The sequence below is a fragment of the Aedes albopictus genome, chromosome 2, assembly GCF_035046485.1.
Source record: "Aedes albopictus strain Foshan chromosome 2, AalbF5, whole genome shotgun sequence".
NCBI classification, from domain to species: domain Eukaryota; kingdom Metazoa; phylum Arthropoda; class Insecta; order Diptera; family Culicidae; genus Aedes; species Aedes albopictus.
Window position 1 is genome coordinate 148071637 of NC_085137.1, and position 267994 is coordinate 148339630.

Here is a 267994-nt window from a genome sequence, read left to right on the forward strand (position 1 = left end):
TTGAATAATGAAAAATAGTTGAATAATGTTCATAATGCAACTCATTTGGGTTGCACTATGAACATTATGCAACTCAAATGAGTTCTATAATAAAAAAAATCATTGCATAAAATTTTGTATGCAACTCGTTGCAAAACTCGATTTTTTCAGCACTCTTCGTATTTATCCAACTCGGCAAGCCTCGTTGGATAAATGTACGACTCGTGCTGAAAAAATCATCTTTTTGCAACTCGTTACATAAATAACTATATCGTGGGGATATTTAACTAATGACCGAATCAGGGACAGTGATGTATAACACTGTTTTGATCTATCTTTAACAATTTTGTTGTCACAGACAAACAAACGTAATACTTTGAACATTTTTAGATTCATATCATAGTCCCGGAAACATGCTAAAAGGATAGTTAACCAACTATCAAATTATTGAATACCTAGACCGTTTAATCGGTGCACGATGGGAATGTCAGAGTGTTGTGTTACGTACAAAAACATCATCATCATCATCAATTTCCTCTAAGAGTTACGTCTCTTTGTCTGTGGTTTAACGCAAGGGCAAAAGCAGCGGAAGTAAAAGAAAAAATATCGCTAATTCGATTTTGAACTGGAAACATAATAACAACCCTAATATAAAAATATGATACAACGTGCTAACCAAACCCTTTCGGGCTATCGTCTTGTTGATACAGGGAATACTACAATCATTTTTCGTGGATAGAATGACGCAGTTCAATTGATAAAATGTCAGTTCGACCCGAACAAAAAAAAAATCCTCATACCGTCTACCCCCGTTGTTTTGAACGACACCTCATGCAACTGTGGGCATTGAAAAACACACTGATGGTCACCCTTTTTGCTGTTTTGTTTTGATACCGCGTTCCGTTTCACTCAGTTCCATGAGCGGAATGACGTTTGAACCATTTTTAGTTCGAACAATGTGCAGATAAGCGGGGGTCAAATTAACAAGTGTTCAAATTAGGGGGTAAACGGTACAAACTTTAAATGCATTTTAAAAATAATTCCCGGATTCCAAAAATTATGAAATTTTGAATTTCGACTAATTTTCGGGCGGAAAATCCGAATCTGAAATAATCCGGATAACCCTAAAGAACCCAAGAGCAAAGAATATTTACTCAGCTTTATTCATATGGCCTACTAACTTCTTTTTACCGAACTCAGTATTAGTATCAGCGCATTTGCCCAGAAGCTCGCCCAAAAGAACACGCGGCAAATCCCTGAGGAACAGAACAGCCGCGATTTTGCTCCCCTCTCCATTCTTTGGGAGATATTGTGCCTGCAGAAAAAAAAGGAAGCGACGTGTCGCTAGACCTCACGCATGTCTCCAGCGACGATCCTGATTCTGGAGCAACTTTTGAAAAGGGCATACAAGCATTGGTAAATAATGACTCCACACGTCGCTCCTGAGCCCCCATCAGCTTATTCACACAAACTAAGACCGTTATTAGATAGAGCAAACATCGATCTTTCGGATAACGGTGTTCATTTGCGTGGGCGGGCTGCTGTTAGGCCCTACAGAGCGTTTTCGAAAAAAGACACAAGACCTGAAAAAAGTCGAAAAAACCCGGTAAAACCCGCAGAACTTTTGCAGGTTTTAGCGACTTTTTTGGGCTTTTTTCAGCTTTTTTGGCTTGGCAAAACTACATTGAAAGACGGCTTGCGGTTATGACAAGCACAAAAATGTTTTCAAATCTATATATATAAAAATGTAGTGGCATACGTGGGACCGCGCATAACTTGCGAACAGGTGGTCCGATTTGGGTCGTCTAAGTTTTGTTCTGTTAGTTTTCACCCAAGGAAGGTTTATGAGGCCTAAAACATGCGAAAATTGAGAGTTTTTGAAAATCGGGTTTACATACATTTTGAACGGGGACTTGGGCACCTGGCTAGGGACTTGAAACGTCAAAAAACGTAGTAGGCAAGACAAAGTTTGCCGGGTACAGCTAGTTTACTATAGATAAACTTAATCATCAACCCATAAACGCTTCTTGTGCGCATTCTGTTTACTCTCGTATCAATCGGTTCGATAGCCGAGTGGTAGCGTGCGAGCCTGGTGATCTCAATATTCTTGGTTCGAATCCGGTTGCCAACAGAAACTTTTTTTAATTGTAAATCGGGTCCATGATAAAATTGAAAACCTCGTTGAAAACATTAGTCTGTTGAATTGAAACGAAACTCAGTCTGCCCAAAAATAAAGTGGCGGTGTGCATTTATGTTGACCCTCAGGATAGTAATTTCAACCGCAAGCCGTCTTTCAGTGTAGTGTCGCTCCCCCTGATTTCTGCAGATCTTTATGCAATTCCCCAGAACTTCTACCAGATATTCTCAATGAGAATTCTCGCGGAGATCATTACGAAGTCCTTCAAGAAGATTTTTTGGATTTCATACGAAATTACCCAAGATAAGATCCATATGAAATTCTTCCATGAGTTCCCTTTGAAATTTCTACAGGAGTTATTCCAAAAGACCCTTTCGAGTTTCATCCAATAATTCTTTCAGGGATAACATTTACCTTGTGGGAATCCCTGAAAAAAAAACTGCCGAAGATATTCCAAAATGAACTGGAAGAATCTCAGAAAATACGCCAATAGAAATCCTTGTAGTAACTTAGATTAATCTCAGAAGGAACTCCAGGAGGAATCTCAGAACGAATTCCTGGAGAAATATCGGAAAGAATAAATAGATTAATTCTGGTAGGAATCCCGCGAGGTGTTGCTGGAGAAATCCCGGAGAGTACTAGCGAAAGAATGCCAAATGGAACTTCTTTAAGCATCTCTAAAATAAAAACTCCTGGAAGGATCTCAAAGAAACCTCTGATGGAATTCTGAATAAACTCGTGGAAGAATCTCCCTGAGGAATCCCAGAAGGAATTCCCATAGGAATCCTGGAATACATTGTTGGAGAAGCAAGGAGTTCCTGGGGTAATCTCAGGGTAATTTCAAATGAAATTCCTAGAGGAATCTTGGAAGGAACTGGGAAGGAAGTTTCTCGAGAACTTCTGGCAAGAACTCCAGGAGAAATCATATAGCTTATTCACACAAACTAAGACCGTTATCAGATTTAGCAAACATCAATCTTCCAGATAACGGTGTTCATTTTTGCATAGGCGAGCTGCTGTTCCCTGATAAAAAATATCATAAAAATACGATAAATTTTATTGTTACAACACCATTTTTTCGAAAAATATTCACCATTAAACGTATTGTAATTTACACGGCACACTCACCATCGTCCCTATTGTTCTATACCATTCGGCGAATGGTAAATGGCACTTTTACAATAAAAAAAATGGTGGTCGTTATGTATCTTAACCATAAAATTTTGAGAAAATTTTCATACACTTTTTCGCGAAAAACAATAGAATGTATTGTGTTTTTATGAGACACTAGCTGTCCCGGCTGTAGGATTTCTCCGCGTCGAATAAATTAACACTATTTTTTTTTTCAATTTCAAAATAATATTTTATTCACGACCGACTCACTTAGACCCGACCGTTCTCAACAACATCTATCTCATAACTGCCCTTTTCATTCAACCACACCGTGAAACAAATCTATCATCTCTCTTTTTCTTCCTTTTTTTCATCACCCGTCGATCATGTATCTTTCTTCCTCATCACCAGCGCACGCTCAGACTCAGAGCAGGATTTCGGATGCTTGCTTTCTGTGAATCGCCTGCGTTGGAATAGGATTTCCGTGTGCATGCATTTGTTTTGTGAATAGATACACTGAGAGAAACTATTTTTCTTCTTCCAAACTAAGCTTATTTTAATTTTTGATTTTATACGCTCTATCTCTACATCCTTCTTCTCCCCTACTCTCTATTCATGTGGCTTTTAAATATATTTTTATTATTTATGCTTTAAATTAAAACCAATTGTAATTTATGCTTTAAATTAAACTAATTGTCTTATTTTATATTCGAATGCATGAATTCATAGTTGTGATGCGATAAGCCTGAAAAGAATAAAACAATATTATTTCAAATAAATGAATACATACTTACCAACTAATCGAACGTTGAAAATTGATTGTACTAAGCTGAAAATTGAAATTTGATTAATTCTACCCCGCAATCGGTTATAAAACTCCTGAAAATAATGTTCACCAGAAAATACTTCCTAATTCAGTGCCCAGCTTAGACACACTGATCAACCGCCAAACAAACGTGAACTAGAAGGGTTTGTATTGTAACCTCCTCTTAATTCGACCTGATTTACACCAAATAAACGAAAACAAACTCGTCAATTTCATGTCTAAAGTTGTGTTTCTCAACAAACAGGTCACAGTGTGTTACATGTAAAAAAAAACTTAAAAACATCGATCTAGTAATAGCTTTAACACTTCATATTTTAAATATTTTTCCAACAATCGTGGCCAATTTTGCAACTTAATCATATTTATATCATTCATAATAAGATACCTTTCTTGAAGAAAATAATTTTGCAATCCATCAGATCCAACCGGATCCAATCAATCATCAAGTTAAAGTAAAGTATCAAAACGATTCCTTTAACATCTTTTTCATCAAGTTCAAATCTATCCAGATCAAATGCCTCCTCAGAGACACAACCACTCGCTCGAGGGTATGGATTTCTTTCATTAGATCCAACCGGATCAAACGCCTCTTCAGAGACGCACCAACCCGCTCGAGGGTATGGATTTCTATCATTAGATCCAACCGGATCAAACGTCTCTTCAGAGACGCACCAACCCCCTCGAGGGTATGGATTTCTTTCATTAGATCCAACCGGATCAAACGCCTCTTCAGAGACGCACCAACCCGCTCGAGGGTATGGATTTCTATCATTAGATCCAACCGGATCAAACGCCTCTTCAGAGACGCACCAACCCGCTCGAGGGTATGGATTTCTTTCATTAGATCCAACCGGATCAAACGCCTCTTCAGAGACGCACCAACTCGCTCGAGGGTATGGATTTCTTTCATTAGATCCAACCGGATCAAACGCCTCTTCAGAGACGCACCAACCCGCTCGAGGGTATGGATTTCTATCATTAGATCCAACCGGATCAAACGTCTCTTCAGAGACGCACCAACCCCCTCGAGGGTATGGATTTCTTTCATTAGATCCAACCGGATCAAACGTCTCTTCAGAGACGCACCAACCCGCTCGAGGGTATGGATTTCTTTCATTAGATCCAACCGGATCAAACGCCTCTTCAGAGACGCACCAACCCGCTCGAGGGTATGGATTTCTTTCATTAGATCCAACCGGATCAAACGCCTCTTCAGAGACGCACCAACCCGCTCGAGGGTATGGATTTCTTTCATTAGATCCAACCGGATCAAACGCCTCTTCAGAGACGCACCAACCCGCTCGAGGGTATGGATTTCTTTCATTAGATCCAACCGGATCAAACGCCTCTTCAGAGACGCACCAACCCGCTCGAGGGTATGGATTTCTATCATTAGATCCAACCGGATCAAACGTCTCTTCAGAGACGCACCAACCCCCTCGAGGGTATGGATTTCTTTCATTAGATCCAACCGGATCAAACGTCTCTTCAGAGACGCACCAACCCGCTCGAGGGTATGGATTTCTTTCATTAGATCCAACCGGATCAAACGCCTCTTCAGAGACGCACCAACCCGCTCGAGGGTATGGATTTCTTTCATTAGATCCAACCGGATCAAACGCCTCTTCAGAGACGCACCAACCCGCTCGAGGGTATGGATTTCTTTCATTAGATCCAACCGGATCAAACGCCTCTTCAGAGACGCACCAACCCGCTCGAGGGTATGGATTTCTTTCATTAGATCCAACCGGATCAAACGCCTCTTCAGAGACGCACCAACCCGCTCGAGGGTATGGATTTCTTTCATTAGATCCAACCGGATCAAACGTCTCTTCAGAGACGCACCAACCCGCTCGAGGGTATGGATTTCTTTCATTAGATCCAACCGGATCAAATGCCTCTTCAGAGACGCACCAACCCGCTCGAGGGTATGGATTTCTTTCATTAGATCCAACCGGATCAAACGCCTCTTCAGAGACGCACCAACCCGCTCGAGGGTATGGATTTCTATCATTAGATCCAACCGGATCAAACGTCTCTTCAGAGACGCACCAACCCCCTCGAGGGTATGGATTTCTTTCATTAGATCCAACCGGATCAAACGTCTCTTCAGAGACGCACCAACCCGCTCGAGGGTATGGATTTCTTTCATTAGATCCAACCGGATCAAACGCCTCTTCAGAGACGCACCAACCCGCTCGAGGGTATGGATTTCTTTCATTAGATCCAACCGGATCAAACGCCTCTTCAGAGACGCACCAACCCGCTCGAGGGTATGGATTTCTTTCATTAGATCCAACCGGATCAAACGCCTCTTCAGAGACGCACCAACCCGCTCGAGGGTATGGATTTCTTTCATTAGATCCAACCGGATCAAACGCCTCTTCAGAGACGCACCAACCCGCTCGAGGGTATGGATTTCTTTCATTAGATCCAACCGGATCAAACGCCTCTTCAGAGACGCACCAACCCGCTCGAGGGTATGGATTTCTTTCATTAGATCCAACCGGATCAAACGTCTCTTCAGAGACGCACCAACCCGCTCGAGGGTATGGATTTCTTTCATTAGATCCAACCGGATCAAATGCCTCTTCAGAGACGCACCAACCCGCTCGAGGGTATGGATTTCTTTCATTAGATCCAACCGGATCAAACGCCTCTTCAGAGACGCACCAACCCGCTCGAGGGTATGGATTTCTATCATTAGATCCAACCGGATCAAACGTCTCTTCAGAGACGCACCAACCCACTCGAGGGTATGGATTTCTTTCATTAGATCCAACCGGATCAAACGTCTCTTCAGAGACGCACCAACCCCCTCGAGGGTATGGATTTCTTTCATTAGATTCAACCAGATCAAACGTCTCTTCAGAGACGCACCAACCCGCTCGAGGGTATGGATTTCTTTCATTAGATCCAACCGGATCAAACGCCTCTTCAGAGACGCACCAACCCGCTCGAGGGTATGGATTTCTTTCATTAGATCCAACCGGATCAAACGCCTCTTCAGAGACGCACCAACCCGCTCGAGGGTATGGATTTCTTTCATTAGATCCAACCGGATCAAACGCCTCTTCAGAGACGCACCAACCCGCTCGAGGGTATGGATTTCTATCATTAGATCCAACCGGATCAAACGTCTCTTCAGAGACGCACCAACCCACTCGAGGGTATGGATTTCTTTCATTAGATCCAACCGGATCAAACGCCTCTTCAGAGACGCACCAAAATCAGAAACTTCCAATCGTTCTACTATACAGATCTCCCTTCAAAGTATTCTATCTTTCATTCAATACAACTACCGATTTTGACCTTGCTTTCTTGGGTGAAGCTTACCAGGCTCCAGAAGTATCCATCGAGCACAAAATCAGAAATTTCCAATCGTTTTTCTGCAAAGATCTCCCTACAGAATATTCTACGTTTCATTCAATACAACTGCTGATTTTGACTTTGCTCTCTTGGGTGGAGCTTACCAGGCTTCACAAGTAACCATCGAGCACAAAATCAGAAATTTCCAATCCAAATATTCTACCTTTCATTCTATACAACTGCTGATTTTGACCTTGCTCTGTTGGGTGGAGCTTACCATGCTCCAGAAGTATCCATCGAGCACAAAATCAGAAATTTCCAATCGTTCTACTATACAGATCTATCTATGAAATATTCTACCTCTCATTCAACAAAACTGCTGATTTTGACTTTGCTGTCTTGGGTGAAGCTTACCAGGCTCCAGAAGTATCCATCCAGCACAAAATCAGAAATTTCCTATTGTTTTACTACACAGATCTCCCTAGGAAATGTTCTACCTTTCATTCAATACAACTGCTGATTTTGACCTTGCTTTCTTGGGTGGAGCTTACCAGGCTCCAGAAGTATCCATCGAGCACAAAATCAGAAATTTCCAATTGTTCTACTACAAAGATCTCTCTACAAAGTATTCTATCTTTCATTCAATACAACTGCTGATTTTGACCTTGCTCTCTTGGGTGGAGCTTACCAGGCTCCAGAAGTATCCATCGAGCACAAAATCAGAAATTTCCAATCGTTCTACTACAAAGATCTCTCTACAAAATATTCTACCTTTCATTCAATACAACTACTGATTTTGACCTTGCTCTCTTGGGTGGAGCTTACCAGGCTCCAGAAGTATCCATCGAGCACAAAATCAGAAATTTCCAATCGTTCTACTACAAAGATTTCCCTACAAAATATTCTACCTTTCATTCAATACAACTACTGATTTTGACCTTGCTTTCTTGGGTGGAGCTTACCAGGCTCCAGAAGTATCGAGCACAAATCGGAAATTTTGTATTGTTTTACTACACAAATCTCCCTAGGAAATATTCTACCTTTCATTCAATACAACTGCTGATTTTGACCTTGCTCTCTTGGGTGGAGCTTACCAGGCTCCAGAAGTATCCATCGAGCACAAAATCAGAAATTTCCAATCGTTTTTCTACAAAGATCTCCCTACAGAATATTCTACGTTTCATTCAATACAACTGCTGATTTTGACTTTGCTCTCTTGGGTGGAGCTTACCAGGCTCCAGAAGTAACCATCGAGCACAAAATCAGAAATTTCCAATCGTTCTACTATACAGATCTATCTATGAAATATTCTACCTCTCATTCAACAAAACTGCTGATTTTGACTTTGCCCTCTTGGGTGAAGCTTACCAGGCTCCAGAAGTATCCATCCAGCACAAAATCATAAATTTCCTATTGTTTTAGTACACAGATCTCCCTAGGAAATGTTCTACCTTTCATTCAATACAACTGCTGATTTTGACCTTGCTTTCTTGGGTGGAGCTTACCAGGCTCCAGAAGTATCCATCGAGCACAAAATCAGAAATTTCCAATTGTTCTTCTACAAAGATCTCTCTACAAAGTATTCTACCTTTCATTCAATACAACTGCTGATTTTGACCTTGCTCTCTTGGGTGGAGCTTACCAGGCTCCAGAAGTATCCATCGAGCACAAAATCAGAAATTTCCAATTGTTCTACTACAAAGATCTCTCTACAAAGTATTCTACCTTTCATTCAATACAACTGCTGATTTTGACCTTGCTCTCTTGGGTGGAGCTACCAGGCTCCAGAAGTATTCATCGAGCACAAAATTAGAAATTTCCTATTGTTTTACTACACAGATCTCCCTAGGAAATATTCTACCTTTCATTCAGTACAACTGCTGATTTTGACCTTGCTTTCTTGGGTGGAGCTTACCAGGCTCCAGAAGTATCCATCGAGCACAAAATCAGAAATTTCCAATCGTTCTACTACAAAGATCTCTCTACAAAGTATTCTACCTTTCATTCAATACAACTACTGATTTTGACCTTGCTCTCTTGGGTTGGCTTACCAGGCTCCAGAAGTATCCATCGAGCACAAAATCAGAAATTTCCAATCGTTCTACTACAAACATTTCCCTACAAAATATTCTACCTTTCATTCAATACAACTACTGATTTTGACCTTGCTTTCTTGGGTGGAGCTTACCAGGCTCCAGAAGCATCCATCGATCACAAAATCAGAAATTTCCTATTGTTTTACTACACAGATCTCCCTAGGAAATATTCTACCTTTCATTCAATACAACTGCTGATTTTGACCTTGCTTTCTTGGGTGGAGCTTACCAGGCTCCAGAAGTATCCATCGAGCACAAAATCAGAAATTTCCAATCGTTCTTCTACAAAGGTCTCCCTACAAAATATTCTAACTTTCATTCAATACAACTACTGATTTTGACCTTGCTCTCTTGGGTGGAGCTTACCAGGCTCCAGAAGTATCCATCGAGCACAAAATCAGAAATTTCCAATTGTTCTACTACAAAGATCTCTCTACAAAGTATTCTACCTTTCATTCAATACAACTGCTGATTTTGACCTTGCTCTCTTGGGTGGAGCTACCAGGCTCCAGAAGTATTCATCGAGCACAAAATCAGAAATTTCCTATTGTTTTACTACACAGATCTCCCTAGGAAATATTCTACCTTTCATTCAGTACAACTGCTGATTTTGACCTTGCTTTCTTGGGTGGAGCTTACCAGGCTCCAGAAGTATCCATCGAGCACAAAATCAGAAATTTCCAATCGTTCTACTACAAAGATCTCTCTACAAAATATTCTACCTTTCATTCAATACAACTACTGATTTTGACCTTGCTCTCTTGGGTGGAGCTTACCAGGCTCCAGAAGTATCCATCGAGCACAAAATCAGAAATTTCCAATTGTTCTACTACAAAGATCTCTCTACAAAGTATTCTACCTTTCATTCAATACAACTGCTGATATTGACCTTGCTCTCTTGGGTGGAGCTTACCAGGCTCCAGAAGTATCCATCGAGCACAAAATCAGAAATTTCCAATCGTTCTACTACAAAGATCTCTCTACAAAATATTCTACCTTTCATTCAATACAACTACTGATTTTGACCTTGCTCTCTTGGGTTGGCTTACCAGGCTCCAGAAGTATCCATCGAGCACAAAATCAGAAATTTCCAATTGTTCTACTACAAAGATTTCCCTACAAAATATTCTACCTTTCATTCAATACAACTACTGATTTTGACCTTGCTTTCTTGGGTGGAGCTTACCAGGCTCCAGAAGCATCCATCGATCACAAAATCAGAAATTTCCTATTGTTTTACTATACAGATCTCCCTAGGAAATATTCTACCTTTCATTCAATACAACTGCTGATTTTGACCTTGCTTTCTTGGGTGGAGCTTACCAGGCTCCAGAAGTATCCATCGAGCACAAAATCAGAAATTTCCAATCGTTCTTCTACAAAGGTCTCCCTACAAAATATTCTAACTTTCATTCAATACAACTACTGATTTTGACCTTGCTCTCTTGGGTGGAGCTTACCAGGCTCCAGGAGTATCCATCGAGCACAAAATCAGAAATTTCCAATTGTTCTACTACAAAGAACTCCCTACAAAATATTCTACCTTTCATTCAATACAACTGCTGATTTTGACCTTGCTCTCTTGGGTGGAGCTTACCAGGCTCCAGAAGTATTCATCGAGCACAAAATCAGAAATTTCCAATCGTTCTACTACAAAGATCTCTCTACAAAATATTCTACCTTTCATTCAATACAACTACTGATTTTGACCTTGCTCTCTTGGGTGGAGCTTACCAGGCTCCAGAAGTATCCATCGAGCACAAAATCAGAAATTTCCAATCGTTCTACTACAAAGATTTCCCTACAAAATATTCTACCTTTCATTCAATACAACTGCTGATTTTGACCTTGCTTTCTTGGGTGGAGCTTACCAGGCTCCAGAAGTATCCATCGAGCACAAAATCAGAAATTTCCAATCGTTCTTCTACAAAGGTCTCCCTACAAAATATTCTAACTTTCATTCAATACAACTACTGATTTTGACCTTGCTCTCTTGGGTGGAGCTTACCATGCTCCAGAAGTATCCATCGAGCACAAAATCAGAAATTTCCAATCGTTCTACTATACAGATCTATCTATGAAATATTCTACCTCTCATTCAACAAAACTGCTAATTTTGACTTTGCTCTCTTGGGTGAAGCTTACCAGGCTCCAGAAGTATCCATCCAGCACAAAATCAGAAATTTGCTATTGTTTTACTACACAGATCTCCCTAGGAAATATTCTACCTTTCATTCAGTACAACTGCTGATTTTGACCTTGCTCTCTTGGGTGGAGCTTACCAGGCTCCAGAAGTATCCATCGAGCACAAAATCAGAAATTTCCAATCGTTCTACTACAAAGGACTCCCTACAAAATATTCTACCTTTCATTCAATACAACTACTGATTTTGACCTTGCTTTCTTGGGTGGAGCTTACCAGGCTCCAGAAGTATCCATCGAGAACAAAATCAGAAATTTCCAATCGTTCTACTATACAGATCTCCCTACAAAATATTCTACCTTTCATTCAATACAACTACTGATTTTGACCTTGCTCTCTTGGGTGGAGCTTACCAGGCTCCAGAAGTATCCATCGAGCACAAAATCTGAAATTTCCAATCGTTCTACTACAAAGAACTCCCTACAAAATATTCTACCTTTCATTCAATACAACTGCTGATTTTGACTTTGCTCTCTTGGATGGAGCTTACCAGGCTCCAGAAGTAACCATCGCGCACAAAATCAGAAATTTCCAATCGTTCTACTACAAAGATTTCCCTACAGAATATTCTACGTTTCATTCAATACAACTGCTGATTTTGACCTTGCTTTCTTGGGTGGAGCTTACCAGGCTCCAGCAGAGATGGCATTTCACCGTAGCGATTCACTGCGGCGTCAGTTTATCGACCACACTGGGGATAGGAACATTTTTCACCACACCAAGAAGCCAGTTTCTCTTGTTTTGGGTGGTAGGTAGACCAAGCGCTAGTGCGTGCTCTTGCTCGTCCGCCTTGGATCGAGTGTGACTCACTCTTTCGCGCGCATCGCTCTCCGGCGCTCTCCCGTGTTTTCACCCAGCAGTCACCGAATTATCACCATGGTGTCGCCGGGGCGAGAACTCTCCGGTGTTTCACCGCAGCGCGCACTCTGGCGCAAAAACCTCACTGGAGCGCGCACCCGGGTGATTTTTTAAACTTTCACCGAAGAGAATTTTAAATCGCTCTCGCCGCACTGTTGTGTGGCCTAGTGCTCAGGGAGCTAAGAGATTTATTTCTACCCACCAAGCTTGCGCGCATCCGAATCGCAGTGGTGGATCCACATATAAGAGAAGGGCTCCTGTTCAGATGCACAGCGTGAGTGGTGTATTTTCTATTTCTCTTTCCCACACTGAGGATATGGACATCTCTGGGCTCCAGAAGTATCCATCGAGCACAAAATCAGAAATTTCCAATCGTTCTTCTACAAAGGTCTCCCTACAAAATATTCTAACTTTCATTCAATACAACTACTGATTTTGACCTTGCTCTCTTGGGTGGAGCTTACCATGCTCCAGAAGTATCCATCGAGCACAAAATCAGAAATTTCCAATCGTTCTACTAAACAGATCTATCTATGAAATATTCTACCTCTCATTCAACAAAACTGCTAATTTTGACTTTGCTCTCTTGGGTGAAGCTTACCAGGCTCCAGAAGTATCCATCCAGCACAAAATCAGAAATTTCCTATTGTTTTACTACACAGATCTCCCTAGGAAATATTCTACCTTTCATTCAGTACAACTGCTGATTTTGACCTTGCTCTCTTGGGTGGAGCTTACCAGGCTCCAGAAGTATCCATCGAGCACAAAATCAGAAATTTCCAATTGTTCTACTACAAAGATCTCTCTACAAAGTATTCTACCTTTCATTCAATACAACTACTGATTTTGACCTTGCTTTCTTGGGTGGAGCTTACCAGGCTCCAGAAGTATCCATCGAGCACAAAATCAGAAATTTCCAATCGTTCTTCTACAAAGATCTCCCTACAAAATATTCTAACTTTCATTCAATACAACTACTGATTTTGACCTTGCTCTCTTGGGTGGAGCTTACCAGGCTCCAGAAGTATCCATCGAGCACAAAATCAGAAATTTCCAATTGTTCTACTACAAAGATCTCTCTACAAAGTATTCTACCTTTCATTCAATACAACTACTGATTTTGACCTTGCTTTCTTGGGTGGAGCTTACCAGGCTCCAGAAGTATCCATCGAGCACAAAATCAGAAATTTCCAATTGTTCTACTACAAAGATCTCTCTACAAAGTATTCTACCTTTCATTCAATACAACTGCTGATTTTGACCTTGCTCTCTTGGGTGGAGCTTACCAGGCTCCAGAAGTATCCATCGAGCACAAAATCAGAAATTTCCAATCGTTCTTCTACAAAGATCTCCCTACAAAATATTCTAACTTTCATTCAATACAACTACTGATTTTGACCTTGCTCTCTTGGGTGGAGCTTACCAGGCTCCAGAAGTATCCATCGAGCACAAAATCAGAAATTTCCAATCGTTCTTCTACAAAGATCTCCCTACAAAATATTCTAACTTTCATTCAATACAACTACTGATTTTGACCTTGCTCTCTTGGGTGGAGCTTACCAGGCTCCAGAAGTATCCATCGAGCACAAAATCAGAAATTTCCAATTGTTCTACTACAAAGATCTCTCTACAAAGTATTCTACCTTTCATTCAATACAACTACTGATTTTGACCTTGCTTTCTTGGGTGGAGCTTACCAGGCTCCAGAAGTATCCATCGAGCACAAAATCAGAAATTTCCAATCGTTCTTCTACAAAGATCTCCCTACAAAATATTCTAACTTTCATTCAATACAACTACTGATTTTGACCTTGCTCTCTTGGGTGGAGCTTACCAGGCTCCAGAAGTATCCATCGAGCACAAAATCAGAAATTTTCAATTGTTCTACTACAAAGATCTCTCTACAAAGTATTCTACCTTTCATTCAATACAACTACTGATTTTGACCTTGCTTTCTTGGGTGGAGCTTACCAGGCTCCAGAAGTATCCATCGAGCACAAAATCAGAAATTTCCAATCGTTCTTCTACAAAGATCTCCCTACAAAATATTCTAACTTTCATTCAATACAACTACTGATTTTGACCTTGCTCTCTTGGGTGGAGCTTACCAGGCTCCAGAAGTATCCATCGAGCACAAAATCAGAAATTTCCAATCGTTCTACTATACAGATCTATCTATGAAATATTCTACCTCTCATTCAACAAAACTGCTGATTTTGACTTTGCTCTCTTGGGTGAAGCTTACCAGGCTCCAGAAGTATCCATCCAGCACAAAATCAGAAATTTCCTATTGTTTTACTACACAGATCTCCCTAGGAAATATTCTACCTTTCATTCAGTACAACTGCTGATTTTGACCTTGCTCTCTTGGGTGGAGCTTACCAGGCTCCAGAAGTATCCATCGAGCACAAAATCAGAAATTTCCAATTGTTCTACTACAAAGATCTCTCTACAAAGTATTCTACCTTTCATTCAATACAACTGCTGATTTTGACCTTGCTCTCTTGGGTGGAGCTTACCAGGCTCCAGAAGTATTCATCGAGCACAAAATCAGAAATTTCCTATTGTTTTACTACACAGATCTCCCTAGGAAATATTCTACCTTTCATTCAGTACAACTGCTGATTTTGACCTTGCTCTCTTGGGTGGAGCTTACCAGGCTCCAGAAGTATCCATCGAGCACAAAATCAGAAATTTTCAATCGTTCTACTACAAAGGACTCCCTACAAAATATTCTACCTTTCATTCAATACAACTACTGATTTTGACCTTGCTTTCTTGGGTGGAGCTTACCAGGCTCCAGAAGTATCCATCGAGAACAAAATCAGAAATTTCCAATCGTTCTACTATACAGATCTCCCTACAAAATATTCTACCTTTCATTCAATACAACTACTGATTTTGACCTTGCTCTCTTGGGTGGAGCTTACCAGGCTCCAGAAGTATCCATCGAGCACAAAATCAGAAATTTCCAATCGTTCTACTACAAAGATTTCCCTACAGAATATTCTACGTTTCATTCAATACAACTGCTGATTTTGACCTTGCTTTCTTGGGTGGAGCTTACCAGGCTCCAGAAGTATCCATCGAGCACAAAATCAGAAATTTCCAATCGTTCTACTACAAAGATCTCCCTACAAAATATTCTACCTTTCATTCAATACAACTACTGATTTTGACCTTGCTTTCTTAGGTGGAGCCTGGTACCAGAAGCATCCATCGAACACAAAATCAGAAATTTCCTATTGTTTTACTACACAGCTCTCTCTAGGAAATATTCTACCTTTCATTCAGTACAACTGCTGATTTTGACCTTGCTCTCTTGGGTGGAGCTTACCAGGCTCCAGAAGTGTCCATCGAGCACAAAATCAGAAATTTCCAATCGTTCTACTACAAAGATTTCCCTACAAAATATTCTACCTTTCATTCAATACAACTACTGATTTTGACCTTGCTCTCATGAGAATCAAGCAAAAAAGAGCAAAGAAAAAAAAATCCGTGGAGCGCCCTTGCCAAACCAACAGATCGCGTGAACCCCTGTGAACAATTCAATAACAAAATCAAATACTTTCCCTCCTTCAGCCGATGAACACGATAACGCAACGCTACCACACCTCAACCGCACCGCACCCTGTGCAGCACGCAATAACAACGCATACCCGACAGGGATGCTCGATGCAGCGTGAATAAACGCTCGTATGCATTTGGTTCCAACTAGAAATGAACGCTACCAATTCCGTACCTGGCGAAAATCAGACATGTACTGTTACAAAGTCACATCATTACACCGTCTCGTCTGCCGATAACCATATGTACAAAATAACTCACCTCTTGTGGACTTCTCTGAACACATTTTCGAGCATCCCCATTTTCCACTTCCCCTTTATTTTCCAACCGGTTCAGCAATGCGCTCACTGAAAACTTTCCTCTTTTCGACTGTTTCACTACCGTTGTAATCGCAGCCGTCACCATCTTCAAACAGTGCATTACTCACTCTGCCCAATTCTAATCACATCACAATTTTACAAATCATTCAAATCAATGGTACAGCTACTTTATTGCAATCACAACCTACCGCCATGCGCCATTGTAGGATTTCTCCGCGTCGAATAAATTAACACTATTTTTTTTTTCAATTTCAAAATAATATTTTATTCACGACCGACTCACTTAGACCCGACCGTTCTCAACAACATCTATCTCATAACTGCCCTTTTCATTCAACCACACCGTGAAACAAATCTATCATCTCTCTTTTTCTTCCTTTTTTTCATCACCCGTCGATCATGTATCTTTCTTCCTCATCACCAGCGCACGCTCAGACTCAGAGCAGGATTTCGGATGCTTGCTTTCTGTGAATCGCCTGCGTTGGAATAGGATTTCCGTGTGCATGCATTTGTTTTGTGAATAGATACACTGAGAGAAACTATTTTTCTTCTTCCAAACTAAGCTTATTTTAATTTTTGATTTTATACGCTCTATCTCTACACCGGCAAACGTCGTTCTGCCTGCCTACTGTGTTTTTTGACATGCAGCTCCATAGGGACGTCCCCGGTGAAGTCATCTGTATGGGAGCCCCCCGTTCCAGAGACCGGAGAGGTCCCGCACCAAGCTAAGAACCTTCCCCGGCCCCAAAAATACCCACATACAAAATTTCACACCGATCGGTCCAGTAGTTTTCGAATCCATAGCGGTCAGACAGACAGACAGACAGACAGACAGACAGACAGACAGACAGACAGACAGACAGACAGAAATTCATTTTTATATATATAGATTTTTAGGGCAATTTTCAAAAGAAAACAATATATCTCAATGTTTTTTCATTGTTCTTACAACACAAACACAATTAATTGAATGGCGTCAAATGAATCGTTGTTATAATAAAAATACAATAATATTTGTTGTTATTTGTAAGCAGTTTTCGCTTTTGAAAATCCATAGAATTTATATTTTCCGCTAACATTTATATCCAGCATTTACGAGCACTAACGGCCGCCAGAATGATATGCACATTTTATGATAAGAATCAAACACTCTGATGTCTGTCTGGTATGTATTGCTTGGCAGCTGTTGATAAGATCTATCTTCAATCTTTTCAAATAACTGCCAAATATCACAAGTCAGACCTCAAGTCGTATGATCCATACCATAAATCATTCACAATTAATGTGGCCATTAGTATCTGTAAATGCTGGAGAAAAATGTTACCGAGAAATATGAATTCTTTGGTTTTTCAAAGGCGAAATCTGTTTGCATAACAACAAATATTATTGCATGTTTATTTTAACATCGGTTCAATTGACCCCATTAAACTAATTGTATTTGTATTGTTATCAATGGTAGTTTACTACACTCAGGAAAATTGCCTCATACTTAATGGCAAATATCCATGTGCCAAACCACATCCAAAGTATATGCAACCCATACCCGATTACGCAGGCAAATTAGTACATGAATAGTATGTGCTCTAAATTGTATGAGTCGCTGCTGTATGGTGCCTCATCAAAAGTATGAGTCGCACTAATGGAAAACATTTGTTTACCCCCATTGCAAAAATCCATGTCCAGGACACATAGAAGGAATGAAGATTTTTTTCCCAGTGTATTTACTAGATTCCTTTAACCCTTATGTGGCCGACAGGGTACCCGGGTACCTAGCACCCATTTAAAATACACGGTGTAGAAAAAAGCAAAAAGTTTGCCGGCCACATAACGGTTAATTTATTGGAAAACATTAGAAAAATCATACCGTCTACCCCCGTTGGTTTGAACGACACCTCATGCAAACCAACGGGGTTCATTTTTAGTTTGAACTTCTAGCAACCCTGTGGACGACGAAAAACCCCACTGCTGGCAGCCTCATTTTATGTTTTGTTTTGATTCTACGTTCCGTTTCACCCCGTTCCATTAGCAGAATGAAGTTTGAGCCATTTTTAATTTGAACGATGTGCACATTAGAGGGGGTCAAATTAAAAAGTGTTCAGATTAGATGCGGTCAAACGAACGGGGGTAGACGGTAGTTCATCTTTTTCTTGTCGTAACATCCTCACTTGGCTAAACCTGCTTTTCAGCTAGTTTTCTATAAGTTATTCATTGAGAGCTTCTTCTGCCAACACGGCTTGACGTCTGTCAGTCGTTGAAGTTTTAGCGACTAACATTCGATAACCGAAACATCTATGACCGAGACTTGTGATTCGGATAAACGGTAAAAAATAGAAACGCGCGTCCGTTCGGGTGTGCAGTCAGTAAGTAAACGAAAACTATAAAAAATATGTCAAGTGATTTTGTATTTGATTATACAAACATGATCCAAGCAACAATAATATTTATTGTTATTTATTTGTTACGAATTGTTTTTAAGTATAATTGAGAAATAAACTCTTTTTTAATAAAAAGTCCATGAGAACTTTGCAGGCAATTTTGCAACTATTAAGAAACAACTTAAATTATTTTTTACTGATAGTAACTTTAAATTATTATAGAACTATTGAAAAACAATCAAATGAATTGGGTTGTTTAATGCATAAAATATTGCTATTTTCTATAGCCTAAGCGAAAGAGCTCATTTTTCTGAGTATTACGTCAATTTATTGGATTCCAATACCTTTGTTTTGAAGGTCAAATTAACAAAACAGTTTTAACTTTCGTGGATAGAATGACAGTTGAATCGCTAAAATGACAGTTCGATCCGAACAAAAAAATTTCCCCATACAAACTTTAAATGCATTTTAAAAATAGTTCCTGGACTCCAAAATTTATGAAATTTTGGATTTAGACTAATTTTGGGGCGGAAAATCCGATTATGAAATAATCCGGGTACCCCTAAAGAACCCAATTAGTCACTAATAAAGCTGTTCACTTCCCGGATAAAAACGAACAATTAAGGCTATGGGAGAAACAATTGAAAAACAACAGATTCTTATGTTAACATTGCTTTCTATTGTGAATGTATTATACAGTATTTTTTAAATTTAATTCTTTATAGTGATTACAATAGGTTTACATTAGATTCCAGGGTTACATAGCCAAATAATAGATTAACATTTGAATTCATTGTTATTTTTGGATTCACTGTTCAAACCATTAGTTTACAATAGAATGTATCAGTAACATTGAAATGTACCGTATTTCAATGGTCTGGACGTCTGAAAAAAAAAACAGCTTTTGAGTAATTCCGAAACAGTGTGTATCGATGACAGCCAAGTTTCGTTGAAATCAGCTCAGTCGTCGGCGGTAAAAAATTCGAAGAGCAGTTTCGTGTGCGGAAAAATGTGGAAAATTCACGCTCAACTGCGTAAATTTTCCGCACGGTAGTAAATATAGTGTGTGGTGCAGTGCTAAATCCTTGGTTACATCATTCAACAGTAGCGGCATTTCAACAGGTTTGTATGTGTTTTGTTTGCACTTTTGCGGAAAGTTGAGTTGGCAGGGCAGGGTTGGTAGCGAATCACACTTTCACAGACAAATTCACAGGGTTGGTTCGACCTTTTTTATTATATAATAAAATCATCTAAACTAGTAGTTTTTTACCTATTTTTAAGATTTTTTAACAATTTTCTAAACTAACATTTGAAAAGGGCTTATTTTATTGTATCAATATTTTAAAAAATATTAAAAGAAAATATTGAAAAAAAATGGAGAAAAAGTAGCAAGCTTTTGCTTATGGATGCTACGAATGGTTTGCTTATTTAAAGACCTCCCCAGAAAGTATGAACGCAAAGAGAAAATACTGGCATTCAAAAATTATTTATTGATTATTGACTTTACATACTTGCACAAACGTTCTGTATACAGGACCTGCGATGCGACAGCGCCTTCAATTTTGACATCGACAGTACTTTTTAGTTGGGTTTAGCCCCAACCAGGAAACATCTAACCATCCAGGCAGCCCATCTCATGAGCCCCCAACGAACGCCGACTGTACATAAAATTCTAAGGTATATTTGAACCCACGTATCGTTATTAATCACCCCTTCTCATTCCTTAACAGTCACAAGGACGTCAAGCCGGTGCATAAGCAATCAACCCAGAGCTTGTTCCGATGAATGCGCACGATCTGGATTGGTTCCTGCGGAGAGAAGAGGGCGCGGGCAAGGTGCACAGCGAAGAGTACGGCCGGATGCTGAATGCCGATCTAAGCAAGATCTGCATGAGGGACAAATAGTATAATGGACTTATTGTAAAAATTCTGATTTTTTCCATTCCTTTAATTTGACTGCAATAGTTTTATCATCAAACTCTTTTGGTGAAATCAAATGTGAAACTGAGTAGAACCGTAGAGCCATCTTTTGCATTTGGTAGCTTTGTAAGCCCGAATAAAATGGTATCATACACCAATTCAACAGTGTATCATTTTCCGATCATACGTGTTATCGTAAACTGGATGATACATAGATGATGTGACTTATCTTATTTATGATAGCAGTTATCATTTTCGGTGTTTCGATGATAGACCGAATGGGTTGTTAAGTATCGTTACCATTCAAAAATGCCATTTTTCTCGAACAAAAATTTTGTGGCATCATACATGTTATGATCGCTTTATCATCAACATTATGATACAGCGAATAATAAAAACAAAACGGAAATATTTCACCACATCTGTTTTACCGACTTAGAAAAAAAGCACACCCCTGCGGGCATTTGTTGGGCACTGTCAAATTTGTCTACGATTACGTGAATCATTATTTACTTTTGCGGTTTTTTGTGTTTATTTTCTTGAATTGGGAATCGAACTGTGTGATTTCCGAGGTTGTTTCTACTGCTTCTCGCGCGGTGTTTACTTACTACTCTAAATCGGATCAGTGCTCGCGGGTGGCTCAAATGCGTGAAAGTTCTTCACCTGGAGAAGTGGGTAGGTGAGATTAAAATAACAGAAGCTGCGGTAGGATAACTCCTAAGAGTAATAAGAAACCATCCACTATCAACGACCAATCTTCTTTTGGTACCCTCGCATGCTGTGGCAGCCAATGAAGGTGAGCTTTTATGATAATTTGCGAATGTACATGTAATTAGTCAACGGCTGGTGCACGACGGTCGCTAAAAGTAGCTTTTTCTTACTAGTGATCGAAAAGATAGAACTCAAAAGTGCTGATTTCCGACGATTATTATAATAATTATAATAATTATAATAATATATAATATTATAATTATTATTTATATAATATTTATAATATATATATAATAACGACACAGAAACACAAATAGACCATTTTACCCATTTTGAAAGTGTGGCAGTGATTAAATGTTGAAAAAAAAACTCGTTAAAACATTGTTATTTGCCGAGCGTACAAAAACCATATTATTAAAAATTATTAATATACCATTGGATGAATCATCATGAAAAGTGGTATGATACTTGAAACATACTGAATAATGCCAAATTTTCAACTTCAATCATCCAATCATTAAACTATTATAACTTTTGTTGTAATCGTTCCACGAACAAATATTTTATAATATGAACGATAGCATTGATCGTATTTTTCTATGCGGGAGGTCTTTTAATATAGGTTCGCTCTTTAAACCTGGAATACATGCATGCGTTTGAATCAAATTCTATATTGTATGTTGTATTCCACAAGCTGTAGTTCATCAAATGTCTTTAAGTGTTGCAATAATGGTTAAACACGCTGTAATGTTACATTTGTACCTCATCACCCACTAAATGCAGCTACATTAGTGGACTAATAACAGTTAGCGCGCTTCGGCACGGTTCCATCATGCCGCTTATAGTGTTGCCACATATAATGCTTAGTCTGCTAAACCCAGTTATCTGGCTGGTGGGGCATGGGAGCCTAAGTTTCGACCATCAATGCAATCAGACGTTATTTAAACTACAAAATGAGCGATATTTGTATTTGAAGAACTATTAAAACTATATAGAAGTTTATGTATAGTCAACATTTAACGAACCTAATCTATGCAATATTTTGCATTTTAACACTTCGAATGATCTTCAAGTATAGGTTCAAGTTGTAGTATATCGAGTATTTTTAAGTGCTACAATGAAGGTTAAGCACGCTGTAATGTTACTTTTGTACCTCATCACCCACTAAATGCAACTACATTAGTGGTCTAATAACACTTAGCGCGCTTCGGCACGGTTCCATCTTGCCGCTTATAGTGTTGCCACATATAATGCTTAGTTTGCTAAACCCAGTTATCTGGCTGTGGGGCATGGGAGCCAACGCTTCAACCATCAATGCAATTGAACATTACTCGATTTACTACATGAGTGATCCAAATATTTGATAGTTGTTCGATCTGTTTTTGAAATGTAGCTTAAAATATACAAGCTTCTAGTCCAAATGCATAATAATAGTTCAATTTCGCTTCATTCAGGATTTGCTCAAGCGGTTTATATTTTTTGTTAAGTTAAATTTAGAGGCTTGCTTAAAAAAAAATCGAAGTAGGCCTCGCTGCGATCGGACGTGTTTTTGTTTTGCCTGTCACGGTTTTTTTCGCTCTCCCGTTTTGTGCGGTTTTTGTGATAATTTGGCTAGAGCTACGCCTTCCGGAAGTTTTGAGCATATGATTTGCGGAATCCGTTCGGCACAATGGTTGTGTTGCAGTTTTGAAGCTCTTATCTTCAAATTGAAGATTTTCGTGTTGTGATTGTGGCCGGAAGAACTTGATATCGTTATTCCGCTAGTGACTGATTTGGTTATACGTCGCGAACAAGCGGACACCCACTTTTCATGCCGCATCATGTACTTTTGCCAATGCTGTTAAGCTTTATATTCTTGGTGTGAAAATTTCAAATCAGAACAGTGTGTTAGTATAATGACTTGTAGTCTTGTGTTATCCATAAAACATTGTGAACATTCGTACAACAACTATGTCGCGGGTGTTGATAGTTTTTGTGGCGTGACATTTCTCAAGCAGTTATTAGCAGCATCCCACATCAAGAGGAACCTGGTTCAGAACAGACGATCATCAAATGGATATAAAACGACAAACTTGGTGAGGACGTTTCATGCTTCCTATTTATCTATTGTATATTGTATATATTGAACCATATAATAGCAAATATCTCGGAGCGTTTGGTACGGTATGTCCACGCATCCTTCCTCCCCTGTAGATTCGAGAAGTGATTCGATGTTAAACGAAAGTTTATTATAGTCGAAGAATTTCAAAGAATCATCTCTGCGGTAAACGCTACGCAGTAGGCCTGGCCGCTTTGGCGCTTGTGTCATATCTTTGATATGCTGCAAGCATCAATATTGACAAGAAAAATATTTGGGTGTAATCTAACCCGATTATTTTCCAGGATGCTTTCTTGTACTGGCTGCGTATGCGTTAGATTAGATTAGATTAGATTAGAAGTTAAATTTAGAGGCTTGCTTAGAGGTTGAAGTTAGAATTTTCTGTTTCACAATAGAAAACAATTGCCTTGACAATTTCCAAACCATTTGATTTAATGTAAAATAGTGCAAAACAGTATGTTCTGCATCACAATAGACAACAATTCTAAAACAATTGAATCTAACGTGGAGCCAGTAATAAAGTCACTGCTCAAAGCAACACGTTTACCGTACATTTCACTGTTTAGAACAATTTAAAAACATAAGAATCTTCTGTATTACGAAAACAATTCCCACACCATTGAATCAATTGTGGAACCAGTAGTGAAATCACTACTCAGAACAATACGTTTACCGTTCGGTTCACTGTTTGAAACAATTCGAAAACATAAGAATCTTCTGTATCATAATAGAAAACAATACCCAAACAATTGAATTCAATGTAAAAACAGTACAAACAGTATGTTCTGCTTCACAATAGAAAACAATTTGAATACAATTAAATCAAATGTGGAACCAGAAATAAAATTACTACCCAAAACAATACGTTTACTGAGCATTTCACTGTTTGAAACAATTCGAAAACATAAGAATCTTCTGTATCACATTCGAGATCACATTAGAAAACCATGCCCAAACCATTGAATCTAATGTAAAATCAAAGTTTAAAACAGTATGTTTTCGGCTTATTTAACTGTTCAAAACAATACAAATACATAAAAATCATCTGTATATTTGATACCACGTATCGGTATTACCAACATTTCATTTACATTAGAATCTTATGTTTTGCGAAAAAATATGTGTGGAAAAAAGTCCTTTTTTGTATTGTTACGATACCGTCTACCCCCGTTGGTTTGACCTCATCTAATCTGAACACTTTTTAATTTGACCCCCTCTAATCTGCACATCGTTCAAACTAAAAATAGTTCAAGCGTCATTCTGCTCATGGAACGGAGTGAAACGGAACGCAGAATCAAAACAAAACAGCAAAAAGGGTTGCCATCAGTGGTTTTTCAATGCGCACAGGGTTACTAGAAGTTCAAATTAAAAAATGAACCCCGTTGGTTTGCATGAGGTGTCGTTCAAACCAACGGGGGTAGACGGTACTTAACAACCTATACAATTCAATGTGAAATCCTCATTCACATTTGATTCTATTGTTAGAAACATTTGATTCTATTGTTTTTCTATTGTTATTTTAACATTGAATTCTATTGTGAGAGCATGGTTTTCAATGGTACTGTCACATTAGAATCCTATGTTTTTCTATTGTATTTTTTATCCGGGTTATTGTACGAACTATATGGGCTTGATTTCTATTGTAAAAAGTAACAATATATCTACTATGTGTTTTATTGTGAACAATAAAACCAGAATAATATTTACCATGTAATGAATGGTAATTTTTTATCCGGGTTAGGCCCTATACGGAGCGTTTTCGAAAAAAGGCACAAGACCTCAAAATGTTACCCCACAAATGCAGACGTGCATGTCTGAGTAGATTGGAACGAGCGTGCTGGTCTTTCGCCCACCCCTGATGCAGAAGTTATCGTTTTGCAAAATGCGCAAAAAGCAAACTGCAAGTGCATCGCAAAAGCCGAAGCGGAGAAAAAGAAAACAAAGGTGATTCACAAGAAATGTCAAATGAAGAAAATTTTGCGGCGACGTCGTCGTAAGTGAAGAAAAGTGGCAAAATTTTGCGAAAATTTTCGCCGAAACATTGCACAATTGCATCGGAAAACCCGTCCGGACCCACAACGCATCGACCGTGGAAATCGCTGCAGGGTTTAGCCCGCGCCCGGAAAAACCCCAAGATGACGGAGTTTTGCGACGATGTGATCAAGCTGTTCCCGCTGCGAACCATTCCGGATGTTTTGCGGCTGTTCCGGCAGCAGCTGACGAACCGGGTTGAGGAGCCGGATTTGACGCTGCTTTCGATCGTGACCGGGTTGATTGAGCACTCGCTGACTACGAAGGTGTTGGAATCGTCCGGGACGGGACCGGGTCAGGTGACCGGAGGGAACCAGCATCAGCAGCAACCGCACATTGAAGTGATCAGCAACTTTCCGGTGATCCGGTATGACGTGGTGGAGGGATTGTACAAGAAATTCAAGAATGTGCTGGCTCCGATCGAGAAGCTGCTGGTGAAAAATACGATGGATTCGAAGTTTGCCAGCCGGGAGATTATCAAGAAAGTGTCGGACATTATCTGGAACTCGCTACTGAGGAGTTCGTACAAGGACCGGGCCCATCTGCAGAGCTTGTACAGTTATCTGTGCGGCAGCAAGCTGGACTGTTTTGGAGTGGCGTTTGCCGTGGTGGCTGGATGCCAGATGCTGGGTTACCGGGATGTCCATTTGGCCATTTCGGAGGACCACGTCTGGGTGGTGTTTGGGAAGACCGGAGAGGAGACCATTGAGGTGACCTGGCATGGAAAAGGAGCGGAGGACAAACGGGGACAGTCGGTGGCAGCCGGAGTGGAATCGCAGACGTGGTTATACGTGGCCGGGAATCCGGTGGTCTGCTCTCGGTACATGGAGGTCGCGGCCATCGTTTCGGCAATTAATCCGTCGCTTACAGCGACCAGCGCCTGTTTGGAAGTGGCCGAAATGCAACAGCAACTGCTCTGGCAGCTGTACGAGATGGGGCACCTGAAGCGGTATCCGATGGCTTTGGGGTGCCTGGGGGAGCTGGAGGAAGTGTCGCCAACGCCCGGCCGGAAGAGCTGCGAGGAGCTGTACAACGAGTCGGTCCGGTCGGCACAGGTTTACTACAAGAACCATCACGTCTATCCGTACACGTACCAGGGCGGGTTCTACTACCGGAGGAACAAGTACCGGGAGGCTTTTGCGTCGTGGGCCGATAGCAGTGATGTCATCAGATTGTGAGTATTTGTACTTACATATTACCACTTAAGTTTAATTCAAAGATATTCTGAAATCATCTCAGGTCGTTGTCTTGATCCAAAATATTACAAGTCGTTGATAGCGAACAGGTCCCTACTATAATTAAAATAACATTTTCTTCTGGAAAATCATTATTTAAATTTTTTTGCATAGTTATTTTTGAACCAATGACAAAGACTGCTTCAAAATGCTCATTTCTTTCAATAATAGTGAAATTTTATTGCTATCATTATTCCTTTACATATTAAATATTTTACAAGTGTCGAATCGCTTTACGGTTTTCGATAAACATAAAGTCCTTCAGCAGGTTATTCTTTATCACATCACCGATACATCGGTTACCTACAGGGTACCTTACGTGAACCGATATAGACCAAGAAAATACTTGCGATCTGCGTACTACCCAATAATAAAATTGGAAAATCCATCAAATAAGCTGGTGTTGTCAACAGTATGCAAAACGGCATTATCCCAAACTTACCCCAGTCATCCAACATCTCAGCATGTCGTTCACGTACTTCGGTTGGCTAATCGCCAACCACCCTTTTCGAAGTTTCGCAAACGGATGTCGCTACTGTATACGCGCAGAATTTCAAAGCAGGGTTGTCGGACGATGGGTGTGCTTAATGTGACCCCGCTGGAGGACTGCTGGAGTACAGTGAAAGCAGCCTCCAAGAGATCCACAAATAATTACTCCAGAAGTTATACAAAGCATTCCTGTAGAAGCTTCACCAGAAATATCTCCAAAATTTTTACCGGGAATTTCTGTTGGTGTCAAACCGGGAATCCCTCCTAGAGAGATTCACCAAAAACCATCTAAAATTTCCCCGGAGATTTCCTCTAAGAGTTTTCCGGAGAAACTATTGAAGAAATTACAGGTCGATCTCTTTCTGAACTGTTGGAAAATTAGTGGAAAAAATTCCGGAGGAATTCTTGAAGGAATTTCCGGACGATCACTTGTAGAAATTTCCTGAGGAACTACTGAACGATCTACTGAAGAAATTTCTGCTGGAGAGATATGTACCTGGTAAAACCCCTAGAAAAATTAGCGGTGGAACTCCTTGGATGATTCCTGTGGAAATGTTCGAGGAATTCCCGGTGGAACTGTGAAAAAAATGCGGTATAACCAATTTCCAGAATTCTTAGAGCAGTTACAGGTGTATCGATTGATGAAACTTCTACAGGATTTCCCGGTGAAACTTTTCGAAAATTTTCTGTTGGGAATCTTAGAGGGTTTCCCGATGAAAATCCTCTTAAAAATTTTGGTAAAAGCCCTAGAAGAATTTCATTTGGAGCATCCATAGAAACTCGCTTTGGAACTTCTGGTAGATTTTCTAGTGGAACTCCTAGTGGATTTCCCGATGAAACTCCTTTTCCGTTGGAACTCTCTGCAAAAATTCTCAGTGGAAGCTTATAAGTGAATTCCTGGAAGAATTCATGAAGCATCTGTGTTGCCGAGCTTCTACAGGTATTCACAGTGAAACTCGTAGAAGACTTGTGTGGAGCTCTCAGAAGAATTTCCGGTTCAACTTCTGAACAAATTAGAGTGGAACTCCTAGAATAATTTCCAGTTGTGCTCCTGAAGAAATTCCCGGTGGAACTCATGGAGGAAGTCCCATTGGAACTCCCGGGAAGAGCAATATTCTGCGAAATTTTTAGAGTAACACCTAGTGAAAATTTCAGATAGATAGATCTCCTAGAGTAATTCCAGATACTTCTGCGGGAATTTGCGGAGGAACTTAAAAAACAGTTATGGGTGGAGTTTCTAAAGATATTGTAGAAAAATTTCCGGATGAACTGCTAGGGTAATCTCCGGTGGAACTCTTAGAGGAATTCTAGGTAGAACTTCTAGAAGAATTCTCATTGAAACTTCAACAGGAAATCCCACTGGAACTCATACACAAATTCATTGTGGTTCTGCGAGAATTCCCGATCAGATTTGTAGGACGCCATCCACAATTTACGTAACGCTCTAGGGTGAGGGGGAGTACAGGCGAGCGTTACGATCCATAAAAACATATTAGGATTTTCATACAAAAAAAAATGTACAAGTACGGAGGGGGTCAGAAAAAAGATTCATGTTTAAGTATCACGTAATAATAGTATGATGCCTAGAGATATTCCGGATGAAACTTCTAGAAGACTTTCCGCTGAGTAACCTGCGGAAATTTTAGAGCAGTAATTGCTGAAACTTATAGAAAAATTCCCGATGGAACTCCTGCGGGAGTTTCCCTGGGCTTGGATTATATCTTCCAGGAGCTTTGATTTCAGGCATGTGGTCGATGGCCTTTGCAGTAATGATTGGAATTGCTGAATGTATAATCAATGGCAAACAATTCTGTAAGAATCAGATCTTCAAGTCATCTGATATAGTTATACTGATCATGACGCTGCATAGTATATCGAACATTTGTCGAAGTCATTTATGTGCCGGGAAAATATAATTCCAAGTTGGTGAGAATATTACAAATTGAGGGAGGGTAATAGGCCCAGTCAGACCCCTGAATGTGCAATGTGGGTTAGTTTATGGGAATGCCATTGAAGGTTTGTAATATTCTCCGAGGCTTTCGAAATCCAACAGGGCGCGTCCCCGGGTTGCGGATAGGGGGAAAAGGGAGATTTTTCACATTTGTACTGTAATCAGCCAATGTGGTATTATCTCCTATGGCAGTGGTGCTCATCCTGCGGCCCGCGGGCCGCATGCGGCCCTCCAAGCCATAAGATGCGGCCCGCGGAGTACTTTAAGACGAATCGAAATTTTGAACGATTATTTGAAACAACTCGTTAAATTTATTAAGAAATCAAACCAAAAAAATGCTGATCTATTTTCACAGTGTTGAACACAAATTAAATGATAAATAAACAAAAAGAACAATCCGTTCTGGTAAGATTCGAAGTCGCAACTTCGAAATATTTCGGCATTTCAGCTAAGTCACGAAGCCAGCTTATAGTTATTTATAAGTGGTACGCCCAGCTCCCTGGGTTAGTGGGTTGGTGTCAGGCCCTGCGAGCCAGCCGTAAAAAAGACTAGCACCGGAAAATCAACAAGAGAAGAATGCGAACCGATACCAATGGCGACGAAAAGGGACTTGCGATTGGAAGCTCGGTACGTGGAACTGCAGATCTCTCAACTTCATCGGGAGCACCCGCATACTCGCCGATATACTGAAGGACCGCGGGTTCGGAATCGTAGCGCTGCAGGAGGTGTGTTGGACAGGATCTATGGTGCGAACGTTTAGAGGTAATCATACCATCTACCAGAGTTGCGGCAACACACGTGAGCTGGGAACAGCTTTTATAGTGATGGGCGACATGCAGAGGCGCGTGATCGGTTGGTGGCCGATCGACGAAAGAATGTGCAGGTTGAGGATCAAGGGCCGATTCTTCAACTTCAGCATAATAAACGTGCACAGCCCACACTCCGGAAGTACTGATGATGACAAAGACGCATTTTACGCGCAGCTCGAACGCGAGTACGACCGCTGCCCAAACCACGACGTCAAGATCATCATAGGGGATCTAAACGCTCAGGTAGGCCAGGAGGAGGAATTCAGACCGACGATTGGAAAGTTCAGCGCCCACCAGCTGACGAACGAAAATGGCCTACGCCTCATCGATTTCGCCGCCTCCAAGAACATGGCCATTCGTAGCACCTTCTTCCAGCACAGCCTCCCGTATCGTTACACCTGGAGATCACCACAACAAACGGAATCGCAAATCGACCACGTTCTGATTGATGGACGGCACTTCTCCGACATTATCGACGTCAGGACCTATCGTGGCGCTAATATCGACTCCGATCACTACCTGGTGATGGTTAAACTGCGCCCAAAACTGTCCGTTATAAACAACGTACATTACCGGCGGCCGCCCCGGTACGATCTAGAGCGACTGAAGCAACCGGATGTCGCCACAGCATACGCGCAGAATCTCGAGGCAGCGTTTCCGGACGAGGGTGTGCTCGATGTGGCCCCTCTAGAGGACTGCTGGAGTACAGTGAAAGCAGCCATCAACAACGCAGCCGAGAGCACTATCGGGTACGTAGAACGGAGTCGACGAAACGATTGGTTTGACGAGGAGTGCAGAGCGGTTCTGGAGGAGAAGGATGCAGCGCGGGCGGTAATGCTGCAGCATGGAACCCGACAGAATGTGGAGCGATACAGACAGAAGCGGAAGCAGCAGACCCGTCTCTTCCGGGAGAAAAAGCGCCGCCTGGAAGAAGCGGAGTGCGAGGAAATGGAACTGCTGTGCCGTTCACAGGAAACACGCAAGTTCTACCAGAAGCTCAACGCATCCCGCAAAGGCTACGTGCCGCAAGCCGAAATATGCAGGGATAAGGAAGGGAGCCTCCTGACGGACAAACGTGAGGTAATCGAAAGGTGGAAGCAGCACTTCGACGAGCACCTGAATGGCGAAGAGAATGTAGGCACGGAGGACCAAGGCAGCGGAGGAAATGACTATGTTGGTGCAGCAGAGGACGGGGATGAACCAACTCCCACGCTGAGGGAAGTTAAGGATGCCATCCACCAGCTCAAAAACAACAAAGCGGCTGGTAAGGACGGTATCGCAGCAGAACTCATCAAGATGGGCCCGGAAAAGTTGGCCACCTGTCTGCACCAGTTAGTAGTCAAGATCTGGGAAACCGAACAGCTACCGGAGGAGTGGAAGGAAGGGATAATCTGTCCCATCCACAAGAAAGGCGACAAGTTAATGTGTGAGAACTTTCGAGCGATCACCGTTTTGAATGTCGCCTACAAAGTGCTATCCCAGATCATCTTCCGTCGTCTTTCACCTAAAGTAAATGAGTTCGTGGGAAGTTACCAAGCCGGTTTCATCGACGGCCGGTCGACAACGGACCAGATCTTCACCGTACGGCAAATCCTCCAGAAATGCCGTGAATACCAGGTCCCAACGCATCACCTGTTCATCGACTTCAAAGCGGCATACGACAGTATGGACCGCACAGAGCTATGGAAAATTATGGACGAGAACAGCTTTCCCGGGAAGCTGACTAGACTGATAAGAGCAACGATGGACGGTGTGCAGAACAGCGTAAGGATTTCGGGTGAGCTATCCAGTTCATTTGAATCTCGACGGGGACTACGACAAGGTGATGGACTTTCCTGCCTACTATTCAACATCGCCCTGGAAGGTGTTATGCGACGAGCCGGGCTCAACAGCCGAGGTACGATCTTCACGAAATCCAGCCAATTTGTCTGTTTTGCGGATGACATGGATATTATAGCCAGAACATTTGGAACGGTGGCAGAACAGTACACCCGCCTGAAACGTGAAGCAGCAAAGGTCGGACTGGTGGTGAATGCGGCTAAGACAAAGTACATGCTGGTAGGTGGGACTGAGCGAGGCAGGACAAGCCTTGGCAGCAATGTTACGATAGACGGGGATACTTTCGAGGTGGTAGAAGAATTCGTCTACCTCGGTTCCTTGCTAACGGCTGACAATAACGTGAGCCGTGAAATACGAAGGCGCATCATCAGTGGAAGTCGTGCCTACTATGGGCTCCAGAAGAAACTGCGGTCAAAAAAGATTCACCCCCACACCAAATGTACCATGTACAAGACGTTAATAAGACCGGTGGTTCTCTACGGACACGAGACATGGACGATACTCGAGGAGGACCTTCAAGCACTCGGAGTTTTCGAGCGACGGGTGCTAAGAACGATCTTCGGCGGTGTGCAGGAGAACGGTGTGTGGCGGAGAAGGATGAACCACGAGCTCGCTGCACTTTACGGCGAACACAGTATCCAGAAAGTGGCCAAAGCTGGAAGGATACGGTGGGCAGGGCATGTTGCAAGAATGCCGGACAACAACCCTGCAAAGTTGGTGTTTGCTAACCATCCGGTTGGTACAAGAAGGCGTGGAGCGCAGAGAGCACGATGGGCGGACCAGGTGGAGCGTGATCTGGCGAGTGTTGGGCGTGACCGAGGATGGAGAGCTGCAGCTGCAAATCGAGTATTATGGCGGCAAATTGTTGATTCAGTATTATCATGAATTTGATGTGAACTAAATAAATGAAAAGTGGTACGAATCAAATGAAAGTTTGTTAAAAATGTAATCTTGAATCATTTAAAAATTAGTTGCAGTTTTTAAGCGCAGTCAATGCAACGCTGAGCAAATATTTCCCATTTCGCCTTTCTGAAGCACATAAAAACACAAAGCACGAAGTTTTTGACAAAATTCTCAACAAATCTCAACTTGGTTGCCAATATTGTTTAATTTTCACTTTTAGTTTAAATTTCTATTATAAGACTCACACATTTTTCGAAACAAAACTTACGAATCCAATTTGAATTGTCCAAGCGAAACTCTTGAACGAACTTAAAGGAAAAAATCTCAGGCGAGATTCATAAAGCGGCACAGGAGACCTTTTGGAGAAACTCCAGGAAACATTATTGGAGAAAAATTTTAAGCAACTCTAATTGCAATATATGGAGAAACTCAAATCATCCTGAAGAAAATAAACCTGAAGAAACTCAATGAGAAAGTTGTGGTAGAAAAAATGTTGTGGTGCCACTCTGACAGAAATTCCTTAAACAACTTTAGAATAAATTCCTTGAGCAACAAAAACAGAATTTCCAGGTGTATTTACAAACAAGATTCCAGGACCAACTACATCAAGACACAAAAGATGCCTAGAACACCTGAGGGAAATTTGAACAATATGCTAATACAGCAACTTTAAAAGATAATGTTAAAGAAACTTCAGGCAACAATTGTTAAAAATCTATTTTTTGACGAAATTTAATGATGAAGTATATCATCAACTTTAGAAGAGACTCATGGTAAGAATTTACTGAAAAGTTCAAGAAACTCCTGGAAAATTTTCGGAAAAATCCGGAATAATTAATGAGGAATACCTGAAGTAACTTCAGGGCAGTTCCAAAGGCAAATCTAAGAGGAGTTCTTGGAGGTGTTCCAAGAGAATTCTAGAAAAACTAAAAGAAACTTCAAGAAATTTTTCGAAAACCTTCTGGAGCAACTCCACAAGAAATTTCAGGAGAAAATCCAGCAAACCTTTTTGGAGCGATTCAAAATAAATTCTTGTAAAAGCTGCTTGACAAGTTCTTGAAGTGGCTTCAAGGCCATTCTAGGGGCAACTTCTAAAATTGTTTGTTTGAATTTCAATGTTCAATGTTTTTCTCGACTAAACTTATTAATCTAAATTGAACTCCACGAAGGGCAATAGATTATAAAGTTTGACCCTTACACAAGTTCTGAACAGTTCAAATTTTTAATAAATATGCTTTAAAATTATTCTTTTTGTTGTTTTTGTGCATCGATGGTTTGTGTGGCACGCAGGTCGATCCCGAATTGCAAATTTGGCCCGCGGTATCCTCCAACCTGAGCACCACTGTCCTATGGTGTTGTAGTGCGAATGGATGATCTCATTCTATGGGAATTCGAACCTTGTAATGTATTGTTTATCAACTTTAATTTTCTAAGCTTGATAAGGTTTTGAAGACAAACATCAGATGAGAGAATTGCCTAATGGGAAAGTCGCATCAGCAAAGCTTTTACATACAGGGGATAGACAAAATGATCGGGACAGGCCAAATTTTCAATTTTCAAAAAATGTTCAACTAACTGTTACTTTTTGTGAAGTGCATGAAATATTCTCAAATTTTTACTGTAAGTTCATCAACTAGTCGTGTATCAGTGGTCCAAATTTGGGAAAGATCGGGCCATTTTCCACGAAGTTATAAAGATTCTTGAAAAAGGTAAAATTATCCGATAGTCAACTTTGAGCTATTATATCTCCGGATTTAATAAACCGATTGCAATGAAATTTTGACCATACATGACTTATATAATGAGCTCTAGAAAACTTGTGACTAAACTGGAAATTTTCAACAAGAAAAAAAATTATAGCGATTTATTTTTTTTTTCAGATTTTTTAGCAAATTGGTCTATTTTTAATAATTATTCCAATACTTTTTCAAATTATTGGCGGCTATGTTGTTACTTTCCTTCAAAACACGTTTATATATAAGTCAATTAGAGGGAAATTAAATGAACTATAATTTGCATCTTGAATTTTGAAACGATGTTGAAGTTTTTGATAATTTGGTGTTTTATTAGAAAAATAATCAAATCGTTATAATTTTAAGTTAAGTCAACGGTTTTTCATAGCTCATTATATAAGTCATGTATGGTCAAAATTTCATTGCATTTGGTTCTTTGAATCCGGAGATATAACAGCTGAAATTTGGCTATCGGATAATTTCACCTTTTCCAAAAATTGTTATAACTTCGTGGAGAATGGCCCGATCTTTCCCAGATTTTGACCACTGATACACAACAAGTAATGAACTTACAGCAGTGTTTCTCAAACTATGGGTCGCGACCCACTGGTGGGTCGCGGGCTAATTTTTGGTGGGTCGCGCAGTCTTTATAAATTATAATAACTCATGTCGAATGTTATTGCTTGCCATTTTCTAATTTCAAAATACTTCCTTGGAGAATCCATTTCTAGAAGAGTTATTTCTAGAATTTCGTATTGTCCTTAATTTCATTCAAAATTATGTATTATAGGTCTTCTCTGGAGTATATTGAATAATGGGACTACTGTCTGCGTTATGAAATCGATTCTTAAACGATGAATTTTTAATTGAAAGTTTTACGATAAAGGTAAAATTTTAGATTTTACTTGTGTTCTGAAAAAAAAAAAGTTCAAGTTGCTGTTTGCTGTTAGACTTACACGCCAGTTACAGCAATTAAAATATCAAAAACAATACAAATTCCAAAAATCAGCAAAAAAAATACCAAATTTTGACAAGATACCTTGCCTTTACCGAAATTCAGTAAAATTCAGTAATAATCAAGATGACTCATCTGACCATCCGGCAGTACTAAATTTCTAAAAACTACTTGATGTTCACCCACTCGTTGTGAATAAATATATATAACATTTTCAACCGATATTTAATTTAAAAGTAGATCTTGAAGTTCTGCAGGAACATAGAGCCAGACTGGTTAAATATTTTAGAAACTTGGAATCTTATCTCACAATTTTTAGACTAAGAGTTAATTGATGCTGCAAACTTGAGCACCTTAGCCTTTCTTAGACTTTTCCAAAAAAACAAAAAAACACTATAAATTAAAGAAAAAATCTATTTTTAGCCCTCAAACGTATCGTAAGTTCATTTTCAAAAAGAAATTACTTATTTTATAAATTTCCGTGCTGGTGGGTCGCCAAATTCTGTGAAAATCAAAAGTGGGTCGCAAGCTGAAAAAGTTTGAGAACCCCTGACTTACAGTAAAAATTTGAGAATATTTCATGCACTTTACGAAAAGTTACAGTTAGTTAGTTACATTTTTTGAAAAGTGAAAATTTTGCCTGTTCCGATCATTTTGTCTATCCCCTGTATGCAAATGCTATCCATGGGGTCATGTCTAGCATTTAATATGTATGGCAATGACTGATTCTTACCTAGCAGGGGTACTACAAGACCACGCGGACAATTCGATTAAAGGCCTAAGGTGAATATATGACGAAGCCACACTTCAAATTTTCAAGAGCACAAATCTGAAGAACCAAAAGACGAATTGCACAGAAAAGTTGATCGATTGGTCACCACCAGCGGCCGACCAATCGATCAACTTTTCAGCGCTTTGCGACATTTCGTTTTTCAGATTTGTGCTCTTGAAAATTTGAGGTGTGGCTTCTTTCTATAATCACCTTAATTGGGGATAATATATTTTCCAGAACTGAAGCGACATTTTTTCCGGGGTGACTGGCGAGTCGGAGAGGGTAGAAGTTTCCGTTTGTTATAATTGACAAAATAAACAATCGGGCGCTTTTTCTTTCTATAGCTTGCTTGGTATTTTGTGGATTATTGTTTTTTTTGGTTTTAGAAGGTATGCGATTCACTATTGAGCCTTACAATTATTTTGCATCTGAATAGCATTGATATTGTCAAGTCTGTACCAATCCCACACCAAAATACCCTTTTCCTATCCCATGGCGTTTATGTGGTCAGCAAAGACTATTCAGCCATTACCCCTCCTTATCATCGGCTTTGGACTGACTTGCGCTCTCATTGCCCCACCAAATGCTGCAAAATGAAATGAAAATGAAAATGATGGAACTCCTGCGGGAGTTTACGGTGGAACTCCTAAAGTAATTACTGATGAAACTACTGAAAAAATCTCTGCTATTCATATAACATTTTCTGGTCGAATAATTCGTGGAAATGTTATAAAAAATCTATTTGGAACTCGTAAAGGAATTCCTGGTGGAATTGCTAAAGGATTTTCCGGTAGATAACTCCTTGAAGATTTTCCGATGGTACTTTGAAAAGAATTTCCAGCGAAATTCCCACAAGTGTTTTCGGCGGTACACCTGTTCCAGTGGATCTCTTACATGATTAGGGTAGTGGACGTATTTTGGCCCGGGGCAGGTATTTTGGCCCACCTTGGGAATTTTATTACTTTTATCATATAATGTTTTCAATATCTTGGTAAATTTTTATTAGAATTTCCAATAATCCTTTGCCAAGATGTTGATAAATGTTATTAAATTCCCAAGTTGGGCCAAAATACCTGCCCTGGTCCAAAATACGTCCACTACTCTATACGTTAGATCTTCGAGAAGAATTTCAAGTGAATTCAAAGTACCATTTTGATGACCATTTAGTGTCATAGAGGTTTTGAGAATCGTTATCGAACCTTATACCTTTTAATTTGATTCTATTATGGTTCTAAAACCTCATATAGTCTGTTCGACTAAAAATATGACTACACTTCCAAAGGAATTCCTGCCGGAACTTCTCTAGGGATCCAAAGTGTATCGCTAGAGTAAATTTGCGGTGGAAGTAATTTTAGGAATTCTTGGGGAAATTCTCTTTGGAACTCTTTGAGGAATTCCTGAAGAAATATTTGAGAAGAATTCCCAGTGGAATTCCTACAAGAATCTCCGGTAACACTCTTGTTGGACTTCCTGGTGGAACTTCGAGAAATAATCGGAGCAACTTTTAGAGAGATTCTTTTTGGAACTCCGAGACGAATCCCTAGTGGAAATCCTAGAGAGATTCTTGCTGTAACTCCTAGGGTAATTTCTGGTGGAACTCCCTACAGGAATTCTCGGTTCTTCAGGTCTTCAGGAGTTCCTAGCGGGTCTACTGGACGATGTCACGGTGGATCAACTATTACAACTTCTGGATATTAGCGGATGAGGTCCTACAACAAGTATTCACAGAGGAACTGCGAGTGGATTTTCCGGAGTAACTGGAAGAAAAAATTTTGAGCAGAATTCCCAGTGGAACTATGACATGAAATCCCGAAGAAACTCTTAGAGGCATTGCCAGTGGATCTCCTGGAAAACTAATTTGTGGAACTTAAAAAAAATAGTGGAACTCCTAGAAAAAGTTCTCTCTGAAATTGCTAGAGGATGGGATTCCTGCGAGAATGCAGGAATTTGAAGTGGAATGCCTATTTGTATTTCTGTTGTTAATCCTACTGGAGTTTCGATCAGGGTTCCTGGAATTACTGGAGAATTTCTTGTTGAATTTTCTAGTGGAATTCCTGGTGGGACTACTGAACAATTCCTTCTGGAACTCCTTGAGTGGTTCTTACCCAACTAACATTTTCAGCGCTATAAGCTTCAGTCATTTGCTTTCTGTTGTGTAACCATCGAGTAAAAGCAGTCAACGCTGAATAAAAGGAAAGCTAGTCAAATATAAATCATAAGCTAATACACGACTGCAAAACAAGCACCATACAGCTACCAAACTCGGTTTTCAGAAATCCATTGCTTGTCACTGGGGCTGCCTTTACTCCACTCTACTCCAACTCCGGGAGATTTCCCGGAAGATGTGAAAACTTGAACACATCGAATAGGAGTCCCCACTAACAAAACAGCTGCTACTAAACAGTACAATTCGTTATACTGACAAATCCCCAAACCAGCAGCGCTTTAAAGGCCGTTATGCGATTTCATTACGGCTAGAAGCTGTAATAAAGAAACTGTTGGTTTACCAACACGGCTTGTCGGATATAAACATTATTGTCAAAACAAACTTAAGCGGGATATATAGCTACTACACAAATTCTTTACAGTTATCCATGTCTGTGCTGTGAAATTATTTGGGTTGCTTTTATTGCACTTTAATTCAATGCCGGAAGATGTGCAAATCGAGTAAGAGTCCCAGCCACTACAACAGCTGCTTTTATACAATACGTTTTGTAATGTTGCCAAAACACAAAACAGCAGCGCTTCGTAGCCGTTTAAAGAACACTCTTTCAGCTAGAAGCTGTGAAGAAGAATCTGTTGGCGCAACCACACAGCTTGTTCAATGTAAACATTATTGCGTTTGACGTTTCACAAGCTTTTGCAGCAAGATGAAGTTGGGTAAGGTTTCTTGTGGCACAATTATGAAGCCTTGTCTGGAGTAAAACAAAGCAACATCATCGGGACCAGTGGATACGGAGATCGGGAGTTCGATTCCAAGTAGCGCCAAGTACTATAATTATTCAATTTAAAAGCGATAGTTCCAGTTCCATATGTATTGCGTCACGGTTTACATAAGCTAATTATATCTAATCGCTTAATTTGGGGATGCCGTATAACTATTATTTAACAGCTGTGAAAAGGTTGAAGAAGCGCCTTCTCAAGATGTTATTCAGTTAGTGGTTACATAGAAGCCGAGAAAAGAGCTATGACTAGGTGGCATAGAAGCTCCTCGCACAGCATGTGGATTAAGTTCGCCAGATTCATTGGTATAGGGCTTGCATAGAAGCTTCCGTCCATATGTACAACACAGTAACTCAACATCAAGCCGTATCGTAGACGCTTTGTTGACGTTTACATTCACAATAAATGTTAGTTGGGATGGGAGCGATTTGTCGAATCGCCCATCGTCCCAATTTGTACTGGGCGTCAAACCCTGTTTTCTAGGAATACTTTAAGAGTCTTCTCTTGGATTTTTTCCAGGAATTTCTTTTGAAGTTCCTTGAGGGATTTCTCTTGAAATTCCCGGAATGATTTCTCCCAGAATTCCTTCCGAGATTCCCCCAGACACACCTTCTGGGATTCCTCCAGGAATTGCTTCTAGGTTTTCTCTTTGATTTATTTTTTCTGGCAGTTCTTGACAAATGGCTCCAGGAACTTCATCAGGGATTCCTTCAGACACTCATTTGTGGGATTTTCCTGTGATTTCATCAGCGATTCTTCGACAACTTCTCCAAAAATTGCTTCAGGGATCATCCTGGAACTCTTGGAGGAAATTATTTTGGAATTGCTAGAGTTTTCTCTTCTCAAAGAATTTATTTACAAATTCAGGTATTTTTCAGACACTCCTCCAGGGATTTTGTGAAGAATTAGCATTAGTTAAAATTCACGAATAAAAAGAATTTAACAAAAAAAATCCTGTAGGAATTTTCCCTAAAATTCGGTGTGCGATTTTCCTGTAATTCCTTGAGGTTCTTCAGGGAAACTTCTTCAGAGATTCCTTCAGGAACTCCTTATCCTGATTTCTTTAATGATTATTCGGGAATTTGTGTTCTTGAATTTCTCCAGAAATTTTCCAGAAATCTTTGAAGAATTTCTCCTGAATTGCTTAAGATCTCCAGGAACTCTATCAAGCATTCCTTGTAACGTCTGTGCCTGTATAGTCGCATTGGTTTGAGGTCCCCGTTTTCGAACGTCCAGTAGTGCATATATGACCGCCTAAAATACCGGATAATCTAACGTGTTTGAGCATAAGCGCCGGAAAATTTAACTGAAGTGCAAATTCAGACAGACAGACAGACAGTTTGCGAAGGTAAATGTGCCAAAACGTTTCATGCCGCCTGTGTTGGTGTCACCGAAACCGACTTGTGCGCCTTGTCGTGTAACATCATCTGGATCTGCGATGCCTGCATGAATCTGTTCTATAAGATGCGAGATAGAATGTATGCCGATGCAACAACGAACACGACTATCGCACAACCATCCCGATCAGTTGACGACCAAATCAACGAACTCAAATGTGCTGTGACCGAAATCGCCAACACTCTCGCACACGTGATCCAAAAGCAAGATGTAGCTGCTCCGTTCCTACACTCTACCCCCGTATCATCGCATGTGTTGCTAGATGGAACTCATGTGGATGAGATGAATGAAGACCTATCCAGCGGAGCAACAGAGAAACAATCGTCGTCGCTTCTCCAACCGGCTGAATATTTCTCGTTGTACCTAACAAACATTGATAAATGCGCCACCGAAAGTGATATTAGTATGATGGTATCACGTTCTTTGAATGTCCCATTAGCGTGCTGTACTAAAATAGTGAAGCTTGTTCCAAAAACCAAAAATACTAGCCTGTTAGATTTTGTGTCATTTAAAGTTTTATTGAATACGAATTTGAAACCACTAGCGATGTGCCCATCAACATGGCCCAAGGGAATAAGATATAGAGAGTTTCTGAATCGAGTGAATGAAACATGGAAGCCTCTGATACATACGTAACTCCTGAAATAATGCTTGTTCAAACTATGTCATAAATAGTTTTCATATTATGATTGTGAATTGGAAAATGCTTCTGGGTGTAGTGTGCTTGTTATTATGTTAATTTTTTGTAAACTGCTGTTGAAATGACATTTGTGTGAGTTTTTGTATTCATATGGTTAAGAAATTTGTTGTTAAACATATACTAGTCTTAAGATATTCAATAAGACCCATAAGGGTCAGTTGGATTAAATCAAATAAATAAATAAATAAAATCAATGAACTTCTTCATTTATTTTTGCTCAAATTACTCCAAATTCAGGATATCTCCTGAAACTCCTACAGGGAATTCTCCTGGAATTCCTTTATTTATTTATTTTTTTTATCTGTATTAACGAGATTTTCAGCCCTAGGCTAGTTCATCTCGGGACCCACGCTTTACTTCCCTTCCGAAGGAAGAACTCACATTTGGCGAGTTTGTCGGGAGTGGGATTCGATCCCAGATCCTCGGCGTGATAGTCAAGTGTTCTAACCATCACACCAGGTTCGCTCCACTAATTCCTTTATTTTCCTTTATGTATTTCTCCAAAAACTCGTCCAGGAATTCGTTAAGAATTTTTTCTAAGAATTCCTCGAGGGATTTCTTCAGGTATTCCTTCAGAAATTGAGAGATTTCTCCTGGAATAGCTGGAGATTTTTTCAGGAGCTTCTTCAAGAAAACTTTCAAGAGCTCCTACAGTAACTCTTTCAGAGATTGCTCCAGAAACGCCTTCCAATAGAAACTCTTTCAGGGATTCGTCCAGAAATTTCTTCATGAAATTCAGTTTCCTCAGGAGTTCAATCAGGAGTGCCTTCAGGGATTTTCTTAGTAAATCCGTCAAAATTTTCTCCTTTAGTTTATTCAAGGATTCTTTTAGATGTTTCTTCAGGAGAAATGTTTCTGTAAGAATATATTTCTCTTGAAGTTGACAGAGTGGACAGAAATTTCTCTTGTAGATTCTCTTCCTAGATTTTTCCAGAACTCCTTCGAAGATTCCTCCGGAAACTTTTTCACAGATTCCTCAAGGCACTCAATCCAGGAACTTCTTCAGGATTTTTTCCAGGAGTTCCTTCAGCGATTTCCCATATTTTTTCTGTGAATTGTGAACTTTTGTAATGTAACTTTGGCAGTACGGTTGGGGTCAAAAATGACCCTGATGCACTAGGAGGGTTAAAAAAGGAGTTTTATAACATTACCGTGTATGCACCAAACTTTGCGCAGTTAAGAAAAATCAAATTTCTAGTCGTTATAAAAAATACAAACAAACAAAATATATCATGAACAACATGCTCATACGATAGACTAACGATCCTTCTTAGAGTCTGCAATATAAAAAAATCATAATATTAACCAAAAAAAAATACTTAAAATAGAAAAACTATTTCATTGCCTTGTTCCTAACTTTGCGCACAAAATCTTCGATTGTTCCTAACTTTGCGCATAGTGTGCCTAACTTTGCGCATGCTATGAATTGCTCAAAAAAGTAATCAAAAATGCTATTATTTAATGTTTGCCCATTAAACTAAAGTTATTCAGATCAGGTAGTGTGCCCTTGATTGATCTTTGTTGAAATATTTTGTCCTACGAGGGAGGGAGAACGGAGGCCTCCGGAGTTCTTGATTTCGTCTGCGGTTCGTACTAGGCACCTACCGTGTGAACAATCCAAACTTCATGAGGGGTTGTTTCCTGTGGCTAAAGATCAAAGGTAAAAGCTTCCTGATAAATGAAGTGACCGTTACGGATAGGTACAATAAGGGGTCATTTAAATATGACGTCCTTCTTTGGGGGGGGGAGTGTGGGGTTTGTCTGAGAAAGTGTGATGTGCCATGTATTAGGTATACATACTATGAAGCGTGACGGGATGGCCCAGGGGAAGAGGGGGTTCTAAAAGTCTTAAAAATGGTGGACGTCATATTCGAATCGTCCCTAACATTGACCGCCGGAAAATCCAAATGAAGGACTGTTCACAAATCACGTCTTATTGTGGACAGACGAAGAGTGCCTGCCATAGTGCTACGGTTCATACAATTTTCTACTAATTTCTATACAAAATTTGCGACATGGCGGAGAGGCAGGCCTGAAATTATCAGTACTGGTGTTACATAATATTTAAATGGTTCATAAGTCATGTATTCACGTTCAACAAGCATTTACTGAAAGTGCGCAAAAATTAGGAACACAGTGCAAATAATGGTTCCAAACATTGCGCACCACTATTTACTAATTAAATTGAAAAATTTCTTACGAACTGTGATTGATATTACTAGAATATCACCTTTTTTGTCAATTAACTGCAAAATTAATCATCGTTGCACAGTTTTAACGAGGAAAATGTTGATTTTTAGTAGAGTTACTTCTTGGCAACCGTGTTAAGGCGAGGCAAATTTTGACATTTTTGTGTATTTTTTGTTTATTATTCAACATAAACAAAGATTTTATGGACATTAAATATTTGTCAAATAATGTTTATGTTTACACAATGCTAGTGCAATGATTAAACTGGTGAATATGTTGACATTTAGTTATTTGTTTCGTTATTTTACAAGAATGCGCAAAGTTTGGACCTGCGCAAAGTTAGGTGCGCACACGGTATCAGAATTTATAATATTTTTTCAGTTTTTAAATAAATCTGGTTTTCTTCCAATCTAACGTTATTTTTAATCAAGAACACAAATGTTACCGTAACTGATCTTCCAATTTTCTTCCACATTTCAGGTACAACTACTCCCGCGATGACGAAGAGATCTACAAGGAGTTCCTCGATATCGCCAACGAGCTGATTCCGCAGGTGATGAAGCTGGAAAGTTCGGGCCACTCGGCGCGGAGCATCCTGCGCGACTCGCACTGTTTCGCCAACCTGCTCCGTTTCTACGACGGCATCTGTATGTGGGAGGAAGGCAGTCTGACGCCGATCCTGCACATCGGTTGGGCCAAACCGCTGGTGGCCACGATTGCCAAGTTCGATCACGACATCCGCTCGCAGGTGATCATCCAGTGTAGCGACGAGTCCCCTCGGGATTTCCACGTCAATGGCAACGAGGCGGAAAAGGTGCCGGAACGGAAGAACGGGGGTCGCCAGGTGGTCAATAACAATAATAATGTTATCAATCTGGAGAATGGCAAGCCGGACGAGAAAGCCAGTTTGCCCAAATCGTTGGAGGCTTTGGTGGGTAAGTGTGGCGAGAAGCTGTTGAACCCGGACTTTTTGCTCCAGGGAGGTGGACAGCCGTTCACTTCGGAGGATAGTGAGTTGGGCTCGGCTGGGGGTCAAAACAACGGCTCGGTGGTCAAGAATGGCAAGAAGGAGAAATCCAGCGACAAGAAAGAGGCTACCATCAAGAAGAATGAGATAAAGGTGGAACCGAAACGCGAATCGCTCCAACTGGTGGATTCCGAGGACGGAGGTCCCAAGAGACCGCTGATCACACTGTACAGCCAGAAGATGAAGGGCCTGAAGGATCTGCTACTGGCGGAGAAGCTCAACACCAACGCCATCTCGTTGCAGATTACGGCCCAGAGCCAGGTGCAGGTAGGTGGTAAAAAGTCCCGCTCGCACCAAGCCGGAACGCAATCCGGTGGGGCGCATCAGGAGAACGAGCCGCAAACCCGTTCCTCCAAGCGGGTCCGAAGGGAGTAGGTTGACCATGATGGGGAGTAGAGCAACCACGTGGTTGCTAAGGGTTGCGTTCGAAAGGCCGAAACTGTTAGGGAAGTTTTTCCGCCTGAAAGTGGTTTGTTTTTCTGCTAAAAGCAGCTCACGGTCTCTTGGCAAAACTCTCAAAAGCAGTAACCTATTCTGAAAACTGCGAGAAAGTTTCTGATGATCATTCATTCTGTTTTTCACCTAATCTTGGATGATGCATTTAAAAATTGCTGATAAAATAGCAAACTCAAGGTTTAAATTACAGAAAGCTGAATCTCGAAAGTGATTCGACAAGTTTTCAAACGAGGTTAATCAAAACGCAGATGTGGTTAACAATACCAACTTCTTCTTCAAAATACTTATTTCAAAACTTCTGCTTTGAGAGTTTCTGCCTTTCGAAATTCTATCAATTATTCTGTCATTCATTTTCGGCCTTTCAACGTAAAATCCATTCGCTAAACATTCCCGGATGTCCTTATTTTGAGCTTGATCTATATTTTGTGATTAATTTATTTTATCGCTTAGTCTTTAGTGGTATCTACCTGTCTATGGTATTCTTCTATTTTTTACACGAACCAAGTCTTTTTTAGAAAGTGTCGCTTTCAAAGTGACGCCCACTTTAAAACCACGTAATTCCATATTAAGGTTGAGATTTGTCACGTGCTTTCTCCTTCGTTATCAAGGATATACACTGGAGCAAGCATTGTGATGCCATTTTGTTTTAGAAAAGCAAACCTATTTATATTTTTTAAATTGTTAATTTATTCTGTTTTACGTTTTTTTTCTCTATCGTGTAACTGAATCCTATTAGTTGCTATTTATGATCGTGATCCGTGGAATTACGCGGACTTCCAAACGCTTCATTGTTGAGAGCGGGCGTGGGTTCCTTCTGAAGGAATAGCCCCCTGTTGTCGCTCTTCGTAACTATTATTATTATAATTATTGTATTGAGCTATGTCAAATCCTCATTTCGTTTTCTCATAAAAAAAAAACTGTGAAGACTGACTGATCGCGGATCTAATCTAGTCTTGGTTGAGGTCAGTCTTTTCTAATAAAATTGATTTAATTTTCGTATTTTTTAGAACTATACTCTTGTACGGCTCTATCCTGTTCGGTATGAACTCGTTTGGAATAATTTTTGACTGTTCATCGTGTTAGGCCAAATGGTATTATGTTAAAAAAAACTCTTAAGCCGAACGGGATATAGTCCGCTATAAAAAACTATACATATAATTGACTCGATGACAACAAATCGGAAGTTACTTTGAATATTAGAGACACTAACTTCCTGATATGTTGTCTTCGAGTCTCAAGAAAATCAAACTAGTTGTAAACATGGAATGAAAGCGAGCGAGAACTCTTTTCCATCCCAATCTAAATGTGAATAATGAAAATACCGTAAAGAATGAGAACTGCTGAAAATATGTGAAACAAAAGCGCAAATCGCACCCAAATCTAGACAAAGTAAGATCATACAAAAATGACAACCTCAATCATGGAACACAATCGGAAATTGAAAGTACAAAACAAAACAAAAACAAAAAACTCGAAATTGCTAAATTATTCTCTCAACACAAATTGACACAGACAATTGTCCCTATACAGTTAGTCGGGATGGTTTCTCCCTTCTCGCAAAAGGGACAAAACGAACTTAACACAAAATTAACCGTTTTCTAAATTAAATGATAGGAAAAGAAATATTGGATTTTCAATGTCCATTCTAGAAAAAAAAGTAGAAACGAACAAACATGCCGTCTCATCACAGTTGATTTGAGTTTTGGATTGGAAAGTGAAAACAGATTGGAAACGGATTGGTAATATCGGGAAGGACATGTGAAATGATTGAGGACAAAGGAAGACCATCCAGGGGATCAAATAGACCATTCTCATCACACTTAGTTACTCTTCCTTCACAACCCTTCTTATGAAGACGGTTTCGTACTGATTATAATGTCACTGGAAAGCTCTCTTTCAACTTGTTTCGAATTTTTCGGAGCTGATAGTCCCTGGGCTGCCTCGATTCGCACAACAGTCCCATGTGAATAGGAAACCCAGCAAACATGGGACTGTTATGCGAATAGGGGCAGTGGGGGCTGTCCATAAACCACGTGGTCATATTTTGGGAGATTCCGAACAATTGAATTGAAACAATTTTTTTCGGCATTCTTCTTTGAGAGTTCTTAAATTTCGACAGGATTCTTAAATTTCGACAAATTTCTTCTGGAGTTTCTCATAGAGATCTTTCTGAAGTGGAGCGGACCTGGTGGGATGGTTAGAACACTTGACTATCACGCCGAGGACCTGGGATCGAATCCCACTCCCGACAAACTCGCGAAATGTGAGTTCTTCCTTCGGAAGCGAAGTAAAGCGTGGGTCTCGAGATGAACTAGCCTAGGGCTAAAAATCTCGTTAATACAGATAAAAAAAAAAACCTTTCTGAAGTCGTTCCCAACAATTCTTCTTCGCAGAGTCCTTTGCGGATTTTTTTCCTGAGCTACTCTTGTGTGTTATCCAAAGAAATTTTCGTGGGATTTATCCCAGAATTTATCTCGAGATGTCACACAGGAGTTTCTCTCAGGATATTTTACAGATGTTGTCGCGGAACTTAATGTTTCTCTCGAGATTCCTGTTCAATGATTTTCCGCGATCCTGCCCAATGTACTTTTTGAGTTTTCCCCAGGAGGTTCATTTATTTAGTTAACATCAAATTCATGATAATACTGAATCAACAATTTGCCGCCATAATACTCGATTTGTAGCTGCAGCTCTCCAACGTCGGTCACGCCCAACACTCGCCAGATCACGCTCCACCTGGTCCGCCCATTTCCCCAGGAGGTCTTCCCGGAATTTCTCCCACAGTTTCTACGGAAATTATTCCTGGAATTTCCACTAGAGCTTCTCCAAGGATTACTTCATAAGTTATTCGAGAATTTTGTGCAGGAGTTCCTCCCGGAGTTTCTTCCGAACTTTTTCCTGTAGTTTGATGAAGAAATTTTGGTGAGCTTTTCTGTAGATTTTCTTTCGGGAAATCTATTGACGGCTCTCGTGGGGTTTCCCTTGAATTTCCGCCTGATGTTTCTCTCAGAGTTTGTTCTGGGACTTATACTAATATAACTTCCAGTTTTGTTTCTAAGATGTCTCCAAATGTTTTCTGTATTTATCAAGGGCCTTCTCCAAGCTTTTTTTTTTTTGAATTTATTTTGGAGTTCCTTTTGGGGTTTCTGCAGCAGCTATTGCTAATATTTCTTGTCGAGCTTTTCCCGTGATTCTATGTTCCTCGTAGTATTTTCTACAGGATTTTTTGTAATGATTCTTGTGTGATTAGTTTTTGGAGATTTTCCCAGGGTTACTCCCAGAGATCTTCCCGGAATCTCTATCGGCAATTATCCCGACCAAGATCCCGATGTTCCGACATTCTGAGTGTTCTTTTTGGGATTTCTTTAATTTTCCTAATCCATCACATTGGTAGCATAGCAGCTCGCTGAGGTACTGTACGGTTTGGGCCAAAAATGACCCTAATGCACAAGGAGGGTAAATAGTTGCTCTTGGAGTTCTTTCAGGGATTGTTTCCGGAGTTTCCATTTAAGGCGAAACTGGAAGCATTTTCTCATTTTTTTGGTTTTTGATTTTTTATTAAATAACGAAGCAATATTTTCAAAATCGGTTTTCGTGCACATGTAGAGTATGGATCAGGGTATCTTCTGATTTTTTTTACGCGGTAGAAATTGTTTTTCGTTTTTGCAGAAACCATTTTTTAGTGAAATTTTGTTCAAAAATGGTTTCTGCAAAAACGAAAAACATTTTATACCGCGTAAAATTTTCAGAAGATACCCTGATCCATACTCTACATGTGCACGAAAACCGATTTTGAAAATATTGCTTCGTTATTTAATAAAAAATCAAAAACCAAAATATGAGGAAATGCTTCCAGTTTCGCCTTAACAGAACTAGCTGAACAACAACTTCTTAAGCTAAAGTTTGCTTAAGAGTAGTTTGTTCCACTCTTGTGTAGCAAAAATGTTTGTTGGGTTTCTCTTCCGGTATTCCTTGTAGGAATTTTCCTGAGAAATTCCGGAAGAAATTTTTGCGAATTCTTACGAGAAACATCACAAAGGCAAATAAAAAAAAAATCTCGACAGGAACGTAGGAAAACATCGTAAGATACTGGAGTTATTCCGAGAGAAAACATTAGAGAAATTTAAGGAGGAACTTTGAAAATCTCTAAAAGAAATCACAGAGGGAACTACGAGTGAAATATCATAAGGAAATTCAAGGGAAATCTCGGAACACTTTCTGAAAGAAATCCTTGAAAGAACTTCTGCACACAAAAAAGTCCCGGAACAAAACTTTTGGAAAATCACTAAGATGAATTCCTTAAGCAACTTTGGGTAAATATTGAAAGATTTTAGAAATCAATCCAGTGCGAGACTCGAGAAAATTGAAATCGGGAAAACCCTAGGATGAAATCCCAGAGAATAGTTTTCGGGGTAGACCTCGTGAAAAACTCCTGAAGCGATCCAAGTAAGAATCCCGGAAAGAATTCATACTTGGGAGAATTTTTGGTAGAAAAAAATTCTCAAAGGAATTTTTGAATAAATTCTGGATAGATTTCCAAGCAAATTTCTTTTGAAAATCTGTAGAAATTCCGACTTTTTGTTCAGACTGCTCGGTCACTCCTGATAGCTCCTGGTGTACATAGTAGGTATTCATCGCCAGAACATTTCTTAAGTCGTTACCGATACGACCGTCTATTTGACTTTTGTCGTTGACAAAGCCACTGTGTACTATCGTCGACAACTTCATGAAATGTGTCTCAATATCGATGCCCCGATGTCAGCATCACTGAATCTAACGAAATGTTTTTTGTTTTTCTTGCTGTAGACGAGCTTAAGGTACCGTAGAATATGCTTTGCAGGCTATCCAATGTGCTATTCTCGGATCGCTACAAAACTGGCTAACTTGATTACGTAACGCCAAAATCGGCATTTCAGACCCCCCCTCCCCTCCCCCCTCCGTAACGCTTTTTTGTATGAAGCCCCGAAAATTTTTATAAGGACCGTAACGCTCGGCCATACTCCCCCCCCCCTCTCCCTAGAGCGTTACGTAATTTGTGGACGGCGCCTTATGACAAAAAAATGTCCGGACCTACCCATATGCTTTGCACCAGGAACTGTAGATGACCTCCTATCAACTCACGGAACGGTACGTTCTGCAGTTGAATTCGTTCTTACGCGCTGCTAGGGTGCTAGGGCTCATCTTCTTCTTCAGCATTCACTTGGAGTTTGTCGGGGTTACTGCCGGAACACAGTCTTCCATGCCAAAAAGTTCTAGCAGTTGCTGAACATAGTGATACTGGTGATTGAATTCCAAGGGATTCAATCAGAGGTACTTATCATAAACTTTACTGCCGATTGCGTCTTCAATTCGCTGATCAATGACTATTTGAGATACGAGATTATCATTGATATTATTTATCAGAAGGTCATCGACATACTCGGCCAAAATCAAGATCGCTCCATTATCAATACGGTAGTAGACAAACATGTAAAACTTCGATCGTGCCAGTCCAAACCGCTTCAGCACTTCGTTCTGATTTATTGTTCCAGATCCTGCTGGCTTGTTTCAGATCGGAAACGTTTTCTTCCATTTACAGACCTTTCTCGGATATCTAGGGTCGACGAAACCTTTCTGTCTGCTGCATGTAGATAGCTGCTTCGTCCAGTTCACCATACACCTGGTGAATCTTCAGATATGGACTTACGCGTAACGACATCAGATAGTGGTTGGTAGCATACCGGACCACAGGCGGTAGGCTCTTCTTCATGGTTGACGTCCTTGACTTGAGAATAGTCTTTGATCACGAGACCGCTCTTGTAACTCTCGGTTCGTCTTCCACATGCTGCGGGGTGCTTTCCTTCCTTGTAATAGACCGGCGAGCTCCCAGGTTTGGTTCTTTACTAACGCTCCGTATTCCTCCACCTTATTGCAGCTTTCCAACGATCGCTGTCCTCGCATGTAATCCCTTTCCTGGAAGCAGTGGATTACCACTTGTATCGCATAACTGTGGACGTTGGGAAGTACTATGAGGTAGAACCCAAGGTAGAACCGTGAAGCCCATAAGAAAATCTCGATACTTGCGCGCTTCCGCACTCTGCGCCGTGCTAGATCTCAGGCAACAAACATGTCATATAAGAGAGCCGGTACCACAAATTTTGGTTGTATAGAAGTTAATTTGACGTAATTCTAGCATTAAGTAAGAATTACGTCAAATTAACTTCTATACAACCAAAACGCTGCGTAACTCTCATATTATAACATGTGTGTTGCTTAGGATGATATGGATGTCTGATTGTGAAGGTAGTGCAGCAGGTTATCAGCCATGCATCCCTGAATTCTGGCTCACTGAGTTCATCTTGTGTCGGCCGATCGTCCTCTACGCCGTCTACGAACCCCTTCTCTGCAACCTCGTTATTCACAAGCATTACGATTGATACTTCTTCCGACACAGGGCCTGTTTTGTTTCTATCAACTCGTTCTTCATCCAGAAATATCACGTCACGGCTGATTGCTACGTCACTCTGTATGCCTTCGAATTCTCGCTGTAGTCCATGCTGCTGTAAGTCCCCTGTTGGGGCCCGGAGCCCTGCACCCAAACCCCCCCCCCCCCCCCCCCCACCCCCTTAGATCCGGCTCTGCGTATGATACTTAATGAGACATTTATGACTGAGGAATTCCAATGGATTTATGAGGCGTTTGGTGGAAGTGATGCGGAGGTGTATTTCAGTCGTTGATAAACAACGAATTCGCCTGCTGAAGAGTGGCATTCCGTAGGCCATTTTACTAGGATTTTTTCTGGCATTCCTCGAAGAGTTTCTTCCAGGAATTCCTTAATATTTTTTTGTGGTTTACCTACAGAACTTTCTTCTGGATTTTCTCTCAGAATTCTTTCTGAGGTTGGTTCAGGAGCTCTATTCGAGATTCTTCGAAGAGTTCCTTCTGAGATGGATGCAGGATTCATTTCTAGGAATGTGGTTCAAATACGCATTTTCGGTTAAATCTGGAGACATAGTGGAATACATAGAAAAAGATAATGCATTGGCGATAGTCCAACAATTGTGTTTTACAGAGACAATTGAATCAAAATATGGACCTTAAGGTTTGATGAGAATGGTCTATGCTGGGAAACCGACGATTCAAGTAATATACATACATACAAGGACAACGGAAATGATCGGAATAAGAAATACAGGCAAGTGCGCTACGAACAGAACTAACCAATTTGTGTGAATAATAATCAAAATAAATGTTTTGTTTTCGATGTTCGTTGAATCAGAAAAAAATGGAAGAGGAATGTTAAATAATTACTTACAATCGGTTCTGAATGGAAGATTTGGCGCTGAAATGATAAGGATTTTGCATTTTTTGGGTAGTGCTATATGGAAACTAACCACAGGGCCAGAATACATAGTTTGTTAAACGTTAAAATAGTTTTATTGTTTAATGGGGTTGCGTAGAATTGCTTTGCGATACGTTGATTGCGCTATTATGGAGGTGGTCTATAATTTTGTTGAAAATTTAAAGAAAAAAAATCGTAATTTCAAAAATTATAGCTCGAAAAAGTATATGATTTGTCAGAACAGGTTACGTATTATGTTAAAATAAACTATAAATAGATCTACGAAATCCTACCACAATCTTCACAGAACTGGTGAACATTTCGCGCTGCCACTATTAAGGTCAAAGTACCGATTTGCGGCCATTTTGATTTGCAAAGCTGAACTTGCACAAACCAACGTATCGCAGAGGCAAATGATTCTTCATCAAAATAGCGCTTACATAGTTCTTCCCTTCTACTTTACTTAACTTTATTCTTTCTCAAATCTTCCTATTTTTATCTGTCGGTGCTGTTAACTTATTTACCGTTTTACTATGCAATTATGATGCTATATTTATACGAGTCTATTTACACCTAAATTGTTACAACTTTTCGTTATTTCCGCTTGAGAAAATCGCTTTTGAAACTACTTATCTCTTCGAAAAAGTAAACTTTTTTGAACCCGTACTTCTAATCCTACTGAACATGAACATGAATGAACAAATGAAGCATACACTGGTGGAAATCTACCGAATGGAATGATAAGAATGTTCATCTACTTTACATTCACCCATCACATTATTATATATAGAGTTACATAATAGTTTCAACAGTGGTCTAAATATTAAGGCATCCGCGTTAGAACGCTTAGAATAGCTGTTTACAGTTTTAATTGTTTTAGTGCACAAAATCACAACAACACACCTTGGCAGGTGTGTAGTATTCAATAATCAAAACTACTAGCAATAGTTGTGTTGTAAGTTGTAATTATGTACTAGTTTTATAGTCATCACAAACACCGAACTGATTTTAGTTATCATCACACACATCTGCATTCAGAGAAATAGCTTTACGGATTTTATTCCCCAAGAGATTTTTCGTTGTTGTATCGAGACACAGCGCATTACAAAACAATAGTACAAGAGGATGATATGATTATCCCCCAGTTTATTTTAAAATCCCATTTTATTACAGTTTTTAACAAGCCATCAAAATATTTCTCTCTCTTATCAGAGGCTATCTATCTAGTATTTTGTAGCTTCCAGCTTTGGATATTCCTTCGATGTGTAAGATCTATTGTTTAAAACGGTATTGGCTCGAAGTGAAGGTTTGTTCTTTTATGAAAAGAAACTGACCGTACACTCAAATACGCTTCAATGTTCTTGGATAAGAAAGAAGATAAGCTGTTACGTTTGTGGCTGGTTAGAGGTGCCTTGTGGCACAATAAATGGAGGCACATCCATAAGTACTATTCTATTTATCGAAGTTTAAGTTTTAATTTTGATATTTTTGTCACATTTTGAGCTGAACAGTACAGAATCAAAACATACACTCATACAAATAGACGCAGTAAATCAGTAGATTTGTAGAAATAATATCATAGAGTTTATGCATCTTTCTGCTGGTCTCGATTTCCACTAAGTTATTGGTAATTTACTATACCTACCTATTATATATCTTCTTATAGTTAACTGTGATCAGTATATAAAAATGTATCTGAAAAATTAAAAATAGTAAAAAAAATACAATAAAGGAAAAAAATGAAGAACATTACAAAATAGAACCCTAGGCTTAAGGACAAATTTTCCGAAGAATAGCACACACACAGTGAATAAAAAAGTAAAAAATCTTAACAAGATGCATGCAAAAATTCAACACACTCACGTAACACACTCTAGTGAGCTCTGTAATTATAATCACATTTGACAACACACACATACACAAACAAACACTTGGGGGAAATTTGTAAGCATACACAATATGAAATTCTATATATTTTTGAGATACTATTCATATATTTATATATATAGAGAGAGAGAAAAATGAGAACGCGTGTAGTGTGTGGTACGGGAAACTGATGAAAACGATCTTTCCGAGGAAGTTTGTTAAAATAGCGAGTGGTTTTTTTTCCTGAGTGTGCAAGACTGTTACTCATGGAAAATAACTGTCTTGATCACATGAGAAACAGTCGCCATTTTGGATGCCACTCTCACACAATGTAAAAGGTATCAGAAAACAATAAAAACAAACATGTATTAGACGTATTGCAAATCTGTTTCAGTATGCAATCGATGAGTTCCCAGAAGCTGAGTTACAACACATTGATTGAACAGTAAGTAGTAGACGAAAACAATATCTCTATAGTTGAAAATTGATGTTGACATAATATGTTGTGCCGCATTAGAGGCGATGTGCAAAGAAAGAGAGCGAGAGCTGAACGAATCTTTGTTTCAAGGTACAAATCTAAAAAAACATTACACAAACCGATTAATTGTTGATTATAATAACTGCAATACATCTTTGAAACAACAAAAAATAAATGTTGAATTGTTTGGTTATGTTAGGGGTCGGTAGGCAACCCGGCAATATTCATCTGAATAAATGAAAAATGATGAAATGAAACAAACATAACCTATAATAGCTGAACGCAATCATTTTATTCCACTCATTGTATCTAAATATAGAAAAAAAAAACAAACAAACAACAAACTCACAACTACATTGCATTACAAGAAACTAAAAACGAACATTAGCAAACATAAATAGTGAGACACCATACACAGCAACAAAATTGAAAAAAATATTGTATTGAAGCAAAACAAAAAAAAAACAAACTCCATCACAATAGATGAAAGGGTAATAGAACAAAAACAGTGAGTACAGATAAGAAAAGAATAACAAGAAAACAAACACTGTGCTAAAATGATAGCGTGCCCAGGATGAACAATAAAGCCGACACTGGCAAGAGCATGATCAAAAGCGAGAAAGGAACATCTATGACTGTGGTAGCCGTTATTTTTGTCCGAAATGTCCTTGCAGGAACGGGACTTTTGGGTATGTTGAACCCAAACGTTTGTAGCCTTCATTTTCCGTAGGACAGTTTGTCATATTGTCGCGAGATTAGAATTAAGTGGATGGTTCACCCGGATCTCTTATGGAGCTTTGTACACCGTCCATCGTTGCTTCGATCCAGTGTGGTCAGCTTCCCAGCGAATCCGTTCTCGTGTATGATGTTTCCTAGCTCTGAGCGGTCGATACTGTCGAATGCCGCCTTGAAGTCGATGAACAGATGATGTGTTGAGGGCCTGGTATACATGGGATTTCACGAGGATTTTCAGTAAGGCGCACATTGTCGGCCAGCCGTCGACAAAGTTGGCTTGATAACTTTTCGTGAACTCGTTCGCCACAGGTGACCGATGATGGATGATTAACTAGGATATCACTTTATAGGTGGCATTCTTAATGGTGATTGTTCGGAAGTTCCAAATAATCGCCTTTCTGGATTGTTATCTCTGCCTTCCACTCTTCCAATAGCTGTTCAGTTTCCCAGATCCTTGCTAACCTGTGCAGACAGGTGGCCAATCTTTTCTGAACTCATCTTGATCTGCTTTGTCGTATTCAAGCTGGTGGATGGCGTCTTTAATATCCCTCAGTGTGGTAGTTAGCTCACTTGCGTCCCCTACTACGCTGACGTTGTCGTTTCCTCCGTTGCCTTGGTCTTCCATACCCACGTTCTCCGCCTCGTTTAGGTGTTCATCGAAGTATTGCTTCGACCCTTCAATCACCTCACGTCCTGTCCTAATCACTGCTGACTTTGCACACAGTCGTTACGGGATGCGTTGAACTCCTGGTTCCGTGTTTCTGGAGAACGGCACAGCCGGCACAGCAGTTTCCGCACACTTCGCTTCTTTCAGGCGGCTATTTTTGCTCCTTGAAGTAGTAGGACTACTGCTTTCGCTTTCACTTGTAACGTTCTGCTGGATTCCATGCCTGTGCTACCCTGGGCTGCGTTCTTCTCCTCCATCACAGCTGCAGGCGTCGCAGCATCCAACAATCAACCCATCAACCAATGGCCGGCGTCTGCTCCTGAGTTCCGGAAACATCAAGATCTGAACTACGGAAGGCAGCTATGGACGATGAGATGAAGCCCTTGCGTGAGAATGATACGTGACATTTGGTGGATATAGATTCAGATCGGAAAGCGATTGGCTGCAAGTTGATCTTTGTGTGCGAAAATTGGAAGAAGAGAGCAACGTATCAATGTATAAAACCCGTCTTGTCGAAGAAGTTTTTGCACCAGTGGTCCGTCAAGTAACGTTTCGAGTGCTGCCAACAGTTGCCAAGGAGGGGACCTTCATGCGCCAAAACCCTGGATATGAAAATGGTGATCGGAACGCCGTATGCTCATTACGTAAGTTGTTGTAGGTACGGACTGAAACAAGCTGGATATGTCTGGAATAAGAACTCGATCAAGTCCCGAAGAAAAAGATGTTCAAACAATCGAAGAATGACCCGTGTGTAGTATTATAGAGTGATCGTACGCTCCACAACCTAGTAACCTTTTGGAAAAACCCACAAAGGACTTTGTTACAAAAATAAAAGAAAATCAATTATTATAAAGAATCATCACATCACGATACACACAGAACCTTACAGATGCACAAACAAGAGACAATACAAATTAGAGACAGGGCAACACAAAACATAAATGTGCCCTGTTATCTAGATAGATAACAACTTCCGATCACAGGATAACGAGGTTTCATTTATTGGTTTGGGTCCATCAGTCATCCTAGAATTGTATTTTAGTTGGCAGTTTGCCTTTTAGTTCACAGCATTTGTTGCTGTGTTCATAGCTTGGTTTTGTATAGGTAAACTAATCCTAATCGAGCATCCCGTCTCGGGTTCTATTACTAGAGCTCTATAACTTGAAGTCCGTGTCAACGAAAGGTTTGTATCTCTAGTATTTATCCGCTGAACGCAATGGGCTGATAGTTGCCAATCAAAGTAGGATTGAACTTCATGGGCCACTATTCTGCCAGAACCCTATAAATGTACATTAAAATTAGGCGAATATTTACAAATTGAAACATATAACACAAATAACTCACGAGTGTTACATTTGGAACACACTAAACTATCATTCTGTCTTATTAATGTAACAAATATTTATACCTGTAACAACGTGCTGAAAATATCTTCAGAGTAATTCTTGAAAAATCCCTAAATGAAACCTCGGTCGGATTTCTAAAAAAGTGCCTGAATGAAAAAGAGTCGGAAGAGTTTCAGAAGTTTATTGCACGATTTTTTGAGGAATCGCTATAGAAATCATCCGAAGAATTTCCAGATAAATTCTTGAAGACGGAATTGTATGAATCCTTTGGTAAAATTTTCTGGTTGAATTCGTTAACGGCTTCTGGAACAATCCTGAGAAACATTCTTGTAGAAATGATTGGAGAAATTCTCGAAATTATTTCTAGCAGAGTAATCGGAGAAATTTCAGATTAAATCCTTGGGAGCACCCCTGGAAACAATTTCTGATGAAATCTTTGGTAGAACTTCTGGAGATTCCTCTAAGGATTTTATGAAGCGTTCCTTGTGAGAATTGTCAGAATCATCTTGTAAACATCTGAAGAGTGTCCAAAGGAACCCTTGCAAGAATTTTCTGAAAAGTTTATGGAGAAAGAAACGGAAGCATTTCTGAAGAAATTCTTGGAATTCTTCGGAATGAAAAGCTCACTGGAAGCATCCGTGCCTATGTCTTTCAAAAGAAGTACTTAGAGGGACATTTGAAAAAAAAAAATCCTTCAAATAATTCATGCAGATATTGTTGAAATTGAAGGAATTTCAGAAGGGATCCGTAGAACAATCTTTGGGGGTAATTCCTGGAGGAGTCTTTGAAGACTCTTCGCAGGATTTTTTAGATGAATTCCCGGAGGAATATCTGGGGGAATCCTCAGATAAACTTCTGAAAGAGACATTTGTAGAGGAATCCTAAAGGACCAATTTCTCGGTAGAAATTTTGGAAGATTCTTCGCAATTAGTTATAGAGCAATGTCTTGGAAGAAATTCTATAGGATTTTTCGAAGGTATTTTTGGAGGAATACTCGGAAAAAAAAATCTCGTTTAAGGAAACCTTGAATAAATATTCAGGATTATTTGAAAGGGGTTTCGGAGGGTTTTCTAGAGAAATCTTTAAAGATTCCTTGGAAGCTATTTTGCTCTTTCTGAATTTTTTTTTTTTTTTGCATAAATAATTGATAACTTCATGAGAGCATCCTGAACATTTTAGAAATTCATGGGAAAACCTCGTACGAATTCCAAGAGCAATCTTTTTCGTTTTGGGCAAAACATCGGACGAATCTACGAAAAATTCTAGGAGAAACTCCTGAAATAATTATAAGAAATTCTGAAGAAGTCATGGTAGGGAAGAGTTTCTGTTAGAACCTTAGTTAGCATTGAAACAAAATCTAAGGATGGCATGGTGAAGAGTTTAGAAAACTTACGAATAGATACTTTATTTGTTTTGAAAGTTCTTTAAGCAAATTAATGTAAGGTTTTGGGTTAATTTCCGAATGTTTTTTAACATCTGACGATGAAAGTGAAATAATTGAAAACTCTACCTAATTGTAGAATTTTAGTTACGATATGAATTGAACGGCCAGCAGAATAGTTTCAAAATGCGTATGGTAATTTTATAAATTATGTTATTATGTTCCTAATGAAATCAAAACTACAGCATATTTTTACTAGAAACCTTATAAAAAGCTCACTGAAATTCTCACTTGAATCACGTCATATTTGTATATGAAAATGAATTTCTAATTGTCTAATTATGAAAATAATAAAATTTTTAAGAGCTGGAAAGAACTTATGAAATTATGAAGGGATTTCGGAGATATTCTGCATCTGAATTGCAGATACAAAACACAAGTGAATGTTGGAGGTAATCTCGAAGAAACTCTGACGGCAATCCGACAAATTCTGGTGAACATTCCGTATCGAACCTGATTAGCGTTCCTGAGAATTCTGTTTTGTGTGGGAGTCTTCCAGCAGCACCTTCTGGAATTTCTCAGTTTGTTTCTTTCATACATGAGTCCTTCCAGAAATGGTTTCTGGGATTTCTCCAGGAGCTACATCAGGGTTTCCTTCTGGAGTTCTCCTAGAATTCCTTCTAGAATACATCTGAGAGTTGATTCTAAGATTTTCTTCAACAGCTCTCCAAGAATTCGCAAAAGATCCCCGGGAATACTTTTAAAGTTACTCTATAAGAATTTCTCCAGAATTTTCACAGAAATTCCTCCAGGAGGTTTCCGGGAATTTTCGCAGTTTCACCGGTAAGTCCTTCTAGAATAAGCTTAGAAGCTCTTCAGGTGTTTCTCTAGGAGCTCCCTGGGAATTGCTTCAGAAGTTTGCGGGCAATTCCTTCCAAAACCCCCGAGAATTCCCGCGGAATTTCTCCAGTATTTCCCCGGGAATTGATCTAGGAGTTCCACGGAGTCATCTCCAGCAGGCCCCGAGCATTCTTTCAGAAATGGCTCCCTGAATACCACGGGAATTTCTTCAGAAGCTCCCTAAGAATTTCTGCAGCATTTGTGGTAGAATCCCTTCAGAGTTTTCCTGGAAATTTCTCCATGATTACATAAATGATGCGACAATTCCTCCAGGATTCTCACGAAATTATCTGCAGGAGTTCACCAAGAAGTCCTCCAGCAAAAATGCATGATTTTCTCCAAAATTCACCTGAGATTTTTCCAGTCCGAAGTCCCTCAGTAATTCTTGCCCAGAAATTTGCCGAGAATTCCTCCAGGTGTTCATCAAAAATTCCTAGAGAAGTTCCTCTGGAATTCCTCTAGGAGTTTGTCAAGAACTCTTACAGGTGTTCCTTGAGAATTCCTCCAGAAACTCCTCGGAAACTGTTTCAGCAATTCCTTGAGAATTCCTCCAGAAGATCATCGGAAATTCTTCCAGGAATTCCTCGGGAATACCTCCAAAAGTTTCCCATAAGTACTGAAAAGTTTCTGGTGCCTCCATATTCCACTAGGAGTTCTTCAGAAATTCATCCGGATGGTTCTTATGTGTGGTAGTAACTCGTTCTTAACTCTTTTTTTTATCAGCGAAGAGTGCATTAAGGCGAAACTGGATCCATTTCCTCACTTTTTGGTTTTTGATTTTTTATTAAATAACGAAGCGATATTTTCAAAATCGGTTTTCGTGCACATGTAGAGTATGGATCAGGGTATCTTCTGATTTTTTTACGCGAGAGAAAATGTTTTTCGTTTTTGCAGAAACCATTTTTGAACAAAATTTCACTAAAAAATGGTTTCTGCAAAAACGAAAAACATTTTCTACAACGTAAAAAAATCCGAAGATACCCTGATCCATACTCTACATGTGCACGAAAACCGATTTTGAAAATATCCCTTCGTTATTTAATAAAAAATCAAAAACCAAAAAAATGAGAAAATGCTTCCAGTTTCGCCTTAATACAAATCGACAAGACTTGTTAGATAGGGTGACAATGGGTATTATCGGCAGGTTTGTTCTCTTCGTCACGGGGGGGTTTTTCTCAGCCAAATTGCCTGAAACTTGGCCATATGATTCAGCTTAGTTGGGAAGGATACGAGGTTTCGAAAAATCCCCAAAGATCTTATAAGAGAACAACTTATGCTGAAACATCATCTTTTCATATTGAGGGGGTTAGAAGCAAAAAGGTGTAAGTGACAAAAACCCACTTTCGAGTAAAGAGTAAATGAGGTTTAAAGTTTTTGACCAGTTTTTCTCCCCATACAAAATGTATGGAGTTTCAAAATCAACCCAATTTTCTTTGATTTATTGTAATTTTTCCAATCATTGTAGAAACAATCTTAAAAAAGTTCCTGAAAGCTTGGAATCTGTAGAATTTTATGATATGCTCTGCTCAAAATCGACAAAATGGTCACTTACACTCCTTTGATTCTGGGCCCCTCATATTATTATATTATTCATATCATTTATATTATATTATTAATTTTGGCAACTTATTTAATAACTATTGGGTTTTTAAATTAAGAAAAATATATTGATTTTTTTGATTTTATACGAAAGAGCACCTTTTTCGGAAACACTATGATTTTTTTCAAATTTTAGGTACATTATTTTGGTACCTAAAATCAATTTCGAAGAGATTTTTCGAAATTTCCTTTTGACAGCTGGGCAACTGCTTGACAGCTCCGCCCAGTACAAAATGCGACGAGGGGTGATTCGACAAATCGTTTCCATACAAACTTCAAACTGATTTTTAAATAGGTTTCCTAACACCAAAATTCATGAAAATTTGGATTTCGGCTCAGTTTTGCATGCAGATTCAGAATATGAAATTGGGTTTTTAAATTCAATAAAATGTATTGATTTTTTGATTTTATATGAAAGAGCACCTTTTTCTAAGCCACTATGATTTTTTTTTCAGATTTTTAGAACTTTATTTTGGTACCTAAAAACAAATTTGAAGAGATTTTTTGAAATGACCTTTTGACAGCTGGGCAACTGTTTGACAGCTCCGTTCAAGGGGTGATTCGAGAAATCGCTGCAATACAAACTTCAAATTAGTCCTGTTCAACGACGTAGGTTGAACTTGCTCGAAGTTGTTGTATCCTACTCTCATCCGTTTGTTGACTAATGGGTAAGAGCAAGATGCAGCAACTTCGAGCAAGTTCAACCTGCGTCGTTGAACAGGACTATTGATTTTTGAATAGGTTCCCGGGCTCCAAAATTCATGAAAATTTGGATTTCGACTCAGTTTCGCATGCAGATTCAGAATATGGAATTATCTCACACTCAGCGAAAAAAACTAGCGAAATTCATCGAAATACCTTATGAAAATTTGCTATAACTAATTCTTATGGATGGCATAAGAATACCTTATGAAAATTGATCGTGCGTGCTATGACCAATTTCATAAGATAGACTTATGAAAAGAACAAAAAAATCTTAAAATGAAGCAGACTGGATTCGATCTATGAACGTCGAGATCACCGAGCCCGTGTTTTATCCACACGGCTACCGACGCTTGAGAATTCTATGTTGCTAAACATGAATAAAAGCTAAGCTGTGGGACGATTTTACGTCATAGAATGACCTTATGAAATTCATCCGAATCATTATATAGTTATTTATGCAACGAGTTGCAAAATGTGGATTTTTACAGCACGAGTCGTACATTTATCCAACGAGGCTTGCCGAGTTGGATAACTATGACGAGTGCTGTAAAAATCGAGTTTTGCAACGAATTGCATACAACATTTTTTGCAATAACAAAAATTATTCATTGGAATATGACGATTACCATTAGTATCATCGTACTTCCCGGTGACTCAAAGGGAATACCCACGTGTTTCATCATGCTAGACATGAAATTTAAATCAAGCAAGCCGTGCTATAACCGTCACAGTTTTCCAAGCTCTTTCCGCGGAGACCGTGGTTGTCAATCAAACAAATGCATTATGGTTCATAATGCAACCCAAATGAGTTGCATTATGAACCATAATGCAATTGTTTGATTCAGTAACGAAAAGTAGGCCGTAGTGATACTGAAACGGCAAGTGATAAACAAATTTTATAGTGCAGAATTGCAAAAAATTATTTAAAGGCCGTTTCATAAGTTGAGCCTTATGGAAATCTTAAGGTTATTTGGCTGAGTGCACCAACGCTAAAGAAGCCAATAAGCCATTTTACGAGACGTTTCAGAACAGCTGATCGCAGCAGCGGCGTCAACTGACAGAATTCCACGCACGTTTGTTTTGCTGGAATATCGCGTAATTTTTGAAAAGGTACTTGTTCAACAAATTGGAGATATGAGAAATTTGAGCCAAAATAGGTTCAAAAGCTGTCGTAGAAGCAATATAAATCTCAATAATTAATCAGGTATTTTTTTCGTCACGATTCACTCGTTAACTAGCGAAAAAAAATTAAATAAAAATATCTTATTATGGTTTTAGCCAGTTTCAAAAACTACGCTTGACTTGCGCGCAGTCATTAACCATCATCAACCAGACGATGATTGAAAACGTAAACATCAGAGCGCGGAGTTCTGTCGTTTGACTAGCCTCATAAAATAGACTATACACGCTCGCGTCAGAATACCCATTTTTTCATTGCTATCTCTGTCGCTCTTCAAGAGGCCGCATTTAAAAATACCCATTTTCAAGTTGGGCGGCCCAACTTGAAAATGGGTATTTTTAAATGGGGCCTCTTGAAGAGCGACAGAGATAGCAATGAAAAAATGGGTATTCTGACGCGAGCGTGTAGTCTATTTTACCAAACGACAACAGTGTTGATATTGATATTAACACTCACGGGCTTGGGCGCAACCTTCTGTCAAATTTTCATTCATGAAATGAGCGATCAGCTGATCCGAAACGGGCTTGTTCACAAATGTCATAACGCTGGAGGGGGTGGGTGGGTGTCCTTCATGGTGTTACAGCCCGAACAAATAATTTTTTTCCCCATATAAATAATGTTACGAAAGGGTGGGTGGGTGTCAGGAAAGGCCAATTTTGGCGTTATGAAATTTGTGAATGAACCCAACGTCTCGTAAAATGGCTCATTGGGTTCTTTAGGGGTATCCAGATTATTCCATAATCGTAATCTCCGTCCAAAAATTAGTCGGAATCTAAAATTTCATCATTTTTGGTGCCCGGGAACTATTTTTAAAATGCTTTTACAGTTTGTATGGGAAACTTTTTTTGTTCGGGATGAACTGTCATTTTATCGCTTGAACTGTCATTCTATCCACAAAAATGAAAACTGTTTTGTTTATTTAACCATCGAAACAAAGGTATTGGAACACAATAAAATCACATTATACTCAGAAAAATGAGCTCTTTCTATTAGGATATAGAAAATAGCAATATTTTGTTCATTGACCAACCCAATTGCCAACTTTTTCTTGTCAGGTGACCCACTATGCGTCGCGAAAGATGCTGATTCTCATCATCAATCATCATCATCAGCAACAGAAGCAGCCATCAACACACAGAGAGACGAGCAAGAGATTCCAGTTTTCCTCGCGAGTCGCAAGCAACAGCACACCACGGTTTGGCAAACATCTCTTCTAGGCCAACTTTGTTCGCGGCGGTGCCTTTTTAGATTTGGAGTTTTTCGTAAATTTTCGAAATATTTTCGTAATTTTGAATTCAGTTGTTGAATTTTCCCGCGTGGAAACTGAAGATTACCGAAAACAAAGCAAAATTTTGCCGTTTTACAAGTTGATGCTCTCTAAAATAAAAACGCTCATTTTTGAGTAGCGCCCATGCCGCACAGGGACTGTGTTGGAAACACACATTTTTTTAAATTACTCGTACGCTCACATTTTTGCAAAATATCAATATTTTTCGGTATTTGAAGGTGGTTTATAAACCCAGTGAGCTGCCATGTCGAAATTATTGCAAAATACATGCTCATGTGAGCGTACGAGCAATTTTAAAAAAAATGTGTGTTTCCAACACAGTCATGTGCGGCATGGATGTTTACTAAAAATGTGCAGATCAAACACATTTTTGAGCGTAGCCGTTTTTGCGTGTGGTGGTCAGTGAGAAGACGAAAAAGAAAATAAAAAGATCCTAGTCCGAGCCCGAGCGAGTGTTGTTCGTTTCGGACCAGTGGTTTTGGTGTGTTTGTTTCTGCGGGGCAATGAAGGTGGCGAAGAAGAACCATCAAACGAAAGATTGAGGAAAATTTCGTGCCTTACCTCTCTAGTAGGCACTGCTGTTGTGCTCAAGGAAAATAGTGTTCCAAAAGTGCGTTGAATTCGATTTTACCGGATAGATTGAATCTAGTGTTCGAAGCGCAGAAAAAATCGCGAAATTTTTATCCTATTTTGGTTTACATTCCTCCGACAACAAAGTCGAGGTTCGCTGCCTGTGCCGTATGAGAATCACCCGAATTTGATGCTACGAAGGTGAAGTGAATCAAAGCAAGCGCTCAATAATTAAAAAAGGTAATTGACCGGAGGTTGATTTGCGAATTTCTCGGTCAAGCCGCACCGAAGTAGGCACTGGCAAAGTTTAATTTGATTTGCCTAGGAAGTGGAACGGTGATTTTTGTGGATTATTTTGAACACCGCTACCTTTTAGGGTAAAGATACCCTCAGGCCTTCCATATTCGTCAAGGTAAGTTAGAATTATTTTAGTTGTATTAAAATTGTTTGTTATCTGAATTAAGCTTCGTAATGTTAGGTTTCATTTAGTCTCAAAGTAAATGAAAGTCCTGAACTGTCATTGCTCAGTTTCAGTACACGGAGAAACGAAAGTACCCAAAAGTGAGTTCAATCCACCCAACTTCGAGGTTGCGTGCGGGAAGCCAATTTTGAGTTGATGAAGTCGATGTTGAGGTAGGTAGTTTGCATTTAGGCGTATTCGGTCAAAGTACCTAAAGTCAAAGTTCTTTTTACTCAACCATCAGTTAAAATCACTCAACTTTTGGTTCTATGTCACTTACTCAATTTTGGCTTCCCGCATCGAACTCTCAAAGTTGGGTTGTTTTGCTATTCACTCTTTGACAACATCAAAGAGAGCGAATGAAATGGGATGCAAAAAAGAACTCAAAAGTGAGTTTAAAAATACTCAAATTTGAGTTTTCTTGTTTTTCAGTGTATGCATGGAAAGTACAGTCCAATCGTTATAAATCGACTATTTGACGGCATTGTATTGTGCTATACGATGATAGTGTAGTAGTAGGCTTTGCTTGCATTGCATTATGTTTACATGCGGACATGATGCGAAACACGCAACCGTGGGAACGGCAACAAACCCAACAAACGGAACGGGTTGCTTCGGTCGGTTGTTTGCTGGTGTTTGTGCGATTCCGCGGTTTGTTTTTGTTCTTTTACTACATGTTGATCCCCCGCTGATGATGACCGATGATGGTAGTGATGACGGGTACAGTGGCGTAGTAGTGATGTGGATTTCAGTGGTGGTCCCCAAATTGTGACTACAGATGCACTTTCATTTTTATGGGAACATCCATAAATTATGTCACGCAAAAATTGTCCATTTTGAATCCCCCCTCCCCCCTATGTCACATTTTTTGTATGAGACCTCTGAAATTTTTGTATGGGTCGTCACACTTTGATGAACCCCCCCCCCTCCCCCCCCCCAAAAGAGTGACGTAATTTATGGACGTTCCCTTATAAAGAACAAATTACTATTGCCTATTTCATACTATTTTCTTAGGGAAGAATCATTGATTACGTCCATCATTTTTTAAAGATTTCTCTACCCCTGTGTAACACTATTTCCCTATACCTATTACATGTATTATTACCCTTTTATATGAACCCCTCAAGAAAACTATGGAGAAATCCCTGAAGAAATTTCTGGGGGACAAGCAGATTGTCTTCTGGAGAAACTCGTGGAAGAATCCCTGGTATGACTCCTGAAAGAATGCCTGGATAAATTTCAAAAGGAACCCCTGTAACTCCTGAAGAATGTTCTTGAGCAATACATTGAGAAATCTCTGAAGGAATTCTTGGTGAAATTGCTAAAGGAATTACAGACGACATCCCATAAGCGAGAAATCACTGAAGCAACTCCTACATTAATTTCAAAGTAAACTCCAGGGGGGTCTCTAAGCGGAGCATGTAAATGAATCTGTGAAGTAACTTCTGTAAAGATTCCTGAAAAAACTCCAGAATGAATTATTGGAGGAAGTTCCGGAGGAATCTCTGAATACATTTCTTCAAGAACTGCTGAATAAATTCTTGGAGAAATTTCTGAAAGAACCCCCAAAATGAACTCCAGACGGAACCTTTATAGGAATCTCTCAAAAAATCCCCGAAGGAATTCCTGGAGCACTGGCATATTGCCTTTTGGAAACATTCGTGGAAGAATCCCCGATAAGACTTCTGAAAGAACCCTCAGATAAATTTCAGGAAGAATCCTAAAAATGATTTCTGAAGAAATTTCTTAGGCAACTTTTTGGGAAATCTTTGAAGGAATTTTTGGACGAAGCGCTGAAGTAGTTCCAGACGACATCCCTGAAGGAAGTCCTAGAGGAATCCCAAAATGAACCTCAGGAGGTATCCATGACGAAATTACCGAAGGAATCTGTGAAGAAACTTCTGTAGGAATCCCTGCAGAATCTTCTGAAAGAATGTTTTAGGAAATCTCCGGAGGAAGCTCTGAAAAAAAAATTCTTCATGAGCCTTTGAATAAATTCCTAGAAGAATCCCTGAATGAACTCTTGGAGTCACCTCTGACGGAACTTCTGGAGATATTCGTCTAGACATCCCTGAAGGAATTTCTTTAATACTAGCAGATTGTCTTCTACAGAAACTCGTGGAATAATCCCCGACAAGATTTCAAATGAAATCTCTGAATAAATTTCGGGAGGAACCCCTGAACAACTCTTGAAGAATGTTCTCGTGAGTACCTTGAGCAATCTCTGAAGGATTTTTTGGAGGAATCGCTGAAGGAACTTCAGGTGACATTCCTGAAGGAATTGCTGGAGGAATCACTGCAAGAACTACAAGAGGAATTCCAAAATAAACATCTTAAGGAAACTATGAAGAAACTTTTGTTGGAATCCCTGAAAGAACTCCATTGAAAAAATATCCGGAGAAATCTTGGAAGAAATTCCTTCTCAAGTCTCTGAATAATTTACTAGAACGATCTCTGAGAGAACCCCTGAATGAACTCCAGGAGGAACCCCTGACGGAACTGTCTCTAACTGAACATCTGGATGAGTCGCTCTAGGAATTTCTGAAGGAATTCCTGGAGGACTGGCATATTATCTTCTGGAGTCAATTCCCGATAAGACTTCTGAAGAAATCCTCAAATAAATTTCAGCAGAAGCTCCTAAAGTAACTCTAAATTTCTTGAGAAATACCTTGAGAAATCTCTGAAGGAACTCTTGGAGGAAGCGCTGAAGCAATTCCAGATGACATCCCTGAAGGAATTGCTGGAGGAATCATTGAAGGAACTCCTAGAGGAATCCCAAAATGAACTCCAGAAGGAATCCTTGATGAAAAAAAAATCATCGACGAAATTGATGGAGAAAGCTCTGAACAAATTTTTTCATGAGCCTTTGAATAAATTCAGATTATCATCGTGTAAAAATCCCCGATATGACTCCTGAAGGAATCATTGAATAAATTTCAAGAGGAACCTCTGAACTAACTCCTGAAGAAATTTCATGAGGAATGCCTTGAGAAATCTCTGAAGGATTTTTTGGAGGAATCGCTGAAAGTACTCCTACAGGAATTCCAAAATAAACTTAAGGAGGATCCTCTGACGAACCTCCAAATGGAATCTATGAAGAAACGTATGTAGGAATCCCTGAAAGAACTTCTGAGCGTATCGCTGAAAAAATTGTTTAGAAGGCCCTGAATAAATTCCTGGATGAATTCCTAATGAAACTGCTAGAAGAATTTCTGAAACAACTCCAGGAGAATTCCCTGAAAGAACTTCTGGAGGAATTACTGGTGATACTCCTGAAGAAATTTTTGAAGGAACTTCTGGTCAAATCCTAGAAGGAATTCGTTGATGAATCCCTGATAGTCCTGGAGGACCTCTGCAGTAACTCTATGAGAAATCTCCAAAGAAACATCTGGTAGAATCCCTGAAGATGTTTACGAGGAAGGGCAAGGTATTTGGAGTACATAACTAAAATTTTCTACAGCACCGTTTTAAAGAACCGTTATACGTATTTGGCTGAAAATGCACCCCGATGCTGACAATGACTGAACAACCATCATGATATATTTTCAGGCAAATTCGTTTAACGACTCTTTAAAACGGTACAGTAAAACATTTGAACTATGTACTACAAATAAACGAAATTCTTAATTTCGTCTAGTTTTTGTTTTAGTATCCAGATACACAACAAAAATGGTATAGCAACAGTTGGGTTAGGTTTCCAAATAACTGAATTCACTGTTCAACGGAAACGTATGTTGTCATTTCCAAACCGATTTGGCAACAGTTTGAATTGTATACGTTAGGATTCATATAGGGTCTGAGCACAGAGAACAGACGTTTAAGCTCGAACAAAAATACGCCGAAATCGTGTGTAAAGGATTTAAGTGTACCGCAACGCCACCAACGGAGACTGCCCCACATATAAAGTCGATTTGACCCCACGATGGCAGTGTTCATCTTTAAAATACACTAGCCCACAAAGCGACACGAGCGCCAAACAGCCAAAAACGGCGAGCACTGGAAACAAATATGACAACACAACAATGCAAGCGATGGGACGCTAGCGCCGCGCAACGGGAGCATAACCACATACTTTGAAATGACCGTTACAAAGTTTTACACAAGCCAGAAAGTGAAGATAGACGTCTGTTCTCTGTGGTCTGAGTGCCATAAGTAGTCTCACGCTCCTAAATTCATCTTAATCGAAAACAAGTGAATTTTAACTTAGGCTAATTCTTCACACAATAAGATTTTTGGAAGGAACTAATCAATACATTGAAAACAAATTTTTGCTCAAAATGACGATCCACGTCGGGCTTCGTACTCCCTACATCGGGTTTGATATAGGTAAAATATTTTTTTCAAAAATAGTGCGCTAAAAACGATCAAAACTTGGTGAAAAACTAAAAATTTGCAGAATACAATACGGTTAAGCGGACGATGACGGCATTAGGGCATCTACCGTATGCGTGATAATGTTTGCACCATCGTTAAATAAAATTCCAGTTTTACTTGTGAAGACAATGTATTGGTTTTATTTGCAGGCATTTAAGCTATAACTCATATCATAGTAGGCTGTGAATAAAAAGTGTTGATTTTCTTAGTTTAACACTTGCATAATGACTAAGTGGCAACCTAGCTCGTGATTTGTCCACGCGCAAATGTCGAAAAGTATCCGTGGTAGTGTCAAAGTCAAGATTAACAATTTTTGAATTTATTTTTTTATTTTGACATTGCCAAATAGTGTAGACATTGACACACAAACAAAAGTTAAAATAACTATTGATTCTGGAATTTGGTACTGGAAATCGAAAAAAACGGAGGTTGCGTTCGGTCAAATTCAAGACTTTCTTATATGGCGCTACTCGTAGCTCCTGGATGCCATTGGTAATAATGTAAGTTTTTTTTCTATGGTCGAAGGATCATAAAGGCCACCGTAATTTTCCTTTTCGATATGCCATGCTGTTAAGTCGCTGATTTCGCGTTTCTTTGCCATTTTTCTCATTGAGCGCATATAATTTACCCAAATCTTATTTTTGGTGGCAGCGATAGCTTTCTTAATCCATGTTAACCTTGGACGACCAGTGGACACCTTCGGGAATAGTTGCTCTTGCTTTTTTTCGGTCTAAGACTGTTTTACGGTTCTCCTGAACACTCCTGAAATGTATTTTTTAACATTTGCGCGTGGACAAGTCCCGACTACCGCTGCTACCCCTTCATGGTGCAAATTTTAAACTTAAGAAATCGGATTTTTTTTACCCGCAACCTACTGTGATATGAGTTAGAGCTTACGTGCATGCAATAAAAACCAAGACATTGTGTGTACAGGTGATATGGGTACTTTATTTGTACGATGGTGCAAACATTATCACGCATACGGTAACTGTATCGTCGCACCCCTTTGATCCATCCCGATAAAAAAGTTAACTTGTCGACACACAATATCGTTTACTCCTTATATTCATTGACGGGCGGTCGGAGCATATGTCCCAACCTGGGACGGGACGTGACAGCTCATTGGTACAAGCCCTCTTATTCTTTTTGCTACTGTTCATACGGGGGTTGCTCTAGTGTTGCCAACACTTTTCATATGCAAATCATCAAAACTTGTTGACTAGTTTTATTTAGCATTCTACTTCAAAGAATGAGTTTGAAAACATTCTGATCTTCCTCGTTTGGATCTCATACACAGACTTCCATCCCTTGCCGGCAAACCTTCGGATTCTTCGAAAATTAGTAAAAATGAAGCCCAGAATGATACACATCACTACGCCCATAATGTATCGTTTTGCACTTCATTTCACCATGTACAGTTTCGGATAAAAACAGCACAGAAAGTGAGAAAAACGATTAATGTTGTTAGTTATTAATTATCAATCATACGAGGTTTAAAAAACCCGTGACTACTAGCAACACGGCTAACTCAACAACAGAGTGCCCTCTTGTAAACGAACGTAACGCGGCGCAACGCTGCTTTTGTCAAATCAACCAATCAGAAGTGGTCTTTTTTGACAGGCAAATGGTTTCGTATTTGCACTAGCACCTGACGGGTCCCGTCCCAGGTCCCAACCTACTATACAGCCGCTTCCAGCTTACTTATCTTTGCCAATTGAATTTGATTGGTTTGAATTGATGGCGGGTGTCTGTCTGTGTTGAATTCTTATTTGCGGCACTATGATGCGTGAAACTGGGAACTTCGGCTCTCTGGATTTTATGGTTTGAAGATATTGTTTGATTTCATTTGTTCATTTGTTTCATTTGTAAAGAAGTATGAAAGAGGGAAATAATTTGTTATGTCACATTTACATCACATGAGTTACTGTCTGAACCACACTGTACCACTGATACAAATTACTAATATAACACTAGTTTACAGCATTTTTGAACTCGGTAAGCTGATGATCATTTTTGGTGTAGAACCATGCCCTGAGTGAAATTTTTACTGTAATTCGCCTACATATGATATGTCAAATAAACGTCGAGAAAGAATTTTACGTTGTTTTTTTCTTATTGAAAAAAATACATTTCTTCAAAAATATTTGGGAATTTTGCTAAAATTTAAGATGATTGTCCCTAAAACTCGCCAATTTCTTGAATTTCATCAATCTGACGCAAAACCTGTATTCAGATGATCGAATGGTATTGTATTCAGCTTTTTATTTATGGAAAAAAGATTTAAAATTGGTTGAACAAAACATAATATATTTGAATTTTAGTAAATTACATATTTTGAAAAGCTGCAAAACTCGATATTGAGCTAAACCTCTAAAACTTTTCTACTTTAAATTTTTTGAAGGTCGGTTTCGAAATCAGCACTAAATTGTACTTCAAAAATTTTGGTCGTTGACAGAAGTTCACGACTTTCGTTTTATTTTGTAAACTTGTGCAAAGCGGAGCGGACCTGGTGTGATGGTTAGAACACTTGACTATCACGCTGAGGACCTGGGATCGAATCCCACTCCCGACAAACTCGCAAAATGTGAGTTCTTCCTTCGGAAGGGAAGTAAAGCGTGGGTCCCGAAATGAACTAGCCAAGGGCTAAAAATCTCGTTAATACAGATAATAATAAAAAAAAAGAAACCGTTTATAAGTGCTTCATTCCGGAGAAGAAATCTGGAGCACCAATTTTGTTGAACTTTGACTTTTCATGTCGCTACTATAACTGGCATAACATAAACTGTTAGCCAGATTTGTTTTCAATTCCAATCATGCAGGCAGGAATGTTTAAAAGGTTTTCTAGCAGATTTCAGTGGAATTCCAGGGGCATTCGAGGTGAAGCCAACGGGGCTTTTGGGTGTTTCATGGGTGTTCATGCAATTTCTGGGGGGTGGGGGTTTTAAGAAAGTAATGCGATTTCAGGGGCGTTCCAGGCATTTCAGAGAGTGTCAGGATCGTTCCTGGAATCTTCAAGGGGTTTCAGAGACGTTCCAGGGAATCGCAGGGGTGTTCTTGGGAAATATTGAGGATTTCATGGGTGTTTCAGGGCGTCTCGAGTACAGTTAATATTTTACAGTCTGGCGAATAGAAAATCACAAAAACGGGCAACTGGCAACCAAAATACAAGCGAAACTAGAAAAAGTTCAAGCTTTCGACAGCTTTCATATCTTCAGAACATAATCAAGGTTATAATATCCCCTTCATATTCAAGCTCTTTCGAACTGTCAAGTTCAATTGGCTCCGATAGTTCTATTCACCAGACTGTAAATATAGTAGCCCAAGGGGCCTTAAGTGCGTTCTAGAAGTGTTGGTTTTAGAGGCACCCAATGAATGGGGTTTCGTGGGCGTTTAATGAGGTTTCACAAGGACTCAGAGGCGTTCCAGAGGTGAACCATGGGGCTTTAGGGTGTTTTCAGGGACGTTCCAGAGTGTTCCAGAGAGTTTCAGTGGTATTGCAGGGAGTTGTAGGAACGTTTCAGGGGGTTTCAAAGGGTGTCAAAGGCACTCAAGGAAATTTCAGGGGTGTGCCATGGAGTTTCAGGTGGTGTCAGAGGCGATCCATGGGATTGATTTCAAAGACGTTTCAAAATGTTCCAGTGGGTTTTGAGGGAATTTCAGCAGCGTCCTATAAAATATCAAGGGGTTTCAGGTCCCCAACGGATTGGGGGGGGGGGGGGGGGGGGCAGGCAGAGGTGTTTCAGATGCATTCCGTAAGATTTCAAAGACATTTTAAGATGTATCAGCGGGTTTCAGGAGCGCTCTAAGGGTTTTCAAAGGGTTTTGGAGACGTTCCAGGCTGTTCAGGGGTGTTCCAGGCAGTTTAAGGGGGGTTCCAGGTGCGTTCCGAAAGTGTTCTTTGGTTTGTCTAGGACGTTTAAGAGTATTTCAGTGGATTGGCGTGCCTCGTTTATTTATCTTATTCACTCTCCTAAACAAACACGAGAAATGGAAGGTGGAAGAGGGGGCACTGACCCCTTCTTTATCCCGCTCATTCTCGTATACTTGAGAAATTTGATAAATTTGTAACATATAATTTAAAATTTCGACTACCGGAATAACTGTTCAATAATGAACGAAAATCTGAAGCACCATCGATTTTCGACGAACTTGGGACAAACGGAATCAGATGAATATGATGCAATAATATTTAGAATATGGTTCCTGATAAGGATAAGCCAACTACTAATAACTTATTTCAATAGTGGAACTATTGGTAAATAAGCGAATTCCTATTGATTTACAACAAAAAAACATTGATTTGCAATAAGTTTTGTTCAGGTTTTTTTTGTATTCTTGGGATACGCTTTATTTTTTAAATGCCAGTAAAATGGGCAATATGTGTCATTTTACCCTTGCTTGCGTCACATGGCGCAGTTAGTCGTCTGAGCGTCCGACCGTGCCGAGCTTTGGACGCATACTAATAGGCTAGGGGAACTGGATGAATGTGGATGAATTGACCGCAAGAGAAAAACTAGATCTTCATATAAAAAAATGCTAAATTTGACAGATGCTTCATCCTCATTCACGCTAGGTGAACCCAGTGTTGGTAAACTCACACTCAAAGCGCACTCATGAGCCGCTCCTGCGTGAGCAAACTCGCGCGCGATTCTGAATCATTTTCTCACACGCGAGATTTTCATTGTAAAACGAATCAAAATTAATTTAAACGGCTATCAATGTTGTTGTATGCTAGATTTGCTTTTGTTCTATCATACAATCCTAAAAACTTCGGTGTAAACAATAAGAACACCAAGAAATAAAGCAATGAGTAAAATCACGAGTCAACTCATGCATGATTTTTTCGGCGGTGAGTTTGGCGAGTCAAGAATCGCGCGAGAAACAACTCAATCATGAGATTTGAGAATTTGAGTTTTTACCAACACTGGGTGAACCAGTTCCTCTAGCCTATTAGACTCCAGCAAAACAACCTGCCTGGTGGCTAGGTATGCGGAGTGCGAGAGTAAGTCTCGGTTTCATAAAAATAATTCGCTCTCACTTGTAGTTAGTGGGCACAAACGCGAGTGTGTTGTGGATTGGCATCTAAGCCGAAAGAGAGATGAGTTCGTGACTTAGGAGTGTTCACGGTGTGGTTTCGGAGTCAGTTTGACTTTTTGTTCCGCATAATCATTACCTGTTCTGTGGTTTAGTTGGTTAAAGCGCCGGTCTAGCGAATACGGAGTCGTGGGTTCGAATCCCACCAGAACGCGATTTTTTTTTCACAAATTTCATCTCACAATTTGACATTTGTGCCTTCTAATTACAAGTTTTTCCAGTATGTTTCAGGCATACCAGTAAATCTGGTAAAATGCCAGTAAAATGGGTAATATGTGTCATTGTAGGTTGAGGATTAGGATAGAGGCTGAGATGGATGATTAAAATAGACGGTAGAATAGGGAATAACGGTAGAGGCTGGTTAGATGGTAGGGTAGAAGGTTAGGGTAGACGGTAGGATGGAGGATAGTGTAGGTATATAGGGTAGGAAAGGCGGTAAGGTAGAGAGTAGAGGATTAGGATAGAAAGTAGGGTGAAAAAATGAGATAAGATTAGATGAAATGAGATTTTATTGAGGTACCTTCAGAATTTTTTTCCCGATTTTTGCCTGGTATTCCCAAGGACATTCCTCTCGAGTATCTCCCAAGGATTTCTTCAAATGTTTCTTCCGGAATTCCTGTAGGGATGGCGGCTAAGATCTCTTCAAGGATTTTTGCAGAAATTGTTTTAGTAAATCCTAAAAGGATTGTTTTAGCGCAGACAGACGTTCAAGTTTGACTCAGCAGCTTGTGTAAAAAACATGGCCGGCACAAATTGCCAAGTGGCAATCAGCGTTAGCGAAGTTCATATTCAATCGCTGCCTCACATGTGCGTTGCGACCAACAACTGTCACCACGGTCGTCTTCCAGCCGGATGGCGGGAAAAGACCGCACGTGTTGCACGCTAATAATGTTTCCACATAATTTGTGCAGAGTAAATGACTTTTATTTAATGTCTAAAATCTTTTGCACAAATTAGCGCAGGACTCTTGTAAAATATTTTACACATTATTACTTTTATTTTACATAGATTTGCTTGAATAAAACTGCATTTGGATGAACTTCACTCGCATTGGGAAATCTTTGTGAATGTGACGCAAATGTAGGAATGATTTTGACAGTGTTTGTTTTGATTTTATTTTTCGGTGGGTGGTGAATTGGGTGGTAAGTAAGTGGCTGGAAGCACGTGGTTTCTCAAACTGTCAACTGCACGCGACTTTACTGTGGCAATCGGTTGCCTAGGTTACGCTAGTGAAAATTTACATAGAAAATTTGAATAAATTTGTTCGAGCTAGAACGTCTGTCTGCGGTTTTAGGTATTCTATTCGGTATTTCTGCTCCGATTTCTTAAAGGATTCCCCCCGAAAAGAAATATGAAAGAATATAAGTTTCTGCCGAGCATTCTTCAGGTCATCCTGGATATTTTAGGTATATCCGTTATATATTAGGAATAACGGGATAGGACCAACTGTGATTCTAATTTGGGGAATATTTCTTGGCTTTCAGTCTTATATCCTGTCTTGTTCTTGATATAAGATTGAAAACAAATATTCCCTAAATTCCCCTGTCCAAGAGTGATGGGTTTGACGATGGCTTATCAAGCGTCGTCATATAGTGAAAATGTGTTTAAATAATTTCAATTTTAGTCTTTTATAATTATAGATTAGCTAAATTAAATATAGTAACGAAAATTAGTGAAATAGTAAATGGAATAGTATTTGAAAGTAACTAGGTTTTGAATTAAAGCATTTCTTTACTAAATTAAACTAAAATAGAATCTGAATAATCATACCATTGCTTTATTGACTTTAATTTAAACGCTTGATTTGTCATGCCTCCAGCATACGCTTAATCGCTGTCGCATGATCTAACAACAGTTGATTACGCGCAGTGCTGGGGGGACCGACAGGGCTTATTACCAGTCTATACTAACCATCTAACTACTAACAAGACTGGGAAGCCAACGATCACTCATTGCACTTTTGATAGTAGTATTAGTAGTAGTAGTTAGTAGTAGTAGTAGGAGTAGTAGTAATAGTAATAGTAGCAGCATTTTATTAACAAGTAGATTCGTACTATTCTTTTTCACTTCTTCGAAATTATTTTTATAGCAACTATAAACTCAGGAGTGGATAGCATAACGACATTGATTGCAGCAGGGTCCAACCTTATTATGTAATGCAAGAGTGCATGTGGGATGTCTCTGCATTACTTATATCTTCTAGTTAAGACAGGGCAGGGTGATAAGAAAATCGCATTAGTGAATGAACAATTTAGAATCTAAATTTTGGATGTTGAAACTGTTCACTCAAGAAGTTCGCTGGTGCAGGTAGAAAAAAAAACTTTTGAATCTCTCTATTTCTTAGCATAGTAACAAGAAACTATATTTAAAACTGAATATAAATTATGCTCTCTATGATGCTCAACAATGCTATAAACAGAATACTAAAATTTCCGGGCCGCCATTTTGTGGAGTTTGGCGGCCCACTGTCTTTTTGTCATTTCAGATTCATTTTGTACAACGCGTGGCTTCATAGAGTGAACAATACCATCGTCTAGGGGGCATTTTGGAGCTAAATTCGGTGAGTCTGTTCCATTATATTTACGTTGTTATTATTTTAAATTCACCATGGATAGTTGCGGCCTTTTTTTACATGCATATTGTTATGCATCTGTTTGTGCACATTTGTTGTTACCTATCTTTCGTGTATTTTCTCAACTAGCACTGTAAAGTTCGTCACTTCGAGTGTCGGCCTAAATTCTTAGTATTCATTTCATTAAAACTACTATAATTGTTGTACAGTCCACATATTTGATGTTGCCACGATGGGAGAGCACGTTGAGCACCGGTTTGTCCACATCTGCTAGAGATTTTGGCTTGGGGTGGGTCTGGTTTGCAGGTTTAGCGGTGGCCTACCACAATTTGGGAGTGTGAGGGGGGGGGGGATCTCTGCATTGAACTCACTACTCATCAATTCCGTGGGGTATCTAGAAGACAATTGACGATAAGATTGGAAAACAGCTTGCAGTTGGGACCAGACTAAAATAGTGGCCGATAGAAAACAACGCGCTAGACAGCATTATTATTCAATTTTTTAATATTTACCCATAGGCTTTTCGCCGGTTGGCAGTATAGTATTTAGCTGTGTACGAAGATACGGATTAGTTGGTGTACAGATGTTAGGGTTCTCACGGGAAGTGCTTCAAGCGAGGCTTACATAACAACTGACAATAAAGAAATCTATTTTCCTTGACTTTCTACGCAATGGACATCTGACAGAACACACGTGTTTTCGTTAATCTCCTAGGCATTATTAAGACATGACGTATGTGCATGACGGAACAACTAGCAGGACACAGTTCCAGACGTCTCTTTTTAATAACGATATTCAGCATATTTCCAATAGAACTACACTTCAATAAAGCAAAGACTAAAGCTGCTATGATAGAACAGATCAGAATGACTTAATTGACTTATTGACTACATATTGGAGATCTACTTCGAATAACTGACAAATTGACAAGAACCTAACTAAATAATGGACCATAGTACAAAAAAAAAACAATTGACAAAAAGAAAAAAGGGGAAACTTTTATTAAAACTATTTTTGTTCAACGCAGGCCAAAACAGTGTCGACTTGGGCCACGATATGCCTACGTATTTCTGTGTGTTGAAATAAAAATAGAGGCTCATAGAAGCAAACGTAGGGAAAGGGTGCGGTGTTAGAACATAAGCACAGTGTGCTACCGCCGTAATCACTATGAAAAAAAAAAAAACAAATATGTATTCCCTAAATTCAGGAAGGAATAACTTCGGGATTCTTTCAAGAATTCTAGCCGACACTCGTTCAGAGATGCTTGCTTTTTCAAAAATTTCTGCCGCCAAGATATGATCAGAGAATCCAATGGGAGTTCTGTTAGGTATAAATGCCGGAATTGGTATTCCTTGAATGATTTTTTCAAGGTTTTCTCTCTGGATTTCACCCATGATTTCTTTACTAATTTCTTCCAGGATTTCTTCGGTTATTCTTTCAGGGATTCCTGCCGAGCTTTCAGCCACAATTCCTATGAGGACTCTTCCAGATAGTTAACCCAGAATTGCTGTAGGGAATCCTTCCAGGATTGTTCCAGGATTGATTAAAACAATATGAACAGGACTGGATTGACCCACCACACGTTATGTGACGGCCATGTGTTTATTTTTGGCGAGACGAGAATAATCGAACGAATCGCCGACCAGGAGAGAAGGGTAGTCGCGGAGACATTCCATATCAAGCTGGCAGAGGAAACTAATACAGTGAACCTACAACTTGAGAGTGGATTGTTCAACACGAACTACAATGCGTTAGTGTTTAAGCTGCGACAATGACGGACAACGACGGCTAACTGGAGACCCCCTTTAATGTTTTTTGTATTAAACTTTTAGACGTCTGAAGATGGCCGAAATGTGATTAGGCCGAAACGTCACGCAAAAATCGATATTGCTGTATTCGTTACCGAGAAATAACAAAAATTAAGAGATATAGGGAAACTTACGTATTCTCGGTAGTTTTGTTCTCTTCGTCACGGGGGGTTTTTTGAAACCTGTAGGTCTCAGATTTGGCCTAAAATCCTCCCCAACCTAAGCTGAGTTATATGCCCAAATTTCAGGCAATTCGGCCTACAAAAATCCCCCATGACGAAGAGAACAAACCTGCCGATAATACCCATCGTCACCCTATTATGTTTTATAGTACAGCTGGTCCTTGGCTCTAGGGTACCTGATACATTGCACAGTGGGAAAAAATGGACCCAAAATCGCAACTTTTAGAAGCCGCTGGTTTGGAAAAGCATAAAATACCTATTTCTATGTAAAAAATGACAAGGAATCGAATGGTGGTGGTCTCGTTTTGTGCAGACCACGTTAAAGGTCCCATTTCGCCCCATTTTGCCCTTTTTTGCACTATTTTTATGCAAAACATAACAAAGTAGCAAAGATAGACCTCTGCCGCCGACATATAACCCGGGAAAACGTTAAATACTATAGTAGAGGTTGTTCTCAATTGAAGTGGAACATTTCCATGCTGACCAGATCACTATAACGCCCCATTTTGCCCCACACTACTTATTAATTATGAAAAACTAGTTTTATCCATGGATTTTCAAGCAGTTTTCGATGTTTCCATTCAAATCATAGCAATCATGATGCAAATATTCTTAAACAACTGGATAGAGTTGATTTTCACCATGGCAGAGCACGAGTTGTGGCTTACTTTGCCCCAATTCTCCCTTATTTTCATGTTTCGGTGCTAAATTTTACCAAAAAGCATATGAAGATCTCCGCTAACGATCTGTATCTATAAACAATCGTTCAATATTTCAGCGAAGATGATCCACAATGAGGGTGGAACATTTTCATGTTGCCCATATCACTATAATGTCCCATTTTGCCCCATATTCCTTGAAATCTATTAAAATGAGTTTTTTTAAGTTCTCATGATGTATTCGAAGCTTCCATGCAAATCATAGCAATCATGATGCAAATACTCTTTAAAAAAAACTAGATAGAGTTGTTTTCCACCATGAGCACGAGATGTGACCTATTTTGCCCCAATTCACTCTAATTTTGATGTTTCGGTGCCAAATATGTCCGGAAAGCATATGAAGATCTCCGCTGATGATCTACATTCATGAAAAACGTTCAATATTTTAGCAAAGATTATCCACCACGAGGGTGGAGCATTTTCAAGTTGCCCATATCACGATAATGTTCCATTTTGCCCCATATTCCTTCAAAACTATGAAAAATTAGTTTTTTTTATATATTTTCAAGCTGTTTTCGAAGTTTTCATGCAATAACATGAAATTATGATGCCTCTTATATAAAACTAGATAGAGTTTATTTTCACCATGGATGAGCAAGGGATGTGACCTATTTTGCCCCAATTCATTCTAATTTTCATGTTTCGTTGCCAAATTTGACCAGAAAGCATATGAAGGTCTCCGTTGATGATCTACATCCATTATTATTCTAGCAAAGATTATCCGCAACGAATATGGAACATTTTCATGCTGCCCATATCACAATAATGTCCCATTTTACCCCATATTCCCTAAAAAATTTAAAAAATAGTTTTGATAGGTTTTCAAGCTGTTTTCGAAGTTTCCATGCAAATTATGTCAATCACGATTCAAATACTTTTAAGAAATGAGATAAAGTTGATCTCCACCATGTAAAACACGGAATGTGACCTATTTTGCCCCAATTCAGTCTAATTTTCATGTTTCGGTGCAAAACTTGACCAAAAAACATATTAATACAACTGTTGCTGATCTATATCTTTCAAAAACGCTCAATACTATAGAAAAGATAATTTGATATGAGGGAGGAACATTACCGTGCTGTTAAGATCCCACATACCTTAAACATGATGAAAATTTATGTTTCTCCATAGCTGTTAGAGCTACTTTTATATCTTTCAAATAAAGAATAATAAAGATGTTAATAAGTCCAAGGCTTATGCAGTCTCTCATCAAAAAAAGAAAAAAATCCCTGAACAACTCAATTGCATGCATCTTGATTCGCGTCGCCACGTTTTTGTCCTAGATAGACTTTGATTTCCACCATGGCAAAGCACGAAGTGTGATCTATTTTACTCCAATTCGGATATAAATGAGGACGTTTCGGAAAATACATCCGAATCTGATAACAGTGATCTTGAAGATTGTTAAGATAATTAGAAAAGTAGGATTAAGTTGTAAATATTTTTTTTTATTTTTCTATTTGCTACATACATGCGGAATTAACTGAATTGAATCCTCGATATTCCATAATAAAAACAAGCATCTCGATATTCTATAAACAACAGGGACAGCATGGCGCTCTTTCTAAATCTGTAGCAATTTCCAGAAACTTTCAATGCTTCTTCGAGAATCAACAGATCATGTATTTTTTGTTTAAACATATTTCTTAAATTTCATTTTAAATGTCTGGTATATGAGATAATCTGTAAGAATTTTGTAAATAATGTAAAGAAGAGGTTATCATATGATTCTTGGTTAATGAAGCATGAAAATGTTTAAATTTGGCAACGAAACATGAAAATTAGAATGAATTGGGGCAAAATAGGTCACATCCCTTGCTCATCCATGGTAAAATAAACTCTATCTAGTTTTATTTAAGAGTATTTGCATCATAATTTCATGTTATTGCATGAAAACTTCGAAAACAGCTTGAAAATATATGAAAAAACTAATTTTTCATAGTTTTGAAGGAATATGAGGCAAAATGGAACATTATCGTGATATGGGCAACTTGAAAATGCTCCACCCTCGTGGTGGATAATCTTTGCTGAAATATTGAACGTTTGTCAAGGATGTAGATCATCAGCGGAGATCTTCATATGCTTTCCGGACATATTTGGCACCGAAACATCAAAATTAGAGTGAATTGGGGCAAAATAGGTCACATCTCGTGCTCTTCCATGGTGGAAAACAACTCTATCTAGTGTTTTTTAATGAGTATTTGCATCAGATTTCAAGGAATATGGGGCAAAATGGGACATTATAGTGATATGGGCAACATGAAAATGTTCCACCCTCATTGTAGACAGAGATTAAAATTTTCATTTTCAGTGAGTGAAATTCAAAGTGAATTTTTAAAATTCTCAACTGAGGGATCAAAATAAAATTCATTTTGGTGAATGAATTTTCTCACCTATTCATTCATTTTTCTGTCACTGACAATTGTCACTGAGAAATATAACTAGACCGTAACCTCCGATTGTTCTTCTAATCACCTCAAAACTTGTGTATAGTAGTTAATTAGAATACTAATTAACTGCTCTATTTGTCCATTAAGTCGGATTGTGCGTCTGTTATCAGAAATTGGACATTTTACGACGTGCGAAAAAATATTCGTGACAGAGAATTGAATGAAAAAAGAGAGGCATTCAGCTGACAATGAATGTGACTACACACGAATGAAAATATGAGAATGTCAATCTTCACTTTCAACCTTCGAATTTTTTACACACTGATTGTGGATCATCTTCGCTGAAATATTGAACGATTGTTTATAGATACAGATCGTTAGCGGAGATCTTCATACGCTTTTTGGTAAAATTTAGCACCGAAACATGAAAATAAGGGAGAATTGGGGCAAAGTAAGCCACAACTCGTGCTCTGCCATGGTGAAAATCAACTCTCTCCAGTTGTTTAAGAATATTTGCATCATGATTGCTATGATTTGAATGGAAACATCGAAAACTGCTTGAAAATCCATGGATAAAACTAGTTTTTTTCATAATTAATAAGTAGTGTGGGGTAAAATGGGGCGTTATAGTGATCTGGTCAGCACGGAAATGTTCCACTTCAATTGAGAACAACCTCTACTATAGTATTTAACGTTTTCCCGGGTTATATGTCGGCTGCAGAGGTTTATCTTTGCTACTTTGTTATGTTTTGCATAAAAATAGTGCAAAAAAGGGCAAAATGGGGCGAAATGGGACCTTTCCCGTGGTCTGCACAAAACGAGACCACCACCATTCGATTCCTTATCATTTTTTACATAGAAATAGGTATTTGATGCTTTTCCAAATCAGCGGCTTCTAAAAGTTGCGATTTTGGGTCCATTTTTTCCCACTGTGGCATTGAGTTATCCGAACTCAAGGTTAGTTTGAAAATCGCTCTTGAACCACGACATACAGACGTAGCAAAATGCGATTAAAAGCATCGTCACAAAAGCATAATCACCCAATGCTAACTACGCTGTGTTTCGCAAATCCACTGAGTAGATGGCGATATTGAGCAAACGTCAAACAGGAGCGAAAACGATGCGAGCGCCGTGAGCGAGCGATTTGCGAACTACACCCTTAAATGAAACAACACAGCGCACGAGTAACTTTCACGCAGCGACCGAAAAGACAAAAGAATTTTCACGCAGATTTGTGTAACACTGGATCAACACAAAAAATGTGCTGATCCGGTGTTACACAAATCTGCGTGAAAATTTTTTTGTCTTTTCGGTCGCTGCGTGAAAGTTACTCGTTGCTCTGTGTACATCGAGTTCTGCGTGTACAGAACATTTGAATTATTCGTTAAAAAGAGAAACGTGCTTGGACTGTGCGTGTGCGAAAAAAATGTCCTAAATGGATTATTAGATGGTTAAATAAATAAACATTTTTTATACATATGTTATACGATTCCCTTGCAAACATGATTTTCATTCCAAAACGATAGCATCGAATTTTTCAGCAGGTATCATTAGACGGACGGCCAAGCGGACGACGCTCCTTCATAGAACCTCATTCGGCTTCTTGGGCACCTCGATAAATTTACTGCTTAGCGTTCTCTTCTGTCGCGACGTCCTTCTTCCGTCCGGCTTATTGCTCTCTTTCTCGAATCTCCGAACTGAGATGGTTCTGTCTCTTGAAATTCTCACTTGCCCGATTCATTAATACTTCTTTCCCGCCCGGCTTCCATCCGATCCGGAGGATCCTTTCGAGGCCGGGTACCTCACTGCAAGCGTCGGACACTTGGTATTCTCACACACTGTTGGAAAAGCGTCGTCATCTCTAATTTTGTCAGCCTACTCATTCCGTTCCTTCGTCCGGTCGATGCGTCATTCTCTCCGTCGTCGTCGTTATTTTATTGGTCGTCGCAGCGTCGCAGGGCAGGTCGCCTCGCCGCCGTAACACTTTAGTAGCACTTCTACTTCCGTCGAGTTAAGACGCGCGTTCGTCATCGCCGCCTGCTCATTCGTCGCGGTTCGCTGTCTGTCTGGCTGTGACGAGAGAACCCTCCTCGTTCATAATCACCTTGGATGGAGTAGAATCCATCCACCGGAATAGTGGTCGGTTGCTGTCTTGCTTTTTTTTTTACTCGGGAAACTCAAATTTCATCGTCTGGATTTCTTCGAATTAAGCTTGCGTGAGTGCGGTTATCGAAGCGATGATGGTTTTGCATGATCGAAAGTGATTTCGGCGGGAGATTTCTTCTTAATAATAATTGCGAAACCTGTCTGTTTGTGTCTGTCGGTAAGAAAGTGAACTCGTCGACTCCGACTCCGAGACGTTGCACTCCGTGTTCTTCCTTTTTGGGTCATCGAAGAAAAGTGAAACACTTTGTGGGCGGCTCTTGGTTCGATTTGGCTTCGGTCGGTGTTTCTCAGAGGGAGACGAGTAGAGCCCCGCCAGGAGGAAAGTGTAGAAATTGTACGAAAATTTTCGGTTTATCAATAGACGCGGTGCAATGCATAAGTGAGTTCAGTGCGAAGGTGCAGTTCTCTATGAGTCATGCAGCGTTACATAAGGAGTAGTTGACGAATAGTGAATGATTCTACGTACTCTATCGGAGGGAACGGCGAGATCGATTCGATTTATCCAAGTAATCGTAGAAATAGACACCTACCCAGTGCAGCCTACTACGCTTGGTTAGTGAAGTGCAGCTGTGGTACCGAGAGATCGTAGTAGGCGCGAGAAGTTGTTGTTTACTTCGAACGTGGGCGCGCAAATCTCGTTGGAGTGGAAAATAAGGAAACATTGGTGTTACACAGCTCTTGGTGTGGCGAAGAGTGAGAGTGAAAATTTACTGTTTGTTCGTGTTGTGAGTGATTTGTTTATTGTTTCCCTGTAAGCGTCGATCAAAACGTGCGTTTTTGATTGGTGCAATCTGTCAGTGGTAGTAACAGCAATACAATCGCAGTAACCGCTGCGTACAACGAGAGAGCAAGCAGAGATCATCTCCACAAAGCAGTTATTCGGAGTTTGCGGAATAAATCGAAAGACAGCATCAAGATGGGGATTTTCAGCTTGTAAGTTGTTACTTTTAATTGATTTTAATTGTTGTTAACGGAGAATGTCGTGAATTTCGTTTAATTAAAAAGACCGGATATAATTGCGATTGTTTTATGAAATTACCAGCAACTTTCAAGTCTCTTGGATTACAAATTCTCTAGTTTCAAGCTCTGACGGTTTATGCGACCGTTGATGAATGAAGACGACCCTCCCATCATGACGTGTCTTTTCACTATGGTAGACACGGATCTACCATACGAAAACTGAACGCAATCAGTCGGACATTAGGCCGTGTCGATTTTTGCAAAATTGCGAATATACAATCCCGAATAGTCACAAATGGTTGCAAATGGACCCAAATGAAGCCCTGCAAAATTTAAAAATTCTAAAAAATCGGTAAGCTAGTCCGCAATCGACTTGAAGTTTTATATGGGAATTTTAATTTTTCAGTATGGGGAAATTCAACTTTTCAAACTTTTGAAGAAAAAGGCACATTAAAGCAACTCTAAAAATCCGCTCCCCCTCTGAAGATTTAGTGCATATATTAGGGAACATTTTGTTAGAAGACAACTTTTTAGTTGCACTTAAGATAAGGGCGTTATTAAATTTCGAAACAATGGACATTTTATTCGCATGATTTCTAACTTCTTTAATTGGCATCACTGCACGTTTTGCGTGTTGAAGAGGGTGGTAACAGCCATCTGCGGCGTCACCACCCGTCGCTGGATGGAGACGCAAGTACCTGATAAAAATGAAATAGTTAGGATTGTAAATATTCTTGCGATATTGCTTTATAAAAACTTGGTATCTTCGGCAAAGTTGTTGGCATGGCCAAGAGCTGTCCAGTGATGAACTAAATCATTGGCAAATTCATCGCTGGGCGGCGCTAGTGTGCATACAATCTGCATGCAAAAGTATTAACGTATATGCGTGTATCTCAATAACGTGATAATTTAACTGTGTGGTGTCTTCGACAAAGTTGTTGGCTGGGCCACGGGCTATCCAGTGACGAACGCAATACAGTCTAGACTCCTACTACACGGTTAGTTCGGGGGTGCAGTAGGAATCCGTGTTGTATGAATCCCAGAGCTTATGGGATTTCGCCTAATTGGGATTGTGAGTGAATATATCAGGAGTATTACAAGATAGCACCATACTTTCTTTGGCAAAGTTGTAGTATAAGAATAGATCTACCACACAATGTGAACTAACATCCAATTAGTTGGCAATTTGGCCGATAGAGGCGCTATGTAGAAGTGGTTGCTTATGTTCACTCGCCAGTAGAAGTACTCAAAGTTATCGCTTGCGATATCTCAAGATCTACTTGATTTGGAACAATGCTGTATTCGGCAAAGTTGTTCAGTAGGTCAAGCACAATCTGGTGGTTAACCAATTAGTTTGTGATTTCGCCGCTAGGTGGTGCTAGTTGTCAAGTAAAGTTTCAAACTTCTCTAGCTCACGATCCAGAGCAGATAGAAAAGTGCCGTCTTCGTCAGAGTTTTTCAGGAAGTAAAAACCTATCTGGTGATTCAACATTTAGATGGTGATTTCGCCGCTAGGTGCCACTAGTTGTTAAGTAAAATTTCAAACTTCTTTAGCTCGCGATCCAGAGCAGATAGAAAAGTATCGTCTTCTGCTAAGTTCCTTAGGAAGTCACGAACAATCATGTGATGTAACAATTAGTTGGTGATTTCGCCGCTAGGTGGCACTAGTTGTCATTTAAAATTTCAAACTTCTCTAGCTCGCGATCCAGATCAGATAGAAAAGTGCCGTCTTCGTCAGAGTTTTTCGGGAAGTAAAAACCTATATGGTGGTTCAATATTTAGTTGTGATTTCGATGCTAGGTGGCGCTAGTTGTTAAGTAAATTTTTAAACTTCTTTAACTCGCGATCCAGAGCAGATAGAAGAGAGTCGTCTTCGGCAAAGTTCTTCAGGAAGTCAAGAACAATCTTGTGATGTAACAATTAGTTGGTTATTTCGCCGCTAGGTGGCACTAGTTGTCAAGTAAAGTTTCAAACTCCGCTATCTCGGGATCCAAAGCAGATCGAAAAGTATCGTCTTCGGCTAAGTTCTTCAGGAAGTCAAGAGCTATCTAATGACTTAACATTTAGTTTGTAATTTCACCGCTAGGTGACGCTTGTTGTGAAGTATAGTTTCAAACTTCTTTAGCTCGCGATTCAGAGCAGATAGAAAAGTGCCGTCTGAAAACCTCTCTGGTGATTCAACATTTAGTTGGTGATTTCATTGCTAGGTGGTGTCGTCTTTAGCAAAGTTTTTAGGAATTCAAAACCTCAGTGGTGATTCAACATTTAGTTGATGGTTTCGCCGCTAGGTGACGCTAGTTTTTAAGTAAAATTTTAAACTTCTCTAGCTCGCGATCCAGAGCAGATAGAAAAGTGTCGTCTTCGGCAAAGTTCTTCAGGAAGTCAAGAGCTATCTAATTAAATAACATTTTGTTTGTGATTTCACCGCTAGGTGGCGCTATTTGTCAAGTAAAATTTTAAACTTCTCTGACTCGCTATTCAGAGCAGATAGAAAAGTGTCGTCTTCGGCAAAGTTCTACAGGAAGTCAAGAGTTATTTAGTGAATTAACAATTAGTTTGTGATTTCGCCGCTAGGTGGCGCTAGTTGTCAAGTAAAGTTTCAAACTTCTTTATATCGGGATCCATAGCAGATAGAGGAGGGTCGTCTTCGGCAAAGTTCTCCAGGAAGTCAAGAACAATCTTGTGATGCAACATTAAGTCGGTGATTTCGCCGCTAGGTGACGCTCTTTGTCAAGTAAAATTTCAAACTTCTCTAGCTCGCGATCCAGAGCAGATAGAAGAGGGTCGTCTTCGACAAAGTTCGTCTAGAAGTCAAAAGCTATCTAGTGATTCAACTATAAGTTTGTGATTTCGCCGCTAGGTGGCGCGAGTTGTCCAGTAAAGTTTCAAACTTCTCTATCTCGCGATCCAGAGCAGATAGAAAAGTGTCGTCTTCGGCAAAGTTCTTCAGGAAGTCAAGAGTCATCTTCTGATTAAAAATATAGTTTGTGAATTTGCCGTTAGGTGGCGCTTATTGTCATGTAAAGTTTTAAAACTCTATCTCAGGATCTATAGCAGATAGAATAGTTCTGTCTTCGGCAAAGTTCAACAGGAAGCCAAGAGCATGCTGGTGATAAAACAATAAATTGGTGATTTAGCTGCTAGGTGATGCTTGGCTGCTCGGAATCCATAGCAGATAGAAAAGTGTTATCTTTGGCAATTTTCTTCAGAAAGTATAGACTATAGAACGACCTGGTATTTCAACAATTAGTAGGTAGTTCACCGCTACTTGGCGGTAATTGGCAAATAGAATTTTGAACATCTCTATCTTGGATCCAGACCAGGGTCGTTCTCTTCACCGCCACGCAAAGAAAAAAAATCATCCCGATAGAACAACATTGACGACTAGCTTTTTCATTGCCGGTAAAGGGTTCCACGATGAACCCGAGGATGAACCTCAATGATAAATAGTCGACCACCAACGTTTTTGTAGTCCTTTTTGTTCCTTGTAAACGAGCGGGGACCGGCCAAGGAAACGCCACCAGGAAGTAGCATTTATTAGTGTTTCAGCGCGTATGCTATTGTTGCACCGCAATAGTTCTGCTGCTTAATAGTAATCCCAAGTAACACGCTTGTCACATAAGAGTGGAACAAAAACCTGCTGCTGTAACTTTTATGTGACAAGTGCGTTACTTGGGAAGGATTGACAATTCAGAGGTCCGATGTTTGATCCCAGATGCAAACTTTTTTGTACATATATTGAAATTCATATTTGTGTGTTACTGTGCGACAACATAGACTCCGTCTACAGACAAACAGACGTAACACTCTTAAACATGGCTTGGCACGTGCATTTAAAGATCAATTCGACACTGATTCTTCATTAGGGCCTAACTGAAATTTTCGATTCCTATTCATCGATCCTCTCTTTGTGTTATTACAGAATGTGTATTGAGTTTTTCCAAAAATTTTTGATTGAAATGCGAAGGAGATGACTACATCTTGCTATAGAAACAAAAAGAATATTAATTTTGTTTGTTTTGGTCAAGTTATTAGCGAAAGAGAGAGTCGACGAAGAGAAATCGATCAAGTCAATTAGGCCCTTATGAAAAATCATTGTCGAATTCAAATTTCCACTATCCTTCCACCAGAGGCGCTAGTGTTCGATCGTTTTGACGTTTGCCAGTGTACACGTTGCTGAATCATGCAATCGACAGTATCTTGAGTGGTTCTTCGAACAGGTGCGCTCATGGAAAATATACCAGGCAAAAGTTTTGGACGTCTGTTTGTCTGTGCTTCGTTGCTTAGCGCACTTGAGCCAAAAGCGAAACAAAACGACGAAAGATTTCATTTTTCTTAAAAATGCAAGCCCTTCATGCAGCTAATTGTTGAATCACCAGATTGCTCTTGACTTCCTGAAGAACTTTGCCCAAGACGACCCTCTTCTATCTGCTCTGGATCCCAAGATAAAGAAGTTTGAAGCTTTACTTGACAACTAGCGTCATCTAGCGGCGTAATTATCAACTAATTATTAATTCACTAGATAGCTCTTGATTTCCTGAAGAATTTTGCCGAAGACGACACTTTTCTATCTGCGCTGGATCGCGAGCTAGAGGCAAAATCATCACCTAACAGCGAAATCACCAACTAAATGTTGAATCACCAGATAGCTCTTGACTTTCAAAAGCACTTTGCCGAAGACGATACTTTTCGATCTGCTTTGGATCCCGAGATAGCGGAGTTTGAAACTTTACTTGACTACTAGTGCCACCTAGCGGCGAAATCACCAACTAAATATTGAACCACCAGATAGGTTTTTACTTCCCGAAAAACTCTGACGAAGACGGCACTTTTCTATCTGATCTGGATCGCGAGCTAGAGAAGTTTAAAATTTTACATGACAACTAGTGCCACCTAGCGGCGAAATCACCAACTAATTGTTACATCACATGATTGTTCGTGACTTCCTGAAGAACTTAGCCGAAGACGATACTTTTCTATCTGCTCTGGATCGCGAGCTAAAGAAGTTTGAAGTTTTACTTAACAACTAGTGGCACCTAGCGGCGAAATCACCATCTAAATGTTGAATCACCAGATAGGTTTTTACTTCCTGAAAAACTCTGACGAAGACGGCACTTTTCTATCTGCTCTGGATCGTGAGCTAGAGAAGTTTGAAACTTTACTTGACAACTAGCACCACCTAGTGGCGAAATCACAAACTAATTGGTTAACCACCAGATTGTGCTTGACCTACTGAACAACTTTGCCGAATACAGCATTGTTCCAAATCAAGTAGATCTTGAGATATCGCAAGCGATAACTTTGAGTACTTCTACTGGCGAGTGAACATAAGCAACCACTTCTACATAGCGCCTCTATCGGCCAAATTGCCAACTAATTGGATGTTAGTTCACATTGTGTGGTAGATCTATTCTTATACTACAACTTTGGTGCTATCTTGTAATACTCCTGATATATTCACTCACAATCCCAATTAGGCGAAATCCCATAAGCTCTGGGATTCATACAACACGGATTCCTACTGCACCCCCGAACTAACCGTGTAGTAGGAGTCTAGACTGTATTGCGTTCGTCACTGGATAGCCCGTGGCCCAGCCAACAACTTTGTCGAAGACACCACACAGTTAAATTATCACGTTATTGAGATACACGCATATACGTTAATACTTTTGCATGCAGATTGTATGCACACTAGCGCCGCCCAGCGATGAATTTGCCAATGATTTAGTTCATCACTGGACAGCTCTTGGCCATGCCAACAACTTTGCCGAAGATACCAAGTTTTTATAAAGCAATATCGCAAGAATATTTACAATCCTAACTATTTCATTTTTATCAGGTACTTGCGTCTCCATCCAGCGACGGGTGGTGACGCCGCAGATGGCTGTTACCACCCTCTTCAACACGCAAAACGTGCAGTGATGCCAATTAAAGAAGTTAGAAATCATGCGAATAAAATGTCCATTGTTTCGAAATTTAATAACGCCCTTATCTTAAGTGCAACTAAAAAGTTGTCTTCTAACAAAATGTTCCCTAATATATGCACTAAATCTTCAGAGGGGGAGCGGATTTTTAGAGTTGCTTTAATGTGCCTTTTTCTTCAAAAGTTTGAATAGTTGAATTTCCCCATACTGAAAAATTAAAATTCCCATATAAAACTTCAAGTCGATTGCGGAGTAGCTTACCGATTTTTTAGAATTTTTAAGTTTTGCAGGGCTTCATTTGGGTCCATTTGCAACCATTTGTGACTATTCGGGATTGTGTATTCGCAATTTTGCGAAAATCGACACGGCCTAGTCGGACATTGTCCTGTTGATGGGCGACATCGAGCCCGAAATCGGTCGACGATAGGTAAATTTTAATATCTTGACGATAGTGAGAACTATAAGTGTTACGTCTCGTCTCACGTCGCGCTTATTGTGAATTCTTACGTTAGCACAAATCACGTAGATTTAATAGTGAAAAAATATTTCCCAGCCTATTGGGTAGTATGCAGATCGCAAGGAATTTCTTGGCCTATCTCGATGCGTGGGAAATTCAGGCAAGGAATCGCTCAAGAAATAAGAAAGCGTCGCTTTATTCCGGATCCTAGTACGGAGCTGAAACGAAACGTCAAATCAAATGGGGCTTGCTGTGTTAAATTTCTTGACCATTCCGGTCACGGAAAAATAATGCACTGAACGAAAATTACTTGAGCGATTCCGTTTCAAATGCATACCTCGCATATCTCGTTGCGTGGGAAATTCCTTGCCTGAGTCGCCCAAGATACCGATTTTAGTCGAATGTCTTATTTTCTTCATGACATGATTTCTAGCAAATATGTCGTATTTTGAGCATTTGGTGAATCTATTTGGTAACTATTAAAGATATACCGCAATCATGCGGCTTGCCAATACAGTATCTTCCTGTGGGCTATTTGAGCCCGTATGAATATTAATTTCCTTTCTCGATCAGCCTAGATAGCTGTGTTGTGTCGGTAGCGATTGTCTCAATTAGCTGAGAATAACACTACGGAGCGCCTGTTCCGGTGGTTTTCTAGTAAAAATGAAATGGAAAACTCACTTATCATGCCTCTAGCATGTGTGCTCAACAACGCAATCGTTGCTACACTCATCTCTGCACTAGCTACTAGAGATGTATGTGTATCGATTGATCTGTTGGAAATCTCAACAGGAAATACGTCTATTGTTCGGTTTATTTACCGCATGATGCATCATATCCTACGGATGCTTTCAAGCAAGTCATTGCATACTGCACTTCAAAAGGCCTTCCGCTATTTGTTGGTAGTGGTGCTAATGTTCATCATATAATCTAAGGCAGCTCAGACATAAATTTGAGAGGCTCCAATTTGATGGAGTACTTAAGTAGTACAGATCTTGCATTACTTAACATAGGCAATCGCCCAACCTGCATGGTATCTGTCTAACGCTTTGCTCTAGCAGAATTAGTCACGAAATGACCAATTGGCATGTGTCAGATGAAGAATCATTATCTGACCATCGCTACATCTACGCAAACTTTGCGTTTCAGGAACCCCCTGTCAACCAACTGGGATCTTTTTACTGATTTGGTTGCGGTCAAATTTCATGGATACTAACCATCCATTGACACTCCAAGTGATTTAGATGATGCCGTTGATACTACAACGACCTTCATCATGGAAGCTTTTGAAAAAGCTTGCCCTCTACGGTCTGTGAAGATCACAAGAGGAACCCCATGGTGGAACTCTGATCTGGAGAAACTCAGGAAACAATGTAGAAATAGTTGGAACAGACGACGTTCGACTGGTTCGGAGGCTTTCAGGTCGGCTCGCAAGGCCTACAGGAAAGCTCTCCGGTCTGCTGAACGATCCGGCTGGAAAAACCTTTGCACAAATGTTTCCAGTTTGAGTGTAGTCAGTCGGTTAAATAAAATCCTTGCGAAATCTAAGAATTTCCGAGTGAACGAACTTCGTTTGCCAAATGGCGATCTGACTTCCTCTGATGAGGAATTTCTGGAATGTTTATTCAGCACACACTTCCCTGGATGTGTGGATATTACATCTTCGGATGAACCTGATGTCTTTTCTTGTAGTTACGATTCCCTGGCTTCGGCTCGGAGTATTGTAACTATAGAATCGATTGAGTGGGCACTTAATAGCTTTGCTCCTTTCAAATCTCCTGGAGCAGATGGGATTTATCCTATTTTGCTTCAGATGGGATTGGACCATTTCAAACATGTTTTGAAAAAAAATACTTGTTTGCAGTTTTGGTTCCAGGTATATTCCCAAAACCTGGCGGGATATTACTGTGAAGTTTATTCCGAAAGTGGGTCGTGCGTCGTATGAAGAAGCAAAGAGTTTCAGACCTGTCAGTTTGACCTCTTTTCTTCTGAAATGCTTTGAACGCATTGTGGATCATCACATCCGTGATGTTCATCTGGCCAACGTGCCTCTTCATGTGAACCAACATGCCTACCAATCTGGTAAGTCCACTGTGACTCTTTTACACAAGGTTGTTCACGATATCGAGAAAGCGTTCGCTCAAAATGAATCTGGTTTGGGTGTTTTCTTGGATATGGGTGCCTTTGACAATGTGCCTTTCGATGCCATATTGGAAGCCGCACGGAGTCATGATTTATCTCCAATGATTTCCAATTGGATTCATCAAATGCTCAAAAACCGATATCTCTTCTCGACATTGCGTCTAGCAGGGATTAGGAAATTGAGTGTTTGTGGATGCCCCCAAGGGGGAGTCTTGTCACCGCTTTTGTGGAATCTCGAAGCAGATACGCTATTGAGGCAACTCAATATTAGTGGTTTTCCTACTTATGGTTTTGCCGACGACTACCTAGCATTGTTTGTTGGTATGTGTATCACCACCCTTTTCGACCTGATGCAAAACGCTCTTCAGGTAGTTGAGGGTTGGTGTCGCCAATATGGCCTTTCGGTAATTCCGAGTAAAACATCTATTGTTCTTTTTCACGGAAAAGCGAAACCGTAATGGTGTTCGACCCTTACGTCTCTTTGATTCTGAAATCAATGTGACTGAACAGGTAAAGTACGTTGGAGTCATTCTTGATTCCAAGCTTTCCTGGACACCTCACATTGAGTTCAGAATCAAGAAAGCTTGTATGGCCTTTGGGCATTGCCGGCGAACCTTTGGTACAACTTGGGGTCTTAAACCCAAGTATATCAAGTGGATCTACACAACTGTTGTTCGGCCAATATTGGAAAATGGATGTCTTGTGTGGTGGCAAAAGGGCGAAATGAGAACGATCCAATCAAAGTTAGGCCATCTGCGAAGGATGTGCTTAATGGCGATGTCTGGAGCGTTCTCTTCAACTCCCACGGGAGCGCTCGAAGTTCTCTTTGACGTTGCTCCACTTGTGATTGCTTGTGATTTTCCATATAGGACATTTTCTGGTTATCTGGAGAGAAGTATTTCAGACGGCATCGTATTGTGACGATTTTCGCCAAATTCTTTGCCGCGACGAATTTCCCGAGCCGACTTTTATTTCGGATGCGATGGAACAAAGCCTACGCAACGGAAATCGGATGGTTTAGATGGATAAAGTCATATACTTCTGTTCAGAAAGCCAGGCTGCTATTAAAGCACTTGCTTCGGCCAACTCTAGGTCGAAGTTGGTGACCGCTTGTCGAACTCAAATGGAGGAGCTGATTTTAGCAAACGCTGTTCACCTTGTATGAGTACCTGGCCATTCTTCCATCGCTGAAAATGAATTGGCTGATGAGTTAGCTCGCACTGGAGCATCACGACATGACTTCATTGGCCCTGAGTCAGCTATTCCGATATCGAAGTGTTGGGTAAAGCTTCAGATTCACACCTGGGCTGCTACTCAACACAAACAATACTGGAATAGTTTGGAGTCATGTGGTCAAACCAAATTGCATTGTACTGAGCCATCTCCAAGAATGGCGAAGTATCTTACAAATCTGTCAAAGCAGAATTGCAGCATTCTGGTCAAAGCATTGACTGGTCACTGCCGACTCAGCTATCACATGACGAATATTCAGCAAGCTGATTCATTTGCCTGTGATAGCTGTGAATCCGATTATGGAACTTCGTATCATTTGATATGTAACTGTCCAGTTTTTGCGCAACTGCGTTTCCGAGTATTCGGTAAACACTTATTAAGTGAAACTGACTTCAGAAACCTGGATCTTCAGGATATTCTGTTGTTCTTAACCCGCTGTAATAAAGAGGTACAGGTCGTCTTTCGCTTTATGTGCTATTACAGTGCCCTTTTAAGGGCGCTGTTTGAACCCTTTGTGGTACGCTTATGCGTTAGTACCCTCTTCCAGGGTATTTTTCCTATTTCCCAACCTGTCATTATCCCCATCCTTATCCTTATTTCCTTCCTTTTCCCTCAGGTAGATGATTAAATAGGCTATTATTTTTGGCGATGGCACAAATGTCCCAAATGGAGAATAACGTGCCTCTGGAGCCGGTCTTCTGATACATGATACATACCTAGCTATTTAAATAAGTTACTAGTCAAATATTAAGTAAAACAAATGGTTTTCCTGAGATTGAATCTACCCTTTTTTATATGCTGGAAAGCTTGGGGCAAAACAATCACTTTGAAGTTTCACACTCTTGGCGTAGAAGTGCGTGGCGTGTGTCATAGTTTCTTCTCCGTATCTACTGGTGCCTGCTCCGTGCACGCAACTAAAAAACCTTAGAAAGTTCATAAGATTTTTGCCATAATTGAACTATATGAATGCCATGAAGAAAATCTTATGAAAATTCATTTTCATAAGATTTTCTTATGTCATGCCATAAGGATAACTTATGAAAACTAGTTTTCATAAGGTATTCTTATGGCATCCATATGAATGAGTTATGGCAAAAATTCATAAGGTATTTTGATGAATTTCGTTAGTTTTTTCGCTGAGTGTGTGTCCCTCGTCTAGTGTTAAGTTTCATTAAGTCTGTACAGCCTTTGGCTGAAGACGGTGTCCGCGTCTTTTTTTTATTATTATTTCTTTTTAATGTCCATTTACATTTAGTTTTTTTTTAATCAAAATAAATTTAGGCTTTTCAAGTTTCTTATATAAATTTAATCAATCTGTCTCAATATTGAAGTATTTTGTCAAACATTTTGTTACATTTACGAAAGTAAAATGGACCCTACCAATACCCGTTCCCACGTTAAGCGCCACTATTACGAAAAAATAATGAAGCACTACAAATGCATATTAAAATATGACATATTGTAGTGTAACACTACAAATGCGTAATAAATTAGTACAACGCCTATTGGACATATGCAACACAGAACATGAATTTTGCCCTATTACCTAAATAAATAACAATTTCCGATTTCAGGATGACGAGGTTTCATAAATGTTGTTGGTCCATTAGTCAATCCCGTAATCGTATTTTCTCTGGCAGGTTGCCTTTAGTTCGCAGCATTAGTTGCTTTCATAGCGTGAGTTTGGTCTAGGAATTTTTAATCCTGGGACATCCTGAATCAGATTTTAATGTGAGAAGTCTACACTTTGATATCTCTGTTAGGGAAGTCTTTTAGTTGATATCAGTACCCGAAATGATCTAAATGTAGGCCATCAATAAGAGACACATGGATAACTCAAGTTGCTAGCACTACAAATGTGCATTTCATTTAGGAAAATATTAGCAGGTTAAAATAGAATACGCAGAGAAGTGGAACCATCTCGGCAGGGGTCCAATTTTGGACACTTTTCTGCTATAAGCCAATTCTGAACCAATTGACACAATTTTTGGAACGTGATGAGATACGTATGATATCTAGCCATGTACAAAATTTAAAGTCAATTGGTTCAGAATTGACTGAGTTATAGCGAAGAGTGCCCAAAATAAAACCTGTATCCGCAATAATCGGGACACAGAAATACAGCTGTAAATCTGTAATGGATACATTAAAATTGCTCAAATTTGGCCTAATAACATCTTAAGATGTGTTGATTACACTTACAAAATTTCATGTGAATCAATGCAGTACTTTTTGTTATAGCAATGAAAGAGTAGGATGTATGCCATTGAATTTTGTGCAGCTCCTAGTTTTGCTTGTCAGCGCTGCAACTTTTGAATTTTGCAAAGGTAATGGCTGAAATTTTGAACACAAACTTCTCAATCAACATTCGTTGCATAGGCAAAATTTCAAAAAAAAAAAATCAATAATTTTATTGTCGAAACATGCATTGGGACTGAACGTGATTTAGCCCCACAGACATCATTAGTCAGCACCTTTTATTGTACTATTGTACTATTGAAAGTACTATACCAATAATCATCAACTACCTTTCGTGAAAATTTCATGAAAATAGGCAGAGAAATTCAAAAGTTATTAATAGGCAAACACCGCACATGAAAAATACGAAACAAAAACTAACTAACACTCAATCCTATCCACACCAATAGCTTTCAAACCAATTGATAAAAGTTGATGAAATTTTGCAAGAAAGTGTCTCTATAAGTATCGAAAATGCTAACAAAATTTCATAATTATCATCACAAAACTTTGAACTGTAGCGTAAAAGAACCATCTACTATGCGAATGAAAATTGGTCATGATTGTACAAAATGCTTAAAACCACGTCTGTTTGTTTTCCATCCACAGTTAAAAGTAATGCATCGATTTTTATGAAATTTGGGACAAATAATAAACATACACCAAAGAGTTCTCAGTCAATTATTTGGCCAACTTTACCGATTCATTACAGAGCTACAGCCGTACTTCTGTGTCCCGATTATTGCGGATACAGGCTTTACCGGCCGCTGCCCAAGTGGTTTGCTACCCTAACACAAAAATAAAACTTGTAACAAATAAAGAAATAGTTATTTATGTAACGAGTTGCAAAAAGTTGATTTTTTCACCACGAGTCGTACATTTATCCAACGAGGCTTGCCGAGTTGGATAAATACGGAGAGTGCTGAAAAAATCGAGTTTTGCTACGAGTTCCATACAAAATTTTATGCAATGATTTTTTTTTCATAATGCAACCCATTTGAGTTGCATAATGTTCATAATGCAACTCAAATGAGTTGCATTATGAACATTATACAACTATTTTTCATTATGCAACTCATTTCAGTTGCATAATGAGCCAGTTCGGAAAAATTGGCCATTATGATTTCAAAATAAGTTATATAAAATGTAAATTATGATACTGAATTGCATAAACATAATTTATACAAAGTCTTTGAAGATTTAGTGGCAACTTTATGATTCACCAGAACTTTGTTTTCTCGAGCAATAATTTTTAACTTAATCAAAAAGATCGGTTTGAAAATGTTATTCGTTCTGGCTCAATGTAATGCACTACCGTACTGAGATTGTTCTCATCTGACAAATTCGTGGCTAGTTTTTCTGAAAACCTTGTTCTAAGATTTCTGAAGGGGCTCTTACAACATTATATCTATCGGTATAGTATTGGTAGATTTTCGGCTGTTTTCTTATAACTTGATTTACACATATTCAATTCAAAACCTATTGCTGAGCTCTTAGAAAAAAAAAAATCCAGAAAATTCTTATTTAACTTTCATTAAAATGTTTGGTAAATACCTACCTTGATACCTTGTTGGCTACAAAGTAACTTTACTCCAATGCCGAGCGTATAGTAGAGCACCATATTCGTCGGTCTTGGGCGATGTTCCTCCAGTTTCCCCGAACGTGTAGGGATCGTAGATCTTCTTCAACCGCGTGCAGCCAGCGAGTTCGCGGCCGCCCACGAAGTCGCCTACCTCTACCGGGTTCTCTGCTGAATATTGTTTTCGCTATTCTTTCTTCCGACATTCGCACTACGTGTCCAGCCCACTGAAGTCTGCCGTATTTTATACGTTTCACAATATTCGCATCTTCGTACACTTGGTACAACTCGTGATTCATGCGTCTGCGCCACACTCCATTTTCTTGTTTCCCACCGAGAATTGTCCGCAGCACTTTGCGCTCAAAAACTCCAAAAGCTTTTCGGTCTACCTCCTTTAACGTCCACGCTTCGTGACCGTAGAGGGCAACCGGAAGAATCAGCGTCTTATACAGAGCGAATTTTGTTTGCGTTTGCAAGTTACGGGACCTAAGCTGGCTACGCAATCCGTAAAAGGCCCTATTCGCAGCTGCAATAGGCCTTTCCACTTCACGGGAAACGTCATTGTCACATGTCACAAGTGTTCCAAGATAAACAAATTCTTCAACAACTTCAAACACTTCCCCATCAATCACTACCTCAGCACTAACACCACTAGGCCTGCTTCTGTCTCTACCCGCTATCATGTACTTCGTCTTGGTAGAGTTAATCGTCAAGCCTATCCTCGCTGTCTCTCTCTTCAGAGGAGCATAAGCTTCCTCCACTGCCCTACGATCGATGCCGATGAGATCAATATCGTCCGCAAAACCGAGGAGCATGTGCGACCGTGTGATGATAGAGCCATTCCTCTGCACGCCTGACCTCCTAATCGCTCCTTCGAGTGCAATGTTGAACAATAAATTTGAAAGAGCATCCCCCTGCTTCAATCCATCCAAGGTCACAAACGACGTAGACACTTCGTCCGCGATCCGAACACTTGATTTTGATCCATCCAGCGTTGCGCGTATCAGCCTAATTAGTTTCGCCGGAAAACCATGTTCTGACATTATCTGCCAAAGCTCATTTCTTTTCACTGAATCGTACACTGCTTTAAAATCAATGAACAGATGGTGAGTCTGCAAGTTATATTCCCGAAATTTATCTAGGATCATCCGCAGCGTAAACATTTGATCCGTCGTTGATCGGCCCTCACGAAAACCAGCCTGGTATTCGCCGACAAAGGACTCCTCAAGAGGTCGCAGTCTGTTGAACAGGACACGCGACAGTATCTTATACGCCGAATTTAAAAGGGTAATCCCTCTGTAATTGGCACACTCCAGTCTGTGCCCTTTCTTGGTTTGGTAAATACTTGACAGAATATTGGGCAATTCTACTTTAGATTCTCGGAAATATTAGTCAGTTTCCTTTTGACATTCCTAGTGAAGCTCACGAAGATATTGCAACATCGATATTTACTTGATTTTAGTATCAGGGATACCATGGGTTCGCTCTCATTTTCTTCTTCATTCCTAAATTTAACATCTCAAATACAATATTCATGTAGCGTTGCTATCAGTCAATCACGTTGTTAATAGATTTATTCATTAAGTAATTTGCATCTGAAATATTTTCACCCCTAGGTAGTTGGCGTCTTCTGCAAAGTGTTAGATAGGCAATTTCGTCCAGTACTGTATATGGCCTCCAAATTAGTGCAAGTAGAGCATATCTATTTTTTGGATGGATAACAGTTCACTTAGCGGAGATGAACCAGCCCTGGGGTAAAAATCTCTTAAAAAACAAAAAAAAAGTTAAGCTAGCAGAGTTGTAGAAGAGTAATTTAAATCAGTTTGCTGAATGGGATAGATCACGAAACCCGTCTCCATATCGATCATGCGATGCAATTAATCTCATAAAAAGCGCAACGATTGCTCGCTTTTGTCTTGACGCTTCTTAGGGCCGATTTGTTCACCCTGGTGGATTAGCCGTACATCGGGTTCAACTATATAAGTAAGCCTGGCTTACCGGTTAAGCTGAGGTGCAGAAATCGACCCTTAGAATCACTGCCAAAGCACTGATCTCAAAGCTGGCTTGAACTGGCGGCAAATAAAAAGTGCGTAAAGGAAACTGTTGCGTTGTAATTTGAAACGTTGAGTTTTGACGAGCAAAAAAAAACGCAGAATAGATAGCAGATATGTACATACCTACTTCCAAGCGAGCTAAACCCGCCAAAAGTGTGCTACAGCAGCCCCAAGTGCGTGCGCCGTAAGGCCTCTCTAACATAATAGGCGACAACCAACAACGTCGGACGCGCGACGTGCCGGACGCACCATCATCCGCCGTCCATCCATCCATCCATCCATGCATGATCCGATGGCGACGACGACGACGACCCGGCCGAGCGGAAGGGCTTATGTTCGTAATTAGCGATCGCGAACGTGTTCTTCTGTAGGTGCCCGGTTCTTATGTGGATTTTTTCTACCGTCGCGCCTACCACACTGTCGCCGTGCCGCCGGCCGCCCGCGTGTGTTGGGTTGGGAATTGATCTCATTGCGCGGCAAAGGCGGCCGGTGAGGGGAATCCCGCCAGTCCGGGGCCTATAAAGGTGCGCGACTATCTCTGGGCTGGGCGGCTCTTCTCGCGCCGACATTGTAAAGAACTTATGCCTAAGTTGGTGGGGAGTGGGACAGGTGCGAGCGGGAAAGCGGGAATGGCTCCACCATTTCTTCCGGATGTAGCGTAAGAGGTCGACGATGTGGAGAATGCTAAACGAGAACCGGATTCCGGTTGAGACTGCCCAGCAGTAGTGGACGGATGGGAGGGCAAGGCGACAGTTATAATGGTTGTTTTCGTCGTCGTCATCAGCATCCAGCATCATCGTCGCCGACGGTGATCTTCTGGTACAACACACTCGGTCGTCGGATCATGAAGATTGGGTTACTTTCTGAAGTCGCGCGCAATGAGCTGGAGCAATGTTGTTTTGTAATTATGCGCTTTCTTCGGAAGGAATGAAGTGCAATCATGATGATTGTCCAGTAATGTGGTTAAAAGAGAAACAATCAAAGAAGGTTCACTGGATGTTCGCGTTGTATGGCTACAGAATTGTTTTTTTTTTCTCTCATGTACCGCAGATAGTCATGTGTTAAACATTCTAACGAAAATACCTCTACACTCCTTCTGAGAAATCCACGGAGGAATTTCGCGGGAATATCTGGAGCGATTTTTGGAGAAATCCCAGCAGCAATGGCTTGAAAATTTCTAGCATGAATTCCAGAATAATTCCCAACAAGAATTTCTAGAGGAATTCCAGTTGCAATATCAAGACATATTTCTGTAGGGATACCTTAGGGGGAAACTTCAGAAAATACACACATGGCTGCCACAAAGGTAGACTTGGTCCCCTACTCACGTTTTCAAGAGCTCCAATCTTGAAAATTCGTAAACTAATGCTGTTGATTTGGAAAAGCTTTTAAGCTTTTTACAAGTGAGCAAAGCCAGGATAAACGAGTGCGGCTTGGTTCGATGCTTCGTTCGTCCAGAATTGTGCCTCTAAAGTTTGTATGCAAAATTGCAATAGGATTTTCTGATGTTTCACCTTAAGGAAATCCAAATAGGAAGTCCTATAGAGGAGTCCTGGAGAAATCTCCAGAGAAATTTCTGGATTGGTCGAATGAGTATGGAGAAATTACTGATGGCGTTCATCGAGTAATATTTCATAATCCCTGAAGGAATCCAAAGAGTAATTCCTAAAAGAATCTCTAGGAAAATCCTATACATAAGTGACCCGATTTTGTCAACCGCTTTCCGGAACATAATTTTTGCAATTACGTTGCTTGTTATCCTACTTTTCACTCGCGGTTGCAACGATAAAACGGCCTACTTTTCGGCACTTTTGCCAGCACATACATTTTGCTCACTACCACGATTTCCTCGTTGGATAAATGTACAACTCGTGCTGAAAAAATCATCATTTTGCAGCTTGTTGCATAAAGAACTATTTCGCTTCCCTCAAAAATCTAAATATATATTCACACTTCCCTCTATGTTCTGCCTTTCAACAGTAGTTTGATGATGATCTCAAATGAAATGGTCAAAGTTTGACCGTTAGGTAATGAGAGCATAAAGTTCGTCGCAAAATGGGGCTGAAAAAATCGGGTCCGTACTGAATTTCGGAATTCTAGGAGGTGTTATTGGGAAAATGAGTTCAGATATCTCTAGGAACTCTAGGAAAAGTCGTGCATGAATTCCGGCAAGAACAGTGTACAATGGTAAAAATAGGTATAAAATGCGAATAAATTCAATATCTTTGCTCGGAGTGGATGGATTCGAATGAATTTTTGACAAAAATTGCAAAAATCTCTACAGTTTCAGATAAGGAGGGTGTCATTCGCCGCACGATGCACGATGTCGGAATAATTTTTCATTCAAATGTTCATAATTTTTATAGGTCAATCAAAAACGCTGATATTTTGACCAATAATAAACTATACAGTGTATATAGAAGCTCTATTGGTAGAATGCTGAGCGAAATTGATTAGGTTTTCTGAAAGTTTTAGAACTTTTAGTTATTGTTATTGTTATTGTTTATTTAACACTAGCTGACCTGGCAAACTTTGTATTGCCCCATTTAATTGTGGATCTTTCTTTACGACACTTTAGATTGGTTTAGTTCTGATGGTTTTGAATATCTGCTGTTCTCATAGATCTTATGATATTTTGTCAATTTTTCTAATGTTTTTGTTTATTTTCTTAATGTTAATGCTCTCACCCTGAGAACAAATTGAACAATTCAAAAATCTTGTTGATCACTTCTTTCGTTTATTAGTTATATGGCTACAAAGGATATGTAAATTATTGTGTGTATTAATTTTAAGGCCGGCTACAGAAGCACGTTATCTTTCATTTGAATCATTTGACTTTATCTTATTTTATCTTTGGTTGATTTTTTATGTGATGGCCCTCTCTATCATAACAGTGCAAAAAACAGCCTATTTCAAAAGAAGGAAAAATCTCAGATAAAGAATGCTGTTTGATGGTTTGGTTGCTAACCAACTCTTTATCAATGTATCGTAAAGGGACAAATCGACCATAGAGTTCACAATTCAACTGCCATAAACTACACAACAGCGCCACTCGAAAGAAAACCCTTCCATAAAAAGAAGGAAACATTTAGGTATGTTGTAAATTTTAGCAGATGGTCCGTAAATGTAATAGTGTGATTTGACAGAACAGCCTATTACTAAAAGATGGAAAAATCTCTAATGGAGTGAGCATTATAAGCAGCAGACAACCTGTGTGACAAAGAGGACATGGTGATCATTCTACCTGTGGATTTATTCTGTTCTATGAACTTCGGCCTAATAATCTCGGCCGTACACTTTTTCCTAGTTATGCAAAAATTTCTATTTAATTTGCATGAAAATCCCCTACACTCTCTGGAAGCACTCACAATATCATAGACATTCCATGCCTTCAAAAATGTCCACATTCCAAATTTAGTTTGTTTTGCACATATTATGCTGATATTCTCTGGATCTTGCTCTGGATTCTGTTTCATTAGGATTGTTTGGTTCTGCTTCCAGATTAAGGAAGGGTCGTTGACCCTCAACTTTTTAAACATTTCTTGCCTTCAAAACACTCCACATGCCAAATTTTGATTTATTTGCTTGATGAATTTTTGAGTTATGAGACATGTTTTATCTGTATGAGAGCCTTTACCTTTACCCACCACCCTAGAAACATTTCTGGTCTTCACAAACCTCCACATTTTTGACTGAGAAAAAATTAGAACTTTTTTCAGTACATATTTATTAGCTGGGAAACACACAGTTTGTGTTCAGTTATTTGAATAAATTTTATCTTTTGTCGATCTTTTCTTTCTAGAATGCCCCGGAGTGTAATCCGAAGAAATTACTTATTTTTAAATGAAGGAACAATTTAGCAGTGTGACTTGGAAAAACAGCATATTATTGAAAGACGGAAAAATCTCAGATGGAGTGAGAAGCATAAATATCGAGAAGTACAACCTGTGTTACAATGATGAAGATTTTGCTTCGTTGCATTTTGGTGCCTAATGTCCATTCGGGATATTGTTCATTCGGCTGCATGTCGTTCGGCCTAATGGTCCTTTCGCTTTTCATAGATGAAACTCACAATATTATTGACATTTTCAGCCTTCAAAAACCTCCATATGCCACATTTAGTTCCCTTTGCTTTTTCACTCTTTTGTTACCGTTGGGTTACAAATTGTTGGTTTTTGTTTTGTATTTTATGTTGAGTGTCGAACCCATCACTTTTCTTGTTTAAAAACAGTAGCAAAATATTACAGAAGTGAATGTATCAAGTACCGCTGTAACTGCGTTGTAGCTAAAAATTAGGTAACATGAATGTAGAGATAACATTCTTGATGAAAAGAAGCATACATTTCGGATGTAATTTTTTAGTAGTTTCATCTGTTTCATTTTTATTGGTTCCCTTTGCTTGGTTGATTCTCGAGTAATAAAGAAATGTTTGTTGTATGAGAGCTCCCCTTTCCAGAAGATGCAGGGTTTTCACATAGACCTAACTTCAATATACTTTTGTCAGGAATAAATCAGTTAGGTTTTATGAAGCCACTTGCTCTTACAGTTTATTTGCCTGTGTTTCATAAAATGGCTCATTCTTCAGCATACCAACTAACATAACCTGATAATGTTTGACAGTTTTCTGGTCATTTTGACAGATCTTACATGAGCAAGGTAAAAACAAAAAAAAAAGTTTACTTTGTCGACCTTGTTGCCGTTCTCTTTTTGCTCATGTTACATTTTGAAGCTTATGTTTCGAGATGTAATAAAGAATATCGTAATCATGATTGCGATATTTTCTTATTTATATATTTGACCGCTGTCCGTTGGCAACATGGTGATGGTGTTATGATTGTAGTCGTTAGTCTCCCAGATCCGGTTTAGATCATCCTTTCAACCTACCTTGCTTTTGTATTATTTATGTTTGTTGTGATTCCTATGTTGACAGGACATGTTCAAAACGAACGCCAGATGTGAAATATTTCAATTTTTTTTTTCTGAAATGCACCATTCTAAGAAGTTATTTTTTACAAAAGCTCAAAACATGCGTAAGAAAATGCATCATGCCGTACCTCAACAAATTTAGTAAATCAAGCCTAACTTTACCAAACACCATAATGTAACATATGTAAACAAAAATAATTTTTCACAGGAGGCGCTGAATCTCGTTAAGGACTACTCGTATTACTCACCTTTGGGGATGATTTGTGAAAAAATACCCGGATTTTTTCACGTTTCTGTAATGTTCAATGTATGAGTTTCTATGGGAATTGCGAACTTCCTCTCCGTTTTTCTCCGTTTGATGATTTTGTTAGATACGGTGTTTGGTAAAGTTAGGCTTGAAAGGATATAATTTTAATATATTTTTTAATCAATTGTTTGATTTGTATTTTAACGATACAAAGTTACCAATTCAGGCTCCGCGCTCCACTGAATTTTCCTTAAAATTTGGCAAAAACTTTGAAGTTACAGTAGTAAGTTAATAATCGTGACTTTTTTCTATTGCTTCATGGATATTGTGGGTATGGACTTTCAAATCACCGTAATTCTCAGCCATGTTTCTTGCTGTCCTCTTAAACGAAATGATCACATAAACACTTATATACTTGCTGCAGCCCGAATCATGTGCCCAATGAACCACGCCATCCAGGAATTAAATCATTGTAGGCTCGGTTTTCTTGACTTTGATCAGTAGTCACTCTTCTAATAAAACAGATCAATTCAGACGGTTCAGATATAAATTAGTGAGCTGTCCCCTTCTGGGTTGGTGCTGCCGGTATCCGTGATCAAACGTTGCATATTTAAGTCCTTCGTATCGATTTCGGCAAACACACGGCGAACAACATTGGCTTCCTGTTGTTACCAGCGGGTAATATTTTCTGTAATGTATTATTTGGTGAGTGCGGGAGTTTAAGGCAATAAGTGTTCAATTGACGCAAGCTCGCAACTTTCAATTTGTTTTCCGTGCCTGGGCGGTGTTGCGCATACGCATAGAGATACACCGCCTGAGTGCGCTGGGTGGCGGCCTCTACTGAACCGCAACTGGGTGTAGGCGGAAGAGGAGGACCCGAGAGCGTGAGCGGCCCTTCGAGGGGAAGATAGGCGCGGCGAGAATGATCGTCGAGACAATTGGAAGATAGTTGTGAAGTGAAGAGGTGATATCGATTGTGATATGAAAATTCGCCACGTTCTTGGTGAATAGAAGTTTTGTATGACCTGCCAAATCGAGTTTGTAACCCGACGATTTAGCTAATCAATCGGCTGGATACCCGTGGCGACCCTTGAACCACGATCGAGAACGGATTCAGGATTTTGTCATGCGTCATATTTCGGCGCCCTTCCATATCTCGTGACCAGCTATCACGACCAACTGCTTTAGTTGTCTGTGTACACCGACGGCGTCCAAAGCAATCGTTGTACCTCAGGCGCTTATCCGCAGCAGGTCATTTTCCTCGCCACCATCTTGTTCCATTTCGGACCAACACCCGGGCAATTCCACGTGCCCAAAGCTCATGCGCGCAGCTACAGCGCATTTGGACCCCCAGCTCCGATGTTTTACACGCTTGTTATGCACTACAGCCAGCGTGCACGATTTCAAGCTGGGGGGCCAAATGCGCTGAAGTTACGCGCTTGCTGAAGCCCCTGGCCTCCAGCGCCCGGCCACCCCGTGAACATCTCTTCAGGCCGAAGCCATCCCCATCTCAGTCATTCGTTCAGTGCTCGGTCGTCGAAAGCCGGTCATTTTGGAATCAAAGTGCAATTCCACGTGCCCGAAGCCCCACCAGTTCTTCCTGGCCGGCCATCCCGAGGACATTTGCTCCGGTTGAAGTAATCATCTCTGCTAAATGTTTTCCGCCCAGCCGTTGAAAGCTGGCCATTTCTGATCAAACGGGCAAATTCTCCCCGATCCTGGCCGCTCGACTTCATTTCTTCGATCCTGGACTTCTCCCCGTCGCTGCCACCGCCACTGCTCCCAGTTACCACCGTCGTTGCTCCTCCGCTCGCCTCTGAAGATTCCATCTTGCCACCGAAGCCTGAGGATTTGGGCTTGTTTCCCTCCGGAAAACATATAATTTTGAAAAGAAAATAGAACTTTTAGTGAAACTTATAAGATTTTTGAATAAATTTTCAAAACATTATATCTCATTATGTAGAGTAAAAGCACTAGACTTCGACACTGCTCTAGTCTTCGCCGCCTCCATACACATTATTTTTTTATGTATGAAGTGGCGAAGATTAGAGCTGAATTTTAGGGGGCGAAGTCTAGTGTTTTACCCTACTTGTTGGGACGTTTTCATTTTTTTTGTGTTACAGCTTATACCTTAGACATTCATATGTAGCTTGGTTTAAGATTTTACATTCACCACTAAACATATGAAAAATCCGTATTTGTTCAGAGTATTATTTGGAAATATATCATATTTTGATCAATAAAAGTGCTAAATGTTTTCAACTCCTCAAAACTCTTCTAATATAATATTTTTATATAGAACCTACTAAACTATATAAGCAGAATTGCGAGTAGGTCCTATGCATTTTTCGGTCTATTGATGCACTTTTATTTATGGAAAACGTTTGGCAGAATATATGTTCAAAATATGGTAAATTTGTAAACATCGTCAACTACATAAGCAGCATTTTCATATTTTTTGTAGGCCGATGCAAATATTCAATTTGTTTTGTGTCACCCCTCCTTCAAAAATCCCAAAATATTGAAGGGGCGAAAACAAAAATGGCGGCCCATGACTTCATTTTCAATAGAAAAAATGTTTTCAAACAACATTTTTTCAATAGCTAAAAAAATGATAATGATTAACCTGGGCTTGTTAGGGGAATATCTGTAAATAAATAGAAAATCGGGTTAAGTACGGTTCCTTTGAATTACACTAAGAATTTGCATCCTTTGACAGATACGTATTTCGACCTCAACTGTAAGGTCGTCTTCAGTGTCTTGTACTTACTTGACTCGACTTAATATATATGTTTGGATCTATAGTTATGGAACATAGTGTATATAGTTTATGATTGGTCAACATTTTAGCGATTTTCTCTCTCTTGTTTGTCGGGTGAAGATCACTGCGTCTAGATTTTAGAACTATTGTTTTATACCTTTTTGCTGTGAGGTACGCAATTTATCTCAGTTACATGGTTGCCACTGAGAAACCTTGGTATCGACTTAACTTAAGACTACCATTGATAAACAGAGACCCTGAGTTACAGTATGTGATTCCCCTATTCTGGCGAGACTTGGTTTATAAAGCCAACCACCTCATTGGGGATAAGATCCATATGTCAGCAGGCCCTAAGAAGTGCTTGCTGAGAACTTTGAACAAACCTACGTTGGGTGAGTGCACTGCACTAGCAGAGGATGTGTTCTGATGTTTCTTTCTCCTCGTCACAGAAGCGACAATTTGAGGTTTGGATTGCTCCGATCTTTTGTAGATGGTATCTGCATGGGCAGTGTCCAGTTTTTAGACCGGTGTAGATGTTGAGATCCCTTTTGTTGAGACCTAATCATTGTTTGGTTTTCTTGGGGTTTATCGTTACGAGCCTTTTGGATGGGCTCGTATGGGGAAGTGCATTCCAATTTGATGTGATTTGAAAGCGTTTTTGGTTAACCTTCTGGTTAACTTTTAGTGGCACCAAAACGAGCGCCAGTTTTTCGGAAATTTCATCCAAAGGAACACCGCCGCCGCCGGCAGACGGTACGTTACGTCTGAGACAAATGTGACATATGTTGTGGGCTCATACTTACGATAAAACGGAGCATAGTTAATTCCCAGAAAAAGGCGCAATATAGCGACCGAAACGTCGGATGAAAGCATAAGAATCCGTTTTTGAGTTATTCCTCCAAAGACTGAACGCCATACCTCTCAACATAATCACCAATAGTCGAAATTCGAAGAAAGTCAAACATGGCAAGTTTCTTTCAACGACTGGACAATTAATTCGGAACCCTGTACAACGCTGAAATTTTGACTGCTTACTAAACAAAGTTGGCTTGAAAGAATGTCATTCTGTTCCTCAGATACATGTTTTTCGAAGCTTCAGAACCCGAAAGCGGCTAATCGAATCTGACCGTTAGTACAACGATTTACCCGATTTTTCATATGAATGGCCCTATGAAATTTAAATATGACCTAAGTTTCGACTTGATCTAAACTCACGATCCCCACCAACTGACCAAAACTAAAACAATCTGTAGAAAAAAAAAACCCAACCCAGCAATATCCTTCGGTACACACAATCGATGTAACAAGATCCCGAACCATAAGCCTGCGCTCACTCTCCGCCGGTGTGCGGCGGTCGACGGACTAGGCTGGGCTACGTCAAACACAATTTCGGTAACACCTGTCGGGTCTTGGAATACAATACCGCGAGGGCAAAGGCACACACTACACAGGCTTCCCCGTCCGCTTCCACTCGCCATCGTCGCCGCCGGTCCCGTCTCGTCATCTTCCTCGTCCTCGTCCTCGTCTTCGTGCTCGTCGGGACTCTGCTGTTATCGTCCAACGAAAATCTATGCCCGGTCTTTCATTCTCACTTTTTTTGGTTTGTGGAACCTTTCGTCTGGCTTGGCGTTTGTTGTGTGCCTTGTCGGGGTACCGTGCGACACCAATTTCTGCTGGGTCTTTATTTAGCGGAGAGGATGTGACTTTGGGTCTGAGATGGGCAAAAATTAGCCTACGTAATGGACAGCGCCTACTAACTCTGAAAGTACTCCAATATCACCCAGGTAACCAATAAGCAGTTAAAATGGCATTAATTCGGCACTATATGCGCCTTTACGGCAGGTCATTAAATGCTAATTTGCCCCATATGCGCCATAAGTGCTACCTAAATGCAGGTTTTGGCCCAATATACGGCTGATTTAGTGCTTAAATTTCCTACCCCCCAGATTGTCAAAAATAAAAACAAAAAAATTCCCCTGCCCATTTTACGGCCTCTCTTTCTCTTCTATTTTTATCTTCACTCTCTTGTGCAACTTTTGAGGCTTGGGGGCACGTTTTGAAATTCTGTTCTTGTTTTTTTTTGCTGATTTCGGCGAAATAGGGATTTGATCCCTCGATCCTCGGGTTGACGATGGTGCTGAACCTCGCTACGATGTAAGCTATAGATGATTAGATAATGTGCGTTGGTTTTTTGATCAATTTAAAGCTTGAATATTACACCGGCAGTAGCTTCGTCAGATATGCTATGTGCCCAGTATGTGATGATAATTAAATAAATCGAGCATTGGAAAGCAGCCAAAATCATGGAATTTATTTGCCAAGCATGTTTTTTTTAGTTGCTACTCTATAAATGACAGGACAAGCGAATGATAATGGCATCTACAGCCGGGGCACGTAAATTAAAAAGTGGATATGTGTTGTGGGTTCAGCATCACTCCTCCCACTTAGCAGTTTTATGGCACTAATGTAGCAGTTATGCTGCTTGTTGACCAAAACATACCGTGCATCTGAAATGCTACATAACTGCTGTCAGATTTTAAGTAGCATTTCAATTGCTCATATAGGGCAGTTTAGCCGTCGAACTGCTATCATACGGCAGTAAGCAGGTCAAATGCAGATATAAAACAGAAATACGGCTTATTCAAATGCTTATTGGTTACCTGGGCACTATTGAGATGCGAAGAGGCAGGCCAAGTTCCAGTGCGGAAACTCAGCCATAAATAGTAAAAAAGATTCTGATGTCAATATAGAGATTATTTAATGTAGATGGCTCTGGAATTGCAGACTGCATAGTTAATCACGATCCGTAGTGGCAACAATCATCACATCCTAACAATCCTTTCCTTTCTCAACTGGCTGAAAAATGCTTTCCGAGGGTTTTGTGATGATAACCATTCACAACATAATTCAAGCAAAAATCTCTTATTAATTTGTAAATTTTGGTTTTATAACAGAATGATTATCATTCAGTAAGAGGCAGTAAAATCATTCATGCTATGAGATCATACAAAATTAAGGCTCTGCATATCTTTATCGCATTGTATGAAATTATCATTCATTATACAGCGGAAGTTTTCGTTCAGTGTAATTCATATTGCTGGATTGTTTAGCTTAGCAAAACTAGAGTTCTTGGTTTATATCTAACCGGTTTTCTGCTCAGAACGGTAAGCATTTCATTCCATTTCTGCTGTGGATTCAGCTGTGGAAATTCACTTACCCTCTACGTTTGGACGCTAATGATCATCATCGCGCGTATGGCGCGCAGACCTTCCTATACCTACTCTCTGCTGTGTCGATCCTGCTTCTCTGCTGCTTTGTTATACTCTGTTGTTGTGCACGACGAAAACCGATGAGGACCATATGGTGCATCATCAAGGTATAGTCAGTCAGTGTGTGTAGAAGCTGATGGAAGATCAACTGGAGAAATGAAGAAGCAAACACACCCAAGAAAAAGAAGAGTAATATTACGTGAACGTGAAAAGGGAATCGAGAAATAAACATTGTAGTACGCACCGTTTCGAGCAAACGTAAAATGTGTTTCTCTTCTTTCCATGCATACATACGTTTGAACTGCAGCAAACATCAACAACATCCAGAGTGAAACAAGAAACTGCGCCGATTCAAAGATGAAGAAATGAGAACACAACTTGACGGACGGAAAGGAATTGTAGCTGCTACCGTGCGCGCTGCTACTCCTCCAAATCCAAAGTCCTACACCCAACCAATGTTTCGAAGATTTTCATACATTTTTTGCATAACAATCTTACACATTATGCATACACTACATCTACAGAAAAATAGAAATTTCAAGTTTTCAAGTAACTTTTGGTTTTATCAAAGTTTGAAAGCTATATTGAAACTGCAATAAAACCTCAATAAGGTTCGTCTTTTTGGGTGCATCATTTGGAAGGCAATCACCGACCAAGTTGTGTCACCCGGATTCGGTAGTGCGACTGGAAAGCCCGTCAACCATCCACCGATCGATACTGCGCAATGCGCTGCTCTGCCAAGTGAAGAACTCACCGAGAAAAAAAAACACAACAGTGGAAGAAAAGGGGAAAGCTTAATTTGTGTGTTGTGAAAGGAAATTCGATAAAATAAATGGTATCTTAAAACGTCTAAGAAAATGGGACGTTGTTTTCAGAATAAACCAGCAGCAGCACAGCACATCACATCGCTGCCACATGAACGACAACACGGGAGTGAAAGCTCGATTTATCTCGGTTGAGAGAGATGTTGATTGGAAGGCGATGAGTACTTAAAATATAATAAACTTAAAATACTAACCTGTGGTGAATCATTGGACTTAAGGAATCAGTTTTTGATTATACCAATGAAAATTCCCTGGATATCACAGAAAACCCCCTGAAATTGCCTAGACCTCCTGAACCCCCTGAAAGTCCCTGAGACTCCCATCAATACCCATGGAAACGCTCCTAAACGCATTGAGACCTCCAAAAATGCCAATGAAACTCTGAAGTCATGGCATGACTTCTCTTAGATCATCATTTTTTTCTGGAAATAGTTTTGATAAACCTTTTTATTGGTACATGATTAAATATGAGTTTTTGTAAGGCATAGAGCTTCCACATAGGTCAAACATGTGATTACAGTCTATCTACAGCTCAATGAGCTCAATGCCAGACTTTAACTAGGACCCGGGTACTCAGGAATCTATTAGAGAAATTTACTTACTCCTGTTCGGTGTAGTATTGGTTTCTGGAGCTAACCGCTGTTTTCCGCGTGCAAATAACTCTCATTGTAGTCAATCTACGGTTCTCTGAAGTCAAGGCATGACTTCAATCACATCGTCCAAATTGTCTGCAGTACGTTGACATAACAAACATTTTACAGATTTTCAAGTATTCGTGCAATTAAGAGCGATAAAAACAATCGAATATCATCCGTGGTGATTATTTCGAGTAATCATATTTTGTAAGGACGGATTCGGACAATCCATCGCGAGATTCAGAAAATATAAACAGTAGTACAAGGACAAGATATGACCTAAAGATGTCTTCGATGACCTATGGGGTCACTAAGGGAATCATATCTCGTGTTTAATGTCATTTGACAACATCAAACGTAAATGTAGACTTGCATGGTTCAGGAATGTTCATTATCCCAAGAACTCAAAAGAGACCTATCGAAGAATCTCAAAATCGAACCTGTAGCAACTTCAACCTTCAACTACCATTAGGCAACGGAATATGTAAACTCCCATTGAAATACTTCGTTATGAAGAAAGTTATAGTGGTGCAAATCGTACCTGGCCTTGTTTTTACAGGACTTGACCCAGTAACCTACCCGCCTTACTCCGTCCAGAAGTTTGTTACCGTATATTTCCAAAGCTGTTGTGCGAATTTGTATTCAAAATTTGGTCAAATTCTGTTGAGAAATGGGCTGTTGGCGATTTTTTGAACTTTTATTTCGCAGCTGATGACAGACGGGTTAAGCTCGTTGGGACGCCCTTGAAACCCCTTGCAACCCCTGGAATCACACTCGGGATGGCCATGGAATTCTCCTGAAATTTCCAAAAATACCCCTGAAGCCCCTTTAGATCCCCTTGAATGCTCCTCACATCCCCTGGGACATATTTGAAACGCGCATGAAAGTTCTCTGAAACCTCTTTAAACAAACCCCCTGGAACCCCTAGAAAACCTGTGCAAAACCGCTGATTCGATTGAAACATCCCTGAAACCCCCGAGGTCCCCTGAAACTCCATTTAACGCTTATGAGACCGTCTGAACCCCTGAGTTGGCTCGTGGAACGTAATTTGGCCTGTTTGCTACAAGTTCTTCGAACAACGTATGCAGATAAAATTAAAAGAAATAGGGTGACATTGGGTATTATCGGCAGGTTTGTTCTCTTCGTCATGGGGGGTTTTTGTCAACCAAATTGCCTGAAACTTGGCCATATCATTCAGCTTAGTTGGGAAGGATTTGAGGTCAACTCTGAGTTCAATAGGGTTCAAAGAACCCACCTAGACGAAGAGAACAAAACGGCCGAGAATAGGTAATTTCCCCTATGTAATTATCACATTTATAATTAGAAAAACCTTAAAAAGTTGATTTTTTCGAAGGTTTTGTTCTGGAACACCCTATTATACGTATTAAGTTGGATATTTTAAAACGGCATCATATTATCTGATGTTTTGTGGTTATTTGTTTCTTCGACATCAATGCTGTAGGAATTGATCAAAAATTATTAAAATTCGTGATAGCCAAATGTGGCCTAAAATCTAGCTTTTCGGGGGCAACCATACTTTGGCAATCATTTTTATCAGAGAAATTTAGAATAGACCATTCTTTCGGCACCTAAGCTACAACATCCTAGTAGATTACTCTGAAATTGTATTTCGATTGGACATTTGGTTACTGAGTTTGATTTCGAAGATTACTAGGAGTTATACAACTAAACTTTCTGAGATTTTTGACAAAGTGTAGGTATCATATACATATTAAATATCTCAGCCGTCTGTCAACCGATTTGGCTTCCTTAGCATCAAATGAAAGCTACAAAACCTTACCAAATTTTATTATGATTGGACATTTGGTTACTGAGATAGCTTTCGAAGAGTACTTACAGGGGATAGACAAAATTATCGGGACAGGCGAAAATTTCACATTTTAAAAAATGGTAAAAGAGCTGTAACTTTTTGAAAAGTAGATCAAAAAATCTAATTTTTTTACTGGAAATTGATCAACTAGTTGTGTATCGATGGTCGAAATGTGGAAAACATCGGACTATTCTACATGAAGTTAGATAGATTCCAGAAAAAAGTCATAATTATTCGATAGCTAACGTTGAACTGTTATATCTCCGGATTCAATGAACCAAATGCAATGAAATTTTGAGCGTTCATGACTTATATAATTAGTTTTCAAAAACTTTTGACATAACCTAAAATTGTTAACACGGAATAAAATTATAGCGTTTAGATTATTTTTCTTACATAACACCAAATTATCGAAAATTTTACCATCGCTTCAAAATTTGAGATGGTTATTATAGTTTATTTGATTCCCTCTAATTGACTTCAATACGAATATATTTTGACAGAAAGTAAAGAAATAACCGGCAATAAATTGAAAAAGTAATGGGAAGCATGTTAAAATTAGAACAATTTTCTAAAAAATCATAAAATGAATGAAATCGCTGTTACTTTTTTTCTTATTAATAATTTCAAGTTTGGTCAAACTTTTTTCTCAGCTTATCATATGAGTCATAGACGCTCAAAATTTCATTGAATTCGGTTCATTGAATCCGGAGCTATAACAGTTCAAAGTTGGTTATCGGATAATTATGACTTTTTCTAGAATCTTCCTAACTTCATGAAGAATAGCCCGATCTTTCCCAAATTTTGACCATTGATACACAACTAGTTGATCAACTTCCAGTAAAAATTTTAGATTTTTTGATGCACTTTTCAAAAAGTTACAGCTCTTTTACCAATTTTTGAAAAGTGAAATTTTTGCCTGGCCCGATCATTTTGTCTATCCCCTGTAGGAGTTATACAACTTAACTTTTTGAGATGTTTGACAAAGCGTATCATATTAGATATCTCAGCCGTCTGTCAACTGATTTGGGTTTTCTTGCCACCAAATGAAAGCTACAACATCCTAGTAGAACCTTGCCAAATTTTATTATGATTGGACATTTGGTTACTGAGATATCTTTCGAAGAGTACTTAGAAGTTATACAACTAAACTTTTTGAGAATATAACCCTTATCCTTCTTTGATGCATTTTTGGCTAACGTCAAATGACTAAAAAAAATCATAGGTAGGGTTTCGAACTACTTCGGCACCCGCGTCAATTTCCGGCACTTCACAGCAAAACAAATCAAAATATCACTTGCCGCATATTTTCCAAACGCCCTTCCGTAGGTAATCGTCTCCCGCAACCTTTTCGCAACGGAATCCACAGTCAATGAGCTACACTTTCACTCTGAAGCCGCACAAGTGCTCAAAACAAATATTACTCGCAGACGGGTGCACTTCGGCAGCACAAAGATGGGTGCCCAAGTGATTTCCCATTTGATTTTGCTGGAAGTTCGGCACTGATGCCGAGAATTGGTGCTGGACTAGGTGCAGTAAACTCGTTCAAAATCAACTTTCCGACAGAAAATCTTCACAACAATCACTGTTAACAACAAGTTCAATCAATAAGGTATCTGATTCAGACGGAAGAAGTGGTTGAAAACAGTCGTTTCATTGTGAATTTAGGTTCTAAATAATTTTGTTTACATGTTGTGCCGGGAATAGGGCAAAAAACCCTATCTCTGTCGGTTTTGGACCGATTTTCATTTTTTTTATCAAAATGTCCGGTAATGGTTCTAGATTCTATACCTGAAACAAAAAATGTCATTGGCCATACGGTTCCGGAATTATTCCGGGGTATCATGGGGTAGGTTTTTTTTCGACTGTTGGTACACATGCTAAACTCTGCCAATACATGCCATCCGAAATATCAAATTTCATAAATTTACAAGACAAGTTTATTTTAGGCAATTTCGAACACTTTTGGTCACATTGACCTCTTACCGGAATCTTCCGGGCACCTGGATCCCCCGGGGAAGGGGCAAATATTTGATCAGTATTGAAACCTACCTTGCGACAGGTCTTCTTCTTCTTATCTTTGGCTCTACGTCCCCACTGGGACTTGGCCTGCCTCGCTTCAACTTAGTGTTCTTTGAGCATTTCCACAGTTATTAATTGAAGAGCTTCCTTTGCCTACCATTGCATGGATTTGTATATTCTGAGGCAAGTACAATGATACACTATGCCCAGGGAATCGAGAAATTTTTTTCGACCGGAACGGGAATCGAACCCGCCTTTCTCCGGATTGGCGAGCCATAGCCTTAACCACTAGGCTAATTGGAGACCCCTTGCGACAGGTCAAACTTCATGAATTTACAAGACAAGTTTGTTGATGGCTGTTTCGAACATTTCCGGTCACTTTGGTGATACTCCGGGAACTTCCGGGGTTCCCGAGTTCTTCCGGAGAAGTGGCCAATATTTGATCAGTTTTGAAACCTACCTTGCAACATGATAAACTTCATGAATTTACCAGACAAGTTTGCTGAAGGCTATTTCGAGCACTTTCTGGATCTTCCGGAATTTCTTGAGACCTTTCTCAAGGTGTTTCTTCTACACCCACAGTTCTGTCTTGAATTTCTTCAGTAATTCTTTTTGACATTCTTCATGATCATGCTTCTGTTTTTTAATGCTCTTTTGGCATTAGAGTCATTTTTGACCCAAACCGTACACTACGTCAGCGAGCTGCTGCCAGCGTGATGCAAAAGGAAGGCTGACAAATCTATTTTAGGCTTCCTGCGGATATTTCTTATGGATTTTTTGCCAACAGTTTTTGCAGATATTTCTTAAGGAGAACCCTGTGCACATCCTTCACATATTTCGTCTACAACATCTTAGTAGAACGCTCTGAAATTTTATTTCGATTGGACATTTGGTTACTAAGGGGTGGTTACTCTAGTGGTTAAGGCTACAGATCGCCAATCCGGAGACGGTGGATTCGATTCCCGTTCCAGTCGGGAAAATTTTCTCGACTCCCTGGGCATAGTGTATCATTGTACTTGCCACACAATGTACAAATTCATGCAATGGCAGGCAAAGAAAGCCCTTCAATTAATAACTGTGGAAGTGCAATTAAGAACACTAAGTTGAAGCGAGGCAGGCCTAGTCCCAATGCGAACGTTGAGCCATAAAGAAGAAGAAGAAGAAGAGGCAGGCCAAGTTCCAGTGGGAACGTAGAGCCATACAGAAGAAGAAGAAGAAGTTTGGTTACTGAGATAGCTTTCGAAAGGTACTTAGGAGTTATACAACTTAACTTTTTGAGATTTTTTGACGAAGCGTATCATATTAAATCTCAGCTGTCTGTCAATCGATTTAGGTTCTCTTAGCACCAAACGAAAGCTACAATATCCTAGTAAAAAGCCCTGAAATTTTATTTCGATTGCACAATTAGTTACTGAGATATCGTTCGAAGAGTATTTCAATAAATTCATATTTTTTATTACAATATTCGCTGCATAACTCAGGAACGGAAAAACACATCTTGAAATTTTTGTTTAATTGCTGTGAAAATTTTCTAACGATTTAAAAAAAAACATTGTGTCTACGATGCTTCGCTCTTGAGTTATGATTTTTTTTAAACATACGGCTCATATAGCACATCTGGACAATTTCCACAAAATTGGTCATAACTCAGGAACGGAGAAAAACCACATCATGAAAATTTTACAGAATTTAGCTTATAAATTTTCCTTTCAAAAATATTTTTTTTTGTGAATTTTTCCGGACTTCAAAAATAGTCTTTCCGACTTTTCCAACCGAATTTTCCCAATAGTGGAAAAACTTTGTGGAAAACATTGTATTTTTTTCAATTGCTGAGAAAATTTGCTTGTGATTTCGCAATAAAAATGTGTCTACGATGCTGCGTTCTAGAGTTGATTTTTCAAAGTAGGTGGTGTCTGTGGAAAATGTTTGTTTTGCACTGGAGTTTTCCGGAAAATTAGGCGACCCTCATTTATTTTTCAATTTAGTTTTTGTTCATATACATATGAACCCTACCTATGAAAAAAAATCATCAATTTCTGAGAACCTTCGTACCAATTTGTATGAGAATAAAAAAAATCCCCAGGTATTACACAGAATTGCAACTTTGGAAAAATCTACAAAACTTAGTTTTTAACCAAATGACATGATTTTTTTTGGTTTTGTTAGCTGAATGAAAGAAAAGTATTAGAAAAGCCACTGTGCATTATTGTGATTACTGATATTATTCCTTTAAATGTACTGGAAATGCAACAATAATGTTTCGCCCAGAGCGTTCATGATTAACAAATATTTTAATCATGATTAATCATTGGTGATTAAAGTTCAAATTTCGGTGATTATTGATTATGATTAATGATTAATTTGATTTTTGGGATGATTAATGATTATGATTAATGATTGAAATTGATTTTACCTGTGATTATTGATTATGATTAATGATTAAAAATGGCTCATTGATTAAAAATCATGATTAATCATGATTAATCAATCACAAAAAACAGGAAATGATTAAAATATAATTATTGTTTAAAATGTTTTTGAAGTTCCAAAAGTAAAAGGTAACTCTGTCTGGGAGATTATTGAAAAAATAATCAAGAAGAACAGCATTTGAACCATTTCAAATTGGATCATATATTTTACATGGTGAAAAATTTTTGGTGATGAATGATTAATGATTGATTAATTTTTTTTTCTTATGATTATGATTACAGATTAATGATTAAATTGCGAAATCAGTGTGATTAAGATTAATGATTAATGATTAAATGAGAAATTTTGGTGATTATGATTACTGATTTTTGATTAATCTTAATCATTAATCATTAATCATGATTAAATTTATGATTAATCATTAACGCTCTGATTTCGCCTCACTTAACCTAGGGTATAACTTTTTTTTCTCAGGCGTTGGATCAGTTTGCGATTTTCGACAAAATTTTTTGGCATACATATATTCACCTACAAGAACACCAAAGGCATAAATTATTGTACGCTTACAGCGCTACCTAGCAGCAAATATTGAAAACTTAAGAGTTCTACATACATTTGGCCAAATTTTCCTACACAAACTTCAAGCACGTTGGGTGCCCCCTTAGACTTAACTGATTTCGTTCAAATTTTGAACGCAGCTTCTGAACGTAAAAAATATAAATAACTGATTCATGAGAAATCCTAGCCAGCAAACAACGTTAAATATTTCTTTTTTGAAAACAGTGACTCGCTAACAGCCCTGTCCCTCAGATAGACCAAGCGAAAGCCTCACCATTGAAGCCGCGTTTGCCCATCAAACAAAAAGACTTGAATCGCAGTTGGTGGCAGCCTCCTCAGTCCGACCAAAAAGATGCTGCTTCATTCATCTTCGTTCGACTTGTCTAGGCGTACAAACGGCCAAACTTCCTTGTCTAATTTTTCCCCCTTTCGCGGTAGACTGTCAGTGCCTCTCATCATCATCATCATCATCTTCGCATCGTCGAGCTACGAGATCGAGAACGGTGGTGTTGCCTCACCACCGCCGCACCGTACGAAACAGATCAGTTCTCGCAATTCAATTTTCCAGACGTGTTAAATAGATTTAAGATCAATCGACGTTTCCTGAAAACATTTCACACAGTAGTTTTGTTCTCGGTGATGCGGTGTGACGGATAGGGTCCCAGAGCGGAGATTGGGTTGGGGCAGTTGAGCACTCACGTACGCGAACGCTATATCTGGCACAGCAGGTGGATTAGATCGAATATGTGTTGTAGATGTTATCACGTGGAGTCTGCTGATAATCGAATCATGTTGCAGACACGTGATACAGTACTGAATAAGAAGAAGAAGGGCATCAAGGTTGATCTTTAGGATATCAAAGTTTAGTCTATAGTAAAATAGTGCATGATATGAAAAACGCGAAGGTTGAAGATAGAAGATTTGGGATGATAGTATACTATCACTCTAAATCTTCTATCTTCAACTTCACGTTTTGCATATCATTTCTATATTCTCAACTTTCACCTCCTTTTTCTGTATGCTATTTTCATTTTTTGTCTTTTATGTTGATTTTTTTCTATATTGTTTATCCCGTTTTCCCTTTCTAATATTACAACTTCTGTCTTTATTTTTCGTTTTAATTTTTTTTCTTTCCTTTTTTCTACTTCCTTTTGTTTTATGTCTTCAGTTTTCTATTTTTTAAATCTATACAATAGAATCAAAATTGTGGCAATTGAAATACCCAAAGGAACTATGTATTACCCGAATGAGCCTTTAATAAACGATATAGAAAAAAAAGAGAACTATGTATTAAGAACGCTACCAGCCCTGTCGAAACCGAATTGTAATGCAATGTATGTTTTCTTTTCTCCGTGCTGTGTGTTATTTCAAAACGAATCGAAATGATGATCCAGCAGCAGCAGCGGGCGCGCGGATGTACGCATGATACGCACGATCAGACCGAATTACGCGCGCACTCCAAACAGTAGCAGTGGCTCGCTGTGGTCGCCACTGCACCCCCGACCGACCAATGGATCGAAAGACCAACAGCGCCGCGCGGGTTGACGCTTCATTAGAATTAGGAGATGAGAAAATAACAATGCATGAAAGGCGCGAGATAGGAAAATAACCGACTTTGGGCGAGTCGGCGGAAAGAATAACAAATATTTGGAAACAAGTCCGACAGGCAGGCGCGGCGAAACCGAGGGACACAGTGAAAAATTATGAATGGACGGATCTACCGCCGGCATGATGTGTCCATTGTGAAACATACTTCTTATTCATGTTGGTTTCTATGCATGAATTGTTGAATGGCTTTTAGTTCTTTGAAAAGTTAGTACGATAGTTAGTTTAACGGCAGATCATCTTATTCAGCAGTCCTCTACTTCCTACAGGTGTGGCAAGGTGACAAGTAATCAACTGAACCACTTGCTTCCACCAAAGTCCCGTTGTCACTGCCTTGGTCACAAGTGTTATCGAACCTGAGGATATTTCTCAGCAGTATCACGATCTGGTACCGGTCCTCGTACACAGCAGCATCTGCTCCGAATACCGGAAAGGATAGATCAACCACTGCTGCAGCAAGTGCATTGTGTGCCACTGGCAGTGCAGTTGAGAAATTGTAGCTTGGGAAGGTGTCTCTATATTGATGCTGTTGCTCAGTGTTGAAGATGATGCTATACCGAGGAAAAATACTCTAATAATTTCTTTGCGGTGGCAGCTGTTGTGAGAAAATGCCAAAGGCGTCATCATTCCAACTACTGCGTACAACGGAAAGGGCAGAGTAGTTCTTTTTGCTGTGGTAGATTACTAATTGCAGTTTTCCTGCGCGTGAAAATGCAGATTTAGTGCACCTGTCTGCTTGGAACTGGCAGGCAATACACGCACCAGCGTGAATCTCTGCCAACCAGCCTTTTCCCAAAACACTTCGACGTCCTCATGATCATGTAGTTGATGATCGGTTAGTCGTGAGCTGAGAGAGAGGAGACAGCTGGGTTCGATTGCGTGCTACTTAAGGCGTTACATATCTTGCGGGGAGGGCTGTTCGAGCCCGTATGGAGTTGATCATCAATATTAACTTCTTTTCTCGATCAGCCTAGATAGCTGTGTGTGTAGTGACGGTAGCGATTGTCTCAGTTGGCTAAGAATATCACTACGGAATACCTGTTCCGGTGGTAAAAGTCCACTAACAGGTGACCCATCATTCATGGTGTGATGCAGCTATGTGCTTACCGTGCTATATACTTCAGCACAAAAGAACAGCTAACAACAATCAATCTTTGCAGACTTATGCAAAATGATACAGCCTAAGTGGCGATGTCGAGGAACCTCACTTTCGTAAAGGGAATTTCTATCTAGGAAACCTTGTGAATCCGGTGTTTGCTACTTTTAATAAAAATGAAATGGCAAACTCGCGTGTCATGCCTCGAGCATGTGTGCTTGTCAACAACGTAATCGTTGCTACACACATCTCTGAACTAACCACTAGAGATGTATGTGTCACACAATCGATGTATCTGTTGTTAACCTCAACAGGAAATACGTTTATTGTTCGGTTTATTTACCGCATGATGAACCATCCCCTACGGATGCTTTCAAGCAAGTCATTGCATACTGCACTTCAAAAGGCCTTCCGCTAATTGTTGGCAGGTATGCTAATGCTCACCATATAATCTGGGGCAGCTCAGACATCAATTTGAGAGGCTCCAGTTTGATGGAATACTTAAGTAGTACAGGTCTTGGATTACTTAACATAGGCAACCGCATAACCTTCATGGTATCTGCTAGAGATGAAGTGTTAGACATAACGCTTTGCTCTAGCAGAATTAGTCACGAGCTGACCAATTGGCATGTATCAAATTTAGAATCTTTACATCTTTACATCTACATCTTTTTTGATCATTTGAATGTTACTTCGCAAACTTTGCGTTTCAGGAAACCCCGGTTAACCAACTAGAATCTCTTCTTTACCGATTTGGTTGCAGCCAAATTTCATGGATACTCATCATCCATTGACACTCCAAGTGGTTTAGATGATGCCGTTGATACTACAACGGCCTTCATCATGGAAGCTTTTGAAAAAGCTTGCCATCTGCGGTCTGTGAAGACTACAAGGGGAACCCTTTGGTGGAACTCTGATCTGGCGAAACTCAGGAAACAATGTAGAAAGAGTTGGAACAGACGACGTTCGGCTGGCTCGGAGGCTTTCAGGTCGGCTCGCAAGGCCTACCAGAAAGCTCTTCGGTCTGCTGAGCGATCCGGCTGGAAAAACCTTTGTACGAATGTTTCCAGGTTAAGTGAAGTCAGTCGGTTAAACAAAACCCTTGCGAAATCTTAAAATTTTCGAGTGAACGAACTTCGTTTGCTAAATGGCGATTGCACTTCCTCTGATGAGGAAGTTCTGGAATGCTTATTTAGCATACACTTCCCCAGATGTGTGAATATTATATCTTCGGATGAATCTGATGTCTTTTCTTGTAGTTATGATTCTCTGGCTTCGGCCTGGAGTTTTGTAACTATAGAATCGATCGAATGGACACTAAATAGTTTTGCTCCTTTCAAATCTCCTGGGACAGATTGGGTTTGTCCTATTTTGCTACAGAAGAGATTTGATAATTTCAAACATGTTTTGCTACAGGGTATATTCCCAAATCTTGGCGGGATATTACTGTATAATTTATTCCGAAAGTGGGTCGTGCGTCGTATGAAGAAGCAAAGAGTTTTTCCGTGGCTCACGTGCCCCTTCATGTGAATCAACATGCCTGATGCACATAACATAAGTGGAACTCCATGGTCAGAGCGAAGGAAAAAGTTGTATCCTTTTCCAGCACGCGAAACTGTTATATCTCTCATAAAAGGCGTCGAACTGTCATTTATTTTGGTAAGCAAAAAACATCTGATCCAACCAGTATTACAGTTGTGGCAAAGAATACAGGAACGAAGATTGGCATCTGTGATATGCGCAAAACTAGCTGCTGGAAATCCACTTATTCATTTTGTCATAAATTCATTGCAATCTTCGAAATAACACATCCACGTTTCGCATATCGATCTCCCTTTATATTTAAAGCCATAAAACGTATTTTTGACTTGAGTTTACAGAGTTTTATTACAATTTATGTCCGATTTTAGTTCTCCACGTGCTGCCAGTCTAAATCTATGAGGTCTTTGTTTTACTTCACAGCAATGAAAAATGGTATACGTGCTGAAAAATAGTATGGCAATAATGTTGTAATGTATTTGACATTTCGATGCCCTGTATACCAGCGTACGAACTCGGAAAGGCATCAACTTTTTGAGCCAGAGTTCCACTTATGTTATGTGCCTGATGCCAATCTGGTAAGGTCACTGGGCAGCGATTAGGAAATTGAGTGTTTGTGGATGCCCCAAGGGGGAGTGTTGTCACCGCTTTTGTGAAATCTCGTAGCAGATACGCTATTAATGCAACTCAATAATAGCGGTTATCCTACTAATGGTTTTGCCGACGAATATCTAACATTGTTAATTGGTATGTGCGTAGCGCTCTTTAGGTAGTTGAGAAGGTTGGTGTCACCAATATGGCCTTTCGGTTAATCCGAGTAAACCATCTATTGATCTTTTTAACGGAAAGGAGAAACCGTTATGGCGTTCGACCTTTGCGTCTCTTTGATTCTGAAATCGATGTGACTAAACAGGTCAAGTACGTTGGAGTTATTCTTGATTGCAAGCTTTCCAAGAATGTTTGTGGGATTTTTTAGGATTCCTTAAGAAGTTTATTATCTTCTGAGTACTCCATTGGTTCCTTCAGGAATTTATCCTTATGTTTCTTCATAAGTTTCTACTACAGTTTCTACGGGAATTTCCTTGGCAGTTCCGGTTCTACCGAGAATTAATTCATGAGTTTTTTTTTTAAGATTCCTCTAGGAATAACATGCTCTATTCCGCAATCCGAATAGAACGAAGGGAGACAACCAAAGGATTGATTACACACAGAAACGGGACTGTGTGAGATCGCTCATCTACGTCGCTGAAAAGCGCTACGTAGAATTGCACTTTAGTCACGACCTACCATCGAAAAAATTGGGAGGGAAAGCATTCACAATTCGTCAAAACATAATGTGTCAGCGGACGAGTTAAACGCCGAAGAACTCAACCGTTTTCACCTTCCATCACATAGATGTTGATGAGGTCTGTCGAAGAATGTTTGAGGTTCACACAAACGCTACCGGTTCTGACGATATCCCGATCTCCCAAATGATTCCCCAAACATTCCCAATCCAGTGGAAAACAGTCATCGTCACACCCATAGGTACCGTAATCCGGGGTCAAATTGATCACTTTAAAACAACTTTTGCGGATAACATCAGTGCTTGTTCAAATATCGCCAAAAGAATTTCTGTAAAACCAGTACCCTGTGGATCTCCATGTAACCATGTGACAGAATTTTGTTCAACAGATTTAAACTTTAAGTTAATTAACTCCAAATATCAAAATATAGTAAATGCCACTTTGGGGCGAAATTGATCAGTATACAATTAAGCATCGGTTGGAAAGAAACATTTCCTTCTCCGCTTAATGTTGCTCTTCTAAAACTGAATAACGCGTCTAAAATCTTACAACTAGTGAATTTAATACTTTAAATGCAAAAATAAATTTTGAAATTTCCCCTGAAACGCCTAAAGGTAGGCAATTTCATTTGAAATAAGTGATTTCTATTACAATAAATAACTATTTACTCATAAAATGAACTTTTCATAATTATTTCTTGTTCTGATTAGCTGCATAACATCCCAACCAAGGCTCCACAAAAATGTTAAAACAGAGAATTAACGGGAAGTTCTATTAGCAACTGATTGTTTAGTAGCAATGATTTCAGCTAAATGAGAAATACATTGAAAATTGCTTTAAAAAATAAGGCAAAACTAACTTTTTCTAAAAAATTAAAAGTCTACACTCATCCACAGACAGACGTTTAAGCTCGAACAAAAACACGTCGAAAACGTGTGTAAAGGATTTAAGTGTACCTCAACGCCACCAACGGAGACTGCCCCACATAAAAAGTCGATTTGACCCCACGATGGCAGTGTTCATCGTTAAAATACACTAGCCCACAAAGCGATACGAGCGCCAAACGGCCAAAAACGGCGAGCACTGGAAACAAATATGACAACACAACAATGTAAGTGATGGAACGCTGGCGCCGTGCAACGGGAGCATAACCACATATTCTGAAATGACCGTTACAAAGTTTTACACAAGGCAAAAAGCGAAGATAGACGTCTGTTCTCTGTGACTCATCTCTAAACATCTACGAATCAGATGACGTAAAAAGTTTAAGATCATTACGTTGCTTAAGAGTTTCTAGTATGGAATAACAATGTGATCAATTTCACCCCGCTGATCAATTTGACCCCGTACCGTTTACGGTACCTAAGATATGCAATCCAACTCTACCAAAAGATTATCGCCTCATTAGTGTTTGTTGTTTCAAGACACACGACAACGAACAAGAAAAATGTGCTGATTGCCAGAGTCTTACTCTGGAATAGACTACCACAGGACGAGAAACAGAAGCCAACCATGGGCGTTATTCGCGGTTTGGAGGGTTTTAATCCTAAACTAACTCAAAAAGTACATAACTTGTAAGAATTTGGACAATATATTCGAAATCAGCGAACCCGAATTTAGTAAGTAAAGGTATTTTCAACACAAACGAACATTGATCACTGACATGCTCAATGTTACTCCAAATCAACAAAATCAAAAATTAGATTAAAAAGCCTATTTAAACATGTTTTAAAGTTTTACAATACTTTTTGGAGTAGCTTAACACATATTCAGATGGCCAGTACTTGTTTAAAAAAAAAACATGTAATACTTGCTTTAACGATCAAAACGATCAAACGATCACGATCGATCAATTCTGACTATACATGTCAATGGTTGCTCCTCCGTGATTGATCTGAACTGGTACCAGTTGCACTGTGATCCAACTGAATAAGGGGCTGGGACATTCCACTTATTCTCAAAGTGCAATTTTAGCATATTTGATCAATAACGGCGCCGGCCAAGTCCTTATAGTCAGCTGGGAAGGGAAAGGAATGTTAGAGTGTACTGGTTGTTGCTACTAGAGACCGAGAGCACTCTGCGTCCCCACAACCCGCACGGACTGGGGTATTTGTTAGACGGAAAGGATGGGAGATCTGGGAGTCACCGTTGGGTCGGTGATGCGATCCATGGATAGGGTTATTTATAGTGTTCGTGATAGATTGTGTGGTGAATAAGGTGAATAAGGTCAAGCGGCACAGCACGCTTTGGTTGCATAACTTATAGGCGTTATATATACACTGTGCTGTGAGTGGAAGTTGGAAGGGAGGGAAACGACTTTTTTCAATTCGTTTCTGGTTCTAGCGATGGCTATGAACATATGAATATACATGAGTTGTATATGTAGAGAAGAGAGAGTGAGAGAAAGTGGATAGAAAGATACAAAGTAGGATGAAAAGGACGGGCCAGGGATTGAACCCATGACCTTCTGCATACGAATCAGAAGCGGTAGCCACGAGACCACCAAGCCCGTCAACATGTAATACTTGCTTTAACAAGAGAATTATTCAAGAAAGATCGAAAATTCTGATCAATGTTACCCCGGATTACGGTAACAACTAAAAGGTTATCGTTTACAATAACACCTTACAAATTTCTGTAGCAGTTACGTCTTAGATTCTCTTGAGTATTTTTTTTACGATTCTTCTATGTTGGCTATGTCTGTAATTCTTCCAGATCGTTTTCTTAGAATTTCTTTTGAAAGTCTTCTGGCATAAATGTATCTAGACGTTTCTTATTGTTTTTTTAGTAGTTTCTCTTCAAATCCCCTCAGGAGTTACTCCGTTATTCCTTCACGAATTCTATCAGTTGTACTGGGATACCTTTAGGAGATTTTATATGTAATCTCTTACAATTCCTCCAGAACTACGAATATGATTGAACCTCTTAGGACTCATAGATGACTTTTGTGTGCAAATGTCCAGGAAGTCCAGCTTTATTTATAATGCTTCTCAGGAATTAGCCTACAACCGATGCATACACCTTAATAGAAAAACCACACGGCGTTTGATTCATTTTTAATGACTCTCCAACTTCCAACTGCGAACGTTTCAAGCAGCTGCCAACCACCGAACCGTCATGTGGTAAATTTAGTTGGAAAGGTACCAATTTATCAGGAATCACTGCATTGGGCTCTGCGACGCCACGGCCCAAGTGCCCATCTACTAGAACTGGATTGCGTTAAAAACAACCGAAGAGGATGTCAAACAAAGCTGACAAAACAAAACCGAAAAAAACGCGATACAAATGAAGTTTCGTTTCGGAAGGGAACGTAACAAATTTGTCCGGGGTTTGTGTTTTTTCGATCGCCAAGTACTTGGTATGCAGCTAAAAACTCATACAAATACCTTCGATATAAAGCAATAAAAACGAACTTAGCCACACGGCGAAAGAATGCGAGTAAAGCCAGAGAAGAGAGCGCGTATGAGCGCAAGACATAATAAACAACAACGGAAGGAAGCAAGAGACTGTAAAAACCGGAACAAAAAGGTCAAACCGTGTGGTGATGAGGAAGTGCACCTAACTGAGACCCAACAGCAGAGGGCGGATTGAAGAGGGTGGCGATGGCAGAAACAACAACTGTCGAATGGAACGACCTACAAAAAGTAGAAAAAAAACACCAACAAAAATAGCTGCTGCAGCGGGCTCGTCTTCTTGGTAAGAGGGTGGCGGAATGAAATGGACCTTTGGGGAAAATCACACATTAATGTCCAGGGGGATGACACAAGTTTTCACAATCCAAAAAAGTCGGAATATCCCACAAAAAGTCGACATTTCCACTGAAAAGACGGCAAAGCTTTTGCGGGTTTTTTCCGTTTTTTTCGCCTTTATTATGTTTCGGCTTTGGAAAAATGTGTCGTCCCCCTCGCTAACATCTGTTTTTCTGTCACGCTTTGATACATTTCAGAACCTTATAAATGCATGTTGCAAATTTTATACCTTCAATCATACAAATGTGTAATTAGTGATTATTCCAAGGAAGCCAAAAAAATTCCATTACGAAAAGTTTCTGGACTGACCGGGAATCGAACCTGTCACCCTCAGCATGGTCTTGCTGAATTCCGGTGCTCTTACCGATAATTAGTGCAGTGCGTTCTACTCCGATCTCACCCATAGTCGTGAAACGAAATGAGGCCCTAGGCGTCGTTCATAAATGCAGTAGCATTTTAAAACATGTTTTCGTTCAGAATAGAAAAACACACGATGAAAAAGCAGCGAGCGCTAAAATGTAGCGTCTTTTTTCGATACCTTCGGTAAAGAGGAAGGAAGTAAGGCTGACGATTTTTTTTTTCGAGACTCCGCTCGCTGAGGTTGGACTTGGAAAAAAGTGGAACAATCGGAAGAAATGCCGGAAGGAAGTAGGTTTGGTTGTGTGAGTATGTAAGTGGGTATACTGGGCTAACGATTTCGGTCGCAGAAGAGAAGCTCAAAAGCTGTAAAGCAAAGGAAGGAATTGCCCGATGTTTTTGGGTGGTTGATAGCTTATTAGCATCAGATGAGAAGTTATTAATTCTGATTTTGTTGTGTCATACTTCCATTATGAAACTGCAAGCCGAGGGCTTGCATCTCTCATATAAACTATGGATGCATATGTTTTGGATACATTCAAACAAATTTAGAGAAATTAATACAGTAGTAGAATTTATCGCCATTTTTTTAGAAAGTCCATAATGTAAGAAGATCGACTTGAAGCAGTTTCTTTGCAAATTGGTGAGCTCGTTCCATATTATTACCTACTTTAGTTTCACACAACTATTTTTTTTGGTTTCCAGCTTGTTCACGATTGTTTCAAAATAAAAAAAAAGCTTTTGCAATTCGAAAATTTACGACTTACACACAGATTGAAAAATCTCACGCTCGATGCACCTTGCGAAAGGATTGCCTCCCTAAAGTGAATGACAGTGAAGCAAGAAGATATTGTGGGAATTTTTCCCGCTGACTGCATATTGAACAACAACAGTTATTACCTGGCTTCCGCAACAACACCGTATTTTGGAACGAAAATCAATTCAACCACCATGAAAAGTAATTTCAAAATATTCAACAAAACCTGTTCTTTATCGTACTTATCGTAGAATGTCGCGCAAAAGATTGGATTCGACCCTCTCGAAGCTAAACGCCGGATGATGGTCATTAACCATTATCGGCCATCAATCTTTCACCCATTTCCATTCATTGTACACGACACCCCGGACACAATGATACCGCTAGTACCTCGATCACCATCCTGCCATCCACCATTCCTTCCATCAATCTTACACCCATTGATTGGGTTGGTTGCAGAGGTATAGGGTCTCTCGCTTGGTGTCTGCTGGTTCCTTTTGAGAGGCTCCTCCTGTCATTGCTGCTAGTGAGTGAGTGAAGGTACTTATTAGGCAAAATACACTCGGTGGGCTAATAGCATCCCTTTTGTGGTCCCGTTACCGTTCATTAGTGTCATCTGTCTTCCTGTGCAAGCATTTAGGTACCTACATTCATCTGTTCGGCACGTTACACTACGGTTGAGAATGACAGCTCGTTGCTTGCGACCATAGAATGCACTGTCCGCATATTAAGTAACATATGTCAGCTAAATAGACTAGAAGAGATTCTTAAAGTGGAGGAGCGGACCTGGTGTGATGGTTAGAACACTTGACTATCACACCGAGGACCTGGGATCGAATCCCACTCCCGACAAACTCGCAAAGTGTGAGGTCTTCCTTCGGAAGGGAAGTAAAGCGTGGGTCCCGAGATGAACTAGCCCAGGGCTAAAAATCTCGTTAATACATATAAAAAAAGATTCTTAAAGTAAAATATAAGGAATCAGGTTTGACTACGGTTTTCTAAACCTTTTCAAAACTAATTGGTCATCAAAATGTTTCTTGGGATTTTCACTAATGTTCCAATGACTCCATCACTGTCGAATTTTACTGCAATATCGACCACATCTGTACGGCCTGACGTAGGGTAGCGAACCACTTGGGCAGCGGCCGGTATTTTGGGCACTCTTCGCTATAACTCAGTCAATTTCAAATCAATTGACTTGAAATTTTGTACACTAGATAATATAGATAATATACGTTTCTCATCGCGTTCCAAAAATTGTGTCATTTGGTTCAAAACTGGCTGAGTTGTAGCAGAAAAATGCCCAAAATAGGACCCCTGCCGATATGGTTCCACTTCCCTATCAGAATTAGGAAGCCCGCTATGTTTTGGGTATGTTGCACTGGGTCAACATGGTCGATTCTCTGAAATAAAGATTTTTCAATCACTTTTATGGTTTATGTGTGTTTAAATTTTATGGTTTGTTTCCACAAATCCAAAGGATACGTTTGGTGAACATTTAGACACCAAAAAGATATAGAGGAACTAACTCACCAAATTATAAAAATTTCAGTACACTCGAGACGACATTGTTGACTTCATTTCCCTTCTCCCGGATATTAGCAGCAATATCAGGTTGCTGCTAGTTAGGCAAAGTATGTAAGGTTAGCAAAGGTCTTACTGGTGATGGGCCGTTCGATTCAAAATTTAAGCACTAGGTGGCGCTGACGATGAAATAAATTTTATATTCCATGTATCTCAGGACTCTGATCACTTAGAAAGTTGGTTCCTTCGGCAATGTTGTTTGGTTTATCAAGGCCTTTCAGTTTATTAGCCGATTGGTTCGTGATTTCGCCAGTATACGGCGCTAGTTACAAATTGGCAGAAGCATGCAATTTTTACATATTATCTCGAAAATATTCAGCAACCTGTAACGGTTTATAAAGTGTAGGTGAAATTCTCAAATTTACACTGCTAGTAACACAACTAGCTAGCTATAAATGGTTCAAATTTGGGGTCGATTGGATAACTTCACGTGATGTTAGAGCGTTCATACTGTCTCGTAACTTCACTTTTTACCTGTTCTATGATTCAATTCCAGTGAATTTATGATCAAAAACAAAACGGAAATAATCAAAATCATTATTTTTTGCAATTTCTCATCGTAATAGGCTGTTTTACCTCACGCAAATCTGACAGGAAAAGGCCTACTTTCCCACACCTAATTAACAGTGCTGTAATGATTCATTACAGCACTGATTTGCGTTGCGTAATGAACCATTACAGCACTGTTTTCAGTTTTGGTCAACTTCTTGATGCTTCCTGGACGCAGTTTTGAAAAATTGTGACAACTGCACAGTATAACCTATTATGATCAGATTTTCTTAAACATTGGCTATGAACATCAGTGTGCAGTTAGATGAAAAATTTTTGTTGAAAACTATCCTCAAGGGTAATTTATGAAATTGCAAAAAACGTTGTACGCTACTCGGTGCAGAACTCGATTTTTCCAGCACTCGTCGTAATTCCAACTCGGCAAGCCTCGTTGGATAAATGTACGACTCGTGCTGTAAAGATCTTCATTCTGCACCTAGTTGCGTAAACTACTATTACATCATCCTACACCTTGTCCTACACCCATTTCAAGCCCATTTGTTCATAAAATTTTAAAATAAGTACTTGTAGAACAGGTAGATTTGAGGTTGGGAAATCGCCACTACTTCGTTAAACTGATATATCTAGATAAATTACACATTTATGATTAACTAGCTGTACCCGGCAAACTTTGTCTTGCCTACTGCGTTTTTTGACGTTTCAAGTTTCTAGCCAAGATCAACTCCCCGGTCAAAATGTATGGAAGATCGATTTCAAAAAACTCAATTTTTTCATGTTTTTTTTGCCTCATAAACCTTCCTTGGGTGAAAACTAACAGATATATAGATACCTCCTCTCCTCTCTCCTCTTCTTGGCGTAACGTCCTCACTGGGACAAAGCCTGCTTCTCAGCTTAGTGTTCTATGAGCACTTCCACAGTTATTAACTGAGAGCTTCCTCTGCCAATGACCATTTTGCATGCGTATATCGTGTGGCAGGCACGAAGATACTCTATGCCCAAGAAAGTCAAGGAAATTTCCTTTACGAAAAGATCCTGGACCGACCGGGAATCGAACCCGTCACCCTCAGCATGGTCATGCTGAATACCCGTGCGTTTACCGCCTCGGCTATATGGGTTCTTTTAAAAACTGTATTATTATCCTAAAATGCCCAGGGAATTCTACATTTATTTTTTTCATAGGCTTTGTCATAACTTCTTCTCTTTCTTGAAGGTGAAGATATGACGAAGCCTCGTATTGATTTTCAAGAGCACAACTTTGGAGAACCAAGTGACAGTTTGTGCTGAGAAGTTGATCGATTGGTCATCACCAGCAGGTAACCAATCCACCAACTTTTTAACACAAGCCGGCTTTTGGTTCTTTAAATTTGTGCTCTTGAAAATTGAAGATGTGGCTTCGTCACATTTTATTTACGGAATTTATCCAAGAATTTCAAAATAAATATAGGAAAAAATTCTAGTTTTTTTTGAAAAACTCTGCAAGAAATTTATGCAGAGTTTTCATCTTAGAAACTTTGAACTCTTTTGGAAAATTTCGTAATAGTTTCATTGGCAGTCCTTACTCTTAATATTTTTCATGAAGTTTTGCTCGAAGAAACTGCCTTAGCATTTCTTCTGAATTTCTTTCTAGACTTTTTCAAAAAAAAAAAAAATCTTCTAAGGGATCTAACAGTTTCCATCTATATTTTCTTTTTAAAATTAATGTCAGCAAGCTTCCTGGTATTTTTCTTACCTTTCAGGAAGCATTTTCAGAAATTACGCAGTTAATATTCAAAAAAGATTTTCAAGAATTTTACTCATTAGTCCCGTTACTTCGCATTTAACAATTTAAAAATTGCTACATATTTTTTATTATTTTTTTATGTGAGTACGGTAGTTTACATTTCCTTAAAGAATTTAGCAAAAAGTTGCTGTTAAAATTCAAAGTAAGGAAAAAAATATGAAATTCAGGAAGTGTGGAAGACTACTTTTGCTTGGCGGTGCCAACAAAATTTACAGAATTTACCAAATAAATTTATGCAGGATTTGCATCTGAAAATATACATATAACTCTTTCGGGAAATTTGCAATAATTTCCAGAGCAGTTCCCCCTCTTCATATTTTCGTTAGAAGTTCTTCCAATTATTTTGTCCGCAAACTGCCCTCTGAGTTTTATCTGACATTTCTTTCTAGACTTTTTTTTTTTCAAAAAATCGTCTGTTAAAGGGATTTAACAGAAAACAAAAATTCTATCGTGATTTTCTTTTCTAAAATAATGTCAGCAGCTTTCCTGGATATTTTTCTAGCATTCAGGGTGCATTTCCAAAAATTACGATAGAAATACAGTTAAAGTTGCCCTAAAGTCTTCAGAAACTTCAAAAAGTCGTTTAAGATTTTTATTCAGAGTCATACCAAACCCTCAACAATTAAGAGATTTCTTCATATTCTTTCAATATTTTTTTTATTGTTAAAGACGTGATTTTTGAAGCTCTTCAAAGTTCTTCAAAGCTTTTCAAATAATAACATCGGGAAAATGTAAAATGAATGCGAGAAAAAGTCAGAAAAAAATGCGAGCATCAAAAATTAGATTTTTAAGGACACCCATCAAAAGACGTAGTTCCCAATAATACACACACTTCGAGAATACCCTTTTACTTCTTTTGAAGATTTTAACCATCAACCGGGAAAATGTCTTGAGAAAAATTTTGTGCGGAAGTTCTGCTTATGTTTTGTAATCTTGGCAAGATTCGCGAATTTATCCCGTTTAGGTGGAGAAGAAAGGCTTTCCGAGCTCGTTCATTTCTTCTCCAAATAACTAAAGAGTTTTATCGAACTGGTGATAGAGAATAGAAACTTAAACACTCGTAATAGTGAGCACGTTCCATCCTATTGCTTTGATCCAGATATCGAACAGGGCGTGCTTGGTCACAATGTGCTTACTCTATGTTAAGAACGATTAAAGCCTGAATCCGCAATTATCGGGACACCGAAGTACAGCTATAACTCTGCAATATATACATTAAAATTGCTCAAATTTGGCCTAATAACATCTTAAGATGTGTTCATTTCACCTACAAAATTTCATATGAATCGGAGTAGTACTTTTTGTTGTAGCAATGAAAGAGTAGAATGTGCGCCAATGAATTTTGTACAGCCCCTAGTTTTGCTTGTTAGCGCTGTAACTTTTGAATTTTGTAATGTAAATGGCTGAAATTTTGAACACAAACCTCTCAATCTACATTTGTTGCATTGGCAAAATTTCAAAAAAATCGATGCGCTATCAACAATTTTACAGTCGAAACATGTATTGGGACTGAACGTCATTTTAGCCCTTCCGAAAGCAATTAGTCAGCACCTTTCATTGTTTTGATTGTACTATTGAAAGTACTACACCAATAATTTTAAAATTTTGCAGGCAAAATATACACATAATCAACTACCTTCTGTCAAAAATTCATGAAAATTAGTAGAGAAATTCAAAAGTTATTAATAGGCAAACATCGCACATGAAAAACACGAAAAAATTTCCCTAACACTCACACCTATCAACAGCAGTAGCTTTCATACCAATTGATCAAAGTTGATGAAATTTTGCAAAAAAGTGTATCTATAAGTATCATAACTGCTAACGAAATTTCATAATTATCATCATAGAACTTTTAACTGTAGCTTAAAAGAACCATCTATTATGCGAATGAAAATTGGTCATGATTGTACAAAATGCTTAGAAACACGTCTGTTTGTTTTTCATCTACAGTTAAAAGTAATGCATCGATTTTGATGAAATTTGGCACAAATAATAAACATACACCAAAGAGTTCTCAGTCAATTGTTTGACTCATTTTACTGATTCATTGCAGAACTACAGCCATACTTTTGTGTCCCGATTATTGCGGATACAGGCTTTATTCTGGCAATACATCGTTAAAACAGTTGAATTGATTGTGATATATTCACGGCTTTATCATCTTAAATCGATTTAGAAGAGAGGGTGGCTTGTATAAATACTGGCGCTAGTATCTCACCATGCCGGTACGAATGACCGAAAAATGATTTACAATGGTAACCATTCGATTGAGCCATTGGAGCTGGTATTTACTTATACCTTAACTTTTACTTTACTTTTATTAGCTTATTTAGTTTTGAGCTTGAGCTTCAATGACCGCCTGTAATTGCTACTCCAGTATCGCCAGACCAGCTACACTCACACAATGAACAAATGATAAGCTGCTAGGGGCGAACATTTATCTTCAGAGTGTGCGTATGTTAATGATATTCTACTTTTTAGGCAAGAATGACGCACACTACGTCATTTTGTTGGTCAATGTGGAGAAAGGAAAGGAAGGAGAATGAATGTGAAAAGTTCCTAGACCGACCGGGAATTGAATCCGTCATATGGTCATGATGAACTGAATACCCGTGCGTTACTGCATAGCCCTTAGCAAGAACTATGACAATTAGTTGTACATGTAGAGAGGAGGAATGCAGTAGATAGAAAGATACAGAAATGAAGTGCATGGACTACGGATTGAACCCAGTACCTTCTGCATACGAATCAAAAACGGTATCCACTACCCGAATAAAAAATACAATAGAAAAACCGAACGTATTGTAACAGTACTATTTAGAACCATATTTTTACAATAGACACCACTGTAAAAACAAAAATACAAAAACAATAAGATGTAATGTAGACACCATACAGTGAATTGTAAATAAAATTTTCACAATATGTTATACAACAACCTTTGTAACAATACCAAAAATATGTTGTAATGTAGACACCATACAGTGAATTGTGAATAAGATTTTTACAATTTATTATACAGGTTGTTATGTATCGTAACAATACAAAAAATATTTTTCTCCATTTATATTTTTTTGCAAAACCATACATTTTATTGTAAAATAATTGTTCTAAAGGGGCTGTCCATAAACCACGTGGTCATGAAGGTGGGGGGGGGGGGGTTCGGCCTATGAGCATTTTGTATGGACGAATAAATTTTTTTGTATGGACAAATGACCACGCGGGGGGGGTTCAGAAGTCCCAAAAAAATGACCACGTGGTTTATAGACAGCCCCAAATACTGATACGTGGGTTTTAATATACCGTACATTGTATGGTACATGTATGGTTTCAAACAATAAAATGTACCATAAATATATTGTTTTTAATTTAAATTTCACTACTGACTATACATTTAATCAAATGGTTTTGGAATGGTATTCTTATGTTATGTTGTTAGTTTTACATTATAATGTTATATTATCTTGTCATTTTTCTTCTGTTAATGGTATCTTATGCTTTCTAGCCTTATTAGGGTCTGTGTCAATTAACGAATTAAAATTAATTTTTATTTAAATTTGACAGTTCAACACTTAAACTTGACAGTTCTCCTAAGGAAATAATTATCGGAATGTCAAGTTTAAGTGAAAATTAATTTTAATTCGCCAATTGACACAGACCCTTGAGGGCCCATATAGCCGAGGCGGTAAACGCACGGGTATTCAGCATGACCATGCTGAGGGTGACGGGTTCGATTCCCGGTCGGTCCAGGATCTTTTCGTAAAGGAAACTTCCTTGACTTCCTTGGGCATAGAGTATCTTCGTGCCTGCCACACGATATACGCATGCAAAATGGTCATTGGCAGAGGAAGCTCTCAGTTAATAACTGTGGAAGTGCTCATAGAACACTAAGCTGAGAAGCAGGCTTTGTCCCAATGAGGACGTTACGCCAAGAAGAAGAAGAAGACACAGACCCTTAGAATGCGCTTTGGGAATTTTTTAGAGTGTTTTGGATAACCCTTCATATATAGGATCGCCCACGTCTAAATCTGAGTAGTCTCTGATTGCATTAACAGTTGAAGCTTAGGCTCCCATGCCCCACCAGATAACCGGGTTTTGCAAACTAAGCATTATTTGTGGCAACACTTTGAGCGACATGATGGAACTATGCCGAGCGCGCTAAGTTTTATTAGACCACGACCACTAATTTGGTTGCATGAAGTTGGTGACGAGGTACATAAGTATCATTACAGCGTGCTTAACCGTTATTGCAATATTGAGGCTCCAGTTTGTCTAAAGTTTGAAATACATAACAACTCATGAGAAAACTGTCAAATTCGATTCAAATGTAAGTTAGGTTAGAAAGCGAACCCACAGACGAATCTATATTAGAAGTCGTTTCAGTGTCCAGTACAGTCCATATGTTAAAGCTATCTGTACGTCAAAGATAAATTTCGTCAATCCATTTGATTCGGTTGAGGTCGAAGGCAAGTTCACATGAGGGAAGAGGAGACAACTCTCATAAATGAAGATACAGAAAGAGTAGTGTTGAACTCATCCACTAATTTACGGTAATCTGACCTCCGGGTTGACCTACATTCGTATTACTCTCATCGCACTCTACATACCTAGCCCGCCATATCTCTTGGATCTGCAGTCCTTAGGACACCTGGTTTATCACTTATTTATTTAAACATTTTTTTGACTTTAAATTGATGTTCAACTTATTCACTTTTTTCTCTTTACTTTCCTTTGCATCAAAAAAGTCACGAACATCAACAAAACAAAGCACGGAAAAAATCTAAAAATGAATTAATAATTAAAAATGCACGGAAAAATAATGTTTCGGAAAAGTGAATGGTTCAAACGTAAGAGAAACAGTATAATATATTGTTACATAAAAATCGGATGTAAATGTATGGTAGCTCGATGTGCAAAGCTTTTAGCGAACCATTTCATTACAATACACTTTATTGTAGCTGGTACACTGTATGGTGCAGGAATGGTTTTCACCAAACACCCTATGGTTAGTTTTTATCCGGGTAGACCACCAAGCCCTCGTCATACCTTAGTTCTACAATTGTCCCAAAAACCCTTTGCCATAGGGGTACTACAGCTGACACAACAAGACACAATCGATCAACGATGATCATTTATATCATACCCCCAATAGACGAACATGAACAAGCAGTAGTAGAGCGGTGCTGTTGTCCCACATCCCGCGGCAAGCCAGCAGCAGTAAGAAGGGGGTACTTCACACTGCTTCGGCGAAAAGACTGACTGACAACCGACGAACAAGAGAGGACATCTGCATGAATAATGAAGGGCTTCACCTCGTTCTCTTTTGTATTGGCTGATGCTACTGACTGACTGGTGCGATGTTGCACTCGATCTCAAGAAGGAAGTGCGAGGAATGCTTTTTTTGCTGTTTAGGAGAAAGGTTCTCTTCCAGTAGTATCTAGTGGCAGGGGAGGGTAACTGTAGATCATCCGTCGCGGAGCAGTATGAAACTTCGAAAGGGTTTCTTTCTAAATTTTGGGAGCGATATCAAATTTGGAAGGTTCGGATTTCAATGGAAACCGGTAACGGGTCGCCTTTCATACTTTTAAAGGAGTTTGAATCAGTGTTCTTCGCAGTAATAAATTATTACCGCTATATAAACCGAAACAAAGTTTTCGAACTGTTTTTAATGCCTTATTAAAATTTGGATTGATAGATTATTTCCAGAATTTACTACCCACCTGAATTGACAGTTGGTATTTATGGTTTTATTAACCTTTGTCATCCATCGTCTCTCTCTCTTCTTGGCATAACGTCCTCATTGGGACAAAGCCTGCTTCTCAGCTTAGTGTTCTATGAGCACTTCCACAGTTATTAACTGAGAGCTTCCTCTGCCAATGACCATTTTGCATGCGTATATCGTGTGGCAGGCACGAAGATACTCTATGCCCAAGGAAGTCAAGGAAATTTCCTTTACGAAAAGATCCTGGACCGACCGGGAATCGAACCCGTCACCCTCAGCATGGTCATGCTGAATACCAGTGCGTTTACCGCCTCGGCTATATGGGCCCTCATCCATCGTATCGTTATCTTATAGTTGTATTATTGATTAAATGGCTCTAAACTGAAAAATTATAATATTTGATTCCCAGAAGCGAAATTTTTGAATGGTAATCATTCGATACAACATTGAAATTTTTAAAATCATAACAGCTATCATCAATTTTATATGTGTTACAGTTTGTCCGCTTCCAAATTCAGAAAACATCGTATTTTGCTAGGAATAAAAAAACAGTTTCCCATTTGCTGCTCTTTGGAATATCATCCCGATAAATCAAAATGAAAAATAGTTTTCAGGTTTTTCCCGATACTGACAAAATGGAAAAATGTGACAGCTGTACATGAAAAATAAATTTGAAAGTTTTGAAATTGTTATACTCTGGTCAGCCCGAACTTGTTTGTACCAGATTGAACTTAGCTGAAAGTCTTACTTTCATATGTCTGCTAACAGTTAGTGAAGATTTTGCATTTCAGGTGTATTCTATTTGTACAGTGTTTTTAGCAACTTTGGTTCTTTCTTATCATTCCAAGACAATAACAAACTAATATATCTGTTAGCATATAAGTAGTTCCTTTCCAACTAAAAGCCACCCTAACAAAAGGAACATCTATGAAAAAATACATAGTATACATTGTATGTATTGCATCAATTGTTTTTGCATTGGTATAAAAAATACTGGAATAGTTATGTAACTTATGATCATGCACCATATGACGTATCGTTGGTGATTTTTTTAAAGTATGATATAGGGTCTGTTATGCATCGTAACCATATAGTCTACTATTTTGTCTCAAACATATCTTAAACCATAAATTTGATTGTTTTTTTTTTGTTTGTACATTCTGATGTAACATATTGCTTTATTACCATACAAAAACCATTTAATTCATTATTTCATCAAAACAACTGCACAAAATTGTTCCACTGAACCTAATATTACCTCCGTTTCTCCGCCTTTTTCCAATTCACAGTTATGGAATGAGAATAAAGCAGGCCCCGAAGAAAAAGGACACAATGACACAAGGGGGAGGCCTACAGCAGAGTGGCACCGCCGAGGATGCTACCCAACAACAGATTCCGAACATTGCCGGTACGATCACCGATACGACGACAACCAGCCACAAGCAAATCCACCAAAACCACCACCACCACCATCCGCATCATGCACAGCAGTACCTCAACGGTGGCGTCCACCTGCACCAGCATCTACCTCAGCTGCATCCGTACTCGTCGTCGGTAACGGGCGGAAGTACCGGCCTGCTGGCGGCCAACAACGGGCCAGTCTCGGGTGGGGCAGGTGGTGGTGGTGGTGGTGGTTCGGCTCCTTCCACACTGACCAGTGGAGCAAAACTACCCGCCAAAACGTCCCCCATAGGGCCGTCCCCATTTCGACAGTTGCTTCCGGTGGCCCTTTGCATCATCTCGTTCGCCACGGTGCTCAGCATACTGATCATCTACATGGACACGACAGGTAGGTGCCTTTATGGGGTCATTGAAGGGAGAAATTCTTCGCATTCTTGGGCTAGTGCCCCGGAAAAAAAGTTGCAGTTGGTGGTATGGGTTGTATCATTCGATAATTATTTGCTCAATGATAACAGTACAGAGTATTGTATTATGATCAGATGATATAGAATAAGCAAATCCTTTCAATACTAAATTTCAAACAGTTAATTGATTATTGTATACATATTATTTCGTAAATGGTAACCATATTGGAGATTGTTTTTCCATAATTGGAAGATGCATATCTGTATTCAGAATCATTCAATCGACCAAATACAATAAAATACTATAAATGTAATGGTAATTGTAAAATACGTTACTTATCCACTTGGAGTGGATAACTGACACTGAAGAAGATTACAAGTGATAGTCGAAATACGCGTATCTGTCAAAGGATAAGCAAAATAGGGCGGAATCAAAAGATACAAAACTGATTACACTTATTCGAATAGGGTATTCTGCTTAGAGTGTTCGAAAAGTCGGTACAAGATATATTCATTGTATAATCATTAGAACACTAAATACTAAGAACGATAACCTGTATCATAATCGTACCGTACCGTTCCACTCGGGCATAAAAATCCATAAAGTTCCCTCGAATTAAACTTCTCGCCGCGGAAAGTAACTTGGCACGATTCGGGTCCGAGGTCCGTCAGATATTTTTCCTCGGCAAGACGAAGGGAGTAGGAACTGAGGGCATTTAATTTGGTTAAGTAGAATACCACCGATGGGGGCCGTCCATTAATTACGTAAGGGAATTTTTGCGATTTTCTGATACCCCCTCCCCCCCTTGTAAGATTTTTTGTATGAGAACCTAAAAATTTTTGTATGGCGCGTAAGATTTCTCAAACCCCCCTTCCCCCCATAAACTCTTACGTAATTAATGGATAGCCCCATGCTATGGTGTTTCCATGCGTCCATCCATAGTCCCGGCACAAAAGAAAAGGCAAAGCATAAATCCGGACCGGGCCGTAATTGTCGGAGTCGGAAATTTGCTGTTGTTTCTGGGCTTTGTGCGGTGCATTCTGCCGTCACGATTTGTTGCTGCGTTTACTGGCGATTTGAGCGCTCTTTCTGTCTGTTTTAGTTGGAATTATCGATCAACGGCGCGTTTAATGCGAGGGTCATTTGGTGGGCATACCTACATAGGGCTAAACATTAGAGTGGGTCATCGTTTATATGGAAAATAGAAAAATTCAATGGTATCCCATCAGATCAAATCTTTTTTGATCCCATTTCAGAACCCAAATAAGTGTGCAAAATTTGGGCACGATCGGTTATGTCTACGTTTTGCGCATCGTGTTTGAAGTTTGTATGGGGTTTTACATGGGAAATTACACTTTTTTGCATTTCTCTCATAGCAAGCTCGAATTTTTCTAAACCCGTGTAACCGATAAAGTGAAAACATAGCCTATGGTGTCCTGAAAAACTATGTCGAAGACCGCGAAGTGATCTGATGCTTATGAAAAAAGTTATAGCGTAGGCATTGCTTGGCGAAACAGCATGATTTTGTTGCTATTGTTATTCCTTTACATGTTAAAACATAAACACATGCATGCGGTTCGTTGGTTATAACTATTTTCACAAGCATCGGATCGCTTTGCGGTCTTGAACAAAGTTTTTCAGGACATCCTAGGCTATCATTTTACAGTATCGGTTAAAAAGTTTCAGACAATTTTTTTCAACTTATGGCTAAAATGCAAAAAAAGTATGTTTTCCCATACAAAATCCCATACAAATTTCAATTGCAATGCGCAAAGTGTAGACGCAACCGATCGTGCTCAAATTTTGCACAGATACTCAGGACCCGAAACGGAACCAAAAAAGCTTTGATCTGAGAAAACGGTTCCGATGACCCACACTACTAAACATACAGAGAAATGTTCTTGCTAGGCGGTGATAGTATATCTGAAATAAACTGTAGTTTATTATTTAATTTATCTTAAAACACTGTCTTCAACCAGAGGATGCATTCTAAGACAACGGACAACACACGAAACACCCAATAGAGATTTTTCCGTTTGCCAAAAAATTTCATCGACTGAACCGGGAATCGAACCGACACTCAGTGAATCAAAATTCAACCATCGCGCAACAATAACGACAATGTCGCAACCTGAATTTGTTGCGACATTTTACTCAATGCGACATAGGTTTGTCTCAACTTGAACAGAATAGGACAAAGATCGTGCACCACAAGTTGAGAGATTTGTAAGCCGTGCATTGTGTTTTCGAGCGGTTACTTCGAGTCGGTAGACACTGCAAGGCTGCTGAATATGTATCATCAAAAAGTTTCGATTTTGGGTTAGTAATAATTGATTATTCACGAAAAGTACACAATAAATTTAGCTTCCGTTTTGTCCGCAACAAAGATTTTCGAGATCATGGTATTATCTGTTATTAGTTAGGATAAAGAGTAATCGCCGCATCTTCTTTTTTGCTTGTTTTGTTCCTCTTTTGTCTGACAATTCTCTTCACTGCCACTGCGCACGGCCACAATAGCAGATGACCGTAAAGTGATTTTATTATCATTGAGCTAAACATTTTTTGAAGAAAATAGCGTAAAATTCGAACACTTGCGCTACCGTTGGGAACTATTGCCTGCACCAAGGGGTACAATTTATATGAAGTTTATGATAAAAGGCTCATAAAATATCTGAGTGTGGTAATGGAATGTCCAATCAAAATAAAATTTCAAAGCGCTGATAAAAATCCACCAAACAATATTTGGTGAAAACCATTCGTGTACCATATAGTGTATCACCTACAATAAAATATATCGTTATGCAATTGTTCGATAAAATCATTACGTATTGTATTTACTTAAAATTTGCGTCAGATTTGTATGTAACAATATTATTGTACTATTTTTCTTGCGTTTGAACCATTCACATTTCCAGAATATTTATTCCATGCATTTTTCGATTTGTTTTCAATATTAGTATTTTTCCATGCGTTGTTTTGTTTATGTTCGTGACTTTTTCTAGCAAGAAAAACCAAAATAAAAAGTTCAATTACGTTTAAATTAAGCTTAAATTGCATAAAATCTTACTGTTAGTGATAGTGTAGTGACGAACATGTACCAACGGATGGTTGGACGCTAGCCTACGACAACCTCAGATGCTCCAAGAGTGAAGGCAGGGACTAGGTATGAACAGTGAGAGAAAAGCAATGCAAATGTTAATTAATTCAGAATATACATAAGTCAGATTGCCGTGAGTTAATGAATGAAATTCAACACGAACTGTATCAATTTTATTTCCTTTTGGGGAGATTTTCTCCCCTGTCTCCTTTGACTACGATCGTTTCAATTGCAATCAATGAAATTTATTTTTGTCATGAAGCTATTTTTGCGTACGAACTGGACTCTGAAAGACCTACTTAAATGTTCGTTTTCGAATTCGTTCTTTAGGACTGGAACACATAGCTTGTATTTGGTCGAATTTTTCCTATAAGTTATCCTTTCATCATCCTCTGAGTTAACTATATAATTCGATACTAACGTTTGTTTTACATCCCAAGCTTCACACGCTGTAATGTTACTTTACTTCATCACCCACTTCATGCAACTACATTAGTGGTCTAATAACACTTAGAGCGCTCGGCAATGTTCCATCATGCCGCTCAAAGTGCTGCCACAAGTAATGGTTAGTTAGCTAAACCCAGTTATCTGGCTGGTGGGACATGGGAGCCTAAACTTCAACTGCTAATGTAATCAGAGATTAAATTAGACTTTGACGTGGATGATCCTATATTTGAAGAGTGATTCAAGCTGTTTTGTAAAATTCCCGAAGCAGTTGATGTTGAACTTAAGAGCTTCTAATCCGAACGCTTGAGGATAGTTCTCTGTCACTAGTACGGTTTATGCCATGTAAAACAATACAACAGAACAAAAGAGAACCATTCACAAACCATTCAATGTAATATATAACCAGTATCAAAATTGCTATTCAATACAATAATTCCCTGTTCCTTTCATTGTTCGAAACTATACATATACTATATAATGTACATTATATTTGAATCCACGTATCAGTATTTACAACACTTTAGTTACAATAAAATGTATGATTTTTTCAAAACGATTAGTGTTTTTTTTGTTACGATAATTAACAAACTATATCATTTATTAAAAAAACTCATTGACAGCTTACTGTATGGTTGACAACGTTACATCGTATTGTTTTGTATTGCTACTTGTACTATTATTTATATTGTAAAAATATTATGCAAAATAGTACTGTTACAATACAATGTTCGGTTTTTCTATTGTATTTTTTTTATTCGGGTTACTTACTAGGATGTTAATGCTTTGATTTGCTGCCAACATAACCTAAATCGACATCTGAAGGGGAGATGGCTCAGAAATTTATCAGGATACACTCAAATAGTCGAATTTTATTTCTCCAAAGTACTCTTCGTAATATATCTCGGATACGCAATCCAAGGTCTAATTCAAATTGATTTTTTTTTGTAACGCGCACACACATACAGACATTTATAACTTGGCCCTATTTAGCGGTATGAATATCCTTCTTATGAGTGTAACAAGGGTAGTAAACACATTGAACACTGTGAATATCCTCTATCCATGGATCGGATCACTAACTAATGGTGACTCTCAGATCTCAAATCGTATCCCATTAACTAATATCCTTCTCTTGGTGTGTGTGGGAATGCAGAGTGCTCTCGGTATGTAGTAGCATCAACCATCATACTTTTTCATTGCCTTCCCAACTGACTGTAACAACTTGGCCGACGCCGTTTTTCATCAAAAATGTATAAGCTGCTAAAATTGTTCTTCGAGAATAAGTGAAGTGTCCCAGCATTTATTGGATCTCAATGCAATTTATACCAGAAAGCTAAGCCAAAGAATCTTTAAAATGCCTTTCTTACGTCCCAAAATGAGAAATAAAGTTCAAATTTTAATGTTGGACCATAAGTTGGAAGGATCATCGCAAATTAAAACCTCTGGTCTAATAATTTTAAGGTTTTTGGAATGAAAGGCTCTTTTTCAAAAATATTTCGAATAACATTGACACCCGAAAGATACAATTTTGAGCTCGATAACTTAAAAACACATTCTTTTTTCATGCGAATTTTGCCCTAACTGATAAAGTGAAGTATTTGATTTTACTATAGTGAGCGGCTATTAGGGCATGAGCGACAACTGGTGCTCTTTATTTTAAACGGCAGCCCATTTATTGCACCCATAAATAAATAGAAACGCTCCATAGAAAATCAAAAAGCGCTCCATAAATAATGAACATATGTTCCATGAAAATGTGCAATGTTACCCATAAATTATTGAAAACGTTCCATACTTTATAAAAAATGTACCGGTAAAACATAAAATTTTCTCATTATAAGTGAAATTTTGCACCAATAAATAATACTGAAATGCTCCGTAATAAAATACAAATGCCCCATAGATAAATGCAAACACTCCATAAAAATTTAAAATTGTACCCATAGAAAGTTGAATATTGCTCCATAGAAAAATTAAATTGCACCATAAAAAATTGAAATTGCACCATAGAAAATAGGCAAATGCTCCATAAGTATTATCAAACTGCACCATAGAAAACATTAATTGCTCCATAAAAAATTGAAAATCTTCCATAGATAGCATATTCTCATAATTTAATTCGACAGGGCTGAATTGCTTTACATTGCACTGCTTTAGTGGTGCAAATGTTTAAAGTTATGGATAATTTTCAATTTTTTATGGAGCAAAGTGTATTTTATGTGGTGCAGTTTGATAATACTTATGGAGCATATGACTATTTCCTATGGTGCAATTTCATTTTTTTATGGTGCAATTTAATTTTTCTATGGAGCAATTTTCAATTTTCTATGGGTACAATTTTAATCTTTTATGGAGCCTTTGCATTTTTCTATGGAGCATTTGTATTTTATTATGGAACATTTTAGTATTATTTATTGGTACAAAATTGCACTTCTAATGAGAAAATTTTATGTTTTTCCGGTACATTTTTTATAAAGTATGGAACATTTTTATTTATTTATGGGTAACATTGCATATTTTCATGGAACATATGTTCATTTTTTATGGAGCGTTTTTTGATTTTCTATGGAGCATTTGCAATTTGTAATGGTTGCAATAACCTTTTGCCATTTTAAACCATTAGATAGAACGTACTCACCAATTCACATTCATCTTAACGTCAGTAGGAGAAGGACTGGACACTAACTGACATATTGTACCGCGAAATTCAGATTTTTCAGGTAAAAATGGCATGTATTGCCCATATCTTCTTCTTTTTTATGGCTCGACGTTCGCATTGGAACTTGGCCTGCCTCTCTTCAACTTAGTGTTCTTAGAGCACTTCCACAGTTATTAATTGAAGGGCTTTCTTTGCTTGCCATTTGTATATTGTGTGGCAAGTACAATGATACACTACGCCCAGGGAGTCGAGAAAATTTCCCGACCTGAACGGGAATCGAACCCGCCGTCTCCGGATTAGCGATCCATAGCCTGATTACCTGATACACGGTGAATGGTGACCTACCACGGAATCAGACGACCTTACTACCTTCTACTAATATTACTATATCACCAAGTTTTGTGAAAATTTTTCTACTTTTGTGGATATTACTTTCATTTTAACCTATAATGAAGGCAATTAACAGCGGCACCAACCATGTTTATAAGATTGTTGTCAAATTACTGCCCTTATTCACCCCGAATCCTTTTAGATTCACGGTGACTGCGCCTTGACGGTATAAATCAGTTTCCTACAGCAATCGCTGCAGTATGCGGATCAACTAAAATGAAAAACACTGCCGCATAGAACCCAAGCGCAATTAGTCACCCAAAAGTTCCCTGTTATAACCGGCACGTCCCAGTCCAGAACGGTGTGCCTATACAATAAACGTCCCATAATTGGGCTCCGCCATGTTCAGCCCTGGCGCTGCGCTGGACAGCTATAACAATTGCCGCACAGACCGGACGTGCCGAGATTACCGTACCGTGAGCTCCAATGGACCATTACCGGCAGTGCAGTTTTGCTCGTTTGCAGCAATGACACTCTCTGGCTGCTATCGGGCTCGTACCACACCGCCACTGATCGATCGAATTTCGCTAAACACTGCAAATAGAAGCTCCTTTCAAACTTGGAATCTACTTCCCGAATAAAAAATACGGTAGAAAAACCGAACGTTGTATTGTAACAGTACTATTTAAAACCATATTTTTACAATAGACACCACTGTAGAAATAAAAATACAAAAACAATAAGATGTAATGTAGACACCATACAGTGAATTGTAAATAGGATTTTTACAATATACTATACAGGTTGTTAAGTATCGTAACAATACAAAAAATATTTTTCTCCATGTACAAACCATACATTTAATTGTAAATGAATTGTTGTAAATACTGATACGTGGGTTTTAATAAATCGTACATTGTATGGTACATGCATGGTTTCAAACAAAAAAATGTGCCGTAAATATGAGGTACACCGGGGCTAGTTGTAACGGGTAGGGCAAGATGAAACACGAAGTTTTGAAATAGATTTCAATACAATCTGGAAATTTTTCCTTCGCTAAAAGATTGTTTGAATCAAAAACATTGTGTTATGGCGATCAAACTGTTTATCATCATTAGAAAACATCATGTTAACACGCTGTTTCAACTTGCCCCGGTGTACCTTATTGTTTTTAATTGTAATTTCACTACTAGCTATACATTTAATCAAATGCTTTTGGAATGGTGCTCTTTAGTTCTGTTGTATTGTTTTACATTACATAAACCATATAATGTTATATTATCTAGTCATTTTCCTCCAATTAATGACATCTTAGGCTTTCCAGCCAAACTAACCTGAAAATAATGTTAAATAGAACTATCTTTGATAGCTCGGACTAGAACCTATAAAGTTCAAAATTATTAGAATGTACTTTGAGAATTCTCCAGAGCGTCTTGGACAACTCTTCATACATAGGATCGCCTACGTCTAAATCTGAGTAGTCTCTGATTGCATTAACAGTTGAAGCTTAGGCTGCCATGCCCCACCAGCCAGAAAACCGGGTTTTGCAAACTAAGCATTATTTGTGGCAACACTTTGAGCGGCATGATGGAACTATGCCGAGCACGCTAAGTGTTATTAGTCCACTAATGTAGTTGCATGAAGTGGATGACGAGGTACATAAGTATCATTACAGCATGCTTAACCGTTATTGCAATATTGAGACTCCAATACAGAATATACAGAAATAATAGTGTTGACCTCATCCACTGATTTACGATAATCTGAACTGCGTCTTTCCGGGTTGACCTATATCCGTATTCCTCTCATCGCACTGTATATGCATACATACCTAACCCGTCATATTTCTTGGATCTGCAGTCCTTACACCTGGTTTACCACTTATTTGAACATTTATTGACATTAACCCTTCAGCGCGCGCGCTGTTGTAAAAAGTACAACACTACCAAAAAACCTCGCTTTTCGTATACAGCGCGAGCGCGGTGCAGTTTCGGTTGCTTGATTGCGCGCGTCCTGGAAGGTTAAATTGACCTTTCAACTTATTCACTTTCTTTTTCCTTTCTTTTGCATCAAAAATGTCACGAACATCAGCTAAATAATTAAAAATGCACGGAAAACTAATATTTCGGAAAAGTGAATAGTTCAAACGTAAGAAAAACAGTATAATATATTGTTACATAAAGATTGGATGTAAATGTACATATAACACTAATTTACAGCATTTTTGAACTCGGTAAGCTGATGATCGTTTTTGGTGTAGAATCATGCCCTGAGTTCGAAAACGCGAAAGAAAAAAATTACAGTAGAGTGGAAATTTTTCCGACTTTCCATACAAGGTTGATGATTTGAAATCGATTTTTGTTCTATTTTTAAGCAAAGTCGCTTACTTCAAACATTTCATTCTCCGTAATCAATGCTCCGATTGATCTGAAATTTTTACTGTAACTCGCCTACATATGATATGTCAAATAAACGTCGAGAAAGAATTTTTAAGTTGTTTTTTTCTTATTGAAAAAAAATACATTTCTTCAAAAAATTTTGAGAATTTTGCTAAAATTTAAGAAGATCGTCCCGAAAACTCGCCAATATCATGAATTTCATCAATCTGACGCAAAACCTGTATTCAGATGGTCGACTGGTATTGTATTCAGCTTTTAATTTATGGAAAAAGATTTAAAATTGGTTGAACAAAACGCAATATATTTGAATTTTAGTAAATTACATATTTTGATAAGTTGCAAAACTCGATATTAAGCTAAAACTCAAAAACTGTTCTATTTCAAATTTTTTGAAGGTCGGTTTCGAAATCAGCACTAAATTGTGCTTCAAAAATTTTGGTCGTTGACAGAAGTTCACGACTTTCGTTTTATTTTGTAAACTTGTGTAATAGGTACAATGTGCAAAGCTTTTAGCGAACCATTTCATTACAATACACTTTATTGTAGCTCGTACACTGTATGGTGCAAGAATGGTTTTCACCGGGTTTGCAGAGGCGCTGGATAACATCAGACATATTGCAACTAGGTAATACTCTTCTTAGCCAATGTGTCTCTGAAGGTGGTCCACTTTGGTTGGATTGAGCGCGGTGTTGGTAAAGCGGGGCTAGGAGGATAGACGGGCCAGTTTCTACATTTTATTGGACCGAGCGAGCCGAGAACTGATTTGAATAATGATCACATCCGGTCGCGTCGCGGTCACACAACACTGACGACGACGAAGACGACGACGACGACGCCAACGATGCACTATTGTTATGTTTAGTATAGGGTAGGGTGGGATAAGGTGACATTTTTCAACCTTTCTTCGTGTTCAATGATAAACGATCTTATAATGGCCTTCAAATTCAAAGTGTAAACACTAACTAAACTAGATTTTGATACTACAGTAGATTTATAAAACTTATCAATTTTCGTCGTTTTTTTTTTGCGATTTTAAACGGAAGTGATGGATGATCCTCTAATGTGGATACCATAAACATAAACAACCATGCGCATCCTTGTGTTTCTGAATCTACATAAAAACACATGGTCGAGAATAAAATCGCTTGAAAACCTAACGAGAAAACATATAAAACCGAAAGTTTTCAATTTACATTGAGTAATCGAAGTTGGGAAATCATGTAGATCCACCTGCCAGGCTTCTAGAAAAGTAATTCATGGAAACTTACCTTTGGCACCGTTCCTGTGCTTTTTAAATCATGTTCCCCTACGTACCGGAATGGTTCAGTTCAGACAGACGGTTGAGGGCTAGGTTGAGGGCTAGTATTTGCTTTCTTATTGTATCATTATGTTGGAAACGGGACCTGATATTTCCGAAGAATCATCATCACTGGTCGGTATTTGAAGAATGAAACGTACTGGCAATTGTAACGTTCAATTAGAACGGAAAGGTTGTGATTTATTAGCTTTGTAATCAGATCGAGCTGAATGGGATATTGGGGAGAATTCAAGTGAACTTGTGAGTACGTTTTATGACCGACGTTGTATCTAAACTGTTGTTATGAAGTTTAACCATGTCTTAGAAAAAAATATTCACGTAACAGATAAATTGTTTGACTCCTATAGCCGAAGTGGTATAAGCGTATGGGTATTTAGTAAGCCCATGCTGAAAATGATGGGATCAATACCCGGTCGGTAAGAAACTTTTTGTACTGCCAAACAATACGCAAAATCCCGAGCAGAAGGGAATAACAACAGCATAAGGAGCTGTGTTATTTGGGCAAAATAACTGAATAATAAAATTGATTATTTTTAAGTTATTTCCATAACATATTGTGTTATAAACTTGTCTGTCATAAGCGGCCAAATAACAAATTCCATAACAAAAAAAATGTTCCTGGAAAACCATTTCAATAACTTGTTTTGTTAGTTTCAATAACAACTTAATAACAGTGAATTCGGAAAATATTTCAATAACAAACTTTGATATTAATATGTTATTGGCAGGGTACGAAAAACGGATCACGCCGAAAAACAAACGCTTTGTCCTAAGCGGTGCATTGTGGTAACAAAGGCGCTCCGCAACAACCGTATGTCAGGCGATGAGAGTAATAAAACAAACATCGCTTGCCGTGCGTGTGCCGATATTCCGGCTTTTCTGCTGCAATTTTCGACCCACGTAATCGAATTCATAAGCATTTGGACGAATTAAGACTGTTGCATACCTCAAAGTTGAGTTTCAGTTGTAAAACAATGCGATAATCACGATGGGAATAGAACAAGACAAATATTCCAACCGTTTTTGTTATGAACAAACTCGGGAGCGATCTTTGTCATTATCTGCTAATGAAAAAACAAAGCGTTGTTGCCGTGCCTTCTTTGTTGCCTATTTTTCGCTTACGGTGCCATATTCTGCGTACACTGGTTATTGGTAATAATCGGAGAGCAGAATTTACTATGATATCAAAATCGTTACTAAATAAGTTATAATACTTATTATATAAAATTATTCGCTTTGTCTCACGAACCCGCCAATAACATGAGGTTCATCACTCTGATGTAAGAAATATTTTCAAAGGATTGAAAAATACTATATTCAGCTTTTAATTCATTCTAAGAGATTTGAAGTCGCAAGATAATCGAACTTAAGTAATTTCTATATTATCAAATACGACGAGCTTCGATTTCCACCTGTTAATAAACTGTTATACTTTAATTGTTTTCGGAGCACGTGTGACCTTTGTTTTTTTTTTCAGCATAGAAAATGAAGAATTTTTAGAATGCTCAACAGTTTTGCAGAAATGTTTTGGGATATTGGAAATATTGTACAGATTATTACAATTTTCCTGGAAAGATTGTTTTAATTCTTCCGATTTTTCCCTGGATTCAAGAATTATGTCGAATATTCCTCCTGGATTTTACAAGAATTCCTCCAACAATCTATATATATAAAAATGCAGTGGCATACGTGGGACCGCGCATAACTTGCGAACGGATGGTCCGATTTTGGTCGTCTTAGTTTTGTTCTGTTAGTTTTCACCCAAGGAAGGTTTATGAGGCAAAAAAACATGGAGAAATTGAGAGTTTTTGAAAATCTTCCATGCATTTTGACCGGGGACTTGGTCTTGGCTAGAAACTTGAAACGTCAAAAAACGCAGTAGGCAAGACAAAGTTTGCCGGGTACAGCTAGTTTTGCTATAATTTCTTCTGAACTTCCTCTGATGATTCCTATATGACTTTCACCAGAAATTTTTGCAATATTTATTCTAAAGCTCCTCTATTTATTTCTCTAAGGATTCCGTTAAAAACTCCTTTTATGTTTATCAAATAATTTTGTCATAAAATTCTTCAAAAAATTTGTCGACAGATTTGGTCATGAATTTTTCCATAAATGACTCTAAAAATCTTCCCGAAATTTCTCCGAGAGTTCTTTGACGGAATCTTTCATAGATTTTCAAAGACTCCTCTAGAAATTCCTCCAGAATCCTGCATAGAATCCCTTCAAGGGTTTCTTCAGAATTTCATGTGATCATAAGTCCTGAAGTTTATCTTAAGATTCCTCTGAAAATTTCTTTGAGGATTTCACCATGAGTTTTCCGAAGCATTCTCCAGGAGTTTTTCAAAAGATTCTGCCAAGAATCCTAATAATTGCTCAGAAGAATTAACTTCGGAATGTTTAAGAAAATTGCGCAAGTAGTTCTCTTGAAGACTTCTCCAGGGATTTATCGAAAGGTTCCTCCAGAACTTCCAAGTGCTTATCCTTATTATTTAAGGAATTCTTAAAAGGAGTCGGAATTTCCTTTTTAACTGCATACAAAAATGGAACAACACAAAGGGACAGGTCATAATTGTCGAATTGTTGCTGTGATTTCAAAACTTGTTACTGTTGTGCTATTGCTGATAAGTTGATCAATAGTACAAAAATAACTAAACTTGTACTTCAACAAAACATGTTATTTAAATGTAATTTAGCTAATGTATATCAATAGCTTGATTAAAACAAAATGAGATTGTCTAACAAAATTTGTTATGGAAAAGCTATGCCTTGATAATTTACTAACAACAAAACAAGATATAAAAACAGGTTATGTGATTTCGTAGTTATTAACTTGCTATTCTCCTCTGCTCGGGATGGGCATTGGCAGAGAAAGCTTTTAGTTAATAACTATTGTATAGAGCTAAGAAGCAAGTTATATTTCAGTTGGGACGTTACGCCAAGAAGAGAAGAGTGTTGTCAATGCCCTGACTAACAACTGCTCACTAGGGCAGCTCAGACTTTGAACATGTCAAAAATTCAAAGCTCCCATATGGTCAATACAATCCTTGGTGCAGTGCTCATTTTATACAAATTTTCTATACTCCATAAAGTACGTAGACTCTCAAAGGAGAGAGCGTCTGGCCAAAGTAACGATTCAAACCAATTTATAAAATTTTTGTATGAACAAATTTACGAGTTTGCAAAATTTTTGGTCTGAGCTGGCAAAATTGAGTCTATGTACTTTATGCGCCTAAATATGTAACGAGGGAGACAACATTCAGAGCTGCAAATTGTATGCGAGGTTGATGAACAGGTCCACATCTACTCGTTATACATCGATTACTTCGTCAATGTCAATCGCGGCGCTGACCATAAATCCACGGTTTAATTACAAGCACGAGTTCGTTATTCTTTGTTCGATTTTTTTTATCCAAAATGTGTACCCCATTAACGCAGCCATTATTATTATTATTTTATCGTTCCGATACAATCGATACTAATCTCGAAACGCGTTCATACTTTGCCTATACTGCCTGTATTGGCATATCAGTCCCAAAAGCTTGTAACTGTTTTTGTAATCAGAATGTATCGTTTCATTTGATAATATTGAGCTCTTTGTTAATTACAATGTGGAAACGTATATCAGCCCCATGCGCAGGCTACCCGAGCAGGAATGAATAACTGCCACATAACTGCAGCATACCAAAGTCAGGTATCATACCAAGACAAGGTATTGGTCGGTTGTCCAGGTATTGAAAATAACTTATTTTGGTATTTTGTAGGTATTGCTACAATACCTCAACGAGTTATTGGTTTGGTGTTGAGGACTGCTTGAGGTATTATTCAATTATGGAAAAATCGCTATTTGTATGGAAAAATCTCCGATTATTATTTAGGTATTGTCATACCTGATGTCATTATTCACGCGTTATGCGCAGCATACACACCAGTTATTATTTTAGGTATTTTACCTCTTATGCAGGGCTACTTAATACCTCATTCAGGTTGTAGGTATTCGGTTTTCCATACCTGAGTTTGGTATTCTTCAGCTATTTTCTCCTGCTCGGGTATACCGTTCAAACCTTAATTTAATGTAAAATTGATAACTTTCTACATTTTGACATGAATGCAAAGAAGCGGTTTGGGCATATCGATTCATTTCCTCATCGCGTTCGATAATTCAGCGCGATAGGGTAGCTAGTTTTCGTGTAGCATTCGTCACTGTGTTTTGATTTTTCTCCTTTTCTTTGTAAGTATTTACAATGCTTCGTCATTTACGTGTATATTCGATGCAAGTTTTTATCAGCCAGTGTATTCTTCAGCGTGCGACTATAGCGATTATGCTATAGAGTGATGCATAAACGAAATGGTGAGTTCGTTTTTAGTTATTATTTTATTGAGAGTTCAGTCGATTATATTTCACGTACATCGTAGAAAGTGTGAACTATATGGACAATCAGAAACCGTCAGTCCAGTGGCATAAGTGGGGCCGCGCTTTACTCGCGACGTAATTCGCCAATTGTTGCATACTCCATACTTCATGTTCAACAATTGGCGATTTACCCTATTACAGCATTTATGGAAAAACAATGAATGATTGGTCACCAGAGGTGACGACGTTCTCTTTAGAAGTTACCGTAATCCGGGGTAAAATTGATCAAAATTTTCGATATTTCTTGAATAATTCTCTTGCTAAAGCAAATATTACATGTTTTATATTTCCAAAACAAGTACTGGCCCTCTGATTATGTGTTAAGCTACTCGAAAAAAGTATTGTAAAACTTTTGAACATGTTTAAATAGGCTTTTTAATCTCATTTTTGGTTTAGTTGATTTAGGGTAACATTGATCAAATCAGTGATCAATGTTCGTTTGTGTTGAAAATACCCTTACTTACTAAATTCGGGTCGCTGATTTCGAATATATTGTCCAAATTCTAACAAGTTATGTACTTTTTGAGTTATTTTAAGATTAATTCCTCCAAACCGTGAATTACGTCTAAAGGTAGGCAATGGCTTAAGGAATTGATATATTTTATTGAGAAACAGCATTTTCATAAAAGTTTCGTTCATAAAATCCACCTCTAGGATATCATATTGAAGTAATACAGTGATTTCAAACCTCATATTGTATCTAGTATTCATGCCATGCATGAATGTTTGACAATGTATCTCATTGCGTTACGAAACACAGTTATGGAAAAATCTATTTATTTCAATGCTTATGAAGTTCAATTTTCATGAATTGCATGTCATTTAAAAGCTAAATGATGGCAGATTACGATATCCCGAGCAGGAGAAAATAGCTGAAGAATAACTAACTCAGGTATGGAAAACCGAATACCTACAACCTGAATGAGGTATTAAGTAGCCCTGCATAAGAGGTAAAATACCTAAAATAATAACTGGTGTGTATTCTGTGCATAACGCGTGAATAATGACATCAGGTATGGCAATACCTAAATAATAATCAGCGATTTTTCCATACAAATAACGATTTTTCCATAATTGAATAATACTTAAGCAGTCCTTAACACCAAACCAATAACTCGTTAAGGTATTGTATCAATACCTACAAAATACCAAAATGGTCCAGGTATTTTCAATACCTGGACAACCGACCAATACCTTGTCTTGGTATGATACCTGGCTTTGGTATGCTGCAGTTATGGGTCAGTTATTCGTTCCTGCTCGGGATACCATTCGATAGCAGAAACTGATTCAATGTAAAATGCTTGTTTGAACATTTCATGAGGTCAGTCAAGCCGATCAATGTTAACCCGCTGAGCAATGATACCCCGTTTTACGGTACCTTCGATTTTAACCCACCATCAGTCGCTTGCGTGTACTGAGTACACGCATCTCAGAAAAATGCAAAAAAATAGTCGAAATTCGCACCAAATTGAACCGGGTGTTGGTCCTATTCCAAGATCCACTCTTCTTCTTGTTAAAAGGGCAGAAAAAAAATAAAAAAATGCACGGAAAGTACTCGAAAAATACGTAATTCTAACCTCACATTTTGAATGTGTTACACGAGCGGTCGCGTCGTGTACTCAGTACACGGCATACGCTTTCAATTATGGTTTATATGCTTTACTACATACAATGTTGGTGTCTTCAGCAAAAATGTCCAACTGGATAATGCGCGTCTGATAGTGGACATGTGGAACCGGTCAACACGATCTGGTCCTGTCCCGGGTGTCGGAATGGCCCTCGCGGGAACCTGTTTCGTGGACATTTCAGTTATGGCACCAAAACTAGGCATGCGACGGCTCTATCTTCATGATTTTCCATATCCATTATTTTGGTAACCATGAAAATGACCAGTGACCTCCCTGGCGAACCCGTGGCCACCGGAATGTGCCCAATATCTTTGTAACCGAAAAAAAAACTGCGAGTTACCTCTCTGGTTAACCCGTGGCTACCAGCCATGCATGGGCACTATCTCCATGATCTTCATCTTTTTTTTTTTGTATAACGTCCATACTGGGGCAAAGCCTGATACTCAGCTTAATGTTCTATGAGCACTTCCACAGTTATTAACTGAGAGCTTCCTTTGCATTTGATCATTTTGCATGTGTATAGCGTGTGGCAGGCATAAAGATACTCTATAACGAAGAAAGCTAAGAAAAAATCCATTACAAAAAGTTCCAGTACCGACCGCGAATCGAACCTGTCACCATCAGCATGCATATACTGAATAATCACGCCTTCACAACTGTGGATATAGTGGTTTTCTATCGTCATGATGTTTCATGTACATCATCTTTGTAACTGTGAACAGTGCCAGTCATCTCTCTGGTTAACCTCTGGCCACTGGAATTTACCCTGAAGAAACCTGTTCCGAATACATTTTGCCCATGGCTCCTCATGTTTTTTCACCTTCGTTATTAAAATAGGACCAGTGACCTATCTGTCACACTCATGGCCACTGGGGGTAACGGTTACCAAGACAATGAATATAAAAATTATGAAGATAGAGCCGTCCTCTAACATGTTCCTGTGGTCACGGGTTTATGCTAGGTATCCCTCAAGTAATTTCCGTTCAGTTCATTATTTTTCTTTACCGGAATGGCCAAGAACTTCAACACAGAGAGCTTCATTTGATTTGACGTATCTTCTCAGTTCCGTACTCAAAAGCTTCCTCATTTCTCGAGCGATTCCTTACCTGAATTTTTCACGCATCGAGATAGGCCAAAAAATCTTGCAAACTGCGTACTTCTTATAATGCAAGAACGCTGCACAGTGGTTCTACCATAGGTCTAAACCTTTGGCCACAATCAACTGTGATATCAATGTGGTACTTAACATAAAGTTTATTGATTTTTTTTTTCTAATTTCAGTCGTTTGCATTCATCACTCTACCATCCAACATGTATTTAGTTGATTGTGTTCAATTCTTATATGGTTGAAAACGATGTAAACGTAAAATTTAGATGCTACTTTATCATCTTATTTGAATAAGTGTGACTGGTTTATGATTTTTCAAAAAATGTTTCCCCTCACGATCTCTTCGGACGTTTTTTTATAAATCTTCCCTATAATATTGAACAATGATTTACTGACGAATTCAGTAGTAATTTTTATACATTACATTTCACTATTCTTAAGCAGTTGTGAGTACCGTGGATCGCCCAAACTAATATTAGTATACATTCATAACTCGATATAACGTAACAACATTTTTATGTTCGTTACGATATATCAAAATTACGTTATATCGAAGCCAAAACAGATCCCCCCTAGATCCTCCCCCAAATTATGTTATTCACTCAACAATGATTTTTAACCTTGTTTAAATGTTTTTTTTTATATACATATCTTCAAAAGTCAAGAAGGATAGGATAGGATAGGATAGGAAGAATAGAATACTTTTGAAATATTTCCACCGAAATAATTCATCCGTGGGATATATCACAAAATTTCGCCAGAAATTTATCAAGAAATTTATCTAGGGATTTATCAGAGAATTTCTTGAGCGATTTTCTTCAGGGTTCTTCTAAGACTAGGCGGACTTGCCCCGGCGTTATAACTCGCAGTATCGCATGAAACCGATTTTGCTTCCACTTCTGTATACTGTCATGTCTTTTGGAGTTGGAAGGCTATGTTTCAGTAGGAATGATATGTCAAGAATAAGTACAGTAGACGTTCGGTCGGTGCAAACGGTTTAACTGCAATGCTTTTTACCTGTAAGTCCGGTAAGCTCAACAAATTTGGAGTTATCGCACCGCCAAACGTCAAAATGATGTGCCATGTTTGCCCTAATAGGCTGGAGGAATTGAATGAATGTGGATGAATTAAACGAAGAGAAAAAAGCAGGATCTTCATATAACGAAATGCAGAAGTAACTGATGCTGTGAATAAGTTTCTCTGGCCTATGAACAGTCGCATGGAGTTCACGTTCATTTTACGTCAATTGATGGCTTTACGACATCTGTCAGGCGTTGCAGTTACTCAATTTCATTCGTTAAGTGAAACGTAAACATGTTGCAGTTAGCAGTTTAACAAAATTACTGACACCGAAAACTGTCATATAACTGCGAAAGTATTCGTATATCGCTAAACTGGTTAGTAGACTTGGTTCCAGGAGGTGCGTAATATCATAAAGACTATTCCGTGAATCACGTTTATTATTCAAATAGCAAAACATTGGAACCATAAGAAAGTTACGTTATATCGAGGTAAAAGTTACGTTATACATACTGAGTTACGTAATATCGAGGCTACGTTATACCGAGGTATGACTGTATACAAATCAGTTGGTAACCAAATTCACAAAACTAAAAATTTCGGCTCCGTGAAGCAAAAAAAACTATTTTTTATTTCTTTCTATTCGAAAATTACAAAACTAGATTGAACATATTTTTATACAATACAAAAACGGTTTTGGGAGGCAAATATGTATCAAATTAACGGATTCACCATGCTATAAGCGAAATTATAAGCATGACCGCCTCATACAGAGTTATTGCACACCTTGGAACCTCGCTAATTGTTGCACACTCCATGCTTTTCTTATGAGGTATGCAACAATTGGCGAGTTTTTAAGGTGTGTAACAATTGGCGATTTACCCTAGATGATGGATATGGAAAATCATGACGATAGAGCCGTCGCATGCCTAGTTTTGGCGTCAAAGCCAAAATGTCCACGAAACAGGTTCCTCCAGGGCACATTCCGGTGGCCACGGGTTAGCCAGGGAGGTCACTGGTCATTTTCATGCTTACTAAGATGATGGATATGAAAAAATCATGAAGACAGAGCCGTCGCATGCCTAGTTTTGGTGTCATGGTCAAAATGTCCTCGAAACAGGTTCCTTCAGGGCACATTCCGGAGGCCACGGGTTAGCAAGGGAGGTCACTGGTCATTTTCATGGTTACTAAGATGATGGATATGGAAAATCATTAAGATAGAGCCGTCGCAAGCCTAGTTTTGGTGTCATGGTCAAAATGTCCTCGAAACAGGTTCCTCCAGGGCACATTCCAGTGGCCACGGGTTAGCCAGGGAAGTCACTGGTCATTTTCGTGGTTACTAATATAATGGTAATGAAAAATCATGAAGATAGAGCCGTCGCATGCCTAGTTTTGGTGTCATGGTCAAAATGTCCCCGAAACAGGTTCCTCCAGGGCACATTCCGGTGGCCACGGGTTAGCCAGGGAGGTCACTGGTCATTTTCATGGTTACTAAGATGATGGATATGAAAAATCATGAAGATAGAGCCGTCGCATGCCTAGTTTTGGTGTCATGGTCAAAATGTCATCGAAACAGGTTCCTCCACGGCACATTCCGGTGGCCACGGGTTCGCCAGGGAGGTCACTGGTCATTTTCATGATTACTAAGATGATGGTTATGAAAAATCATGAAGATAGAGCCGTCGCATGCCTAGTTTTGGTGCCATAACTGAATTGTCCACGAAACAGGTTCCCGCGAGGGCCATTCCGACACCCGGGACAGGACCAGATCGTGTAGACCGGTTCCACATGTCCACTATCAGACGCGCATTATCCAGTTGGACATTTTTGCTGAAGACACCAACATTGTATCTAGTAAAGCATGTAAACCATAATTGAAAGCGTATGCCGTGTACTGAGTACACGACGCGACCGCTCGTGTAACTTTTTTTGATGCGACTGATGGTGGGTTAACAGGAATCAGGAGTGTGACTTTACACAGAATCGGTTACATGAATAACAGGCATAACATAAGTCTTGGGAATACGTGCATGCCTTAATTCGACAGCATGGCATAAACAAACAAATGTCAACTAATGCACTTATCATGTTTTATGTACTTCTACCAAAATTCCTACTGAATTGTTAAAACTCAAATACCGCCATCCTTTTCTGGCGGCTCAGCACAAGTATAATTATGAGTGTATATTCTAGTCTATTCTATACATACACAAAGATTCATTGAGAGCATCCTGGGAAGTGATAGAATTGACTACTTCTATCATTTATCTTGTCATTACCATTACATTTGTTTGTTTATTTGTCTAATCAACAGGCTATATTTGAGCCCCATCAGAGATAAGACCGGCCCACATTTTTATGTCGAGAAAAATGGTACCGTAAACCGGGTGAAATTGATCATTCTTAGTCTGCGAATTGTGATTACATACAGGGGATGGCCAAAATGTTTGGGATAGACAACTTTTTTTTCTCTCTCAAAAAAGTTCAACATGCTTCAACTATTCATAGAGTGCATCAAAAAATCTCAAATTTTGACTGTTTGTCAACCTATCATATGTGCATCATTGGTACAAATTTGGGCTCGATTGATTAATATTTCGCAAAGTTAGAACCGTTCGGGTAAAACACTATTTTTCAGACAACTCATTTTTGAGCTGTCATATCTCGGAAACCAGTAAAACGAATTGAATGAAATTTTGAACGTACACTAACAATATGTAAATGCTTCACAAACTATTAAAACATAGGTAATTTTTGAACGTTGAAAAAAATTATCATGGATTGATACTTTTTGGATTTTTCTCGAAAAAATGTATTTTTTTTACATCAATGTCATTAAATTTTAGTGTTGATATCCAAAGATTTTCCACTTCTGTTCTCAAGTTATCTCTAATCAGATATATTAGAGCCTATTTAGATTGAAGGAAGAACACATTTAGTAATTTTTGTGTGGTATTGTAAATTTGACTTATTTTCCTCTATATGGGTAAAAATTTCAACCCGGTATAACTTAATTGGCCGTGAGAAAATATTACATTTTGAACGTCGTATTAAGTATCAATATATTGTTGATAAACGTTAAAAAAATCATTCAATTCGGTTCACTGGATTCCGAAATATGACAGCTCAAAAATGAGTTGTCTAAATAATAGTGTTTTACCCGAACGGTTCTAACTTCGCGAAAAATTGATCAATCGAGCCCAAATTTTTACCAATGGTGCACATATAATAGGTTGACAAACAGTCAAAATTTGAGATTTTTTGATGCACTCTATGAAAAGTTACTGAATGTTGATTTTTTTTTTGTGGGAGAAAAAAAGTTGCCTATCCCAAACATTTTGCCCATCCCCTGTATTACCAACTTCTACACGGCAAAAAATATTTCTTCCCCTTGATAAAAATTTCCAATAAAATCACCATAAACTACCATTGAATAATGATAAATTTGACTGTTCAACAGCAAATCATATTGTATACGTATTCTTCTGCTGAAAATGCTGCATTGGAACTTGAATACGTGCACAATAAAATCAATGGCATAAGAGATTTCAATAATAAAAAAAAACATAAATGAAATGGTAGTTGACTTGAATTTACTCCAGAAAATTTGGATTTTTATGGTAAAGATACATAACAACCCGCATTTTCTATTATAAAAATGACATTTACAATACATGCTATGGTGGAAAACCATAGGGTCTGTTGCTATTCTATCGTTTTAAACAATTGAATTAATGGTAAATACCATTCATTTCAGCGTGTTGTAACAATACATTCTGGTGTACATATCTCTATGATCTTATTTTTTAGGGGAATTAACTACATGTCTAGAGATGACTTTTTAGAAAAAGTTACCGTATTATTACTTTTTAAGGGTTTTTCAATGTGTTTCGAACAAGGCCGAAACCTAAATAATCGATTGCCACTAGGAGTATGAACCTGTAAACCTGGAACCTGGAAATTTTGGAGCAACATTTGGTTGAATTTTGTAGTAAAATTTAAGAAGGAACATCAGATAATACAAATATGGCTGCCACAATGGCCGACCTGGTCCCCTACTCACGGTTTCAAGAGCACCAATCTTGGAAATTCGTAAACAAATGCGCTCGATTTGAAAAAGCTGCCTCTTTTTGCAAGTGAGAAAGCCAGATTGAACAAAAGCGGCTTGATTTGATGCTTCTTTCGGCAAATTTGTGCTTCTAAAGTTTGTATGCAAAATAGCAATGGGATTTCTTGATGTTTCACCTTAAGTAAATCATTGGTTTCGTAGACTGTATGTGTCGTGAGAAATTAATCTGATTGGTTTTCTGACACAGTATGTATGTCGTGAAAATTCAGAAATTCCTGGAAAAAGATACATGTAAGAAGTCCTACAGTTTTTTATGATTGCATTCTTAGAAAATTCAATGGAAAAAGCTTTGGAAAACTCTAGCGATTTTTTAACCTACAGGACATTTTTCATTCATTATGGATGAGGCATCGGAATTCACGAAATTCCGGAATCAGGTATTTGTGGAATTTATGTCGAATCGATTTGTTTTGCTAAAATTCTAATAGAATTATCCTAAAAATACGTTAGCTTCTATTGTAAAATTTCTCTTTGATCTCCAGTCGGAGCACCCGTTGTGACGGGAGCTGCGGGAACAGTTATTAAAGGGTTTCTTGGTAGAATTTTTGCAGAATACTTGAAGAAATAGTTGAAGCTTTCGGAATCCTAAGACTGAGGACATTCTTGCTAAAATCTTCACTGAATTTCCAAGGGTGCTGTGTGCAGAGCTGTAGCGTGCGGTTGGCCAGGTTGGCCCCCCGCCAAGGGCGCCAGCCTCAGAGGGGCGCCGAAAAAGCCTAAGGCTAGAAGGAAACAGGAAGATGCTATTGTTTTCTGGAATGTTATCAAGATTTCATTATTTACAATATCTAAGATAGTGCATGTGTTTTACGTTACTCCATAGTCTCCAAAAAAATCATTGTGTTTCCTGTGAAAATGTTTCCATTTGTTTTGAGAAGCTATATTAGTTTTTTTAAATGAACAAAACAAAATCAATAAGCTTACAAAAGTCTAGTGAAAGTTTCTCTTGTAAATTCCTAAACATTCGTGTTGTTTACAAAAAGTATTTGAAATGAAAAAAAAAATCAGTCCGTCCACAATAGTTATTTCCAATCAATCTTCTTACCTTCTTATCTTCTTATCCAAATTACGGCAGCAAAATTCTGCAAAGTGACTTAAGCGACATTGGCAATTTCGACACATTTTGGTAATTATGCTGAAACCCCTTGGTCATTCTCAAACTTTTTCTCCATGCTAGATTACGACCAAATCTTGCATCCTTATGTAGCAGATTCAACACATTTTTATTATTTTCCCAAATATATACCAAAAGACGTCGAAAACTGCAATGTCGCTTACGTCACTTTGCTGAATTACGGCAGTTTGGGATTGAAATCTTGCAAATCTAACTGAAATCTTTCACCTAAAAAACCATCAGTGAGTTTTTTTTATTATTCCCGTTCTCCAAAAAACTATTTCAATATTCCAGAAATTCCTTCATCAATTTCACCAAGTATTAATTTCTTCAGAGTTTTTGCTGGGTTTCTTTGGAATTTATCTAGAGATTCCTGCAAAAATATCTTCGATTAGGTACCTAGAAACTCTTCAATATCAGTAATTTCTCCATGGTATACTATTAAAAATCCTGCAGAGATTCCGTTTGAAATCTAAGGAATTCCTTCAGAAATTCTTCCGGGGATTTTTATTAGAAAATATCCTATGGATTTCTTTAGAAACTCGACCAAAGTTTCTTTCAGAAAGTCATCTAAAAAGTTCCTTTAAAAAGAAGAAATCTATTACATCGCTTGGAAACTCTTCCATTGATACCTTCCGAAATTGTTCCATGCTTTCTAGGGATTTGTTTTAAAGACACGGACACGTTCAATGCTTCCAGTGAGCTTTTCGCCCTTTGAAGGAAGCACGACACTAGACAACGGACTAGCATGCAACGCCCAGTGGCACAGCCGAAAACTTTTCCTGACAGCTGCGGCGGGAATCGAACCCGCGCTCCTCAGCACGATGCGACTAAGAGCTTGGTGACCCTAGCCGCACGACCACAGAGCTGCTGCACAGGGATTGGTCCATATCAGTGGCGTAGAGGGCTGTCCTTCAATTACGTAAGGGAATTTTTGCGATTTTCTGACACCCCCTCTCCCCCTTGTAAGATTTTTTGTATGAGAACCCAAAAATTTTTGTATGACGCGTAAGATTTCTCACCCGATTTTGTTACATCTAATGCTACCAGGGGCTGTCAAAATCGGATCCTTACTGTAGTTAGCGCTATTGGTACGAAGAAGTGGCTTCGGTTCGTTTGTTCTTTGCGTTCGGTAGTCCAGTGTGACAACACGCATTCAGCAATGGAGCTATAAAGGGATGCATGTATGAATTGGTGAGATCGTTTTATGCTATTATTGTATTGTTAAAGTCTAGTATTTTTTTACGTACATCATGAATAGTATGGGTTATATGTGGGCTATATGGGCTATATACTTATGACATCATAACAGAATAGTTCGTCAGTATTTCAAGTGTCGATGAAGTCCTAGCCTAAAATTTCTATAAAACAAACATAAGCTTTTGTTAGGTTCTATATTTATGAAAATAGTTCAATAGTTCTTCACATGAGGTGTTGATGTACTCTTTTATAAGCTCTTTTCACTTCCTAGTGCCCAAAGTGTCTCTTTACACAAAAAAGGTTACACTGAAACAAATACCAAGTTTTTCAGTTCATGTTACCTCAGTCTTTCATACTGGAGCCTGTGCAAATGTACAGGTGATCTCGATCTCTAGTAACAACGGATGGCACGGCACACTTATATTACGTCCGTTCTCTGATGTTCGAAAAGATGAGGCCGGTGCCGTTATTAACTTGATGATGAAATCAGGTTTTCCGATTGCTTAAGAGCTAGATACACTATACCCAGGGAAGTCGAGAAAATTCCCGACCAGAGCGGGAATTGAACCCGTCGTCTCCGCATAATCGTATGAAAGTTCGAAATCGACAATGTTTTGAATGATTAGTGTGATTCTAAGAAAAAAGCCAATGTTCCAGACTGTGATTTTTTCAATGATTTCTTTCTTTTCAAATAAGACTATTATGCAGTTACTCATGAAGTATTGAACCTATATTGTTGCTACTGCAGAGCAAGCAGTGGAACTATTCAGAAAACTCAGTCACCACTACCACCGATGGGGAACCGAACGGAAAAGCGGGTCCATAGCTCTATAAATTGTTAATTTATGGAAATTGTTCCTCCGGTCAGGGGCTTATCGGCCACCGATTTTGGGTTGGTTCCCCTCTTTCTCTCTCTTTGAATAATCCACGAAAAACTATTCCACGCTCAGCACCCGGTCCCGACACAGCAGCGGCTTTGGATTGAAATCGGTCAATAAACTAACCCACCCGTCATTCCTGCCCTCCCGGACTGCTGCTCCGGGCCGCTATCGCCCTGAATTGTGTAACCTTGCTGCGGGTGATTAGTGGATTAGGCGAGGCCACGCGCGTTGGTTTTTTGGGGGCCTGAATGAGACGAAGCCGTGAGGTGAGTGGAGCACTAATTAAAAACTCTCAAAAAATGCTCGGAATGGTCAACCTTGCTGGTCCCCGTTTTCTGGAAGTTGTTTATGGGTGCTTCCTTTGTTGCGTGCTTTTGAGCCATGTCGGTGAGAGTATGATAAATTGCCTTCCCGAGCGAGATGTTTGTAAGCAGATATTCATAAATTTATGGTTGTTTAGCTCACCAAAATCAATGGATATTTCAAATATCTAACATAGTGATTTTCAATCTTTTTCGATTGGAGTGAATCCCCAAAAACACTCAATCTGAATAAATAAATGTGGTATGGCCAGGAGAGAGGGATAACAAAGAGAGTCTCTCGTTTGCAGATAGATCTCACCTTTCGATCTTTCTGGTCAGAAACAGTCACAAAATGTGATTATGAATTGGTGAGCTCGTTCTATGCTATTATATTTTTGGTAATTTTAAAGGAGCTCTATATGTTGAGTTCGAGTAACAATATTCTTTTTTATTTCTTTATCGTAAAGTATAGGTTCTTAAGAATGTTGTATCATATTTTAATTGAGATCCAAGCAGTAGAACTACCCTTAATGTATCCATTACAAGGTTAAATGTAACCGGATTAGATCAAATATTGTTAGCAATCAATCCGGTCAATGGCAATCCCACATGAAATTCGAAAACAGACAATAAGAAAATGCATGGATGGACCACGACAACCGGTGATGGTGTGGTGGAGAAGGTGATGACTACGAACCCGTTCCACCGGCCGGCGATGATGATGGCGGCGGAGTGAGACTTGTAAAATAATCCACTACCGGTGTTAACCATTTTATCTTTCCCTTCATCAGGTTGTCGAAGTTATTCTTTTTTTTGTTGTGGGTTGGTGCTTCGCTTCTTTTTCATTCGGGTTTTAGTCTCGTGAAAACCGGCCGCCACAATTTGCTGCCGCCGCAGGGCATTCCCATCCGCCAAGAGTTTTGGAGACCTCTAAAATGCGTGTTTGCTCCCCTATGTGAATAATGCCTGAGTGATTTTCGTGTGATTACCCACAGGCTAACTGTTGCGCAGACTATATGATGAAAAGGAAGGCAAGCAAGGGCTTTTGTGGTTTTGGGAAGGGCCAGACCTCCAAAAACCACAACTACATTATGCCAGCAGTCTGTGGCGGGATTTTTTTTTTGATACTTTTCGTTTCTTCCCTTTGTGGTCTGATGACCTAGCTCTGCGGTTTTTTTTTTCACCTTCGTTGTCGTATTAGATTCATTCACACACTATAGCTAAAATAGTCTGTCGAAGGTGATCGTACCTCCATGTGTGTGTGCTTCGCCACAAGTTCGAACATATACTGGGTGTTTGGATTACCAAACAGCAGGTTAACCTGAGAGACCAAGCTGGAAACTAAGAGGCAACCTGTAGGAGATTCTTTGTTATGAATTCCATACACACTAGGGTGGCTCAAGCTTGTATGGCAAAACCACATGTCAAAAAGTTCGATGGGCCCCCTTCTCATTTCGTTCTATATGACGCCACGATGCTCTGGCCAAATTTTCAGCTAAATCCGTTAACATTAAGGCGGTGCTAAACTCATTTGAAGTTTGTATGGGAGTTTATATGGGAAAACATCGTTTTTTGCAATTTTCTTCTGAGGGGCTCTAATTTTTCTCAAAACACGTAATCGATCCTTTAGAAATATAGCCTGGGATGTGCCGAAAAACTTTGCCGAAGATCGCAACGTAATCAGAAACTTGCGAAAAAAGATATAGCCTAGACAGTACGAGCCCATCCAATGAGATTTTATTGCTATTGTTATTCCTTTACATGTTAAATGTTAAGCACCACCAGATGGTCTGCATGTAATATCTTTTCTTCCAAGCTTCGGATGCCTTTGTGGTCTTCGACAAAGTTTTTCGGCACATTTAAGACTAAAGTTCTATATAATCGGTTATGTGTTTTAAGTAAAAATAGTGCCCCTCATGAGAAAAATGCTAAAAACGATGTTTTCCCATATAAACTCCCATACAAACTTCAAATGAGTTTAGCACCGCCCTAATGTTAACGGATTTAGCTGAAAATTTGACCAGAGCATCGTGGCGTCATATAGAACGAAATGAAAAGGGGCCCATCGAACTTTTTGACATGTGGTATTTTGAGCCACGCTAATACACACCCAGCGTCCGGTACAGGCCGTACAGGACAATATGTTTCAAGGGAATATCGCAATATTCTTCATTGATATGCAATTTACATCAGAATCGGTTCAGTAGATGGTTCAAATGTTATTACAAAGATTACATTGTTACGAACGAAGTTACTTAACACGTTTTTATTTTCCGATCATCATGCAAGGATAGTACTCTTCACGTGTTTATTCTAGGAATTCCTTTTATTATTGCTCTAGGGATCGTTTCCGAAATTACTTTCTTTGGGGCTTCCTCCAGAATTTTTTCCTAGAGCTCTCCTCGAGCAGCACTCTTCAAAGGGTATCTCCTATGTAACAAGATAACTTGAGGAATTCTTAGCGGGATTCTGTATGGTATGGGCCAGCCTATGGTTTTGACTAGCCTAGTAAAGCAGTCCCTGTAATATATTGGTAGCAATCCTCACTCACTCGAGAACTCAGCCTCAGTCGTGCGAAAGTGATCGGTTTGAGTTCGCGGAGCAAAATATGCGAGGTGTTTTCCCCAGGCAATCGTCAATTTTCACAGATTCCTTCAAAGATTCCTACTGGGGGATTCTCCCAAGGATTCCTACCAGAATTACCTCCAGAGATCCGACCAGCGATTCTCACCAGCATTCTTCCAGAGATTCCTTTTGGGTTTCTTCCATAAATACCTAACGGGGTTCCTACCGAGATTCTTCCAGGAATTTCTACCAGGTTTTCTCTAGAGATTCCTAACGGGACACCTACAAAGATTTCTCCAGAAATTCCTGCTAAGAGTCTTCCAGTGAATCCTACCGAGATTCCTCTAGGTACAGGTATTCTTCTATATAACGTACTCTCGATATAGCGTACCCTCGATATTGTAGGGAAACACGTCCAGTTCGAAGCAAGTAGTTCTTTATTATGACAATTGTTACTTTGGTATATCAACGCCTACTACAGCTCGGCCATCTTGATTCACAACACATCGACCTCGATGTGAATAATCGCTTCCCCAACGGAATCATCATCAAACTCATGAAATCACCAACTCGATTCTGCTCGGGTTCTGCTTCAGATCAATCATCACTCCTTGACTCCTCTCAAATACGTAGTTCGAGAGTAATGCTGCAACCAGCTTTGACTTCATCACATCATTTGAACACTTCCTTATTTCCTCAGCGATTACAGCGCCCCAGCTACCGTCACTCGAACGACAACTTTAATAACTTGAATCGGGTCCTGCGATCTTCCGAAGTCATAAACGGCTACTTGAAATTTTGATAATACTATTCAGGATGAATGATCCGATCCCACTTCTGAAATTGTAGGGAAACACGTCCAGTTCGAAGCAAGTAGTTCTTTATTATGACAATTGTTACTTTGGTATATCAACGCCTACTACAATATAGCGAATTGGCTTCTTTAGTGGTGTTGAGATAATTCCATATTCTGAATCTGCATGCAAAACTGAGCCATTAATTAATTTTGGTGCCGGGAACCTATTTAAAAATCAATTTGGAATTTGTATGGGAGCGATTTGTCGAATCACCCCTCGTCCCATTTTGTACTGAGCGGAGCTGTCAAGCAGTTGCCCAGCTGTCAAAAGGTGATTTCAAAAAATCTCTTTGAAATTGATTTTAGGTACCAAAATAAAGTTCAAAAATCTGAAAAAAAATCATAGCGGTTCAGAAAAAGGTGCTCTTTTGTTTACAAATAAAAAATCATTGATTTTTTCTTAGTTTAAAAACCCAATTCGATATAACGTACATTTTGCTTCGATATAACGTACACCATTGAAAAATTTCTTTTTTTTCCAGTAATAATCACCAGGTAATCTACGAAATCACTCAAATCAACACACTTAGAAAAAATCATGTAAATTTCCGTCACTCTGGATGCACATATTCAAGCAACACATATGACGTAAATTTTAACGCCCAAGTGACGTAATTTTCTGTCACATTTGACTGAATATTTAGTCATATAAAACGTAATGATGCATGATTCAGAAATCGTTTACGTCACATTGAACTCAATTTTACAAGAATGACGTATTATTAAGTCTGAAGATCTATAAATTTACGTCATTAAATTGTTTACGTCCTGTGCAATAAATTTACGTCACGAGTAATTTTGATTTTTTCTTAGTGTGAATGCTGTGTTGCAGCATTAACCTTGTTACCCAAAATTAGCACAATTTGGGGAAAAAATTTGTGTACGTTATATTGAAGCAAAATGTACGTTATATCGAAGCACAAAAAACGAAATGAGTTTTTCGTGAAAACCCATGTTTTTCATTATTGTTTTTGTGAATTTCACCGAAATCATTATTTAGGGTTAATTTCACGTCGAATACATCAATGCTAGCATAATAGTTATTTATGTAACGAGATGCAAAAAGTTGATTTTTTCAGCACGAGTCGTACATTTATCCAACGAGGCTTGCCGAGTTGGATAAATACGAAGAGTGCTGAAAAATCGAGTTTTGCAACGAGTTCCATACAAAATTTTATGCAATGATTTTTTTCATAATGCAACCCATTTGAGTTGCATAATGTCATAATGCAACTCAAATGAGTTGCATTATGAACTTTATACAACTATTTTTCATTATGCAACTCATTTAAGTTGCATAATGAGCCAGTTCGGAAAAATTGGCCATTATGATACCAAAATGAGTTATATAAAATGTAAATTATGATACTGAATTGCATAAAAAATATAAAACAATTGTCTGCTTCGATATAACGTACACTTCGATATAACGTACAAAGAGAAAAGTTTTTTTGTACGTTATATCGAAGAGTACCTGTATTACAAAGATGCCGCCAGGGATTTTTACCGGAACTCCTTTAGGGATTCTTCCAAAGATAGTTTCCAGTGATTCTTCCTAGGATTCCTAACGTGATCACGTCAAGGATTTCGTCAAGCATTCCTACCAGAATTCCCCTAGGGTTTCTGCCCAGATATTCTCACGGAACTTTTCAAGGATTCTTTTATGAATCCCCCGGGGAATTTCTCGTGAAGTCATTATTTAAAAGATAATTTCGCAACAGAATGTGTTAAAGTATTGGCCGATTAGAGGTCAAAATATCAAAAAATATAACGAAAATTGGGCTAGTCATATCATATTTATAACAGGTTACTTACCTTACCGGTCAGGCTAAGGCCGGGGTGGCCTCTGCTATACATAGTAGCCGCCTCCATTCTACTCGGTCCATGGCTGTTTATCTCCAGTTCCGCACTCTGCGTAGGGTCCGCAGATCGTCCTCCACTTGGTCGACCCTCCTAGCTCGCTGCGCTCCACGTCTTTTTGTACCGGTCGGATGACTCTCGAGAACCATTTTAGTCGGGTTGCTATCCGATATCCTGATGACGTGACCCGCCCACCGTAGCCTCCTGATTTTCGCGGTATGGACGATGGTTGGTTCTCCCAGCAGCTGATGCAGCTCGTGGTTCATTCCCCTTCTCCAAGTCCCGTCTTCCATCTGCACTCCGCCGTAGATGGTACGCAACACCTTCCGTTCGAAAACTCCAAGGGCGCGTTGGTCCTCTGCACGTAGGGTCCATGATTCGTTCCCTTAGAGGAGTGCCGGTCTAATCAGCGTTTTGTAGATAGTTCTGCGGAGTCCAAAGTAAGCACGATTTCCTGCCACAATGCGCCTCTGAATTTCTCTGCTGGTGTCGTTGTCGTCGGTCACCAGTGAGCCCAAGTACACGAATTCTTCAACCGCCTCGATTTCATCACCGTCGATATGAATTCGGGGTGGCGGGCGCGGTGATTCCTCCCTGGAGCCCTTTGCCATCATGTACTTTGTCTTCGACACTTAATGACTAATCCGATTCGCCTGGCTTCACTCTTTAGTCGGATGTGCGTTTCCGCCATCGTCTCAAATTTACGAGCAATAATATCAATATCATCGGCGAAACCAAGCAGCTGAACGGACTTCGTGAAAATCGTCCCACTCGTGTTTATCCCCGCTCTTCTTATTACACTCTCCAAAGCAATGTTGAACAGCAAGCACGAAAGACCATCACCTAGCCGTAACCCTCTGCGAGATTCGAAGGGACTCGAGAGTGTCCCTGATACTCGAACTACGCACATCACTCGATCCATCGTCGCCTTGATCAACCGTATCAGTTTATCCGGGAATCCGTATTCGTGCATAATCTGCCATAGCTGTTCTCGATCGATTGTATCATACGCCGATTTGAAATCGATGAACAAGTGATGTGTGGGCACGTTGTATTCGCGGCATTTCTGCAACACCTGGCGGATGGCGAACATCTGGTCCGTTGTAGCGCGTTCACCCATAAATCCAGCCTGATATTGCCCCACGAACTCTCTTGCAATCGGTGATAGACGGCGGCATAAAATTTGAGAGAGTATCTTGTAGGCAGCGCTCAGTAGTGTGATCGCGCGGTAGTTCCCGCAATCCAACTTGTCGCCCTTTTTGTAGATGGGACACACGATACTTTCTATCCATTCCTCCGGTAATACTTCCTCCTCCCAAATCTTGGTAATGACCCAGTGTAGTGCTCTCACCAGTGCTTCTCCACCGTATTTTAGAAGCTCGCTTGGTAGTTGATCTGCTTCAGCGGCTTTGTTGTTTTTCAACCGGCCAACCTCCTCCTCAATCTATTGAAGGTCAGGGGCCGGAAGTCTTTCGTCCTGTGCACATACTCCTAGATCTGTTACCACGCCACCTTCGGCACTTGCAACGTTGCCATTGAGGTGCTCATCGTAATGCTGCCGCCATCTTTCGACCACCTCACGCTCGCTCGTGAGAATATTCCCGTGATTATCTCGGCAGATGTCGGTTTGTGGCACAAAGCCTCTGCGCGAGCGGTTCAGTTTCTCGTAGAACTTTCGTGTGTCCTTAGCGCGGTGCAGCTCTTCCATCGCTTCGCGATCTCGTTTTTCTTGCTGGCGATTCTTCTTTCGGAAGAATGAGTTCTGCCTGTTCCGCACCTGTCTGTAACGTGCCTCATTCGCTCTCGTACGGTGTTGCAGCATTCTCGCCCATGCTGCATTCTTCTCGTTTTTCAACTGTTCACATTCGCCGTCGTACCAGTCGTTTCTGTGATTCGGAGTCGCGAAGCCTAGGGCTGTAGCCGAGGTACTACCTATGGCGGATCGGATGTCCCTCCAGCCATCTTCAAGTGTAGCTGCGCCAAGCTGCTCTTCCGTTGGTAGGACCACTGCTAACTGCTGCGCGTAGTCTTGAACCACTTCTACGTTACGAAGTTGCTCGATGTTGAGCCGCGGCGTTCGACTTCGACGCGTGGTGATAACTGTCGAAAGTTTTGAGCGCATGCATACAGCGACTAAGTAGTAGACTGTCCCAAAAAAAATCGATGTTCGAAAAGTCATGGTGCTCAACCCTTAAATGAAAGATATGCATATTAGAAGCATATTTGTAGAACATTTGAAATTTCTAAAAAAATCATTTAGAGGTTCCGCCAGATCGATTTTTTAAAAATGGCCTATTTTGAGCAAAAAATGCACAAATTGTCGATTTTCCAAACTTTTTTCACCTTGAAAAATTTTTCCCATATTTTTCTATTTTTCTATGGGTTATAGACGATATATAATGAGAATAAGTTTTTATTTTAAACCACTAATGTTTTCTACAGAACCATTCAAATTTCTCGAAAAAGGGATTTTTTAGTAGTTTTTGACATAAAGTAGTCTAAAAATCAATAGTATGATTTTTTACTCAAAATCTGGAAACGCTATCTGATAGTACTCTTAAAAACGATCATTTTCATAAAAAAAGTTAATGATTATCTTTTTGTATTGCTGAGATATTGCATTTTTAGTGAAAGGTGAAAACTGCCAAACATTTGCTACATTTCATATTTTTATCAGTATATAAACCGTGAACTCATTAACGGCTCGTTTTAGTAGGCCATGTTTTTAAATTCACATAATTGTCAACTTCACCGGTACTGAAACCATTTTCGACTTACTCTGGAACGCGCAATTTTAGACGCTTAACGCTATTCCAAAACCAACTCGTCACTAAAAAGAAACTATCTCGTCATCGAAAATCCAAAACTATAACGGTACGTATCACTTTTTCATGAATATTGTATTCTACTTAATTTGAAAATATTATACAGTCATGGATTTTGAGAAACATTTGGATAAAGTGACTGCTTTACCCAGGAGTCGGCTTCCCCAACATCATCTTCCAACGCAGCTGGAGGTACTTTGCTTCTATCGCTACCATCACGAAGTGTTACAGGAAACGGTACAAGCAAGTTGTAAGTTGGTTTCAGAAGATCTGATTGAAATTTGGAATGAAGCTGGCTACACTCATCAGGCAGCAAAAAACGTGATTCGGAAGCTAAAAAAGTTGATCACGGAGTGGAAGAATGTGCAGAAGAACTGCTGTAAAACTAGTCCGATGTCCAAAATCAAAGTCAAACGTTTCAAAGAAAAAATTGAAAATGTCCTTGATATCGAAATCAAGAAATCGAATATGCAGAGCACAGAAAGAGAAATCAAAGAACGAATCGAAGAAACAACACCCATTCTGAAAGAACGTTTCCGTGCAAGACGAGGATCCAAGAGGCGAGTTAATTTGTCTGAAGATGAGCAGGACTACGAAGATGGCTTGGAGGATCCAGATTATACGATTTAGCCACGTCAGAGGTCATTCAAGCGAATCAACGTTCTAAACAAAAGCGTAGCGGAAAACTTGGATAGAGAAAAGATCTCAAACCGCGGGACTGTGGGCATTCTGGGTTCCGTTGCTGATGCCCTTGGGGTTACCCTAAATCATGTCAGTTTGAGTAAATCTACAGCTCAAAGGAAACGGAAAAATGTAAGTTGTCGTAATGCAATTGCTGCTCTGTCGGTTCTCAATAAATTCAATATTTTATAGGCACGAAAACAAATTGCTTCTGAAATAATGCGCGAGTTCGAAAAGGGCAATGGAGCTGTCGTTCATTTCGACGGGAAGCAGTTGGTCTCTAATAGACGAAAAAGAGAAATGATGGCGGTCGTTGTAACGGGTAACAACGCCACAGAACAAGTGTTAAGTTGTAAATTTCTTCGAAACGGAACAGGAAAAGCCATCGCGGAACATGTGTTCGAAGAACTCAAGCAATGGGGCCTGGACGACTTCATTCGTGGAAAGGGCTACGACACCACGAACGTCAACTCCGGCGAGAGAAACGGCGCAGCTATTCATTTGGAAAAACTTCTTGGACGTAAACTGCTCGATCTACCTTGTAGACACCACGTTTACGAGCTTGTACTGATGACCGCGTACAAGAAGATTTTCCAAATTTCCACAACATCTCCAGACGATAAGCTTTTTAAGAGCTTTCGTGATTCGTGGAGCAGCTTGCGTCTAGAAGACATTGCTGGATTAGACGACGAGGATATTCAACATGAAGAAAGGGCTAACCTGCTCATTTTCTGCAACAAAATGTTGCAGAAAAACTACATAAGAGCTGATTATGAAGAATTTCTTCAGCTGGCCGTCATGTGTATTGATCCTGAAACCCGTTTCAAATTAAAATTACCTGGAGCGATCCACCATGCCAGGTGGATGGCAAAAGCCATTTACGGCTTGAAAGTGTTCATTTTTCGTAATCAGTTTTCTGCCGAAGACGTTTCAACTGATATGTTGAAAAGATTTGTTCTCTTCGTGCTGAGAGTTTACTTGAAAGGTGAGTAATAATAAATAAAAAAAAATAGTCAGATGAAATGTCATGATTTTCATACATTTTAAAGGTTGGTTTCAAGCTCCACTGGCACTGTCTGCACCCCGTAACGACTTGAACTTTATTCATGCTCTATCGAATTACGAAGATTCGGAACTTTCAAGCGCGACCGTGGATAAGTTCAAGAAGCATTTGTGGTACCTCTCAGAGTTAAATGTTTGCTTGGCGTTTTTCGATGAAGATGTTGATGACCAAGTTAAGCGCCCACAGCTTTGGTAGAAGGTAGCCGCTCGATGCCCGCTTTTCCACACTTTCTGTCCAGTCCAACAAAGTTCCTGCAACGCCACGATGTCGAAGTTGCGGGGATGTAGTTCGTCGTAGATTACCCTGTCACATCCTGCGAAACCTAGTGACTTGCAATTCCATGTTCCAAGTTTCCAATCGTAAACGATATGGAAAAAAAAAAATCACGAGTTATGGTCAAAATTGTCAAGGCGGCTTGCATATTAGGCCAAGGTATCCCGTCTAGAAAATTGTAACAAAGATATAACATAATTGTAACAAATCAAGATATTTATAATTCATTATGATATAATCCTGTTCATCATCCTTGGTGTTTTCAATTATTTCACATTATGTAATACATGTTGTTTGATAACTCCTACCTTTATACCTTGTTGGCTACAAAGTAACTCTACTCCAACACCGAGCGTATAGTAGAGCACCATCTTCGTCGGTCTTGGGCGATGTTCCTCCAGTTTCCCCGAACGTGTAGGGATCGTAGATCTTCTTCAACCGCGTGCAGCCAGCGAGTTCGCGGCCGCCCACGAAGTAGCCTACCTCTACCGGTTTCTCTGCTGAATATTGTTTTCGTTATTCTTCCGACATTCGCACTACGTGTCCAGCCCACTGAAGTCTGCCGTATTTTATACGTTTCACAATATTCGCATCTTCGCACATTTGGTACAACTCGTGATTCATGCGTCTGCGCCACACTCCATTTTCTTGTTTCCCACCGAGAATTGTCCTCAGCACTTTGCGCTCAAAAACTCCAAAAGCTTTTCGGTCTACCTCTTTTAACGTACACGCTTCGTGACCGTAGAGGGCAACCGGAAGAATCAGCGTCTTACACAGAGCGAATTTTGTTTGCATTTGCAAGTTACGGGACCAAAGCTGGCTACGCAATCCGTAAAAGGCCCTATTCGCAGCTGCAATACGCCTTTTCACTTCACTGGAAACGTACCTAATTGTCACATGTCACAAGTGTTCCAAGATAAACAAATTCTTCAACAACTTCAAACACTTCCCCATCAATCACTACCTCATCACTAACACCACTGCTTCTGTCTCTACCCGCTATCATGTACTTCGTCTTGGTAGAGTTAATCGTCAAGCCTATCCTCGCTGTCTCTCTCTCTTCAGAGGAGCATAAGCTTCCTCCACTGCCCTACGATCGATGCCGATGAGATCAACATCGTTCGCAAAACCGAGGAGCATATGCGACCGTGTGATGATAGAGCCATTTCTCTGCACGCCCGACCTCCTAATCGCTTCTTCGAGTGCAATGTTGAACAATAAATTTGAAAGAGCATCCCCCTGCTTCAATCCATCCAAGGTCACAAACGACGTAGACACTTCGTCCGCGATCCGAATACTTGATTTTGATCCATCCAGCGTTGCGCGTATCAGTCTAATTAGTTTCGCCGGAAAACCATGTTCTGACATTATCTGCCAAAGCTCATTTCTTTTCACTGAATCGTACGCTGCTTTAAAATCATTGAACAGATGGTGAGTCTGCAAGTTATATTCCCGAAATTTTTCTAGGATCATCCGCAGGACAAACATTTGATCCGTCGTTGATCGGCCCTCACGAAAACCAGCCTGGTATTCGCCGACGAAGGACTCCTCAAAAGGTCGCAGTCTGTTGAACAGGACACGCGACAGTATCTTAAACGCCGAATTTAAAAGGGTAATCCCTCTGTAATTGGCACACTCCACTGTTTGATAACTCATTCTATTATAATTAAATTTAGTTTCGAGTCTTTGACATTTAGAAAATATTGTTACCAACAATGTTACAAAATTGTTACAAATTTTGATAGAAATTAGATATCTTGAGGCTAAAATTCATATCACATTTTGTTATAACTTTGATCTGATTATAGCATAATAGGTTTTTTTTTCTTGATTACACTAGTGTAGTTTTTGTTATAATTTAAGTTATTTGAACATCATCCTGCATCTAGTTCATAACATAATAACCCGACTAGAAAATCGCAACAAAAATATAACATAATCCTAACAAACCATGTTACCAAGGATGTTGAAAGGACGTTGTAATCCTGTTACATCACAATGAATTATAAATATCATGGTTTGTTATAATTATGTTATATTTTTGTTACAATTTTCTAGTCGGGTAGATTATGGCAATGGTATGGAGTTTGTATTAAAATTTGACTTTCATGAACTCATAAATGTTGAGGGGAGTCCACATTGAAGATTTTTTTTTGGATCCACACCAAAGTTAATTACTTAAAATGTAGATAAAGGTAAAATGGCAAACTCCACAGATTCATGAAGTATTTTGTACTCAGTTGGTGCGTCTGCTTATGTCAACATTCTTAGAAAATACTCTATATCCAGCACATTAACTATGAGCGACCGCACGATACTCGTAATCTGCTGATGGCGACTTTGTGAGCTTGTGCCACTTGATTCTCGACGACATCGGCGGCGTTTCCATTGTTGTTAGTTTTTGCGCCTCCTTCCGGTTCAGTTTAAAGTTACTCACTCATTCACTCGCTCGCGCACACTTGGTGGCTGTAGGAGCCGGCCTGGGTGTATCGTCGTGAATGGTTATGAAAGTTCTTTGTGTTTCTTGTTTTTCTTTTCTTTTGTTTTTGTTCGCCAGTCAGGTGAGGCTTTTCGATTTCGCAGTTTTGTTCGTTCGTTCGTGACAGTCTTCTTGTATCTTAAGTATTTGCGGAACTGAGGGCACTGCACTTTGATGCGTTCGCTATTGTATTGTGGCACGTTTTTCCTGGCGGGGTAGATTTTTTGGTTTGATGGCAAAAATTTGAGCCATCCGTAAACTGCATGGTCGTGGTGCTGTATCAGCGCAGTGAATTTTTGTCAATGGACCTGCATGTTGTTCGCTGTCGTCATCAAGAAGTTTGCATTCGAATTTAATTTGTGAGAATTCAGCATTTCAACGTCTTACAAGCCTAAAACCTATAAATGAATCGGCCGAGCTAAACGCTCTTGCGTATCTAAACGATTCCAGTGCAGGTATAAGGGCATGATGCATGTGAGGGGATTGAAAGGTGGAACTAGCACTTCGACAAACACCTGAATAGCGCGAAGAACTTATTAATCCATTTTTGTATTTACCGATGTTTCAAAATGAGACCAAATTATTTTAAGTATGTTTTCGGTAAACCCCGCTGGTGAATGATCATTTCCAGATATCCGTTTCAAAACTGACTGCCTTGAACTCATTAACCCCCTTCGCTCGGTTGATCTGATACGGCGCGCAGCCGTCCGCCGCGTCGTCATCTTCGGATAATCGGTTGTTTTCGTTGGCACCACCAGTCCCATTAATTGTTGTCTGGGTCCGGCCCAGATCGATGTGGTATGATGACTGGCGTCCGAGATTGTGTAGATACATGTCTCGCGTGCCACTGGCACTGGCTGCCACCAACATGACCAGGTATTTTCAAATTATGTATACCTATCTGCATGTGCCATGTCATTTCACCTGACGACCATCAGCAGCACCACGCGCTCTGATTGAATTTTGAATGACGACGAAAGGTATGGTCGTCGGTCGATCATCCGTTTTCGCTGTCGTCGATGAACTCCGGAGACGAGAAGTCATTTCACTACGAACAGACCCGATTGAGAAGACATATCAAACTAATAATCAAAATAAAACACAATAAAAGGTGTTTTAACAAAGTTTTCATTATTTCGGATAAATTCAAAGAGTAATCATATAAACATTTATTAAGTCACTAGTTGAATATTTGAAATGTAAGTCAAACTTATTTCAAACACGTGCAAAATAAATCTTAAAATTAGATGTTTGTTTCTCCTTCCAAGTCGGGGCAGACCTATCCACGGACGCCCGTCCATGCTTTGGGTCTCTTTCAACCCCCTTAATGGCATCCGTCTCGGACAGCGTGGAACAAAAGTTTCAATCTGTTTTGGTAAATTTTCCAATGTGTCAGATTTACTTCAGCACCGACCGTTTTTTTCTCTTTCTCTTCGTGCTCCAAGGTAGGCACCTCAATCAAATCTGTACTGTGTGCTAAGGTGCTTTTCCATCGAAGAGAGCAGCCCTCTCGATTCAGCAGTCAGCACTCTGCAGACTCATTCCAGACTAATCAGAGGGCTCGCGACGGGTGTCTAATTAACCAAAGGGCAGAACTAACACTTGTTGTTCTTCGCGGCCTTCCCGCCGCCCTTCTTCGCTGTTTCAGTTGAGGGGCCCCACTAAGGCACCACATAATATGCCGCAACCTACTCCAAATAATCAGTTTCTTCTAACCACCAACGTCCGGAACGGGCGATACAATCTGATCCCGGTTAATTGAGCGTAATCCATAGGGTCCGATCAACCAGCAGAACCACGCATTACCATTCGCATCGTAAGGCGATACTATCTCTTCTCTGCGCGAACAGTGACTCAGTTTGACATTCGTACAAGCTCGGTGATTTAAGGGCCATTTGATTCTTGGACGCAACTCTCCAATCTCAGCTACGACCAACACTCGTCCCATGAGCTCATTTCGTAAGATCTGGGATAACGTATATTTACACTACTATCGAAACCTGTCGTACCTGAGGGATTGATAACATTTTTTTTCATTTATTTATCAATACATTACAATTACATATAATAAAACTGAATCATCAATTCTTCGCCACTCGGTTGGTGGCTGCAGTTCTCCATCCTCGGTCACGTCCTACACTTGCCAAGTCGTTTTGCACCTGGTCCGCCAACCTTGCACGCTGCCCTCCAGGTCTTCTTGTGCCACCCGGATATCTTGCAAACACCAGCTTTGCAGGGTTGTTTTCCAGCATTCTCACAACATGCCCTGTCCATTATATCCTTCCAGTTTTTTGTGACCTTCCGGATGCTAGGTTCGTCGTAGAGTGCAACAAGCTCGTGGTTCGTTCTTCGCTGCCACACACCGTCCTCTTGCACACCACCAAAGATGGTACTAAGCACACTTCGAGTGCTTGCATGTCCTTCTCGAGCATAGTACAAGTCTCGTGCCCGTAAAGAACCATCGGACTTATCAAAGTTTTGTACATGGTGCATTTTGTGCGGGGGTGAATGTCTTTCGACCGTAGATTCTTGTGGAGCCCATAGTAGGCCCAAATTCCACTGAAGATGCATCTTCGTATTTCACGGCTAACGTTGTTGTCTGCCGTAAATAAGAAACCAAGGTGGACGAAAACCTCCACCAGCTCGAAAGTGACCCCTTCTATCGTAACACTGTTGCCTAGGCTTGCTCCTGCCAGCATGTACTTCGTTTTCAACGCGTTCATCGTGAGTTCGACCTTTGCTGCTTCACGTTTCAGGTTGATGTACAGTTCTGCCACCGTTCCAAATGTTCTAGTAATAATACACATGTCATCCTCAAAACAGACTATTTGGTCGGATTTCGTGAAAATCGTACCTCGGCTTTTAGCCCGGCTCTTCGCATAACACCTTCCAGGGCGATGTTGAACAGCAGGCATGAGAGTCCATCACCTTGTCGCATTCCTCGGTGAGATTCAAACGAACTAGACAGAACGGGCGCAGTATCATAACGTCCGAGACCATAATGTCCCAGGACTTAATGGCGCATTTTTTCGGGGCATAACGTCCAAACCTGTAGATACGCCATGAAGTCCAAGGAAAGAAGGCGCATAGGATATTATGGCGCATCCAATCTTTTTGACATTATTTCGCAAAAAAAACGCGACTTAAAGACCGGGACAGTATGGCCTCGGACATTGTGATCCGGCCTCGACAGATCGCCCGAAACCCTTACGCATTTTCTGTCACTGTTTAATGTCGCTTTGATCAATCTAATAAGCTTCCCGGGGACGCCGTTGTCATCCATGATTTTCCATAGCTCTCTGCGGTCGATACTGTCGTACTGGGGCAGGATTGAAAATACACGGAAAAAACCTCTAGCTCGTCGAGATGTCGAGATCCACACTTGGTGTCTTCAGAGAAAATATTCCTATGAACAAGGTCGATATTCTGAACGGTAGCATATTTTTCTTACGTTATTCGCATAAAAGTCCTATAAGTCATTTTGGCCACCTTTCATTTTAGCGGTATGGTGTCTTCAGCAAAGTTGTTTGGCTATTTATGCTTAAAAATTTTGCCGAAGACGTCAAATTTCCAAAGCCTGTTCTTGAGATATTAGCCGTTTTATAAAATATCTACCTGAAATCGAGTTTTTTCATTAAATTACGTTTGTAAACAAATTTAATGTCCGTTTTCGAGTTAAAATAATGAAAAATACTAAAATAAAACATATATCAACGAAATTAGTTGAAAAAAAAAACAAAATATGCATTGATTTTTATAGAAAGTTCCTGAAAATCACGCAAAATGTATATAGGACGTTCTTGCAGTCGGGCAAGTTCGGGCAAGTGTTTTCATCGGCGATCGCCTAAAAAATACATAAGCTTTCATGTAAATTTTTTTTACCGACATGATATTTGATGATTTTTTTAAATGGCGTTCAAAGTTTACTGTTTTGTGTGAATTAGTTTAACATTTTTGCAGATATATTACCATGTTGTATGATGCCAAGTGAACCATGAGAAGTATAAATGCAATCTAGTCACAGGTTTAGTTATTTTTAAGCTTCAAACAAATTGTAAAACACAAAAATGTCCTAAACACGCCATTTAGCCTTGGTTTTATCATTATCTTATATAATCTTATTTAATAGAAATATTTTTTGTTGTTTCAATGATCTAAAAACTCATTTTTATTGGCGTTTCGGAAATTTTTGTGTTTTACAATTTGTTTGAAGCTTAAAAATAACTAAACCTGTGACTATATTGCATTTATACTTCTCATGGTTCACTTGGCATCATGCAACATGGTAATATATCTGCAAAAATGTTAAACTAATTCACACAAAACAGTAAACTTTGAACGCTATTTAAAAAAAAAAATCATCAAATATCATGTCAGTGAAAAAAATTTACATGAAAGCTTATGTATTTTTTAGGTGATTGCCGATGAAAACACTTGCCCGAACTTGCTCGATTGCAAGAACGTCCTATATACATTTTGCGTGATTTTCAGGAACTTTCTATAAAAATCAATGCATATTTTGTTTTTTCCAACTAATTTCTTTGATATATGTTTTATGTTAGTATTTTTCATTATTATAACTCGAAAACGGACATTAAATTTGTTTACAAACGTAATTTAATAAAAAAAACTCGATTTTAAGTAGGTATTTTATAAAACGGCTAATATCTCAAGAACAGTAGGCTTTGGAAATTTGACGTCTTCGGCAAACTTTTTAAGCATAAATAGCCGAACAACTTTGCCGAAGACACCATACCGCTAAAATGAAAGGTGGCCAAAATGACTTATAGGACTTTTATGCGAATAACGTAAGAAAAATATGCTACCGTTCAGGATATTGACCTTGTTCATAGAAATATTTTCTCTGAAGACACCAAGTGTGGATCTCGACATCTCGACGAGCTAGAGGTTTTTTTTCATGTATTTTCAATCCTGCCCCAGTGTGCGCCGCCTTGAAGTCGATAAACAGGTGGTGCGTTGGGAATTGGTATTCGCGGCATTTTAGAAGGATTTGCCGTGAAGATTTGATCCGTTGTCGAGCGCCCGTCAACGAAGCCGGCTTGATAACTTCCCACAAACTCATTAACTTTGGGTGAAAGACGACGGAAGATGATCTGGGATATCACTTCGTAGGCAGCATTCCGAATTGTGATCGCTCGGAAGTTCTCGCACTTCAGCTTATCACCTTTTTGTGAAAATGATTCCTTTCTTCCATTCCTTCAGTAGCTGCTCGGTCTCCTAGCTGGTACAGACAGGTGACCAATTTTTCCGGGCCCATCTTTATGAGTTCTGCTCCGATACCATCCTTACCAGCTCACTTATTGTTCTTGAGTTGCTGGATAGCTTCCTTAACTTACGTCAAAGTGGATGTTGGCTCGTTGTTGCTCCCTGCAGTAGTGACGTAGTCAGCGTTGCCAACCTTCCAGATTTATCTGGATTTATCCAGATTTTTGATTGGATTTGATTTTTGATTTTTTCATTTTGCAAAAATCTGGAAGATCCAGACATTTATTTTCGGGATTTGTAAGGTTTTTCTCGGAATTTGTAAGGTTTTGCCCGGAATTTGTAGGGTTTTTCAAACGATCCAGACTTTTCCAGACAAAACTTCCTAAATCATCCAGATTTTTCAAAAATTGACCTGGCGACCCTGGACGTAGTCATTTTTCCTGCTGCCTTGATCTGCCTTGCGCTCTGCACACCATTCAGGCGTTCGTTGTAGTGCTTGTTACCGTTGGCAGCACTGCAACTGAACATTGAGGAAATAAATGACAGAGGGATATCTGTCAAAGTAGATCTGTGTAGTGACGTGCAAAGGCGTACAATTGTAATAAAGCCAATTTATAGTGAAATTACTTAAATAATTGATTAAATGCCTAATTTTGCTTATAGCTAACAGTTGAATTGTGCTTATGAAGATAAAATTGAATTAGCCTACATATCACATAAACTATCACAGTAAGTTAGTTTATCATCTACCAGTACGTAATTCTAACCTTAATAACTATTATCACAGATGGATCTTAAGTAATGTTACAAATAACGAATGAAAATCAGTCTGATATCGCTTTGACCGAATTATGTGAGTAACGATTGTAATTGTAAACACTTCTTGAAATAATCGGGTAATAAATTCCAGCTTTTAGCTGTACTCGCACCCACAGATTGGAGTTTACGAGCTGCTCAGAAGAACTCGGCTTCGAGCTTCACACGACCCCTATCGGAACCTCCTTTTCGCCGTAACAGTAGTGCTGCTTCCACCTTTTGATTACATCACATCCGTCAGTCAAGATGCACCCGTCCTTATCCCTGCATATTTCGACAAGTGGCACGAAGCCTTTGCGGGATGCGTTGAGCTTCTTGTAGAACTTCCGTGTTTCTTGTGAACGGCACAGCAGTTCTATTAGTTCACATGCTGCTTCTTTCGGCGCTTTTTCTCCTGGAACAGACGTGTTTGCTGTTTCTGTGATATTTTATTTATATTGCTCCACGTTCTGTCGGATCCCGTGCATGACCTCTTCCAAAAGCTCTCTACACTCTTCATCGAGCCAATGGTTCCTTCGGCTCCGTTCCACATCCACATACTCAACGTTGGTCCCCGCTGTGTTGTTGATGGCTGCCTTTATCGTACCCAACAAATATTTTTGCTGTACAAGAGTTGAACAAACCACTCTTAAACAAACCTTAGCTTAAGAAACTGTTATACAGCTAGCTCTGTTTCTTGGGTACTCCAGCAATCCTCGAGAAGGGCTTCATTGAGCTCGTCCTCGTCTGGCAACGCTGCATCGAGATTCTGCGCGTATGCGGTGGCTACATCCGCTTGTTTCAGTCGTTCCAGATTATACCGAGGCGGCCGTGGGTACCGTACGCTGTTGATCATAGAGAGTTTTTGGCGCATTTTTATTATCACCAGGTAGAGTTAGAGTTGATATTAGCACCACGATGGGTCCTGATGTCGATAATGTCAAAGAAGTGCCGTCCTTCAATCAGTAATTACTCCAGCGAGCCCTATAGTGATGAATCCAATATTTATTCATGAAATTCCTCTCCCGGTATTTTTTTGGGGTTCCACCAGAATTCTTTCATGGTTTCCTGCCGAGATTCCGTCCTGGGATTCCTTCAGAGATCCTGTCAATGATTTCACCTGTGGTTCTCCAATTGGGTTGTTTAGTGAATTAAATATTGCCTTTTTCTTTAGCCTAATCGGAAGAGCTCATTTTTCTGAGTATAAGGTGATTTTTTTGCGTTCCAAATCCTTTGTTTCGATGGCTAAATAAACAAAACAGTTTTAATTTCCGTGGATAGAATGACAGTTCAATCTTTAAAGTGACAGTTCGCCCCGAACAAAAAATTTTCCCCATACAAACTCTAAAGTCATTTTAAAAATAGTTCCCGGGCACGAAAAATGATGAAATTTTGGATTTCGACTAATTTTTGGACGGAGATTCCGATTACACTAGTTTACAGCATTTTTGAACTCGGTAAGCTGATGATCGTTTTTGGTGTAGAATCATGCCCTGAGTTCGAGAACGCGAAGGAAAAAAATTACAGTAGAGCAGAAATTTTTTCGACTTTCCATACAAGGTTGATGATTTGAAATCGATTTTTGTTCTATTTTTAAGCAAAGTCGCTCACTTCACACATCTCATTCTCCGTAATCAATGCTCAGATTGAGCTGATTTTTTTACTATAACTCGCCTACATATGATATGTCAAGTAAACGTTGAGAAAGAATTTTTTAATTGTTTTTATCTTATTGAAAAAAATACATTTCTTCATAATATTTTGGAAATTTTGCTAAAATTTAAGGAGATCGTCCCAAAAACTCGCCAATATCTTGAATTTCATCAATCTAACGCAAAACCTGCATTCAGATGATCGAATGGTATTATATTCAGCTTTTAATTTATGGAAAAAAGATTTAAAATTGGTTGAACAAAACGCAAGATATTTGAATTTAATTAAATTTCATATTTTTATAAGTTGTAAAACTCGATATTGAGCTAAAACTCAAAAACTGTTCTACTTTAAATTTTTTGAAGCACAGTTTCGAAATCAGCGCTAAATTATGCTTCAAAAATTTTGGTCGTTGACAGGAGTTCCCGACTTTCATTTTATTTTGTAAACTAGTGTTATGGAATAATCTGGATACCTCTAAAGAACCCAATTGATTTCTCATGGGATTCCTTCAAAAATTTCTTTTGAAAATGTCTCCTGGCTTTCCATCAGGGATTCCTCGTGAGATTCTTTCTGAGTTTCTCTCAGGATTCCTTCAGGAACTTCTTTCAAGATATCTTCAAGAATTTCCTCTAAGATTGCTTAATTGATTTAACCCAGTTGTCCTTTAAAAATTTTATCCCGTGATATTGAAGAACTGTGTCAAGGACTCTTCAGAGATTTCTTCCGAAATTCATTGTGAGGTTCCTTCATTGATTTCTTCTGTCATTCTTTCAAGTATTATTGATTTAGAGACACTCCTCCTGAATCCTGAATTTTCCAATTATATATTGATTTCTCATGGGATTCTTCAGGGATTTCTTTCAGCATTTATTTCTCGATTCATTCCATTGGTCAACGGCGGGAGCGACCAATGGAATGAATCGAGAAATAAATGCTGAAAGAAATCCCTGAAGAATCCCATGAGAAATCAATATATAATGGGAAAATTCAGGATTCAGGAGGAGTGTCTCTAAATCAATAATACTTGAAAGAATCCTTTGAGAATTTCCCCTGCAATTCCTTCAGGGATTTATCCAGTATATTTTCTAGAATTCTGTTCTTCCGAGATACTTTCAATAATTCCTCCCAGGTTTCCGTCAGGGATATTTTCGGTATTCCATCAGGGATTCGTTTGGTAATTCCTCTTGGAATTCCATCACTGATTTTTCCCAAGTTACCTCTAAAAATTGCTCTCGAGATTCATCTAGATATTCTTTTAATGATTCTTTCCAGGATTCCTATAGGGATTTCTTCCGGAGTTCCGTGTGAATTATTTCTTTGTTTTTTTTTGGCTGGATTTCTGCTAGTATTTTTTCTGGTACCGTAATCCGGGGTAACATTGATCAGAATTTTCGATCTTTCTTGAATAATTCTCTTGTTGAAGCGAATGTTACATGTTTTATCTTTTTTAAATAAGTACTGGCTCTCTGATTATGTGTTAAGCTACTCGAAAAAGTATGGTCAAACTTTTTAACATGTTTAAATAGGCTTTTTAATCTAATTTTTGATTTTGTTGAATTGGGGTAACATTGATCACCTAAGTTAACAATGTTCGTTTGTGTTGAAAATACCCTTACTTACTAAATTCGGGGTCGCTGATTTCGAATATGTTGTCCAAATTCTTACAAGTTATGTACTTTTTGAGTTATTTTAGGATTAAAATCCTTCAAACCGCGAATAACGCCTACAGGTAGGCAATGGCTTAAGCAATTGATAGCCTACTTTCAATAAATCGTATATTTTATTGAAAAAGAGCATTTTCATAAAAGTTTCGTTCATTAAATCAAACTCATGAATATCATATTGAAGTAATACAGTGATTTCGAACTTCATATTGTATCTAGTATTCATGTCATACATGAATGTTTGACAATGCATCTCATTGTGCTACGAAACACAGCTATTGAAAAATCGATTTATTTCAATGTTCATGAAATTCAATTTTCAAATATTACATGCCATTCAATAGCTAAATAATAGCAGATTACGATATATCATTCGATAGCAGAAACAGATTCAATGCAAAATGCTTGTTTGAACATTTCTTGAGGTCGGTCAAGCCGATCAATGTTACCCCGCTGATCAATGATACCCCGTTTTACGGTATTTCTTTTAAAATTTATTTAGCTATTCCTATGGGAATTGCTCCTGGATCCTTTCAGGGATTCTTTCAAAAATGTCCCCCGTAATCCAATCATTGATTCTTCTCAGGTTTCCTTTAGGAATTATTTATTCCATCAGGGATACTTTCAGGGGTTTCTCCCAGGATTCTTTAGAGACTTCTTCCGGAGTTCCTTCAGAGATTTCTCTTAGGATTTCTTCCGAAATTTCTGCAGGGATTCCTTTCGGAATTCACACATTCATTTTTCTTGGTAATCCTCCAAGGATCCCTTCAACGATTTCTTCAGTGGTTTTTAAACCGTGAGATCCATTCAGGAATTCTCTGTAATTCCTCCATAGATCACTCCCATAATTCTTTTAGGAATTCCTGTAAGATATTCAAAAGGACTGATTTTGGGTTTCTTTCAAGAATTACTTCGAGATTTTTAAAATATTTCCCGGGTTTCTTTCATAGTTTTTATCGAAATTCCCACAGGAATTTTTTCCCAGGATTCCTTTATTGAGTCCTCCCGGAATTTTTTCATTGATTCTTTCCAGATTTTCTATAGAGATTGCTCCAGAGGGGGCCTTCAAGGATTCTTCACGGAAATTTCTCCCAGAATTCTTTCAGGAACTCCTTCTACAATTCATTCAGGTATTCCTCTCGATATTTTTTGAGTATTTCTTCGGAGATTTCTTTATTGATTCTACACAGATTTGCTTCAGATATTCCTTCAGAGATTCTTCCAGGGCATACCTACTTCTGAGATTTTTTTTTTTAATGATTTCTCCAGGAATCCTTTCGGGATTTTTTTTAGGAATCCTTTTCAGGATTCTCTCAAAGACTTCTCTTGAGATTATTTTTTTCAGGGGTTGCTCCCGAGATTCTTTAAAGGATTTGTTCTGGGAATCCTCTGGGATTATTTCAGGTATTTTTCCTGTGTGGTTCCTCTTGATGGCAACCCTCTCCTGTGGTATACTCTCTTGTTTTCTTTTTTCTCCAGATGCATCATCATTTTTGGATTCTCCCTTACGAACGTGCCTCTGGAGCCGACCTACTGATACTTGATAACAGACGCACTCAGTATAGTCTTACTGAGTAAAAAAAAGTTTGAAACTTCTTTCGTAGACTTTTTTCCACACAAAACTCTTGAAATTTGTCTGGATCAGTCTAGGTAGTTTTTGAAAGGTTCCGATATCAAAAATATCAATGGTCGATTTGAATTACAACACTGAACAAAACATTGTGGTATCTGAAATCATCATCAACAAGTTCCAATACAATATCTGTTCACTGTACTACATCCCCATCATTGACTGGTAGGTCAAATCAGCTGAGCAGAGGGGTTCGCCGTAGGTCAGAGGAGGGAAAGCGACGAAAATTACACCCAGAATTTGACCCGCATAACCACAAGGTGGAAACGCAACAAAACAGCACCAGAAAACAACCCCACCAACAACCAACAGCCAAGCCAGCAGCAGGGAACGGCTTAGAAATGCGTTCGACCCGTGATGGAGGGGAAAACACAGAAAACCACAAAACATATAATTTTATAGTCCAGCGGAGGATGCGGTATTTAAATTAATTTATTGGGCTTCTTTCCGCCCGGGCTCTCGCGCCTCGCGCCTTTCGCTAACCATGCGGCCGCCAGAGATATCGATCTGGCTGGTGCAGCAGCAGGTGTGCGTCGATGCAAGGACGGCGTTTGCCTCCTTGACTACAAAATTGCTCTAAAAATAGATTTTATACAAAATAATCATTTTAGATAAAATTACTCTTGGCGTGATGTACTTAATGGATGATTCCTAATTGGTTACCGTCAGATAACCATTTTCGGACATTATTTGTAAACCCATGTCTTCTCGATGGATTGTACGTTGCTTTTAAACTAATTTAAACAGTTGATGAGTTCGCAAGTAGTACTCTCGGAATTTGTCTGATCCGTCGTTGATCGGCTCACAAAAACCAAAAAAAAGAAGAACTAGCTTTCTATTTACCAAAGAAAGAGTCCTCAGGCGGTCTCAGTCAGCTAGACAGGGCGCGCAAAAATATCTTGCACGCCTTTTTCGGCGGTAGGTTATTGTAGATTGGGCATTTTATATCTTACCATTCACATTACCATTGACAATTACTTAAAATCTTCGCATGTCGTTCCGGCTCACGCTTTCCTAAGAAAAACGATCATTGCATTGGCAGAGGAAGCTCTCAATTGATAACTGTGGAGAAGGCTTTGTCGTAGTTGGGACGTTACACCAAGAAGAGATGAAAAAGATGTGTCTGTGAAGAAAGCAGTATGAAAAATTGGGGATAAATCGATGAGGCTTTTCATATGTCATAAGTTTCACTCCCTAATATTTCCCCCTTTCTTTCTTGTTGCAGAAATCCGACACCAGCAGTTCCGGTTAAACATGTCCCGCGATTACGACCTGATGGGCGTGCCCCAGGATAACCCCGCCCTGGTAAAGTACGTCCGCGACATCCACATGAAGAAGTACCCGATGACCTTCATGCGCAATGCCAACACCCCGATGGAGCACCTCAATTTCACCAACCGGCACGAACTGACCCCGGAGATGGCCCACTTCGTGTCCGATCTGCTCGGCAAGAAGCGCTTCGGAACGTTCTTCCAGTCGCTGACCGGCATTAGCGATTCGATGATGACGGCCCCCTGGCTGGCGGAAACCATGAACTGGGGTGGCTACCTGGTGGAACCCGATCCGCGAAAGTACTTTTCCCTGCGCAAGCAGAACGCCTTCCGGCCGAACGTGCAGGTGATTCATGCGTGTCTATCGCCGAACACCTACCCCAAAGAGGTAATATGCAAGAGTTGGGACGGTTGATTGATTGATTGACGGCCGGGTTATTATACCGAGAAGAAGTGAATGAGAAATCAGGAAAATACTTTGAATTTGTTTCACAATAGCTTCATAATGTAATCTTCTACTGTAATCCTTTTCTACTCGGGATCACAAATTTCCTCCACCACCGCGTTCTAAACAACTGAATTTCTCATGTTGTCCGTAGGTAACGCTCCACCACGATGACGACAGCGAGGTGCGCATCAACAGCGTGCTGGACGAGGAAACGGAGTGGTTCCATCCACGTGTCAAATGCTTCCCGGTGTACACACTGATGTTGGCCGTCAACAGGACATCGATTGATTTGCTCAGCCTCGGCTGTCAGGGACAGGAACTGCAGGTAGGATAATTGTTAGAATTAATTTGTATTAGTAGACAGACTTAATTAAAGGATACATTCGCCGTCGGTGATGAATTGGGACCTGTAATGGGTAATAATGAATGAAGAAATTATTGTTGATAAGTTTGTTGCTTACATGTTAAAGGGATTAAGTTGGGTGTGGGACACTGAATGCCTTCCTTGACTTGACTTTAATGTAGCGCAGCAGGTTTTATATAGGGTGCCTGTGCCAGTTATCGCACTACCTAAGGAAAACTATTTCTACAAAAATAAGAAGAAGACCGACGAATGTTTCCAATATGTCAAATGATTGTGTAGTTTCCATACTTTACAGGAAAAATAAACTAGCTGAGCCAAAACTACTTTTAGTATTTATTACGGCTTGTGCCAATGATAGGAACCCTGTACCAGTTATGGACACATTTGTTAATTTCGGTTCCACTTCGCACTATTTACATGCATTCCTTACGGGGTTTGCCATAACTGGTACACTATGGCGAAATAGGGTGCAAGGAAGCCGAAAAGTTAAGGAAAATGAATTATTTATATCATAATTTGAGCAAATTGTGAAGTTTGAATGATTGCAACCATCTTTTGTGATCGTGATCTGTTGTTCACGATTTTTTTCCTGTAGATTTGTATAATTGAAGATTGAAAATCAACTATGGCGAATTTGAGGTACTATAGCCATAACTGGTACACTGAGCCTATCCAGCATTTATTAGACTAGGTACTTAACCAAAATATTTCATTTGAACTAACCATGAACGTATTGGCCTTATTATTAGTTTCAGCAGAAAACCATGTTTTGCCAATATCTGCTACAAATCATTTCTCTCGATTAGTGCGACATTAGCGTTTCTAAGCTCGCTAAAGCGTTCAGTTGGTAGTTGTGACGGGCTTGGTGGTCTAGTGGCTACCGCTTCTGATTCGTATGCAGCAAGTCATGGGTTCAATCCTTGGCCCATTCATTTGCTCCTACTTCTTCTCTCTCTTCTCTGCACCATTGCTTGTTAGAAAAAAAAGACCAAATCGTAGGATGTAAACACGGTTAATGAAATCTGCAAGCAAGCGTTAGATTGGCCCCAGAAGAACATAGCAGCAGAGGCGGGCCAATTGGCTCATGGCGAAGCATCCTCCACAAAGGAATAAAAGAATTCGACAGAAATTTGACTTGGCCGCTGGTCAAGGCGATGTCGGACAATCGCCCAGAATGGAGATCTTAGATCACTTTAGTTTCGTAGTAAGCTAACTCCAGTTTCCTTTCCTGGACCTCATGCACGCCTCCATTTCCTTGATCGAGTGGGTGGTAGTCAACTCCACTTCTTCGATCGACTCACCGTAGACTTCGAGCGCAATGCCGTCAGCAAATCGGACACAGGATAGAACGGGACTCCTGAGGTTATGTAAAAGTACTTCCGACCCACCACTACTGTGTCATAAACTAGTACTCGATTCTGAAAGTAACTTCCGAGAATCTTGTACAGGTACCCGGGTATCCTCAGACGTAGGAGCGCATCGGCAATAGCTGGCCAACTGACGCTATTAACCCTCCTTTGGCATTAGGGTCATTTTTTGACCCAAACCGTACATTGCGTCAGCGAGCTGCTGCCAACGTGATGCAAAAGGAAGGTTAAACGCGTTCCTTAAATAAAGAGTCACTAACTACTGCAAAATAGCGAATTACCCTTCTCTTATGCTCGAGTGCTTTACCGGCGGTTTTTGTAACCGACAGGATAGCGTTTACGGTCGACCTCTCCTTTCTAAAGCCGTACTGGCTACTCGAGAGACCATTGTCACCCTCGGTGTACCTCAACATTCTATTTAAGATGATCTTTGCAGCATCTTCCCCGCCGTGTCGATCAAGCATATTGGTCTATATGCCGACGGGTCTCCGTGTATTTTCCTGCCTTTGGCAATAGAACCAGACTCTGTCTCTTCCAAACTTCTGAGAAAACTCCCTCGTCCAGACATTTCCGCATAGCATAGCTGAACATCTTCAAAGACGAACCAGCCAAGGACTGAAAGTTTCTATAATATAGCTAAATCAATCAATCTGAACATTTCGGGAGCCTCTGCAATAGCTACTTTTAAGGCCAGGTTCGGAACTCCGTCCGGATCTGGGAACTTACCTAAGCTTAGAGATTTTGCTATTCCCGCAAGTTCCACATCGACAACCCTCTCCTCATCGTTAGCCCCAGTCCCGGACTGTCCTACGAAAGGAGACCAAAGACTAGGATCGTGGTGTGGAAAAAGCCCCTCGATATTCCCCTCCCAACATCTATGGAGATCTCTTGGCCATCACGATCCTGTAGGCATCACCCCACGGATTTGCATTGGCACTCTGACGGAGACCTTTAAAGCACATCGTTTTCCTTGCCCTTATCCCGGTCTTCACTGCAACTTTTGCTGTGGCAAGCACCACCCGTCGTTCGTTTCGCTCTTTCTCAGATCGTGCTCGCTGCATCCGCCGCCCAGCCCGTAGGCAGGCACGGTACATTTCTGCAATTGCTTGAGTCCACCAGTAACCTGGTGTTCTCCCAATTCTAGAGTGGACTCTCCTAGTCATGGTCACATCGCACACACGCAAGAGCACCGCTATCAGCTCGTTGCTGTCTAAACCAAGTAGGCTCCACTCACGGCGGAGCGTCTTCCTAATTATACCTTCGTCGAAGTATGATGTCTTCCATATGCGAGGGCTTAGCCTTGTCTCTAGCAGGGTCTGACCCCGCTGGTTCATGAAACGACTTCCCATTCCACGACCCAGGCATTGAAGTCACCCGCAGTTGCCACCGGCCTTCGTCGTATTAGCACGGACATCTGCGTGAACTGCTCGATCGGTCACCGCGGAGGCGCATATCTGCTACAGAAGAAGACCCCGTTTACTTTGGTGACCACGAAGCCCTCATAGGTAGTAGACACTAACTCCTGGACGAGGTACACTTGTCGTTCATATCGCCACCATTTTGCCGGACCCTTCCGCGACCCAATTGCCAGTGGGTACTCGGTATAGGTCCGCTATGATGCCGATAGCCGTCCCCATTCACTGCCTGACAAAGCAGTAGCCGAGCTGCGTCACAGTGGTTCAGGGTTAGCTTAGATCTGTGCGCCGCCACGCCACGCCGCCGCCGCCGACACTTTTTGTCCCACGCCGACGCCGACCGAGGTATCGGCGGCGATTGTGCGATATTAAATTGCGATATTAAATTGGGAAATGGTACTTTCTGGGAAATGGTACGTTCTGGAAAATGATTTTCTGGGAAATGGTTCTTTCTGGCAAACGGTTTTCTGCGAAATGTTTTTTTCTGGCAAATGTCTTTCTGGCCAATGACATTCTGGCGAATGGTTTTCTGGCGAATTTTGCCAAAAAACCATTCGCCACGATGCCATTGGCCAGAAAGAACCATTTCCCAGAAAACCATTTGCCAGAATGTACCATTTCCCAGAAATTTTCCAAAGTCCTCAATCCAGAAGTGTTCCTAATCTAATGATAATTTAAAACATTCTTATTGAACAATAAATCGTGTTTTTTTTATTTGTTTGGGATCGATAGAATAAAACTCAAACCTTTCAAACTTCACAATACATTAAATCTTTTATGTTATTTAATTATTTTATTGCGCGCAACAGCTTATTTTTCCAATTAAAACCTTTCCACAAATTTGTATTGTGGACAAGTTGATCATGACGTGGATCCAATTGATCAAATATTATTTTGACGGAATTTGATCAATACTCATCAAAGATTTTCCTTTCTTCAACACATAGGATTTTTTTTTCCAGCTTTTACTGATATGGAATTTTTGGCTTTACTTATATTTTTCAAAGGTTTTCTGCTTTCAATTGGAAGTATTTTTTTAAGCTTATTTTTGACAATAACAATAACATGATCACTTTAAATAATAATTTTTGTGCCAAACATCAAAATTACATGGAATTGTTGATCACAGACTTAAGTCAATCGAATACCATAAACAAAAACCTTTTAGAAGCAATGAGAAATATACACAGAAATAATAACTTAAGTGACGATTTTACCTATACCATTAGCCTGACTGTCACTGCCCGAAAGCCATTACCATTTGGCCGAATGTCACTTGATCAAATGCTATAAAAAGCTTGTTCTTGAATAAATTAACTCTAATAATTCCAGCAGAGTTTTTTCCTTCTTTTAATCATCTGCTGTTCTTTCTAGATGAACTTCTTAGTTTATTTGCGCCATTTTTAACAAATAAATTCCCTTATCACGGTGATTGTAGCATGTGAGCCTAACATATTTGGGCTTTGATATCATGGCTAATGGCGCTTCGGCAGTATACTGTTATAGAATCTTAATATCAATGGTATTAGGGCATTCGGCTAAAGGCCGTCGGGTCGAATGTCATTTGGTCGACGTTCATTAGGTCAAAAAGTTATTTTGCATAATGGCAATATTTTTTTTCGTTTTCTCCTTTTATGCTGTTAAAATAATTGTTGAAGTTTGAGCTACTGTATTTTACCCATGAATCTTTCCTTCTTTTAATTATAGGAACAATAAACCAAACGGGTTTAAGATCTGTTATTTTTTTTTCAATAATTAAACTATAAGTTCCGCAATACCAATATTGCTTTATGATTCTAACATAATCAACAATTCATGCCAAAAACTAGTCTTACAATAAAACTAGAAAGAAGAGCCTGTGTTTAGGGGCCCATATAGCCGAGGCGGTAAACGCACGGGTATTCAGCATGACCATGCTGAGGGTGACGGGTTCGATTCCCGGTCGGTCCAGGATCTTTTCGTAAAGGAAATTTCCTCGACTTCCTTGGGCATAGAGTATCTTCGTGCCTGCCACACGATATACACATGCAAAATGGTCATTGGCAGAGGAAGCTCTCAGTTAAAAACTGTGAAGTTGAGAAGCAGGCTTTGTCCCAGTGAGGACGTTACGCCAAGAAGAGGAGAGGAGCCTGTGTTTAGAAGAAGGAAAACTTCATTATTTGAACTAGAGAGAATAGTTTCGTTGTAGAAAAATAGTTTTTTTGCACCGAATCCGGTGATGTTCAACTAGTGAATTTTGCCTGCGTTTAAACATAGGCTGTTCTTCTTAGTTAATAAGATTAGATTTCGACATTAATTGTTGATTGCGATAGAACAATACGGCAATATTGATATTGTAAATAGAAGTATCAGCTTATTATTGGAAAACCGAACAAATTTAAGAAACCGTTGACCGTTCTGTTCCATAATCACTGAATTGCGATTTGTGATCATCATTCTATCCTTTGACCATTCGGCCTAATGGACTTCGGTCAGCAGTATTTTGACTTTTGACCATACCAGATGTTTGTGGACCCATGCACTTATAGCCTAGTTACATCGAAGCCTCGCGCTCAGTATCATACAGACGTATCTGTAATGATAGATTTCTCTTCATCGATTTTCTCTATGCTCAATAACTATCGGTGAATCATTTCCAGTTGTTTCCGTTGTTCTAGCCCTAGTCGTCTTTTATCGAAACAAACCAAGAGATCATCCTAGCAGTGAACATATTGAATTATTGTAGAAGATTGAAACTGATGACATTTTTTATGTTAATGGACTGAAATACACACTTATTTCAGAATTGCCTGTTCGGTACTTTTTTGACGAGATTAGAACAGCAGTATGATCTCGGTAGTTTCGGTAATCGATTTTACTGAGGTTCAGTAAAACAACTGTCAAAATGGTATGGAAAAGGTAAACAATGCATTTTTGCTGAACGAGTTCGGTGCTCAGCAGTTATAATCTCGTCAAAAAGTTACCGAACTCGGTCAAAATTAAGTGTGTATATCTACCAAATTCTCACAATCACATCTTTAGTTTCAATTAATTCTAAGAAAATGAAGAAAATTTCTATTTGCCCGAAAGTACCATTTGCCAGAATATACCAATCCCCAGAATTCAATATTTAATATAAAATTCTGGGGATTGGTACATTCCGGCAAATGGTAGGGGTAGGCGGGGCAATATGGACACCCTAAGGTTTTTGCCAACTTTACCTGGCAAGATGTCAAAAAAGTTTAGTTTTTTGATACATGTATCCTTTTAAAGTCTATTTAGCATCTATTGCATAAGAATGTTCACGAAGAAAAATGATTTATCCACTTCAAAAATTGTTATGAAAAATGTTAGTTTTTCATGACCGTCTTCAAGCATACGGGGCAGAATGGACACCCCCATGGGGCAATATGGACACCATGAGACTTTTATGAATTTCGTACATTATTTACACCTATAAAGTCATTTCATTACAAAACAACTATTTTGGATGAATAACACTAGTTTACAGCATTTTTGAACTCGGTAAGCTGATGATCATTTTTGGTGTAGAATCATGCCCTGAGTTCGAAAACGCGAAGGAAAAAAATTACAGTAGAGCGGAAATTTTTTCGACTTTCCATACGAGGTTGATGCTTTGAAATCGATTTTTGTTCTATTTTTAAGCAAAGTCGCTCACTTTAAACATCTCATTCTCCGTAATCAATGCTCCGATTGAGCTGAAATTTTTACTGTAACTCGCCTACATATGATATGTCAAATAAATGTCGAGAAAGAATTTTTAAGTTGTTTTTTTCTTATTGCAAAAAATACATTTCTTCAAAAAATTTTGGGAATTTTGCTAAAATTTAAGAAGTTTGTCCCTAAAACTCGCCGATATCTTGAATTTCATCAATCTGACGCAAAACCTGTATTCAGATGATCGAATGGTATTGTATTCATCTTTTAATTTATGGAAAAAGATTTAAAATTGGTTGAACGAAACGCAATATATTTGAATTTTAGTAAATTACATATTTTGAAAAGTTACAAAACTCGATATTGAGCTAAAACTAAAAAACTGTTCTACTTTAATTTTTTTTGAAGGTCGGTTTCGAAATCAGCACTAAATTGTGCCTAAAAAATTTTGGTCGTTGACAGAAGTTCACGACTTTCGTTTTATTTTGTAAACTTGTGTAATACGCCGAATGAGTTCATTTTTGTTCAGTTAATTTAAATTCAGGCTGTTTTGGATAAAGCTTCGTTTTTGTCGGCATGTACAGCTGTGCCTAGAACAACTATTTTCCACTGATGTCGTTTTTTGACCAATTTGTTTCACCCTATGTCTACTATAGTGAACATTAAACCGAAAATATACTGAAATCGAAGAATTTGGTTGGTTTGTGATTTAGGTTATATTTTCCCCTTGCCGCTTCTTTCAAAAAGGTGAGTGTCCATTTTGCCCCGGCAGCAGAAGATATTTCCAAACTTGATTTTTGATATAATAAAGAAGAAAATATAAACATGTTAAGCATGTAGATACAGCAAAACTACTTGCATGTGTTCTAGAAATATCACGTTTTAATCTACCTGCAATAAATTAATCACTAAATCTTATTTTAGATGGTGTGAAAATTATAATTTCCATGCACAAAAAACGGAGGACGCAACATTTTCGTCTAAAATCAAGTATAATTTTAATTTCGAATGTTTCTTTCCTGAAAATACGTTTTAGACAAATGGACTATATTCTCCATTCATTAAAAGTTCAAAAAAGTTCGCATATTTCAAAATATTGAGGGTGTCCATTCTGCCCCGGGTGTCCATATTGCCCCGCCTACCCCTACTTTCGGGCAAATAGTATTCTGGCAAATGGTTTTCTGGCGAACGGTTTTCTGGCAAATAACGCATAATCATCGGCGGCGCGCCATACGCCGGTGTTTGTCACGCCGCCGATTTTCATTTTTCGCGCCGGTGATCAGTGCACGAACAAAATTAAGTTTATATAAAGTTAAGATAAAACATTCTCACGATCACTATCATAGAACTTTGACTGACACTATCATAAAACAATTCTGCAGAATACTTATTAAGAACTTCTGAAGAAATTCAAATGGAATTTCAGAGTGTGCATTCAAATACGAATTATATGATTTTTAAAATTTTTCATTAGATTCATTATTCATCATTTATATCTCCAGAAGTTTTTCCAAAGATTATTCCGGAAAGATTCAGTGATGCCTCCTGGATTGTTTTTTTTTTTCAGAAGATCTCCCGATCTCGACAGGAGTACCGTCAGGGAAAACTCCAGGAATTCCTTTAGGATGCCTTCTAGAGATACATCAGAGATGCATCCAGTTGATACTGAGGGTCTGAGAGTTTAGTCAGGGATTCCTTCTGAAGTTCCTTCAGTAATACATACAAACGTTTCATTAGAAACTAGTCCAGCAGTTCCTTCAGAGATTCCTCCAGGACATCCTTCACAAATTCCTCTAGAATTCCAACAAGGGATTTTTCCTGACGTTTTGTAGGGATCTCCCAAAGAGATCCTTCAGGGATCACTCCGGGAGTTTTATCAAGGCTTTCTACAGGAATTCTTTCTAGTATCCCTCCTGAAATTCCTTCAGGTAATCCTCTTGGAATTACTTCGGGATGCCTCATGATTTTTTTTCAGATATTCTTTCAGGAGTTCTTTCCAGGATTGCTCCTGAAGTTCCTTCGATGATCTCTCCAGGAGTTCGTTAAGGGATACTAAAAGCTTCATGAAGGATGCCTCCAGGTGTTCAATAGTAATTCCTCCAGAAATTTATTTGAACAGGAGTTCGCTCAGGTATCTTTGCAGAAGTACCTTCAGAGATTCTTTCAGGAGGATTCATAAATGCCTCCTGGAGATCCATCGAGAATTCCGTAATAATTTTCTTCAGGAATTCCTGCAGGAAGTCTTGAGAAATAAGTCTAGGGTTGAGAGATTCCTCCAGGAATTTCAGCGATTCTTGCCGATGTTTATTCAGAGATTCCTCCTGAATTTCTTCAGGGATTCCTACAGAAGTTCCTTCAAATCTCTCCAGGAGTTCCTTCAGGGAGTATTATAGGAGGATCCAAGGTTATCAGCTGGAGAACTCAGGGATTCCCCCAGAAGTTTATTCAGGGATTCCTTTAGAAAAGTTCCTTCTAAGCTTAGGATATCCTTAGGGGATTCCTCGAGAAGTTTCTTTAGGGATTCTTCCAGGAGTTCTTTCAGGGATCGCTGCTGGGGTTCTTTCAGATTGTAGAAATTAAAATTGAGAATTTTCCAGGAGGTCTCACGGGAATTCCAGGACGTTTTTTCAGGGAATCTTATAGGAGTTTCTTCAATAATTTCCTTAGAATCACGCATATCTCCCGGATTTTCATGAGGGATCTCTTATGGAGTTTCTACAAGAATTCCTCCAGGATGTCCTTCTGAAATTCTTCCAGAAATTCTTCGAAAGATTCCGCAAAAAATCCTTCGAGGATTCCGCCTGCAAATCCTCCGGACAATCCTACCAGATTTTGTTCAGGAATTCCCCCTGGAATTCCTGCAGGGATTTCTCCTGTAATTGCTTCGGGGGATTCCTCCTGGACTTCACGGGTTCCCAGGACTTCCTTAGAGGATTCCTCCTGGAATTCCTTCGGTAATTCCTACTGGAATATCTTCGGATATTCCTCCTGTAATTCCTTCGGGAATTTCTCCTGGAATTCTTTCAGGGATTTTTCTTGGAATTTCCTTGGAGATTCATCCTTCATTTTTTTCGGATCTTCCTCCTAGACTTCCTTTAAAAATTCCTCCTGAATTTCGTTGACTATTTTTCTTCGAATTCCTTCGGAGATTCCTCCTGGATTTCCTTCAGAGATTCCTCTTAGAATTCCTTCAGGAATCATCCTGGAATTCCTTCGATGATCTCTCCTAGAAGTTCTTCGGGGATTCATCTAGAAATTCGGGGATTCCTCCTGGAATTCCTTCGGAGATTTCTCCTGGACTTACTATGGGGATTCCTTTTTAAAATCCTTCGATTATTCCGCTTGGAAATAATTTGAAGATTCCTCCCAGAATTCCTTCAGGGGTTCCCTCTGGGATTCCTGCAGGGATTTCTACTGTAATTCATTCGGAGGTTCCTCCTTGAATTCTTTCGGAGATTCCTTGTGGAATTCCTTCGGCGATTCCTCCTAGAGTTTTTTCGGGGATTTTTCCTGGAATTCCTTCAGGAATTCCTCCTGATATTCCGTCGGGGACTCCTCATGAAATTTATATGGGAATTTCCAATGGAATTTCTTCGGAGATTCCTCCTGGATTTCCTTCGAGTTTTCTCTAGGAATTCTTTTGGTGATTCCTCTTTGAATATCTTCGGAGATTCCTCTTTGTATTACTCGTGGAATTCCTTCTGGAATTTCACATAGAATTCTTTCAGGGATTCCTCCTAGAATTCCTGAGAGTTTCTCCTGGAGCTTCTTGAGAGATTCCTTCTTGATATTTTTTGTTAATTCCTCCTAGAAATCCGTTGGGGATTTTTTCTCGAATTCCCTTGGAAATTCCCGCTAGGATTTTTTTGGGGGATTCCTGTTGGAATTGCTTACTGGATTATAGCTGAAATTCCTTTGGGATTTGTGCTGCAGTTCTTTCGGGATTTTTTTTTTTAATTCTTGTGGGGATTCCTCCTATAATTCCTTCGGGGATTCCTATTAAAATTTATCCAGTGATTTCTCATAAAATTCCTTCGAGGGTTTCTCCTGGAATTCCTACGCGGATTTCTCCTAAATATTTTACCATGGTTCCTTTTAGATTTTTTTTGGGGATTTCTTCTCGAATTCCTTTTGCAATTTCTCTCTGGAATTCCGTCGGGATTCTTCCTGAACTTCCTTCTTTAATTCCTCCTGAAATTCTTTTGGTAATTCCTCTTGATATTCCGTCGTGGATTCCTCCTGGAATTCCTTCGAGATTTCCATATCGAATTCCTTCGGTAATTTCTCTAAGAATTCCTTCGAAAATTCCTCCTGAAATTTAGGGATTATTCCTAGAGTTCCTTTGGGGATTTCTTCTTGAATTTTTATTGGAGATTTCTCCTGGATTTCCTATGGGGATTCGACTTGGAATTCCATCGGGATTTCTCCTTGAAAAACCTTTGAGGATTCTGTTGGAGCTAGTCCACCATGGCTACGCAGGCCATAGCGAGGCTAGCTCCGTCGATGCCTGTTTCTTAATAATAAATAAAAAGAACGCAAGACAATCAGCAACCGCCACACTCTTTATTCATTCCAGGTATATACAATTTGACATTCTTCTTTAATAACAACATACCTACGCCAACTAATCTACCTCACTCCAACACTACAAACTCGTACCTGAAGGTTCGACGCTATCCGAGCGTTCAACGCTACCTTACTTCCAACAGATTCTACTTGGAATTCCATGGGTGGTTCCCCATGGAATTCCTGCTGGGATTTTTACTGTAATTTCTTCGAGATTCCTCCTAGACTTCCTTCGAAGATTACTCCTTGAATTTCCTCGACGATTCTTCCTGAAATTCCTTCGGAGATTCTTCCTAGAATTCTTCCGGTGATACTTTCTGGACTTCATTCAAAGATAAGATACCTCCTTAAATTTCTTCGAGGATTCCTCCTGAATTGAGATTATTATTTTAGTGACGTAACAATATTGAATCTGTTGAAAACTGGAGCAATCGTGCACCCCATTTAGCAACCCCGCTACGCCCCTGACAACCGTAACATGGAGTGAAGGAATACAGCTACTAAACTAGGGTTGTTACAAAATTTTCTCATTCCTGCCTAATCGAACCACCAATTAGCTAAGACAGGCTAAGACGTGTTCTTTAAATAAACGTTATTGTTCCTGTTCAACCCCGCCTTGTTCATCGTCTCCAAACCTCTGCGACATCAACAGAATCCTCTTTTTCTCTTCATATTTTACAGATCCTACAAACCATCCCCTTCGACCGGGTTCACGTCAAGGTGATATCGATCCACCTGGTGCACTACTACGAGGAAGACGAAATGATCATCGACGTGGACGAGTACGTGCAGAATATCACCCGCTTCCTGCTGAGCAAATCCTACAAAATGGTGCGTAGCTTCGACCGGAACTTCATCTACCAGTACGTCAGCAGCGTCAACGGTGGTGGCCTGGGCTCCAGCATCAGTCGAGTGAACAGTGTGGCAGGACCCAGCGACGGGAACGTACCCGTTTCCGGTGAGAGTGGTGGTGTTGGCGGAGGTGGTAGTAGTGGCAGCAGCAGCAGCATCAGCAGTATTAGCAACGTGAAAACTACCAGCAATAAGATTAGTAATAGTGAGAAGGGTGAGGTGATCCGAAAGGTATCCACAACGGCATCGCCGATGTCCTCCGCCGTCGTGTCCACGGTGAAGATTGCGGTGGCCGCAGAGATGTTGCTGGATGGTGGTACTAGCAGCAGCATCAGCAGCACCAGCATGATCAGCGGTACGATGGCAAACGTGGAACGGGGAGCGATTGTGGTGGAAGATTTGGACGAGCCGGAACTGCAGGCATCGCAGGCATCCAGTTCGCCACCGATGGTCACCTCGCTGTAGTTGACGGACGGTCTCGGGTTGGATCTGCACGGATGCCTTATTGAGGTATGATTTGGTTTCTTGAGATTTTTTAACTGAACAAAGATGATCACAGTTTTTCTTTCAATTACTTACTAAATAAATGCAAAGAATTGGTCGCCAAAACTTTTAAAAAGTACTAAGTTAGCTAGTATCAAGATATCTTTGACCATTCAATCTAGCTGACTTAGGTGATTCATTGATTTGTTAAATACTAATCTCTCGATTCATCATTTCACCAGGATGCGGCGCTTACTTGCTCTCTACTTTCATTGGCGGTGATATCGTTGTCAGGCCTGTGGTGAGACACACCACGATTTTTGCGCCACCACGACCGAGGAAGTGCGACTAAGCCCAACCGTATGTATTGTGTATAGATATTCGAAAGTGAAGACGCAGAAGGCAACAACATCAACGTTTAGCCGAATAGAAATCCTATCACCGAAACACGGGTTCATAAAACATTTCCTTTGGATTTAACTATGTTAGCATTTTTATGCATTCAGTTTTTTTTTTGCATTTCATTCAACGCTCTCTGTAGGACGGATTCCGATGGAAGCCGTACGGAAAAAAACGAACAGAAGATAGACTACATATACATATAGGTACCGAAACCATATTCATATTTATTGAATTGTAGCCCTAAGGACAAAATATCAACCATAATTACTTGTTTGTGTGTGTGCGGCGAAATGTTTCGCAGACACATTTTAACAGATTTTCATTTTGGAGAAACACAATTGCTCAAAGAAATTAAGAATCGCAAAAACGGATTTGTTAAATTAATCGGTTCGAACTCACACCGTTCGCATAAGATATACGAATTGAATTTGGTCACAGAAAATGTCCTGTTCTGGGGCAGGCAATGGTAGATAAATCAAAAAAGTTAAAACATAGAGTAAAGGGGGTTACGACGACTCGTTGTAGAACCATTTTCGGATCACTTGTTTCGTAGAAAATTGTTACAAAAACATCGAAATTATCAAATATCAGCAATTCAGGAGGAAATCACGTACGGATTTTTTGCTGATAACATTGAGCGTTTTATGGCGAATACTGTCATTTGAAATAGGCTGTAAAACCGGTTTGAAGCCCTAATAAAACTAGGAATAATACTTTTGAAGTTTGAACTACAGATGTGACTTGTCCATCCTTTACTCTAATAATATGATGCATTTTCAACTAAGAATTAGTTATTAGGACAATTAAGTGAAACAACTTCAAACCGAAAACATAGTATTATTTTGTCATAAGAATTTTAATGAAATTGTCACGGTTTTAAAATTTATTCTACTTTTCTACTTGGCAAAAACAAAATTTACCTTGTTCATCCAAACACAACAGAAAGTAAAAACAGAAACACATGAATGTAGTTTTATACATTTATCCTTACCGGAGAAGAGCGACAAGTTTGGTAGTGAACAGCGAACGGACACTCTGAATAACTGATTAACTTATTAAGTACCTATATTTCATTTTACTGTGAACTGTTGGAATTGAAATACACTGATGATAAACTATAGCTAGAAATACCGGTCGACGCGAAAAGAACATTGCTGTGAAAGAAAACTCCCTGAATTGTGGAATAGTTTGCGTCAACGTAGTATTTTCGTCGCGGTTGAAACCCGAAGTTTCCCCGCACCCGACAATCGAATTTCCTCAAAATCCATACGTGAAACCTAACGTCGGACGTAGTGCGCTGGACAGCGGACCTGGCCCTCTATCCAGCGCACTGTGCCCGACATACGTCCGACACACGGTTTAGGAGAAACATCGATTTTCGCGTGTCAAAAATTCCGATTTTCAACTGCACGAACAATATTGAAAAGAAATTGCTACCATTCGGGATTTCTACAGAACCGATAAATAAGAATTACAGTATGGATCAAACTTTCACTTATCGAATGCTCTCATTTGACTCTTGTGGGTTGGACCTGTAACGGATTTAAAACTTCTTTCTCCAAAACTAGACCACTTTATTGACTCTTCTAACGATTTCTTGGCAAGCATGCTTTTATTTCCAATTCCTCCCATTTACAATATAGGTAGTTTAGGCACACGCGTTCACGGTGGGACCACCTGCTACCACGACGCGTCTCGCTTTCGTTATCGCTGATACCGCTCTTCACCGAACCCAACTCATGCTGCCACGACTCTCCATCACACTTTCCACTTCCCAATCTTCCAATCTTCTAGCTCACTAGTCCGCCTACGCCCCCATACACCAGTGCCACACCTCTTCCACGGGCGAATGTCACTTCCTCCGGCTCACTTCTATCCGACTGGGAACACTGCTTTTGCTCAAGATCGGGTCTGTAGACGCCCGCTACTTCATCCCACCATGAACTCAACGTTTGCTACCGTGGTCCTTCGGACTCGCTCTAGAACTCGAATTCAAAACTACAGATCCACCAAATGGGACCGCCATGTGGGTCCACGTGGCGCAACTTCCCACTCATTACGGTCATCCACGTTCACATCACTTCGGACCTTAACTGGGCATTCTTCGAGTTTCTTGACCCGACCACCGATAATACTCCCCCGAAACTTGGGAACCGTCATGGAAACTGGTCTAGATTGGCCGCAATATGTGCACTTTTCACTGCAGACACTTCAATCGTTCTTGGGCGCTATCCGTATAACTTTTTCCAGCTTTCTCGAAAACTGCGTTGAGCACTCGACACACGGATTTTGTACTTCTCGATCGTACGCATGGATACACGGGACTCACTCTTGGGTTCAGTGCAGCGTTTCGTCCAACGAGACTCTGCTCTCCGCTCTCCGATCGTGATGGCAGCAATCTTAACCTAGGGTGTTGGTGTGCAGTGGACTATCGGCTTTTGCTGCTACCAAAAGCGTGGTTATTAAAAGTGTCTGTTTCCTTTCGGAAACTACACTCTTTCCCGCAATTTGATGGGACTTTGCTCCTTTTCGTTTTCTGGTTTCGTTGTATTAAACCGATAGTCCACCGTACACATTCCTTCAATATTAGTACAAATCCTGATCGCGTCAAACATCTATTGGGTCATTAGCGTGGGACACAAAAAGACATTTTACTTCTGTACACTTTTTAACCCTTTCCTTCCCACGACTTTGAACGACTATTATCTATGCCAAAAAAGCGTTTCCGAAAAAGGTGGTAGAACAAAAGTTATTGCAAATTAGCTAAATTTTTCGAAATCAATGAAAAAAACCCGGATAATCCACCTAGTGGTGATAGTGCCTTTCTCGTCAAACATGTACCCATGATCTTTCCTTGGTTGGGATACGACTGGGATTATTTTGCTTCAGAATGTTGGCTTCAGCCTTTTGGGGGAATCTAAAACACTAGTTTATGATTTTTTTTCCGATGTTTCGATCTGTATGGGGCCTTTTCAAGGGTTCAATCGGTCAAGGTTTCCTAGTCATGATGGCCTTGCCCAACTTAAAAATGTCATACGAAAGTTTTGGTATTTATTGAGTCCGTTCGGTTTGAAACCGTCGTGATGTGGACAATCTCCTACCTATCGGGCGGTTTAGAATTCGGTCCTGTTTTTGAAATCTGCTACTATTGTTTGTTTAGCTAGATTCTATGCTAGGGTCATCATTCCGAAGCATGATCTTTCCGTCGACGTAATGCGAACTGTTTCTGAATCCTGAGAATACCTTATTTAGAAAAGCAATAATTTTAATAAAATTGGGAAATTTATTAGTTGAACATATTCCGACGTTACGTTAAACGTATAGACTGGGCTGAAAAATATCAGAATTTTCAGTTGACTGCTTGAGCACCTTCATTATCACTGAAGACCGATCAACATCAAGACGATAATTACAAGCTAGGATATAACGTCTTTCACAATCACAGATGACTTTACGGCAGGCCTGCCCATCCTTTCGTGACCGCGGGCCACAAGTGATACTCCATACCAGTCGACGGGCCAGACATTAAATTTCGACATCAAATTTCGAAAGCACGAATGCAACAGTGAAATTTTGTACATCCGATTACCCGTTCTCACGGCAAATCACAACACTGACATCATTTGGGTCATAAAAATGTGAGCAAGAATTCTTGATTTTTTTGCAAAAATCACCCTGAATACTTTTTTTCTGAATTTTGCCGAACTGCAGGTTGCAGCAAACAATTTGCTGAAATTCAGCAAACTTCCCTGATTTGTTCAGTAAACTCTGCTGTTAAGCAGCAACGTTTTTCTGAAATTCAGTAAATTTTGCTGAAATTCTGCTTCAAATTTGGCTGTACCTTTCAAGTTTAAAATTTTAAAATTTATGTATTTAAATTTTTTAATCTTTGAAATTTTTTAACAAAACACTCTACTTATTTCGAGTTTATTTTTAATATTAAATTTTATTTAAATATGAAATATCTTCAAATATTTCAATCCTTGGGCCAAGTTTCATTCATCGATTCCACGGGCCGTATGTTGGACAGCCCTGCTTTACGGTCTTCGACATAGTTTTTTCTTCACACTTTAGGCTATATTTGATTATCATAGGTTACAAAATTCATGTAAAATTTGACAAAATATGCAAGCAAGTGAAATTGCCCATACTAAATCCCATAAGAAAATTCCCAGTAGTTTTAGACGGAAAAGAGGATTGAAAAAACTTTCTCCGGGGATGATGCGATAATTTTCTCATATAACGTTGACCTATCCTACTGTATATTTTTACACCTCAGTGATTTGATGAGATTGCTTTAGTACAGATAAACAGACATATCATTTGTAACATATTGCTATTATATTCATCGTTACGAAAAAATAATCGCCGAATGCTAATCAGGATGCGTTTTACTGCGGCTTGATGTTGGTAGTGAGTAGACGTCAAACGAGCAACAACGATTAATATTTGTTTCAACCGTAGAAAACAAGGACGATGGAGAGTGAGTAGAATAAGACGTCTGTATGTATGTGGCCTTAGTTCAGTCAAGATTTTGTTTTCTTACACATATTTTTCGCTTGCATTGACTTTGTTCATTTTTGAAGTTCCTGCGAAGCACCCTAGGAAGCACCCAATGCTGGTTTTGCATCACTATCGGTAGCCTCTAATGTGGTCTGAGCCTATTTTCTTGCTAATCGTTCCTCATGGTTTAAAAAAAGACCGCGGTTCGATGTGTCGCATGCATAGGTTTGGTTCTTTTTGGCATTTGGCCACTTCCGGCTGGACACCCTAGATCGGTCCTGGAACACTATCGGTAGCCTTTATAAAGATCTTCGTTGTGGTCTGAGTCTATTTTCTGACTAATCGTTCATCACGTTATTTAAAAAGCCACTGTTTAATGTGCCACAGGCATGGGTTTTGATATCTACTACATTTGACCACTTCCAGCGGGACACCCGGAACCGGTTCCGGAACTCTATCGGTTGATCCAAATATGATCTGAAACTATTCTCTTTTATTAACTCTTTTATGATGCGTCGCATGTAAGGGGTTGGTTAACTTTTATACTTGGCTATTTCCGGCGTGACATGTGGAACCGGTTCAGTAACACTACCGGTTCCGATATGGTCTGAGAATGTTTCCCTGCCCACTGTTCATCAGGCTATCGAAAAAGCCGTTGTTTGTTGTATCGCATGCATGGGTATGGTTCACTTTCATGTTTAGCCACTTCCGGTGGAACATCCAGAACCGGTTCTGGCACACTACCGGTTCAGATATGGTCCGAGAATAAGTTCCTGCCTACTGTTCATCAGGCTATCGAAAAAGCCGCTGTTTGATGTATCGCATGCATGGGTTTGGTTCACTTTCATATTTAGCCAGTTCCGGCGGAACACCCAGAACCGGTTCAGATATGGTCTGAGAATGTTTTCCTGCCTACTGTTTATCAGGTTATCGATGTTTGATGTGTCGCATGTATGGCTTTGGTTCACATTCATATTTGGCCACATCCGGCGGATCACCCGGAACCGGTTCCGGAACACTACCGGTTCAGATATGGTCCGAGAATATTTTCCTGCCTACTGTTCATCAGGTCATCGAAAAATCCGCTGTTTGATGTGTCGCATGAAGGGTTTAATTCACTTTCATATTTGGCCACTTCCGGCGGGTCACCCGGAACCGGTTCCGGAACACTACCGGTTCAGATATGGCCCGAGACTATTTTCCTGTTTACCGTTCATCATGTTTTCGAAAGTGCCGTGGTTTGATGTGTCGCATGAATGGGTTTGTAGCGTTTTCATATCTGGCCCCTTCCTGGGGTACCGATCCGGAACACCTAAATGGCCATAACTCCGGAACGGCTGGACCGATCCGAACCATTTTCAATCGGAAACAATGGGACCAGATTCCGCGTCGAATGAACCATTGGTCATTAAAATCGGGTGAGGTTTACTGCCAAAAAGTGATGTGAGTTTTTTTGTACACACACATACACACACACACATACATACACACACACACATACATACACACACACAGACATCACCTCAATTCGTCGAGCTGAGTTGATTGGTATATATGACTCGACCCTTCGGCCCTTCTATCAAAAAGTCATTTTTGGAGTGAACATATAGCCTTTCCAGTACACTTAGTGTACGAGAAAGGCAAAAATTGGTTGTAAATCAATAGGTTTTTGATTGTTCATCAATAGTTCTATTGAAACTATTGAAACAAGTAGGCAGTAGTTGGGTTAACCTTATGAGGTTATAACCATATTCTAAAAATTATTTCATCATATTCATCTAATTCCGTTTGTCCGGAGTTCGTCGAAAATCGATGGTGCTCTAGAGCAACCATGGGAAGTAGAGGGTTAAGTTCCATTTTGACCACATATCAACTGTGAAAAATTTCAGCTCGATCAGAGAAACTATATTTTAGCGCCTGCTATTTTAAGTTTTCATACGATTTAGTATTGGAAAATCACGTGTTGTGGTCATTGGCGTAGCTAGGGGGGGTTCCAGGGGTGCCTGGCACCCCCTAGAACATATTTGGCACCCCCTAGAATTTTTCCTGGACAGTCACCCAAAATTTAAAACTTTACACAATAATTCTAATATTTATTAATGGCACATTTGAACAAAACTTAAGCACACCCGGAATTACTGTTTGCACGTTTTGATATTTTGGATATTGGTAAGAACAATCTATTCATACAGTGATTTCTCTAGGCTTCCTTTATGGATTCCTCCCGATATTTCTTCAATAAACTTTCCTTAGGATACTCCAGGCAGTTCTGATGGGAATGTACATACTAAAAATTTCTACAGAGATTGATCCAGCAAATTCTGCTAGGATTTATTTGGAATTCTTCTCGGAATTCTTTTAGGGATTCCTCTAAAAATTTCTATTTGGATTTCTTCAGGAATTTCTGGTAAAATTATTCAAGCAATCTTCCTGAGATCCTTTCAGAAATTCTTCCGGTGATTCTTTCAGGAAATCTTTCAGGAATTTCGCATGGAATTCCTCCAGGCGCTTATATTGGCCTTCCTCCGGGAATTGTGGGTAGGATTCCTCAAGCAACTCCTGCTGTGATTCTTCCAGCAATGTCTTCCTCCTCTTTGTTAGAAGAACTTCTTTTGAGACACCCCTGGCATTGCTAGAATTTCTCTAGAAATTACTTCTATAATAGCTCCCGGAATTCTAAGAATTCCTCCAGATATTCCAGCTGTGACTGCTCAAGCAATACATGCGGTTCTTCCAGCTATTCTTCCTCCAGAAATTCTAACTGTGGTACTTCCGAAATTATGCTTCGGATTCTTCTAGAGCTTTCTCCTCGCTTTTTTGCTGAGACCTTTCCAAGCAATCTTCCTGGAACACTTGCAGAAATTCCTTTGGTTGCTCCACCAGGGATTTTCCAAGGACTCATCCAGAAATTCCTCCAGAGATTTTATCCAAACATTTCTCCAGAAAATCCTTATGGAATTCCTGCAGAAACTCATTTTGGCCTTCCTCCAAGAATACCTCAAATAACTCCTCCTGTGATTCTTCCATCAATTCCTCCAAAAATTCTTCCTAGTGATTCCTATACGAATTTATCCTAGCATTATGGCTGGAGTTCTTCCTGAGATTCTTTCAAAAAATCCTCCTGCGATTCTTTCAGGACCTTCTCTATAGATTCTTCCCGAATACCTCTACCGGTTCTTGCAGGGACTTCTCTACGTATTCCATGGATTTTCCTTTGAATTTCCCCCGGCATTCCTAATGGGGTTTCTCTAGAAATTCCTGTACAGTTTTCTCCAGCAATTTCTATTAGGATTTCAGATGAGGTTTCTACAGTGATACATCCCAGAATCCTTCTATGAATACCTCCTGAGATTTTTCCTGTGATTTCTTCAGAAACTCTCCGGTGATTCCTCCAGAATTTTTTATCCAAGATATTTGGTCCACGGATTCTCTTATAAATTTCCCATGGGATTTCTACAGGAACTCTTCTTGGCCTTCATCCAGGAATTCCAGCTTGATTTTTCAAGCTATTCCTTGTAATGATTTTGTTTTCAGTTTATCTTTGATTCCGACACAGTGCGCCTAGCGCACACATTAAAATATTCATACCTCTGAATCAAGAGTTCTCGTCTAGTGTATAATAGGCGGTACCGGACTTCGGTACTTGCGAAATTATATAAACAGAGCCCAAATCGTAAACGGAGCAGAAAGTATTTGTCGATCGGCTAACATCGACCAAGCCAGCAGCTCCAGCCAAGAGATCCATTTGGCTGTGTAGGATCGACAAGCCGTCGTTTCCATACCACTGGACGGCGTTCGTTGTAGGTAGCCAATTGCTAGCCTACCATCCAGCTTCATCGCTTCGATGGCTTCGCAGACGGAAAGCTGTCGACACTCGTGGTTCTACTGTCGACGAGTGAACATCTCCGAGCAGACCCGGATCGTGCAGTCGGCGCTATCGTCCACTCACCATCCTCCACCCACCCCTCGCCAACAACGGTCAAACAGATCAGGTTGGAGATCTGTGGTTTTAACTGCAATCAAACCTGGCAAGAGTTATATGAAATCTTTTTTCCCATCAAGTGGGGTGGCGGTGGTCTACGTAGTCGTCCTGTCGGACTGCTCAGGTCTTGGAGAGCCAGATAGTTTGCAGAGCACCAAACCAACCGACGTAAGTGATAAAAGAGTGTAAACCCTAGAAGCTTAGTGATGAGTGTTAATCATCTGCAGCGCAAAGCGGTCGGTTGCGGGAGTATCGAGCAGTACTTCGTCCTGCCGGCGCCCTTCGAGGTCGTGAGTAGATGCATGCGAAGAATTGAAGAGTGTACACGAAAAAAAAAAACAATGTAGTATTGTTGATTGGCCAATCGTAGAGCAGAAGTAAATGTGACGAGAATTTTTGATTTCTAAATATAGTTTGCTTTTTCTTTAGATGTGATTTTGGTTGATTTTGTAGTATTTTTGATGATTTTAGCTTGTGATTTAAAGTGAACTGCGAACATATTTCGCGAGAACGGTGTGGACTCACGACGAGGCCGACGAGTTACCGGGCAAACCTTGATCTGAGACTTGGCAATCCTCGCACTGGGGATTGGCGCTTAAGCCAAGTTTTATGGCGAGATTTCGTTCGTGGTTCACTCAGTGATTGTGTCTTGTTTGATTTGTTTGGTCCACCGGAGAAAAACCGTTACATCCTGCTGTGGTTCTTCCATCAATTCCTCCTAGGATTCCTTCAGTCATGCTTACTGTTATACCTCCCAGAATTGTTCTACAGATTCTTCTAAGAATTTCTTCAGGGATTCCTTCAAAAACTTGCTGGGATTATTCAAGACACTCTTCCTAGGAGTCTTGCGGAAGTACCTTCGGTGTGTTCTCCTGGAAATCCTAAAAAAAACTTGGATTTCTCCAAATATTTCTTTTAGGACTTTTCCAGGAGCTCCTCTTAGGATTCCATAAGCGATTCTTGCTGCTTCTAATGTTTCAGGAATGCCTCCTAGGCCTACTCCAGAAATTCTTACTGTGATACCTGCAGGAATTCCTCTAGAGATTTCTTCTGGAATTCTTGCCGGGATTCTTCAAGTCAGTTTTCCTAGGATACTTCCAGAAATGCCTTTGATTCTTCCAGGGATTTTTCTAAAGACTCATCCAGGAGATCATGGATTACTCTAGAAATTAATCATGGTATTACACCTGGAACTCCTCTTGGCCTTCTTCAAAGAATTCTACCTGAAGGAATCCCAATAGAAATCTCTAGAGGAATCCTTAAACGAATTTTGGGAATAGTTGGAATTCCCAGAGAAATCCAAGGAGGTATTACTAGAGAAATCTCTAGTGAAATCCTATAGGAATGTACGGGAAAATTTTGTAATTAATTAGAAAGCACAGAATGTTGCTAATTGACAAAACAAGAGCTGAATTTGTGGAAAAAGAATCCCACCAGAAGATTCGGGAACACACGGCTCCGTATTTGCTCCGTATGGCCATTTCTTTGAGGGTTCCTTCGGCATGATTGTTTTTTTTTTGAAAATTTCTACGGTAGTTTCATTGGAGCCCAACAGACATTTTAGCTTTATAGGAAAGTAACAAACCACTCTTAAGCAAACTTTAGTTTAAGAAACTGATATTCAGATAGTTACGTTTCTTGGGAATGCAATCAACAATTTCTTTGGATTTTTTTTTCAATATTTCAATGGCTATTCCTCCGTAATTGAACATTCTAGCAATTTCTTTTCGGTTATTTTGCAAATTTATCAGGCATTTTATCGTGATTACTTTAGTAATTCTTTATGATTCAATTATATTTAAATTTATTGCTTCCGAAAATTGCTGAACTGGAAATTCAGAAATTCTCAACTAAACTTGCTTTCTCTTTTAAATTCACGAAAATTTTCCTGACGAATTACCAAAGAAATTGCTGATAAGAAAATCCATCAAAACAACCTTAGAGTTTTCAAAGTAGTTGCCAAAAGAATTCATATGAGAACTACCAGAAGATTTCCTGATGGCCTTTTAAAGAAGTTGGCCGAATCCAATCTCAAAATAAATTGCCAAAATATATTATACAAAAAATCCACAAACATTCACAAAAAAAAACGAAGAAATTCTCCAAAAATTTTCCGAAATCATCAAAGGAATTTCTGAAGAAAACTTAGAAAGAATTCCAATAGTGATTGCAGTGACAGATTTTTTAAAGAACTGCCAGAGATTTTTTTTCGAAGAAATTCCCGAAGGAAAACTCTAAGAAAATTGCCGAATCAATTTTCAAAGGAATTACCGCAGAAGTTCCTGAAGTAATAATGGAAGTTTCCAAGATTTTTAAAGGATTTGCTGATAAAATTCCCAAATAAATGTTCAATACAAGTAACATCGGAAATGCTGAAGATGTTCCGAAATCATCCGCTGCAGGAATTCCTTACATAATGACTGAAGAAATGTAGAAGAAATTGTCTAAAGAATTTTTATTTAAATTATAGAAGCGATTTATAAAAGAACTTCCGAAGGAGTTTTCGAAGGAATTGGTGAAAAAATATCTAATAGCATAGATAATGGAAGTCCAAGGAGAATAACTTGCCGAAGACATTTCCACAAAAAAAATGTGAGGAAGTTCCCAGAGTCAATTTCGAATGAATCACCAAAGACTTTACTAAAAGAATTCCCAAAGGAATTGCCTGAAGAGAAATTAGAGAATTTTAAAAAGCAAGTAGCAATAGAATCGCTGAAATTAACAAAACATCGCTTTTTTTCTTCCCTGTCGGAGAAATTAAGTCGCTTGAAAGACTACTAAAAAATTGGTGAAGCAACTCCCGAGAAAATATTTCAAAGAATTTGCCAATGAAATAAAAAAAACCAAAGTTCCTAGTGGAATTGCCAAAGAAATTTCCAAAGTAATTTCCGATGAAATTTTCAAAGAATGCGTAAAGGTGTTTAGTATCAAATTCCCGACATATTATCAAATATTTTTTTAAAGAAATTGCCGAAGAAATTTGCAAAATTCAAAGGAATTACTAAGAGATTTCTAAAAGAAGTCTTAAATCAAATAAACTGCAAAACAATTTCCAAATAAATTACCGGGAATATTCCCTGAGGAATTACCGAAACAATGTTTTGCTATTTCTTTATTATAGTATAGCATAGAATCAGAATCCCGAAGAAGAAAATCGCAGTTCGCTATTATTGTTGTGGTCAAACCAAAAATGCAAAAATGCATCCTGATGCCACAAAAGTACAGCTTATTGGACGCAGTGGCTTAGTTTTTACAACAGGGGAGGAAAAAAAAGACTCTTAAAATTGTTCTTGAAAACTATCTTATAAGGGTTGTTATCATGCAATAAAACAAAGAGGATGTCACGATGAATACAAGTTACAAGCGAATTTGTGGATATTTGATAGTTTCCGAGATTTACATTTCTAATAATTGCTCCGAAAATGTATTCTTAATCAATGTATTCAATCAACAACCCTAGTTCAAACATAAAATACAAATTCCATGTATTATACGTAATCAAGTTATCAAGTTCTCAAACTTCATATGGCGAGGAGAGTGTTAAGTCAGTACAGCCATTCGGATTGAAAAAAAAAACTGTTCTTTAAAATATAGCGGGTTTAAATTGTCGGGCTGATTTGTCCCGAAGCGACGCAGCATATCACTACTACTAAGAAATTAAGGGTGGATCGATATTTCTTTTTTCAATAAAAAAAAACAAAACAGCCTGGAACCCACTGAAAATGGCACCCTCCAGGCACCCCCTAGGGAAAAATCCTAGATACGCCAATGGTTGTGGTATGATACCAGTCACAAAATTTCGTGCTTGAACACCCCGGACAGTGACTTTTCGGCCCTGTTGAAATAAAACAACTCACCTGGATCTGGATTTTAATAGAAACTTTGAAATCGTCAATACAACCCACATTGGGCAGGATCAAGCCCAAAGGTGGAAAAAAATAATAACTTTCTTAATACAAGACCCTATGTGACCATCGATGGCTTATTGTTATTTCACGGCATTTGTTATGATTCTAATGATTGTTTCGCTGGGATACCATCGCCCCAATTCCGTTGAGCAACGTTACATACAAAAAGTCATTAAAATGTTGGAATTTTAGGGTATTGTGGGGCCAATACACATGGATTATTTCTAAAGAAACCATTTTTGGCGAGTTTGATCTCAAAGTATTGGTAATATTTGAGTTATCACGCATACAAATATGAGAAGTTCTCAACCTAATACCACCGATTCCAAACGATAGAACTTATTTTACCCAAACTCCCCTATAAACGTATTTGTTTATTGTTTTTAAATTAAAACAACTTTAACTTGAAATTTCTATGCATGATGTGAGTTTGATGAAGAGCCAACCAGTAATATTTCAGCATCTTATGAAATTTCGAAATTTTGGGCACAATAATGCACAGTGGTCTACGAACCAGGAAAGATGCATTCAACGCCTTCAAATGAGTTTTTAGGCAAGTATGGTCTTCTACAAAGTTGTCCCTAATAATAAGGACCTCTTTCCAATGTGCATGAAAATTAGGGTGGTCCATATTTTCAAAGAAATCGGTAATTAAGCTTTTTTATTTGCAAGAATACCGTAAAACGGGGCGAATAGAAACACCTTCCAGCATACTTCGGCAAGTATTTCTGGAACCGTGCTAAATAAAGTCAGTTGCAAGGGTCTCAACTTTGGGTCGCACCTCCCTCTTCAATTGCTGTAATTAGGATTCAAAACCAATTTTTATTCCGTTAACTTTTTTGAAAAAAGGTTGCTTGTTTCTATTCACCCCGCAATGGGGCGAATAGAAACAGCTTTATACAATTTTCGATATTTTTTTCAATTTCAAGACAGAAATAACTTTTAATTCAAATGAAACTCTAAGACTAGATTATAATAATTCACCAAGTGAAGAAAAAAATGTCGAATGTCGAAAAATACTTTATTCTGTGAATACATACCAAATCGATAAAACGCAATTTCAATGGCAGAAGTTTTTTTGCCTATAAATGGATACTTTGCTTCTAAAATTTTTCACAAAAAAATCAACGGAATTATTATCCCAAAAAAGTTTTATTGAAACACTGGTAGCATCCAACTAGCTAATGAAATTAAGTTTTGATGAACTTTAAAACATAATTGCCATATTTTTACCCTTCTTACACCCATAAGAAGGGTATAAATACCGCTTGGAAAACCGACTTTCGATCCGAGGCCCGCAGGGCCGAGTCACATATACCAATCAACTCAGCTCGACGAATTGAGCAAATGTCTGTATGTGCGTGTGTGTGTATGTGTGTGTGTATGTGTGTGTGTGTGTATGTATGTTACAAAAAAATGTCACTCACGGTTCTCAGCCGTCTGTTGACCGATTTGAGTTCTCTTGGAAGCAAATGAAAGCTTCTACATCCTAGTAGAACGCTATTGAATTTTATTTTGATTGGACGTTCGGTTACCGAGATATCTTTCAAAGAGTGCTAGGGAGTAGTACAACTTAATTATTTTAGAGATTTTTGACGAAGTGTATCACCATAAATTTCTCAGCCGTCTATCAACCGATTTGGGTTCTTAAGGCCCCAAACGAAAGCTACTGCATCCTAGAAGAACGCTTTTGAATTTCATTCCGATTGGACATTTTGTAATCGAGATATCTTTCGAGGAGTACTTTGGAGTAATACAACTTAACCTTTTAAGAGATCTTTGCAAAATGCTTCATAATAAATTGATCAGCCGTGTGTCAATCGATTTGAGTTCTCTCATCAGCAAATGAAGAGTGCAGCATCCTAGTAGTATGCTATTGAATTTCATTCCGTTTGGACATTTCCATGTTTCCGAGCTATCTTTCGAGGAGTACTTCGGTTTAATAAAATTTACGCTTTTGATAGATTTTTGATAAAATGCATCATAATAAATTTCTCGGCTGTCTATCAACCGATTTGGGTTCTTAAGGCCCCAAACGAAAGCTACTGTATCCTAGACGAACGATTTTGAATTTCATTCCGATTGGACGTTTTGTAACCGAGATATCTTTCGAGGAGTACTTTGGAGTAATAAAATTTACGCTTTTGAGAGATTTTTGATAAAATGCTTCATAATAAATTTTTCAGCCGTCTGTCAACCGATTTGGTTTCTCTTAGCATCAAATGAAAGCTACAACATCCTCGTACAATTGTATTGAATTTTATTTTGATTAGAAATTTAATTACCGAGATTTCTTTTGAAGAGTATTTGGGAGTAATCTCAATAAATTCCTTTTTTTTATTATTATACTAGCTGTCCCGGAAAACGTCGTACTGCCTGCCTACTGTGTTTTTTTGACATACAGCGCCCTAAAGAAGTCCCCAGCAACTTCATCTGTGTGGGAACCTCCCTTTCCAGAGATAGGAGGAGTCTCACACTATGCTAAGAAATTTACCCGGTCCCAAGAGTACCCACATACAAAGTTTCACGCTGATCGGTTCAGTAATTTTCTCTTCCATAAGGGTCAGACAGACAGACAGACAGAAATTAATTTTTATATATATATAGATTTGCTTGCTGTCTTACATGAGCTACAATTGATAATGCAAATGGCTCCAGGTCCAATTGAACAATATAGAAATACCACAGTCTTTTCTTGACATGACCATCCACTTATGAAGTGAACGTGTGACCACTACGCCACGGGCCCCGGCTATTTTAATCCTTTTTATACCATAAGAATTATATAAATGACGCTTGATTTCGATCCATAACCACCCATAACCTGGGTCCCAAGTACTTTGGATCAAATTTATTCAACTGATAAAGAATATTAGACAAAGTGTATCTCGATGATTTTCTTATCCATGTATTAATCGATTGACAGTTAACAAGAGATACAATATTCCAGAATATGAAAGCTATTGTTTAAACATTCCATACAAGATTCTAGGAGATTCTGTCTGGCATTTCTGGTAGTTAAGCCCATGGTCGATGATTCTATTATGGAAAGCAATAAACTTGATGCCAAATCTACAATATTTTCTTAAATGACCAAAAATCACAATCATTCATGCGAATACTACAATAATAATTTTAATAAGTGTAAGAAGGGTTCTGTTCACCATAGGTGGATTAATTCAGGTTTTTACAATAAGTTTTTTGTTTCTATTCGCCCCATTGTTTCTATTCACCCCGTTTTACGGTAACTAACAAATAACAAGAATAACATTCTTCGGAAAAGTTGTAATTTATCAATTTTGAGCAAGTTTGCCGAAGACTCTTTTTATGAGGCCTTTAAATTGACCGATCTAGAGGAATTTTTCTGAATAAGCTTAGGATGGTTCAAGAAAAACCGGTTTTCTGGCGTTAACCTTTTCAAATTCAGTTTTTTATCAAAGTCGCCCAAGAAACACTTGTAGTCTTGTAGAGCATTTGAAGACGCGTCGTTTCGTGCGCTGGGATGGTCGTTATCTGTTTTGGTTCAAAAGTTACAGGCGTTTTTCTTAAAAAATCATAGTTTTTTTTTTTAAAGGTGTTATAATGGGTTGGGGCAAATATAAAAAAATATCTTTTGCCCGCATTCAAAAGAAGAAATGTTGTTATAAAACATATCAAAAAATTAGAGGGGTGTTATTTTTGGAACTCAAGTGAAAAGTACTTGAAAAGTGCCTATTTTTTCTAGAAAATTATCAATATCTTTTGAACGGAATGACGTAGCTACAATCTCAGCGCACGAAAATGTGCGTTTTTGGAAGCTCTAAAAGTGGTTCTTAGGCAACTTTGACGAGAAATTGTTTCTCCCAAGTGCTTCTTGGGAGATTTTGATGAAATATCGAAACTGAAAAAGTTAACGCCAGAAAACCGGTTTTTCTTGAACCACACTAAACTTATTTAGAAAAATACCTCTAGATCGGTCAATTTAAAAGCCTTATAAAAAGTGTCTTCAGCAAACTTGCCCAAATTTGTAGATCTACAACTTTCCCGAAGAATATATATAGTTATTCTTGCAAATAAAAAAGTTTGGTTCTTAATTTCTTTGGAAATATGGACCACCCTAATTTTCATATAAATTAAAAAGAGGGTCTTATTTTTAGGAACAACTTTGTAGAAGATCATATTAATTTAGAAAATCATTTGAAGGCGCTGAATGCATCTTTCCTCGTAAATCTGTTTCGTGGACCATTGTGCAATGGAATTAAATGAAAAAAAAAAACAAAAGATTGAACGACCATATTAGATATTTGAAAGATAATATCCATACGAGTTCATTAACGACTGATTGATGCACAGGTCGAACACATAGCCGAAGTGGTAAACTCGCGAGTATTCAGCAAAACCATGCTGAGGGTGATGGGTTCAATTTTCGGTCGGTCCTGGAATTTTGCGATTTATTTTTCTTAATGGGAAAATCCTTTGATATAGGTAATGCAAATAGAACGATAACATTTCCTCAAAATCGATGTGTGTACCAACATATTGACTTGATTACTGCCCCCATTGGCACAACAGTCCCATGCGAATAGGAAACCCGGCAAACATGGGACTGTTATGCGAATAGGGGCAGATTATTCGTACATGGATAGTACTAACCGTGTCTCCCTGTGCACACATTTTAAGGTGGATTGGTTAAAATTGACTGAGTTATGGCAAAAAAACTACCCGTGCAAAAGAAGAAATGGGTGTATGCAATGTAGGGTGTAAGACCTTTTGGACAATGTGTCCGATTTTGCACACTTTCTGCTATAACTTATTCAATTTCATACATATCGAGTTAGTTTTTTTTTGTACACAGTACATACTGTTGTAAAGAATCTAGGCAAATACAAAAAATCAAATCAGTACAAACAGCTTAAGAAATTTATATCTAACAAGAAGAGTTTTGTTATTTATTCAATTGAACTTTATTAATAACTAAACTTTTCTTTTGTATTAGTTTGTATTCTTTGTTGTTGTAATCAGGCAAAAGACTTCATAAACGACATAAGTTTGTTCGAGAGCATCTGGTTTGGAAAATTTGTCAAATATAACTACAGATGTATTATCCTGGTCTGACCCAAACCCATCGTCATTCGCATACCGCTTTAGAGCTGTTAGCTCAAAATCTAAGGAAAATACTGCCGTGTGTAGCATAGCTGTCCTATGTTCACGGCAGTTACTGCACAGATAAAAATAATGAGATTTACACGTCATGTAAACTTAATTTTAGTCATGTAAATTTAGTGTTATGATGGTTTACATGATATATCATGTAAATTTGTGTTTGTGGAGCGGACCTGGTTGGATTGTTAGAACACTTGACTATCACGCCGAGGACCTGGGATCGAATCCCACTTCCGACAAACTCACAAAATGTGAGTTCTTCCTTCGGAAGGGAAGTAAAGCGTGGGTCCCGAGATGAACTAGCCTAGGGCTAAAAATCTCGTTAATACAGATACAAAAAAAGTGTTATGTCATGTAAACATTCAGAGTCATGCTGAATTACATGACATATAATGGAAGTTTACATGATATTTTATGACTTTTACATGATATGTCATGTAAACTTCGGTGATATCCCACTGTTGCGGCCAGTCCTAGCCACGGATTTTCGGACTCTCTATTGAGCAAACTCGTAATTGCGGTGGAGTATGTTATTAGCTGTAATTCAATGTAATTAATGTCGTTACAGTCTTAATTTTAGTCCATGTCTACTTACAAGTTCTAGTCCTTTCCGTTATTTATTTGTCCGTGTCTAACTAGACCTGCAACTGTCCTGTCACTATCCTGTATATCGTTAAATGTCTATTTGTTATTTATTTTATCTGTTTAATTCAATTTGTGGTACTTACAAAGTGTTATTTGTTCGTATAATCGTTGTAAATACAGTACAATTCAATATTTATTTTAATGTAATACGCGTGGTACAAATTCAATGGTTTTTCGTTTTACAATTCAATCTGTTTTGTGTAAATTACGTGTGTGTGTCCCGTTTGTAAAGATTGTCATTCATCTGTCACCCTGACGTTCTGAGTTTGAGGTCAAACCTGAATTACCGACTGGTGGCAGTGCTGCCGGGTGATCGGTTTCTCCAACATTCCCCGACCCGTATTGCTGGCAACTTCCTGCAGCTGTACCGTTCTTCATCACCTCGAGCACAACTAAACCAGTAACAGACCTCTGCAGCAATCCGTAGATAGTCTGGACGTCAGCTCGTCGTACAACGCCATCTGCGCCCTTTTAGATCTTCACTATTTTGCCCCGTTTCCAGCTGTTCCGTGATCCTGCGTCTACAACCATCACCAGATCTCCAGGTTGTACAGGTTTGGCGTCCGTCAACCACTTCGACCGGCAGTTGATGATAGGCAGATACTCTCTTATCCACTTGGCCCAAAATTGATCCAAAAGGTATTGGATTTGATTCCAATTGGTCCTTAAAGCTGCACCGTTGGCTATCGGAAGCTGAGGCGGTTGTACCACTCCGCTGGAGTTCAACAATAAGAAGTGATTTGGTGTAATCGCTTCACCATCTTCGCATTCTAACGGCACTTCAGTTAGCGGGCGGGAGTTGACTATAGATTCTACCTCGGTTAGGTACGTGTAGAACGTTTCTTCGTCCGGTTTCCTTCCTGCTGAAATTGTCCTCAGCACCGTTTTCACCGATTTCACGAGACGCTCCCACGCTCCACCCATGTGTGGCGTAGCAGGCGGGTTGAAGCGCCATTGTGTATCGGCATTGGTGAATGTTCCAGCTAGGTCCTTGTTAATGCTGGCTATTTCCTCCCTCAGCTCTCTGCTTGCGCCGATGAAGTTAGTCCCCTGGTCGCTATATATTTCCAGCGGTGATCCTCGTCTCGCTATAAATCTACGAATAGCCATCTTGCAGCCTTCGGTTGACAGGCTGCCGACTACCTCGAGATGCACAGCTTGTACCGTAAGGCATGTAACAAGCATCACCCATTTTTTCACCTCGTACCTCCGAACTCGTAGCGAGAATGGCCCGCAGTAATCCACGCCGATGTACGTGAATGCACGGACGTAAGGAGTCACCCGAACTTCTGGAAGTGGAGCCATTTTGGGAAAGCGTGGGCTGGATTTGTAGACAGTGCACCATGCGCACTGTTTTGCAACCTGTCGAACCATGATTCGAAGGCTAGAGATGTGGAATCTTTGGCGTATTTCGTTGATAACTGTTTGGCCATTTCCGTGTGCGAATCGCTGATGGAACGATAAGACGAGCAATCCGGTAAAAGGATGGTTCTTAGGCAGAATTACCGGGAATTTCGCCGCATACGAAGCATGTGGAGCGTTTCTTAATCGTCCATCCAACCGAATAACTCCAGCCTGGTCGATGAAGCAACATAGTTTACGTAATGGACTGGTTTTCCCAAATTTTCTACGTTCATGGGTTTCTAGCTGCTGATTGGCACGAAGTGTATGCAGTTCATCAGAGTAGACTTCTGCTTGAACCCAACGCCATAGTGTAAACTCCGCTTCCTGAATCTCTTGACAAGACAATATCGCAGACGCAGGAACTTCAGCTACGAATCTTCTTCTGGAAACAGCGATAAAACGGCGCACATACGCAACGGTTCTAACCAAACGTTGAAGACTGGAGAACCTTGTGAAGTCGACAATTGGTTCCTCTGCCGCTCTGTGGTGCGCGTGTACTGGTCGTTGTTCTTCCACTGTATCGGCTTCCGGGAGCTCCTGTTTCGGCCACTCCGATTCTTCTTTGCAGAGGAACTCTGGCCCACAGAACCATCGGCTGTTCTCGCTTAGGTTTGGCCCGTTTCCCCATTTGGTCGCTTCGTCAGCAACGTTGAGGCGCGATGGAATCCATCTCCATTCTTCCAATTTGGTCTCGTCTAAGATTTCGCTTATCCGAAACGCAACAAACTGCCGGTAATTGCGTTGATCTGATTGGATCCATGACAGGACGGTTCTTGAATCGCTCCAAATAACCCGTCGGCAGACAGGCAGTGTGTGGCACAAACACATGAAGCTGTAGACTCCGAAGACTGCCGACACTGTAGTTTGGAAAGTAGCATCGTGGTAGTTCGAGTTGAGGTAGCTGTTGAAGAACTTGAATCCATCGACGCCAAGTTTCGTGAAGTTTCTCGGGAATTGGATCATCCCAACCAATTTTGGTCCGCCAAATGTCTTGTACCAAGCACTTTCCGTGGATCACGAACACCGCGACTAATCCCAGAGGGTCGAAAACACTCATGACGACTCGAAGAACTTGCCTTTTTGTCGGCACGCTCGTCCCACTGATCAACGATTGGATGTCGCTCCGAAAATTCACAGCGAAAGTGAAAGTGTCCTCCTTCGGTGTCCAACTCATTCCCAGCACCCTTTCAGTCTCCGATCCTTTGCCGACTGTGAAACTCTTCGTAATCTGCTGGCCCGGATCCCCGACCCGTTGAAGGACCAGCTCTGAATTTGACAGCCAATTCCTAATATCAAATCCGGCCTTAGCATGAACGGTCTTCACATCGAGCGCCAGTCGAACAGCTTCTTCCTCACTATCTAGACTGTCCAGATAGTCATCCACGTAATGGCACTCTATGATGGCTACCGCAGCCTCCGGGTACTGTTCGCTCCACTCTTCAGCGTTCCTGTTCTTGATGTATTGGGCCGACGAAGGTGAGCAGGTCGGCCCGAAGGTTGCCACGTCCATGACGTATTCCTTGCATGCTTCACCAGGTTCATCTCGCCATAAAAATCTTTGAGCTTGACGATCTTGTGGACGAATTTGGATCTGGTGAAACATCTCCCTGATGTCACCTGCTATGGCGATTTGTCGTTGCCGGAAACGATACAGCACTGTTGAGAGCGACGCAGTCATGTCTGGACCCTTCATCAGCATGGAGTTGAACGAGATCCCTTCAATTTTAGCTGCGGCATCCCAAACGACCCGTACCTTGCCTGGTTTGTTCGGGTTTGTCACAACCCCTAAGGGCAAATACCATACCCGTCGAGGATCGCTGTTGTTCGCCTCCTCCTCGGTTAACTCGTGCGCATATCCTTTGCGTTGGTAATCTTTGATTTGCTGCTTAACGTTGCTGTACAGCTCGGGGTTCTTACTAAGTCGCCGTTCCAAACACTTGAGACGATGCTCTGCCATAGCCCGGCTGTCCGGGAACTCGACGTAGTCATTCCTCCATAGGAGACCAGTCTGGAATCTTCCAGATGACGTGCGGATGGTCGTTTCCTCCATGATCGTCCGAGCCCTTCGTTCGTCCTCTGCTTCGATCCTCGTTGCAACTGCGACGCCGACACTTTCGATCGAGAAGAACTCTTTGACTTTTTCATGAAGTTTTTCGTCAGCTGATCGGGCGCAAATGTGTAGAAGTCGATGGGATGGCTCGCCGAATCCTTCCACGTTCCCGTAGATCGTCCATCCAAGCCTAGTTTTGGTGGCAACTGGCTCGAACTTCTTCCCTTCCCTTTTCTTGAGCGTCACCAGTAAATTGGCGTTGTCTACGCCAATTAGAATACGCGGAACCGTGTTGTCGTAGATTGCCACCGGAAGACCTCGCAGGTACTCGTACTTTTCCGCTAGCTCTAGATATCGTAACGATTGTAGAGGTAGATCGAGTTTCTCCACTGTTCGTACATCCTCCAAGATGTGTTTCCGGTTGGAGTCGACACCAGATACCTCAATCTGCAGCAGTCGAGAGTTCGCCTCCGTCCTTGTTATTCCACTTGTCCATTGTAGGCACAGTGGTTCCAGCTCGCCAGTAACGCCAAGTTCATCCGCGAGGTCCTGCTCTACCAATGTGTAGGAAGAGCCGTCGTCGAGGAACGCAAGCGTGCGAATGGATGTTCCATTCGCATGAACGGTGACCGGAATGATTCGGAAAAGTGTGGGACGAGACTGATGACGGTGAACACCTACGGTACCAGTTACTTTGGGCTGATCCTTGGCGCTCGACGATGATTCTGGTCTTCCCGGATGCAACAGCCTATGATGACGTAGCTCGCATCCATCCATCCCGCACACTGTCGCTTTACATGGCCATTTGCCGTGGCCAATCAAGCAGCGCCTGCACAGGTTCGCCTGATGAACTAACTTCCAGCGGTCGTCGATAGTTGCTTTCAGGAAACTGCGGCAGTCCTTCACCTTATGCGGTTCTTTCTTACACACCGGACACGGCTTAGGGGTGTATGGAGTCCTCGTCTGGCCTGCACTGCTTCCCTTTTGCTCTTCTCGGTCGTTGTTGCTCACTTCTTCAGTAGAATGAGCATTAAGAAAGCCTTTCTCCTTCCCCTTTGGCTTTTCAAACCTTCTCACTGGTTCCGATCCAACAGAAACCTTTGAAGCAGCAAAGACGATCGTTGACATGTAGTTGCCGAACGAGCTCAGGTCTACGGTTGCCAATTGACGCTGATGCAGGGCCCAATCCAGTTTCAAGTTGGTAGGCAGCTTATCTACCAGTTCCTGAAGAAGAGTTGGATTCGATAGGTGCGCCTCCATTCCCATTGATTGCAGGTGGCTGCACAGATTTTGAACGGCAAGTCCAAAACTAATTAGGGTCTCCAGCTTGTCTGCCTTCGGTGCTGGTGTTGACTGAACCTTGTTCAACAAGCTACGAACGATGAGCTCCGGACGTCCGAAGAGGGTTTGCAGCGTCATCATAACTTGCGGAACCGACGCAGGGTGCAGGAGATGGCAATGAACCGCTTCCCTGGCGTTCCCTTTAAGGCTGCGCTGTAGTCTCATCAAATTTTCGCCGTCCGAATAGCCACACATGGCCGTGGAGTTGTAGTAACTGCTGGCGAAGAGTGGCCACTCCGTTGGATCGCCAGAAAACGCCGGCAAATCCTTTGGAACAACGTGCCGAGCTGCAATCTGCTGGGCCGTCGGTCCATCAAGAGGTGCCAATGGCGGCAACGATGATTGAATGCCTATTGGTGGCATCTCGAACCGCGTCATGTCCGGCGGAGGGCGCGAAACCGGAACTGAAGTTGTTGGCTCCGCGGCATTTGGATGGATACCCGCTACCCCAGCGTATACTGGCGCAACGACACGTGGATCACTAGCACTTCGCGTAACACTTGACACATTTTGCCCTCTATCGAAAACCATCGGTGTTGTGATTGGATACGAGTAGCTAGAAACACTCGTAACGCGTTGGTGTGTTGGAGGAAATACAGGGACCAATGGGGTATTAAGAGTGCCTAACGAGTTCGGAGCGTTTTCTACAAATGGCTTGGATAGCAATTGCCTTTGAGATGGATTATTAGGAATAGTTTCTACGTGTGCGAGGCGAGTGAATCTACTTAGGAGCTCGCCGCCGGTTGGCCGCGGAGGGGCGATAAAATGTCCCTGGGAGTCGTTAGTAAATAATGGAGCAGATACTGATAACATACCTTGGCTTAGCGTATTACTATCTACTAATGTTACCGTCTTAGTTGTACTATCGACGAAGGCGTTGGATTCATTTCGCTGTTGTAGTTGGTGCTGCCCAGCATTTTTCTGAAGCTGTTGCTCACCTACCTGCTGCGGTAAACAAGTTGACAACCTATCCCTTCGGCTTGCAGACTGAATGAGAGGAGAAATGACCATATTCAAGGGCGCATGTTGGTCCTTCTGGCGGGAAGTAGGAGGGGAAATATTCAAGGCTGTCAAATCGATGGTCGCTGTAGCTGGAAGATCGATATGGGCATCGACTTGGGATGTGTCCACGGTTTGACCAGCATCCTGGATCGCGGCAGATGTCGTTTTGGGCAAGGTTCCGGTGTTTGACGTGGGACCAGTGGGAATCGTCTCAATTCCGGTACCGGTGGCCATGGTCAATTTCTCCTGTTCTCTCACCCAAGTCTGGACTGTGCGTTGAACGCTCCGGGTGCTTCGGCGGCTTCGTACACTCCGATCGTCGTCATCCTCATCTAACTCGGCCCGCAAAAGGTCGAATTTTCGTTCGATGTACTGCTTCTCCAACTCAAGCTTCTCTTGCATCGCCCTTTTCCTCCGTTCCTGTTCCTGCTCCGCAACTCTCTTCTGCATGGCTTCTTCTTCCTCCTGGCGTTCCTTCAGCAACCTTTCCTGGAGTGCTTTCTCCTCGGCTAAGCGCTGCAGCTCTAGCTCTCGCCGGGCGGCACGAACGCTGGATGTCGTTGATCTGCACGATCTCGATCCGGCCGGTGGTGGGGGAGGGGCACATCTCACACACGTAAAGGGTTTGTAGCTGATGGTATTATCGACGCCGGCACACGAGAAGTGGATCCAGCTTTCGCAAACGTCGCACTGGACCATCCACTTGTCGGCGACGTTCGGCCGTGTGCAAAGGGGGCATTCGAAATAGCTCTCATCATTGCCCAATTGTCGCACCACACTTTGTCGTCGGCTTGAAGTAGCCATCTCGGGACACAGATTTATTGCACCGTAACACTAACCTGCTTCGTTCGTGGGAAGATATCTCCACCGAATTGAGGTTAGAACTTCTAATAGTTCTGTTGCGGCCAGTCCTAGCCACGGATTTTCGGACTCTCTATTGAGCAAACTCGTAATTGCGGTGGAGTATGTTATTAGCTGTAATTCAATGTAATTAATGTCGTTACAGTCTTAATTTTAGTCCATGTCTACTTACAAGTTCTAGTCCTTTCCGTTATTTATTTGTCCGTGTCTAACTAGACCTGCAACTGTCCTGTCACTATCCTGTATATCGTTAAATGTCTATTTGTTATTTATTTTATCTGTTTAATTCAATTTGTGGTACTTACAAAGTGTTATTTGTTCGTATAATCGTTGTAAATACAGTACAATTCAATATTTATTTTAATGTAATACGCGTGGTACAAATTCAATGGTTTTTCGTTTTACAATTCAATCTGTTTTGTGTAAATTACGTGTGTGTGTCCCGTTTGTAAAGATTGTCATTCATCTGTCACCCTGACGTTCTGAGTTTGAGGTCAAACCTGAATTACCGACTGGTGGCAGTGCTGCCGGGTGATCGGTTTCTCCAACACCCACGCTCCAATTATGTGCATTATGTGTCACAGAATTTTACATTCCTTTTTCGTTCTGTGTGTATGTCTTTATAAAAAAAAACAATAAAACTGTACTACCGCCACAAATGGGAAGATTCTGCTCCGACGATGATCAGATGTGCTCAGGAAATCATACATACTTGGCTAAGTGGAATAAAACTGGTAAATTATTAGCTATAGCAAAACAAAATAAATACCTATTTGATGTTCAAGCTGCTGTTTCGTTTACAAAAACATAACGAATGTTTTTTGAAGATTTGTAACTACAGTGTGTCACTACGACCCCCATAAAATCTATCGGCAAGCAGCAGTTTGGATATTCTACAATTCGCGCTACAGCTCTTCATCATGAAATGCTTGGTATAGTGAATAATGGAAGTGTGCGACATAGATTATTAATATTATTTAACGTATTGATTCTAAATTTTCTCATCTTCAATACCAACTTTCCGAGAAATTAGCAGCAGCATATTTTGTCCCGTTATTTTTAACATATTTTATGTATAGGGTGGGGCGGGGCAAGATGGGTCGCATAAGGATGGATCACCATAACTTCGTAAATACAAATCGGATTGGTTTGCATTCGTCCGCTACTCTTTAATACACTAGTTAGCTATGCTAAAAGTCGATAAAAAGTTCATTAAATACAAAATATGATGTTAAACAAGCAGTTTTAAAAAGTGATCGATTTTGTGCCGTGAAAAAAGTGCGGGGCAAGATGGGTCACCTTTTAAGTAATTAACATTTTCTCAACGAAAAACGTCAAAATATAAGATTTGTTCCGCATTCAAATGTGCTCCATATCCATACTGAGTAAACAAGAGGCGACTTGAAAATCAATCGATGTTTTTACTAAAAAATTATCATAATTTTATGTTATAATTTTGAGCGTTCATTCCGCTTGATTGAAGTCATTTATGAGATAGTCTTGAAATAAAAAATAAATAACTTTTGAATGCTCCAAAAATACGTTAAAAATTGAAGGTGACCCATCTTGCCCCGCGGCCGTTTATATGGAGAATATATGGAATGTATCGCATAAGAAAAATGGCAAAAACCATTTTATTTTTTATTTCCAATGAGAGTGAATAATTTTTCAATCAATGCCCCAAACTTTTGAATATTTATGCTGGTCATCTCACAAAATTATTAACATAATCAAAACATGAGTAATGCGCCCGAAAATGGCACTGACCCATTTTGCCCCGCGACCCATCTTGCCCCGCCCCACCCTACTCATTGGAATCAGAATGTTTTAATCTGAGTGACATATTATATTCACTTCAATGGAACAACACGGCTGTTCGAGTCCGTATGAAGTTGATCATCAATATTAACTTCTTTTCTCGATCAGCCTAGATAGCTGTGTAGTGTCGGTAGCGATTGTCTCAATTGGCTAAGAATAACACTACGGACCGCCTGTTCCGGTGGTAAGAATCCACCAACAGGTGACCCCTAATTCATGGTGTGATGCGGCTTTATGCTTACCGTGCCTAGGAATGAATGGCTAGGGGGGTCTAATAAAAACCTAACCGCTAACGGAGCCTGTGGAGTACCAGGGCGCCCTCCACAGTATGTAGCCCTTACTGCGCTAACCGGAGCAATGGTGCAGTGGACCTTGTGTTTCTCCGAGCCAATCAGCTGCCCTTCTTTAGTCTCACTTGAGGCTAAATAAGGGCGGGATTATGAAGATGTTGTTAATTAGTTTAAATTTTCACCTATATGGTTTCGCATTATGCGATTTACACAGTGTATTCTGTGTATCCTCGCCTTTGGCGTTTTCCAATCGATACCGATTTGGTTTTATTGTTGCTGTTCTTTGTTGTGCTGCTGTTGCGAAGAGTTTAATCTTACCTAGTTTGGGTAGTAGCTACGGTTAGGATAGCTCAGATCAATCTTCAGCATAAAAGAACAGCAACGATCAATCTTTGCAGACTTATGCAAAATGGTACAGCCCAAGTGGCCTAGGTACAAGAACCTTACTTTCGTAAGGGAAATTTCTATCTAGGAAACCTTGTGAACCCGGTGTTTGCCACTTTCAGTAAACATGAAATGGCAAACTCGCGTGTCATGCCTCGAGCCTGTGTGCTTGTCAACAACGCAATAGTTGCTACACTCATCTCTGAACTAACCACCAGAGATGTATGTGCTATCACAATTGATGTATCTGTTGGAAACCTCAACAGGAAATACGTCTATTGTTCTGTGTATTTACCACATGATGAACCATCCCCTACGGATGCTTTCAAACAAGTCATCGCATACTGCACTTCAAAAGGCCTTCCGCTAATTGTTGGCAGTGATGCTAATGCTCACCATATCATCTGGGGCAGCTCAGACATTAACTTGAGAGGCTCCAGTTTGATGGAGTACTTAAGTAGTACAGATCTTGCATTACTTAACATAGGCAACCGCCCAACCTTCATGGTATCTGCTAGAGAGGAAGTGTTAGATATAACGCTTTGCTCTAGCAGAATTAGTCACGAGCTGACCAATTGGCATGTGTCAGATGAAGAATCTTTATCTGACCATCGCTATATCTTTTTTGAACATTTAAATGTTACTTCGCAAACATTGCGTTTCAGGAATCCTCGGTCAACAAACTGGGATCTTTATACTGATTTGGTTGCAGCCAAATTTCATGGATATTCACCATCCATTGACACTCCAAGTGATTTAGATGATGCCGTTGATACTACAACGACCTTCATCATGGAAGCTTTTGAAGAAGCATGCCCTCTACGGTCTGTGAAGATCACAAGAGGAACCCCTTGGTGGAACTCTGATCTGGCGAAACTCAGGAAACAATGTAGAAAGAGTTGGAACAGACGACGTTCGGCTGGTTCGGAGGCTTTCAGGTCGGCTCGCAAGGCCTACAGGAAAGCTCTCCGGTCTGCTGAACGATCCGGCTGGAAAAACCTTTGTACAAATGTTTCCAGCTTGAGTGAAGTCAGTCGATTAAACAAAATCCTTGCGAAATCTAAGGATTTCCGGGTGAACGAACTTCGTTTGCCAAATGGCGATCTGACTTCCTCTGATGAGGAAGTTCTGGAATGCTTATTCAGCACACACTTCCCTGGATGTGTGGATATTACATCTTTGGATGATCCTGATGTCTTTTCTTGTAGTTATGATTCTTTAGCTTCGGCTCGGAGTATTGTAACTATAGAATCGATTGAGTGGGCTCTTAATAGCTTTGCTCCTTTCAAATCTCCTGGGGCAGATGGGATTTATCCTATTTTGCTTCAGAAGGGATTTGATTATTTCAAACATGTTTTGAAAAAACTACTTGTTTGCAGTTTTGCTACAGGGTATATTCCCAAATCCTGGAGGGATATTACTGTAAAGTTTATTCCGAAAGTGGGTCGTGCGTCGTATGAAGAAGCAAAGAGTTTCAGACCTATCAGTTTGACCTCTTTTCTTCTGAAATGCTTAGAACGCATTGTGGATCATCATATCCGTGATGTTCATCTGGCCAACGTGCCTCTTCATGTGAACCAACATGCCTACCAATCTGGTAAGTCCACTGTGACTCTTTTACACAAGGTTGTTTACGATATCGAGAAAGCATTCGCTCAAAAGCAATCTTGTTTGGGTGTTTTCTTAGATATCGAGGGTGCCTTTGACAACGTGCCTTTCGATGCCATATTGGAAGCCGCACGGAGTCATGGTATATCTCCAATGATTTCCAATTGGATTCACCAAATGCTCAAAAATCGATATCTCTTCTCGACATTGCGTCTAGCAGGGATTAGGAAATTGAGTGTTTGTGGATGCCCCCAAGGGGGAGTCTTATCACCGCTTTTGTGGAATCTCGTAGCAGATACGCTATTGAGGCAACTCAATAATAGCGGTTTTCCTACTTATGGTTTTGCCGACGACTACCTAACATTGTTAGTTGGTATGTGCATCAGCACCCTTTTCGACCTGATGCAAAACGCCCTTCAGGTAGTTGAGGGTTGGTGTCGCCAATATGGCCTTTCGGTTAATCCGAGTAAAACATCTATTGTTCTTTTCACGGAAAGGCGAAACCGTAATGGCGTTCGACCTTTGCGTCTCTTTGATTCTGAAATCGATTTGACTGAACAGGTAAAGTACGTTGGAGTCATTCTTGATTCCAAGCTTTCCTGGACACCTCACATTGAGTTCAGAATCAAGAAAGCTTGTATGGCCTTCGGGCAATGCCGGCGTACTTTTGGTACAACTTGGGGTCTAAAACCCAAGTATATCAAATGGATTTACACAACTGTGGTTCGGCCAATATTGGCTTATGGATGTCTTGTGTGGTGGCAAAAGGGTGAAGTGAGAACGGTCCAATCAAAATTAGGCCATCTCCAAAGGATGTGCCTAATGGCGATGTCTGGAGCGTTCTCTTCAACTCCTACGGCAGCGCTAGAAGTTCTCTTTGACGTTGCCCCACTACACATTCATCTCAAACAAGAAGCACTTTCTTGCACTTGCCGTCTACGGGTACTCGGTCTACTAGAGGAAACTCCTGTGAACCGCAGTTCAACACACACCTCGTTGTTTCCACTTTTGGTGAATTGGGACAAAATTGTCCTTGCTCCAAGTGATCTTACAATTGCTTGTAATTTTCCATATAGGACATTTTCCACGAAATTCCCTTCCCGGGAAGAGTGGACATCTGGTTATCTGGAAAGAAGTATTTCAGACAGCATCGTATGTTACACTGATGGCTCCCTTCTCGAAGGTCGAGCAGGTGCTGGTGTTTATTCTCGTGAGCTAAGGCTGTATCAGTCTTATTCACTTGGTAGACACTGTACCGTTTTTCAGGCCGAAATCTTTGCTCTTATGTGCGGAGTGCAATCAGCACTTCAGCAGCACGTAATGGGCAAAGTAATATACTTCTGTTCAGATAGCCAGGCTGCTATTAAAGCACTTGCTTCGGCCAACTCCAGGTCGAAGATAGTTATCGCTTGTCGAACTCAAATCGAGGAGCTGAATTCAGCAAACGCTGTTCACCTTCTATGGGTACCTGGTCATTCTTTCATCGCTGGAAATGAATTGGCTGATGAGTTAGCTCGCTCTGGAGCATCACATGACTTCATTGGCCCTGAGCCAGCTATTCCGATATCGAAGTGTTGGATTAAGCTTCAGATTCACACCTGGGCTGTCACTCAACACAGACAATATTGGAATAGTTTGGAGTCATGTCGTCAAACCAAATTGTATAGTGCTGAGCCATCTCTACGGGTGGCGAAGTATCTAACTAATCTGTCTAAGCAGAATTGCAGCATGCTGGTCAAAGCTTTGACTGGCCACTGCCGACTGAGCTATCACATGGCGAATATTCAGCAAGCTGATTCATTTGCCTGTGATAGCTGTGAATCCGATTATGGAACTTCGTATCATTTGATATGTAACTGTCCAGTTTTCGCGCAACTGCGTTTCCGAGTATTCGGTAAACACTTATTAAGTGAAACTGACTTCAGAAACCTGAATCTTCAGGATATTCTGTTGTTCTTAACCCGCTGTGGTAAAGAGCTATAGGCTCTCTTTCGCTTTATGCGTTATTACAGTGCCCTTTTCAGGGCGCTGTTTGAACCCATTGTGGTACGCTTGTGCGTTAGTACCCTCTTCCAGGGTATTTTTCCTATTTCCCTACCTGTCCCCATCCCCATCCAAATCCTTTTTCCTTCCTTTTCCCTCAGGTAGATGATGAAATAGGCTGTTATTTTGGCGATGGCACAAATGTCCCAAATGGAGGATAACGTGCCTCTGGAGCCGGCCTTCTGATACCTGATACCCGTTATTTTTAACATATTTTATGTATAGGGTGGGGCGGGGCAAGATGGGTCGCATAAGGATGGATCACCATAACTTCGTAAATACAAATCGGATTGGTTTGCATTCGTCCGCTACTCTTTAATACACTAGTTAGCTATGCTAAAAGTCGATAATAATTTAATAATTTATTTATTCGCATATAGCGCATTCAAATGTGCTCCATATCCATACTGAGTAAACAAGAGGCGACTTGAAAATCAATCGATGTTTTTACTAAAAAATTATCATAATTTTATGTTATAATTTTGAGCGTTCATTCCGCTTGATTGAAGTCATTTATGAGATAGTCTTGAAATAAAAAATAAATAACTTTTGAATGCTCCAAAAATACGTTAAAAATTGAAGGTGACCCATCTTGCCCCGCGGCCGTTTATATGGAGAATATATGGAATGTATCGCATAAGAAAAATGGCAAAAACCATTTTATTTTTTATTTCCAATGAGAGTGAATAATTTTTCAATCAATGCCCCAAACTTTTGAATATTTATGCTGGTCATCTCACAAAATTATTAACATAATCAAAACATGAGTAATGCGCCCGAAAATGGCACTGACCAATTTTGCCCCGCGACCCATCTTGCCCCGCCCCACCCTACTCATTGGAATCAGAATGTTTTAATCTGAGTGACATATTATATTCACTTCAATGGAACAACATGATTATAGTTTAAGGGAAATTAAGGTGAAACAGGCTTTACACCCCGCTGAAGAGATGCCGTAAGTACAAAAATCATTCGTTTGGAAATTATCTATCAAACAAGGTATTTGTCAACTTATATGGTCATTCAAGCTTTTGGATTTTTTTCTTTCATTTAACCCCATCGTACCTGACATTTCCAAATTTCATAGGATGCAGAAATATTACTGGTTAGCTCTTCATCAAAATTAACTCACATCATGCATAGAAATATCAACTTAAAGTTGTTTTAATTTCAAACAATGAAAAAATAAGTTATAGGTGAGTTTGGGTAAACTAAGCTCTAAAACTATATGCTGCTGCCACCTCTATCTATGAAGCTATGCGCAAACAAAATATAGGATATTTTTGGAGTATACATATAAGTCATGGGAATGGCTCATCATTTGGAAATGTTTGGAATTGGTGGTTTCAGAACTACACATATGTGTATGCGTGATAACTCAAATGTTACCAATACTTTGAAATCATACTCACCAAAAATGGTTTCTTTAGAAAAAATCCATGTGTATTGGCCCCACAATACCCTAAAATTCCAACATTTTAATGACTTAAACCCAGATTAATCCACCTAGTGGTGATAGTGCCTTTCTCGTCGAACATGTACTCATGATCTTTCCTTGGTCGGGATACGACTGAGATAGTTTTGCTTCAGAATTATGGCTTTGCAGACTTTTGGAGAAATCGAAAACACTAGTTTATGATTTTTTCCGACGTTTCGGTCCGTATGGGGCTTTTTCAATCGGTCAAGGTTTTCTTGTCAAAATGGCTTTGCTTAACTCAAAAATTTTATACGGAAGTTTTGGTATATATTGAGTCCGTTCGGTTTGAAACCGTCATGATGCGGACAATCTACTACCTATGGGGTGGTCTAGAATTCGGTCCCTGTTTTTGGAATCTTCCACTATTGGTGATTCGATGTTGCATGAAGAAGAAGAAGAAGAACGATGGTGTTTTGAAAAAATCCTATCCCTACAACACAGAGGAAGATTTTAAAATGCCTCTATAAAATCTAAAACAAAATCTAATTAAATTTTTTTTTTCTTTTATCTGTATTAACGAGATTTTTAGCCCTAGGCTAGTTCATCTCGGGACCCACACTTTACTTCCCTTCCGAAGGAAGAACTCACATTTTGCGAGTTTGTCGGGAGTGGGATTCGATCCCAGGTCCTCGGCGTGATAGTCAAGTGTTCTAACCATCACACCAGGTCCGCTCCACACTAATTAAAAATGGTTTGATGTAGGATGTTAGACTTTGGACGGATTACATATTGAACGTATAAATTTGAATTTAACATTTTTTTTTATTGAAAAGGTACTTAATTTGTAGTCCGTTCAAAGTCTACCACCGTACATCAAACCGTTTTTGATTAGATTTTGTTTTAGATTTTATAGAGGCATTTAAAAAACTTCCCCTGTGTTGTAGGGATAGAATTTTTTCAAAACACCATCGTTCTTCTTCTTCTTCTTCATGTAACATCAAATCACCGATTGCTTTGTATAGAAAATTTCTTTGCATGGGCCATCATTCCGAAGCATGATCTTTCCATCGACGTAATCCAAACTGTTCCTGAATCCTGAGAATATTTTATTGAGAAAAGCAATAATTAAAAAAAATGGGAAACTTATTAATGGAACATATTCCGACGTTATGTTAAACGTATGGACAGAGCTGGAAAATATCAGAATTTTCAGTTGACCGCATGAGCACCTTCACTATCACTGAAGGCCGATCAACATCAATACGATAATTAAAAGCTAGGATATAACTTCTTTCCCAATCACAGATGACTTTACGGTCTTCGTCAAAGTTTTTTCTTCACACTTTAGGCTATATTTTATTATCATAGGTTACAAGATTCGTGTAAAATTTGACAAAAATGCAAGCAATAAAACCATAAAAAATCCCAATAGTTTTAGACGAAAAAGAGGATTGAAAAAACTTTGTCCGGGGTTGATGCGATAATTTTCATTTTCCCATATAACGTTGGTCCATCCTACTGTATATTTTTACACCTCAGGAATCTGAAATGGTATGATTTGTTGAGATTGCTTTAGTACAGACAAACAGACATATCATTTGGAACATATTCATCATCAACATCGTCACGAAAAAATAATCACCAAATGATAATCAGGTTGCATTTCACAACTCACTGCTGGCTTGATGGCGGTAGTGAGTAAACGTCAAACGAACAAAAACGAATTCACGCGTAACTTTACCAAATACCGAATCTAACAAAATCCACAAACGGAGACAATCGAAGGGGAAGTTCACTGTTCCCGTAGCAACTAATACATTGAGCATTTCAGAAACGTGAAAAATCCGGGTATTTTTTCACAAATCATCCCCAAAGGTGAGTGATACAAATAGTCCTTAACGATCAGCGCCTCATGTGAAAATCTCTTTTTTGCTTACATAGAGTAATGCGGGGCAAAAGTTCGCAGTGGGTCTTACTCTGCGCACGAGTTAAAAACCCAGGCAAACTTGTATGAATTCGACACATTGTCAAGCCAGATACTCGTCAATAAAAACTGGAACGATTTCGTTATGTAGTGGCAGAGTTATGTAAACAAATATGTTTCTAGCTGTTTTGATGTTATTTTTGAATCTTTTGTAATAAGAATTTGTAATGATCGAAAGAAGAAGATTTACAAAACCCCTTGATGTCGTAGAATCGTAATTCCATAGTAGTTCGAGAGGTGCACTCGAATAAACAAAAAGCTTCTAGAGCTTCTTGTAGGAAGGAACATTGTTATAGCCTCGACAGTGGGGCAAAAGTTTACACTATATTTCTGAATCTAGAGCATCAATATAGGTAGTTACAAAATATTTGAAGCAATGACGATTTCGTATAGAATCTAATATTATGTATAATATGTGTAGTATGCATCTTTAAATCGTTCTGAAAGAGGATTTGAACTTATTTTTGGAAGAAAATCGATTATAAGGCAATCATTGTGTTCGCCTTTTAAAAATGAAAAATGGCTGAAAAAACATTTGGAACATTTTTTCGCCATATTCGTGTCAAACTTTGAAAGTTTTTGGAAATATTATGTTGTTTTATTTTTTTGGGGTCTTTCATAGCTTAGTTTGTAAATTCATACTTATAATTCATCACCGTTCTGACGAAGGTTAGATAAAAATTACGGTTCCGCTCGAAAGTTTTGCAGTATATTTGTTTTTTTTTTCAAGTATTTTGTGTAACACTTACAACAGTAATTACTTCACAATGTATTTTGACAACTTCAGTAACGCTGGAAAGGAATGCTCTTTGTTATAAGTTTTGGAAGTGTTCATAAAATACAAGCTGAGTACCAGGCCGTGTTCCAATTGGCATGTAATGCCAGGAATTGAAGGAAACACATTTCGTGCATAGAGTGAAATGGTGAACATGAATTAACATGAAATAATTGAACTTCACACTAATGCCTTCACAATGTGCGAATTTTTGCCCCGCGTAGTGCGAACTTTTGCCCCCACTATGGGGCAAAAGTTCGCATTTGAGTACTTGTATTAAAATTTTTACTACTAGAACTACAAAAGGAACGTGAAAAAATCTAGTACTACGTTTCGAAGGTAACATGATAGGGATTCGTTTAACGAGAAACAACGATATTATTTTGTTTTTGTTTAATATATTTGATATCTACTGTTAGGTGCCCCGCATTACTCTTTGTTACATACGGTGTTTGGTAAAGTTAGGCTTGATCTATACTTGATTCAACCGTTTGAAACAAGCACGATGGGTAGTGAGTAGAGTGAGACGTCTGTATACAGGGTGTTAGGTTCATGAGTGCAAACTTTTTAAAGGGTGATAGAGGATCATAAATGGTGACAAAAATTGTTCTACACATATGGTCAAATCTCAACCGTTACGTAGTTATTGAACTTTCCATGTTTTTGACTCACGTTGCCTTAACTGGCTATAACTTAAAAATGGTCAAACTTATCGCAGTTTTTTTTACCCTTATTCGAAAGATTATTGAATTTTCAATCAAATGGCATCTTTGAACCGATTGGATTAGTTAAATAACTAAGTTTTCTAGAGCAAATACCTTTAATATTGTGTGTTTTAATTTGTTTTTGTCAATTATCTTTGAAAAATGCGTAATAATTTAAAATTCTTCTTTGGCAAAATTGTGGCCCCTGTTCCACTCTACATTTCGTTCTTTGACATCAATCTGCTATCTCTTATCGTTATCTTGCAATTTTGATTTAAACGTCGCATTTCAGATCAAAAATTTGCAAACGTCATGGTAAGCACTTTTTTGCGCACTGTGCCGCACATTTAAATCAAAACTGCAAGAAAACGATAAGAGTTAGAAGTTTGGCGTCAAAGAACGAATTGTAGAGTAAAACAGGGGCCACAACTTTGCCAAAGAAAGAATTTTAATTTATTACGCATGTTTCAAAGATAATTGACGTAAACAAATTAAAACAAGCTATTTTTAGCTGTTTTGCTCAAGAAAACTTAGTAATTTAACTAAACCAATCCATTCAAAGATGCCATTTTATAGAAAATTCAATAATCTTTCGAATAAGGGTAAAAAAACTGCGATAAGTTTGACCATTTTAAAGTTATATCCAGTTAAGGCAATGTGAGTCAAAAACATGGGGAGTTCAATAACTACATAACGGTTGAGATTTGACCATATGCGTAGAACAATTTTTGTCACCATTTATGGTCCTCTATCACCCTTTAAAAAGTTTGCACTCATGAACCTAACACCCTGTATATGTGGCCTTAGTTCAGTCAAAATTTTGTTCTCTTACACATAGTATTGCTTGCATTGACTTTGTTTACTTTTGTAGTTCCTATTCCACCCAATTCTGGTTCTGCATCACTATCGGTAGCCTCCAATGTGGTCTGAGCCTATTTTCTTGCTAATCGTTCCTCAGGCTATTAAAAAAACCGTGGTTTGATGTGTCGCATGCATAGGTTTGGTTCACTTTTGTATTTGGCCACACCCAATCCTGAACACTATCGGTAGTTTTGAATGCGGTTTGAGACAATTTTCTTGCTAACCGTTTTTCGGGTTATTTAAAAAGTCACGATTTGGTGTAGGGGAGACTGGGGAGACTTGATCCCTTTTTCTTAATTTACCTAAAACTTTAAGAAAAAACACAAAACTAGTTCCGATTTCCGTTCAAAATGGCAGGTAAACATCTATTGCAAGTTAATACACAACAGAAGGCCTTAAAATTATTGTTGAAGTTTTCAAAACTGTGTTTTTATGGAGGCATGTCTTATGATGTATTTTTCAAAAATGGGTGACACTTGGTTTATTTAAAGGGAAAATAATTCCAGAATCTTCCTATTCATTTTCTTTTCGAGTTTTCTTTTATTTTCGATGAACATGGAGTGTTTGAAATTGTAAGATTTCCTTAAATTTTTAAGGATATGCCGTATTTTCAAAATGGGGAGACTTGATCCCCCTTTTCTTGGTTTTTACTAAAGTTATAATTACCTGACACATTTTTTCGTTGAATAGACTAGAATTCCAAGTAAATAAAGGCTTCCGCGTCGAATTTTATTTTTCACATGTATAATGTGTGTGTATTCCTCGAGGGATCAAGTCTCCCCATGTCACTGTTGTGTATACTAAGCCGAATTAATTAAAATATGTTAACAACAGCCTTTTTTTGGATAAATAAGTTTGAAAGTATTTTATTTGAACTATGTGCTGTGAAATTTTGACACGATTTGGTTCAATTTTCACAAAGTTATTGAGATTTTTCGGAATCGACTAAAAGATTTCTGAAGGACTGAAAACAAACCATCAGCCGTTAAAAAATAATGCAATGTACAATCGAAATCACTTGTAGCCAAAACATAGTCGTTTGTCCAGGAATAGTTTTGGAAAAATTATGCTAGAAGAAAAATGTTTTTGATTCCGAGAAAATATGGGAGGAACAAGTCTCCCCAGGGATCAAGTCTCCTCAGTCTCCCCTATAGTATGTATGGGTTAGGATCACTTTTTCATTTGGCCACTTCCGGCGGGACACCCGGAGCCGATTCCGGGACAATACCGATTATCCCTTATATGGTTTGAGACTAGTTTCTTGCTAACTGTCCATCAGGTTTCCTGAAAAGCCTGATGCGTCTAATGGACAGGTTTGGTTTATTTTTGCATTTGACCACTTCCGGCGTAACAACTGAAACGGTTCTGGAACACTACCGATATTGTTTAATGTGGTCTGATTATATTTTCTTGCTAACCGTTCATCAAGTTATCTGAAAAGCCGCTATCTGATGTATCGCATGCATGGGTTTGGTTCCTTTTGGCATTTGGCCACTTCCGGCGGGACACCCTAGATCGGTTCGGGAACACTATCGGTAGTCTTTAAAAAGATCTCAGATGTGGTCTGAGCTTATTTTGTTGCGTTCATCAAGTAATTTGAATAGCCGCTATTTAATGTTCCGCATGCATGGGTTTGGTTCTCTTCCACATTGGACAACATCCGGCGGAACACTCGGGACCAGTTCCGGAACACTATCGGCTGATTCAAATATGGTCTGAAACTATTTTCTTGCTAATAGTTCATCAGGTTGCCTAAAGAGCCGCGATTTGATGCGTCGCGTGTGAGGGTTTGTTTAAGTCTTATACTTGGCTACTTCCGGCAGGACATCTGGAACGAGTTCTGTAACACTACCGGTTCAAATATGGTCTGAGAATGTTTTCCTGCCTACTGTTCATCAGGTTATCGAAAATGCCGCTGTTTCATGTGTCGCATGCATGGGTTTGGTTCACTTTCATATTTGGCCACTTCCGGCGGAACACCCGGAACCGGTTCCGGAACACTACCGCTTCAAATATGGTCTGAGAATGTTTTCCTACCGACTGTTCATCAGGTTATCTAAAAAGCCACTGTTTGATGTGTCGCATGCATGGGTTTGGTTCACTTTCATATTTGGCCACTTCCGGCGGGACACCCGGAACCGGTTCCAGAACACTACCAGTTCAGATATGATCTGAGAATATTTTCCTGCCTACTGTTCATCAGGTTATCGAAAAAGCCACTGTTTGATGTGTCGTATGCATGGGTTTGGTTCACTTCCTTATTTGGCCACTTCCGGCGGAACACCCGGAACCGGTTCCGGAACATTACCGGTTCAGATATGGTCTGAGACTATTTTCCTGCTTACCGTTCATCAGGTTATTTAAAATGCCGTGGTTTGATGTGTCGCATGCATGGGTTTGTAGCGTTTTTATATCTGGCCCCTTCCTGGGGTGCCGATCCGGAACACTTAAATGGCCATAACTCCGGAACGGCTGGACCGATCTGAACCATTTTCAATAGGAAACAATGGGACTGTATACCGCGTCGAATGAACCATCGGTCGTTGAAATCTGTTGATATTTACTATCTAAAAATGAGGTGACCTTTTTGTACACATACACACACACACACGCACATACGCACACACATACATACACACACACACACACACACACACATACACACACACACAGACCGAAACCGTATGGAATGCGGTGAACAGAGCGGTCACGCGGATCATGTCAGCTCTCCAGCGGAGATGGCGCGAAGATCAAAGAGTATTGGGTCGCGATCGGAGCAGGCTTGATCCACCGCCGGGGACTTGACCGAGTCGTTCGTTGCGTAGTACCGGTTATAGGTCGTCGGGGCGCCGGTGAACCGGAAGTCTACCACCAACCGGAATCGCCGGGCCGACTTCGGCACCTTACTGGTCGGGTTGGAAACATCGGTGTCGAGAGAACTTCCACCGTCGGGGTCTTTCTCTGTCGGAGTAGGCTAGGTCCGTCCACCGCCGGGGACTAGACCGAGTAGACCGCGAAAAAGCACCGGTGCACAGAAGAAGAAGAGCGCATGAGCGCATTGCCCCCCCTGAAGCAGTCGCATCAGTGGTACCAGGGGGATCGAGGCGACAAGGTGTAGCAGAGTTTTTCCAATCGGTTTTCTCTGCTCGGGAGGTTGGGAGGAAAAAAAAAAAAAAAAAAAAAAAAAAAAAAAAAAAAAAAAAAAAACACACACAGACATCATCTCAACTCGTCGAGCTGAGTCGATTGGTATATAAGACTTGACCCCTCCGAGGGCTCAAAAGGTGTACCGAAAGGCTATATGTTCACTCCAAAAATGAAATTTCGATAGAGCCCCAGAGGGTCAAGTTTCATATACCAATCGACTCAGCTCGACGAGTTGAGATGATGTCTGTGTGTGTGTATGTGTGTGTGTATGTATGTGTGTGTATGTGTACAAAAAAAGGTCACCTCACTTTTAGATAGTAAATATCAACCGATTTTTACGATCGACGGCTCATTCGACGCGGAATCTGGTCCCATTGTTTCCTATTGAAAATGGTTCGGATCGGTCCAGCCGTTCCGGAGTTATGGCCATTTAGGTGTTCCGGAACCGGTACCCCTGGAAGGGGCCAGACATGAAAATGCACCAAACCCATGCATGCGACCCATCAAACCACGGCATTTACGATTATCTGATGAACGGTAAGCAGGAAAATAGTCTCAGACCATATCTGAACCGGTAGTGTTCCGGAATCGGCTCTGGGTGTCCCGCCGGAAGTGGCCAAATATCAAATTAAACATAACTCATGCATGCGACACATCAAACAGCGGCATTTTCGATAACCCGATGAACGGTTAACAGGAAAACAATATCAGACCATATCTGAACCAGTAGTGTTCCGGAACCGGTTCCGGGGGTCCCGACGGATGTGGCCAAATATAAAAGAGTACCAAACCCATGCATGCGATACAACAAATAACGGCTTTTCTGATAACCTGATGACTGATTATCAAATAAATAGTTTAGGACCACATTAGAGACAGCCGGTTGTATTCCGGAACCAGTTCCGGGTGTCTCGCCGGAAATGGCCAAATATAAAAGTGAACCAAACCCATACATGCGACACATCAAACAGCGGCATTTCCGATAACCTTATAAACGATAAGCAGGAAAACAGTACCAGACCACATCTGAACCGGTAGTGTTCCGGAACTGGTTCCGGATGTTCCGCCGGATGTAGCCAAATATAAACGAGTACCAAACCGCATGCGACACAACAAACAGAGGCATTTTCGATAACCTGATGAACGGTTAGCAGGAAAACAGTATTAGACCATATCTGAACCGGTAGTTGTGCGGAACCGGTGCCGGGGGTCTCGACGGATGTGGCCAAATATAAAAGAGTACCAAACCCATGCATGCGATACAACAAATAACGGCTTTTCTTATAACCTGATGACTGGTTATAAAAGAAATAGGTTAGGACCACATTAGGGACAGCCGGTAGTGCCGTAACCAGTTCCGAGTGTCCCTCCGAAAGCGGCTAAATATAAAATTGAACTGAACCTATGTATGCGACACAGCAAGGCTAGGATTTTTTGATAACCCTATGAACGTTAGCAAGCAAACAGGTTCCGACCGTTGAAAAAAATGTTTCACGCATATGGTCGAACGTAGTAGTAATTGAACATTACATGATTTTGACTTTGCTTGTCTCAAGCTGGCTATAAATTGAAAATGGTCAAACTTATCGCATTTGAAAGATTATTAAATTTGCTACCAAAAAGATCTTGGAATCTATTGGTTTAGTTAGATAACTAAAGCAAAAAAGCTCGAAAATAGTGTTTTACCTTTCTCGCACACTTAGTGTACTAAAAAACTATATGTTCACTCAAAAAACGATTTTTCGAGAAAAGGCTCGGTGGGTCAAGTCGCATATACCAATGAACTCAGTTCAACGAATTGAGATTATGTTTGTATGTGTGTATGTATGTATGTATGTATGTATGTATGTATGTATGTATGTACGCAAAATAAGTTCACTCACTTTTAAGGCGTTCCGAAGTTATGACCATTTCAGTGATCCGGACCAGCACCGGCAGAACTGGCCGTATATAAATCTGAACTAGCCCATCATGCGATAAATCAAACTGCGGCAATTTTTGTAACACTTAGCATGGTTAACGAGTTTTGTGCGGAAATCAACACTGGAGACCAGAAGCTCCACGATATCAGCCCAAAATTCAAGATGGCAGCCAAATGTTCAAGGTGGCGGCTCAAAATTCAAGATGGTGGCTATTTACTAGAGATTTAGGCTCTTAAAGCATACTATATGGGAATATTTAATATGGGGAAGATGTCTGGACTCCTAAAATGGCGACTAGAATATCCAAGAAGGCGATCTGAAATCCAGGATAGTGGCTTCAAATTCAAGATGGCGTCTGTTTAAAGAAGTTTAAGGCTGTAAAATCATGGAAGATGTCCGGAGTCAAAAAATGTCGACCAGTATGTACAAGATGGCGATCTAAAACCCAATATGGCGACTGTTCGATGGAAATTTAGTCTATAACGGCTGTTTAATGAAGTTTTCGGCTCTAAAACCATGCAATATTTTTATATTTGGTATGGGGAAGACTTCCAGAGTCCAAAATGGCGATCAGGATATCCAAAACGGCGATCTAAAATTTAAGATGGTGGCTCCGAATTCAATATCGCGCCTGTTTAATGGAGTTTTAGGGCCTGAAGCAATGCATTATTGGTATATTTGGTATGGGGATGATGTCTGGATTCCAAAAATAACGCCCAGAACATCCAAGATGGCAATCTTTAATCCTTAATGGCGGCTTCAAATTCAAGATAGCGTTTTTTTCTTAAGAGTTTGAGGCTAAAACATTAAAAGCCAGATGAACGATATGATTTCTGGAATCATGAAATGGATTTCTGTTAATTGTATGAAAGTGCGATATACATAAATATTTCGCTTGAGTTTTATTGAAATTGGGTTTCGAAGGCACGATAAAGGCGCCATCACCGCTAGGTGGATTAATTAGGGTGACATTTTGCGAGTTTTTCGGGAAGAGGATTCGATCCCATTTCCTCGGCTTGAGAGTCACGTGCTATCACACCAGGTTCGCTCCACCAGGAGAAGATTGACGCAACTCTCCGATGGCAGCAAGCAGCATTCCATGCTGGGTGATCCTGTGTAGACGGTGTAGACCAGCAGTGAAGAATGTTGAAAGCTTCCAATTTCTTTGTAGCCAAATAACGGCCAATTGTGATCAAGATTGACATAAGTGCACGGATCAAGAAGGCGATGGCTGTTTTTGCGGCGAGTTTATGAAATGCATGGAAAAACAATTTGATTAATCGACACACCAAAATCCGAATTTTCAACTCTAACGTGAAAAAGTAACTTTTCCCATAGTGTTTAAGCTGCCCATCTTAGGTGAAAAGACGATGGGGATGAACTTTCTCAATCTAGCTGTATTCAGAAGGACAACATTGTTCAGATTGCATCTTTTGCTAAGCGCTTTGCTACAACTGCTGCCTGGCAGTCATTGTTATCACAGTTTTTGGTCCGTGTAAAGTTGGGATAGGAACTTTTGAGCACTAGAGCTATTGGACATTCCTTCCAGGTTGTCGACCCACAGTTTTGTACCGGTCAAATAAGGATTCAAGTACCCATTTCAAACAAGCAAACTTGTTCTCATACATTATCTGAAGGTCCGAGGCATAAGTCGCATAAACCATCCCATAGCTAAAAACGATCGAAATAAAAATAATTGGCAGCATAATCATCGCCAAACTTCACTCGGTCTACGAATATGCTGCATAGCATCATCATAACAATAATTTCCGGCCGGTTCAATTAGCGTTCTTCACGGTCAAAATAGAACCGAAAGTGAACTCAATTCCGTCAGTCCGTCCATACCCGTGCACAATGTGTACACATTAACAAAGTATATATTGTGCTAGGTCAGTTGCGGTGGTACCCCAGTGCAGGTCGATCTCGCATTAGGCTGCAATTGTTGAACTCATCGTAACGGCGTCTTGAGGAAGTCCTCATGGTAGGTGCGTAATTGTCGGATTCCATTGTGGCATGACCGACAACCAATACCCACTGCACAGTGGATCAGTAAGCAAAATATTCGGGCGATATGAAAATGACAGCCCAAATTCGATGCGTACAGTATCCATTTGGCCCTGTACAAAAAAAATCAAGTCCAAAAAAGGGTCCCCTACTCAAATGGTTTCATACATGAAATATTATTCGAATAGCTGCCAAGTGTAACTCATTGGAGACTAAATATTGGCTCAGACACGGAAATCAGTAAGGCCAGTTGCACTCGTTTATCAGAGATAATAGAGATTAATACGTATTTGGACCAAAACTTCCACTGCTTCTGCCAGCAATAACCGGTCGTCGATAGATATTTCGGGCCCTTAGTGGGAACAAATAAAAAAGCATCTTTACCACCATAGTGCATGATGCACTAAGGCGGATCTCCACCATGAACTTTGCTGTACATATAACATGTCAGGAGCTCAGCAATTTACCTCGAAACGGCTTTTTTAAATTTGTTATTTATTCATGGGACTGTCAAAGTTTCACCGTTGTGTATCAGCTCACTGAACCACAGTGCACTGCGTGCAGCAAGCGCGTGCCACGCTTTCGGGCTACTGATGAGATCGTTGCTTATTAACCATGGCTATGGTTAACTAATGGAAATTTTGGTGAAGAAGCTGCTCTCTGGTTAATCCGACCCGGACTGCCTACACTTCGACCCCGTCTAGTGTAAAACAAAATTACAACCCATGGTGCAGCTTCCTCCTAGTTGGTTGTGGCACTTGGTGCGGAACGGTCCTAGAATCTTCTGAGTTGCTTTTCGTGTCAAATTGTGTATCGCAATGTACTTGCTGGTGTTTCTGTCGGCGATCTTGTTTCTCGGTGTGGTTTGGTACTGGTTCTACCGACGGCAGTTCCAGTTTGCGGACAAATGGCCATCGGTTCAACCACGGTACCCCATAGTGGGCAATGCACCCATCATGCTGGGGAAGAACGACGTGGAGCGGTTCCAGGAGATCAAGCGGGTCTTTGGCGAGTGCGATCGGATAACGACGGCTTGGGCAGGACCGAAGATGCTCCTGATTACCAGCCATCCGGATATCGTTCACCAGATCCTGTCGAGCCCGGACTGTCTGGAGCGGCCTTTTCTGTATCGGTTTGCGGGATTTACGCAAGGAATTTTCACGGCCAAGTGTATGTTGGGACATGTGTTCAAGCGGACAACCCACTGACTCCCTATTCCTCCCTATTGCAGTACCAGTTTGGAAGGATAACCGCAAGCGGCTGAACTCCACTTTCAATCAGCGGATCGTGCATGGGTTCGTTCCGTATTTTGTCAAGTGCTGCGAGAAGATGACTGAAAGTTTGCTTGCGTGTGCCGATGAAGAGACGGTCAATATTCAGAAGTACACGGCGGTTTGTGCCCTGGAGATGGCCGCCGGAACAACTCTTGGCGGGGATGTGCTCCAGCAGGGTGAGGGCAAGGTGGAATTTAAACGAGGACTGGATTTGTGAGTGTTAGCAAGGTGGTTCGTGACAAAGCGTTTTACTAAATGTGCCATTTTTGCTTCTATTGGTTGCAGAGCTTTCAACGGTGCTTCGCGAAGAATGATAACAGTGCATTTGTATCCAGATTTCATTTATCAGTTGACACACTATTACAAAGAACTCATGGAAGGTCGACGAATCATCTGTGACTTCTTTACTAAGGTAAAACAGGTCTTAATACAACAAAATAATAACATCCCTACATCATAAACATCATACACCGTAAATATCGTTCAAATGATAGACAAAATGATTGGGACAGGCAAAATTTTCACTCAAAACAATGGTCAACTAGCTGTAACTTTTGTAAAGTGTATCAAAAAATATCAAATTTTCACTGTTAGTAGATCTACTAGGGTAAAAGCTCCCTTAGTGGAGGTAGTACCAATTGTGGTGGTAGTGGCAATTCAGCACTTTTTTGACCGAAAAGCTTGCAAATGACATTTTTAATCGATGCATCATAACTAATTAATATCATTAATTCAGTTACGTGTTCAAGATTTGGCGAAAAACCTATTTTAAACAATTATTTTCCTTAATTTTTTTGCTCCTTGGCACCTATAGTGGTGGTAGTGTTCCTATAGTGGTGGGTCCCATAAGAATTCAATGGGATGCGCCACTATAGGAACCAATGTTAAATTTTACCTCCATAATAGGAACCGTGTACCTATAGTTGGTGCAAGTGATTTATAAGCAAAAACTGAAATAAACAATGGTTTTTACATGTTTCCTAGCAAATTTAAGTGAAAAACTACCGATTAACGCTTTCAGACTTTTTATTTTGTGGTATTATAAATTTTGTTCAATTATTTTACTTCAACAAGCTACTAATAGCACCACTATTGGTACATTTACCCTAGTTGTCTATCAGTGGTTTAAATTTGGGAAAGATCGAGCCAGATCAAAAAATCTAGGAAAAGGCAAATCTATCCGATACAGTCGGAACCCGCTCGTTGAGCCACAACCTCCACCCAACCAACGAATTCGATTCACTAGTTGGGTGAAGTGACAGCAGCACAAGGGGCGTGCGCATTGTTTTTCTTTTAAATCATGTTTAGGTTGGAAGTAAAAAAAAAAATTTTCAATTTGTTTTACATTTAGGGCCGATTTCTTCACCTCGGCTTAGCCGGTAAGCCAGGCTTACCCATACAGTTAAACCTGGCTTAACGCTTAAGCCAGGGTGAAGAAATCGCCCCTTAGAGCAAAACTGATACGTTTTGCAAGATACATATATGGCCAATGCGAGAAATAATTATTTTCACTCATTTTCAGTCGGTGAAGTGAAAATATAGATGTTTATGAAACCACCCGGACCAAAAGCAAGCACAAAACACTTTCAATGATCGACAACATAAAGATTGCCGATGTTTTGCATTTGTTTCGAAGTAATTGTACATATTCTTTTTTTTAAGAAATATGAAATAGAATTTTTTTCTCGATTATCAGTAAAATTTAAGCAACCAAAAACTCATTAGCTCGCCCCTTGGAATTACAGATTGGTTGTCATTTTCAGTTTGACATTGAATTATGACATCCAGGTACTTTTTAGTTGGCTGACAGCTCAACTAACGGGGTCCCAACTAAAAAGCCACCCAACTATTAAGCCCCCAACCAGCGAGTCATGACTGTAGTCAACTTTGAACTGAAATATCTCCGGATTCAATGAACCGAATGAAAGAATATTTTGAGTATTCATGACATCCACAATGAGATTTGAAATAACGCTATACTTAACTTAAAATTGTTTATGAGAAAAAAAAATTACAGATTTGGTTTAATCAATGATTTTTTTTGGTAAATTCTACTATTTTTATTACCGATTTCTTTCATGTCAATTAGAGGAAATTTACCAGAACATTGATACCAAATCTGAATTTTGAAACGATGTTTAAGTTTTGGCTAGTTTGGTGTTATATTAAATATAATCTAGTCGCTATATTTTTTTCTGTGTTGACAATTGGCTTAAGCCAATAGTTTTTTCAAGCTCATTATATTAGTCATAAATGCTCTAAACACAGAGAAACAGACGTCACACTCTCATCGCCTCCCATCGATCACCTTTTTAACGGTTGATTCAAATATTCAGTAGTAGGTTGATTGACCACTCGCGGTGCTGGTATCGTTTTTGCTCCTGTTTGACGTTTGCTCACTATTGCCATCTAGTGGTGGCCCGGCCAAACACAGTACGTTTAGCATTGAGCGATTACGTTTTCGTGACGATGTTTTTTGATGAAATTTGTTCTAAGTGTTACGTCTGTTTCTCTGTGCTCTAAATTTCGTTGCATTCGGTTCATTGAAGCCGGATATATTACAGTTTAAAGTAGGCTATCCGATATTTATGCCTTTCACTAGAATATTTTTAAATTCATGTAAAATAACTCGATCTTTTTCAAATTTTGACGATTTTTCGATGCACTTTTCTGAAAATTCACAACCGTTTTTTTTTGAAAAGTGATAACTTTTCCTGTCTCGATAATTTTGTCTATTTGTCACCCGATTCTCGATTTGCAAGTCCATGTAAACAAATTTCCATCAACTTCTTGTCAAACTCTCATTTTTGCATGATTCGTCGAAAAATTATGCTAGTTTTTTTTACACTGTTTTGAAATTTCGATCCAAAAAAACTTTAAAGTTGCGTGAACTCCGCTGCAGCTGCAAATCGAGTATTATGGCGGCAAATTGTTGATTCAGTATTATCATGAATTTGATGTTAACTAAATAAATGAAATGAAATGAACTCCAGATATGGTAATTCCATAGACAAACAGACGTAACACTTCGAACATTTTTCGATTCAAATCATAGTCACGGAAACATATTCGCCCAATGCTAAAATGACTAAGTTTGGCCGACCATCAACTAGGTGGCGGTAGTGAGCAAACGTCAAACTCTAACAAAAACGATGTGAGCGCCACAGGTGGGTAGTTAGCCAACTATCAAATTTTGAAAAAGATCGTTAAATCGAAGTACTATGGGAATTATCAGAGTGTTACGTCTGTTTGTCTGTGGTAATTCGCCATTTGTTGAACATTACCCAAACGTCAAACAGTTTCTGAACATCGTTTTGTAAATTGAACTTAAACAATGCCCGCTAAATCATAACAACTGATCCAGAATCGTATACATGAGTACAATTTCAGAGACATTACAAAAGCTTTCTAAGGGATTTCAGGAGATTGCATGGACGATCCTGGAGATTTCAGGTGCATTACAGGATGTTTCAGGTGATGTCAGGGGGTTGCAGGGGCGTTTTACCGGTGTTCCAGGGAATGTCCAGGCTATCGCAGAAGTGTTATAGAGGATTTCAGGGGCATTACAGGATGTTTCAAGATGTTCCAGAAGAGCTTAGGGGGTTAGAGGGTCAATCCAGGGGGTTTCAGGGAATCGCAGGGGCCTTCTAGGGGATTGCAAAGTGTGTCAGAAGTGCTCTAGAGAACATTGATACCAATCCTGGGGTTGAACGGAGTTGAAGAGACGTTTCAGGGGACTTCATGGGGTTTATTAGTCGTTCCAGGGTGTTCCAGGGGAATTGCAGATTGTTTCAAGGGCGTTCCAAGATATTTTAAAAACACGGTATTTCAGGCGAATCCAAGCGAATTCAGCGGCTTTTCAAGAATGGTCTAGGTATCTAGGTAGGCGATTTCAAAAGCATTCAAAGAGGTTTCAGGGGATTGAAGGAACATTCCAGGGGATTTCAAGAGTGTTCTGCGGGTTACAGGTCTGTTACCGGTGGTTTTAGGGATGTAAGTGCCGCTCCATGACGTTTTAGGGGCGTTCCAGTGATTTCAGATGCATTCCAGTAATTTTGAAAGGGTTTCAGGCGTGTTCCAAAGAGTTTCAGAGCCGTTCCAGGGGTGTTTCAAGAGATTACAGAGGATCCGCGGTGTTTCATTTTTTCAAGGGTTTTTCAGGGGATTTAGCATTCCAAGAATGTTCCAGGGGGGTGCAGAGGCATTCTAGGGGATTTCAAGGGATACAAGAGGGTCTATCCAGTCGCTTTCATCGAAAGGGAGATTTCAGGGGTATGCTTGGGATGTACCAGCGAACTCAGGGATGCTCTAGAGGATTTCAGGGGCATTGCAGGACTTCTTATTTTGATGGTGTTCTATGGTTCTCAAGGGGTTTTAAAAGCGCTCTAAGGGGCTTCATGAGCGTTCTAAAGGGTTCCAGAAGGCTTCATGAATTGATAGGGACGTTTCAGGGGGACACCGAGTTGGTTTTTGTGTTTTTGTGGGACGTTTCAGTGATATTCCAGGGCGTTTCAGGTGGTTTAATTTTGCACATTCCGAAAGCCCCTGATACCACTTGAAATGCCTTGAAACGATTTGATACCCATAGCATCATTGGATTTTATCTACAACTTCCTTGAAAGCCTCCAAAATTCTCTGGAACGTTTTAAATGCCTTGGTATGCCCTGCAACTCCGGTAAAACATCCTTGAAACCTTCTTGAAAGCTTCCTGAAACCTCCGGAAACCACTTCCCATACATTTTGAAATGCCTTGAAACGCATCTGAAAACCTCTTGAAAATGCCTTAAAAGTCGGTTAAATCCTATGAGCAACCTGAGGCGTTTTGAAACGCCTTAGGACTCTTCTAAACCCACCTGAAACTTCCTTGAAAGCTCCCTACATCCCTCCTCAATCCAACAGAAATTCCTTCGGAACCATTCTGAAAACTCTCATGAAATTTGGAAACGAAAATCTGATAGAAACAAACAATTTAAAATTTCAACTACCGGTATGAACCGTTCAACAAATATTAATATGAGAAAACCTAGGAGAAAACTTATTTCTAGGAATTTTAGGATGAATAGTTTGGGAAATCTTTGAGTGAATGTAAGGAAGATTCAAATATTACGTCCATCGTTTTTTCGGGATTTCTAGACCACCCCCCTCCCTCCTCTGTCACGCACTTTTCCTATACCCAATACACGTACTGTCACACTTTTCTAGACCCCCCCCCCTCCCCCAAATGTTGGACATAATTTTTGACGATGAAATTCCTATGGAAAATAACCGCCAATTAAGCAAATACATTGCTGTTTTTCTTGATGATGATATAATATTCCTGAAAAATTTCTGGTTAATGCATGGAAATGATTTATGAATGCTTCAGGAGGTCATAACGAGATTGAAAGCGATTTTAATGCATCTTTTCCAAACCTTGCAGTACGGTATCTAGTAGTGAATATCTGGATAATACAGATGGAACTGGACAGTAGTCTTTTAAAATCGATGCACAGCGTACGTTATTGTAGTACAGTCTACTCGATTGTATCATAAATCTCAATAGAAATCTCTTAAAACATTTTTTTAAATAGGTTTTTAGTTTTTTTTTTTTTATAAAAATATTTCCAATTTTTCTGGCTAGGTTGACAGATTCTGCAGGGAAAATCTGGCCTCCCAGGCTTCCCTCTCAGATACGCCAGAGGATATAACGAATTATAATTTTAAAATCCAGTAATTAGAAATCGAAAATCAGAACTAGATGTCACAAATAGCAAATCAGAAATCTGATTTCAGAAATAAAAAAAAATCTGAAACCAAACTAAGAATTCAGGAGTCAGGAGTCAAAAATCGAAAATCGTTCAAAACAAATCAGAAACCAAAAACTAGAAACTAAAAATCGGGAATTACTAATGAAAAATCACAAATCGGAAACCAGATATTAGGTACCAGTAATCTAAAGCCGTAAATAAAATATTCGAAATAAGCAAAAGCCAATCAGAAATTGGAAAACGCAGCTCAGAAATTAAAATTTAGATACAGAAATTTAAAAAACCGCAATCAGGGATTGAAAACTAGAATCTTGTAATCGAAAATCACTAATCCGATATAACAAATCAGAAATGTGAAACCAAGAATCAAAAATCAATCAAGATCAAACATTACAAATCAGAATAAAAAAAAAAACAGAAATTACAAATTAAATGTTTCTGAAATTCAAAATCAAATTAAGAAATGAGGAATCAAAATGTATAAGATATAAAGAATCGGACATCATAAACTAGAAATTAGAAACTATGAATAAAAAATGGCAGAAAAAAATCAAGAATACAGTATCAGATGAATCAAATAAATTAGAATTTAGTTTTCAGGACACAATAATAAGAAATCGAAAAAAAGGGCAAACAAAAAATAAAAGTCAATAGTTAAAAATTGGAAAATTGAAATAAAAATAACAAATTTAAAATCAGTAACCAAAAACAGCGAGAATAATACAGAAGTCAGAAACCAAATGCAACAAGGCATAAAGCCATTAGTCAGAAATCATAGGTTAGCCAAAAGTCAGAAATCATATGTCGGATGCCAGAATTCTGAAATCTCTAATCATAATTTAGAGTCCAGGATTCCATTATTACTAGAAAACTATAATCTAGAAGAAGGGCCCCTGTAGCCACAGCTGTAACGGCGTGAGTATTCAGCATGGCCATGCTGAGGGTGACTGGATCGATTCCCGGTCGGTCCAGGAACTTTTCGTAATGGAAATTCCTTTGACTTCCTTGGACATAGAATACGTTAGTGCCTGCCACACGATATACACATGCAAAATGGTAATCGGCAGAGAAAGTTCAAGTTAATAACAGTGGAAGTGATCATAGCTGAGAAGCAGATTTTGTCCCAGTGAGAAGATGAAGAATAAGAAGAAGATGAAGCTAAAAATAAAAAAAGAGCTAATCATAAAACAAAATATAAAAATCATTGCGTGATAAATATTTATTAATTAGAAAACGGGAATCAGATACTCAAAAAATCGGAAGTTCCAAACCTGATCAGTTTTCAGATGAAGAAATCTGACTGCTGAAATAACAATTAGAAATCAAAAACACAAATCTGTAATTAAATATTATAATCTTTAAATAAAACCAGTGATTGGATATTTGAAATCGACTATCATTAATCAGATTATCAGGAATATGATATCAGAATCAAAAATCAGAAATTAAAATTAAGAAATCTAAAATCAAATTTTAGAACTCGAAAACGAAGCAATAGAAATTGAAACTAGATACAGTACAGAAACCAAATCTTAAATCAGATTCACCCTACAACGAAGGGTATTATCGGCAGATTTGTTCTCTTCGTCATGGGGGGGTTTTGTGGGCCGAATTGTCTGAAATTTTGGCATATAACTCAGCTTGGTTGGGAAGGATTTGAGGCCAACTCTGAGACCTACAGGTTAAAAAAAAACCCATGACGAAGAGAACAAAACTGCCGAGAATACGTAAATTCCCCTATCAAGAATCAGAAACAAGAAATGGAAAAAAATAAGAATTTTGAAGACAGCAAACATATTTCTGAATTATGACATAGAAAAACGAAAATCAAAAATTATGTATTGAATATCAAAAATTAGAAATTGGAAATTAAATATCATTAAAACTTAAAAACCAGATATCAGAAATCGAAATTGGAATTTGTAAATGAGAATTCAGAAATTGGAATTCAATAATAAAAAAAAATCGAAAACATGACTACTACTACCAGAAATTAAAAAAAAACGGGAATAAGAACTCTAAAAACAAACAAAACAAATCAGAAACCTAAAATACGAAGCTAGAAATAAAAAAAAAAGATTAATCAGGAATTAGGAGAATCAAAGACCACAAATCGGAAATAAGAAATCTCAAATCAGATTCACATATCAACAATCAAAGCAAAAATATGAAGTCAATCATCAAAAAACGAAAAACAGAAATCAAAAATTGGACACCAGACATCAATAATACAAATCTAGTATGAGAATCAGTAAATTAAAAATAGAACTTGAAACAAAAAAAAAATGGATCAGAAATTAACAATAAGAAACTAGTAATCTAAAATCATTAATCAGATATAGAAATCAGAAATTGAGATTGAAACCAAAAATTCAAAAATCAAAAATTAGAAACTAGTAAGCAGAAGTCAAAAGTTGGAAAAAATGAAAACAGATTTCAAAATAGTGAATTAGAAATTGAGGGACAACATTTAAAAAAAGCGTTACTGTTTTTGGGATCAGTAACTTTGGACAAAGATGTGGATCGTAATTTATCACTCCAATGCAATTTATCCTCTCCATCGCACCGGAGTGAATTTTCCTTTTTCACTAAAGGCTGATGGAATGACTGGAAGAGATGAAATGCAATTCTCGCCTTTATAAGAAGTAATTGTTCCCAAAATCAGAAACGCTTCTTTAAAATGTTGACCATAAATTTGAATTCGAAAATTACATATTATAGATTGGACTAGGTATCAAAAATTAAAATCAGAAATAACAATTTAAAATTTGAAACTTAAATTTGTAATCAATAATCAGTTAGTAAAAATGAGATAACAAAACATAGAAGTTGGGAACCTTGCTGGAAACCAGATATAAGTGATAGAGAATATAAATTTGGAAATCCGGAATCTAAAAGTAGAATTTATAACTTAAACATATCATTTATAAATCAAACATAATAAATGAAAGATTGATTGATTTGACTTTATTAAAGAGACTTTCAGCCCTTGGCTGGTCCGTCTCTCATAAATGGAAGATTATTACTAGAAATCAATAGATATGAGTCATAAATCGTTAGTAATCATAAGGAGAGATTCAGGAATTAGAAATCAGAACTCAAGCTGTAACCTTTGCGTCTTGAATGTTAGAATTATCAATATTGCAATATTTAGTGCTTTCAACTTCATCATAATTTAATATTTTTTCAAGCTTTTGATTGAAAGGAAGAAATTTCTGCTGAACCAAAGCGAGAACAGCGATGCTGATGCCGAAGAAGAATACAACAAGCCGAAGATTTTGGTCGACCAACTGCTTGGGGTCAGTCACGATGGTAGACAGTTCAACGATATTCAGATTCGGGACAATGTCTACGCCGTCATTACAGGGGTATGTTAGATGGATTTACCTGTTCTTCTGTGATTTATGAAACACGCATTGAAATCTCCTTTTTTCAAGGCCACCGACACGACCAGTTTGGCGACGGCCCATGCCTGTCTCTTCCTTTCGTTCTACCCAGACATTCAGGAGCGTGTGCACGCCGAAATCGCCGAAGTTTTCCCCGGCGATAGCACCGATTACACTCCGGAGAACATCAAAAAGCTCACCTACCTGGACATGTTCATCAACGAGGTCCAACGGCACTGTACGGTGGTGCCGTACGTGGCCCGGGAGAACACGGCCGAGATCGAAATCGACGGCGTCAAGGTGCCGCCCGGTAACATCTTCATCATGAGCCTGTACACCATGCACAAACGGCCGGACATTTGGGGTCCCGAAGCGGAGAAGTTCGATCCGGAGAATTTCACCGAAGAACGGATCAAGGAGCGACATCCGGCTGCCTTTTTGCCGTACAGTGCCGGCAGTAAGAATTGTTTGGGTGAGTTCTGTTGGAATAGACATCTTGCAAACCTTAGTAATATTGGTTTTGATACTCCAGGTTGGCGCTATGCAATCTTCGGGATGAAGCTGATCATGATTCACCTGGTGAGGAACTTCCACTTCAGTTCCAAGATTAAGCACGAAGATATGCAGTTTAGACATGACCTGACGCTGAAGCTGCCGTTCCAACATCTGGTGCAGCTGATGAAACGGAACCCAGGCAGGTGTCCGACGGTGGCTGGATGAAATGTGCATATATTATTGTTAAAATATTTGAATAAAGAGAAGGTTAGTGTAGTATCAATAATTCTGGTATGTAATACATGGGCTCAGGTGTCTTTTGGCTCCCCTTTCTGATTCTTATGCAGAAGCACGTTGGTTCAATCCCTGGTCCGTCACTTTCCTTAAACTTTGTATATTTCTATGTATTTCTTCATTTTTACCTACTTATACAACTGAGCAACTCATGTATGTTCATATGTTCGTAGCAATCGTAAAGTCTATCATATGACGCCTACGAGTTATGCAACCAAGTGAATTGTCCCACACCAAAGCTGTTTCAAGACAACATGATATTCATGGAACAGTATTCTACTAGCGAGTGTCCCAATGGGCGAGAAAACAATCATTTTCTTAACCATTTTGTTTAATCAATAGTTATCACCGAACTTTTTCAATAGTTTTTAAAAATGATATGTTTTGTAGATCGTCCCAGAAAAATCAAAAGTTGACTAGTTTGTACCAATCAATCAAAAGTTGACTAGTATAGTATAGGAAAACGGCATTGGTGCATTTTCATTGTCCGATATTTTAGCAATTAACTACATATGGGAGCAGCCGTTAAGTACATCACGATAAAATTGGGCATTTTTAACAGAGATGTATACCCAAGGTTTCCAAATTCCAGCGCATATACTAGTACGCCCTCAAGGAAATTACTTCAATTTTGGACGTTATGCACATTGTTTGTATGATTTTTCCTAATACGATATTCTTTGGTTATTTAGTAAAATTCAAGGACATTTCTCCAGAAATTCTTCAAGATATTCTTTCCGGAACTTCACCAATTTTGACACAGCCATTTCTTAAAAAAAAAAGAATTCCTGCGGAAATTACTCATCATATTGTAGATGAATTTTCCTAACGAACCTTCAGAAGCTTCATCAAAAATGACTTCAGTTATTTTTTCAGGAATTTCTCAAGAGATTCTTGCAGGAAATTCTCAAGATGTTCCTCCAGCTATTCATCTCAAAATTTCTCCAGGAATTCCTTCACAAATTCAGATTTATTTTTCTTTGCAGGAATACTTTCTGAAATTTTTGTTGGAGCTTCGAGAGATTCATTTTTGGAATTCCTCCGAAGATACTCTCAAATATTACTTCAGAAAGTTCTCTAGAAAGTTCCCACGATATTCGTCTCAGCAGTTTCTCAAATATTTCTCCAGGGTTTCTTTCAAAACTTTTCCGGAGACCTTTCAGGAATACCTTCAGAGATTCTTTCGGGAATTCTTTAAGAAATCACGTCTGGATTTATTTCTTGTCGTTGCTCCAGGAATATCCTACGAAATACTTCTTGGAATAATTGCAGCGCATTCTTCACATTATCAGGCATTCCTTTGAGGAGTGATTCGAAAAAAAAAATTCTGTAGAAGCATAGTTTAGTGATCCCTTCAAGAATTCATCAAAATTTGTTTCAAATTTTATTTGGGTTTCCTCTGAAAGTTCCTCCAGCTATTATTTAAGAAAATGTTTCAAATAACATTAGACATTTCGCAAGAAATTCGTTTAAGAACTCCTCCAGAATTATCTCGAGCAGTTCTTCCTGCTTCAGAACATCCTCCAAGAATCCCTTCAGAAGTTTATATATACACTACCCGCCATAAATATGGAATCGCATAGCCTAGTATTGCAACACCCAATTGAATATTGCAGCACCCCCAGAAAGTTTGGCATCACCTGAAGACTTCATCACTTTCTGAACTGTATCTCAAAAACCGTATCCCCTGCATAGTTTAGACCTTCAGCAAAGTTGATCAGAAGACCTATGGCTATGAAATGGTGGTAAGTTCAGTCCGTAATTCCGCCGCTATGTGGCGCCAGTGTGCATTTAAAATGAAGTACTGCCATACGCCGCGGTTTGTCACGCCGCCGGTTTTTATTTTTCGCGCCGGTGATCAGTGTACAAACAAAATTAATGTTGCGTTCCTTCAAGGATTCCTCTTGAAATTCTTTCGGGGATTTCTCCTGATACGCTGTCGTGGATTTCTCTTAAAATTCCTTCGGGGTTTCCTCCTTGAATTTCTTCGATGATTTCTATTAGAATTCCTACGGAGATTCCTCCTTGATTTCCTCCAGGGATTCCTCATAGAATTCCTCCAGGAGTCCTGGAATTTCTTCGGGGATTTCTCCTAGAGTTTCTTCGGAGATTTCTTCTGAACTTCCTATAAGCTTTCCTCTTCCCCCTGGGATTCCTGCAGGGATTTCTCCTGTAATTTTTTCGGAGATTTCTCTTGAAATTTCTTCAGGATATCCTCCTGGAATTCTGTCAAAGTATTCATTCTGGACTTCCTTCAGGGATTCCTTCGGAGATTTCTCCTTGAATTCTTTCGGAAATTTCTTTTGGAATTCCTTCGGGGTCTCCTCCTAGAGTTCTTTTGGGGATTTCTCCTGAAATTATTTCGGGGATTGATCCTCGAGTTCTTTCAGAAATTCCTGCTGAACTTCCTTCAAGGATTCATCTTGAAATTTCTTCGGGGATTCCTCCTGACATTCCGTCGGGGATTCCCCCTGGAATTTCTACGGGAACTCCTCCAGCAATTACAGGTTCTTCCTGGCACGGTAAAGGCTGGGTATGCTGCGCAATTCAGATCCCATTGTGATCCACTAGCCTCTGCCCAGCAACTCCTATCCCTACCTCCACGCGGAACCGGCCGGAAACTATGAGCAACCTTAGGGAAGCTCGGGTAACCAACCCCGGTGGGAACTTTGGTCGTAGGCTGACAGGGAAGGGGGGTTTTCTTCGGCAAACTTGAGCGTCTGTTCTCCAGGAGGAGCGGCTCACAACAGCGTCTGATCCCCATGTTAGGGGCGGCTGATCTACGTCCGAGTGCCAGGGAAGGACTCTAAGCTCAACTGTGCACTATGGTCCTCCGGAAAGTAGGGGGTTGGTGTCAGGCCCTACGAGCCAGCCGTAAAAAACCATTGTAGCGGAAAATCAGCAACAGAATAATACGAACCGAGACCAACGGCAACGACCCCAGCGAACAAAAAGGACTTGCGATTGGAAACTCGGTACGTGGAACTGCCGATCTCTCAACTTCATTGGGAGCACTCGCATACTCGCCGATCTACTGAAGGATCGCGGGTTCGGCATCGTAGCGCTGCAGGAGGTGTGTAGGACAGGATCCATGGTGCGAACGTTTAGAGGTAATCATACCATCTACCAGAGCTGCGGCAACACACGCGAGCTGGGAACAGCTTTCATCGTGATGGGTGATATGCAGAGGCGCGTGATCGGTTGGCGGCTGATCGACGAAAGAATGTGCAGGTTGAGGATTAAGGGCGGATTCTTCAACTTCAGCATAATAAACGTGCACAGCCCACACTCCGGAAGTACTGATGATGACAAGGACGCATTTTACGCGCAGCTTGAACGCGAGTACGATCGCTGCCCAAGCCACGACGTCAAGATCATCATAGGAGATTTGAACGCTCAGGTAGACCAGGAGGAGGAATTCAGACCGACGATTGGTAAGTTCAGCGCCCACCAGCAGACGAACGAAAACGGCCTACGACTCATTGATTTCGCCGCTTCCAATAATATGGCCATACGTAGCACCTTTTTCCAACACAGCCTCCCTTATCGTTACACCTGGAGATCACCACAGCAGATGGAATCTCAAATCGACCACGTTCTGATTGACGGACGGCACTTCTCCGACATTATCGACGTCAGGACCTATCGTGGCCCCAACATCGACTCCGACCACTATCTGGTGATGGTCAAACTGCGCCCAAAACTCTCCGTCATCAACAATGTACGGTACCGGCGACCACCACGGTACAACCTAGAGCGACTGAAGCAACCGGATGTCGCCTCAGCATACGCGCAGAACCTCGTAGCCGCGTTGCCAGACGAGGGCGAGCTCGATGAGGCCCCTCTAGAGGACTGCTGGAGTACAGTGAAAGCAGCCATCAACGACGCAGCCCAGAGCACCATCGGGTACGTGGAACGGAGTCGACGGAACGAATGGTTCGACGAAGAGTGCAGAACGGTTTTGGAGGAGAAGAACGCAGCGAGGGCGGTAATGCTGCAGCAAGGGACTCGTCAGAACGTGGAACGTTACAAACAGAAGCGGAAACAGCAGACCCGCCTCTTTCGGGAGAAAAAGCGCCGCCTGGAAGAAGCGGAGTGTGAAGAAATGGAACTGCTGTGCCGTTCCCAAGAAGCTCGGAAGTTCTCAACGCATCCCGCAACGGCTTCGTGCCGCGAGCCGAAATATGCAGGGATAAAGACGGAGACCTCTTGACGGACGGACGTGAGGTGATCGAAAGGTGGAAGCAGCACTTCGATCAGCACCTGAACAGCGTGGAGAACGTAGGCACGGGAGCCCACGGCAACGGAGGAAACGACGACGCCAGTGCAGCGGAGGACGGAAATGAACCAACTCCCACGCTGAAGGAAGTTAAGGATGCCATTCACCAGCTCAAAACCAACAAAACAGCTGGTAAGGATGGTATCGCAGCTGAACTCATCAAGATGGGCCCAGAAAAGTTGGCCACCTGTTTGCATCGGCTAATAGTCAGGATCTGGGAAACCGAACAGCTACTGGAGGAGTGGAAGGAAGGGGTAATCTGCCCCATTCACAAGAAAGGCGACCAATTGGAATGTGAGAACTTCAGGGCGATCACTATTTTGAATGCTGCCTACAAAGTGCTATCCCAGATCATCTTCCGTCGTCTGTCACCTAAAACAAATGAGTTCGTGGGAAGTTATCAAGCCGGCTTCATCGACGGCCGGTCGACAATGGACCAGATCTTTACCGTACGGCAAATCCTCCAGAAATGCCGTGAATACCAGGTCCCAACGCACCACCTGTTCATCGACTTCAAAGCGGCATTCGACAGTATCGACCGCGCAGAGCTATGGAAAATCATGGACGAAAACGGCTTTCCTGGGAAGCTGACTAGACTGATCAAAGCAACGATGGACGGTGTGCAAAACTGCGTAAGGGTTTCGGGTGAACTATCCAGTTCATTCGAATCCCCGGTGATTCTCATGCCTACTCTTCAACATCGCTCTGGAAGGTACGCAGCATTACGCAGTAGCATTACAAGTCGGGCTTAACAGACGGGGTACGATTTTCACTAAATCCGGTAAATTTGTATGCTTTGTGTCTCCCAATCAGTAGATGAGTGTTCGAATCTGGTTTAATATTGCACTTTGATATGTTTTATCTATCAATTCGGTTCTAGCGATTGCTAGACGTTGAGACCAAACAAGTTTTATTTTGGGGTATTCTCGAAGACGGAAATTTACATGTTTTGACCTCTAAATGTGTGTCTTTGAAGATGCTCGTATATGTCAGGTTCAGAACACCTAAAATTTTATGATTTGTTTCTAGGTGTGCACTTGGGTTTCCTATAGAAATTACTTCAAGGATTTCTTTATGAACTCCTTCAGGAATTCTTTTAGAAATCCTTTCAAGCAATTATTTAGGAATTCCTTCAGGTATTCCTTTCAGAACTTTTTCAGAGATTTTTATTTTTAGCGATTCGTCCGTCATGTGTTTTTCCACATGTTTTTCCATGACATCATGTTTGAATGTAGCTATCAGTAAAAAATCCTTTAATTTGCTGAGCTAGGCCTTTGTGGAGCCGAGAGGAACTTACTGGTGATTATTTGTATTGAATCATTTCTGTAAATGTCCCTAGTATATTTACGAACTTTTTTTATCTCTTGTATTAAAACACTTTTGAGAATTGTTTTGAGATGCCAACAAATTCGCTCAAAGTATTTATCTAGCGATTCAATCTGATTTCCGAAAGAATGCTTAATGGTTTGAAAACCAAACCACTTCCATTCGAATCATCTCACCTGCAGTTGTTAATTGACCAAGCTATCTACCAAGCTAAGACACCTGAGTGACGCAGTCAGCGTCTCGCCAAAGCTGCATTTTTTCTGATATTGGTATGTGTTTATTGATTGACCTTGAATAGTGTCAATCTACATGACTAGATATCTGCTGGTG

At 39.7% G+C, this 267994-nt stretch overlaps 4 protein-coding genes across 5 annotated transcripts; all 4 read left to right on the forward strand.

The window, feature by feature from the left end:
• Positions 1–25421: 25421 nt before the first annotated feature.
• Positions 25422–46513, forward strand: LOC115264812 (menin). The gene is made up of 2 exons (XM_029868807.2): positions 25422–26716; positions 43940–46513. The coding sequence occupies exons 1-2, from the start codon at positions 25647–25649 to the stop codon at positions 44859–44861; spliced, it is 1992 nt and encodes a 663-aa protein (XP_029724667.2). The 5' UTR covers positions 25422–25646; the 3' UTR covers positions 44862–46513.
• Positions 46514–64806: 18293 nt separating this feature from the next.
• LOC109428851 (protein Star) lies at positions 64807–208198 on the forward strand. Of its 2 annotated transcripts, none has more exons than XM_062850587.1 (6): positions 64807–65390; positions 142111–142610; positions 193469–193902; positions 194114–194287; positions 206013–206693; positions 206909–208198. In XM_062850587.1, exons 2-5 carry the CDS (start codon positions 142118–142120, stop codon positions 206646–206648), a joined length of 1737 nt encoding a protein of 578 aa, XP_062706571.1. In that variant the 5' UTR covers positions 64807–65390; positions 142111–142117; the 3' UTR covers positions 206649–206693; positions 206909–208198. The 2 variants fall into 2 exon arrangements, with proteins under 2 accessions (XP_062706571.1, XP_029715312.2); XM_029859452.2 differs by lacking the exon at positions 64807–65390 and adding an exon at positions 84504–85676.
• A 7043-nt stretch (positions 208199–215241) lies between these two features.
• Positions 215242–215988, forward strand: LOC134289092 (uncharacterized). Its single transcript, XM_062855089.1, has 2 exons — positions 215242–215721; positions 215781–215988. Exons 1-2 carry the CDS (start codon positions 215416–215418, stop codon positions 215898–215900), a joined length of 426 nt encoding a protein of 141 aa, XP_062711073.1. The 5' UTR covers positions 215242–215415; the 3' UTR covers positions 215901–215988.
• A 35534-nt stretch (positions 215989–251522) lies between these two features.
• LOC109420948 (cytochrome P450 4c21-like) lies at positions 251523–262028 on the forward strand. Its single transcript, XM_019695423.3, has 6 exons — positions 251523–252033; positions 252095–252350; positions 252423–252549; positions 261076–261252; positions 261322–261742; positions 261803–262028. Exons 1-6 carry the CDS (start codon positions 251682–251684, stop codon positions 261988–261990), a joined length of 1521 nt encoding a protein of 506 aa, XP_019550968.3. The 5' UTR covers positions 251523–251681; the 3' UTR covers positions 261991–262028.
• The last annotated feature ends 5966 nt before the right edge of the window (positions 262029–267994 follow it).

What these genes read in the sequence shown, in the direction of transcription:
- LOC115264812 (XM_029868807.2), top strand. Translation starts at nt 25,647, where the DNA reads ATGACGGAGTTTTGCGACGATGTGATCAAGCTGTTCCCGCTGCGAACC. An exon ending in AGCAGTGATGTCATCAGATT is followed by an intron (nt 26,717 to 43,939) that starts GTGAGTATTTGT and finishes TCCACATTTCAG; the next exon opens with GTACAACTACTCCCGCGATG.
- LOC109428851 (XM_029859452.2), top strand. An exon ending in CGAACACCTACCCCAAAGAG is followed by an intron (nt 193,903 to 194,113) that starts GTAATATGCAAG and finishes TGTTGTCCGTAG; the next exon opens with GTAACGCTCCACCACGATGA. An exon ending in GTCAGGGACAGGAACTGCAG is followed by an intron (nt 194,288 to 206,012) that starts GTAGGATAATTG and finishes CATATTTTACAG; the next exon opens with ATCCTACAAACCATCCCCTT.
- LOC134289092 (XM_062855089.1), top strand. Translation starts at nt 215,416, where the DNA reads ATGGCTTCGCAGACGGAAAGCTGTCGACACTCGTGGTTCTACTGTCGA. An exon ending in AGAGCACCAAACCAACCGAC is followed by an intron (nt 215,722 to 215,780) that starts GTAAGTGATAAA and finishes AATCATCTGCAG; the next exon opens with CGCAAAGCGGTCGGTTGCGG.
- LOC109420948 (XM_019695423.3), top strand. Translation starts at nt 251,682, where the DNA reads ATGTACTTGCTGGTGTTTCTGTCGGCGATCTTGTTTCTCGGTGTGGTT. An exon ending in AGGAATTTTCACGGCCAAGT is followed by an intron (nt 252,034 to 252,094) that starts GTATGTTGGGAC and finishes TCCCTATTGCAG; the next exon opens with TACCAGTTTGGAAGGATAAC. An exon ending in TCTGTGACTTCTTTACTAAG is followed by an intron (nt 252,550 to 261,075) that starts GTAAAACAGGTC and finishes TATTTTTTCAAG; the next exon opens with CTTTTGATTGAAAGGAAGAA.